At 44.9% G+C, this 288,358-nt stretch overlaps 5 protein-coding genes and 1 long non-coding RNA gene across 10 annotated transcripts; all 6 read right to left on the bottom strand.

Moving 5' to 3' along the window:
- Nucleotides 1-66,206: 66,206 nt before the first annotated feature.
- LOC112578193 lies at nucleotides 66,207-72,476 on the bottom strand. 2 transcript variants are annotated; one of them, XR_006543227.2, is made up of 3 exons: nucleotides 71,917-72,476; nucleotides 70,851-70,947; nucleotides 66,207-67,865 (listed from the first exon to the last, which is right to left on the bottom strand). It is a non-coding gene; the product is annotated as an uncharacterized LOC112578193 (long non-coding RNA). The 2 variants fall into 2 exon arrangements; XR_003102532.3 differs by lacking the exon at nucleotides 66,207-67,865 and adding an exon at nucleotides 69,231-69,583.
- A 9,782-nt stretch (nucleotides 72,477-82,258) lies between these two features.
- On the bottom strand, nucleotides 82,259-210,458 carry ADD2 (adducin 2). 2 transcript variants are annotated; one of them, XM_044925792.2, is made up of 17 exons: nucleotides 210,014-210,458; nucleotides 161,313-161,411; nucleotides 143,789-143,906; nucleotides 137,479-137,695; nucleotides 135,628-135,766; nucleotides 125,896-126,047; nucleotides 125,381-125,461; nucleotides 122,068-122,217; nucleotides 120,796-120,939; nucleotides 118,834-118,932; nucleotides 113,528-113,704; nucleotides 104,089-104,346; nucleotides 103,062-103,181; nucleotides 101,955-102,044; nucleotides 99,889-100,036; nucleotides 97,807-97,932; nucleotides 82,259-88,679 (listed from the first exon to the last, which is right to left on the bottom strand). In XM_044925792.2, exons 4-17 carry the CDS (start codon nucleotides 137,659-137,661, stop codon nucleotides 88,372-88,374), a joined length of 2,175 nt encoding a protein of 724 aa, XP_044781727.2. In that variant the 5' UTR covers nucleotides 137,662-137,695; nucleotides 143,789-143,906; nucleotides 161,313-161,411; nucleotides 210,014-210,458; the 3' UTR covers nucleotides 82,259-88,371. The 2 variants fall into 2 exon arrangements, with proteins under 2 accessions (XP_044781727.2, XP_025116627.3); XM_025260842.3 differs by lacking the exon at nucleotides 161,313-161,411.
- LOC112578013 (beta-citrylglutamate synthase B-like) lies at nucleotides 153,236-155,414 on the bottom strand. The gene is given in 2 exon segments (XM_044925793.2): nucleotides 153,236-154,773; nucleotides 154,776-155,414. Coding segments are annotated over 2 exon segments (1,185 nt in total). The 5' UTR covers nucleotides 155,310-155,414; the 3' UTR covers nucleotides 153,236-154,122.
- An 8,287-nt stretch (nucleotides 210,459-218,745) lies between the features above and the next one.
- FIGLA (folliculogenesis specific bHLH transcription factor) lies at nucleotides 218,746-234,962 on the bottom strand. Of its 3 annotated transcripts, none has more exons than XM_044925790.1 (5): nucleotides 234,664-234,962; nucleotides 229,223-229,375; nucleotides 227,480-227,630; nucleotides 219,066-219,089; nucleotides 218,746-218,822 (listed from the first exon to the last, which is right to left on the bottom strand). In XM_044925790.1, the coding sequence occupies exons 1-4, from the start codon at nucleotides 234,937-234,939 to the stop codon at nucleotides 219,079-219,081; spliced, it is 591 nt and encodes a 196-aa protein (XP_044781725.1). In that variant the 5' UTR covers nucleotides 234,940-234,962; the 3' UTR covers nucleotides 218,746-218,822; nucleotides 219,066-219,078. The 3 variants fall into 3 exon arrangements, with proteins under 3 accessions (XP_044781725.1, XP_044781726.1, XP_025118226.2); XM_044925791.1 differs by having other exon boundaries at nucleotides 219,066-219,094; nucleotides 234,664-234,961; XM_025262441.2 differs by lacking the exon at nucleotides 219,066-219,089 and having other exon boundaries at nucleotides 234,664-234,961.
- A 15,343-nt stretch (nucleotides 234,963-250,305) lies between these two features.
- CLEC4F (C-type lectin domain family 4 member F) lies at nucleotides 250,306-265,725 on the bottom strand. Its single transcript, XM_006066648.3, has 8 exons — nucleotides 265,522-265,725; nucleotides 261,879-261,978; nucleotides 260,944-261,060; nucleotides 260,545-260,640; nucleotides 257,652-258,770; nucleotides 252,730-252,881; nucleotides 251,312-251,430; nucleotides 250,306-250,716 (listed from the first exon to the last, which is right to left on the bottom strand). The coding sequence occupies exons 1-8, from the start codon at nucleotides 265,540-265,542 to the stop codon at nucleotides 250,572-250,574; spliced, it is 1,869 nt and encodes a 622-aa protein (XP_006066710.3). The 5' UTR covers nucleotides 265,543-265,725; the 3' UTR covers nucleotides 250,306-250,571.
- Nucleotides 265,726-268,230: 2,505 nt separating this feature from the next.
- Nucleotides 268,231-274,243, bottom strand: CD207 (CD207 molecule). Its single transcript, XM_006066649.3, has 6 exons — nucleotides 274,110-274,243; nucleotides 273,896-274,012; nucleotides 272,151-272,525; nucleotides 271,440-271,591; nucleotides 270,700-270,818; nucleotides 268,231-270,218 (listed from the first exon to the last, which is right to left on the bottom strand). Exons 1-6 carry the CDS (start codon nucleotides 274,183-274,185, stop codon nucleotides 270,068-270,070), a joined length of 990 nt encoding a protein of 329 aa, XP_006066711.1. The 5' UTR covers nucleotides 274,186-274,243; the 3' UTR covers nucleotides 268,231-270,067.
- Nucleotides 274,244-288,358: the final 14,115 nt, after the last annotated feature.

Here is a 288,358-nt window from a genome sequence, read left to right as displayed (position 1 = left end):
GTACAATCTAAAAGTTGAGAATTATGTTTTATTTGGGGTATTACTGAGGACTTAAGTCTGGGATATCATCTCTCAGCTCTGAAGGGCTGTTTCAAAAAGGTAAGGAAGGAGCTAGAATATATAGGACTTTTTGTAAAAAAAAAAAAAAAGAAGAAGAAGAAGAAGAAAAGAAAGAAGGGAACAGGTAGTTGAACATCAAAAGATTATTGCTAATTAAAGAAAGAACAGATGTCTTGAGTTAATGAACTTAGTACTGTTCTATGTTTGGGAAGATGAAAGTCTGGGCTCATTGAAATCATTCTTTTCACATGTGCCTTAACTATCTGGGTCCAGTATTCTGTTTTTCTCAATCTTGAATCCTCTCAGTGTGTATTATTGGAGGTGGCTTTTGCCTAGAAAATCCCATGGACGGAGGAGCCTAGTGGGCTGCAGTCCATGGGGTCGCGAAGAGTCGGACACGACTGAGCAACTTCACTTTCCCTTTTCACTTTCATGCATTGGAGAAGGAAATGGCAACCCACTCCAGTGTTCTTGCCTGGAGAATCCCAGGGACGGGAAGCCTGGTGGGCTGCCATCTATGGGGTCGCACAGGGTAGGACATGACTAAAGCGACACAGCAGCAGCAGCAGCAGTGACTGAAGACTTGTTGGTCCCAACATCATTTGTTTACTGATATGGTAGGCAATTCTTTTTTGTCCACACAAGACATATGTCAAGGAACTCTTCTTGAATGTTCCAGTCCAAGATGGTGACATAGGGGGCTCTTGAACTCACTTCCTCCCATGGACACACCAAATCTATATCTGCACGTGGATCATTTCCTTCTGAAAAAAAATCTAGAAACCAGCTGAATGATTTATACATGTTGAGCAAATAAGAAAATACATCAAAACAGGTAGAAAAGACTGAGTCCTCTTGCCATAAACCTTATCTTCATCACATCAGCATACGATTAGGAAGGAAACCCGGAGGAGCAAAAGGTTTTGACTCAGAATCTAGCACCACAACTTTTAAGACTTCCACCTGAAGGGTGGGCCCCCCCAAACACCTATTTTAAAAGCCACTGGGGCTTGTGTCCCCAAAACCCACTTGATGATAGCAAACAAGAAACAGTTCTTAATAGGCTCAAGAGAACTCACCGTGGCTCTCCCCTCTAGGGGTCATCACAGAGGTAGCAAACAGAAGTGTCCACCTCCTAGTCTTTCTCAAAAGAGGCATATTTGCAAAAGCTGATGCAGACATCCAGGATTCTGATTTAGCATACATTTGTGATTCTACCCAGAGACAAGGAGGCTGGTGGGTTTGGTTCCCACATTCTCCCTCTGGCCTGTTCCAGGTCATCGGAGTCCTACTGGAAGAAGATAGTGCAAATATCTGCTGCATTTGCTTTTGTAGCTGCTGCCCAGATGACACCCTTCTTGATTACGCTGTTCCAGTGGCCAATTTGGCTTCATTTGTGGGTCCCACAGGACTGTAGCAAACAAAGAAACAGTTTTTAACCAGCTATCACCCCAAGGCTCAGCACAGAAGGACCAGATAGTAAATCCCATCTCCCAACCTTTTCCTGGAAGAGACCTACATGCATACATTACAGGCTACTGCTTAAGACTCAGACTTCTAGTTTAGCACACATCTATAGGCTGACTGCAAGCCTCCCCTGAGACCAGGGAAGCCAGCAAAAATCACCTCTGAATTCTCCCTCAATCACATTTCAAACCACTAGTATCTCCCTGGAAAGAGTTTGTGCATACAACTGATGTCCCTATTTTGTGGCTGCAACCCAGGGAAAGCAACCCTTGATTGTTTGGCTCTGGTGCCATATTCGACCATGTTAGACTGGATGGACTTAACAGGTAGTTACAGAACATTCCATCCCAAAGCAGCTGAACACACATTCTTCTCAAGTGCACATAGAACACTCTCCAGGATAGATCATATGTTAGGCCACAAAATAAGTCTTAATAAAGTTAAGAAGATTAGAATCATATCTAGCATCTTTTCCAACCATAATGGTATGAAACCAGAAATCAGTTATAAGAAGGAAACTGGAAAATTCACCAATGTGAGTAGATTAAACAATGTGGTCCTGAAAAACCAATGGATCAAAAAATAAATAAAAAACACAATAAAAATGTATCTTGAGGCAAATAAAAATGGAAATACAACATACCAAAACTTATGGTATGCAGCAAAAGCAGTTCTAAGAGGAAAGTTCATAGTAATATATGCCCACATTAAGAAAAAAGAAAGATATTCAATAAACAACCTAACTTTATAGCAACTAAAAAAGAGAAAAGAAAACCCAAAGTTAGTAAAAGGAAGGAGATAGCAGAGATCAGAATAGAAGTTAATGAATAGAGATGATATAGGCAATAGAAAAGAACAATGAAACTGAGCTGGTTTTAAAAAACAACAACAAAATACATGAAGCTTTAGCTAGACCTAGAAAGAGAGAGAGAAGAATATTATTCAGCAATAAGAAAGAAGGGAATTCTGTCATTTGCAACAACATAAATGAATCTGGAGGGCTCATCACTTATGCTAAGTGAAATAAGTCAGACAAAGCCAAATACTGCATGATATCACTTAAATATGGAATAAAAAATAATGTCAATCTCGTAGAAACAGAGAGTACAAAGTGGTCGTCAGGGACTGGGGAGTGAAATAGGAAGCAACTATTAGAAAACTAAACTTTCAGTAATAAGATAAATAAGGTCTGAGGATCTCATGTAAAACATGGTGACTATAGTTGATAATACTGTATTGTATATTAATTAAAATTTGCTAAGAAGAGTAGAACTTAAATGTCCTCACCAAAGAAGAAGATGGAGAAGAGAAATAAGTGAGATAATGGGTATGTTAATTAATTCAATCAGGAGGGAATCATTTCACTCATACACACATGCACACACACAAAGAACAGAAAAAGACAAGGGTTTCCAAGTGCATTTCTCAAAGCTGGTATAACCCTGACACCAAACCTGACAGACTGTGCAAAAGCAAACAAGCAAACATAGTACCTCAAATTTGTCCTATCTCTGAATACGGATTTTTTAAAAATCATGAATAAAATACTAACAAATTGAAACCTGCTATAAGTTGACCAAGTAGACCTTTTGAAGTAATATAAGAAGGATATAATTATGAAGCTTGATTTGTCATGTTCTTAGGTCAGAGAGAAGAAAGCAGTGATAGTAATAGATATTAAAAATAATTTGATAAAAGTCATTTATCTATTCTTGATTAATCCTTTAGTTAATTGGGAATAAGAAATTCTTTTTTAATATGATGCAATGTTTTGGGAAATAGATGGGGAAACAGTGGAAATAGTGTCAGACTTTATTTAGAGGGGCTCCAAAATCACTGCAGATGGTGATTGCAGCCATGAAATTAAAAGACGCCTACTCCTTGGAAGAAAAGTTATGACCAACCTAGACAGCATATTGAAAAGCAGAGACATTACTTTGCCAGCAAAGGTCCTTCTAGTCAAGGCTATGGTTTTTCCTGTGGTCATGTATGGATGTGAGAGTTGGACTGTGAAGAAAGCTGAGCACCAAAGAATTGATGCTTTTGAACTGTGGTGTTGGAGAAGACTCCTGAGAGTTCCTTGGACTGCAAGGAGATTCAACCAGTCCATTCTAAGGAGATCAGCCCTGGGTATTCTTTGGAAGGAATGATGCTAAAGCTGAAACTCCAGTACTTTGGCCACCTCATGCGAAGAATTGACTCATTGGAAAAGACTCTGATGCTGGGAGGGATTGGGGGGACGAAAAGGGGACAACAGAGGATGAGATGGCTGGATGGCATCACCGACTCGATGGACGTGAGTTTGGGTGAACTCCGGGAGTTGGTGATGGACAGGGAGGCCTGGCGTGCTGCGATTCATGGGGTCGCAGAGTCGGACACGACTGAGCGACTGAACTGAATGTTTAAGTAAAACCAACCAACTGCCAATATTATTTTTAATGATGAACACTACAGGTATTCCATTAAAACCAGTAAAAGGATAATGCTCACTCTATTACTTACTTTTACCATTTTTCTGGAAGCTGTAATGAATGAATTCAATTTTTCAAAAAGTAAGAAATATGACTTAGAAAGGGAGAGAGCAGATGAGCATTTTTAATATAAAAGCAAGTTTTCTACCTGGAAAAGTATTAGATTGATGGGGTGAGAATCCCTCCCTGTGTGCAGGCAATAAGAGGGTATATTGCCTATTTAGAATTTTAAAGGAATAATACATTGACTTAAAGACTGTCTCTTTTTATTACCACTTTACACTGGAAACTCTAAACAGTATCAGTGATAAAATAATCTTCTGTGAAGAAAATACTTTGCTAAGTTCTAAACAGTTGTGGCAGTTATTTTTGAGTGTGTATATATATATATAAATACATATATAATTATGTGTGTGTATTATGTCATCTATAATAAGTATATATACACACATACATATAAATATGCTTCAAACTAGCAGATTTTCATTACTTAATCTTTAATAAACTTTGTATCCTATGTGGAAATTAATTCAGAGATCTTCCAGTTAAACAGTCAGTCCTACCCACATGGATTTAGTTACAGATTGTTTGGAGAGGAAGTTTATAACCGTTTAGAATCATTTGATCTTGCTTTAGGAGAATATGAGTCTTCCATTCTGTGGTACTACTTAATTGAAAGAGTAGATTCACAACAAACAGTAATGGCAGTTGCTCTAAGAATATAGAAACAAGACTTGACTTCTTCCATTTGGCCATGTAACCATTGCCAGAAGAACTCAAAAGGGAAGATTTGACTGCCTGTATCATTTTCACCAAGACTGGAACGTGATTCTAAAGCAATGGCTCAAATCATGGCAATGTTTGCTATCATTCACCTCTTTCTACAAAATTTTTACAGAAAAAGAAAAACTTTAGAAGTTTTTCTAAAATGTAAACAGAAATGTATGATGAATTTCCTGGTGATGATATTTTAGTTACAGTATTGCAGCTTCTGGAATTGTAATTTCTACCAAATCTACCCTTGTCATTTAGACTTTTGCTAGCTATTTGTGTATCTGGTGCTCTATGTGACAGAAACTTTTGAAATTAAAATTAGTAACTTTAATCAACTATAAATCTAGCCAAATTGCCCAATGAACATGAATATGCAAACATTAATTTTGATGAGGGCAGTGACAAACTTGTAGAAGTAAAAGCTCAAAACCATAAACTGTAATTATTATATATTATTTCATCATTCATTCCTATGCCAGACTGATTTGTAGGTATATGTTTTCTTTCCAAAGAACACATTAACGTAATTAAGATGTATTAATCTATTACTTTTCTGGTACAATAATATTTTATTTTAGGGCCTCCCAGGTGGCATAGTGGTAAAGAATCTGCCTGCCAATGCAGGAGACACAGGTTAGATCTCTGGATCAGGAAGATCCCCTGCAGAAGGACATGCAACCCACTCCAGTATTCTTTTTTTTTTTTAATTTATTTATTTTAATTGGACGCTAATTACTTTATAATATTGTAGTGGGTTTTGCCATATATTGACATGAATCAGCTATGGGTGTACATGTGTCCCCCATCCTGAACTCCCCTCCTAAACCCTCCCTCCCCATCCCATCCCTCAGGGTCATCCCAGTGCACTGGCCCTGAACTCCCTGTCTCATGCATCGAACCTGGACTGGCAATCTGTTTCACGTATGGTAATATACATGTTTCAATGCTATTCTCTCAAATCATTGGAAAATCCCATGGACAAAGGAGGCTGGTGGGCTACAGTCCATGGGGTTGCAAAGAGTCAGACATGACTAAGCAAAAGTAATTTTTTTACTGACATGATCATTTATAAAAGTTTCAAAAAGGAAAATTTTTATTGTGCCCTCTGTCATTATTTGTTTCATTTCATGATTATTATTCAAAATAATTTCATAGTATACAAGGGAGGGAATAAAAATCTCAGCCTGCTCCAGGTATCAAATATTCTAGATACACCATTGCCAATATTTTGAGGGTATTACACTAATAACTCTTCTCTCTCTGAAAGAGGATCAAGCCCATTACATTGATTCTTTCACAGTCTTGATTATCTACTGCTGCTGCTGCTGCTGCTAAATTGCTTCAGTCGTGTCCAACTCTGTGCGACCCCATAGACAGCAGCCCACCAGGCTCCCCCGTCCCTGGGATTCTCCAGGCAAGAACACTGGAGTGGGTTGCCATTTCCTTCTCCAATGCGTGAAAGTGAAAAGTGAAAGTGAAGTCACTCAGTCGTATCTGACTCTTAGCGACCCCATGGATGCAGCCTACCAGGCTCCTCCATCCATGGGATTTTCCAGGCAAGAGTACTCGAGTCAGAGCTCTAATACTTTAAAGCTGGCATAGGTTTCACAGAATTCAGATCCTTGATTGTCCTTTTCGTATGTAAAAAATAGCTCTTGCTTCCGGGAAATCTTATAACCAACTTTATTGGGAGCAGTCTTCATGGGTCAAACACAGCAGATGTGTAAGCCTTAATCCTCTGTGCATCCAGCGTCTGCAAGGTGACATAATGTCCGGGTCATTTTCCCAAGTGATAAATGTCTCATATATCAGCCTCTATCATCATAATTTGACTAATGAGTAACACAAGACAAATTTTCAACATAGCATAGATGCATTTCTGAATGGATAAATACATGTTTGGAAAAAGAAATGGCAACCCACTCCAGTATTCTTGCCTGGAGAATTCCATGAACAGAGGAGCCTGGCAGGCTACGTCCATGGGGTCGCAGAATCGGACACAACTGAGCAACTAACACACACACAAATACATGTTAAAGGTAGCCTACATCCTTGAACATCCCCCATATGTTTTCTTTTTAAAAACTTTTTTTTATTTTATATTGGAATATAGTTGAGTAAAAATGTGTTGGTTTCAGGTTATAGCAAAATGGTTCAGTTATACATATACATGTATCTATTCTTTTTCAAATTCTTTTCCTATTTAGGTTATTACAGAATATGGAGTAGAGTTCCCTGGGCTGTACAGGAGATCCTTGCTGGTTTTCTATTTTAAATATAGCAATGGGTACATGTCCATGCCAAACTCCCAATCTATCCCACCCCTTCTGTTACAAGACAGACTCACAGATTTAGAAAATGGATTTACGGTTACCAGAGGGAAAGGGGGGTTTCTTAAATGTACATGTTGCACAAATATAGAATGACCAGTCATCCAAATCTGCCTGCATCTGAGGGCACCGGGGATGCAGGATTTCAGTGCTGACACCGAGAGAGTCCAGGTATATCTGGATGGATTGTCACACTAGGTATAGGGTTAGTTCACCTGTCCCATATATATATATTTATAAAATTTAGAAATGCTTTTGGTTGCTAGCTAATAGGAAACCCTCCCCAAACCATTTAATCAAAGCAGGTGATTAAATGAATTCCACATTCTCACATAACAGGCAGATAGAGGTGGACAGACCAGTTACTGTAGCTACCCCACAATGTCATTAATGCCCTAGGTCCCTCCTGCCTTTCTGGTTCACTGTGCTTCACATTTTTTTCTATTGATTTCATGATTGCTAGAATGTCTGCCATACCTCTAGACATCCTTTTCATTCCACTGCAGAAAGTGGGGGAGGAGAGAAGGATGTACGGATGTGGCAGACTTCTTCCCCTGTCTCGTTGGCTAGACTGTCCCGTGGACACCCCTGGCCATGCAAGCAGCTAGGGAACCTGGAATTCATGTTATAGACTCTAGAGCAGGAGGTGCCAAGGGAGAAGGTCTGGAAATGGGTTCTGAGCAAGCCAACATACAGGTAAGGTTTGGGGCACTATCAAAGCCCCAAACATTTGTCTATAGGCTCTGATTCAACAGCCTCCAGAAACATGAAGGATTATCATGATCTGGAAAATGTATAGAGTAGGTTTCTTAGGACAAGCCATGTCTAAGTATGACTCAGAAGAAATGTATTTACACATTTTCTTGTTCCCAGGCTGATGTACGTTATCAGAAATAAAAAGTCCAGTCACGGAAGAAACAGCAGAAGAGCAGGTCATAGTTCTTTCAATTTGTCAGTGATCCACAGTGATGGGAAAATATACGCAGCAGTTCTGAGTTTACTCCTGAATGGAGAGACAGTAATCACATCCACTAGCACTCAGAACACTTTTTTCTGGGTGACACCTTGACTTTTGTGAGGTTAAAGCATAGGAACCTTTCAGCCATTTGTTGACTCCCAGAGCAAAATGTTCCTGTCCTCTCTGATTGTTAGAAAACATGCACTCAGAGGGAGCCAGAGCACTCAATTTGATGTAGTACTGTTGGGAAAATATCAAAGTCCATTCATTCATTTGTTCGTCAACTTTGAGCACTAATGGACCAGATGCTGTTCTAGTTGCTCAGCACACAGCAATGAGCAAGGCAGCAGACAAAATTTCTTGCCCTCATGTAGCTTACATTTCTAGTGATGAAATAGGTGATAAATGAAATACATATATATGTTGGTAATAAGTACTATGGAGAAAAATAAAACAGAGAAGGGGAGAGGGGAAGAGGGGTAAGTAGTTATCGTTAAAAGGGTGATTTTCACTAAACGATGATATTTGAGTGAGAAATGAGGGCATAGGTCATACAAATATGTGGGCAAGAGGAGCCCCTGCTAAAAGTATGTAAATGCAAAGATCCTGAAGCAAGAGCATGCCTTCCTCTATGGGGACAGCAGGTGAGCAAAGAGCAGTGGCAGTAGTAGAGATGGGGGGTTGGGGGAGATTGTGCAAGACCCTAAGGATCATTGTTAAGTACTTTGCCTTTTATCTGAGATAATTCAAGGCACCGAAGGTTTCAAGCAGAGGAGTGACGTGGTCTGATTTATATTTCAAAAGGACCATTGGTTGCCGGGATGAGAGCAGGGATGTAGGAGTACGTTATACAAGAGCACACACAGGGAGAGCAGGCAGAAGACTCTTGCAAGAATGCAGGCATGGGACTTTCCTGGTGGCACAGTGGATAGGAATCTGCCTGCCAATGCAGGGGACAAAGGTTCGATCCCTGGTCCAGAAGATTCCACATGCCATGGAGGAACTAAGCCCACAAACCACAACTATTGAGCCCGTGCAGCTAGAGTCTGTGCTCCACAACACGAAAGCCACTGCAAGAGAAGCCCGCACACCGCAACCAAGAGTAGCTGTCTCTCTGCAACTAGAGAAAGCCCATATGCAGCATCAAAGATCTAGCGCAACCAAATACATTTTTTAAAAAAAGAAGGCACGTGGAAGAAAGCAGGCGCTCAGACCAGGGTGATACCTGTGGAGCTGGTGTGAAATGGGGGGATTTGGGGGTAAATTCATCCTGCTGGATTAGCTACAGATGAGGGAGAGAAAGATTTTTGGCCTGAGCAAAAGGGAGACTAGAAATGCCATTTTCTGACATAGAGAGGACGATAGTTGTGTACAGGCATTGTTTCATTTGCTCAGGAACTAAAACAAGTTTTCTGTGGGGAAGGTCAATTTTGAACAAGCTAAGTTTAAAAGTAGATGTCTAAGCAAAGTTGTCAAGTAGACTGCTAAATATACCGGTCTAGGCTGGAGGTAGGAATTCTTAGAACTTCAGGAAGAGGGTCTGCTTCATTAGCTGGGATTTTGTCCTACTTGTCCTAAAAACAAGCAGGAAAACACAAATTATCATCTCTGTAATTAAAGCTTTCAGGATTAAGTACTTTAATTCCAATCACACAGCTGTAAATAACAGATTGCCTCCATCTGGGGCTCCACCCGCACTTCAGATCACAATTGTGTTAACCTTAACATTCACAGGCCTTCTCAGGTGGCACTATTGGTAAAGAATCCGCCTGGCAATGCAGGAGACATAACAGATGAGGGTTCGACCCCTGGGTCAGGGAGATCCCCTGGAGAAGGGCATGGCAACCCACTCTAGTATTCTCGCCTGGAGAATCCCAGGGACAAAGGAGCCTGGCAGGCAACAGTCCATGCGGTCACAACTGAAGTGACTTAGCACACATGCAAACAGGTCATGACTGAAGTGACTTAGCACGCATGCAACATTCACAGGAATTGTTCTACAGCACAGTGAAATGTGATCCAGAGTCACATGTCCAGTTTTTAACTAACGTGGTATCAAGTGAGTTAAGTCAAAGCGATGCAGCTGAAGCTAAAAAATATCCTCAGGATCAATGAAAAGTCACCTATAAATGTTATAGGCCTCTGTTATAGGACCTGGGTTCATCAAATAAGCAAACTGAAAAAAATTGAATATTATCCATCTATTTTAAAACTATTTCTGTGCCTTTTTCAGACTTTTTCCTTTTAAAGGAGAAAAACCCGTGAAGGTCAAAGTCCAGGTCAGAAGCTTTCCAGCAGTCTTCCGTGGTTCTGATGCATATGCATGCAGGCGTCTGCAGTCTCAGCCCAACCGTCTCTGCCTACTAAAGCCTGGTTTGGGTACCAAGGGCAATACTAGAGTTTCCTGAACACAATTGTGTAGCTTGTAATTAAGACAAGGACAATTTTGGCAGTCATGGAGGCTGTGCTGCCGCCTGAAACCTACGAATAATCATTTTTCACATTCCTAGCAGCACTCTGCAAACTACTTTTTCACTATCTTTTTTCACCTTTGCCAACTTTTAATATGCATTTCTTTGTGTACTGGTGTAGTTGATAATTTCCTCAGTATATTCATTAGCTCTTCTTTTTACCTCTTTATACTTTGGCCACCTCATGTGAAGAGTTGACTCATTGGAAAGGACTCTGATGCTGGGAGGGATTGGGGGCAAGAGGAGAAGGGGACGAGAGAGGATGAGATGGTTGGATGGCATCACTGACTCGATGGACGTGAGTCTCAGTGAACTCTGGGAGTTGGTGATGGACAGGGAGGCCTGGTGTGCTGCGATTCATGGGGTCGCAAAGAGTCGGACACGACTGAGTGACTGATCTGATCTGATCTGATCTTGTCGCTTTCAACCAAGGTACCCTGAAGCCATAGTTTAGGTAGTGCCATAAAAGAATTAATGGATACATGTAGCTTTCTCTATAAAGCTCTCTGGGATGTATTGATAGCTTGCTGATGGCATGCAAGGAAGAAATTGAACAGTAGAGAAATCCAGCTTGGGTCACCACCGCAGAAAGGGTGGAGTTTTAAATCTCTGAGAAGAGTTCTTCATTAAACTGTCAATCTGAGTACCTGGTGCTAAGAGAGAAAAAGAGTTGACTAACAATCTAAATTTATGAAGCTGTTTTTCAGCTCGAGAGCTGATGCTTAGAGATGTCCCAATAGGACATTAAGGCATCCAGGCAAACTCCCCAAGCCAGTGAGTCCCATGATGAAGTCTATCCCAGTATCCCCTCATTCTGTTGCTCCCATGCATGCATGCATGCTAAGGTCACTTCAGTTGTGTCTGACTCTTTGCAACCCCATGGACTGTAACCTGCCGGGCTCCTCTGTCCAGGGGATTTCCCAGGCTGCCATTTCCTTCTTCAGGGGATCTTCTTGACTCAGGGATTGAACCCAGATGGATTCTCTACCACTGAGCCACCAGGGAAACCCCAAGTGTGTGTGTGTGTGTATGTGTGTGTGTGTGAGTGTGTGTATACACACACACATATATATATATATGCTTACAGAATTATGCTTGTAAATATATATAAATATATACAAATTATATGTAAATACATAATAAATACATAGTAAATACATATAAAAATACATAAATGTGTGTATGCTCAGTTGCTTAGTCGTGTCTGACTCTGTGGCCTCATGGACTGTAGCCCACCAGGTTTGTGTGTCCATGGGATTTTCCAGGCAAGAACACTGGAGTGGGTTGCCATCTAGGGGATCTTCCCCACCCAGGGACTGAATCTGTGTCTTGTGTTTCTCCTGCATTGGCAGGTGGATTCTTTACCACTGAGCCACCTGGGAAGCCCAACATACATAAACATATAGATATAGAATGGGCTTCCCAGGTGGTGCTAGTGGTAAAGAACTCACGTGCCAATGCAGATGACATAAGAGATGTGAGTTTCTGCTGGGCATACACACCAAGGAAACCAGAATTGAAAGAGATGCGTGTACCTCAATGTTCATCGCAGCACTGTTTATAATAGCCAGGACATGGAAGCAACCTAGATGTCCATCAGCAGACGAATGGATAAGAAAGCTGTGGTACATATACACAATGGAGTATCACTCAGCCATTAAAAAGAATACATTTGAATCAGTTCTAATGAGGTGGATGAAACTGGAGCCTATTATACAGAGTGAAGTAAGCCAGAAAGAAAAACACCAATGCAGTATACTAATGCATACATATGAAATTTAGAAAGATGGTAATGATAACCCTGTATGCGAGACAGCAAAAGAGACACAGATGTATAGAACAGTCTTTTGGACTCTGTGGGAGAGGGCGAGGGTGGGATGATTTGGGAGAATGGCATTGAAACATGTATATTATCATATGTGAAACGAATCGCCAGTCCAGGTTCGATGCATGATACAGGATGCTTGGGACTGGTGCACTGGGATGACCCAGAGGGATAGTATGGGGAGGGAGGTGAGCAGGGGGTTCAGGATGGGGAACACGTGTACACCCGTGGTGGATTCATGTTGATGTATGGCAAAACCAATATAATATTGTAAAGTAATTAGCCTCCAATTAAAATAAACAAATTTTTACCAAAAAAAAAAAAAGCAAGAGAGAGAGAGATGTGAGTTTGATTCCTGGGTCGAGAAGATCCCCTTGGAGGAGGGCATAGCAACCCACTCCAGTATTCTTGCCTGGAGAATCCCCATGGACAGAGCAGCCTGGGGAGCTACAATCCATAGGGTCACACAGAGTTGGACATGACTGAAGCAACTTAGCATGCACACATACATAAATATAGAATATGTTGATTTATGCTAAATATTTATTTATAAACATAAATTCCCCTTTAACCAGCTTATAGAATAATAAAAATATGTTTCCTGGTAAACTTTAAGCCATTGTTTAAAAATCTGAGGATAGTTTTATCTCCAAACATCACCTGAGCATTGTAGTCAAATGAGAAGCATCAGTTCAGTTCAGTTCAATTGCTCGGTTGTGTCCAGCTTTTTGCAACCCCATAAAACTCATAATTTCCACTTGCTGTGATCAAGGCTGACCCAGCAATGCTGGGTGTAGAGCTCTTGCTAAAGAGGAGAATCTGAAAACTTCACATCAGGAGACAGAGCTAGAGCTTCTTAAAAGCTTCCTAGGTTTGTGTACATCTCTAGGTATCTTTTGTCATAAGCCTGATGTTGGAAACCCTAGGATGTCATAGGGGGACTGGTCTTTCAAAGTGGGCTGTGTAGTCATGGAGAGGATGTGGCAAGTCTATAAATTATAGTAAGGTGCCCCAAGCAGAAGGCCACCTTTCCTCTCTTCCTTCTTCCTCTTCACCACTCATATCTTCCGAACATTGAATTCTGAGGTTAACTGGTTTCCCATCAGTTGACTCCCTCTCAGTAGCAGAACCTCACTCCGTGTGTCTTCTGCAAACCACAGAACACCTACTTGTATTCCTCAAAACTTTTTTTGTGTTTCACTCTTTTTACCTTCACTTACTCCTCCTCTGATGCTCTTCCTTTCTTTATGTAGATCTGAGTTTCTGACCTACAATATCTTCCTTCTCTCTAAAGAACTTCTTTTCACATTTATTACAAGGCAGGTCTTTAGGAAAGAGGGATGGCTCTGAAGGGTGTACATGGGAGGGACTTGTGCAGAAGAGGGTGGGATACTGTTTACACTTGGTTTGGAAGTCAGCTTCATGTTTGCTATCCCACATTTCCTGAGAGTTTAGGATCCTTCATTTCCTATTTTTCAAGTCTTTTAGAAGTCTCTTTATTTTATTTTTGTAAAAAAAAAAAAAAATTCCTCGAACAGCTGAGTGGTTAGAGGTGGTTAGAGGCTGGTGAAACTTTAGATTCAGATGGAAACACTAGAGGAATTTCAAACCTTTTCTTGAGCTTTATTTTCATTTTCTGGAAGATTTTCTCAACACTTACCTCCACTACACCCCCAGAAATAGTCATTTCAAACTAGGGGAGGGAATGAAGCACTTTCTGAGAAATAGATTGGGTAATGGTAGTTTTTGGTAAATCTTTCAACAAGTAAGGAGGGTAAGAGACCTTACATGTCTTGATTTAGTTTAAATGTAATGGCTGCAGGCTTATTTATGGAAGAAGGATTTTAAAACATAACCAAAAGACATGTGTGTAGGTGGGCTAAAGAGGGTGGCTGATTACAGGATTAGCTTGATGATATTAATATGAAAGTTGGCAGTGGAGTGGGGGAAATGATGGAATTAATTTAAAACGTATGGCCAGTGTAGTGTACTACAGATGTATTTTCACAGTTTGAGACTTCTGGTCCTGGTTAGAGTCAACATGAAAATAATTCCGCAGGATGTAGTCATTCCTTCTGATGCTCCATGTTCGTTGTGCATTCAGCAAACAAGATGCATGTGTCATCCCCTGAAAATTGTGGGGGGAAAGTGAACACTGGCCATGCCACACATCTCCATTTCAGGACCCACACAAGTGGTTGCATCTTATACAACTCTCTTGCTTCCACTGCATCCCCCCCATGCCCTGGACATTGATTTGGGAAGGCTTTCACTGGCCTCCAATCACTGCAGAAAGGGCTTTTGCCTAAGATACCCAGCATCCGTTACAATTCAGTGCAATCTGGGGCTGACATTATTCTTGATCATTCTCACTTATCACAGTGAGGTGAGCAAGAGGAGGGGCCTCCTTAAAAAAAAATTAAAAAACAATCTATCTACAATGTTCAAAGGTGGATCATAGATTCCCTCCTCTCCTAGGCATGGATGATCCCTGGTAGACTGAACTTGGTGTGTGCACGCAAAGTCGCTTCAGTCAGGTCCAACTCCTTGATACCCTATGGACTATAGCCCACCAGACTCCTCTGTCCCTGGGATTCTCCAGGCAAAAATACTGGAGTGCGTTTCCATGCCATTCTTCAGGGGATCTTCCCCATCCAGGGATCAAACTTGCATCTCTTATGTCTCCTGCGTTGGCAGATGGGCTCTTTACCACTAGAACCACCTGGGAAGACCCCAATAGACTGAACTGCTGCTGCTGCTGCTGCTGCTAAGTTGCTTCAGTCGTGTCCGACTCTGTGCGACCCCACGGCAGCCCACCAGGCTCCCCTGTCCCTGGGATTCTCCAGGCAAGAACACTGGAGTAGGTTGCCATTTCTTTCTCCAATGCATGAAAGTGAAAAGTGAAAGTGAAGTCACTCAGTCGAGTCCGACTCCTAGCGACCCCATGGACTGCAGTCCACCAGGCTCCTCCGTCCATGGGATTTTCCAGGCAAGAGTACTGGAGTGGGGTGCCATTAGTCACATCAAATGCTCATTCAAGAGCACATTGGCTAGCTTATTCAAAAGATGCTTGCAAAATATATGAAATCTAGAAAAATGGTACTGATGAACCTATCTGCAGGGCAGGAATAGAAACACAGAGGTAGAGAATGGACTTCTGCCCACAGCCAGGGAAGGAGAGGGTGGGGAGAATTGAAAGCATTGACATGTACACGTGTATAAAATAGCTAACTAGGAAGCTGCTGTATAACACAGGGAACTCAGCTCTGTGCTCTGTGATGACCTAGAGGGGTGGGATGGGGGGGCAGTGGGAGGGAGTCTCAAGGAGGAGGGGATATATGTGTACTTACAGCTGATTCACGTTGTGCAGCAGAAACTAACACAACACTGTAAAGCAATTATCTCCCAATTAAAAGTTTAAAAAAACATTTGACAAGAGAATCGGCAGCACAGAGACTCAAGATTGGGGCACAAAAAGAGGAAAGAAGAGAGAACAATGTCTAGACACAAAAACTATTTTAGTCTCTCTCTCTCTCTCTATATATATATATAAATGAATATATAAGTGGTACAATTTATGATAAAATATATGATAAAAAATAAATAAAAGACACTTGCAAAGTGTGTTGGTGGAGACTGGCCAAGCACACAAGTACCCAGCCCAATGAGGGTGTGTTAATCTCTTTGACCTTCAGCCCTCTGCAGCCTCTAAACCTGGGTTAGCCTGGATTCTTTAAAACTGGGCCCAAAGGAACAGAGAATAGTGTTTTAAACATTAAAAAAAAAAAAAGTATGGGGGCAATGGTAGCCTCAGAAATGATCAAGAGACTCACCTTAGCTGTAGGCCCTTGTGTAAAACAGGTCCTGGCTTGATACCAGGAAAGGGATTTTAACCATTACAGAGGCCCTCAAAGTAAAAAGAATGCTCTATCTGCAGGCACTCTCTGCTCCTGGCTTCAAGCAAGGGCTGAACCAGGGACTCTGCTGTGTGCCTGGTGATTATTTCCAGCTCAGGGGTTCAGGGATTCCACTATTGCGGTGGGGAGATCCCTTTTACCAGCTGAGGCTGTGATTGTTCATCCAGAAGCCAGATGGTCTTTGCGGCATTTCTAATTCACCCGGAAGGGGATGTTTGTGTGTTGCCCTGAGATTTGCTGATGAAAGCGGCCAGAGGAGCACAAAGTCTCCCCGAGGACCTAAATAACAGGAACTCGGCAACCCACAGACTGCAATTGTGCCTCCACAATAATAGTAATTACTGCAAGATTGATAATTTCATTTTCAATTTCCTATTGCCACTTTTGTCTTGGGCAGCTCAGAAGCCCAACAGAAAGAACTTGAGCCACTTTTGGGGTGTGACCATATAGTAGTATTTTCATGTTTGTCTCTTTTAGCACTTATTGGTTTTTCTAAATTATAAAAATACTATGTTGCCTGTAAGAAATTGAGAAAAGGCAGAAAGTAAATTAAATGAGAATCCAACAACCCAGTGATCACCACTAGTGACACATATCATTTTATCTATCATTTTACAAAAATAAAAATGTGGTATGTGTTTAATAAACTGATTTCTAATTTAACAGTATTTTTTTCAGTCTTTCCAAGTCACTAAATAAAATAAATTTAATTAATCAACTTAAAACCATTATTTTTAATAGTTGCATAGGATTGTATTATACAAATACAATATATTAAATATTAATATATTTAAATACAAATATATATTAATATATTTAATCCATTCTCTATTGTAGATTTAGATTATTTCTAATTACTTTTGTTATTGACAAGGAATTTTTTTAGGTCAAAGCCTTTTTTTTGAGGCCAAAGTGCTTATTTTTAATAAATGCTCTGGACATGGACACTACCTGCAGAATTTCTGGTTCAAAAATAAGTGAACATAATTCAGGTTTTTTATATTTATTTTCAAATTATCCTTCAAAGAATTTGTGTCTGGTTATACTTGAACCCAGATTTCCCAGATAGCTCAGTGGTAAAGAATCCGCCTGCAAGGCAGGAGCCACAGATTCGATCCCTGGGTGGGGAAGATCCTCTGGAGGAGGGCATGCAACCCACTTCATTATTCTTGCCTAGAAAATCCCATGGACAGAGAAGCCTGGGGGGCTGCAGTCCATAGGGTTGCAAAAAGTCAGATGCGACTCGAGCACGCACACATACTCAAACCAGCAGAGTATAAGAACTCATTTCCCCATATATTCTTTAATTCTAAGTATTATTATCATTAGTAAATATTTGTCAAATAGGTATTTATACAATGGTATCTCATCCTTTAAAATTTGCATTTTCCTGGTCATTACTGACTGTGGCCATCAACAATAGCATTTGTTTGTATTTCTTCTTTTGTGAATTGCCTGCTTATTTCCTCTGTTCATTTTTCTGTAGGACCATTCATCTTTATCTTATTGAGCTACAAAAGCATAATCTGTGCCATAAATATCAAGCCTTCACTTTCCTTACAAGTTGGAAATATTCCACCCCCCATTGTTGTTTGCCTGTTAATCTTATTAAAGATCTGTTTTGATAAACAGATTTAAAAAATATTGTCAGTTCCTTTATGACTTCTGTCTTTGGTATCATTCTTAGAAAGCACTTCTCCATCAAAAAATATATATATATATATGTATATATATAACTCTTTTCCTTGAGGGTTTTTATAATTTCTCTTTTTACACTCACATCTTTAATCTATCTGGTAGTGATGTTAATTTATTGTGTGAAGTAGAAACTTTATTTTTTCCCCAAATTGTTAGTCATTTGGCCAATTATTGAAGATTTGTATCTTCTATTTAACTGGTTTGAAGTGTTACCTATATCATATGTTAAAATTTTATGTATATTTTTATCTGCTCCTGGACTTTGCAACTTTTTTTTAATCAATCTATCAGTCTTAGCTGTTGTTGACCCAGACTGGTGTTATTTTTTATCTCAACTGGTGTTATTTTTTGTAATATATATTGCTTTGTTGTACATTGTATTAAGTGAAAGTGAAAGTTGCTCAGTCATGTCCAACTCTTTGCTGCCCCATGGACTATACAGTCCATGGAATTCTCCAGGCAAGAATACTGGAGAGGGTAACCTTTCCCTTCTCGAGGGGATCTTCCCAACCCAGAAATCAAACCCAGGTCTCCCGCATTGCAGGCAGATTCTTTATCAGCTGAGCCACAAGGGAAGCCCATGAATACTGGAGTGGGTAGCCTATCCCTTCTCCAGAGGACCTTTTCAACCCAGGAATTGAACCAGCGACTCTTGCATTGCAGGCAGATTCTTTACCAACTGAACTATCAGGAAGTCCTGGATTGTGTAGTTGGGGAAATTGCTGTGTATTTCATTTGAAGTTTATACTTGGATATTTTACAATTTCTGTAACTACAGTCATTGGGAACCTTCTTCCATGAGATGTTTTGAAGTAGTTATTGCTGATCTATGGTAAAACCCTTGATTTTTAATAAATGGTTTAGGACATCACAGCTAACTCCTCTCTTAAAGTTCCAATATTCTTTCACGTTGTTGTTGGTAGTTCAGTCTCTAAGTCATGTCCAACTCTTTGCAACCCCATGAACTACAGCATGCCAGGCTTCCCTGTCCTTCACTATCTCCTGGAGTTTGCTCAAACTCATAGAAAGCAGAAAAATAATTTATTCCAAAAGATGACAGATCAATCCTGAAGACAGAGTTTGGTGTGATTCCACCACATCGGGACAGATTTCCCCTCTGGATGTATTCTTTTTCTGATTGTCCCACTGGAGTCTGGAATAAACCCTTATCTGAACACTGTGTGGTATATTTAAAAATACATATGGTTTGAAAATTCACTCATATTTTATTTAGAAAATTTCCCCTTGTGTTGATAAAAGAAGTCTGTAATGTTTATTGTCATTTTTGCCTACAGGGATATTTTAGTTTTTTTTTATAAATTGAGTTTTATTGATAAATCATAACTCTGTTTACTGTTTTGTATTTTCTGTGGCAATTTTTTTTAAAACCTCAAAAAATTTTTTTCTGAAAGGCCTGAAATAACTCTCCAGTACATTGTTTGAATCTGTCCGTTCAGAATGTTACATCTCAAGTCACTGGCAAATGTCCCTCATCAATGAAACATCTCTATCCATCCTTATATTTCACATCTAATATCTTCAGGGCTCACTCCCAAATGTGCTCCCTAGGAGTCCGATGCTGCAATTCTTCTGGGAGCAAAAAGAAAATTCCTATTTGCAGGCTGGTCTGAGACAGGGATGAGGGTTGATATTACGAGGTACCTGCCTCAAGTGAAGTCTTTGAAGGGTTTTCAGGTAAGCGGAGACTGCTCTCCCTGCTAATGGAGAGACAACCCTTCTCCTGCTATAGACAATTCAGTGGAAACTAGGGATTCAAGATTTTTAGTGTCATACATACAAATGTCCCCATCCCAGGTCTCATAGATTTACCGTTTTTGTACCAGGGTCCTGACTCTAACATAGGGCATCTATTGTGGTTATAAGTTGTCTCTTTCTCTATTTTGCTACCTTTATAACTAGATCCTGGACCTCATTTTTGACATGGTCTGCGCTATAGCTGGTTTCCCTGGTAGCTCAGCTGGTAAAGAATCTACCTGCAATGCAGGAGACCCCGGTTTGATTCCTGGATCAGGAAGATCCTCTGGAGAAAGGATAGGCTACCCACTCCAGTATTCTTGGGCTTCCCTGTTGACTCAGTTGAAAAAGAATCTGCCTGCAATATGGGCTGGAAATGAGGTGTCTCAATAACTGCTTCTTTAGAAGAACCTGCCTTACACTGCATGCTTTGTGTATTGAGAGTTGTCTTTCCTGATTTCATCATTTTCTTTTTTAAGACTTTCAGTGTAATTAACAAAAGTTAGACAAATAATTAACAACAACAAAAAGAACCAACCTCCCCCAACAAAAACAACAACAAAAAACCCACCTTTCCTGGAACTAACAAGTGATTATATCAAGGTTATGGAACCCAAAGTATACAAAAGTCAATCACTTTCCTATATACCAGAAATAAATATGTGCAGTTTGAAACAAAGAGCACAATACCACTTAACATTAGGACCCTCAAATGGAATATCTAGGTATAAATCTAAGAAAATAAGTACATAGTCTATATGAGGAAAACTATAAAGCTTAAATGAATAAAATTGAAGAATTAAATAAACAGATATTGCATGTTCATGGATAGGAAGACTCAATATTATCAAGATGTCAGTTCTTCCCAGCTTTGTCTAGAGATTCAATGCAGTCCCAATCAAAATCCCAGCAAGTCATTTTATACAAACTGATTCTAAAATGTATGTGGAGAGTCAAAAGACCCAGAATAGCCAGTACAATATTCAGTTCAGTTCAGTTCAGTCGCTCAGTCGTGTCCAACTCTTTGCGACCCCATAAACTGCAGCACACCAGGCCTTCCAGTCCATCACCAATTCCCAGAGTTCACTCAAACTCACGTCCATCAAGTCGTTGACATCATCCAGCCATCTCATCCTCTGTCATCTCCTTCTCCTCCTGCCCCCAATCCCTTGCAGCATCAGAGTCTTTTCCAATGAGTCAACTCTTCTCATGAGGTGGCCAAAGTATTGGAGTTTCAGCTTTAGCATCATTCCTTCCAAAGAACATCCAGGACTGATCTCCTTTAGAATGGACTGGTTGGATCTCCTTGCAGTCCAATGGACTTTCAAGAGTCTTCTCCAACACCACAGTTCAAAAGCATCCATTCTTCAGCGCTCAGCTTTCTTCACAATCCAACTCTCACATCCATACATGACCACTGGAAAAACCATACCCTTGACTAGACGGACCTTTGTTGGCAAAGTAATGTCTCTGCTTTTGAATATGCCGTCTAGGTTGGTCATAACTTTCCTTCCAAGGAGTAAGTGTCTTTTAATTTCATGGCTGCAGTCACCATCTGCAATGATTTTGGAGCCCAAAAAAATAAAGTCTGACACTGTTTCCACTGTTTCCCCATCTTTTTGCCATGAAGTGATGGGACCAGATGCCATGATCTTCATTTTCTGAATGTTGAGCTTTAAGCCAACTTTTTCACTCACCTCTTTCATTTTCATCAAGAGGCTTTTTAGTTCCTCTTCACTTTCTGCCATAAGGGTGGTGTCATCTGCATATCTGAGGTTACTGATATTTCTCCTGGTAATCTTGATTCTAGTTTGTGCTTCTTTCAGCCCAGCGTTTCTCATAATGTACTCTGCATATAAGTTAAATAAGCAGGGTGACAATATACAGCCTTGACATACTCCTTTTCCTATTTGGAACCAATCTGTTGTTCCATGTCCAGTTCTAACTGTTGCTTCCTGACCTGCATATAGGTTTCTCAAGAGGTAGGTCAGGTGGTCTTGTATTCCTATTTCTTTCAGAATTTTCCACAGTTTATTGTGATCCACACAGTATTAAAGAAGAACAAAGCTGAAGACAAACACCATCTGACATTAAGAATTACTATAAAGCCATAGTAAACAAGACAGGTGTTATTGGCCAAAAAAAAAAAAAAGGCAAATATATCAATCAAACAGAATAGAGAATCCAGAAATAAGCCCACTGATCTTTGACAAAGGAGCAAAGGCAATACAAAGACAGTCTTTCAACAATAGTGCTGGGAACAACTGGACACTCATGTAAGAAAAAACAATCCTGCACCCAGAACTTACATCTTTCACAAATGTTAACTCAAAATGGACCACAGACCTAAATGCAACATAGGAGAAAACCTGGATGACCTTGGGTTTGGTGATGAATTTTTGGCTATAACACTAAAGCTATAATCCGTGAAATAAATTCTTAATAAGCTGGATTTCATTAAAATTAAGTTTCTGCTCAGCAAAATACAATGTCAAGAAACTGAGAAGATGAGCCACAGACTGAGAAAATATTTGCAAAGTTCCACCTGATAAGGGACTGCTATCTGAAGTATAAGAATTCTTAACACTCAACAATGAGGAAACAAATGACCCAATTAAAAAATGAGCTAAAGATCTTAACAAACACCTCACCAAAGAAGATATATACAGATGGCAAATAAGCATATGAAAGATGCTCCACATCATATGTTACCAGAGAAATGCAAATTAAAACAACAATGAGATATCACCGCACACGTTTAGAATGGCTACAGGGTGGAACACTGACACTACTGAATGCTGGCAAGGATGTGGAGCAATAGGAACTCTTCATTCACTGCTGGTAGGAATGAAGAAATAAACAGCCACTTTGGAAGATGGTTTGGCAGTTTCTTACAAAAAAAATATTCTTACCATATGATCCAGCAATTTCACTCTTTGGTGTTTACCTAAAGAAGTTGAAAATTTATGTCCACAAAATAACCTATGTATGTCAGCTACATTCATAATTGCCAAAACTTGGAAGCAACCAAGATGGCTTTCAGTCAGCGAATGGATAAATTTTGATACATCTAGATGGTTAAATATTATTCAACTCTAAAAATAAATGAGCTACCAAGCCTTGAAAAGACGTGGAAGAAAGTTAAATGGATATTACTAAGTGAAAGAAGCCAACTGGATCCATTTGGAATCTCTATGATTCCAAATATATGACATTCTGGGAAAGGCAAAACTATGGAGACAGTAAAAAGATCAGTGGTTGTCAGGGCTGGGGGTTGAGGGGAAGGAAGAATAGGCAGAGCTCAGAAATATTTTCAGTACAAAAAATTCTCTGTATGATGAATTCATTAGAATGAATTCACTGAATGTACAATACCAAGATGAACCCAAGGTGAACTATGGGCTTTGAATGATTATGATGAGCCAATACAGGTTAAGCAATTATAACCAATGTTCCACTCTGGTGAGTGATGTTAATAACTGGGGAGGCTATGCATGTGCTGGGGCAGGGAGTATATGGGGAATGCAGGTACCTTCCTCTTCATTTTGTTGTGAACATAAAACTGCTCTATAAAAAATAAAATCTTTAAATAAATACCCATCAAATCAGGTGGGACAAATATTAAATTGATACAAATCCAAATATAATATTAATTCCATTGAATATAAATGAATTAAATACTCCAATGTAAAAACAGAGATTTTCAGACTGAAAATAAAATCAGAAGTCACCTGGGGGTAAAAAAGCAAAGCCTGAGACTAAGGCTTAGGTATAATTGTTAGGGAATGTATTAATAGCACTAGGGCTTGGAATGGAAATGAGGAAAGAACAGGGAAAAGAAATAGGCAAAGAGGAAGCATCAAAACAAGGATGTGAAGAGTAGATATATATGTATGTATAACTGATTTTGCTGTACAGCTGAAACTAACACATTGTAATTCAACTATACTCCAATAAAAATTAATTAAAAAAAAACAAGAATGTGTTATCAAGTTGACTAGCTGCTACAGGGTGTTCCATCACAATGGATGATCTAAGATGCTTTATGATAGGCAGCTAAGATCCTTGGGAAATAAACAGGGGAGCATTTATCCATTAACTCCCCCCACCTTTGGCTGAGGGTTGTTCCAAATGGCATTAAGTGCTTCTTACCCATGTTGAGCAGGCAGGGTCCCACTGGTACCCTACACTGAGGAAAGAGCTGGGGCCAAGAGAATCTCAGGTAATTCCCAAGAGGTGTCCAATAGACCATCCAAACATTGGGACTGGAAGTTTTCTTCTACAACTTTAAAATTTTCTTTAAGGATTAGTCATCAGATTTATACCTCCCATTTAGTTCATTTTGATAACTTACATGTTTCTTTGAGAATCATCCCATTTCATCAAGTTCTTCAAATAGGCACCATTGTTTTTGTTTGTTTGTTTGTTTGTTTGTTTTTGATTGTTTTTGGCCACAGGACATGTGGGATCTTATCCTCAACCAGGGATCGAACTGGTGCCCCCTGCAATAGAAGTACAGAGTCTTAACCACTGCACTGGCAGAGAAGTCCCCTAGGCTAGAATAGTTTTTTCTCTCCTTTTTTAAGTATACTTTTAGGAGGGTGTGTAATATGTTGTTTATGGTTTTATATTACAGAAACAAGCTTGGATTGAATTATTAATGATACCTTTCTGTTTTTCAGTGAATTAATTTCTGCTTTCATTATAGTAGTACCTTTTAACAGGTTTCAGTTCAGTTCAGTTCAGTCGCTCAGTCATGTCCGACTCTTTGCGACCCCATGAATTGCAGCACGCCAGGCCCCCCTGTCCATCACCAACTCCTGGAGTTCACTCAGACTCATGTCCATCGAGTCAGTGATGCCATCCAGCCATCTCATCCTCTGTCCTCCTCTTCTCCTCCTGCCCCCAATCCCTCCCAGCATCAGAGTCTTTTCCAATGAGTCAACTCTTCGCATGAGGTGGCCAAAGTACTGGAGTTTCAGCTTCAGCATCATTCCTTCCAAAGAAATCCCAGGGCTGATCTCCTTCAGAATGGACTGGTTGGATCTCCTTTACATTTATTTTACATTAAAAAATTTTCCTTCTTAGTCTAAAATTGTCACTTACAAAAACAGAATATAATGAGGGCTGGATGGGGGAAGAGGGAAATGGGGAGATGTTGGTCAAAGGGTAAAAGTGTTAGTTATGTAAGATGATTAAGTTCTGGAGATCTAACATACAGCATGGTGACTACAGTTAATAATACTGTATTGTATACTTGATATTTTCTAAAAAGGTAGATCATAAATGTTCTCAACACACATACACATGAAAGAAAAAGAAAATCGGAACTATGTGAGGTGATAGATATGTTAACTAGCTTTATTGTGGCAGACCACCTAACCTGCCTCTTGAGAAATTTGTATGCAGGTCAGGAAGCAACAGTTAGAACTGGACATGGAACAACAGACTGGCTCCAAATAGGATAAGGAGTACATCAAGGCTGTATATTGTCACCCTGCTTATTTAACTTATATGCAGAGTACATCATGAAAAACGCTGGACTGGAAGAAACACAAGCTGGAATCAAGATTGCCGGGAGAAATATCAGTAACCTCAGATATGCAGATGACACCACCCTTATGGCAGAAAGTGAAGAGGAACTCAAAAGCCTCTTGATGAAAGTGAAAGCGGAGAGTGAAAAAGTTGGCTTAAAGCTCAACATTCAGAAAACGAAGATCATGGCATCTGGTCCCATCACTTCATGGGAAATAGATGGGGAAACAGTGGAAACAGTGTCAGACTTTATTTTTTTGGGCTCCAAAATCACTGCAGATGGTGACTGCAGCCATGAAATTAAAAGACGCTTACTCCTTGGAAGGAAAGTTATGAGCAACCTAGATAACATATTCAAAAGCAGAGACATTATTTTGCCAACAAAGGTTCCAGCTAGTCAAGGCTATGGTTTTTCCTGTGGTCATGTATGGATGTGAGAGTTGGACTGTGAAGAAGGCTAAGCGCTGAAGAATTGATGCTTTTGAACTGTGGTGTTGGAGAAGACTCTTCAGAGTCCCTTGAACTGCAAGAAGATCCAACCAGTCCATTCTGAAGGAGATCAGCCCTGGGATTTCTTTGGAAGGAATGATGGTAAAGCTGAAACTCCAGTACTTTGGCCACTTCATGCGAAGAGTTGACTCAGTGGAAAAGACTCTGATGCTGGGAGGGACTGGGGGCAAGAGGAGAAGGGGACGACAGAGGATGAGATGGCTGGATGGCATCACTGACTCGATGGACATGAGTCTGAGTGAACTCCGGGAGTTGGTGATGGACAGGGGGGCCTGGCGTGCTGCGATTCATGGGGTTGCAAAGAGTCGGACACGACTGAGTGACTGATCTGATCTGATCTGATTGTGGCAATTGTTTCACAGTGTATATCAAAATATCAAGTTGTACACCTTAAATATGAATAATTGCTATTTGTTAATTATACTTCAATAAAGCTGGGGGGAAAAAAGAATACACAGACAATGAAGGCTGTTGGATAGAGACCAGCAAATAGAGATGAACACCTTAAAATACAAGGTTAAGAAAAAAACCAAACAGCAAAAACTTTTCTTCTTGAAATAAATGCTTAACTCACGTAGTTTCATTATTCCTTTTAAAAATAATATGACAGCAACAGCATTTTAGAATCTGGTTTCTTTTCTGAGTATAGCTTTGTCACATGCCAGAAGTTTTGAAACCTGGTATTATTATTACTGTTATTTTCAAAACTATTTAATTATATGTTTTATTTCCTTTGTTACCCAAGAGTTATTTACAAGAATATTGCTTAACTTCCTGGTGTTTGATATTTTCCTTACTAATTCTTTGTTTTGCTGGATTATGGTCAAAGAGAGTTTAAATCTAAGAATTTATGGAAATTTCTTTTATGACCTAATGTATGACCTCATATCCAGTGGCTATTTTCAAGGTATATGAACCAGGTGTTTGTGGACTATAAATGCCAAAAAGCTTACTGATTATATTATTTGATTCCTTTATGTGTCCACTTGATTCATCAAAGTGAATAAAGAAATGATAGTCCCAACAATTTCTTCTTGATTTCTACTTTTTAATAGTTAGACACTATTTTATGTAGAACATAAACATTCATGAGTTTTATATCATTTTGTGATTTACATCTTGTATTGGTATAATAGTCTACATAACTTTTTTCTTTAACTCTTCTTTGTTATTAATATTGCCATCTATATTTTAGTTTTGGCTTTGTCTTCATCAATGTTGAGAATTAATGTTGTTGTGAATAAAGTAATTCACAACATTAATGTACTATGTCTTTGTCATCTTTTAAAAGAAGAACTTTATGGGTCACTTAATTTTAGACTTGCCTTTTGTCAACAACATGTATTACTCAGATTTCTGTGGAGAAAATAGAAACCACCTTATGTGTTTCAAGTGGAAAAGGACTTCATACAGGGAATTCTGTGCTTTGGAGGCCTTCGGGGTGTCTGGAGGAGTGGAGACTGGGGGCCTCCACTGGACTACTGATTCCAAGTCACTGCAGGGAGATCAGGAAGCTACTGCTGCTGCTGTCAGGACAACTGTCTCTCGCCCCTCCGGGTTAGTGACCAGATGCTGGAACACGGCTTCCACCAGCTTAAAGCTGTTTCCCATTACCTGACAGCAGGAACATGGCCTCCACCTCACCTCACCTACCAACGCAGCACAACTATTTCAAGGGCATCTTATTGGCCCAACTGACTTATGACCAGTGCCCTCATTTTGATGGTCTTCAAAAAAGGTAATTTTTAGATTTACAACCTCTCCAAATGGAAAGAGAATGGAATGGAAGTTAGGAAAGCCAGTCTAAAAATCTGCCATACAGTAACAGAGTGCTGGATTTATCCTTTGGAATTATGAGAGACCTTCTGTCTCAGATGAGGGGGTGTAGTAGCTCAGTCACATTTATTCTAACAGATACTACCGATCTAACTTCTTTACTCTTAGGCTGACTTGCATTTCTACTCTTCTTCTTTTCATACTTTTGAACATATGGATCAACTTTTATTTGCTTTTTTTACTAAAAGTAATTTATATTCCACTTCATTCTACTATGGATTATCTTCAGATTAAAAATATTAATACATAAAGGAATATGTTTCATTCATCTACATATATTTAGGTTAAATACGTGTTTATATATTCATACACACACACATATATATGGGGCTTTCCTGGTATTTCAGCTGGTAAAGAATCCGTCTGCAATGCAGGAGACCCCAGTTCAATTTCTGGGTCGGGAAGATCCCTTGGAGAAGGGATAGGCTACCCACTCCAGGATTCTTGGGCTTCCCGGGTGGCTCAGATGATAAAGAATCCACCTGCAATGTGGGAGACCTGGGTTCAATCCCTGGGTTGAGGGCATGGCAACTCATTCCAGTATTCTTGCCTGGAGAATCCCCACAGACAGAGGAGCCTGGCAGGCTGCAGCCCATGGGATTGCAAAGAGTCAGACATGACTGAGTGACTAAGCACAGTATAGATATAGATATAGATTGCAAGATTAATCATAAATTAGTATCTATTGATAAGCGTTCTAGTCAGGGACTTTGTTGGCAGATAAGAGAAACCTTCTAAGTTTTAAGATTTTAGTGGAAGGCTATTTGGTAGATTATAGAATTGGTGGGAGGCCTGGACAGTAAGGTTGGACAAATGGGCAGGAGGCTAAGAACCTAGAGCCAGGCCATACCCAATCTGTTTAGCATCCTGCTGCTGTCCCCACAGCCCCAGGGCACAGGCCTCCTGACTCCTCCTCTAGGTTAAATCCTGGGCAGGGCTTCCTGTGAGCCGATTTTAGGCCACCCACCTGGGCTATGGAAGAAGAGTACTTGGCTTTTTTAACATCAGTGGAGAAAGGCTGGCCTTTGAACCTAGGAAGGTGTGCGCCCCTTTGGGTGTGCACTAGCACTCCCCAAAATGACTGCACACGCCCATGATTGTGAAATATGAGAGATGTAGTCGGCTCCCTTCTTTCTTCTCTTTTGTCTCTTCCATCTGATCAAGAAGCCCTTATTGACCGTCTTCTATGATCAGAAGCTATTGTAGGCACGGCATATGGAAATCAAGAAACCAATTTCTGTCTTCAAGGAATGTATCATCTAGCATGGGAGAGTTAGATGCTTAAAGGTATGTTTTAATGTCATGAGAGACGAGTAGGAACATGTATGTTCACAGAATAGGAATGCAGTGGAGGAAAAGGATGCTTAATCCAGTCAGCGTGGGAGAGGACTAACTGATTTCAAAAGAGGAGCATTTCCAGGTTTCCCATGGGGCAGAAAGACATGGAATCCAGAAACATAGGATCCCACAGTGCACCAAAAATAGACACACTTTGCTGTGGCCAGGTGTGAAATGCAGGGTGGGTCTAGGGTATCCAAGGCAGGAGAGGTGGATGGAGCACCTTGCGCCAGGGGAGGGGGACCCAAGGGAACATGGATCCTTGCCACCTCCTCCACACTGGGGCCTGGTAACTCTCTGTCTCTGAGATATGATAAGTCTTTGAACTGTATGTTCAAAGTATGACATAGCATGACAGTTCAAAACTATGACAGAGCTTCTAACCCAGCTGGAGCCTGGAGAAACTGCTGGAAGGGCGTACACAAAACACTGCACTTCTGCAAAATTGTGAGGGTTTCCCCACATTTCAGCAGACCCCAGACAGGGTGGCTAGGTTTAGGCATCTTTCAGGTGAGGGGACTCCAGTAATATTTTCTGAGAGGGGGACCACCTGATTCAGGGAATTTGCATGGGGGAAGACTTATAGGCCCCAGAGAGGACAGCAGTTGGATGTCTGACCCACAGAGGCTACCAGAAGCCCATCAGTTGCTACTTTTCTAGTAGCAATATCCACAGAGGGGCCACAAGAGAGCCCTCTCCTCTTGAGTGGTCAGGCCACTCAAGATGGCTGTTCTCTTGCTCTCTTACATCCCCTACTCTATCAGTGCCTGCTTCACCTACACCCTACTCACAGGAATGACCTTTCTGCACACTTGCCCCAGGCCAAGCTAGTGATAGTTCTTATCAAAGAGAAGGGCATGCCCCTCTTTCAGTTTCCCTGATAACCCATGAGCCAACCTGACATCATATAACTGACATCCTCATATATCTGGCAATCTTCCCGTCCCTCTGGGAGCAAAGACTGCCCCCATGTCCTGCGTCCTGCACACACAGGATGTCACTCTAGGACCTGACTTCAAATACACAAGCTCCCCCATCCATTAAACCATCGGTGACTCTGTTGCTGACTCTGGGCTCTTTCTTCTGTCTTAAAGCTGGGCGAGCACAGGACTTGTAGGCCTGTGGAGGGCAGTTCAACACCTACCCCCACCCAAGCCTACCCTCATCTCCAAGCTGCTGTAGCCACAACTGTAGTCTGTCCTGGAGTTTTTGGTACTGGAGTGAGACTGTTTCAGTCGTGAAAAGTGATAAAAAAGAGTTCTGGAGTCTTGACAAGCTGTCGACAGGGGAGCTGCTAGCCAGTGGGGAAGTATGACCGAGTACACAGTTGGAGAGCAGTTGCTGAAAAAAAATAAAAACACTCCATGCCTGTACCCCGGTGAGCTGAGCCTTCTCAATAAACGTGTTTGGTCTGCGGTTGCCGGTGGCTAATGAAGTGCTGAGAGAGCTGGTTACTCAGCATGGACCCTGTATGCATGCTCAGTCGCTCAGTCATGCTCAGTCCGCTCAGTAGTGTCTGACCCAGTGTGACCCCACGGACTGCAGCCCACCCGGCTCTTCTGTCCATGGGACTATCCGGATAAGAAACTGGAGTGGGTTGCCATTTCCTTTTCCACAAATCTTCCCAACACAGGGATCGAACGTTCATTTCCTGCAAATAGATTCTTTACCGTTGAACCACCTGGGACAGGCAGTGTTTCCTAAAAGTCTCCCAAGAATCTCTTTTCCCTCGCAGCGGCTGCTGAAAACTCCCCATCCTCTTTCTCCACCCCCTAAATCTTTTTCCTTCCTGTGTTTTCTCATGCAAACCAATCTACCTCTGCCATCGGCTCGTCCCCACCCACCAAACCTGTCTTGTGGGGACCTGACCTCCGCCGGCTGAGTCACACCTGCATCAGCGCTGGGCTGACGCCAGGCCCTCATCCCGCTTCCGGCCCCGCGGTGAGCTCCAGTCAGGTTCCCTGAGGGGAGCCGCTTTCTCTTCCGCCTTCTGAATTAGATTCCCCAACAACAAGTAATCAGGCTTCCTGGGGAAAACTGGAGTTTGCTGGGGAACGTGACCATTAATTGTCGCTCGGTTATCTGAGCCCACTGTTCCTGCCTTTGCAAACAGCGCTGGGCCGTGCCCTGGAATGAACTGCTGCAGGGGCCCCGAGGTCCTGACCGCAGACCCTGCTCCCGCCCCTCTTCCCTTTGACACACAGCGGTGAACTCTGAATTCCAGCACGTCTCCGCTCTGCTGTAGAGCCTTTCTAGGGCGGCAGGCATTCGGCCAGAGCCCGTCTCTGTGGCTTTGTGCCCACAGGTAATTATTACGGCATGGCCCCACAAACCCTCTTAACCTCTCTGACTTCCAGTCTCAGGGGTCTGCCACCCCTGCGGCGTTTGGAGGCTTGTCTAACCACCGCATGGTGGTGTGAGGTACGGTAGGGGGTCTGCTGGATGGCTGGTCCCTCCGTGACCTTCTGCTCTCCAGTGGCCAGACCCGGGTTCTGAACATGTCCAGTCATGCCCGCCACTGACCTCTTCATCCATGAAAGAGTCTAATATCTGTGCGTTTATATACAATACTGAACAAATGCTAATTCCTAGCCAGTACTTGCTGAGAGACTTTGACTCTCAACCTTGCTGCCATAAAGTCACAGAAGTGTGGTTCTCCATTTCACAGACCTGGGTCCTAAAAGTCCATGCCCCCATGCCCTAATTCTGATGGTAGAATAGCCCCCATTTCCTTCTTTTTGAAGGAGACTTTCTAAGGATGGTGCTGCTCCTATCAGACCAACCTCTGCTCCCTGGTACCATGAGCATAACAACTGGATGATCATCGTGAAAGCTCATTCTCGGCACAGTTCTAGAGAAGTAATTTACCTAAAAATCCAAAACCCACACAAACCATCTAATATGACTGAAATGTTCCAGGCTTCCTTGCAGATCATTGCCATGGTATCACATCCAAGTAAATATAGATCCCACCTTTAAAAAAATTGACAAGGAATGCAGGTCTTTGCTGAAGTATTCTTCTAGACCCAGAGGATAGGGTTACACAGGACAAAAATATCTCCTAAAATCCCTAAACAATTCTTCTTATGCCCAAACAATGATCTCATCATTTCTTATGGGAAGTGCTCTAAAGCTAGATGTCTCCTGGTTTTCCTCCTTTCCCTGCCTCTCTATCCCTTTGGTTCTCTCTGCTTTTCTCTGTCTCTCCCTCTGATCTGTATGATTACATCTCCTTAGCATTTCATCACATCCAGCTGCTCTGGTCAACAAAGCCAAATCATCTTCCCTGAGACTCCTCACAAGGAGATACACTTTTTTCTGCAGTTATTTTTCAATTCAATTTTTTATTTTGAGATAAATGTAGATACACCTGCAGTTGTAAGAAATAATGCAGAAAGATCCCCTGTACCTTTACCCAGTTTCTCCAGTGGTTCCTCTTTCTAAACCGTGCAGCACAATTTCACAATCGTGATATTGTCATTGATAGAGTCAGGATCCAGAACATTCCCATCACCACAAGGAGCCCTCTTGTTCCCCTCTCATAACCACACCTACTTCCTTCCCAGTCCTCTCATTAGCTCCTGGCAGCCACTAATCTGTTCATTTTTGTCATTGTGACATTTCAAGGCTGTTGTGTAAATGGAATCATATAGTTTGTAACTCTGGGGGATTGGTTTTGCTCACTTAGCAAAATTCTTCGGAGATTCATCCATGTTGCTGCATGTGTCTGTATTAATAATTCCCTTTTATTGTTGAATACTTATTTTTGCCCACTTGAGCTGTTATAACAAAATACCATAGACTGTAAAAAACAGAAATTTATTTCTCTGGAAATGGGAAGTCCAAGGTCAAGTTGCCAGCATGGTCATGCTCTCACAAGGGCCCATCTTCTGGTTCCTAGCCAGTACCTTCTTGCTGTGTCCTCACATGATGAAAGGGGCTAGGGGTCCCTCTGGAGCCTCCTTTACAAGGCACTAGTCTCACTCATAAAGGTTCTATCCTCATGACACACACACCTCCCAAAGGCTCCACCTTTAGAAGTACCATCGTCTTAGGGGTTGAGATTTCAACACATGAATTGTGGAACAGGGCACTCAGAGAAGGACCCAGATTCTACCTTTAGTAGTACCATCATCTTTAGGGGTTAAGATTTCAACACATGAAATTGTGGAGCATGGCACAGACATTTAGATCACAGTACTAGTGTTCCATGGAAAGGATTTATCACAGTTTATTTAACCATTCACCCCTTGAAAGACATGTGGGTTAATTCCAGTTTTTGCCTATTAGAATAAAACTGCTATAAATATTTGGGGCCAAGATTTTGTGTGAACTTAAATCATCATTTCTCTGGGATAAATACCCAGGACTGCAATTCCTGGAGCATACAGTATTTGCAGGTTAATTTTTAAAGAAATTGCCAAACATTTTTCCAGAGTGGCTGGACCATTTTCTATTCCCATCAGCAATATATCCATTTTCTCTACATCCTCACCACATTTTATGGTGTCATTATTTTTTGCTTTAATTTAAATTTGAATTTAATTTAATTTGAATTTCCTGAGGGCTAATGACATTGAACAACTTTTCATGTGCTTATTTATCATCTGTAAATCTGCTTCAGTGGAACATTTCTCCATGTCTTTTGTTCATTTCTAATTGGATTGCTTAATTTTTTTACTCAAGTTTTAAGAGTTCTTTATCTAGTCTAGATACAAGTCTTTTGTCATATAAGTGGTTTTAAAATATTTCCTCCTTCCCTGTAGCTTATTTTTCATCCATTTAACTTTGCTCTACGAAAACAAATTCAATGTCAGATTCATCAATTTTTCCTTTTATCAATTGTGCTTTTGGGGCCAAGTCTAAGAACTCTTTCCTTCAGTTCTAGATCTCAAAGATTTTCTTCAGTGTTTTCCTTTCCTAAGTTTTACAGTTTTGCATTTTATGTGTAAGTCCATAATCCAGTTTTGCGTTAATTTTTGTATAACATGTGAAACTTAGGTATGGATTTTTTTCTTTTTTTTTTTTTTTTGCTTTGCTTTTTATATCCAATGTTCCAGCATTTGTTAAAATGGCTATCTTTCTTCTATTAAATTGCTTTTGCATCTTTGTCAAAAATGAACTGGGCAAATTTGTAAGGATCTGTTTCTGTGTTCTCTGATCCATTGATCTATGTGTCTATCCCTTCATCAATTCTATCTTGAACTTTGAGTACCTCTTAAACAAAAGTGGAGGAAACATTCTTGCCCTGTTCCCAATCTTAGGAGAAAGCATTAGGCCTTTCCCCATTAAGTAATGCCGGAGAAGGCGATGGCACCCCACTCCAGTACTCTTGCCTGGAAAATCCCATGGACGGTGGAGCTGGGTAGGCTGCAGTCCATGAGGTCGCTAAGAGTGGGACACGACTGAGCAACTTCCCTTTCACTTTTCACTTTCACACATTGGAAAAGGAAATGGCAACCCACTCCAGTATTCTTGCCTGGAGAATCCCAGCGACGGGGGAGCCTGGTGGGCTTCCATCTATGGGGTCGCACAGAGTCGGACACGACTGAAGCAACTTAGCAGCAGCAGCAGTAGCAGCATTAAGTAATGTTTGCTGGAGGTTTTTGTAGATGCTCTTTGTCACATTCCTGTTCTTCTCCATTCCTCCTCTACTCCTATTTTTCTGAGAATTTTTATCAAGAATGGGTAATGAATTTTGTCAAAAGTGTTTCCTTCACCAACTGATATAATCCTGTGATTTTTCTTCTTTAGCTTTAGTAATTTGATGGATTATATCAACTGATTTAAGATCTCAATGAGTCTTACTTGCAACCCTGGAATACATTCCACTTAGTCATAATTCTTTACAGGGATTGCTGAATTTAATTGTGTTAAGAACTTTTGCACCTACATTTTTGAGGGATACTGGTCTGTATTTTTCTTGATTTATACTGTCTTTGGTTTTGGTATCAGAGTAATATTAGCTTCATAAGATGAATTGGGAAATGTTTCCTTCTTTTTTGTTTTCTGGAAGACATTATGTAAAATGGTATTAAATCTTAAATGGTAAAATTCTCTAGTGAAATCATCTGAACTTGGAGACCTTTTTGGGGGGAGTTTAAAAAGTAAAGATTCAATTTTCTTAATGGTTATAGGACTCTTCAAATCTATCTTTTTATTGCTAAGTTGTGATAGTTCATGTTTTTCAAGGGATGGTCCATTTTACCTAACTTGTCAGATTTGTGCATGTAGAGTTATTTGTAGTATATCCTTCTTTTTATGTCTGCAGAGTCTGTACTGATATTTCTGTTTCACACCTGATATTGGTAGTTTGTGTCTTCTCTCTTTTGTCAGTCTTGCTAGAAGTTTGTCAATATTATTGATCTTTTCAAAGAACCAGCTCTTTGTTTCATTAATTTTATTGTTTTTCTGTTTTCAAGCTTCTTTCTTTCTTTCTCTTTGCTTGCCCCGGGGGTGGGGAGTGTTGGCTCTGAAGCAAAGTCCAGACACCTGGTCTTCTGAGTCTGGAGACATGGAGGTAAGGATGAGGGAAAAGTGAACACAGATGGGAAACAAGAAAGGAAATACACAGTTGGCAGGCACCACCCAGATTATCTTGATAGTGTGGGTGCTAGGTCTTCTGCTGGTGTATTAGCTAGGAGGTTGGTTGAATAGGGAGCTTGGAGAGAGTGCTGAGGACTTGGAAAAAGAGGTGCTTGACCATGATGAGGTAAGGGGTCATGAGTTGGACGTCAGGACTCAGCTCATGTTGGATACATGGAACTGGTAATGGCAGCCTACTATTAAGAACCAACGTGGTTTTCCAGCTGAACTAACAGGTCAGTCTCAGCCATATGGTAATTTGTGACATGTGGGCCAAGGCAGATATAAACTCTTGGCAAAAGAAAGAAAGAAGACATTTTAGTGATGATCTTTCAACACAGAGAAAAATGTTAATGTGGAGTTTGGTCTCTAAGATATTCATTTGCAAATACCACTGGCAGCAGGCTTGTATAGCTTGTGTTGTGTAATTATTGTGAAAGAAAGAAAAGAATTCCATGAATTGCCTATATTTCAGTGTTTGGGCACAGAATCAACTGAGGTCAGGTAATAATAAGCAGTCTTGCTCCTAGCCTTATTCATCTAATCATCTCTTATTCTGCTGAGACAATGCTCCTCTTTATGCCACGTGGAGGCCTGGATGCTGTGATTGTAGGAACTCCCGCCAACTCAGCACTTGGCTTGGTGAACTGAGGGTTCTCAGGTCACATCATCAGAGACGGCTAGTGCCATGGACACATCCACTGTCTTGCTCCCCATGCGATGGCCATTGAAAATCCCAGGGTGGGGACTCACTGCAGAACCCCTATTCAGTTCACGCATAGCCTCAAGGAGGGCAAGACTGACGTCAGCCTGGGAGGTGAAGGGCCCAGACTCAGAAAAGGCACACTGTGTTCCAGGACATGACAGTTTCTATGGAGACAAGATGTATGGCTTCCCTCTGCTGTAGCACGGCTGAGCTGCAGGAGCAGTGAAGATAAGTCTTCTGAGGAGTTCATGCATTGTTCAGGAGGTTGCCGAGGAAGGCTGTGATGGCAGAGGGAGAGGGGAAACAAATTATATATTTTCAAGCTGACGGCTCCATTGTGCAGCCAAATTCCCTTTAGACAGAACCTTGAGCCTGCGCACCCGAATAAATCCAAGAGTAAGGGAAATCTGGGGTGATCCGTTTGTCCCCATCCAGTGCAAAATCCTCTATTAGTCCCAAATTACCTCGGATCACCTCTTCCTTCCACTGTAGGAAGGAACAAGAACAGACATTTATTTAACACCTGCTGCAGACACGGGCTTCCCTGGTGGCTCAGTGGTAAAGAATCGGACTACAATACAGGAGATGCAGGAGACGTGGGTTCAATCCCTGGATCCGGAGGATCTTCTGGAGGAGGGCATGGTAACCCACTCCAATATTCTTGCCTGGAGAATCCCATGGACAGAGGAGCCATGGGGTCACTAAGAGTTGGACACAACTGAAGCAGTGGAGCACACACGCACGCATGTGGACACATTCTTGAATAGACCTTCCCTAATCTTCCCAACAACTGTGAAGCAGATCTGAGCAACCCCTTTCACAGAAGGGAATGTGCAGTCAAGCAGCTTGAGGAGCTTCCTATGACCACTGCAGTCTCAGTGGTGGGGCTGGGATTATTAGAACCTAAGCTGTGTGACCTCGAGACCTATACATACTCTTCCCACTATATCCAAAGAAATCCATCAAGTGATGTGCTTGGTGTTTCTTTCTGCTCAGAGTGCCTATTTAGACATCATAAAAACTTGCAGCTCTAGACTGAATGACCTCAGAGGGCAAGTGGGTATTTGCCCAGTGGCCTTGGGGGTGGGAAGAACAGTTTTCACTTTTATAGCTTTTGAACCAGGCACAGCTCGTTGTCTTTGAACTTACAGTGCTCACTGCCAATAACACCCATTTTTACACTTGTTCCTGCCCTGACTCTAGTGAGACCTGGCAGACTGGACCTCAGTCAGCTACATTATTTATATAAACAGAGAGTTGATGTATTGGTCTTTTTTCTGAGTCCAAAGTCAGGACACATGATCTGACCAAGACCTTTTTCTAATTTATAAATATATATGAAGAAAAGGAATAACAAGTAAACCCACTTATTTGCACGCTTAATGGTTTTGATGGAAAGATTCACAATTATGAGACATCCTGGTTGAATCTACAGTGATAGCATCATGCTGAGAATGAGGGAGCAGCCAAGATATCTGTGTTGAGTAGAACTGATTTGAATTGAGCTGCACAACTGCCTGGCACTGGGAATGCCCTTGCCGGCTCTTCCAATCGACTTCCTGCTCCTGCTGCAGGTGAAAGATGGAGGTCAGAAAACGATTTCTATGAAGAACAATAAGTGAATGACCCGTTGGAATTTTTTAAACAGAAACATTGCCCTTTCTTTCATAAAGTGAACTTCTTGGAAGCTACTAAACCTCTTTCTCCAAACCCCAGGGTTGGTGCTAGTCCCGTGGGTGCCTGGTCTCCAGCTCTCTCTCTTTGGGCACTAATCTGTCTATAACCCTGAGCAAAGAATTCATGCCGCTGACCAGGCCCACAACCTGTGTGCCTCTTTGGGCCTCTGCTACTCGGGCCCCTCACAGCTGGGATGCTCCTGCACCAGCCTTCTCCCTGCCCTGGTCTGCTCAGTTCCTTCTGCCAATGAAACCTTTCACATCTGCCCCACCCACACCATGCTGTGATTTCTTCTCTGATTCTTTCCTCCACCGATGCTGCCCTTCCCAACCTTTTCTGATAATGGGATGGGAATTATCCCTTGGAATATTGATCCATTATAAACGAGTGTCCCCATCCCCATGTCTTCAGGCTGTTCACATCTTCACATGACCTTCTTTCCATGTCCTGACTCAAAAAACTTGCTCACTCTTTCTCTTTCTGGGAAAGCTGGGGTCTAGCACCACCAGGGGTAGCCGGGGAGGTTAGAAGATCTACCTCCAAAGTGGCACCTGGGATGTGCTGTATCCATGGCCAAGTGAGGCATCTTGGTGGGTGGACCTGAGGAAGCTTCCCAGAGGACTGTGTCCCCCATGTGGTGGAGCAGGATGGGCAAGAGGGTCAGCCAACCCAAAGAGGCCCTATCCTTGGGACAGGGGGAGAAAGGTAACGTGAACCTGACAACTGGCAGCCTCACCTCAGTAACAGGTACTGCTGGGGAGCAGGAGGATGTCAAGACTTCATGGCTAAACTGGTCCTCAACAGAAGCTAATGAGGCTAGAAGATGGCCAGGGACCATTCCAGCACCTGTCTTTCAAGGTCACGATCATGTCACCTGCAATAGAGATAGTTTTAGTTCCTCCTTGCCAATCTGAATGTCTTTTATTTTTTTCCTCATCTAATGGCCCTTCCTAGAGTTTCTAGGACAATGTTGAATAGAAATGGAGAGAGCTGACATCCTTGTCTTATTCCTAATTTTGCAGGAGAACTTTCAGTCTTTCCCCATTTAAGTATGTTGTAAGCTGTGGAATTTTCACAGGTGCCCTTTATCAGTCTGAGGAAGTTTCTTTCTGTTCCTAGTGTACTGAACATTTTCATAAAGGGTATTCTGTTCAGTTCAGTCACTCAGTCACGTCCAACTCTTTGCGACCCCATGAACTGCAGCACACCAGGCCTCCCTGTCCATCACCAACTCCCGGAGTTCACTCAGATTCACGTCCATTGAGTCAGTGATGCCATCCAGCCATCTCATCCTCTGTCATCCCCTTCTCCTCCTGCCCCCAATCCCTCCCAGCATCAGAATCTTTTCCAATGAGTCAACTCTTCGCATGAGGTGGCCAAAGTACTGGTGTTTCAGCTTTAGCATCATTCCTTCCAAAGAACACCCAGGACTGATCTCCTTTAGAATGGACTGGTTGGATCTCCTTGCAGTCCAAAGGACTCTGAAGAGTCTTCTCCAACACCACAGTTCAAAAGCATCAATTCTTCAATGTTCAGCTTTCTTCACAGTCCAACTCTCACATCCATACATGACCACTGGAAAAACCATAGCCTTGACTAGACGGACCTTTGTTGGCCAAGTAATGTCTCTGCTTTTGAATATGCTGTCTAGGTTGGTCATAACTTTCCTTCCAAGGAGTAAGTGTCTTTTAATTTCATGGCTGCAGTCACCATCTGCAGTGATTTGGAGCCCAAAAAAATAAAGTCTGACATTGTTTCCCCATCTATTTCCCATGAAGTGATGGGACCAGATGCCATGATCTTAGTTTTCTGAATGTTGAGCTTTAAGCCAACTTTTTCACTCTCCTCTTTCACTTTCATCAAGAGGCTTTTAAGTTCCTCTTCACTTTCTGCCATAAGGGTGGTGTCATCTACATATCTGAGGTTATTGATATAAAGGGTATTAGATTTTGTCAAATGCTTTGTCTGCATCTATTGAGATGATCATATGGATTTTTCCTGCTTTAGTCTGTTAACCTGGTATATTACATTGATTCATTTCCCTATATTGAATGAAATATCATTCCTGGAATAAATCCTTTTTATATGCTGCTGGATTTTCTTTGTTAGTATCTGGTTGAAGATATTTGCTTCTATATTCATAAGAGATATTGGTCTCTAGTTTTCTTTCCTTAGGATATCTTTGTCTGGTTTTGGTATCAAGGTAATACTGACCTCATAGAATGAGTTAGGAGGTATTCTCTCCTCTTCTACTTTTTGGGAAGAGATTGTGATAAATTGGTGTTAATTCATCTTTGAAAATCTGGTAGAACTCACTGGTGAAGCCATCTGGTCCTGGGATTTCCTTTGCAGGAATTTTTTGATTGCTGATTCAATCTTTTTCTTGTTAGAGGTCTATGGGGATTTTCTATTTATTGTTGAGTAATTTTTGGTAGTTTGTATCTTTGTAGGAATTTATCCAGTTCATCTAGGCTTTCTACTTTGTTGGCATACAATTGTTTATAATAGTCTCCTATAATTATTTTTGTTCCTACAAGGTGAGTAATAATATCCCCTCTTTCTTTCCTGATTTTAGCAATTTGAATCATCTCTCTTTTAACTTGGTTAGTCTAGCTAAAGGTCTGTCAATTTTGTTGATCTTTTCAAAGAATCAACTTTTGATTTCATTTATTTCCTGTATTGTTTTTCAATTCTCTACTTTGTTTATTTCTGTCCTAATTTTTATCTCCTTCCCTTTGCTTACTCTGGGTCTGGTTTGGTCTTTTTTCTGATATCTTAAGTTACAATATTAGGATTTGTATTTGAGATCCTTCTTTTGTAGTGCAGGCATTTTCAGCTATAAGTAGCTTTCCAAGCACAGCTTAGCTTTCAAAACATCCCATAATGTATATTGTATTTAATGTATATTGTATTTTCATTTTCATTCATTTCAAGGTGTTTTCTAATTTCTTTTATGATTTTATCTTTGACCCACTGAGTTATTACTTAATTTCCACACAGTGTCAATGTCCCAAATTTCCTTCTGCTAGTAATTTCCAATTTAGTTCCACTCTGGACGGAGGACATACCTTGTTTGATTCCAATCCTTTTATGTTATTGGGCTTTGTTTTATGGCCTGACATATGGTCCACCCTAGAAAGCGTTCCATGTGCTCTGAGAAGAATGTGTGTTCTGCTGTTGTTGAGCGGTGTGTTCTACAGATGTCTGTTAGGCCCAGTTGGTTAGTAGCATTATTCAAGTCTTCTGTTTTCTTGATGATCTCCTGCCTTGTTGTTCTATCCATTTGTGGAGTGTTTTACAATACCACCAAGCAATTCTCTAGTTCTCAGTGGACGCTGACTGGGTGTCCCACAAATTTAACTCAGTTCTGACACTATCAACCTGGAGATAGTGTCAGATTCCACAGGTTAAGGGCTCAGTCTTCACAAGACTGCTTCCACCAATCACAAGTCCAGGTTGTTACTTCTGCCTTTGATTGACCAGTTATAAGTCAGAGGTTCCCACAAACCTCTCCTTGAGTTTGTTTAATTTGCTAGACTGGCTCACAGAATTTAGAGAAACATTTACTTACACTGACCAGTTTATTATAAAGGATATAGAGGAACCGCCAGATGAAGAAGTACCTAGGGCAGAGTTTGGAAGTACTCCATGTACATTAGCTTCATTCTCCATGGAACTGAGGTTGCCACTCTCCCATCTTGTGGATTTACTTACCAATCCAGAAGTTCATCAAATCTTGTTGACCCAGAGTTTTTATAGAACTTTAATCTCTAGCACCACCCCCTTCCCTGGGATCAATGAGTCGGGCTGAAAGTCCCAACCCTAATCACTTGGTCTTCCTGGCAACCAACTCCATCCTGAGGCTGCAGGATGTAGGAACTGCACCTAAGTTACCTTAATTAGCATAAACTTGGGTGTTCTCAAATGAGGCTCCTTGTAAATAACAAAAGACACTCCTATAAGGAAATTCCAAAGGTTTTACCGGCTTTGTACCAAGAACTGAGGAAAAGGAGCAAATCTATTTCTTACTGTACCACACCATTATTGAAAATGGGGTACTGAAGTCTCTAAGTACTTCAGAATTGTCTATTTCTCCCTTCAAATCTGCCAATTTTTACTTCATGTGTTTTGGGACTCTGCTGTTAGGATCACATATAAATGTTTTATGGATTGTCCCTTTTATTACTATAAAATGTTCTTCTTTGTCTTCAACAACAATTTTTGTCTTAAAGTCTATTTTTTCTGATATAGCCACTTGTGCTCTCTTTTGGTTGCTATTTGAATGATATACCTTTTTCCACCTTTGTACTTTCAACCTATTTGTCTCTTTGAATCTAGGCAGCATATAGTTGCATTCCCATCTTTTAGCTGAAGAATTTAATCCATTAGCATTTAATGTAACTACTGATAAGGTACAATTTATGGTTCTCATTTTATTATTTCTTTTCTACATATGTCATTTTTGTCCTTCTATTCCTCTATTACTGCCTTCTTTTGTGTTAAACAATTAACATCTTAATTTATAACAGTCTACTGCAGATGGTGATTGCAGCCATGAAATTAAAAGACACTTACTCCTTGGAAGGAAAGTTATGACCGGCCTAGATAGCACATTAAAAAGCAGAGATATTGCTTTGCCAACAAAGGTCCATCTAGTCAAGGCTATGGTTTTTCCAGTGGTCATGTATGGATATAAGAGTTGGACTGTGAAAGAAAGCTGAGCGCCAAAGAATTGATGCTTTTGAACTGTGGTGTTGGAGAAGACTCTTGAGAGTCCCTTGGACTGCAAGGAGATCCAACCAGTCCATCCTAAAGGAGACCAGTCCTGGGTGTTCATTGGAAGGACTGATGCTGAGGTTGAAACTCCAATATTTGGCCACCTCATGTGAAGAGCTGACTCATTGGAAAAGACCCTGATGCTGGGAGGGATTGGGGGCAGGAGAAGAAGGGGACAAAAGGGGATGAAATGGCTGGATGGCATCACCGACTCAATGCACATGAGTGTGGGTGAACTCTGGGAGTTGGTGATGGACAGGGAGGCCTGGCGTGCTGCAATTCATGGGGTCACAAAGAGTCGGACACGACTGAGCGACTGAACCGTACTGAACTGAGTTCAGATAAATACCAATTTAATTTCAAATTAATAGTATCTAAAATCTTTACTCTTATATAGATCAAATCCCACATCTCTTTTGTATTGTTATTGTTGCAAATTATATCTTTATACATATTGTGTCTATCAATATAGATTTATAAATATTGTTTTATGCAGATGTCTTTTAAATAAGGGAAAAAAGAGTTACAAAGGAAAAAATACATTTACTGTCTTTTATATTTATTTATGTAGTTACTTTTACTAATGATCTTTATTTCTTCTTGTTGATTTAAGTTACTACCTAGAGTCCTTTAGTGCCTGAAGAACTTCCTTTTGTATTTCCTTTAGGGCAAGAATGTTAGTGACAAATTCATCATTCTTGTTTATCTTGAAATGTCTTAATTTCTCCTTCTTTGTTTTTAAAAATTCTAAATTAAAAGTTAAATATTAGAAACATTAAATTTTTTAAATATTAAAAATTTAAATATAAAAAATTTTATTGTAGTAAGGACACTACATGAATTCTAATCTCAACAATTTTCTTTTTGTCTTTGGCTTTGACAGTTCAATTTTATGCCTACATATAGATCTCTATTAATTTCCTATACTTGTATTCACTGAGCTTCTCAAATGTGTAGATCAATGTTTTTCATTAAATTTAGGAAGTTTTCACCCATTATCTCTTCAAATATTCTGCCATAGTCAGTCATCAGCCCATCTGTCTACTTGCATAAGAACAGTATTGACAGGGAACCCACTAATATGCTCATTGCAATTATCTTTAGCCTGAAGAGACATGACCAGTTTTTCTTTATTCTTTTCTTTGAAACTGTGTCTTAATATTTATTTCATTCTTTTCAGATATTATATCCGGCTCAGACAATACATTAATACAATCACTGTTTCATCATAAATGCTTACAAAAAGCTTTTGATATTGTTTCATAATTGGGGTTGAGCATCTTTTCATATATTTGACAGCACTTTGTGTTTCCTTTACTGTGAAATGTCTGGACAAATATATTTTAAAAATAAACAAAATCTGAGTGCCATTACTGAAAGTGGAGTAAGGACCTTGGGAAATTCACCCCTTCACAAAGGAACAATCAAAAGTGCAAAAAGTATTAGAATAAATACTTTTGAAACTCTGGAAATTAACTAAGGGCTTTTGGGAGCTCTGGGTAAATTTATGCAAGAAAAACTGACTGAATCTCAGTAAGAACAGTAAGCTTTGTAGCATCTAAACTTACCCTGATTGTCTGTCTTTTTGTGATGTTAGCAGTCATTTATAATTAACACCCAGACCCATTTATTCAATGGGGACTATGAAATGGTGATATTCTAATTCCATCATGCCTCTTAGCTTATTAGCTGGACTATTAAGAATACTATAAAGAGAAACTTCTTTTTATCAACTATTGATTACCTTGTAAAGGAAAATCAAAGAAGAATGCTTGATTTTTTCCCTTTCATTTCCTGGATTTTAGAGTGATGAGTTAATTTTCTAGTATCTTCCAAAAAGGAACAATGAAGTTTTGCTTTGTTTGGGTTAAGTATCATCAAATGAACTCATGATTTACAGCTTTACTCAGCTTTTCTCCTTGTCTTCAATGGGAGGTTTGGTCTGAATTACACAAATTTGCTCTTTCTCAAATTGGAAGTCCTGTTTGCTTTTTTAACTGAAAACATACCTGGGTTTAATAACTCTTGTTTTCCAGAAGCTCTCACCCTTTGACAATAAAGTGGGCTTAGAGATGATGTGGAATTGGAAGAAAGACCTAGAGTGATGAAACAATGGAGAGTTCTTAGGGCTTCCCTGGTGGCTTAGACAGTAAAGAATCTGCCTGCCATGCAGGAAACCTGGATTTAATCCATAGGTCAGGAAGATCCCCTGGAGAAGGGAATGGCTACCCACTCCAGTATTCTTGCCTGGAGAATCACATGGACAGAGGAGCCTGGTGGGCTTCAGTCCATGGGGTCGCAAAAAGTCAGACACAACTAAGAGACGAACTTTTAAGTTCCAGCCCTGACAATTTTACTCCCCCCACTTAATCCCACCTGAGAATCAGCACAGCTGCAGGCATGGCTGCAGACGTGAACACCACACTGTGTTCCCAGCAGTGTCTCGACACACCACACACCAGTGGACAGAGAGGTGGGGAGCACCTGACCCTGCAGGTGGGAAGACAGGCCCAGATTAGAGAACCTGAGTGGGGCTCCCAACCTCACCAGTCCTTGGGGATGCCTGGTACCTGCCTAGTGGTAAGGAGATTATAATTCCAGCGCCTGACACATCATAACTTTTCCATTATTTTTTCAACTATTATTAATACTTGTAATGATTCACATTGTTCTAACTCTCAGTGGTTCTTTAGGCTTTACCTCAAGGCAGTCTGCTTGATCCCATGTTATTTTATCCACTTTTGCCATGTTTACATATGCCTAACCTTTTCCAGCTTGGTGAGAGAAAGGGCATGGGCTTTGAAACCCAAATCATTGTTCCTAATTATACAAGTGACCTTGGGCAGGTTTAGAAGATTATTTTATACTTCCATAAAAATCAAACACCTTGTACATTTGTTTTCCAGGTTAAATTAAATGAGATGAGTTGATCAAAGGTTTTATAATCTGTGCATGAGATATATTCAGTTCAGTTCAGTCACTCAGTCATGTCCGACTCTTTGCGACCCCATGGACTGCAGTACACCAGGCTTCCCTGTCCATCACAAACTCCTGGAGCTTACTCAAACTCATGTCCATTGAGTCAGTGATGCCATCCAACCATCTCATCCTCTGTTGTCTCCTTCTCCTCCTGCCTTCAATCATTCCCAGCTTCAGGGTCTTTTCAAATGAATCAGTTCTTTGCATCAGGTGGCCAAAGTATTGGAGTTTCAGCTTCAGCATCAGTCCTTCCAATGAATATTCAGGACTGATTTCCTTTAGGATAGACTGGTTGGATCTCTTTGCAGTCCAAGGGATTCTCAAGAGTCTTCTCCAACACCACAATTCAAAAGCATCAATTCTTTGGCGCTCAGCTTTCTTTATGGTCCAACTCTCACATCCATACATGACTACTGGAAAAACCAAAGTATCGACTAGATGGACTTTTGTAGGCAAAGTAATGTCTCTGCTTTTTAATATGCTGTCTAGGTTGGTCATAACTTTTCTTCCAAGGAGCAAATGTCTTTTAATTTCATAGCTGCAGTCACCATCTGCAGTGATTTTGGAGCCCAAAAAAATAAAGTCTGTCACCGTTTCCATTGCTTCCCCATCTATTTGCCATGAAATGATGTGACCAGATGCCATCATCTTAGTTTTCTTAATGTTGAGTTTTAAGCCAACTTTTTCACTCTCCTGCTTCACTTTCATCAAGAGGCTTTTTAGTTCTTCTTCACTTTCTGCTCTAAGTGTGGTGTCATCTGCATATCTGAAATATATTAGGTAGTCTCTAAATGCTAGTTTATTTTCTTGAACCAGATTCTTTGTTTTCAACTCCAAAATCATAAATTCTTTTCAAACAAGCAAGACTTATTGCAATGATGAATTCCATTGCCAAGTGTAACTAGAACTGTGCACACAGAAAGGGAAGAGAGTCTACTGGTCAGGGCAAGGGTAGAGTAGCATGGAGGGCTAGCAGATGGAATGACAGCTTAACTTTCAGGCAAGATGGACAGGAACCTCCTGATCAAAGCCTTGAAACGACTGAGATTCCTGGAATCCTAGCAAACCTTAGACAATAGCACACAGAGGAAACAGATTCGAGTTACACCAGGTTGAACTTTGGAAGTCACACTAAGCCTCAAAACATAAGATGTTGTACATAGAACTGTTGAACACAGTTAAAAAGAAGACCAAGAGAAGACAACAAAACTTACCCTAAAGAAATAAAACAGAATGGTGGATTATTAGGGCTCCATGGTAAGTGCCCACTTATTTTAATGCTACTCTGTAATATCTAATCCTGGTTCAAAGTCTCCAGCATTCCCAGTGGTTTCTATTGGGCAATCATAGAAGAAGGGAAGGTCCTCCTGGAAGTGGGCGCCGTGTGGTGCCGAGGAATGAAAGACAGGAAAGAGTGGAGGGTGTAGTCATCGTTATTTTCAAGACTGCAGCACAGGATGATGGCATACAACCACAAGCTGGGGAAAGAGGATATAATCTATCATAGAGAACAAAGGAATTTCAAAGTATTTTCTAATTAGGAAACATTAGAAGAAAAAAGGGAGATTGAAAAATATTGAAAAGCTCTTTCTTCTAGACCTTCTAGGCAATTTTGGTTTGTTTTTATTGCTATGAGCAGCTAAAATGGATCTGCGAACTCTATGTCGTAATCTGCTGAAAGGAACAACTGCCATTAATTTTAATTTCCTTTCATGGTGAATTTCAATTAGTTACTTGTCTGAGTGATAATCTACTATCTAGACAGCTTCCAGATATGAACAGCATTATCCTTCATGTTCCTTAGGTAACAGAAATTAGTAAATTTAAAACGTGCCTTTGTAGAATCAAGGCTAATTAAGATCTAAATCTAAATGCCCCACCACCACCGCCACCAAATTTTTGCTTTCTCTATTAGGATTTCCTGTCTCTGACAAACATAGCAAAAACAACAGAAATAGAACCATTTTCTCTTGGATCCTGTCATTTACATAGCAAGTAGTGTGTGAATTGCAAAATGCCTACTCTTCTCCCAAGAGACTCATTTGCAAAGCTCTGAGAGTAGGAGGGAAAAACCAGTAATGTTATGCTAGAGTAATTTCCTTTAATAGATTTGGAGAAATAAAACTTTAACTATAAATACTGTTAAATATCAAAATACAGGTTTAAATGCTTTAAAATGTAGATACAGAAGAACACTTACTTAACATGGTAAAAATAATAGAAATGTAAAACCAACAGCTACCATATCAACGGGAAAACTTATGAGACACCTCTGCTAAAATCAGGACAAAACAAGGTGTTTTTCTGTTAAAGTTTTTCAGAGGCTTTAGCTACTTTCCAAAGCAGATCAAACTTACCAAGAATTAATTTGCATAGTGATCGAATACCGAATTTTGGAAGTTTTACTTGTTGCCTTGGCTTCTTCCAAGCTGCTGGCTGTTGGATTGCCATGGTATTGCCCCTCCCTGCAGGTATCAGAGCCATTACGATTCCCCAACACCTTTTTTCTATGAAAGACAAGCTTATAATGATGCATGCTGCATGAAACTGTCCAAATAGCTTGTGAGGATTTCGCCATAAGTTTTAGTTTTTCCTCTGGCTTTGCATCTCCGTCTCCCCGTGTCCTCTGAGGTCTGGTGGGGTGAAGGAGACACTCAGGATGGACATCCATAACCACCTCTAAAGGCTGGAAGATGCTCCCAGATCACTGCCCAGAGCCCTCTATGGCCACGCCCCTAAGGGACAGCCCCGGAAGTCCAACAAGAAGAACTCGGCTCCGGCTCCTCTCCCCAGCATGCGCACAGAGGGCAGCTACCATCCTCATTGACTGCAAACCATCGAACAGGTAGAGGGATCGGTTTGTTGATTCTTCGTCTCTTAATCTGGAGCTGCCTCCTTCTCCCTCATGAAACTGAGGGAGGGAAAGTCCGCCCATTCCTGCCAGAACAGGAAAAAACCAGAGGAGGGGTGGGGGTGAGGTGGGAGGCGCCGAGATCTGGCTTGCCCCTAGTGCCTGGCGCCACCCGAAGCTATGAAGCCCACGCCTTGGTGACAGCTCAGGACTGACTGTGAGAGAGGCAGGGAGAGGATGTGGGGGGGAGGGGGGTGGGGGGTGGCGCTCCAGAAGTTCCAGCCCCTTGCCACGCGTGCCCGCCAAAGAAGAGAGAATGAGGAGGGACCACAGCATCCAGAAGCGGGTGCTGACTCTGCTCTGATCCCGCCGCATGGGAGGAAAGTGAAATCCTGCAGGCCCGAACCAAAATGAGAAGAATCTTTAAGTGTGTGGTTCTGGTGGAAATTGATAGAATTTGGCCTGAAGATCCAGGGGAAGCCTGGATTTTTTATTAAAAAAAAAAAAAAAAAGCAAAACCAACAAAATGCTATTTTTTTTTTTTTTAGCTAATTTAGTAAAAAGTTTAAAACCGTAACCGTGAAAGGGGCAGCCACAGGTATCATGAGCCCAAGCCCTCTGGAAAGCCTTGCACCCACACCTTGAGTCAAAAACTTTGTTTCTGTAATAAACCCACTCCAACTCTGAAATTTACTGTAAGAAAACAACTGAAATATGGACATAGCTTTTTAGCCCATTCTCTTGTATATATTAGCCACAGATCGGAATAATAATTTTCTCTTCTCCATTCAATATCCATGCTCCATGTCAGGTTCATGTTTATGGCATTGTTTTAGAGCATCTAGCTCCAGGTTAACTGATTATAATTGTTATCTGTAACCCCACCCACTTCTGTGCTCAGCTGTCTACCTACTCCCTTCAAATTCCTTCAGAAAGGAGAAGGTGCTAATTTGGCCAAATTCCAGGAAACTGAGCGTGCACCCGTCTCTGCCTTTTAAAGGTACAGGCAGCCATGCTCTGTCTCTCACTTAATGCACTAGAATCTTAGGCTGCACTCTGCCCTGCCCCTCATCGAGGACAGGCCTGAGCAAGCTGTTCATGACTTCCTATGCCATGGAACTCACCAGAAGGGGACAAGACCTCAAGACTGAGCCTCAGGCTGAGGGAGCATCTAAACTGCCTGCTCCAACTGGGCTGTGGTTAGAAAGGTCTGCACAGGAGGTCATCAGACTCTGGTCCAGCTGTCAAATGACACGAGTGTCCTTTTGCTCTTCTTGGCGTTTGGATGCACTCTCAGGAGGCTCACAGCGGGAGAAGGGATTGGTGAGATGGGATTCAGGCTTTCTTTGGATCTTCTGGCCAAATATTAATACCATCAATTTCCACCAGAGCTGCACACTTACTCTTCTCATTTTGGTTCAGCAGCCAGAATTTTGTTCTCTGTGAGTCTCTTTCTGTTTCATTCATTTGTATCGTATTTTAGATCCCATATATAAGTAGTATTGTGTGGTACTTGTCTTTCTCTTTCTGACTTACTTTGCTCAGTACGATAACCTCCAGGTCCATCCATGTTGCTGCAAACGACATTATTTCATTCTTTTTTTTTTAATAGCTGAGTGATTTGTATTGTGCATTGTGTTGTACAGGAGGTTTGACTATAAATCAGTACACACTGTCCATACAGCTGGTGGACCCTGGGGATGCCTCTAGATCTGTCCTTATCTCTGCAGCCTTATGCCTGCATAAGGCTGGCAACCTAGGGTCTCCACTTTCTGCTTTAACCAAATTCTAGGAGTCTCTCTCCTCTTTATCTTCCCTCCCTCCTCCTTTTGGCTCAACACACATTAGCAGAATGAATAGGACACATTCCAATGCTCTGTGTAACACTCATAGAACTCTTTACTCCAGAAGTAATTATAAGGGCCAATTAAGTGGCACAATATCACCAAAATTTGCTCCTAATTTGTGCAGAAGGAAGCTGTCTGGCCATTAAGCTGAAGTTGCATGATCTTCATAAGTGAGTCCCCTCAGTCATTTCAGTCAGCTTTAGTCCTGTCCATGGAGACACGCAGAGTGTGTGCCAACCACCTCACAACTCTGGCAAGATTTGGGCATCCAGATGTTGCAGAGCCCATGAGAATCTTTAAGCTACCTCCATATTCTGCTGGTGATTCAGGAAACCTATAGGAGATATTGCCAAAGGCTCTGGAAACCCTTAACATATTTGCAGATATCAGCTGCTTCAGCTAAAGGCTCTAATCTTGTATTAACCAAAGTCTGGTGACTCAGCTTGTGACAGGTTCATTAATATGGGGTTCTGCTCTGCCTTAGGAGAGTAAGTAAAGCAATGAGATGGGTGAAAGGAAGCTAACAGCTACAGGTGACATCTCATATCCCAGTTTGGCAGCCCTTGCTGAGTATCCCAGAGAAGGCAATGGCACCCCACTCCAGTACTCTGGCCTGGAAAATCCCATGGACGGAGGAGCCTGGTAGGCTGCAGTCCATGGGGTCACTAAGAGTCGGACACGACTGAGCAACTTCACTTTCACTTTTCACTTTCATGCATTGGAGAAGGAAATGGCAACCCACTCCAGTGTTCTTGCCTGGAGAATCCCAGGGACCAGGGAGCCTGGTGGGCTGCCATCTATGGGGTCGCACAGAGTCGGACACGACTGAAGCGACTTAGCAACAGCAGCAGCAGCAGCTGAGTATCCAGTGGGGGTCAGGATTGCCCGGAGAGTCCCACTTAGTTCATTAATTAAAGTTGGAGGGATCCTCATGGAGTTCTTTCTTGGGGGGAGGAGCTAGGTGTGAGCTGTACATGGCTTGCTACATCCTGAGTTCAACCTACTCATCTGGAGTATGCATGGATGCTAAGCCGCTTCAGTCATGTCCAACTCTGTGGGACTCTTTGGACTGTAGCCCATCAGGCTCCTCTGTCCACGGGATTCTCCAGGCAAGAATACTGGAGTGGGTTGCCATGCCCTCCTCCAGGGAATCTTCCCAAGCCAGGGATCGAAACTGTGTCTCTTATGTCTCCCGCTTTGGCAGGTGCTTTACCACTAGCGCTGCCTGGGAAGCCCCGCTCATCTGGTATGAAACCCCTTTGGAAACATTCTGCTAACTCAGAGGAATGGACTCACTGACCTTGCTCTCAGAAGCCGGGACCATCCAGCCAGGTCAGCCTGACGTCACACCTGGAAGCAGACAGTAAAGCCCAGGGAGTTTTGCAGGTGCTCCAGGTTTGCAACTACAGTCTGTGTCTCAGGGTAGACAGACCTGAAGTGCTGAACCCGATACTCTGCAGGGCTCACTCCCAACAGCCAGACTGGCCTCTGGGCCTGGGAGGCGGTTCACCTCCTTGTCTGTGAAACTGGCCCAGTGTGCGTGTAAGCCATGGCCCCCAGGCCGGGCAGAACGTAAATAGTTTGTCTTGGGCACAGGGTCCTGGAATGCCTGGCGGCGAGGGGGGGTGGTAGGGTGGGGTGGGGTGGGGTAAGGTCGGGGGGATGGGTGCTCCTTGCTAAGGCCACCTTGTGCTATTCCATTTTTGAAAATAGAAGACTAAGGAAAGGAGCCCTTTACTCCTTACAGAGTGTGAATATTTCCCACGCTTGAGTCTACCAAGTTCCATGGGCCAGAACCTGGGTCCGCCCATGATGGAAACACAAAGCCTCCCTCTTCGGAGAGGACATTAAATGATGGTGGGGATTATACTTACAGCGTCATAGTTACTCTAAATGATCAGGCTAAGTCTGTGCATCAGTGAACATCTTGAAGATCACATTTTCTCAAACAAGTATTAGGAGACAGGGAGCTGACAGTTTAAAAGGTATCAACGGGACAAGCAGGCACAAGACACAGAACCATCCTGGTACGTTTTGATGCTATAGCTGCTGGTGAAGGAAGAGGTATCCACGTCTGCTGAAAGGTGATGACTTGATGGAGAGGTCTGGGGAAATGGATACAGAGTCTTGGAAGTGTTTGCAGAATTCTAAATCCAGTCCCAGCTTGATGCTAACCTTCAATAAGTCATAGAGTGGCTTAGGGCATCTGTTTTCCACATCTTGGAGAAGGGCTTAATGATACCTCCTACTTGGGTGTGCACTGAAGTATTTAATTAATGTTTGCAAATCACCTTGAGATGCAGTTGTAGGGCCCACAGCCAAAAACAAAGCTGGCTTGTTTATTTTGGCAGTAAAAAAGTTAAGCACTCTTTACTAATTAACACCCTATTAGTATAACAGTGAAGTCCAGGAAGAGTTACTCAAGATCATGTTTATTTTTATCTCTCTGCTTAGGTTGGTTTCCAAGCTAAGGAAATCTGAACTTACCTGATGATGTGAAGCAATGATTTACTGAAACCTCCCCTTCAAGCCAAACTCAACCAACAAAGAAATATGCGAAGATGTGTGCATGCCAGGAAATGCCAGTTAAACAGGTGCCTGTTGGGGAAATATTATAACCAGAAACCCCAGGCAAATGTTTCCCGCACTGAAACTCACCTGGACTCCAGAACACACTTCCTGTGAAGAGTGTGGGCACAATGAGAGTGCCCTCTGCTGGCAATAAGGAGTATTTTCCATGATTTGTCTGCCAACATGAAGGTGTGCTATGTACGTTGCTTTAGTCATGTCTGACTCTTTGCGACCCTATGGACTGTAGTCTGCCAGGCTCCTCTGTCCACGGGATTCTCTAGGCCAACATGTAAGAGCCTACAGAAATAGAATTTGAGAGAATTAGTAAAGTTTAAAGGAAGCTTGGGCTTCCCAGGTGGCACTAGTGGTAAAGAACCCTCCTGCCAATGCAGGAGACGCAAGAGATGTGGGTTTCGTCCCTGGGTCAGGAAGATCCCCTGGAGAAGGAAACCCACTCCAGTATTCTTGCCTGAGAAATCCCATGGACAGAGGAGCCTGGTGGCTATAGTCCATGGGGTTGCAAAGTAGTTGGCAATGACTGAAGTGACTTAGCGTGCACGCAAAGGAAGCTTATTAGCCTCACTTCCATTTTTATAAATGGCAATAAAGCCCAGCATAACCATTATAAGAAAGTAAAATTGCTACACAAATACAGGCCTCTGTTATATAGCATACCTGGAAAAGTTTAGAAGGAAGCAGAGGTTGCTATTTGAGGCAGAGAGGGTAAGTTGATGATAAAGGAATGGGGGTGGGGGAAATATTGGAGTGATTCCCTTGAGTAGATGAAAGAGTGTGGGATCTGATGGATAATTAGGGGCATGGGTCTCTGCTGGGGTCATGAATTTTCACACTATTTTCACACTAAAGGGAGGGCGGACTGCAAACAGGTAGGTGAGTAAGTATTACAGTGGAAGTTGGTGGAGGATTTCTTGTGATTTTATCATTGAAATGGGAAGCAAATTCATCAATGGAGAGTGAGTTTGTTGGAGGAGAGGGGGAAACATTTGAAGCAGTCATCCAGGAAAGTGAGAGAATGATTCCACCAGTGAGACGAAGCCAGCCTGCTCAGCAGTGGTGAAGAGGGTGCTGCCAGGAGTTTAAGGGGCACTCAGTAGAGAGGCCACTTGCAGTCACGGTGCAGAAGATCACAAATGTCACCCACCCTAATCTGCTGCACGATCACAATTTTTTTTTAAACCATTAGAAATCTGAGGTCACAAGGAAGCAAACCACAGGGACTGCAGGGGGGAATAAAAGGCCTTTTGAGGAGAGATGGCTCTCACTATTGGTGTTACCTGAGGGTAGGCCATGGAGGAGGTGGCCAGCAGGTACCAGTGGGGAAGAGGTGAGCTTAAGTTTTAACCAGCGGCTGAGTGTGGGTGACAGTGTCTGTTCAAAACAGCTGGGTGCTGCAGACGTAGGGAGAGTTTGCTGTCACTCACGAACTTTCCCCGTGGGCCTCCAGTGGGTGCTCCTGAGAGATGGAAGACAGGCAGGAGCCGGCACAGAGTGCCTCTGCGTGCTGCAGGCACACGGAGCGCCACCAATGGCTGTACGGGGACAGGTCCCCACACTGCTCTTCTAACAAGAGGGTAAGAGTCAGCGAGTAGTGCAGAAGAAATATTTAGATAGGGAAGAAGAGGTAGTGGTAAAGCATTGCATAAAGAAATGAAATACATCAAACCATAGATCCAAAACACCCAGAGAACCAAGAAGGATAAATACCAAACAAAACCAGTGTCATCTAGACACCTCTTAATTTAGTTGACTATGAGGTGAAAACCGGTGTTACAGAGAGAAGCTTAAAGGCAATCTGTGGAGCTGGGGCTGGGTGAAGGGGAGGCCCAGAGGGAGAAGAAAGGCACATAATATTCAAAGAACAAAGAGAAAATTATAATAGAGTCTCATCAGGAACTACACAAACAGAAAACAATGGAGCAGCATCTTTAAAATACTGAAAGAGCTACTGATCCAGAGTTCTACACCTAGTGAAAATGTCCTTCAAAGGTGAAGGCAAATAAACACTTTCCCAGAAAGACAACAGCTGAGAGAAGTCAATGACAACAGACCTGCAGAAATGTTAAAGGAAATTCTTCAGGCACAAAGAAGAGGATACCAAACACTATCAGATCCACACAAAGAAATAAAGAGCTCCAGAGATGCTCCATAGGAGGCTAAGTTAACACTTCTTAATTGCTCTAAAAATTACTCCCTAAAGCAAGGGTCAGCCAACATTTTGTTACAGAGCTGGATAGTAAAGGGCTTAGTGTCACAGGCCATGTGGTCTCTGTTGCAGTTACTCAGCTCTACAGCTGTGGTGTGAATGTAGCTGTAAACAATGGGTGTGGCTGTGTTCCAATAAAACTTTATTTACAGAAACATGTGACTGATCTGAGAGTCATAGTTTGTTACCCTCTGGTCTAAAGCAAATATAAAAAAAAAAATGTGGGGTTTACAAAATATGTAAGAGTTAAATATAAGACAAAAATAGCACAAGGAATCAGAGGAAGAAATTGGCAGTATATTGCTGTCAGGTCTTACACCATTCAGAAGGGACTGACTATAATTAAAGACATACATTGTAAACTCTAGGGAAACCATTAAACATTTTTACAGGGAATGTAACCGATGAACCATTAGTGGAGATAAAATTGTCATTAAAAATAATCCCGAAGCAGACAGAAAAAGATTGAAACAAGAACAAAGAACAGATGGAACAAGAAAGCTACTGACAAGATGGTAGAGGGAAACGCAGCCATACTAATAATCAGATTAGATGTAAAATGGAGAAGGCAATGGCACCCCACTCCAGTACTCTTGCCTGGAAAAATCCCATGGATGGAGGAGCCTGGTAGGCTGCAGTCCATGGGGTCGCAAAGAGTCCAACATGACTGAGGGACTTCACTTTCACTTTTCACTTACACGCATTGGAGAAGGAAATGGCAACCCACTCCAGTGTTCTTGCCTGGAGAATCCCAGGGACGGGGGAGCCTGGTTGGCTGCCGTCTATGGAGTCGCACAGAGTCGGACACGGCTGAAGTGACTTAGCAGCAGTAGCAGCAGCAGCAGTCTTAACACTCCTATTAAAAGGCAGACATCAGATTTTATATTAAAAAAAAAAAGACAACCATATACTGTCAACAAGAAACCCCTTTTTAACATAAACGTGTAGATGGGATAAAAGAAAAAGGATGGACTTCTCTGGTGATCCAGTGTTTAAGAATCTGCTTTGCAATGCAAGGGACACCAACTGGTTCAATCCCTGGTCTGGGAAAATTCCATATTCCATGCAGCAACTAAGCCCATGTGCCACAACTACTGAGCCAGCACTCTAGAGCTCAGGAAGGGCAACTGCTGAAGCCCACGCACCTAGAGCCCACGCTCCACAACAAGAGAAGCCGCCACAGTGAGAAGCCCACACACCGTGATGAAGAGCAGCCCCGCTTGGTACAGCAGAGAAAGCCCACGTGCATCGATGAAGGCTCATCACAGCCAAAGACTAAAACAATAAAGTCTTTTTTAAAAAAGAAAAAGGGGGAAAAATATATTAGTACTATGCAAATACTAATCAAAGGAAGCTGAGGTGATGATATTAAAAGACATCAGAACAAAGGTTATTAGTAAGGATAACAGAGACACTGCAGAATGATAAAGGGTCAACTCACCACAAAGATGTGTCCATCGTCCTTAACATGTATGCACCTGAGGACAGGATTTCAAAGGAAATGATATGAAAACTGCTAGAACTGGAAGGAGAAATGAACAAACTCAGGGTTACAGGCGGATACTGCAACACTCTGCTCTCAGAAATCAACAGGAAAAGGAAGCAAAAAATCACGACCAGTCTAAAAACCTGACCAACACAACCAACTTGACCCACTTGTCCCTGCTAGGCCACTCCACTCACAACAGCACAATGCACACTTTTGTTTTGAATGACAGGGATCATTTATCAGGATACATCATACGCATCATATTCTGGGCTACAAACCCCAACAAAGATGGGGATCATTTATCAGGATACATCATACACATCATATCCTGGGCCAGAAACTCCAACAAAAATAAAAGAATAAAACTTATAAAGAGCAACCAGTCAACATGGTTCTATGTTCATAACCAGCCTAGGTCATTTATGTGGGTTTAGGTAAAGTAATCAGAGAATTGGATTTAACTATGTTTGGGATTTTTCCAAGAATAGTCCCCCATTATCCGTGGGAATTATGTTTCAAGACCCCCAGTGAATGCCTGAAACCATGGGTAGTACTGAACCGTATATATTACTACATTTTCTCTCATATATATAAATACCTATGATAGTTTAACTTATAAGGCACAGCAAGAGATTAACAACAATAATAATATAACAGTTATAATAGTATACTGTAATAAAAGTTACGTGAGTGTGATCCCTCTCTGAAAATATCTCACTGTACCGCACTCACCCTTCTCGTGATGATATGAGGTGATAACATGCCTATGGGATGAGATGAAGTGAGGGGAATGATGTAGGCACTGTGACAGGGCGTTAGGCAGCAAATGAGCTGATGTGATGTATTAAAGGGAGGATCAACTGCTTCAGGTGAGCTGGATCGCCGAGATATGAGGATGAGGAGTGCACAGTGTCAATGGCTGGGGATAGTGGGTGGGGCAGAGAGGTACAGGGCAAGAGTCCATCATGCTCCTCAGAACCGCACATGATTTAAAACATGAATTATTTATTCTGGGGCTTTCTACTTGATATCTTTAGACTGCAACTGACTGTAATAACCAAAATCATGGAAAGTGAAACTGCAGATAAAGGGGATGTGTGAAGAGACAGACGGTGAGGGAGTTTTAAGAAAGGGATTACAGCATTGGATCATGGCGTTTATATCAGGTAAGACACAAGAACACAGGGAGTAGTGAAAACGTAACAGGATCAATGGACTGGAAGATCTGGTAAGCTTGGAATTTGAGTGTTGCGAAAAGTCAACTGGATATTTAGATGGTGGTCAAAGAGCGGCTGCTTGAAACTGACATTCTGGGTAATGATGAGGTTGGGCGAGTAACTGAGGCACATTGGAGGACATGCTCCCTGAGATATTGAAAATGCCATCTGTGTGGCTATTAAAACATTAGGAAAGGAGTAGTGCTATACAGAGTTATGGTGAGCCAGGAGCTAAAACCTTCAAGGGATAAAGGGAAATGATAGCAGGTATGACTGCCACAAGGGGGTTGAGTTCAGTTCAGGCACTCAGTCGTGTCCAACTCTTTGCGACCCCATGAACCGCAGCACGCCAGGCCTCCCTGTCCATCATCAACCCCCGGAGCAGTGGGTGATATAATCTAATGACATGTTATTAAGGGGAGGGAAGGTCAGTCTAGTAGCAGAAATGAGGAGCAAGGAGACCACCTGCTGCCCTGCCAGGCTCACTGGTGAGGAGGTGAGAGAAAACTGCCTTCCCCTGAGAAAGGGGCAGAGAAGGCAGAGTCCTTAGGAGAGCACGAACATTCATAAAGTGAATTAGGAGGCATTTGAATTCTTTCCTTACTGCAGACCTGGGGAGATTTTAAAGTTCAGATTAGCAGTCTGAACATGCAATTTGTTTCTTTTCTACCTGAAACCCCAGTGAAATGATGGTGAAGGAGTAAACTCATACGTTAATAATAGAAGAAAATAGAAAAGGGATCGTTGACAGGTGCAAGATTTCACAGATTTATTGTAGATAAAAAGAGGCAGACCATCAGACACTTGCTGAATAAACAGGTTGAAGCAAATATCCCAGAATATGTGGGAGGAAACAACAGCAAAGGACAAAGCCAATAGCCCCAAGAGACCCCGGAGGGTTAGGAACAGGCCGCAGTTGGCATGACGGAGGGCAGGGGTGAGAAGGAAAGCCTCAAAATGAAGAGGTTAATTCAAGGCGGGCCCCTCTCACTTCCCTTTTCAGCTTGATTGCTAAGAGAGAGGTTGTAGGAAGCCCAGCATTTTACTTCAGGCACCAAACTATAGGCTCTTCTCTAAAGATATTGGACTTACTTCCTGGAGCCAAACCAGCTAGTCCCAGCACCAGCTAGTCCAGTGCCCCACTTATCATTTCGGGGGCCCCAGCTTGGGTCTGACCATCTACATGCTAATCTGAAAGAGCGGCATGCCAGCAGCTGAGCCTGGTCAACACTGCGGAGCTGCCAGCCAGCCTACCCATTCCTGGGAGAGACCTAGGGAGAAAAACAGCTGCACGCCTACATCAGCAAGGAGAGCCATGGCAGCTCTGGAGAAAAATCAACATCGTTACCCATTATTAAACAGGAATTGACGATAATCAGATAGAAGACAAACACCTGAGCATTCAATGATAAAGATATACAAACAGAACAAATCACTCCAAAAGCAACAGGAAATTCAGTGAAGAGAAGAAAACCAAAAAACAAAGAACCCTCTAATTAATATCCCCAGAGATTGTGACATGTTGTATGGCTATGGATAAAAACAAGAGCAGGATGCTATTAAAAAAGGACAATCAGAAAATTAATTAGAAAAAAATTAATAGAATAATTGGAAGATAAAGTCAAAGGAATTTCCCAGAACATAATAAGGCTGGCAACCTGAGAAAAAAAATAATTTAAAGTATCAATCTTTTTAGGTCAATTACCTGACTGATACAAGTTACAGAGAAAAAAAAAGAAAAAACAGACAGTGGATCAAACAAATAATATAAAAAAAACTTGTTCAGGGCTCCAAAGAAACATAGTTTTCAGATTTTAAAAGTTCACATAGTATTGACAGCCACACATCTTTAACACATTTCCAAAACTGAGGAATAAAGGTATATCTTAAAGCAGAGAGAGGGAAAAAGGAAGAGAAGTGGGTGGGGAGGTGGAGGGAGAAAATGCACAAAATGGAGACAAAGAGATGTTCTTTAAAAATCAAAAGTCGGATTGACATCAGACTTCTTATCAACACCTGGATTCTAGAGGATGGTGGATCTAATTCCTTCAAAGTTCCAAGGGAACTTACAATTCTACATTATTTGAAGTAGAATTCTATATACTGCTGAAATATCCATCAGGCCGACGTATGTTGTGGCAGCATATGAAGTGTGGCTGTAAACCCTGTAGATCTCTGATTACGGGGAGCACAGTTGATGTGGGCCCCGCTTTTGTGTCTCAAATCCATGGACACACTTGTCAGCCAATGAGTGAATGTAACAGAGATGCTGAGGCCGTTTCTGGGAGACAGGAGGCTCCTCAATGTCTCTGCCAAATCTTTCCTCTGATTAGACAGCAGTCTAGGACACTTCTGCCCTACCTCCCCTCCCTCTCTCCATCACTCAGGTCCAGCCTGCGTTGTGATCTCAGAACTCACCCAAATGCTTCTCTAATTTCCTCATGCAAGCACATTTATTCCCATCTTGGACTCTACTTCTCAGTGGACCCAGAAAGTTTGGATCCCAAAGGAGTATACATCTCCTATGTACACTTCTTGAGGAAAAGACAGCAACAACAAGGGTAAAAAGGAAAAGAAAAAATTAGAATGAGCAGGACATTGGACATAATTGGCAGACCTAACCACAGCTAGGTCAATATGAAATTGTGCAATAGGCCTGAGAAAACAATTAGAGGGGAAGCCTGGTTTGAAGATGATTGTCCAAAGTCACCTTCCCTACCCCACCCCTGCCCCCGACTCCCTGCAATGTATCCACAAATAATAAGGAAAATGAGAAGTAAAAATACAAATGACATTTTAAGAGAAACTTAGAGGCAGCTAAAGCACCAGTCCATACATAGGGAAAAGGACAGTTATAAACAGTTTGTTGGGTGGAGGAGGGAGTATACAGAGAAATGATGCTTCAGGAAGAAGGTGCCATGGCCACAACTCTCAGCAAAAGCAGCAATATCACCCTTCTTAAAAATGAGAGGCACCATTGACAGGCAAAACCCAAGTCTATTTTTTCTAAACATGTTTAAGGAGTACTCTAGCTGTCAAGAGTAATTTCCTTGAATCTAGTTTTATTCCAAAATGTGAAGAAGATGGAATAAGAAATCACATTGGTAAACCACAATTACAGAAAGTGGTCTACCTCTTTGGCAATGAGGGGGGGAAAAAGAGGCTTTACATTAAAACAAACAAAAAATATCGCACAGTCACCCTTCTTTATTAACTGGGAAGAAATAAAAGCTAAACAAGTATACATACACAGATTCCAGTTATTCTAGGACATGACCCCTGGCCCCACTAACGCATGATGTCATTCAGTAGCTTGTCCAGGAAAAACTTACCTCCTCCAATGATGAGTAATTTAAAATTAAGCAGCATAGACTCTTTACAAAAATGCTAGAAGAAAAGAAGAAGGAAACAGGAAAAGCCAATGACAGATGAAGAGTCTAAAAATAACATCACAGAACAGATGAAAATTTTGACATAAACATTTCACCAATGAATTTCAAACAAATGCAATAAGGCAATAATCTCCAGAAAGTGAGAGAACAAAAACGAGATGCAAGAGAGTGGGGAAAGATGATGAAACAATAAAAGGAGATGAGACATGAACTGACAGAACTCAAGAAAGAAGTGAAAGAAACAGATGAAACCACTATTGAAATGAAAGAAATAAGGAAACAAATAAGAGAGACATGAAAGATGAAAATGAGAAAATCAAGTAACATTAAATAAAATATTAAAAAGTTAAAAAGAGGAGAAATTAGAGAAGAAATTGGAGATATGAGATGCAGATAAACGAGATCCAACATGCATGTAATTGGTATCCTTGAAGAAAACCAAAATAATGAACAATAAATATTTAGTTAACTGTTTGTGCATGTGGGAAGGGAGTGATGGCATATACTCTGGTCTCTCATTTTTGACAGACACCTTAAAAAATTCTGAGCATATCCCAGAGCCCTCCCAGGCTTTTAAGCCATATGGACTTGAATTTGAATCTTGGCTCTTTCAGTTATGACAAGGGACTTCAGAAAGTCACTGAAGACCTGTGCCCCAGTGTTCTCATCTGTATAAAGTCCCCATTAATAACTTGCACATAAGAATGCTATGAGAATGAAATGAGAATTACGAACAGTGCCTGACACATAATAGGCAGAGTGAACCAAGACGTCACTTAACCAGAAAAGAGCTATTGAAGGGAATCCCAACCAGATCCCTCTTTGTCTTTTGGTAACCAGGGTTTGGAGTAAGAGAGAAAAATATTAATATCCCTTAGGTAAGACAGTGTTCAGATGTGGAGCCGAATTTCTGGGCTTGAGCCCCAGCTCTACCACTTTCTGATTGGGAGGTAACTTCTCTTTGCCACAGTTTCTCCATTTGATAATGATAGTACTTATTTCTTAGGGTCGGTACAAGGATTAAATGAGTTAACATATGTAAAGTAATTAGATGATTGCTAGGATCACACCATCGACAGAGGAGCCCGGCAGGCTACAGTCCATAGGGTAACCGGGAGTCAGACACGACTGAAGCAACTTAGCCTGCACACAAGCACGCACGTTGTCATCACTGGGCTTGGGAAATTACCTCTAAGTGCTTCTGGGTTGAGCCATGCGACTGAATATAGAATATGTCTACGTTTTCTCCCCAGTAAGGAAATTTGTAAACAAAACATAAACATGAACGTACAACGACAGGGGAAAAAGAGGAGGCAACAGCCGCAAAATTTTTGAAGCTGGTGAGTGGCAACTGAATTAGTAGAGCTGATAAAGCCGAATCTTAAGTAATCTGTAGAGAACACTAAAAACCAACTTGATCTATTCCACAGAATCCTCAAAGTTCTCAGAAACCAGCAGCATTGGACCGCTCCAGACTAGGGGGAAAGAGGGGACCTGCATAATAACAAGGGTTGAAATCTGTTGAGAGTAATTTGATTCCTTCTTTATTCCACACTCGAGTGGCTGTCCTTTTCCCACCATGGCACAAGGTGGGAGGCTTTTCTCCCAAAGAAAAGAGGGAAAGCAAGCCTCGAGTATTGCACAGAGAACGGGATGTGAAGTGGGCACTTACAGCTGCATGCTGGGAACGCCAGGCCACTCATCTCCAAAAGCACCAGCATTCAGAACCCTCCCTTTCAGTGGGGAGAGGAGACTTTTCTTGGGGAATCTGACCAACCTAAGAGAAAAAGGTCTGAGTTGGAAGCTCCAAATACACTGCCCTTCAGATTACCAAGGGGGAAGCTTAAGTTTTTGTTTGTTTGTTTTTAATTGGAGGCTAATTACTTTACAATATTGTATTGGTTTTTCCATACATCAACATGAATCCGCCACGGGTGTACACATGTTCCCAATCCTGAACCCCCCTCCCACCTCCCTCCCCATACCATCCCTCTGGGTCATCCCAGTGAACCAGCCCCAAGCATCCTGTATCCTGCATCGAACCTGGACTGGCAATTCATTTCTTATATGATATTATACATGTTTCAATGCCATTCTCCCAAATCATCCCTCCCTCCCTCTCCCACAGAGTCCAAAAGACTGTTCTATACATCTGTGTCTCTTTTGCTGTCTCACATACACAGTTATTGTTACCATCTTTCTAAATTCCATATATATGCATTATTATACTGTATTTGTGTTTTTTCCTGGCTTACTTCACTCTGTATAATAGGCTCCAGTTTCATCCACCTCATTAGAACTGATTCAAATGTATTCTTTTTAATGGCTGAGGAATACTCCATTGTGTATATGTACCACAGCTTTCTTATTCATTCATCTGCTGATGGACATCTAGGTTGGGGAAGCTTAAGCTTATCAAGACCTTCATGTACTCAGAACTTTGAGGCAGCTTTTCGGACCCAAATGCAAATCAAGAGCAGACAGCCAACACTTGTCTGACACTGAGGAATTCTCTAAAGAGGCCCAAACAAATAAATAGTGAAAAACAATCTAAAGAAAACAGGGTAATTGCAAATTAGGAGAAAACTATTTTTTTAAGCTATCAATGAAGTAAGACCAGTGTGTCACTTTTTTTTTAATTAACTTTTAATTTTGAGATAATCGTAGACTCCTATGCAATTGTAAAAAATAATACAGAAATAACTCAGGAAGATGAGCAGTGTGTCATTTTAAAATTCAAAAAGAATAATAACAAAAAAGCTTTTGAAAATTAGTATGTTGGCAGAAATTAGGAACTCAATAGAAGAACTGAAGCTAAATGGGCATAAATCTCCTGGAAAATGGAGCAAAAAGACAAAGAAATGGAAATTAGGAGAGACAACATAAGAACATTAGAGGGTAAATACAGGAGACCCAAAATCTGACCAAATGGAATTTCAAAGGAGGACAGGGAAGGCTGAGAGGAACAGATCATCAACAATATTAAGAAGATGTCCCAGAACTAAAGGACAGAAGAACTTTCCAGGTTCAGAGTGCCCTGTGAAACCGAGGAAAACAACAGCATCACTGTGCATTTCAGAACTCTGAGGTCCAAGAGAAGATCCTACCAGCTTCCAGAGGGAAAAACTAGATCACATTATAGGGACGAGAACCTGAATGGCTTGGGGTTTCTCAACAGCAACACTCAAATGAGAAGGAAGTGGAGTGATGACCCCCAAATTACTTTAAAAAATAAGTTAAAATTTTTCTAATCTAGAAAAATTAATATTTCTAACCTAGAATTCTATAATCAGTCAACAATCAATGACGTATGAGGACAGACACAATAAAGGCATTTGTGGCCATGTAAGTTCTACAAACTCTACCTACCATATACCGTTTCTTAGGAAGCCATTGGAAGCTACTGGAAATACAGCAAGAAAGATAAGGCCGTGGGATTAAAAAATGAATTTCAAGTTAGAAAAGAAATGAAAAATCACCAGGAATATGATGAAAGAAGGTTCCAGAAGGATGTCTGGGGAATGGATATATAGGGTAATTGTCCAGACTGGAGAAGTGTTACTCGAGGGACAGACACGATGAGGATGGCCCTCACTGTACCCTCCACTGCGGGACCATGGTGTTGACCTGGTGAGACACCTGGAACATCTACTCCATCCAAATAAGGTATTAAACTAAAAAGAGGAAGACATCAAAGAGACAGAAGATGCAACGCCAAATGAGAGCCAAAAATAGTTCCAAGGATGACAGCAAAGAAAAGCCAGTCCCAGAAAGATAGTTATCCAGTGGAGCTAAAGAGCAAATGTCCAGATAGGAGAAAGCAGGTCTTCATGACGGATGGCTTCAACAGAAAAAAAGGGAAAAGAAAGAAAGAAAGAATTAGATTGGCTGATGTTGATGGCCTTAGAAAAATATTCTGAGAAGCTTTTGGAAATTGTGGGGTGAGTTAGCAATTAACTACAAAAAAAAAAAAAACCCTAAGTAAACAAAAGGCCAAGGCAATTATTAACTACAGATAAAACAAAAACTAAGAAAGGAAACATAATGGTAGTGCGCTACAGTGCTCAGCTGTGAATAATATCTGTCTAAGCATGTTATGTAAACAGTCACTACTGATCTAAGAACTGTCATCTAACTGCACGGGGAGGAGAGGAAACAGGAAACAGAGGGATGAGCAGGGTGGTGAAAGAAAATTAGATCCTCATCTACCGTAATAGGAAGTCAGTAGATAGCGCCTACAAATTGATACAGTAAAAGATAACAGCATATACCTGTTATTGAGAAACATGGAAAAGAGCAGTTGGCAGTTGTGGCCTCCGGGGAGGGGAAGATGGGGAAAACATGGAACAGAGAGTCATATTTTCTTATAAATAGTTTAGCTCAAGTTGATGTCTGAAACTATGTGCACTGTTAAAACAAAAATTAGTTTTAAAAATGGATTAATTTCTCCTAGCACCTTTGCCTGCCAGTCTCGTGGCTGGCTGCCTCTGTATGCTGTGGTTCCTTTTTTTGACTTCTTTGACCCAAAGCTAAGGCTTAGAAAATAGCTACAATCCCACCTCCCCTACCCTCCAAAACCACCTCTTATTTTTCTGTAGGTGTATGTTTCTTAAAGTGAGCTGTTATCTCAAAGAACAAACTGTCTGGGAGAATAAAAAAGTGGTCACAAGCAAGAAACGTATAACTATAATTTTAAATATTTGCAGACAATACTGAAATGCAAGTTAACACCTTCCTAAACATCAGCCATGTTAACTTATCATGTAGCTGATTTCCTTTTTTTTAAAAGCTATTCCTTGGTTTTATTTTAACTTAACCATGTGAATATGTCACAAAAAATACACATACCGAAGCCAAACAAACTATACAGTCAAACTAAATATCCAGTAGATAAAACATGTAGTCAGAAGGTCAAAGATGAATAGCCATTCAGGGGCTGATGAACTTGTTTGCATAGTTTTTAAAAATCTACTTGGAAGTAATGAAGTTTATTTCCTTTTTGACCTCTCAGGAAATCTTGAATTTCCCTATCCCTTTGCATTTCCTGCTCAGAAGTCTAAATGTGGCCTCCCAGCTCCTGGGGACCTGCTCTGGGGACTTCAAGGGGTCCAGGCTCCTGGTTTTAGCCCATGTCCAGTCCTTTCTAACAGTCTCATCCTTCCTTTGAGAGACAAGGACATACCTCCCTGAGAGCAATGACCTGCTTGCTACCCCATGCTTGGCACAGAATATACTCAAAGATAATTAGCTGAACAAATGAACCGTCTTCCTAACCTCAGAACAACCCCTAAACACTATTGAGCTGGAGGGATCCTAGTTTATCTAGTCCAACTACCTGATTTTGCAGAATCTCTGAGAGGAGCCAACATTTGTTAGGTCACTTGGTGAGTCGGATACTGAAGCAGGTGTGTGTATTAGTTTCTCAGGGCTACTGTAACTAAGTTCCAAGAACCAGGTAACATTAAACAACATGCATTTATTCTCTCATATTTCTAGAGGCTAGAAGTACAATAATGAAAGTGTGGTCGTGACCACATTCCCCCCAAAGGCTTTAGGGAGAATCCTTCCTTACCCCTTCCAGCTTCTGCTGGTAGCCCCAGCAGTTTCTCAGCTTGACTCCAATCTCTGCCTCTGCCTTCACATGGCTATCTTCTCTCTGTGTCTGGGGGTCTTCATGTCCTCATATGGCATTCTCCCCTTTTTATCTTCACATCTTCTTTTTAAAAGGACACCAATCCTATTTGATTAAAGGACCACCCAACTCCAATATGGAGTATAGCTTCATCTGCAATGAACCTATTTCCAAATATTCCAAGGTAGCTAGGGTTACAATTTGAACACCCCTCTGCAGGGTATGTTCAATATATAACAGCACAGAAAACAGATATACTATCCCTGGCCTAGCAGACTTATTGCTAGGTCATAAGGCTGCCCCTCTATCAGGGCTGGACAGCCTGACTCCACCCAGCCCCCTGCCCCATAAAGTCAGCTCATTCAGCTCGCTGATAGGAATATTTTAATATCACCCCTTACAGGTGAGTTTGCATTGTAAAAGAGGCTCTTAAAAATCAAAGATTCTTTTGACAGATAAATTAATGACATCAGTAAAAACAGAGACAGAACTTCAAATTCAGTGAAAGACCATAGAGGAGATATTTGAGAATGTGTCCTTCCTGGAATCCCCATCACACTTCCTGAATTTCCACCCTCCACTCAAAGTTTAGAGGTCAAGGTGGGCCTTCAGGGGATAGAAACACTCATCCGCATCCAACAGGATGGACATTCCTTCTGCTTCCCACGCCTCTGCATCCCCTGTGTCCAGGGTATGAGCTTCGGCTGAGAGGTTAGAGAAGGCAGGTGACCACAACACTCCCAGAAGGCTGGACTTTGTCCAGCCCGGGGGGCCTGCCTGCACCCAATGCCCACCCCCTCCAGTCACCACAATGACCCGACGGGGCCCACAGTGACACAGAAACAGGAGCGCAGGTTCACGGGTTTCCTTCTTGCCGTGGAAGAGCAAGAACGCCGGTTTTACCCTTTCAGGATGACACAATCTTTGGGGCTGGGACATGTTGTCTTCTCTTTTTTTCATTGAGACCACAGGCTCTGAGGACAAGAACAGGCTGTCAGGTCACGCTGGCCCTGTGGTGTTTATTTTAAAAGCCATGAGAATTAATCTGATTCATGTCTTTCATGATTCAGCCTTCCCCGTAATGGTGAAGGAGGAGGTTTGTCCTGAGGCCTCCACTTCCCCCTCCTCCCTCCCCTTCTCCCCTTAGTTGCCAGGAGTTACACGGCCTTTGTGTTGAGTGACATCACCCCCCACCTCCCCACCACCATCCCCCGGGAGGCTTCACACTGTTTGAGAGCAAAGCAGTGAGAGTCCATGGGAGGACAAAGCCTTTTATGTGAGGAAAGCCATTTGGGGGTGCGGGGGAGGACTTCCAGCCAGCCACTAACTCTGAACCACTAACTCTGCCCAGAGCTGATGTGGACAGTGGGCTTTCACGTTAGGAGCCATAACTGCCAACTGCAGGAGATCTGGAAGGGGAGGCCCAGGGGCTGGTAAGCGTGATGGTGAGTCCAGGGCCTCAGGGGACTAGCCATAACGACCATACCCAGGGAAAACATCAGGTTCTTCCTCCAAAACAAACTTCAAAGACAGCAAGCGATAAGACAGAAACACTGGGTAATGACATGTCTGTGCTTCTTTTCATCTAGGCATCTGGAATCTCTTGAAAGCATTAATTACGCCTTCCTCCCTTTGCACGGAGGAGGACCCATGTGGTTGTCACCATGGCAGGACATCTCAGCTCCCTGGGAAAGAGCACTGGACCAGAGCCAGGCAATGGGGTGCCAGCTTCAGCTCTTGCCTATACAGTGGTTCTTGGGCAAATGCCTTAACCGGAGTCTTGGTTTTCTTATGTTAAAAATGGGAGAATAATAATGAAATTGTAGACCCTGTGAAGTACTTGCTGGTGTCACATGAGGGCTACATCTGCTTTATCTCAGGAAGCTAGCATGATACCTCAGGGGGCAGGTACAAAAGGGGGTCCATTTTGTAGATGAGAAAACTAAGTCCTGGAGCAAATGATTGACTGCTGATAAGTAGAGATGCTACTTACAAAGCTATGGTTTTTCCAGTTGTCACATATGGATGTGAGAGTTGGACTATAAAGAAAGCTGAGCGCCGAAGAATTGATGCTTTTGAACTGTGATGTTGGCGAAGGCTCTTGAGAGTCCCTTGGACTGCAAGGAGCTTCAGCCAGTCCATCCTAAAGGAAATCAGTCCTGAATATTCATTGGAAGGACTGATGCTGAAGCTGAAGCTCCAATACTTCGGCCACTTGATGCGAACTGACTCATTGGAAAAGATCCTGATACTGGAAAAGATTGAAGGCAGGAGGAGAAGGGGATGACAGAGGATGAGATGGTTGGATGGCATCACCGAATCAATGGACATGAGTTTGAGTAAACACCGGGAGTTGGTGATGGACAGGGAGGCCTGGCGTGCTGCAGTCCATGGGGTCACGAAGAGTCCGACGTGACTGAGAGACTGAACTGACTGACTGAAGTAGAGATGCTGGTATGTGAATGCAAGTCTTCTGGAAAACCAAGGCTGATAGGCTGATAAGAAAATTTAGCGAGGCACGGTATGTGGATTCTTGGGAAAGTTCCTTGTTACACAGGAGTAAGAGAGAGCTTCTGAGCAGGTTCCAGCCGAGCCACCGTCTTCCTTCCACCCCAGGCTGTGGGCTCTTCTCCCTCTGGTCCAACTTCCCCGGTGCTGGTGCTTGTGCAAGATTTAGTCAGATCTCCAGTGGCTTGATTGTGTGGGAGAAACAGCATAGAATGTCCTAGATTAAAATGTTATTTTGTTCCTTTCAAAACCCCCACATGCTTCTGAATCCTTCAGTCTAGGAAAGCCAAACCAGTCTACCCTTAATCAGTTCTGAGAAAGCACTCCTCAAAGATAAGTGAAAAATAATATTCTGTGTGTTGCTTTCTACCAGTGCCCAGGGCATGAGAAACATTTGAAGGAGGGAAAGAGAAAACTGAGGGTGGGCTGAGCCGTGTCTTTTCTCCTTTTGCTGCTGAAAAGATGATCGATCTTGTAATTAATGGTGGTGCACTTCAGGATTCCACAGCCTCAGTGGCTGTAAATAACCAGCCAGGAGAAAACTCTCCTGGGCCCGTCACACCCACTGCGGTGAGAAAGGCAGCCCCTTCAAGCGCCCGTTGTTTGAGTCTCCCCACCTCAGCCGGGTTCCCGGACACCATGCTGGATGCAGGTGTTACCGGAGGCGGAGGATGGGCAGACCCCTGCTGCATGGCGAGGAAAGACAAGGTGAAGGGTAGGAGGCAGGCATAGGAACGCAGCGTAGTTGGGACCCAGGATGGTGTCCCGGAGTCCAGCTGGTGGGGCTGGCTGTGCTCTGGGGGCCGTGAGGCCTGGGCAGCGCAGGAAGTATCTGAAGCAAGCACGTGAACCTCGCTTCACAAGGAAGTGGATTCGTGTGGGGGAGGGCGCCCCCTGGAGGCCTCGGGGAGGTGCAGCGAGCCCAGGAAGGCCGTTTCTTGCCGAAATCTGAGTGACAGGTCACAACCAAGTCACTGGGGGAAGGTGAGGCGCACGTTATTTTTAACTTTCCTGCAAGAGAAACTGCTGCCCGTTGAATATTCTATGTAGTTAGAATTTAAGATATGAAGCAAGATTTCCTCAAAAATAATTGTCTGTGTGATCGTTTTAAGAATTGAATGCAAACTTAAATAGATAAAATCAAACATTTATCATGAGATTTTACAATCTTTTTCTTAAAAAAAATTTTTTTTGCTGACTTTTTTCTTCATTTAAGGGTTCACTTGGTGATACAGCTACAACAGTGAACACACACGCCCTATGACATGTCCAGCTGTGTTCTAGGAGCTTTCAACAGATCAACTTGCTCAGTGTTTACAACAGCCAATGAGGCAGCACCATTACGCTCCTGTTTACAGGTGACTGCATGAAGTAATCACACAGCTGGTAAATGGTAGAGCTGGGACTCGAATCCAAGCATTCTGGACCAGAACCCCCTCTGGGGCCCTTACCTGCATCTCGTCACTTGACACACCCAACACAGGCCAGCATTTAGGAGCAACATGAATCTGGGCAAGTTGCGTCACCTCTGTGCCTCCATTTCTTCATCTGTAGAATGAGGGAGGGGCAGTAAATTGTGTGATCTCAGTGATCACTTCCTTGCTGTGATATTCTACTGCTCTGAGTTAGTTTAGTAAATATCTGAGCACCTGCATGGCCCACGCATGGGCCAGGCACTTTGCTAGGCCCTGAGCTACAGAGAAAAGGCAGATCAGCCATTTCTCCAAAAAGCTTGTGTTCCTCCATGGGGAAACAGCCACGAAGTCTGGTCTCCCTCACTGGCAGTTGGGGGCTGCGAGAGGAAAGTCTGATGGGAGATGATTGGGAGGCAGAGTCCCTCTTGAACAATGGTGACCATAGAGCCCTTAAGAGCTGGAGACCTCTGGCCAGGCTGCTGAGTGAAGCCCTTCTCATGAGGCCAGTAGCCCCCTATTTAAGCCCTTAGGACCTGATCCAGCCATCTCAGCAGGTGTCACCAACCAGCCAGTCCAGCCCGGTCACTGTGCCTCTTGGCTCCTTTACCCTAGGGCCTCTCTTCCTTTCTACACCCAGCAAGCTCATCCTCTCCCCCATCTCCTCTGTGAGTGTCCCCTCACCTCCCCCGAGGTCCCTGCTTCCTGGGCAGCCCTCTCTGGAGTTGATGCTTTGCCCACTCCCCGCTGATGTTCCTCAAGGCCAGGAGCCTGGGTTGACCTCCTTGGGCCCAATTTCCTCCTTCAGACAATTGCCCTTCCTGCCTTGAGAATGCCTGGAAAACCGAAGTCCTCTCTTAGCGGTTCCTGCTATCCTGTCCCCCCGATGGCGTCAGCTCTGGGCCTCCGTGTCCCCATCAGTCAGGGGCACCCCCCCACTATGCACTGCCTTGCCTCCTGCTCTCAGGACATCAGTGTTAGCTGTTCCTCCAGATCGGTCATGTTAGGGTCCCCTCGTCCACCAGCCTGAGTCAGTCCCTCCCCCCAGGCTCATGCCCAGGCTTGTCATCACCCCGGGTCCAGCCTCAGTCCTTCACGTGCCCACCTCTAGCCATCCAGCTGCTTGTCCACGGGCCTCCACTGGCCCTCCTTCAGTGTCACCAGGGCCATCAGTCGCTGACCCCTCTGCTTTCTTCCCTGTCCACATTCCTCTCACCTTCACTTCCCCGTGTTCCAACTCTGTCCACAGTCCCTCATGTCAACACTCTTTTCATAACAAACCAAACTCCCTTGACCTTCCGTCTTTTCAGTTCCCTACCAGGCAAAGTTTCATCACAGTTCACCCAGCTCTGCTTGTTCTGGGCCCGCAGGCAGCAGCTGAAAGTTGGCAGCAACAGCGCTCTCAGCACAGATTTCAAAGCCTACAAATTAATGTCCATCATGCTGCCACTGCCAGGCAATCCTCCAGGGTTTCTCCAATGAGCACATTTCCCCACTCATCACTCAGTGGTATCAGCATTCTTTGTTCTCTCCTCATCTCTCATGTTCATTTTCTCTCTTCCCTGACTCCCAGCAGATGGCCTTGCCTCCTGATTCAGAGGGAACAGCAAGTTACCAGATAGGAACTCACTCACCTTCTGCAGCAACCCCGCTCACCCACCTCACCTTTCATTCATCCCTCCCTGACCTGGGCTCTAGCTGCAGTTGCTCTTAACTTAATGAATTAACTTTAATTATATATATATATATAAAGGATATATATAAAAGTTTATATATACTTATATATATAAATATATATATATAGGATATATATAAAGTTTATATATATATATATATAAAGGATAGCATACTATAGGCTACCTCTGGGGCTTAATTTTTTCATTTAATAAACAGTGTATGATTTATCTATATTGTTGCATATGTCCGTAGTTCATTTGTTTTAACTGTCCTTAAGTGTTCCCTGCGTGAAAATACCAAAAGAGAATGATAAACTGGGATTCGGGTTGCTGGTACCTCCAATGGCGGAAGCCAAGGGCAATGGAGGGAAGGAGTACATAGTAAGTTATTGTCAGTAGTCCTGTTCTTATCTTAGGTGTTTCTTATAATATTCATTCTAGGCAAGAATACTGGAGTGGGTTGCCTGCCCTCCTCCAGGGGATCTTCCCAACCCAGGTATCAAACCCAGGTCTCCCACATTGCAGGCAGATCCTTCACTACATGAGCCACCAGGGACACTCAATAAATAAATATCTCTGACATGCATCTAAGATGAGACTGTGTCATGAACTAAGATATATGATTAATAATATTGCATAGGGACTTCCTTAGCCGTTCAGTGGTTAAGACTCTGCACTCTCAGTGCAGAGGGCATGGGTTTGGCTCCTGGCTGGAACACTAAGATCCTGCTCATGCCACATAGCCAAGAAAAAAAATTGCATAATTATTGTTACATGATCCTGTTATAAAATATATTCATTATAATCCTTATATATGTTATGTGTTATATGTGATACACATTATATATTATACATTATGTAGGTATGTGTATTATATATTATGTATATGTGTGCATGCATGCTAAGTCATTTCAGTTATGTCCAACTCTTTGAGATCCCATGGACTGTAGCTTGCCAGGCTCCTCTGTCCATGGGATTCTCCAGGCAAGAATACTGGAGTGGGTAGCCATTCCCTTCTCCAGGGGATCGAACCTGCTTCTCTTATGCCGCCTGCATTGGTAGGAGGGTTCTCTACCACTAGCACCACCTGGGAAGCCCATTATGTCTATACATATATATTAATAATATGTATTATATACTATATACTAATAAGTAAAAAGAACATTAGTATATATACTATTATTATCTATTATTTAATAAATGGCTTACTATTTATTTTATATATAATACATAATCTTTGATAAAATATATTATTTATATCCCTTGGGGGAAGGCGTGGCAACCCACTCCAGTATTCTTGCCTGGAGAATCCCATGGACAGAAAGCCACAGTCTATAGCGTTGCAAAGAGCCAGGTACCACTGAAGTGACTTAGCACATATATAATGATAATTAACAAAATTAAGTAAAAACACCAACACTCTTTAACCCTCACAATGCTCCAGCTGCCACTGTTCTTTTCTCTTCACTTTCACAGTCAAAGTTCTTCCCAGCGTTGTCCATCCTCCCCATCTTCATTTCCTTATCTTGAACATTCATCCTCCTCCCATCCCATCCTGGCTTCTGCCCCATTAAATCCCTCCAGAGGTCACCAGTCACCTCCAGGTCGTTCAGTTCACTGGGCAGTCTCAGGTCTCAACTCGCTCAGCTCTGCCACTGCTGAGACGCCCTCTTTCTTGGCCTCCTCCCCTGGTCTCCACGGGCCACACCATTTTGTTCCCCAGACTTCTCAGGCCGTTTTTTTCCTCGGCCTCCTTTACCAGACCGTCTCCTCTGCCATGGCCTGGGGTTTCCTTGAAATCCCATCTAAGGTTCTCTTCTTGTTTTCTTCATCCATTTCTTTGGCCTCATCTGTTCCCTAAGCTGGGTCATTGGTTACTGGTGGCAGCTCCAGCCCGATTTCTCCTTGGAGCTCTAGATTCATCCCCCTGGCTGCTCTGCTTGGATGTCAGCACCTCCAAGCTAAACTGCTGACATTCTCTAGGTCGATCCTCCTCCAGGGCTCCCCATCTCTGGATGGGTTAATGACCCTGCTGGGTCCGTCCCAGTTGCCCCCTCAGATCTGGTAAGTGGCCCTGGAATGGGCTTGTTTCTCAGCCAGGACCATCGGAGACTTCCCCCAAGGTTTTTCTAAATGGAACTAATGGAGAAAATTCCTGACCTCTTGGGTTGTGAAGGGATTCCCCGGTGGCTCAGACAGTAAAGCGTCTGCCCGCAGTGTGGGAGACCTGGGTTCGATCCCTGGATCGGGAAGATCCCCTGGAGAAGGAAATGGCAACCCACTCCAGTACTCTTGCCTAGAAAATTCTACGGATGGAGGAGCCTGGTGGGCTACAGTCCATGGGTCACAATGAGTTGGACACGACTGAGCAAGAAGTCTGTTAAGTCTTGGGCTGTGAAAGACACAGGGGTATGAGATAAAGGGTCCTGGAGAAAACCTGTCTTCAACAAAGAAAATGGTGAGTCCAGTGGAGACAGAGCCTTGGGGAACAAGCAGAAAGCCCAAAGTTGAGTGGCCTGGAGCTATGAGTTGATTCCAGTCCCCCAGGCTCCCAGCTGCCTTTCTGCACTGCCATCCTTGGTTTGTTGAGTGCCTACATATCCACCTAGTGAATCCCCCTTTTGGCTCAAGCTAGTTTGGGTTATGTTCTGGTCACTGGCTGCTAAGGAGAGTACTGAGCACTGTGGCTCTCTCCCGCCCAGCGCAGCCACTGCCCATCAGGCTCCCGCCCAGCCCTTGACTACCCTCCTCTCCACCCTGGTGCACTGTCATGTCTCACCAAGACCCCTGTACCGGCCACCTTTGGTAACCACAGTCACTCTCTCCCACTCCAGTCTGTTTACCACATAACAGCCCAACTGGGATAAGGAGGAGCACGGTGCGGCTTCGCCACCTTCTTAAGTCACAGTGGGGCCGATTTTTGTTATTTAGGGGAAACTCCCTTGCCAGCAGTCCTTACAACTGCATACATGGGTGGCAGGGTGCACCTCTTGCCCTGGGAAGAGAATACAGCACACACACAGTGATCGGCAGGTGTGGCCCACAATGTGCAGAACTCGGGGGAGAGCCAGGGGCTGTTGGCATCAAGACCCAGTGCCCTGTGTCAAAGAAGCTGACACAGACCAGTTCTCCCGGCCTCTCGAAGCGAGGAAAGCACCCTTGGGTGGTGGATTAAAGTGTCTTTGACCTAGGTCTGCTGGCCAAAAATGACTAGCAGGGTGTGTGGATACTAGCAGGAGGGTGTGGCTGGTATCCCAGGGACTGGTGGGGGCTGAGGCTGGATGCTCCACAGGACCCATCTCCCCAGCCTGGGGTGGTGCCTTGGGGAACAAGCAGAAAGGCTCTGTGTGGGATGGTGGGAATTGGGCCAGTGAGGGAGTATCACTGCAGGTGAGGTCAGCTGACAGAGCTCAAGGGACCCATTTTCACAGCCATGTCAAGCTTCAGCAAAAGTCACAGCGGCAGAAGTGGGTTCGTCTCCCCAGTGGTCTTCCTCTGGTGTGAGGGCCAGACTTCAGACCCAACCCCACCTGGATGCTAGAAACTCTAGAGAGAGGCGGCTGGGGATGGCCTCAAGGGGGCAATGCTGGCCTGTCTGCCCAAACGAGTATATGTAGACAGAATCACCAATGGGAAGAAAGTGAGAGACGTGGTCACATCTGTACCCTGAGTTTAGTTATGAATCTTGGGTGACATTTATAGACAATCCAGCGAATTGCAGCCCAGAACTAGAGGCCAGGGAGCAAACGTTGCTGTCAGTGGTGCTAACAAGCCGCCTCGTACAGAGGCTGGGATTAGAGGCCTCTGGTCTCCTCCCAGAAGGAGCCTGGGTGCTGGGAAGATGGTGAAAGGATAAGATAAAGGTGCGTCCCTAAGTGTAACCAGGAAGGAGCCATCTGAAAATGCCACCTGTGGAAAATAAGCTATAATCCTGGGCCGGATCACCCCTGGATGATCTGATAAAGGCTGTGTCCTGACCACATGAAGGGGAGCGCCAGATGGGCAGTGAACCAACCCCCAGGCCAGTGTGGTTACCTGCCTGTATTTATCATGCCTCAGTAGCCACGAATGAAAGAGACAGAAATGAAATGCTCACTATTAAGATTTCAACACTGAGAGGCTTCAGTGTCTTACTGTACTTCAGTATCACCCACAGAAACCCAGGTGGTGTTTAGACCCCAGGGAAAGCAAACGTCCCTTGGTCCCTATGCTGCTGCTGCTAAGTCACTTCAGTCGTGTCCAGCTCTGTGTGACCCCAGAGACAGCAGCCCACCAGGCTCCCCCGTCCCTGGGATTCTCCAGGCAAGAACACTGAGTTGGGTTGCCATTTCCTTCTCCAATGCATGAAAGTGAAAAGTGAAAGTGAAGTTGCTCAGTCATGTTCGACTCTTCGTGACCCCATGGACTGTAGCCTCCTCCATCCATGGGATTTTCCAGGCAAGAGTACTGGAGTGGGGTGCCATTGCCTTCTCTGCCCTTGGTCCCTATAAAACCTGGCGAATCCAACAGCCTCCTTAGAGCAGACCTGGGCAAGTGTCTGCCTTCCCTGTTATAGCAGAACACTTGCCATCAAGCCCGTGGTGAGCTTTTGTTTTGTTAATTAATGGAACCTGTTCAGCCTTCTCAGGAACTTCTCAGAGGGTAGCACTGCTTACTCTTCCCTCCTTAGGATTTCTGCCCTTAAACCCCAACAAGCGGGCCACTGCCCTGTGTCCCGCATTGACACTTTATCTGGCCACGCCCCCCATGGGGGTGGAGTCAGCATGACCAAGGGGACACGCCCTTTAGTGCTACCCCATGCTCTGGAAATCCAGGACTCCGAATTTCCTGCCCCAACAGCCGCTGACCCACTTTTGGTGTCCGCACAGTTTCTTCCCAGAGCTCATCTTCCCGAGGACTTAGAGCGCGGCCAGAAGGCAGGTGTTTGCCCAGAGGGTGTGTACAGAGCCTGGGCGTGAGGTCTAGGTGTCCCTACGTGTGCACACAATGCCACTCGTGGCATGAGCAGGACCCCACATTGAGAAGAAAAGGCTCAGACTAGTGGTTAGAGACGGAATCAGTCCCCCCTCTCCGCCCCCCGCCAGTGTCATGTTTGTGTGTGTCCCACTGGGGACTCCAGTGAGTCTAAGAATTCTAAATTTGAACTTGGCCTTCCATCCTATTATGAATGTATATTTATAAAAGTAGGAATTTAGAATCCATTTAACTTAAAATGTTTAGCTATATAGGATGTGAGCTTCCAATATACTCTGGCCTTGTACCCCCAAAGGTCCAGAGCAGTTATGGTGGTCAGGGAGGCCCCTTGTTGGCTCTGCAGAGATTGTAGGAGGCAAAGACCACTTCTAGAGGGGAGGGGCTTCTGCTTCATTCTCTGAATTTAGGATCTTCTGAATGGATAAAACAATGGAAACTGAGAACATCAAGTTTATTTAGCATGATCCCAGGGGTATGTGAGTATGATGTGTGTGTGTGTGTGTGTGTGTGTGTTTGTGGTTGCTTTATGTGTGAAGGGTCATGTGGGGTTGAGTGTATTTCTGTGTGGGTTTGTAAGTGTGTCTCCATGCATTCGTTTTAAGAATAGTAGAAACTGCCCTTTAGAAGTCTGAGGTACTGAAAATTTTATGGTGTCCCTCACTGTATGATTCAAAATCACAAATCACCCCAAATTAGTCCCCCCAAATTTTTTCACTTTACAGATGAAGAAACTGTAGCTTAGAGATGATGAGTGACTTGCCCAAGGGCACAGAGCTCATGAGGCCAGGGCCAGGATTCAGTCCAAGCAGTGTGGATCCAGAGCTCTGGGATCCTGCTCACTACTGTGTGTGGCCTCCTGGGCAGGAGAACAGGTTCTGATGAGTTAGACCAACGTGCAGGCTGCCCAAAGGTGTGGACTCTGGAACCCAGGCAGTGAGTACTAGATATTAGGTAAGTGTTAAGGCTATGGTTTTTCCTGTGGTCATGTATGGATGTGAGAGTTGGACTGTGAAGAAAGCTGAGTGCCGAAGAATTGATGCTTTTGAACTGTGGTGTTGGAGAAGACTCTTGAGAGTCCCTTGGACTGCAAGGAGATCCAACCAGTCCATTCTGAAGGAGATCAGCCCTGGGATTTCTTTGGAAGGAATAATGCTAAAGCTGAAACTCCAGTACTTTGGCCACCTCATGCGAAAAGTTGACTCATTGGAAAGGACTCTGATGCTGGGAGGGATTGGGGGCAGGAGGAGAAGGGGACGACAGAGGATGAGACGGCTGGATGGCATCACCGACTCGATGGACGTGAGTCTGAGTGAACTCCGGGAGCTGGTGATGGACAGGGAGGCCTGGCCGTGCTGCGGTTCATGAGGTCGCAAAGAGTCGGACACGACTGAGCAACTGAACTGAACTGAAGTGTTAAGGGCTGCTCAGAAATCATTATCTTAGGTCTTTGGTGAGTAAGGAGGCTCACTGCTCATCACTGATCCCATTGCTGTTGACTAAAGGGTACTAAAGCCCATGACAGCACTGCTGGAGGCTGCCCAGCAAAACATGGAACAGTGCTGCTTGGAGCCGTTTCTTCATGGAAGCCGAGAAAGGAAATGTCGCCAACTAGTGGACATCTTTGGTAGTGGAAGTAGGCGACCCAGCAGACTGGTATGGGGCAGGAGGAAAGGCAAGGAAGCCTTTTCCTTGATCATTTAAATGATCATTTTCAAGTGTCTTAAAAATTCCTGTTTCACATATTTTATTCATTTATTTTGGGTTTTTTTTTTTAGGAAAGATAATTGTCTCTGTTACTCCATCTTAGCTGGATTCCTAATGATTCACTTTCTATTGTTATTTTTCTATTCAATAATTTGGAAGCTTATATGGCCTTTTAATGAAAACTATTTCTAAACTTTTATAAATCATCTCTAAGTTCATAACCTTATATGTAATTGAACTAGTTATTTCCATAACGGTCTTATGGAAAAATGAAATAACCTATTAGATCCCTTTCATCACTAATGATTAATTTAGCATATTGGACTTCTCTGCTGTTCTAAGTGTGTGTTTGTGTGTGTGTGTGTATTCCAATAACTACTTTTTAAACAATTGCTTCCAGTTATTAGACTTAGGTATAAACTTATTTAATTGCTCACGACCATTTTTTAATCCCATGTCCTTCCATTCTTGAATTATTTACTTGTACTGATTTCCCAGTCAGTACTGGACACATGGTTGGTTAATTTTTTCTAATGCTGGACTGGGGATCCTTGCCTGTCTGAACACTATGCCCTCCTCATTCATCGATGATATTCAACCTTTGTTGACTGCCCATGCCTCGTTTTAGAATATGCCATTGTTTTTTATCATCAAAATTTATTTTTCTTGATTTAAAGTGCTTCCTTTTCATGACTGGCTGGTATTTTCTAATAAGTGGATATTAATAAAGATTTTTCTTAACCTCTTCCTGCTTTTTGTAGTAATTCAGCTTCATTGAGGAGTATGTCTTCTCATTTCTCAGACTGGTTCCTGCATTTGAACTGCTAAATCACTACCACACTGTTATTCACCCTGTTTATTCCTGAAAGAGTGAGATCTTTATCTGATTAAAGACAGTCCCATCAGAGGCGCACTCTCTGTCCAAAGGTCCAGAGGAAGAGAAAAGGAAAGATTTTTGCATATAAAGGTTACATTTTGTCAGATTAGTGGTCTAGTTATCTGTGTGGCACAGTGGACCATGCAATAACTCGACTGAAAACTTCCTTTTTCATATTTATTAGGGTGGCCGGCACTAGCTGGGGTCCCAGCACTCTGACCCTTGTCAGGATCCTGGTGCAAGGCATCTCTTCTTCCCCTTGTTACTGAGACCTTGCAAACAGGGTTCCAGCCGTGTGAACCCTGGACCTGGCTCTCTGCCTTGAGGCCAGATCCCCGGCCACATCTCCTCCTCCTGTGTCCTGGGCATCCCATCAGTTATCTGGCTTCCACTGCGGGTTTCTTCCCTCTCCTCAGCAGGCCTGCTCACCTTTCACACATGGTTGGTTAACCTTAAATCTTCCTTCTTGCACTTTATTTCTTGTTGTTCAGTCGCTAAGTCGTGTCTCTTTCCAGTCACATGGACTGCAGCATGACAGGCTCCTCTGTCTTCCACTATCTCCCAGAGTCCACTGAAATTCATGTCGATTGAGTTGGTGATGCCATCCAACCATCTCATCCTCTGCCGCCCCCTTCTCCTTTTGCCCTCAATATTTCCCAGCATCAGGGTCTTTCCCAGTGAGTTGGCTTTTAGCATCAAGTGGCCAGTCTTGGAACTTCTGCATCAGTCCTTCCAGTGAATATTCAGAGTTAATTTCCTTTAGGATTGACTGATTCGATCTCCTTGCAGTCCAAGGGACTCTCAAGAGTCTTCTGCAGTACCACAATTTAAAGCATCAATTCTTTGACCCTCAGCCTTCTTTATGGTCCAACTGTCTCATCCATACATGACTACTGGAAAAACTATAGCTTTGATTGTATGGGTCTTTGTTGGCAAAGTGATGTCCCTGCTTTTTGATATGCTGTCTAGGTTTGTTACAGCTTTCCTTCCAAGGAGCAAGTGTGTTTTCATTTCATGGTTGAAGTCACCATCCGCAGTGATTTTGGAGCCCAGGGAAATAAAATCTGTTACTGCTTTCACTTTTTCCCTATTTGCCATGAAGTGATGGGCCCGGATGCCAGATCTTAATTTTTTGAATGTTGAGTTTTAAGTCAGCATTTTTACTCTCCTTTTTCACCCTCTTCATTAGTTCCTCTTCACTTTCTACCATTAGAGTGGCAGCATCTGCATAGCTGAGGTTGAGGTTGTTGATATTTGAAGAAAATCCTCAGTGTTTCTAGCTGGTGGAGGGCACTCTGCCCCCATGTTCGGATGCCTTTAGTCACCACAGTGGAAATTTAGGAGGAGGAGGCGCTCATAGCTTTGGGCCAGGGAAGAGCCATAGCTCCTGGGGGAAGCCCGTGGGGACTTTGGGGGCACCTGGATACAAAGAGGCTGCATTGTGGAAACAGTTGGCCTGGGAGTGGTGATTGAGTCTGTCTCTGTGGAGGTCTCTTTGTTCAGGACACTGGGTGGTGGGCAGGGGGGAAGAACTTGGTTACCTAGAAGAACTTGGTTTGCATTTGAGCTTTACATATTTACCCATGACCCAAGACAATTCCCTTATTTCTGAGGCTGTTTTCTTATCTGTGTAATGGGTAATATTAATAGGATTGTGCTCTTAGTTTATGGGGATTAAATGAGGTGCTATAAGTTGCTTAAACAGAGCCTGACTGATGTGTGTGGACCTTGAACAAACACCAGGCCCCTTATTTGAGTAAAGATGAGCTGGGAGGGGCAAAGCAGTTCTTCCCTCCTCTTCTTTCTCCCCTAGTATCTCTGTTCCCCTTTCACCCTTCAAGGTAACAGCTTCCCCCAACCCCCACTGTCCTCTGATTCCGGAACCTCTTTCTGTTCCAGCCCGTGGATTTGTCCCCTGCTTCCCTCTGGGGCCCACCCACAGGTTTGTTTCTGCAACTCCCTCCCATCCAATCCATCTGAATGGACTGTCCTCCACGGAGCCGTTCACAAATCCACACGGCCTTTCCCTTCTCAGAAGACTGTAGCATTTTATCACCTTCCTCCCCAGTCAGAACTCAATGATTCATACATCCAGCTTTCCACGCAAGAGGTCTCTGGGATAAAAGTCCCCATGTAGGGAGCACCGCTCTGGCTTCTGAGCCCCACGGAGCCGGAAAAACTGGGTAGCCGACAAGAGAGGGGTCACACACTGGGAAGCCAAGCATGGTAGATTTACTAGGGTAATATCTGCAGGTGAGAAAACAGCACATACATACAGAAATCCATGGGCAGAGATATCGCCCGGCACCACAAACACCAAAGCGGCGGGGGCTCAGCAAGTGGCTTTGGAAAGTTCTCTTGAAAATCCAAGGGCAGCTTTGGTGCTCAGAGATTCAAACAGAAAACTGTACAAAACCAACCCATAAATATATATATATATATTATATTATATATATGTGTGTGTATATATATAAAATTGCAAAATAAAAGCCCAAGAAACTAGTCAATCTGCACACCAGTGCTCAAAAAGTGTTAGCGTAAAGGCAAAACCCTTCGTGGGGAGGATGCACAATCCGGGGGCTGGCATGTCAGTAGCAGAAAGAGTATTTACATGGAACCCCTATTTGAAACCTCACAATACTAGGAAAAGCTAAACACAGACCAGGCATGTACAAGGGGAGGACGATTGTCAGACAGACGTATCACCGAAACCACCCACAGCTTTAGGGAACACTGCGCTCCACCAGGGCCCCCGCGCCCTGCCAGGCCAGCCAGGCTCAGGACTAGTTCTGCACCCCTGCCCCCCGCACCGGGAGAGGGCCGGGACTCAGCGGTGTAGCGTAGTTTACAGAAGTGTAAAGGTGGAGCAGCCTGTGGAGATCAATCACCCACAAAGCAGGACTGATAGGCATGGGGTAGAGTTGAAATGTAGGGGTTGGGGTCCCCCACATCTATTCCCATTTTAGGAAGGCTTTGATGTACTTAATGCAGCCCCTGTCCTTGGTCCACTTATCTTCCTCCTTCTGGTTCACTATCAAAGAGAAGGTCTGGCCTTTGCATGTCTCAGAATTATACAAGATTCCGGGGGAAAGAGATTAGGGCTTTTCTAGCTATTCTCCTACCAACCCCCTGAAGGCCTCAAAACATTTTCTTCACACTGCTAAGGTTGAGGGGGTTTACCCATCGCTGCTGCTTGGGAACAGTGGGTGAGAAATGTCGGGGGCTGACAATCTGGGGGCAGCCACGGGTGCTTCCCCATGCCCGCTGCGCCCAAGTCCCTCCTCGTGTCTTCAGGCCCCAATGTCTCATGGTGATGACTCAACTTTGGGGGCAATCTTGAAGGCAAAGGTCACCAAATATCAATTTGGCAAAACTTCATACCACCTAAGTACAAACCAACACGAACCACAACTTCTACACTTCTAAGAAAACCCTAACCGAAGATTCTTCCCCATCATTCCTGAAAGGAGATGATTCTTCCTCATCATAGACATCATTTCCTGTCTATGTGAAAACAATGCAAGGTGCTTTCTCAGGTCGAGAGGGACACCCCGCCTGAAACCCTCATGCCGAGTCCTGGGTAAGGTGGCTTCTCACTGCGGGAGGCTGAAGGGGGATCGGTGTGCGTGGGTGACAGGTCTCTACCTGTGCACTCAGTTCTGGTAAAAAGGCGGTCACCTCCGTGCTTAGACAGGACATCTGGAGCTCGTCACTCTACTGTGTGCTGTGCACATTTGTTCATATTGTGGTGCCAGTGAGCACCAACAAGCACATTTCATTAGTCAGTTCAGGCCCCTGACACTCTAAAGCGCCCCTCTCAGAACAGATGTGGAGCTGTGGTGACATAAGTCCCTTCGGGTTTTGAACTGTGAGGATCCGTATCCCTTCTGAGGAGGTGGAGAGCACAGATTTGTCCCCTCCTTCATTCCTTCAGACTCTGAATGTTATCATCTTAGGCTTGGGCTCATGTGGTAGAGAAGACCTAAAAGGACCTGCTCCCTCTGCGTTCAGAGAGACAGCTGCAAAGTACAGCCACCTCGAGGGTTGCCACTGACCCACACGAGTATCCTGGGGAAAGGCAGTAACTTTCTTCATTTGTTCAATAGACAAAAACTGCATACTCCTGCCTGGAGCTACAGCATAAAATTTATACTCATGCAAAAGATGGCACAGAGGCCGAGGGTAGGCTATGTGTCTATCTGACCCTCTGCCTACCTCCGTGGAAAAATCCACCCTTCCTTTCCATCTTCTAGGCTTTCAGAAGTGAACTGTGCTGTTGGGTGAATGGTTCTCTCCAACCCACAGCAACCGGAGAAGTGGCCTCATGGCACTTCTCCCTGTGTTGACGGTAGAAGCCCTCTGTGATGACAGCCCTGAGCAACATGCATGACTGCCTTGGCCCATTCAGGAGTGACTGACACACCCACTGGGCAGGGGGCAGAGGCTGGGCTCCATGGACATTCAGTGGTATAAGGGTGATGCTCCCCAGTGGGATTCTTACTGGACCAGGCTTCTAATCCAGCTCCCTCCCACCAAGTCCTTTAAAAGGAATTCATCTGTCTACAGAAGAACCCCGTCTTCTTTACAGGAGTGTTGAGGGAGGTTACTTTTATCTGTATAACCTGGCCAAAGTCGGACAGTGACTTGGGTCAGGTCTCAAGGCTCTTATGGAGCACAGATCTGGGCTGGTCTCTCCGCAGCGCTTTTTGCAAAGTTTCGGGAAAGTTTGCGCATGCTCTCACACATCACTGCTGGGTGCCAGCCCGTGCACAGAGAGCCACTGGCGCCAAGCTTGTGACTCTAGAAGCATCTCTCTCTCTGCCTCCTCACTCCACACCTGCCTGTCTTCCCAAGGAAACAGGCTCAGAAACCGCTCCACTCCCCAGTTCAGCATCCAGACCGCAGCTCGTTTGTCTACACTTTCTCATCCTTTTCCATAGTATATCTACACTTTCCTGGAAACTATCCTATGGCCTAACATTTCTGAGCTTCCCATATGTACATTTTCTCCAGACAGATAACTGGTCACAGTATTCAGCCAAACTTTTATTCAGAGCCAAAGAACACGTCCCTTCTTCTCACCCTAAGAGCCTGTGGTCTTGTTTGGACCCCACGCCTGCTTCTGTAGCACTCAGAGCACGGCCTCTGAGCAAGGGGAGAAGAAAAGGACTGGGGGACTCGATGGCTCTCCTAGCAACTCTAGCCTGAGACAAAACAGAACCCCAAACTGCAGTGAGCATTAGCTCTTTGACGATCCCTTCTCCTCACTGTAAAGCTCTCATCAGATGCCTTCTCCAGAGAATTTCATGGGAATGAATTCTGCACTCAAGCTCACTATTTGCTATAAAGGTAGAGGCAGTGTAAGGCAGCTCACCACACCTGTTTCGGTGCTGATGTTTCAGAAAGGCCTCCTCATGGAGCCCTCCTATTCCTCCAGCACTGTCCCCTCCCCTCCACTCCGTTCTCCACTCAGCCACCAAAGGAATTTTTCTAAAACGCAGCCTGCTCTTGATCTCCCCTGACCACAGCCCTCAGCGGCTCCAGATGCCGTACATGAGGAAGTCTAGCTCCCCCACACCTTCTACCAGTTTCCTTACAATCCACCCTGCCCAACCACGAAGTGAAGCCCACCACCCACCTCACACTGTCCGCCCCAGCAACGCTGAATGACTCCATGGACGCACCTGGTGCTCCAAACTTCCAGGCCTTTGCACACACACACTTCAATGATCACCAATGTCCTGCTCATCCTCTTGTCCTCCTGGAAAATTTCTCTTTGTTCTGAAAACCTAACTCAAGCATCACTCCTTGCAGGAAGGTTTCTCTGGCCTGAAAGATAGTAAATTGATGCCTCCTTATGCCATCTCTACATCCTTGCCTATTCCGTAACATGCCTCCTAGACTTGGAGACCTCCTCTGGGCAGGGACAGTCCTCAGGCCTGGCCCGTGACCCAAGCTCATGCATCGTTTTTGAACACATGAAGAAAGAACAGATGGATGGATATGAGGTGGCCCCATGGCATAAACTCCTGCAAGGCACGTTCATCTAAATGAGGCCTTCCTGTTGTAAAGAGAATAGAATTTGTTGAAAGCGAAAAGTCAGTCGAAATGATTTCTGAGCTACAGTCACTCAAACACAGAAAGCTGCACCAGTGGCTGTGTCCATCCTACCGGGCTCTTAACACCACCTGCCACTGGCTGTTCTAGTCACCATTGTTTTCTTTTCATGTCAGCAGAGTGCCTACCGCTGAGTGGATCCTTAACAAATATCAGGATGAATGGATGGATGTGAAATAGTTTTCTTTAAAAGGCATCAAAGGATTGGCTTTGAAAGGCATTTCCCACATCACAGACTTTTCTGACCTGGGTTGTCCATCACAAGACTTGACTCAGAAGCAAAACAGAGAGAGGAGTCTGGGCAGCAGTTAGGAATCTGTTCTAGGGACACCCAGTATGGGGCTTTCTTTAGTAATGTGTCAGTTTCATTTCTTTGCCCCATCCTTACCAACTATGGATGGTACTCCTGGCCCCAACCAGAAGGCTCTGGCCTCTCCTTTGTCAGAAGTCCACACTGGCCCAGCCACAGCCCACAGTCACCAGGAACTTACTGTGCACTGATGGGGGAAAAGGTGGGTGGTCTCCCTCCTTCACTTATGCAGTGGACAACCAGTTGCAGAAACAAAACAGTCCTGGACTAAAAGTTTTCTGATCATCACAGCTGCTAAGTGCAAAGGTTCTGACTCTGACAGACCTGGATTCAAGCCAGGCTCTGGCTCTTTCTAGCCAAGTCACTGGAACAACTTAATTATCTTTTGGGGGGCTCAGTTTTCATACCCATAAAATGGGAATAATCTGACCCACATCACAGTACTGTCTCAAGAGTTAAAGGATATAGTATATGTGAAGCCTGCATAGTGTGTGTGTATGTGTGTGAGTGTGTGTGTATAAGAAGTGCTCAAAAGCAGAAAACTATGGTTAAGAACTTTCAAAAATACTTTGACAATATTCAGGACAGAAAGGGAAAATATTCTTTGAAGACACTGTGCTTAAAAGAGAATGGATTGTCTATTTTTTAGGAGCCAACAATGCTCATAGATCAATGTCCCACAGAAAGGTATGAAAGGATAGCGATGGCATTTAAAAAACAGCTGTGGCTCTTACAGGCCCTAGGATGGATGGACAGACAGTAACAAGGCGAGGGGCACCCAAGCCTTTCTCTGAAAGCTGATCCAAGAGGATTAATTCTCAAGAGCTCACCTCATTCTCCTCTGCTGGACCCATAACCCAGAGGAGCCAAGGTCAAGGGGCCAAGGGTAAGATGCCAGTTCCAGGCTATGAGCCCGGGTTTCTAGGTTTGAAGGAAAGTCAGGGGACCCCTAATGTTGGACCGGAGGCAAACCAGACAAGTAGTGTTGCCCAAATGTCAGGAATGCTGGAAAGGCGTCACATATCCACACTGTCCTGATCCTCCTTGTACAACCCAAAGCTAACAGAGGATCAAAATTTCCCCAAATTTCAGCCCTGAGCATGAGACGAGTTTTTTTCTAAGCTAAATTTGGTTTTAGTTTTCAAGCGCCTGAGATGCACAATTCAAATGTGTTAAGTCCCTGGCTTCTTATATTGATCAAACCGTCCCCCGCTTTGTGGCTGACCTGGCTGCCCTCATGCCTGCCCACTTTTACAACTGTTCCAGCCATCATTCCAGAGGTTCCATGAAGAAAGCTCAAGGTTAGTGGTTGGGGAAGCACAAGCTAAGCCATCAGCCCTTGGGAACAGGGATTAACTTCTGGTTGAGGGGACAGGTCCATTTGTCTGGGTACTGTGAGCAGCAGGGCCATTACCCTACAGGAAAGAGAAGAGAGATTTCTAAATATAGTGATAGCTCCATCAGCAAGAGACTGGGTTCCCGCAAGGACAAGGACCTTGCTCAAGGAAGCCTCAGCCTGTCTGAATGGGGCCTGGTTGGTGAGAGCTGGCGGCCGGCTTGGGCCCCTTGCCCTGGGCTCAGATCAGGGGCAGCATCCTTGCGAGCGTGGCCCACACCTAGGCAGTGTTGTGTCTGGAAGGAGCTCAGGACCGCGAGCCAGGAGACGTGAAATCTAGTGTGAGCTCTGCCTTGAACTAGCTGAGTGACCTTGGGAAAGTCACCTGATTTCTGTGGGGCAGAGGGACAATGAGGGGCTGGGGGGGACAATCTCTAAGTTTCCCATCAGAGTGTGATCCAGGGCCTACTCGACCCCTCCTCGGCCCCACGCTTCCAGGGTCAGAGATGGGAGAAGGCGGGGCAGGGGTAGGGGAGACACAAATGGGAGCCCCAGGGGACTGCGAATCAGGACTCCACTTTCTCCTTCTTTTTGCTCTTCTTCAGGAAGGATGGGGTACGGAATTTCTTCTTCTTCTTTGAGGGAGACTTGGAAGGCGAGCCCTCTGGGGACATGGGGCCGCTGGTGACAGACTCGGTTTTGTCCTTGGAGGTATCCACATCCGTGTCAGCACTGGTGGTCATCTGGCTGAGGCCTTTGCTGAGGGTGTCCTCCACCGTCTGCTCATCCTCTCTCCCGTTGACCACCACTCCTTCTGGCTGCGTCACGTCCGGCTCTGTGGTGACTTTGCTCGTTTCTGTCAGTTTAGCCTCTTCTAGAAAAAGATCCAAACACATGATCCATTAGATTTCATTCAGTCAAGAGCTTCTGTCTGGGGCTAACAGAACCATTTCCAGGCAATTCTATATGGGAAATCTAGAGCCAAGAGTGTCAGGCTGATGTTGTCAGGGGAGGGCTCTCTCCCAGACAGTAGAGAACAGGCCCTTGGCGGGCTAGGGACTCTGGGCTCTTGTCTACAAATGTAAATGGGTCATGATGTCCAAACATGGCAGCAACCCAGCAAGGGACCAGGTGGGAGCTTTCCTTGGTATGGACAGAATGAGGAAAGAGACCCGGGCAACAGAGAGGCTGGACAGCTCAGGGGAGGTGTCCAAGAACTGTCACTGGTTCAGTTTCACCAGTAAAAATAGGAAAATGACATGTTTTCATACCCACTTCATTTCCCACACCAGTGAGGAACTTTAAAAATGGACAGTATCTTCCCAGTAGGCAGAGCAGGGCAGGCAGAGCGAGGATGGGATTCTCTGAGTGGCCCAGACCCTACAGACTGCCACTCGTTCAAGGCCAGAAACAGAACCCTCCAACAGCCCCTCCTCCTCCTTCCCACTCTCACCCCACCCTGCTTCCCACTCAAGTTCTGAAATGCATGGGCAGGGAGGAAGGAAGGAAGACTCTATAACTACAGACTTGGAAAAGTAGAAGGGAATGTGAAGATCATCTGGCTCCTCCCCATTTTACCGATGGGAAAATTGAGTAAAGTAGTAAAAGGGGACAGACTTCAGCCTCCTGCTGTCCCAGCTTAGTGCTCTTTATACTGTGTGAAACTGAGACGTGTGAGTGTACCTGTGTGTGAGAGTGCATGTGTGTGAGTGCACACCTGTGTATGTGTGCACATGTGTGATGGTGACTGGATGTTAATGTGCATGTGTGTGCATGTGTGTGAGTGTACACTTCTGTAAGTGTGTGAGTGTGTGTGAGAGTGCACATGTGTGTATGTGCATTATGCATGTGTGCACATGTGTCTGTATGTGAGTGCATGCGTGCTTGTGTATGCATGAGTGTGCACGTGTGAAATGTGCACATGTGTGCATGTACGAGTACACACATGTGTGAGTATGCACATATGCGTGAACATATGTATCTGTGTCAGTGTGCACATGCATGTGTGTAAGTGCACACCTGTATGTGTGTGTGTGTGCATGGGTGCACATTTGTGATTGTGATTGGGTGTTAGTATGCATGTGTCTGCACGTCTGTGAGTGTGCAAGTGTGTGTGTGTGAGAGTGCATGTGTGTATGCATTATGCATGTGTGTGCATATGTCTATACCTGAGTGCACACGAGTGCTTGTGTGTGCATGAGTGTGCATGTATACATGTGAAAGTGCATGTGTGTGCATGTGAGTATGCACATATGAGTGAGCATGTGTATCTAAGTGTGTGAGTGTGCACATGGTATGCATGTGTTAGTGCATGTGTGTGAGTGTGCATGTGTGGTTGCACACAAGTGTGAGTGTGCATGTGTTGAACACACATGTGTACATGTTCATGTGTGTGAATGTGCATGTGAGTGTGCATGTGTTGAACACACGTGTTCATGTGTATGAGTGTATGTGTGTGAATGCACATGTGAGTGTGCATGTGTGTAAGTGGGAGGAATAGCTAGGGAAGGTGGGGCTGGTCATTTACAGAGTGGGACAAAACAGAAATCTTGGGAAAGGGCTAGGGCTCTTTCCAGGGTAAAGACTGAAGAAATACCTGGTTACATGGAAGAGGGGGGTAAATTTGGGAACAGTTAGAATGGGCTAATTTAACTCTCTGGGCAAACCAAAGTCTTCTCCAACGACTCCTGAGAACTGTCTTCTGTTAGTACTGAGGGCCTTGGCCCTGGCTCCCATCTTCCTACTGTGTGGCCCGCATCCTGCCATCACCCACCTACCAAGCCCTCTAAAGCCCTTGACTCCTATGGCCCTTATGGTCTGCTCTCCCCCCATGCATTCCCATGGTCATCACTGGCCATTCTCTTGAAGACAAGAAAGCAGTCCAGACACAACCTTCCCCCTGACTGCTCTCCTCTCCTCACCTGCTTTTGGCCTCATCAACCCTCTGTCCCTGGACCTCTCTCTGCCTTCACAGCCTGTTTCCCTCTGCCTGGACTGCCCTTCTCTGTCTTCTCCATGTCCCCAACCTTCACCCACACAATGAATCAGCTTGAGTCTTACCCTCCCCTTAAACTCTTTCCTGATCCCATCCCTGCTTCCAGGTAGAATGTGTCACTCCTTTGGGCCCCTAGTGTACAAATTTCCATCACAGAAATATACAACAATCACTTCTTTTTAATGTCTATCCCTTCCCTCAAAACTGAAATAAATTAGACAAGACTGTGTTTAATTTTCTATGTAACTAGCTCATAGGAGGTATTCAAAAAGTGATTGTGGAATCCATGAATGGCTGAATGCATCAGCAAACAAATGAACATGTGAATGGTTTTATTCCAACCAAGCCAACACCACACATTGTCATCTTTCTTACTTGTCACAGCCTGAGCCAACCATGTAAACAAAGAGCAGGCTGTGTGCTGGCCTTTACCTCCTGAACCTCCTCCTCTGTCCCCACTCTCAATCCCCTGGACTTCTGTTCCTTTCATGGCCCCTCACTGAGGTGACCCATGAGGTCATGTTTCTCAAGTCTCACCCTCTCAGATGACTTTGTTACTTGCTTTCTAGCTCCATGAACACGACTGTGGATTAGAGGGCTCTCCATTTCTGTCCATGTGCTACTTCCTGCCCTGGTGGCAACAGGCAGCCTCACTCCAACAGCACCGTTCATCCATGCCCACCCCAGCAGCCTCATCCACAGCTGCAGCCTCTGCCGTGTCTTGCTTTAGGAGCACACGCCCAGGTACTTCTTCCCCATCCAGAAAATGAGACCATGCTGAGTATACTGGCAGCATTTCTCATGCTGGCAGTATACAGAGCTTTCTCATGATGAATTTCTCGGGGAGCAGCAGAAACACAAAGTGGGGCCGGGAGGCAAAAGGCCTTGGAGAAGTCAGGTTCCAAATTAAGGTCATCACTCCCTCAACTGGAGGAAACCAAAACACTGAAGGGTGTGGCTGGCCAAGAGAAGGGGAGGCAGAACAGGGCTCTAGAAATACTTATTGGGCCCCAGTAATAAAAGCATCAAGGACCAGCTCTGAGAGTCCAGATCCCTCCTCTGCTAAAAGCCCAAAACAGGTAAGATCAGAACTTGAGGGGTCTTCAGCTATTTGAAGACCAGGCTGGGAAGAGCCCCAGCAACTAGAAGCAGATGGAAACTCACCTTCTCACATCCCCTAAGGAGAATCACTGGCTTTCTCTCCTAGATGGGGCACTTGGAGCTCTGGGAGTAGGAGACAGATGTGGGAGTGGGTGGAATGAAGTAGAGGCTGGAAAAGGGGGTTGTCTATCCAAGGATGGTGGTCAGGAAGCAGGAGGAAGAGAAAAGGGAGTAGGGAGAGTGCCCTTTCTCTTTCAGAGAAAGACTGGGCTTGGCAGGCAGGGACAATATCTACACCCTCATGGGCTGGAAAGAGCTGAAAGGCTTGCAGGGGCTGGAGGAGGAAGAAAGGTGCTTTGGGAGGGGGGTGCCAAGCTTGTTTGGGTACTTACCTCTCGGAGTGGATTTCTCACTTTCCCTCAGCATCCAAACACTTGTCTCTCAGTCCTCCAGTGTCCCCTCCCAGAAATACCCACTCCCTGGAAAGCTCACTCTACTCTTGTCTGCCAGTCCAAGCATATATCTCCCCATGGTCTGGTCCAAGCCTCCCTTGACATTTGACAATGATCTTGCCCTTTTCTAAACCTACTACCAATATATTAATTTTACACTTGAGTGTGGCCCCCCTCCCACACTGAGTAGGGGATAGCCCTGTGACTTGGAGGAAGCAACAGAATGCAGAGGAAGTGCCACTAGAGGAAATGCCATTAAAGGAAGTGCCACTAACCAGCCTCAGGATGAAGAATTAAGAAGGCCTAGCAGCTTCTGCTAGCTTCTGTTTGGGGAGCCCTGAGGCACCATGTATAAAGTCCAACAACCTTGATGGGAACATAGATGGAGAGGCCACACGAAGAGTACCTACAATCACATGGAGAGAGACAGAGACAGACAAAGAGGCCCAGCCATTCCACTGTCCCAGCTGAGCCCAGCCTTCCAGCCACTCCGGCCAAGGCACCTGACACGTGAGTGCATTATCTTGGAAATTCTAGTTCAGTCAGGCACCCGGATGACTGCAGCTCCAGCTGACATCAGTGGAGCAGAAGAACCATCCCGCTGAGCCTAGTCAACCCACAGAAGAACTAATTTCCATAAACCGGTTCTCATTAAGTGCTATGATTTAATAATTATCTACTGCTACATAACAAACCACCCCAAAACTTAGTGATTTAAAACAGCAAGCAGTATAGTATCTCTCACCACCCTGGGAACACAGTACATAGTGAGAGCTCATTTATGAAAACACATGACCGGATCCCTTTATATTTAGGAGCTCCTTTTATCCTGATAACGATGCTGTGAATTAGGAAAGCCAAGGATTCATGTTAGTTCCCCATTCTTTAGTGTTTTTAAGCAACTTATTTGAAGTGGCTAAATTAGTCAGTGACAGGGCTGATCTTCTAATGTCAAATGGAGGGCTATTTCTTTGCGAGGATAGCCAGTGCTCCTGGAGGGATGGAGTTTGCAGGGCAGGGACAGTCAGGAGCTGGTCAAAGATAAAGTGATGACAGAGATGGCAGAGGTGAGGGAGGAGAACTTGAAAGCCTCTTTCAGAGACGCTGGGTGGTAGGAATCAAGGAGACAGAGGAAAAGTGATGGTGAGGTGATTTAGCACAAGAGGATTTGAGAGTATGGTGACAGATGGAGAAAAAGCCATTCCTGACCCAGTAGCTGAGCTACACGTGAAAGTGTAGATGCTGCTTGGAGTGTTAGCCCTGTCACCCTGAGGAGCTGGGCAAGCCATCGGGCAGCATGGCCAAGCCACCCAGCCCCACCTCACAACAGTCATCCTAGACAGCTCCAACTGGGTCTCATTACATAAGGTCGGCTCCAAAGAGGTCCACATTCCCCAACTCTATTTCAGAAAGTCTCTTCTAACAACTCAACTGGGGTGTGCCTCTCCATGGAGCACAGATTTGGGTCAAAGAAAAGCAGGAATTCAGCCAGTGGGAAAGCAGTGATCTCACCCCTTACATCCTCCTCCTCCTGCCCTCTGTCCCACTGGGCAGCAGAAATTGCTCTAAGGGGCTCCCAAGAGCTTAAATGGAAGCCTCCTCTCAGTGGCATTGCCTTCCTACAGTTGGCTGCAGGGATGCTGCAGACAGCAGTCAGGCTGGGTGCACTATGCATCCAGATCTGGCAGTTGTGCCCCAAGGTCATTCAGGCTCTGGCCTCCAGCCCTAGAAGACATCATGGGCTCCTTAGATGGGCCCATGCATTAGGAATGGGCTGCAGGTGTGCCCCTGAGGCCACAGGAACTGCCAGAGGGGAGTACCCAGCAGCTGGTCCCACAGTTCATTCACTGTGGGGGCTTGTTGCTTGTGGGTGGTGTGCCCTGTGTGAATACAAGAGTGTTTGTGCATGAGTACATCTATCTTAGAGGGAGCCTAGTCCATGCACAGCACATGTGGAATTGGTCATGGCATTTACAGTCAGGAAACCTCCCAAAGGCAAGGTTGTGAACTGCAAATTAAAAATTGAGGAGAAATCTATTTCCTTTGCAATACTCCTCCCTCCCCACATTGCAAGTGTTGGAGTAAGTTAGTAAACAGCATCCCTATACTTCTGACAGAGACAGGTATTCAGAATCAGAGGAAACTCCTTTGATGAAGGCACAAATGAGAAGAGGAAGGAAAACACTGTGCAGACGGGCTGACAACACCATGATGAGACAGATGGACACAGTCATGGGACATCATGGGACATCACTCAGGCTCTGGCCTCAAGCAGATGGGTTTCCTCTGGCAGTGCTAGGCCTGTGGTCAAGACAGCAACTCACTTACAGAAGGAGCTCAGGATTGCGGTACGCAAACAGCATCCACATGTCTGGCCATTCTACCCAGGAAGGGGAAGGTTCCATCAGGCCACCCAGCTGGTACCATGTGCATGGGGTCCAGGCCTCCCTGGTGAGGGCCCTGGGGGACCCAGGGGAGGAGCATTCATTCCCCACAGTGATTCCAGAAGCTCATTAAAGACACTTTCATGATCTGGGAGGTGTGGACGGTATTATTCAGTTCAGTTCAGTCACTCAGTCGTATCTGACTCTTTGAGACCCCATGAACCACAGCACGCCAGACCTCCCTATCCATCACCAACTCCTGGAGTTCACCCAAACCCAAGTCCATTGAATCGGTGATGTCATCCAACCATCTCATACTCTGTCGTCCCCTTCTCCTCCTGCCCTCAGTCTTTCCCAGCATCAGGGTCTTTTCAAATGAATCAGCTCTTCGCATCAGTTGGCCAAAGTATAGGAGTTTCAGCTTCAGCATCAGTCCTTCCAATGAAAATTCAGGACTGATTTCCTTTAGGATGGACTGGTTGGATCTCCTTGCAGTCCAAGGGACTCTCAAGAGTCTCCTCCAACACCACAGTTCAAAAGCATCAATTCTTCAGCGCTCAGCTTTCTTTATAGTCCAACTCTCACATCCACACATGACCACTGGAAAAACCACAGCCTTGACTAGACGTACCTTTATTGGCAAAGTAATGTCTCTGCTTTTCAATATGCTGTCTAGGTTGGTCATAACTTTCCTTCCAAGGAGTAAGCTTCTTTTAATTTCATGGCTGCAATCACTATCTGCAGTGATTTTGGAGCCCAGAAAAGTAAAGTCAGCCACTGTTTCCACCGTTTCCCCATCTATTTGCCATGAAGTGATGGGACCAGATGCCATGATCTTCGTTTTCTGAATGTTGAGCTTTAAGCCAACTTTTTCTCTCTCCTCTTCATCAAGAGGCTCTTTAGTTCTTCTTTACTTTCTGCCATAAGGGTGGTGTCATCTGCATATCTGAGGTTATTGACATATCTCTTGGCATTCTTGATTCCAGCCTGTGCTTCCCCCGGCCCAGCATTTCTCATGATGTATTCTACATATAAGTTAAATAAGCAGGGTGACAATATACAGCCTTGATGTACTCCTTTTCCTATTTGGAACCAGTCTGTTGTTCCATGTCCAGTTCTAACTGTTGCTTCCTGACCTGCATATAGGTTTCTCAAGAGGCAGGTCAGGTGGTCTGGTATGCCCATCTCTTTCAGAATTGTCCACAGTTTATTGTGATCCACACAGTCAAAGGCTTTGGCATAGTCAATAAAGCAGAAATAGATGTTTTTCTGGAACTCTCTTGCTTTTTCCATGATCCAGTGAATGTTGGAAATTTGATTTCTGGTTCCTCTGCCTTTTCTAAAACCAGCTTGAACATCTGGAAGTTCACGGTTCACGTATTGCTGAAGCCTGGCTTGGAGAATTTTGAGCATTACTTGACTAGCATGTGAGATGAGTGCAATTGTGTGGTAGTTTGAGCATTCTTTGGCACAGCCTTTCTTTGGGATTGGAATGAAAACTGACCTTTTCCAGTCCTGTGGCCACTGCTGAGTTTTCCAAATTTGCTGGCATATTGAGTGCAGCACTTTCACAGCATCATCTTTACAGATTTGAAATAGCTCAACTGGAATCCCATCACCTCCACTAGCTTTGTTCATAGTGATGCTTCCTAAGGCCCATTTGACTTCACATTCCAGGATGTCTGGCTCTAGGTGAGTGATCACACCATGGTGATTATCCGGGTTGTGAAGATCTTTTTTGTACAGTTCTTCTGTGTATTCTTGCCACCTCTTCTTAATATCTTCTGCTTCTGTTAGGTCCATACCATTTCTGTCCTTTATTGAGCCAATCTTTGCATGAAATATTCCCTTGGTATCTCTAATTTTCTTGAAGAGATCTCTAGTCTTTCCCATTCTATTGTTTTCTTCTATTGCTTTGCATTGATCTCTGAGGAAGGCTTTCTTATCTCTCCTTGCTATTCTTTGGAACTCTGCATTCAAATGGGTATATCTTTCCTTTTCTCCTTTGGGTTTTTAGGGTTAGGCTTAGGGTTCAGTTCAGTTCAGTTCAGTTCAGTCGCTCAGTTGTGTCCGACTCTTTGCGACCCCATGAATTGCAGCACGCCAGGCCTCCCTGTCCATCACCATCTCCCAGAGTTCACTCAAACTCACGTCCATTGAGTCGGTGATGCCATCCAGCCATCTCATCCTCTGTCGTCCCCTCTTCCTCCTGCCCTCAATCCCTCCCAGCATCAGAGTCTTCTCCAATGAGTCAACTCTTTGCATGAGGTGGCCAAAGTACTGGAGTTTCAGCTTTAGCATCATTCCTTCCAAAGAACACCCAGGGCTGATCTCCTGTTTTCAACCTGGGTTATGTATTAGACTCACCTGGAAACAGATGTTATCACTTTAGGCTGCACTCCTCCGCCCCCACTCCTAGACCACTGAGCTCGGAATCACTGGGGTAGGACCCTGGCAGGTGTCAGGAACTGTAAAGCTCCCCAGGTGATTCCAATACACAGTCACAGCTGACAGTGACATCATCAGCCTTACCTGGGAGCTTGCTGGATGTGCAGGGTCTCAGGTCCCACCCGACTTACTGCATCTTATTTTTTTTTTTTCTTCCCTTTTATTTATTTATTTATTTTAAATTTTATTTTATTTTTAAACTTTACATAATTGTATTAGTTTTAATTTTAACATTTTAATCTTCACTTTAACCAGATGCCTAGGTGATCCCTGTGCACAGTAGAATCTAAGCACTGGGCTGCTGCATCTAGAAAGGCCCACCAGCCAGTCTGGCCTGAGTTGAAGATGAGGAGGCTATGGGCCAATCATTAACATACTCAGCATTGCTTAGACCGGGCTATACCCACAAGGTGTATTGTCACAGCCTGTGAATGGAACAAGCTTAAAACTGGCAACCTCTATTTCAGGATCCCTAGAAAAAGCAGAGGGGAAGGAGTTTCTGGTAGGAGGGCAGCATGTGTCAAAAGGCGGAGGCGCTGCAGTGCACAATTCCGTGCAGACCCCTTTCTCCGTCTGTGGAGGTGCCTACTCCCTGCCAGCAAGCGCTTCAGCTCCACTCACCGTCCACAGATTTGGAGGGAGAGCCCACAGGGCTCTTCGGCTCGGACTTGGCTGGGCTCTGAGCTGGAGAAGCAGGTGCAGACTTCACAGGGGAGCCAGGTTCCTCTGGGGCAGGCTCCTTCTCTCCTGAAAACACAGAAAAGCAACTCAGGACAGAGGTCAGGCAGAGGAGAGATGGGCAGACAGAGTGCTTTAAGGCAGTGCTTTCTTCTACTTGGTCCTTATTTCTCCTAACTGGAATTAGCTGCTTCCCCATCCCCACCCCCCACCCCCACACACACTTTTTAAAATGTCTGCTACACTCTGGGCAAGGCAAATGGGAGGAGTCAGAGTCCAGTTCTGTTTCCTCCATCAAATCACATCCTCGGATGGATTATATTACCCCTGATGTAGATGCAAGACTGCAGGGGAATTCCTGCCCACCATTTGTATGCAGCTCATATGCTATTTATATAATTTACATGTTCAGTCCAAACAATCTCTAGAGACAAAAAGCACTATATTTTTCTATCTACTTCTTCGACCGGCACGTGAGAACTCCAAGCAAGCTGGCAAGGGTTCTTCTAGTGCCTTTGTGCCCAGGAAGATGGCTGACTTTGGGTGGGGAAGGGGGACGTGGAAGAAGGTCCTTCCCTGAGGGAATAAAAGCCTTTGATACCATGCAGGGGCCTGTGGGACTCCTGGGCACAAGGCCTCTCTGTCCCCCATTTCTTTGACTATAGGAAGCTACCTTCATTCAACCTCCATGATCTTCCCTGAGTTCCAATGGGGAGATTCAAGCTGTTGTTAATTATCAAAGGGACAGGAGGTGAGACAAGGGAGAAACAAACAGCAAGAGCAGCCTCGGGGCAAGGCCCATCAGAGGATACACACAACCATATCTTTGAGCTATTTTGCAGATACTGAAATGCCCTCCAAGTGGAAGAAGGTAATGATTAATAATGATATGCTGCCCACAAGCATGCAGACCCCAGATCAGTTGGAACTGAAGGCTAACGATGCGGACTCCAACTTACCACACCACCAACCCATCAAAAGAATGTCCATGAGCTGATCACGCCCTCTTTGGACAATTAATACAAAATTTCTCACTATCTTCCCCAAGTTGGAACACATGGTTGTGACGGCATTAGCCCACTGCTGCCCCCTTGGCCTGGCCAAACAGTAAAGCTATTCCTATCTACTTCACCCAAAACTCCGTCTCTGAGATTTGATTCTGCACCGGTGCAGAGAGAAGCTGAGCTTTCAGCATCATCTTGTCTGGTGGACAAAATCAAGAGCTAAGTCCTGTGTCTCAGACCCCAAGTGCATCTAGAGCAAAGAGAAGGGACAGCTCATGAGGGGAACAGAGAGGGCTTGCTAGATGGAGAGAAGTTTGCCATGGAGCCTGAAGTGTAGACAATACTGAATAAGGTAGCCAAGAAGGGAAACTCTGCCAGGAAGGGACAAAGGCATGAACAAGCTCTCAAAAGTCAGCGTGGAGAGATGGGCTTGACTGAGATTCTGACATAAAAGCCTTGGCTGCTTACAGTTCTGATTTCCAGGTTTATACCAAACCAGATAGATCCATCAACAACAGTGATCACTATAATAATGATCATATTATTATAACTAACATTTCTCTGGTGCTTACTGACCTAGGCCATATTTATATGGTGCTACTCTAAGTAAGCACCACATGGATTAACTCCTTCTTCCCAGGTGAGAGCATCAGTGGGGTCATGGCAGCACCATGTAACCACTGCCAGGTACGAGCCATGAGGGGCATTATTGGGGATAACAGTATTATGCTCATAAGAATATTGTTTGGTGATGAGGCAGGAAGGTCAAATTGAAGACATGAGAGAGAAGAGACACAGAGAAGCAAATGAAGATTGATAACAAAGCAAAGAAGCCTGGACGGAGCCCTGGGGACTCTGGTGGGCAGAAAGGAGTGGGTCCCGCTGCTTGGGGGGGCACGGCAGGGGGTGATGGCCCTGAGCAACTGATGGCCTCAGTTGCTCTGCTGCCTCCCCGGTGCCCCAAGCTCTCCCCTCCCTCCCGCAGGTCCTAAAGCACGGGCCCCCCACCAGGGTCATTTACCCTCCAGTTCCAGCTTCTTCCTCTCCACCTCCTTCTTGTACTCCTCCAGCTCCTGGTCCGTGAGTTGGCTGAAGGGGTTGGGCGCCGTCTCCTCGGATTCGTCTTTGGCATCCGCCTGGCCCTGGGACATCAGCTGGCTGTCTGTGGACTGAAAGTTAACCACAGAGCGTGTTGCCCTCTGAACGCCGTGCTCAGGGCCCAGGCTCCAGCTTCCTTTCAGACTCATGTGGCTGCCCATGGTCTTGCTAGGGACAGCGTGGCAAGCAGCTCCTTAGCAATAGCTCAGGGCCTTGGATGAATGCAGGGGTACCTCCCTCTGCCCCGGAAATAAAATCAAAGGATGCTCCCAAGGAGAAGGAAGATGCACCTTTATTGCAATCTCTCCTGTGGACACTTGCAAGCTGTCACTATGCAAATACAGTCAGTGGCCCACAGTCAGCCAGCCAAAACCCAGCAAGCAAAGCGTTGGCTCAACCAGCTTCAAGCCAGCCACTCCCCACCCACCACCCCTCCTCCCCCAGCAGCAGGACAAGCCACACAGCACACAGCAGTAAGTCATATGCAAAACACACAATGACTCCAGCATTCTCAGTCCAAACTGTTAGTTCTGTTGTGCACACAGTCATAAATTCAAGGAAGTTAAGGTCTTGAATCTTGGATCTTCAACCTGCCTGCTCTGCAGGTCCCCGCAGGGACATTGGCAAAATCACTGTGTTTCACCATCTCTGGGGAGCCCCTGGCTCTGGAGAGCTTACCACTGGGCTTGTGTGAGCTCCCGGAATCCTTTGACCCCTCTCGCCCAGGACAGGGACTAATATTCAGACCCCACAGCCCTTTATCCCTTTATCCTAACTCAGCATCCTCCTCTTGGCCTTTGGGGATACAGTGCTCTGGAGCTGGGGAGCCAAAGAAAGTGAAGCCCAAGGAAGGTGAGCCAGAGCAGCTGGCCCACATCACGCACTCCGGGCCATCTGTTTCTGGCCCATCAGGTATTCTGATGATGGGCCCTGGGCTCCTACCAAAAGAAGAGCAGCACTGGGCCTATCAATTATGGGGTTCACAAACGAGTCCAACAAGATCCCAAGAAGAGGGACTCCAAGGAGAGCACTCGGTATAAATGGCAGAGTTTTTAATAATTTTGCTCATTGTATTGAACTCTCACCTCCCCCCAATATCATGGGGGTGGGTATGTCTATCCTTGACCCTGTAGCACATTTGATGTCCCTCCTCTTGGCTGAGCTGGGGTTGGGTGGAGGGGATGGCATGACCTTCACACTCCCCTTCCCAATGGGTACCCATCTTGTGAGTTGCAGCCCCATGTGCAATCATGACATTAGTTTGCTCTGCAGAGAGAAATGGTCCCTGAATCCTCCACACACCCGGCCCGGCCCTTACTGCTAAGGAAGATGCCACTGTGACTTTGCAATGAGCAGCAATGATTTCCAACACAAGCCAAAACTCTGACTTTTACCCCTTTCGCTAAGCACTACACAAACACTGTTCTATCTCAAGCATGGAAACAACTTTGTATTTTCTAACTCCATGTGGGTTTTGTAGGCAACTCACTGGCCCTCCCCCTCCTGCAGAGCACCCGTCCTTATATACACGTCTGCCCTCTGAGAGCACGTGGGCATCCTCTCAGAGGTATGGCCTGATGATGCCATATTCAAGCACAGAGGACAGAACCATTTGGAGCAAGCAGCTGTAGAGCCGCTGGGAGCGGCCAGCCACGCTCCTGCGAGCCCACCCTGCGGAGCACCGGCAGAGGGCAGACGGGAGTTCCAAAGGGGAACCAGGGAAGCCGTATCACTCCGTATCACTGCGGCGGGTGGGCGGATTGGGCTGCTCCCCGACCCCTCTCCCGGCCTTCCTGGCGCCCACAGCGGGCGATAAAACACTGTCCTCAGTCCTCACAGCATCCATTTTGCAGCAAGAGCACCAGCGCCCAAGAGCACAGGGAAAGGTGGGCATATGTGAGCTCAGGGGTCCTGCCGCCCAGCCCCAGGCACTGCAGACCCAGAAGGCAAACTCGTTTCCCCTGCAGGCGGGGGCAGCATCTGCTGTACCGGGCTTCGGCTCTTCTCTGCGATGACGCTCGCCAGCAGCTGGGACTGGGGCCCTGCCGACTTCACATCCTGTCGGTTTTGTTCTCGAATCTGTGTGGAAAGGGAGGGGAGAGTGAGCTAGCAGTCCAGAAGCAGGGCGTACTTAATAGGCCGCCCAGTGTGGTGTGAACGTAACACAGTAACACATCACGTCCACTCTGAGACAATCTCCATGGCTGTTCAGGGAATGAGCAGTTGATGTAAAACACCAGATTCTCATGAACTCTAAGAAGGTCATTCATTGTAAGAGATGAAGAGGCATGGTAGATCCTTGAGGGGGGTTCTCAATTTTCAATATTCCTATAAAGTCCCTGAGGAATTGGTTTAAACTACAAATTTCTGGGGGAAGAGGACACCTCATACATGTTAAATCTCAAACCTGTTGGAGGAGGGTTGGGGGTAAGCCAGAAATCTGCATTTCAGAGGCACACACATTGAAACACTGCTCTGAGAGCATGCCTAACCTACTGGAGGTGGTTCTGTTACAATTTAGGTATTTAAAGTAACATGAAGAAAATAAGTGAGGGAACTGTAAAGCCAAGGTAGAGAAATAAATATAAAGGATTTTGCAATTTTGAAAATGAGCCAAAGGGAAACAGCATAAAATTTGTAAAAATTCAATTTGGGGGCCTCTTAGACACATCTACTGTCTGAAGCTAGCAGCCCTCTCTTAGATGTTTACACGTGATGAAAAAACCACAGCACTTAGCACTGTGCCTGGAACATGGCCAATAAATGATACCTTCTTTCCCATGTGGGCTTCTCTGGTGGCTCAGATGGTAAAGAATCTGCCTGCAATGCAGGAGACCTGGGTTCAATCCCTGGGTCAGGAAGATCCCTTGGAGAAGGGAATGGCAATCCACTCCAGGATTCTTACCTGGAGAATTCCATGAACCTGGTGGGCTAGAGTCCATGGGGTCACAAAGAATTGGACATGACCTGAGCGACTAACGCTTTCTTTTCTTCTTTCCCATAAGACGCACCTGGGGTAAGTTGTGCACATCCTGTGGACGCCCCCTCCTTACACCCTTGCGGGAAAAGAGTGGGAGGCAGTTAGCTACACCTTACCTTGTTGCGCATGTCCAGCACTTCTTGGGGGTCAGTATAGAGAGGCACAAATTGGTTTGGGTTTTCGATCCGTATAGGCATGCCACTGCTGGATTTCTCCACCTCGTCAGCCTTCATCCACTGAACACACACACAAGGCCCGGTGGGTAAAACAAAGGCACACAGCTCACCGTCCACCCCAGTGTTCCACCCCAGGAGAGCTGAGCTGACCAGCCTGCATGGAAGGTCAGCAAGCCTAGACAAACACATTTCCTACTCTTGGGGCACTTGGATGTCTGTCTCCCAGAGCAGAGATGGGCAGCAGATGACCCAGCAACTAAACTAAGGCCCCTGATCAACGGCCATAAATAACACTTAAGAGGAGGGACGGAGCCTCGGTGACCAGTTTAGACAGACAGCCGGCCACTCGCGTTTTAAGAGGACTTGTGGATAGTTTCATTTTTTTAATGAAGAGCTATTCTATTTGGCTGCCAGCTACTTACAAAGTAAGTAGTGAAAATCAAATTAAGGGTCAGAGGTGTTTGTGTGAGGGAGAGAGAGGGAAAGAGCATAAAATTTGTAAAAATTCAACCTCTGGGCAGGTCTCTTCAACACATCTAATGCCTAAAGCAAGTCCACAGAAAAGGGTATAATGGGAGAGGACAATGTAATAGAAGCAAGTACCCACCTCCCTCCTGGTTTTGCATCAGATGGTCAGTTCAAATGTTGGATACCCATCCCCCAAACTTCCAGGAAGCCCCTTCTGGATGTGGGAGCAAAAAGCTTTCATGCAGCTGAGAGTGACCTGTTGAGCCACGCTCTGGACTCAGAAACTCAGCACAGAGGTACAAGAAACAGGCGATCTGCTTTGTGGGCATGAGCAGCTGCTCCCAGACTCCCAGTAGGAAGCCCTAAGGGGAGACAGGACTAGCTCAGGCCTGGGGGAGGTTTGCTCTGTTCCTCTTTTAAAGTGGTTTAGCCTGCATAGGGGCCGGACACTCTCCTCTGACCCCGGTCTCCCCAGCGGAGCCCCCTCTGCCCTCCTTACTGTGGTCTTGGGCCGAGGGCTACCCATGCTCCTCTGGACCTCGTCAGCCACGTTGACCCGCAGGTAGGTGTTGGGCGTGTTGAGCCAGCGGGTCTTCTCCTTCTGCTGCTTCTGGGCATGCTGCCGCAGGGCAGGCACTGGGGCGCCGTCCTCCTCAAACACGAAGGCAGTGACCGTGGCTGGTATCTCCACCTCACTTTTGTGTTTGGTTTTCTCTTGAACGAAGGGATAGCGGTAGGTGTAGCCTGTTCTGTAACCCTGAAAAGAACAAAAACAGAACCACTTAAGGTAGGGAAAATGGTCAATAACATGCCAGCTGGCCGGCCCACACACTTCACCCCCTTCCATCTAAAGGACTCAGTTTAACCCAAAGTCTCCATAATAAAATCCAACCCAGGCCTTGCCACACCTCTGGAAGAAAGTGAAATTGTTAGTTGCTCAGTCGTGTCTGACTCTTTGTGACCCCCATGGACTGCAGCCCACCAGGTTCCTCAGTCCACAGGATTCTGCAGGCAAGAATACTGGAGTGGGTTGCTATTTCTTTCTGCAGGGGATCTTCCCCACCCAGGGACTGAACCCAGGTCTCCCGCATTGCAGGCAGATTCTCTACTTGTTCCCTGTCATGGTCCCCCAACCCTTCCTTTCCTCCACTCCAACAAGCCCTTTGAGCAGGGGTGAGAAAGTCGCCAAAATCTTGTGGACCAGACAGAGCTCCAGCTTTGGGTCTGGTCCAGTAGTTGTCAACACACTGGAATCACAAAGGAGCTTTGAAAATATGGATATCCGGGCTCACCTCAGCATTGCCCATTTCACTGGACACTGGTACAATCTGGGCTACAGGACTTCAAAAAGCTTCCTAGCTGATTCGAACAGTAGCCCTCCCTTCCTCAACTCTGAAGTTTCTTGACTATTTCTCTCTTGGGACCCCTGAATTTGACTCGAGAATATCCCTATCTCCTAAGAAGGACCATATCCCTCAAAGGTGGGCTGGAGTTACTTAGAATGTTACTTAGAGTGTTACTTAGAATGAACATTCAGGAATCTCAGCAGCTGCTGGAATAATTCTCAGCTCTACCAGTCATCTTTCTTTAAGTTAAAGTGGCATTAACAATTATGTGGATTACAAAAAAATACATAGCCATGTAGAAAAATTAAGCAATATCAAAAAAACATAAGGAAAATATGGGTTTTATGCAAAATCTCATCCTGAGAGACAACCACTAAAAATCCTTTCAGTCATCTCTTTAAGCATACATATACATATGCACATATGTAAATATACAGGCTATATAATTAATATAATATATATATAATATATAAAACACTATATAAATGGGGCTGTACCATATAAGTGAAGTGAAATCGCTCAGTCGTATCCAACTCTTTGCAACCCCATGGACTGTAGCCTACCAGGTTCCACCATCCATGGGATTTTCCGGGCAAGAATACTGGAGTGGGTTGCCATTTCCTTCTCCAGGAGATCTTCCTGACCCAGGGATTGAACCTGGGTCTCCCACATGGTAGGCATTGTAGGCAGACACTTTACTGTCTGAGCCACCAGGGAAGATCCATATAAGCAGCCTTCTAAAAAACCGATATAATTGACATGTAACATTACCTTAGTTTCAGGTCTACAACACAGTGATTCAATATTTGTATGTATTCTATGCATAACTGAACCACTTTGCTATACACCTGAAACCAACACAGCATTGTAAATCAACTGTGTCACGTTTTAGTCGTTAAATCGTGTCCAGGTCTTTTGTGACCCCATGGACCCCTGCCAGGCTCCTCTGTCCGTGGGATTTCCTAGGCAAGAATACTGGAGTGGCTACTATACTTCAGTTAAAAAGAAATTGTATGTATTGCAAAATGATCACCATGAATCTAGTTGACATCTGGCACCTTACATAGTTATAATAGTTTTTCTTGTGATGAGAACTTTTAAGATCTACTTACTCTTTTAGCAACTTTCAAATATATAACACAGTATTAATAACTACAGCCACCATGCTGTACATTACACCCCCAGGATTACTTATTTTATATATGGAAGCTTTTACCTTTGATCCTTTACCCATTTCTCTCTGCCCCACACCTGGCAGCTACCAATCTGTTCTCTGCATCTACAAGTTTGAACTTTCTGGTTTTGGTTTTGTTTTTTTTTTTTTCAATTCCATATATAAATGAGATCATACAGTACTTGTCTTTCTCTGTGTGACTTATTTCACTTAGCATAATCCCCTCAAGTTCCATCCACATTGTTTCAAATGGTTGGAGTTCTTTCTTTTCATAGCTAAATAATGTTCTAATATATATATATATATGCACCACTTTTTCTTTATCCATTCTTCCATCAGTGGATACTTAGGTTGCTTCCATATCTTGGCAATTGTAAGTATTACTACATAATCAGCTTTAAAAGTTGCTTCTCTAGTTCATCAATTCGTCTTGGAGATTTCTTCATGTTACTGAACATAAATACACAGCAACCTTTAAACAACTGCATAATATGCCAGTGAATGTATATATCACAATTTTTATAACCAACACTGGAAGACACTTTTGTTAATTTCAAAACATTATAAACAACCCTGAAATGAGCAATTTTACACTTTTTTCTTTAGGCAGTTAACATAAATGCCTAGTAATGAAAATGACTGAGTCAAAGGGTGCACAGTTTTTACATATTTATTTTAAAGGTTTTTATATATTTATCATGTCCATCTTCCCAGGACACTGAGCCAGTTTGCACTTCTGCCAATTGTGCTGGAGTTCCCAGTTCTCATCTCCTTTCCCCACACTGAATATTGTTGAGGTTTTTAAAAAAGTCATTGGCAGTCAGACAGGTTAAAAGTAAAACCTTCTACTTTTGTTTTGTTCTTTTTTAGATTACTAGTAAGATTGGATATTTAATTACATTTAATGGCCTCAAATATTCTTCCCTTGTAAACTATGTCCTCAGTTCATTTTCCTATTGTGATGTTTATCTTTTCGTATTGATTTATTTCTTTTACAGTAAAGATATCGATCTTTTGACTGTCACAGATGTTGCAAATATTTTCCCCATACTGTCTTAAGTTTTGTTTATGGCAGGTGAGGTGGTTTTTTAAAAATGTAAAATTTGAATTTTAATGTAATCATAACTGTCAATATTTGTCATCATGATTTCAGGCTTTCCTGCCATGTTTGACAAGGTCTTTCCCAACATAAAAGCATCAAAAATATTAATCTATGTTTTTAAATCTCTATATGAATTTCCTTTTCATGTTTAAATTTTTGGCAAAGGAGGGATCTATCTTGTTGAAAGGAAAAAGCAGCAAGCCACCCTAGGTTCATTTCCCACAGGGCTAGGAGTCTATCTTTCCCCACAGATTTATAAGATGGCTGTTTCTCCTGTTAAATTTTCATGTATTTGGGATCTATTTCTGGACTCTTTAAGCTGTAGCTCTGATTGGCCTGTCCCTTCTGGACTAATGCCCCTCCCTTCAATGACTAAAGCCTTATCACACTTTACCATGTGGTGGTAATCACTATAGGATTTTCCAAGTCATTCTGAATTTCAACTGAAAGAATATTTTGCTAAGTCCTTATATCTTGCTCCACTTTTGAGGAAATTACATTGAGTTTATTGATTAACTTGGAAGCCTCTTTACCCTACTGAAGCTTTTAACCAAGAATAAATTACAGCTCTTCACTGATTTAAGGTTTTCTCTGATGTCTATTGGTAAAATTTTACAGCTGTCTTTAAAGGGCGTCTGCTTAAAACTTTATGATGTTGCTACATTTACAAATAGGATTATTTCCTCTCATATTTTCACATACATTATTATATGTTAAAATACAAAAAAGCTACTAATTTTTACACATATTTTTATAATTGACCACTTTAAATGCACTCATTTTTTTTTAATTGGAGGATAATTGCTTTACAATGCTGTGTTTGTTTTTACCATACAACAACATGAATCTATAAGTATATATATATGTCCCCTACCTCTTGAACCTCCCTCCTAGCCCCCACCCCATCCCACCCCACTAGGCTGTCCCAGAGCATGGGGTTGAGCTCCCTGTGTTATGTGGGAAGATAGCAACTTCCCATTAGCTATCTATTTCACATGCGGTAAATATATGCTTCAGGGCCACTCTCTCAATTCGTCCCACTCTCCTTCCCCTACTGTGTTCATAAGTCTATTCTCTGTGTCTCTATTTCTGCTCTGCAAATAGGTACATCAGTGCCATTTTTCTAGATTCCATATATATGCATTAATATACGATATTTTCTGACTTACTGACTGACTTTCTTTCTGACTTACTTTCCTTTATATAACAGGCTCTAGGTTCATTCTGCATTGGAGAAGGAAATGGCAACCCACTCCAGTGTTCTTGCCTGGAGAATCACAGGGACGGGGGAGCCTGGTGGGCTGCCGTCTATGGGGTCGCACAGAGTCGGACACAACTGAAGTGACTTAGCATAGCATAGCATAGCATAGGTTCATTCACCTCACTAGAACTGACTCAAATTTGTTCCTTTTTATAGCTGAGAAATATTCCCTTGTATGTATGTACAGGGCTTTACAGGTGGAGCTAGTGGTAAAGAACCCGCTTGCCAATACAGGAGACAGAGGTGTGGGTTGGATCCCTGGGTCGGGAAGATCCCCTGGAGGAGGACGTGGCAACCCACTCCAGTATTCTTGCTTATATCTTGCTTATATTCTTGTTTCTATCTGTTGATGGACATCTAGGCTGCTTTCATGTCCTAGTTGTTGTAAACAGTGCTGCAATGAACATTGGGGTACATGTGTCTTTTTCAATTATGATTTTCTCAGGGTATATGCCCAGTAGTGGGATTGCTGGGTCATATGGTAGTTTTATTCCTAGTTTTTTTTTTTTTTTAAATCTCTGTACTGTTCTCCATATGGCTGTATCAATTTACATTCCCATCAACTGTGCAAGAATGTCTCCTTTTCTCCACATCCTCTCCAGCATTTATTATTTGTAGATATTTTGATGATGGCCATTCTGACTGGTGTGAGGTGATTCCTCATGGTAGTTTTTATTTGCATTTCCCTAATAATGAGCAATTTTGAGCAATTTTTCATGTTTTACTGGCCATTCATATGTCTTCTTTAGAGAAATGTCTGTTTAGGTCTTCTGCCCATTTTTTATTTATTTATTTTTTTGTTTGTTTGTTTTTCTGATATTGAGCTGCATGAGCTGCTTGTATATTTTGGAGGTTAATCCTTTGTCATTTGCTTCATTTGCAATTATTTTCTCCCATTCTAAAGGTTGTCTTTTCATCTTGTTTATGGTTTCTTTTGCTGTGCAAAAGCTTTTAATTTTAATTAGGTCTCATTTGTTTGTTTTCATTTTTATTTCCATTACTTTAGGAGGTGGATCATAGAGGATCTTGCTGCAATTTATGTCCAAAAATGTTCTGCCTATGTTTTTTACTCTAAGAGTTTTATAGCTTCTGGTCTTACATTTAGGTCTTTAATCCATTTTGAGTTTATTTGTATTTATGGTGTTAGGACAAGTTCTAATTTCATTCTTTCACATGGAGCTGTCAGTTTTCCTAGCACTAGTTATTGAAGAGACTATCTTTTCTCCATTGCATATTTTTGCCTCCTTTGTCAAAAATAAAGTGCCCACAGGTGTATGGATTTCTGGGCTTTCTATCTTGCTCCATTAGTCTATATTTCTGTTTTGTGCCAGTACCATACTGTCTTGATGACTATAGCCTTGTAGTATAGTCTGAAGTCAAGAAGGTTGATTCCACCAGCTCCATTTTTCTTTCTCAAGATTGCTTTAGCTATTTGGGGTCTTTTGTGTTTCCATACAAATTGTGAAATTTTCTGTTCCAGTTCTCTGAAAAATGCCATGTAATTTTGATAGGTATGGCATTGAATCTGTAGATGGCTTTGGATAGTTTAGTCATTTTCACAATATTGAGTCTTCTAATCCAAGAACATAATATATCTCCCCATCTGTTTGTATTATCTTTGATTTCTTTCATGAGTGTCTTATAGTTTTTGGTATACAGGTATTTTGTCTCCTTAGGTAGGTTTATTCTTAGGTGTTTTATTCTCTCTCTCTCTCTCTTTTTTTTTTTTCCAATGGTGAATGTGATTGATTCCTTAATTTCTCTTTCTGATTTGTCATTGTTCATGTGTAGGAATGCAAGGTACTTCTGTGTATTGATTTTTTTACCCTGTGACTTTACTAAATTCATTGATTAGCTCTAGTAACTTTCTGATAGTATCTTATAGGGTTTTCTATGTATAGTATCATGCCATCTGCAAACAGTGAGAGTTTTACTTCTTCTTTTCCAATCTGGATTCCTTTTATTTCTCTTTCTTCTCTGATTGCCATGGCTAGGACGTCCAAAACTATGCTGAATAAAAGTGATGAGAGTGGGCATCCTTGTCTTGTTCCTGATGTTAGAGAAATGCTTTCAGTTTTCCACCATTGAAAATAATATTTGCTGTGGGTCTGTCATATATGGCCCTTATTAAGTTGAAGCAGGTTCCTTCCATGCCCATGTTCTGAAGAGTTTTTGTCATAAGCAGATGCTGAATTTTGTTGAAAGCTTTTTCTGTATCCACTGAGATTATCAAATGATTTTTATCTTTAAATTTATTAATGTGGTGTATCACATTGATGGATTGGTGTACACTGAAGAATCCTTGCATCCCTGGGACAAAGTTGATTTGATCATGGTATTGCTTCAGTTCAGTCGCTCATTCGTGTCTGACTCCTTGCGACCCCATGCCAGGCCTCCCTGTCCATCACCATCTCCCGGAGTTCACTCAGACTCATGTCCATCGAGTCAGTGATGCCATCCAGCCATCTCATCCTCTGTCATCCCCTTCTCCTTCTGCCCCCAGTCCCTCCCAGCGTCAGAGTCTTTTCCAATGAGTCAACTCTTCGCATGAGGTGGCCAAAGCACTGGAGTTTCAGCTTTAGCATCATTCGCTCCAAAGAAATCCCAGGGCTGATCTCCTTTAGAATGGACTGGTTGGATCTCCTTGCAGTCCAAGGGACTCTCAAGAGTCTTCTCCAACACCACAGTTCAAAAGCATCAATTCTTCGGTGCTCAGCCTTCTTCACAGTCCAACTCTCACATCCATACATGACCAATGTAAAAACCATAGTCTTGACTAGACGGACCTTTGTTGGCAAAGTAATGTCTCTGCTTTTGAATATGCTATCTAGGTTGGTCATAACTTTCCTTCCAAAGAGTAAGCGTCTTTTAATTTCATGGCTGCAGTCACCATCTGCAGTGATAGGATTCTTTTAATGTGTTGTTGGATTCTGTTTGCTAGAATTTTGTTGAGGATTTTTGCATCTATGTAATTTTCTTTTTGTGTGTGAAGTCTGGTTTTGGTATCAGGGTGATGGTGGTTTCATAGAATGAGTTTGGAAGTGTTCCTTCCTCTTCCATTTCTTGAAAAAGTTTGAGAAGGCTAGACATTAGCTCTTCTCTAAATATTTGATAGAATTAACCTGTGAAGCCATCTGGCCCTCAGCTTTTGTTTTTTGGGAGATTTTTTAACACCATTTCTACTACAGTGCTTGTAATTTATCTGTTCATAATTTCTATTTCTTCCTGTTTAGTCTTGGAAGGTTTAACTTTTCTAAGAATTTGTCCATTTCTTCCAGGTTGTCCATTTTATTGGCATATATTGCTCATAGTAGGTGTCTTATTATCCTTTGTATTTCTGCATTGTCTGTTGTAACCTCTCCTTTTTCATTTCTAATTGTGTTGATTTGAGTCTTCTCCCTTTTTTTTCTCGATATGCACTCATTATTTCTAATTTTTCTCAGTTGATTCTTTTGAACCTTAGAGGTAGGTAGGTGTACTAACTATAAAGAAGAGTGATTTTGTTTTCTTTACAACATGTACACCTCTTATTTTTAGATCTCACTGCTTTGAATTGATTTCCAGTATTATTCTTGAACAACATTAAATAATAGTGCTGAGAACAGAATCATTGTTTAGTTTCAAAATTTAATGGAAATTCTTCTAGTGTTTCACCATGATACTGGTGTTTGTTTTGACAAAATAAAAAAAGGTAATTTTAATCATATTAAATAAATGACTTCCTATCCTACTTAACACCTATTATTTTTATAAATCGAGATTACATTTTTATCAAAGACCTTTTGATCTCAAAGTGATCCATAGGTTTTTATCCTTTGACTCATCGATATCATGAAATATATTTAGATTTATAATATTAAACCATCCTTCAATACAAGGAACGAACCCTCACTTGGTTATCATGTAATATTATTCTAATATTATGCCAGATACTATTTGCTAGTTTTCATGCAGCATTTTTCATCAGCTCAAAGTGAGATTGTCTGAATGTGTTATAATTGTTATGACTTGGTTTCCTTCTCTCACTCTTCTCTGCCACAGTTTAAACAGCATAGGAATAGTCTGTTTCTTAAAGGTTTGAGGGAATTTCTGCATGAAACCATTTGGTCCTGGTGCTTTATTCAGCCACAGAGTACTCAACACACAAATGTTAATAGGAGTTGTATTTTCATTGTGGACTGTACCTTTTAGTACTATAAAGTTACCCTCGTGGTCAGCCCTGTAATAAACTGGTGATGATTTGGAGGAACTGGAAGCAAAAAGGAAAGGATTAATTATTGCAAGGACCCAAACATAATAACGAAAGGGTCCAAATTAGTAGCAGTGAGGAGGACGGGAAATAATACAGGAATGCTACAGAAATAGGGCTCATCTTCACTCTTCTGAGCAATCTGGGAAGTCATAGCCTCTTCTTGCACTTAGTTCCTCACTGTATATGCTTTCCTCTTATTCTTGAATTGTTTCCTGTTTATGTCATATGTCATCAATTAAACTGTTAGTTCCAGAAGGAAGGATGTCTTATACTGCTTTTGGATTCTTTAAAGCCCAATCTAGTCATATATCAGTTAATTTTTTACCTGATTGCTTGCTTGATTCATCACAATAGGAATAGTGTTGTAATGCTGTTTATCGGGAATAGGGAAATCAAAGCTATTATGTTTTCTGCATTAAAATCATGAGATTAGAAGGATACAGAGCTAACTGCAAAAGAGGAGTAAACCAAGCCACAATATGAGAGAGGCTCTGTGGTCCTGCTTTTTGCTGAATTACCACCTCACACGCCAACCAGTAGCTTCCTACCCCTTCTCCAAAAGGCACCCAGCAGGTGCAGCATCCACAGCCCTTGGAAAGGGAGTGGCAGAGGCCATTGTTTGAGAAGACTCAAGTACTATTAGCGTGACCACAAACTCTTAGTCAAGTTGCCACTCAAGGGGCTTTAACAACTGAATTGTGATGCTGGCAGTTCTCACATCTACTGAGTGCTTCATACTGACTGGTTTTGGGGGGGCTAAGCCACAAAGGACTGGTCTCGAAGGACAATGGCAGGAGACTCACCAGATTGTCCAGCATCCTCATGAGGGCCTCGAACTCGTGCTCCCCCAGCCGGCTCTTCCGCATGGGCCCGAAGGTGCCCCCTGCCCACTGCACAGAGCCCACCTCATGAGGCCGCTGCTTCTCCTGTTCCAGCAGGATGAGGTTCTCCACACCCCCTGCGCTGGACAGAGCAGACACCTGTGGCAATGAGCAGAAAGCCGTCAGCTCACACACGTGCGTGTGTGTGTACACCCACAACCCTTGTGCTCCTGTGCGTAACAGAGAATGGGGATCAGGGAAGGTTAGAAACAGAAATCTCCGGAAAACTGAGTTGTATTTGGCTTTTTCCTCCCAGAGGAAAGCCGCTCCAAACCTGTGGGGCATGTGCCCATTCCCAAGGAAAAAGGTATTAGTATTTCTGTCCTAATGTCAGTTTTTAGGGAGACATAGCAAGTGTTAGGAGAAAGCAATGGCACCCCACTCCAGTACTCTTGCCTGGAAAATCCCATGGACAGAGGAGCCTGGTGGGCTGCAGTTCATGGGGTCGCTAAGTCGGACACGACTGAGCGACTTCACTTTCACTTTTCACTTTCATGCGTTGGAGAAGGAAATGGCAACCCACTCCAGTGTTCTTGCCTGGAGAATCACAGGGACGGGGGAGCCTGGTGGGCTGCCGTCTATGGGGTAGCACAGAGTCAGACCTGACTGAAGCGACTTAGCAGCAGCAGCAGCAGCAGGAAATGTTAAATCTTGAGAATAACACAGCACAGAGGACTGAAAAGTTACCTGGCACAGAGGCCAACTTCAAGCTGTGATTATTTCCAGGAAACAAGGAAATTTGAGAAAAAGAGACTTCAATTCTTGTCTATAATATTTTACTTCTCCAAGAAGAAAAGGCTGTTGATATTTGTTAAGTCTGGTGGGTGGAGAGTGAGTATTGTATTATTCTCTGTATTTTTCTGTTTCTGAAATATCTCCCCTTAAAAAACAAGTCACTTGAAAGAAATAAGCTGGCTTCTAGGCCAACAAAATATGAGTATGGCCTGTTGGGATGAATTAACAGGTCTAAAGGAAGAACATCCTCCATAATGGGCTTAGTCAGTCAAGGAACCCCAGAAAAAGGAGACAGATGAACAGATGACAGGCACAGCCAGGCTCTGTATAGGGCTCAGAAAACTTTCACCAACAGACTTAGAGTGTTTGCTCCACTGTCAAGGCTCCATGGGGAGGCAACCATACAGGTAACCAGAAGCAATGGACTTTGGGTTTTAGCGCAAGAGGTATGTATATAAAACAGGCAGTTTTAGAGTGATCCTAAAAACATTCATGAATCCAACTAATCTTATTTCTAATTCCATGCTCATCTGAAAGTACATTTTATTTACACCCCATATCTGCCAGCCAGATACAATTGGCTATGATGTGGCTTCTTGGGTAAGTCCAGACACAGAGAGAGAATGGTGGATTCCAAGTATTGTAAGTATTGAAGCTGAAGTTTTGTACTGCCCATCAAGACCCTTCCCCAGTAGCTCAGCTGGTAAAGAATCCGCCTGCAATGCAGGAGACTCCAGTTTGATTCCTGGGTCAGGAAGATCCCCTGGAGAAGGGACAGGATACCCACGCCAGTATTCTTGGGCTTCCCTGGTGGCTCAGATGGTAAAGAATCCACCTGCAATGTGGGAGACCTGGGTTTGAGTCCTGGGTTGGGAAGAGCCCTGGAGGAGGGCATGGAAACTCTCTCCAGTATTCTTGTTTGGAGAATCCCCATGGATAGAGGAGCCTGGGAGGCTACAATCCATAGCATCACAAAGAGTCAAACACGACTGAGCAACTAAGCACAGCATCAAGACCCTAGTGTTCTGATTAATATTTGTTACTCGCTGTAAACCCGCTTGTTATGGGGGAACAGCTCTGATTATTTAAACTTTCAGTGTTCCAGTTTTTATGTCAGTTATTGTTTTATTGAAGATGAAAGAAATCGATGTAGCCTGATGAGAAACCCAGGCGGATGAAGCCTGAGGATCCTGGACATACTCCAGAGAGTATTAGAGTCCCCAGTGTAACATACAGCCCCATGAGACTTCCTGGAGGTCAGCCAGGCAACCTTCACAGTGACCCCCCAACACTCTGTGAAGAGGAAGAAGTAGGAACAAGCATCCTCTTCATCCAAGGCATGTGTCCCATAGAAGCCTCCATTTTTAGCTTAAAAAGATGACTCCAAACCCTGCAAATATAGACACCTAGAGGCCATTTATTCCACACTCTCACAAAAAATAAGAGTCCTTATCTAATATTCCTAGAAGGTGTCAGCTCCATGCTTGAAGAGGCAGCCTAAAGTATTATTGTCCAAATGTTAGAAGGGTTACAATGAGATGGTAGAGATTACATTGAGCTGAAATCTACCGTTTTATCATGTTCATTCATTGGTCCCAGCTCTGCCCTCTGCTGCCCTGTTCTCTAATTCTGAAGTCCCTCACACCCGGCACTGAGGCTGAGCATGTGGGAATACACTCTTGAAGATAGCAAATCCTAGCTGGTTGATCAATTACCACATTCATCCTGGACTCCTACCTGGTCAAGGCAGGCTTTAGCCCTGGGACCCTGAAACCTTGACTCGAAGTGCTAGCTCCCTGGGGAGAGGCCCCAGCCTGTCAACTGACCTTTCCCACCAGCCTTTACTGCCCTGAGAGGCAGTGTGATGTAGTATTTAAGACATAGAACTTGGGTACCAGGCTGCCTGAGTTTGGATCCTGGCTTTGCCACCTACTTGCTGTGTAACTTTGAGCAGCTATTTACCCTTCCTGTAAAATGAAAATAGTATATTGACCTCATGAGATTTATTTAAGGTATTCCTAAAGCTCTTAGAACAGCACCTGGTACATAAAGAGTGGCATAGAAACACTTATGAAAAACAAATTCTGAGGCTTTACCATGGAACGCTGAGAGGCAGTGCCCCGGGGACTGGTCATTTGTGGAGGAGGAGAGAACTGCCCACTTCCTTGCAAGAGCTGCCTCCTCCCCTCTCCCTCTTCCCCTCTGCGTTTCCATGGCGATGGGTAGCACATGGAGAGTTGCCTGAGCTGCTTCTCATCTGCCTGTAAGCAGAGCAGGTAGCCACCTCTCTGAGCAGAGGATGACCCAGTTTCCTGGAACCCCAAATGGATGGAAAGCAAAGAGAATGCTGTCCCCAGGAGAGAGGAACAGGCTCTTAGCCTTGAACCACTGAAATGACCACAGACACATTTGCTTATTTGCCAAGGTCACTGAGAGAGAAAATTAGTCCCATGATGCAAGCAGAACTCCAGTGCAGGTCATCCATCTGGAAACGTCCCTTTCAGGGGCTGCAGTCCCAACAGCTCTGCAGGCTGCTGGCACCTGTTCTCTTCTGAGCCTTACTCCACCCACACCCTTCATCGATCTCTCCTGTTTTTCTTCTACTCCTTCCAGTTCATTTCTCCCTCTAGAAGCCTTCCTGCTCCACTCACTGAAAAAAGACACTGGAGCCTTTCTTGGGGTTATCTGCCCCCATTGCCTGATGCACTTTATAAAAGTCGCATCAAACCAGTCCCAACTGAAAAGAACGTGACAGCAGGCAGGGCCAAGAGGAGCAGCAGGGGCTGTCCAGGAGAGTGGCGGGCAGCTCGGCCCTTCATCTAGCCGAAGGCCCAGCTAGATGGACTTCCTCCCTTTGGTTAAATAGCACAGGGGCCCTTTCTGGGGATCTAGAGCCTATGGCGGAGAAGGCACTGGCAACCCACTCCAGTACTCTTGCCTGGAAACTGCCATGGACGGAGGAGCCTGGTAGGCTGCAGTCCATGGGGTCGCTAGGAGTCAGACACGACTGAGCGACTTCACTTTCACTTTTCACTTTCATGCATTGGAGAAGGAAATGGCAACCCACTCCAGTGTTCTTGCCTGGAGAATCCCAGGGATGGGGGAGCCCGGTGGGCTGCCGTCTATGGGGTTGCACAGGGTCGGACACGACTGATGTGACTTAGCAGCAGCAGAGCCTACGGAGGCATAGTCTATCCATTCATTTTTAGGGCTGGGCTATCTTTGCAAGGAGATAAGGCTTTATCATTTTGTCATAGAAGCCTCCTTCTATGAGATCTTTGCAAGGAGATGAGGCTTTATCATTTTCTCATAGAAGCCTCCTTCTGCAGAAAAATGGGAAACTCTTCAGAGTTCAGATGTGGAGAACAGAAAGTGGGCTTATCAGAAGCTCTGCCAGGTTCTAACATCATCCAGGGGTCAGAGTTCAGGGCCAGGATCATTGGATGGGGGGAGGGGTCACCTCTTCATCACTGTCCTCTCAACTTATCCTTTAAAAACCACTGAGAAAGGTCCCACTTGTACAGCTTTCACTAGTGATGCTTTTGGGATTACTCCCATTCTTCCTGCATAGTGACCAAGAGAAGGGTGAGCAGTCTTCCTTGGGACACTGCTCTGCCAGGAGAGGGCAGACAGGACCCCACAAGGGATGCAAAGCCCTGACTCATCCTGGAGCAGCTGGCCTCCCCTGTCAACTGAGTCCTGACAATACCATCAGCAACACCTCTCCTTGTCTGAAAGGCCATCCTCACAAGGTCTCTATAGACCCAGTTCTACAGCTGAGGAAACAGGAAATGGAGGCTTGCAGGGGGAAAGTCCCTGACCCAAGGACACAGATCCCAGGGCTGGGAAGGATGGAGCCCAGTCAGTTGTGCAAGACCCTCCTACTCACCCCTGACAGCTTGCTGCACTGGAAGGAGCATGTGCTTGGCTTATCCACCTTGTTATTTGATAAAACTGCAGGATGTGTGTTTTCCTATTGCTTCTCCACCCACCCTCTATCTCATCCTTTACCAGTTAGGAGGACCACACCACAGGCTCCCTGGACTTCACCCTGGGGCTTCCCTGGTGCCAGGCCTGCCATGCCAACACTCCACCTGGGCCTTCTCTCCATTTCTCTTTCTGGACTTGACCACATTCAGGGTCGTTGCAAGCTAAGCAAAGAAAAGCAGACCTACCTGGGTGGTGTTTGTGAGGGGACACCCCAGGTAACACAGGAGCATGGAACAGTCCTCCTGCTGTCCTACTGGTGAGCCCAGGCATCTTCCTGCCCTCAACACTGACCCCCAAGAGCTGGGTGCTGGTTGTTGGACAAGAGTGATAAAAAATTTTAAAGCTGCAAAACTAAGTGTGAAACTTTAGAAGGATAAGGCAGAGAAGCAGAGTGAGGCTCCACTAAAGGTCTCCTTAAATCACAGCGCAGGGGGCCACCACCATTACCCCTTGACCCCTACCGGAGCCCCTCCTGGGCCCGCTGTCCAGATGAACATGCTTACCTGTATCTCACACGCAGCCTGTAGGTGGAAGATCTTATAAAATGCCTCCTCCACGGTATCACCCAGAGCAACCACTCCATGGTTTCTTAGCACCAGGATCTGTACGGGAGCAAACAGCCAATTGACACTTTCAGCCTTCTAAACTTCAGTCAAGAGGGAGAGATTTTTCATTTTATTCAGATCATTTTCCATATCCCATCCTGGAGCACCTGCCCCCTAGTTCCTCACTCACTCTCCCTATGCAAAACCCAATGCAACCCCCATGAGTTTTAATATCCACCCACAAGAATGCTTAAGGCATATACCCGAAGAAATGGAAGATGCTTTTTAAAACTGAGACTGAATAGCTTGGTGGATTTCTTTGGGCAAGGCTTGGGTTTTTAGGCCCTGAGAGCTTAGAAGTCTGAAAAATGAATGGTATGTCAAAGTGAATAAATGTATTTGCTGTTAAATACAAAGGTCCGACTTGTCCCCTGTAACTGGGTTGACTTGTGAGTCAAATCCAAGGGAGTGATCCGCGAGAGATGATCCTGCATACACAGGTGAGTTGGGTCACCTCTCTGGCCCCCAGGCTTCCTCCACATGAACTCTGTGGGGCCTGGCAGCTCTAAGATCCTACAGTTCTGTGAAAGAGGCCATAGCAACCTTTTATTCTATCTCACTAGAGGAAATAGAAACCTAAAGAAATTGAAAGTCTCCCAGCTAATTAGGGGCAGAGTTGGAACCCAGGCTGCCCCTGATGGTGCAGTGTTTTTGACTCAGCCAGGGGCAGGCAGATCTAAAAGGGGGGAAAACAGAAATAAATTTACACCAAGGTCCAGGTGCACCCTCCCTTCTTGGTTGGTTTCATCCTTAAGGATGTTCTGAGTAAAACCCAGGTGACACCCACCTGGGGGCTGGGATGCAGACCCAAGCATCAGATCTGTCCTCCAGTACCTGGGCTGAGGCCCAGTGGCCTAGTCCTCACATCCATTCTTGCTGAAAACTGCTAGAGTTTTTTTCCTCTTAAGAGCCACAGAGATGGGAAGAGACTATGACTCTCACTCACAAAAGATTTTACAGATAGCAAACACCCCTTGTCTTTTTGTAGCATTTCAGGGTTATGAACATCACCCCTCTCCTGGCTCTGCTCATGAGGTTTCAGAGGATGGCAGGAGAGGGTAGCAGGGATTTCTGCTCCATGTTAGAGATGGGAAGACAGGGACTCTCAAATGGGAGATGACTCCAGCGGCAGCAAGGAAGGGGGAAAGCACCCATCAAGCCAGGCTTGGCTCTGAAACTTCCCCTTCTAAGCTCACCAGCCCTGATTATGTGCTGTTATAAAATAGGTCTTTGGACTTAAATCAAGCAATAATAATGAGATTCTGTTCTGTCAAGTTATCAAAAAAATAATAATAATAAATAAGGGATAACACCCAAGTTTGAGGAGACTATAGAAAAATGGCATTCTCATACATACTGGCCTCGTCCGGAGGAGAGGGAAGTTTGTTACTATGCAGAGTAATAAGTTAAACTATGCATCCTTTAGAAAGCAAACACAAAGATGTAGCAGAAGAAATTTTCATCATGGAATTGTTTATGTTAAAAGAAAATTCGAGGAGAAAAATCTTTTCAATGTCCAACCATAGAGGACTGTTCAGGTAAATGATGGCACAGCCATTCATATGGTGACATGTAATTTAAAATAGTGATTAGAAAGTATTTTAATAACTTACAGAGGAGTTGACTGCATATTGCTAAGGGGAAAGAAGAGTTTTACAATCCTAGTTTTGTAAATCTACGTGAATAGATATGGGAGTGTGCATCAAAATCGAAGGGTAGGGTGAAAGATTATTTCCTTTCTTTTGTTGCTCTTGTTTATCTGCAACTTATAAACATTTTCCAATGAATATTTATCCCTTTTGTGATGTGGGTTTTTGACAACCCCTCCCAGAGCATCTTCCTAGAACAGCTGAGCCGAACCTTGCAGGTGGGTCCAAGGCACTTCTGCAGGTTGATCCGATCAGCTTCCTGCTCCATCTCGCCATTGAAGTCATAATATGCCATGTCCCCCACCAGCAGGGCATCATGGGACACAGGCAGGAGGCCGCACTTCATGGCTGACACCTTCAGTGAGATGACAAATGGTTAGCGCACCCCACCCTCCCCGCCCCCTGCCCCTCTGTCACAGTCGCCCTCTCCTCAGATGGCCCAGTCAAGCTCTGTCTGGGCACAGGCAGCAGTGAAGCAGGGTCCAGGGTCCAGGGGGTGGGTTGGTAGAGATCTTCAGCCTTGGCTGCAGAAACAGCCACGACTCTTCGCTGACAGGGAGGCCCATTGAGAAGCTCCCATTTTTCTAGCAATGGGGCAATGCAAGTGCCAGGCGAGATGATTAAAATCCAGGCTGTAACCACCATGTGCCAACCCTTGGCCTTTATTAAAAGCAAGGAATGTGTAGCGATTGGGAGAGCCTCTCACCTTCCTTCCGTCATCTTGCCTCTCACGTCAGCCCCAGCTCTGCGGAAATGCATACTTGGCACAAATACATCACATAGCCTTAGTCTAACTTTTGGAAGGTCTGAGTGCTTGTAAACCAGTGTGATTTTGCAGAGAAAAATCACAAGTCAGTGGCAGGTCTGCTCTGCCCCTGTAGGTGTGTGGCCAGGGGATTGGTAAGTTGGGGACTGGGTGTCTGCTGTCTTTCCAGGTGCACTGCAGCACCTCAGGTAGACATAGAGAAATGTCCAGAGACCCTCAGGGGACAGCCTGCTCCTTGATGGTCTTCCCTCTGTTCTCTCTCAGTTCTCTTTGCTCCTGCCTTAGCTCCCAGCCCCCACCCCCATATTGTGAAACACAGTGCAGGTTCCCACCATCTGATCTCATAGCAAGATCTGTCCATGCCAGAGCCTGGGCTAGGAGGCAGGTGCCAGCCTGACCCAGACCAGTTGGGGCCGGTTTGTGTATGCAGCAGCTGGGGGACACAAGGGGGCCGACAGTACACATCTTCACCTTATCTCCCCTCACTGAGACTTCACAGTCAGAAAAATGAGAGGAGGAGATTCCCACATCGGGTGTCCCTCCTCACCTTGGCCTGAGTTCCAGGGAATCTTTACAGAACTGCATTAAATGGTGAGTTTGCTCCTAGCTTGGGGTGGGGGGGGCTTATGTCTCCCCTTGGGGAGACTCTCAGAGAGACAGGTGCCGTGGGTCTGCTGCCATGGGGGCTGAAATGCTGGCTGCAGAGCTGCCACTCACCGCCGCCGTGGCCGGAGTATGCAGGTGGATGATGCAACGCACGTCGGGTCTGGCAGCGTAGATGGCCGAGTGCAGGCAGAAGCCCGTGGTGTCCACAGGGAAGCAGCTACTGCCCTTCTCCACCACCTCTCCCAGGATGTTCACCTTGATCTGGGCCGGGGTGGGGGTGAGGAGGAAGAGAGACTTCTGACCACCGGAAGGCAGAGGCCCCTCACTCCCCTCCCTGCAGGTGGGCCAGGCATATGCCCACCCACCAGCGTCCACTCTCCACCACACCACGGGCAATGGATGTGCTTGGTGGCGGAGTGGGGGAAGAGTTCCTGCCCGCAGGGTGAGCACACAGGCTACTGGGAAACAAAGGCAATTTTAATTCAGCACAAAAAATGCGAGAGTTTCACAAACTTTACTGTGCATGAGGATCACCTGGAGATCTTATCAAAATGCAGATTTGAATTTGGTAGCCAGAACTCAGCCCGGGAGTCTGCATTTCCAAAAAGAAGCCAGTTATACCCCTGCTGCTGGTCCATGGACCACAGTTTGAGTATCAAGGTATAAGGAGAGAGTCATTCACAGAATTCTCTAGAAGCAGATAGGATGAGTCTTCAATCCCAGTGGAAATAGGAGAGCAGAGAAGCTTTCCCAGAGGAAGCAACATCTAAACTGAGCCTTTTTTTTTTTTCCAGCTTATTATTTTGAAAAAATTTAATCACACGCAAAGGTAAAGAGGATAGTATAATGAACATCCATTTACCAGTCACCCAAAAGCTAGGTCTTAAAAGACAAATGAGAGAGCAGTCCCTGGTCTTATAATCTGCTTTTGACTCCGAGGGGTTGTGGGTATTACAGTGAAAACACACGCATGCCCATGCATGTATGTACACACACACACACACACACACACACATAAAGCTTCTGGTGGCTGTTGCTGGCCTGGCACACAGCTAAGCCATAGCACTTCCTGTTTAACATAAACAATCTCACAGAACATCATCATCAGAGAAGACCACTTTTGACTGTGACAAAGAAGACAAAAGCCACTCCTTAATCATGTCTAAGCAAAGGCAAAAACAAGTTTGTACAAATGCAAAAATGACCAACACAAAGGATCATAAGAGACTACTAAAAGCAACTATTAATATATGCCAATAAAATGGACAACCTGGGAGAAATGGACAAATTCATTGAGATGAACAACCTTCTAAGACTGTACCAGGAAGAAACAGGAAATATGAACAGGTCAATCACAAGTACTGAAACTACAATTAAAAACTTCCAACAAACAAAAATCCAAGAACAGGTGGCTTCAGGTGTGAGTTGTATCAAACATTTAGAGAAGAGTTAATACCTATCTTTCTGAAACTCTTCCAAAATAACTGCAGAGGAACAAATACTCCCAAATTCATTCTATGAGGCCACCATCATCATGATACCAAACCAGAAAAATATCTCACAAAAAAAGAAAATCACAGATTAATATCACTGATGAATATGAATATAGATGGAAGAATCCTCAACAAAATACTAGCAAACTGAATCCAACAACACATTAAAAGGATTATACAGACAGATGATGAGATGGTTGCAGGTATCACCAGTGAAATGGACATGAATTTGGGCAAACTCTGGGGGATAGTGAGGGACAGGCAAGTCTGGTGTGCTGTAGTCCAGGGGGTTGCAAAGAGTTGGATATGACTTGGTGACTGAACAACAACACACCATGATCAAGTGGGATTTATCCCAGGAATACAAGGATGGTTCAATATATGCAAATTAATCAGTACGATACAACACATTAACAAAGTGAAGAATAAAAACCATATGATCATCTCAGTAGATGACCAACACTTGCTCCCAGTTGACAGGAGACATTCATCCTAACTGCACCAATAGCAGCTCTGGCCTCATTCTGTGCTCCCCACCCCAGAACTGCCCCTGGGCAGACACTGCGCCTTACAACACCTCCTTGTGTGTTAGTGACTCAGTCGCGTCTGACTCTTTGTGACCCCATAAACTAGCCCACCAGGCTTCTCTGTCCATGGGATTCTCCAGGCAAGAATACTGGAATGGATTGACAGTCCCTTCTCCACAGGATCTTCCCAACCCAGGGATCGAACCATAGGTTCCTGCATTGCAGGCAGACTCTTTACCGCTTGAGCTATAGGGAAGACCCCATCACCTCCTTCTTAGGTTCCAAATCACTCAACACAACCCTAATCCTGAAACAGGCCCTTCCAGACACCCTTAGGCTGAAAACACCTCCTGCTCCATGAGCAGTCTCCCAGAAGCTGGTAGGTAGTTAATTTAGCCTAACTTATTGACTAGAAGTGTTTGCTGGACATTAGCAGGCTAGATTTTTCCTTTCTAAAAATCATGTCAGCTTTGGCTCTTAAAACATTCAGGGGCAGGGACAGGCCCCTGAATGCAGCACACAGGGCAGTTCCACAACACACCTACCACACCCAGCCCAGAGGCCCAGGCGGACAAGTGGTACCAAAGCAAGGAACATGCTCCTGACAACACCAGTTCCAGCAGAAGCATGTGATGGTCAACAACCCTGTCTTACAAAATTCTACTTTAAGTGAATTTTACAGGATGAACATGACTTTCAAGTGGCCTGACCCATGAAAGTGGCAGCCACCCTGCCATCTCAGGAACTTAAACCTGCAAGGGTCTGATGCAGACCCTGGTTTCCATTCAGCCCAGCTCCCCAACCTCCTCGGCTGGGGGGCCCACTCAGACTTCCCTCTCTGGGATGAGCTCTCTCTGCTCTCATGTGTTCCTTATCTCCACCTTGGATATGTGACCTGTGGTCATGCAAGAATCTCTACAGCGTAACAGGACAGTTACTGTCCCATGCAGTGCCTTTGTCCAGTGATAAAACAGTCCCCCCTCTTGAGGACAGCTGCAGGGCCATAGGGTGTGTGGGTACTGCCATTGCGCAAATTTGAAAACTCAGCCCTGAAAGGGGACCCAGAAACTCTCTCTCCTAGCACTAGAAGAGCCTTGCATTGCTTTGGGACAAAGCACTGGCTGTTGTTCTAATGTACACCTGAGCCAGGAAGGCTTCCTGACTCCCAGCCTTGGCTCATCTTTCCTTCCCTCTCCCTCCTAGTGAGTTTGCTGCCTTCACCTCCCATTTGGTCTCTTGGTCACATCATGCTCTGTGCAGAGTTTGTTTTGGTGTCCACATGACTTCTCTCTCCCACCAGATTGCAAACTGCATGAAGGACAAGATGGCAGTGGCTAGCATGGAGCAAAGATGGTGCTGTCATTTCAACAAGAAATCAGTAGTGAGATGTCACACTGTACTTACCAGGCTGGATGCTGTGACTTCGCTGCAAGAGACTCCCTTAGGGCTGATCAGGAAGTGGTCCTGCTCCTTGCTGACTCTCAGCTGGAGGAAAGACATGTGTTCCCCGTGGTGAGGAGGGAGAGGGGCCATTTCCAATGATACTGTGCTTGAATCACCTTTACCCCTGAACCCACTGCATACAAATCTTCCCCCACCCCAAGAACGCTTACTTCCTCATGACCCATGAGAGATAAAGAAGACTCGGCCTTTATTTGGAGCCAGGGAAATGGAGCTATAAGAGGAATCTCCCAATGGTCAAGGGTGGCCCTAGAAATAGGCTCCAGGAATTCCTGGCTTCTCATCCAGAGAAGTACCCGCTGGGCAGGTTGTCTATTTCAGGTAGCCACAGTGGCCAGAAACCTTGGAGGAGCTCATGGCCAGCAGCGTCACAGCCACACCAAGGCTCAGGAAGTCTCCCTCTGGGTTTGCTGGGGGCCACAGGCAGAGCCCCAGCCAGCCCCGGACGCTGTCCTCACCGTCACGTAGGTGTCGCTCAGCTGGGCCCAGCCATACAGGTCCAGGAGGCGGTAGACACTGCTGATCTTGCACCGCATGAGCCGCTCCCCCTTGGCCAGGTTCAGGGAGTCGGCTGTGTGGAGGTCATTGATGGGCGTCATCATGGAGAAGTCTGAAGGGACACAGGGCAGCTTTCGGGTCAGGAGCTCATGTCTGCACTCTCCTGCCTTGCCCCCACCCTCTCCAAATTCTCCTGGGCGCTAGCTACATCCATACACGAGACTCCTGTGGGCAGGGAATTCAACATCCTTTGACCCTGACTCCAGAAGAGAAAACCCTCCACAGAATGGATAGTTGTGCCCAATTAAGTTCTCTGCTCCTTTAGGGAAGAAAGGCATTGCTTTGGGTCAAAACCCATGGCCAGATTCAAGGCCACAAATGAAAGGATCTCAGCTCAAGCTGACTATAAACCCTAGAGATGGACATTGAATAAAAGCAAAAATAAATTTCTGAGTGGAAATATGGGTACATTTTATTAGTTAGTTTTAATGAATAAGTTACTAAGCATTATCCTATTGTTTTAACTAACTTTTTCTCTGATTTGGAAAAGGGCAAACAGAAAGTCAAGTCAACCAGGAGGTAAATTCCTCAACTTTTTCTGACAAGTCATAAACCTCCAGAAGTCAGTGTGGCTGTGGTGGGCTGAAGGGCCGGAGGCTGAGGGTAGACCACTTCTGACCCCCTCTGGACATGCAGTTGCTTGGTTATTTATGGCTCTTTCCGGGAATTTGGTAATACAGAAATGAACCTAGAGAGTTTGATAGTCTTCTACTCAGGGCACCCAAAAGGTCTAGTCAGTCCCATGAACCATGCTGACCACTGCCTGCGTGCCTCAGGAAGCCAGAAGAGGGCACCTGAGCCCCAGCCCTCCAATTAATCAGTGTCTAGGAAACAATAAAAGAATCAATAGGAAAGGGTTCTGGCTTAAAATGATGTCTGGCTGGGAGCCTCCTGATGCTGCCTTCCTCAGCTTCCCACTAAAAACTTTAATGGATGAAAATGCTCTTTGGAAGTTTCCACCATCACTGCAAACCTCACTGCCACACCACATGATGTATGTCCTGTATCAGGTTTGCCGTTAGCTGAAATGATAAGGTCTGTGAATATGAAGGTGGACTGGGAGCATAAAGCAAGCAGAGCAAGCCTCAAACACACCCCATGTCAGGAAGATGCCCCCAAAAGGCTTGTGCCCACCAGCGGTGGTATGCCTCTAGGGCATGGGTCCAGTACAGGAAGTTGACAGGGATACATGTGGTCCAAAGACCTGGCTGAACTGGCAAGAAAAACAGCAACAAAATCTCAAAATTAAGGATTTCTATTTCAAGCTGACTAGTCAAGGATCCTTGCCTCCTTTCTAGTTCCCCAGGCAAGTATTTGCCCCTGGCAGCAAGAAGGGAGGCACGTCAAAAGCATAAGGCCCCCAAGCAAAGCTGGAGATGGGGAGAGGTTGTTGTTGGGAGAGGTCTTTGAACCCTTCTTTGTGAAATGACTGTGGAGCCCCCAGAGACAATCAGGAGGCCAGAAGGGTTCTGAAAACACTGGCTATCATGTCCTCTGTGTCCTGTATCCCCTAAGAGTCCCCCTCCCCAATGCTGTGGCGCTTCCCTTGAGGACTACCCACCCACAGGCCCAGAAGAGACCAGAGGGCTCCACAGGAGTCCCCGGTCCTCTGTCCTCAGGGTCTTCTTGGAAAGGATGCTTATTCGGATCAGCCTCACCAAGTGACGATCTAACTGGGCCATTATTTCAAAGTATCTAAGAAAACACAGAGATGAAAATCCACCAAACCCCCAGAAAGCTACCTACACACTCTACAGGAGGAAAAAAAAAAAAAAAAACTCAAGGAAACAAACAAAATCCTAAGGTGAATGGAGCTGGACAAAGAACAACCTCTCTGGGCTCGGACTCATGACACCTGGAATTTTCCTTCTCCACATTCCCTGACTCAGTTACCCTGGCATGCACCAACCAGATTTTCAGGCATCCAACTGTTTTCCTGGCAGATGCTGATCAGTAAAGCAATGGAAAGCCCTATTTCTCTTTCACGAGGAAGAGTCTAAGATCAGAGACATGAAAATGATGAGCAAGAATTTGATAGACATGGGACAAAGACCAGAAGCCCTGGCATCTAAGCATATAAGTAGATCACTTACCTAGAGCCAGACATCTTGGAATGTGAACTCAAGTGGGCCTTAGAAAGCATCATTATGAACAAAGCTAGTGGAGGTGATGGAATTCCAGTGGAGCTATTTCAAATCCTAAAAGATGATGCTGTTAAAGTGCTGCACTCAATATGCCAGCAAATTTGGAAAACTCAGCAGTGGCCACAGGACTGGAAAAGGTCAGTTTTCATTCCAATCCCAAAGAAAGGCAATGCCAAAGAATGTTCAAACTACCACACAATTGCACTCATCTCACACGCTAGTAAAGTAATGCTCAAAATTCTCCAAGCCAGGCTTTAGCAATATGTGAACCGTGAACTTCCTGATGTTCAACCTGGTTTTAGAAAAGGCAGAGGAACCAGAGATCAAATTGCCAACATCCGCTGGATCATGGAAAATGCAAGAGAGTTCCAGAAAAACATCTATTTCTGCTTTATTGACTATGTCAAAGCCTTTGACTGTGTGGATCACAATAAACTGTGGAAAATTCTGAAAGAGATGAGAATACCAGACCACCTGACCTGCCTCTTGAGAAACCTGTATGCAGGTCAGGAAGCAACAGTTAGAACTGGACATGGAACAACAGACTGGTTCCAAATAGGAAAAGGAGTACGTCAAGGCTGTATATCGTCACCCTGCTTATTTAACTTATATGCAGAGTACATCATGAGAAATGCTGGGCTGGAAGAAGCACAAGCTGGAATCAAGATTGCCGGGAGAAACATCAATAACCTCAGATATGCAGATGACACCACCCTTATGGCAGAAAGTGAAGAGGAACTAAAAAGCCTCTTGATGAAAGTGAAAGAGGAGAGTGAAAAAGTTTGCTTAAAGCTCAACATTCAGAAAACGAAGATCATGGCATCTGGTCTCATCACTTCATGGGAAATAGATGGGGAAACAGTGGAAACAGTGTCAGACTTTATTTTTCTGGGCTCCAAAATCACTGCAGATGGTGATTGCAGCCATGAAATTAAAAGAAGCTTACTCCTTGGAAGGAAGGTTATGACCAACCTAGATAGCATATTAAAAAGCAGAGACATTACTTTGCCAACAAAGGTCCGTCTAGTCAAAGCTATGGTGTTCCCAGTAGTCATGTATGGATGTGAGAGTTGGACTGTGAAGAAAGCTGAGCGCCAAAGAATTGATCTTTTGAACTGTGGTGTTGGAGAAGACTCTTGAGAGTCCCTTGGACTGCAAGGAGATCCAACCAGTCCATTCTAAAGGAGATCAGTCCTGGATATTCTTTGGAAGGACTGATGCTAAAGCTGAAACTCCAATACTTTGGCCACCTCATGCGAAGAGTTGACTTATTGGAAAAGACTCTGATGCTGGGAGGGAGTTGGGGAAGGAGAAGAAGGGGACGACAGAGGATGAGATGGCTGGATGGCATCACCGACTCGATGGACATGAGTTTGAATGAACTCCGGGAGTTGGTGATGGACAGGGAGGCCTGGCGTGCTGCAATTCATGGGGTCACAAAGAGTCGGACACGACTGAGTGACTGAACTGAATTGAGCTGAACTGACATAATAGAAGAAAAAATTTTGAGTTCAAAAAAAGATATGTGTGTGTGTGTGTATATAAACTATAAGGACTTACTGCATTCCATTAAAAGAAAATAACCCACAATTAAATGCTTTCTGACAACATTTCTGAAATGTGAGGGTAAAGGGGAAATTCCACAAGCATTTGAAGAAAAAAAAAAGGTTACCAACAAGGATCCAATAATAGACTGTTTTAGATTTCTCTGTTATAGCAACAGATGCCAAAAGACAATACTATAGGAGATTTACAAAAACAAACACTAAAATAAAGTGACACAAAGCAGGTAAAAATAAATAGACCATCAAAAGTAGCCCAGCCAACTATAAACAAAAAATAAACTGAGGTCATAATATGATCAAAGTAGAAGCCAAGGAAAATAATGCTCTTTTGGACAAAAACAGCCATTTTGTAGGTCATTTTATATGGAGTAAAAGCATAATCCATAATGGAGCTATAGCTATAAAAACATTTATGCTTTGAAAAGCATTTTATCAAGGTATACAAAGCAAAAGCTGTCATAAATACAGAGAAATGAACAGAAATCAAATACAATGGGAGACAACACAACGTTAATATTTTATCAAATAAAAAATGGTAAATGAAGATATAAATGAAATACTATGCCCCAGGGATAGAGTCTATATCCATGTATCATTTAAATATGATATTATTAGGCCACAAAAAAAATCTCATAAATCCCCAACACAGACAATAAGTAGGCTACATTTTCTAAACATAATGCAATAAAACTAGACATTATCAATAAACCTTTAAAGAATACAAATTCTACCACTAACAAATGAGAAAGCACACTCCCAGAGGGTGCTTATTTTATTTTAGAATAAAAATAAAGCCAAAACAGCAACTGCAAGCTACCTAGAAATTAACAATCAAGAAAATTCTACATGTCAAAATTTATGAGACAGGATCAAATTTATACTCAGAGAAAAAACTTCTTAGCCTTACATGTCTTTATTATTGTATTAAATATGAAAATAAATCAAATCCATTTTATTCTATTGTAGAAAAATATAAAGACTAAAATAAACAAAGAAAAGTTATGGAAAAGAATTGATGAGTATAAAAACAAAATCAATGAATCAGAATACAAGAAAATTAGGAGAACCAATATGTAAATCCAAGAACTGGCTTATGTGAGAAGATCTATGAATAAACTAGTCTCTGGATTTGCCAGTAAGGAGGAAGCAGGAATACATAGCACCAGGAATGAGAATGGGATGTTATATCCACAGCAGAAAGTTTAAATGATAAAAATAATATTGTAAATCACACTAGCAATTTTTAAAGCCATGTGAAATGAATTATTTTATATAAATATGACCAAAATTTACTCAAGAAGCAGCAAAACAAAATTTTAAAGAACTTTAGATGAAACAGAAAAAAAGATGTTATCCAAATATTTCAGATCTGGATAGCTTCATAAGTGAATAATAAGTCTTCAAAGAGCAGAGACTTCCTACCTAATTTTTTTTGCTCCATTAGGGCAAAGAAGTGGAGAAGGAAATGGCAACCCACTCCAGTATTCTTGCCTGGAGAATCCCATGGACAGGGGAGCCTGGCGGGCTACAGTCCATGGGATCACAAAGAGTCGGACATGCCTGAGTGATTGAGCAGCAGCAGGGCAAAGAAGAGGCTGGGGATCACCCTGATTCATCTTAGGAAATTATAGCCTTAATACCAGTACTAAACAAAGGCTGCCCCAAAAGTTAATTGCTTTTCATCATGTGTAACTATGGATGTAAAAATTAATAAAATTCCAGCAAATCAAATCCAGAAGAGTATTTTTTAAAGACTGCATCAAAATCACAAATTATTTATTTCAGGAATGAAAAGAGTTCAATATTCAGAAATCTGTTAATATAATTCACCTACATCAAGGAAAGAAACATCAATACATACCAAAAATGCATTTTATAAAATTCAATATCCATTTCTGAGAAAAACCCATATTGAACTAGAATACAAAGATAGTTCCTCAACATGATAAAGAATAATTATCTCAGACTCTTGCAGTAAAAGAATTACCATTAAAGTCAGAAACAAGACAAAGATGATTACTCTCTGATCTATTATTAAACATTGTTCTGAGAGTTCTAATGGATGCAGTGAGAAAACTGGAAAAATAAACCAAAGGGTAAAATGTTGAAGAATACAAAATGACTATGTGATTTCTTTCTATATACAAAACCCAAAAGAATTCATTGAGAAGATATAGAATTTAAGAGCTCAATAAGGGGTTAGTATATATATATATATATATATATATATATAACTCCAATGATATATAATATATATATCATTCCAATGATATATATATAAATGTATATAATGTATATAAACATAATATACATAAATACATACACATTTATATATATAACTCCAGTGATTTCCCTAGGTGACAGCTATAACCAGGAAAAGATCTAAATGGAGAATCACTCAAAATGACAAATTACATAAAATTTCCAGAATAAATTTAACAAGAAATTAGTAAGTGTCAATGTATGTCAAAAACCACCACAATATTATAATTATCCTCCTATTAAAATAAATAAATAAATTTTTTAAAAAAGAAATTAGCAAGCACTACATAAAATCGGGAAAGGACTATGTCAAGGCTGTATATTCTCACCCTGCTTATTTACCTTATATGCAGAGTACATCATGAGAAATTCTGGACTGGATGAAGCACAAGCTGGAATCAAGATTGCCAGGAGAAATGTCAATAACCTCAGATATGCAGATGACACCACCCTTATGGCAGAAAGTAAAGAAGAACTAAAGAACCTCTTGATGAAAGTGAAAGAGGAGAGTGAAAAAGTTTGCTTAAAGCTCAACATTCAGAAAACTAAGATCATGGCATCCAGTCTCATCACTTCATGGCAAATAGATGGGGAAACAATGGAAACAGTGAGAGACTATTTTGGGGGGACTCCAAAATCACTGCAGATGGTGACTGCAGCCATGAAATTAAAAGACGCTTGCTCCTTGGAAGAAAACCTATGACTAACCTAGACAGCATGTTAAAAAACAGAGACATTACTTTGCCAACAAAGGTCCATCTAGTCAAAGCTATGGTTTTTCCAGTGGTCATGTATGGATGCGAGAGTTGGACTATAAAGAAAGCTGAGCACCGAAGAATTGATGCTTTTGAACTGTGGTGTTGGAGAAGACTCTTGAGAGTCCCTTGGACTGCAAGGAGATCCAACCAGCCCATCCTAAAGGCAATCAGTCCTGAGTATTCACTGGAAGGAATGATGCTGAAGCTGAAGCTCCACTCCTTTGGCCACCTGATACAAAGAACTGACTCATTTGAAAAGATCCTGATGCTAGGAAAGATTAAAAGCAGGAGGAGAAGGGGACAACAGAGCATGAAATGGTTGGATGGCATCACCGGCTCGATGGACATGAGTTCAAGCAAGCTCCGAGAGTTGGTGATGGACAGGGAAGCCTGGTGTGCTTCAGTTCATGGGGTCGCAAAGAGTTGGACACAACTGAACGACTGGACTGAACTGAACATAAAAATAGCTACTATCTTTTCTGATGGACATTAAAGAATTAAATAATCAAAGACATATCATTTCCGAAAAGATTTAAAATTCATTAATGCAGGTATTTTGTAAGCACCTGTTACATGCCAGCTACTTTTCTAAGTTCAGGATACTACTCTAACAGTGAACAAAACAACAAATATCCTTTCCCCAATGGAGCTTACATTCTAATATAAATTTGAACATTTATAAAGTCTCTACCAAATTAATCTATTCATTTAATGCAACCCCATTCAAAATCCCAGAAGGCATTTTTTGAGGTGAATAAAGAGACTTGACAAAATACTTCTAAAGTTATTTTAAAGAATCAACTTGTATGATGGCTGAGAAAAATTGCAAATGAATAATTAAAAGTATTTTATTGAATGATAAAACATAGGAAGGTGTTTCTAAGCATACAATCAAAAGCAGACAACACAAAAGAAAATAGTAACAGATTCAACTCCATGGAAATTATTCTACAACACAAAAATATCATGAGAAAATTAAAAAGCAAAGGAGACGTGGAAAAAATCTGCAGTGTATTTGATAGGGAGTAGAGAAACAGCTTTACTTTATTAAGATTTTTAAATCTGTAAAAAAAGAATATGCGTGCTCAGTTGTGTCTGACTCTTTGCCACCCCACGAACTATAGTCCATTAGGCTCCTCTGTCCACAGGATAATCCAGGCAAGAATACTGGAGTGGGTTGCCATTTCCTCCTCCAGGGGATCTTCCCAACCCAGGGATCAAACCCTCATCCGCTATGTCTCCTGTATTGCAGGCAGATTCTTTACTGCTGTGTCACCAGAAAAGCCCAAGAAAAGAATGTGCAAGTAAAAAACTGGCAAAGGGTATGACAGGCAATTTACTACTGATCTGTAGCCTATTACCACATTTCACTCTGATGATATGATAGGTGATAAATGGTACTTTGTGTTTTAGTGTGCTTTTATTTGATTACTAATAAGATTGAATATTTTCATATGCATATTGGGCATATTGGGTTTTCTTTTTGTCATGCCCAATATGTATACGAAAATATTCAATCTCATTAGTAATCAGATAAAAGCACACTAAAACACGAAGTACCATTTATCACCTATCATATCATCAGGATGAAACATGGTAACAGACTACAGATCAGGGTGGAGGAAATGGGCACTCTTGCATTTCTGGTAGCAATGTAAATTCATTCCATCTTTCTCCAGGGTAATTTGGCATTATGCATGACAATCTTTAAAAGATGCATATAATTCAATCTAACAATTCTACTTCTAGCAATTTATCTTAAGAAAATAGTCATGGATTTAATCACAGATTTATTGACAAGGATGTTTCTTGAATTGTCACTCCTAATAGCAAAATGTTGGGAATGACCTAAAAGTCCAAAAATGGGAAACTGATTAAAATAAACTATGGCATATTCAACCATGCATAGAATAGCATACATCTACCAAAAAGTATGTTATATAACCATATTTCTTATATGAAAAATTAGTTAAGATACAATAAGGATATAAATTTGTGTGTATAATGTGATTGCATTTTTTGCATAGTCTCCATGTATTAAGAAAAAAAGGCTGGAAGGACACACACTAAAACATTGATAATAAGAATTTCTCGGTTGTAAGACACAGTTCAGTGATTTTTAATTCCCTTTCTTGATTATTTTCCTAATTTTCAACCATAATCCTGTATTTATTTTATTGAAGGAAGTATTTTCCAATGTTTGTTTCTTAAAGATTGTGGGCAGAGCTTCAGAGCCAAGGAAGATGGGTTTGTACCTAGCCTTGGCTGCTCTTGGCCCTTGTCTATGGAGTCAGGTTGACCTGTCCAGTGGGGCATGGAGACACCAGCTCCAAAGGCCTCCTTTCGTCCCCTCCCAACTCCATCTCCAAAGGAGTGACTCCAGGGGACTGAGGAAAGAGCCACCTGAGAGCTGGATGCTAGGAGGACACGAGGATTTTCTTAGGTTCTGTACCCAAAGCTAGAGCGACAGGGAGCCGAATTCTCACTCTCCACTGTCTACTCCCAGGCCTCAGGCAGAGGCCACGTAAGATTCTTGGGTTGCAAAGCTCTTCCCTTTATGCTAATCCCCTTATGAGGGGTGAGGGTGGTGGGGTCATACCTAGGCTGCCCTGCCTCTCTGCAGTGACACTGGGTTATACTACCCCCTCCCCCAGCAGAACCACCCCCTGCCCTCCTAGTTCTGGCATCAGGGATCATTCTCCGTGGGCCTTTACATCACAGCAGCATTAGAAGCAGAGCCAGGTACTTCTTTCCCTGCTGCCCAGATCCCCCAGGTCTGCTAAGGCAGCTGTACCACTCACTTCGTAGCCTGGCAACCAAGCTGCTTATTACTGTGCCTTCCCCCCACCACCCCACCACTTCCTCCACCTCTGCTCCTGGCAGCTCCCCAGTTCCCCACGTACTCATGGAAGATGTTGGGAAGACTGCGTGGGAGGTGCTGGCCATGAAGTCCGCGATCTGCCGCAGGGCCCAGATGTTGGAGGAGTTGTTCCCCTTCTTCATCTGCTCCTGGATGAGGCCTTCCAGCTCCTCCCTGAAAGACTGAAGCAGGCCCCCGAGGCGTCCTCCCAGTGTGTCTCAAGTGGGAGGGATACTGATGGCCCCTCTTCCAAGTGCCCACCCGTGGCCCCTGGGTCAGCTAGATCAGAGCCACATACCTGGGACCTCAGGAGCCTCCCAAAACTGCTGTGTGGGGAGCAACAAGGAGATGCTGGGAATGCATCCTATTCCCTTTGCCCTGGGGGAAACTCCAGGCAATATATACTCCAGAATCCAGGTCCTTCTGATGTCTTAGTGATAGCCTAGACCCCTCCCCACTCCCATCAGACATAGCAGGACTTCACTTTAGTAATTAAAAGACACTTTAAAAAGCAGAATTGAATGAAAAAGTATGCCATCTTCCCTGTCATTAATCAGGCTGATGGCTCTTCTGGGCTTCAGTTTCCTTATGAGGGGTGGGGATGGTGGGGCCTATACAGAAGGAGTTGATGACCTCAGAGGTCACTTCTGATATCCTGCTACTCTGAGCCTGGCTTTTCAGACCATCAGGCCATGGATAGGGCATGCCAGCCCATCAGGTGACACTCAGGAGGAAATAGGGAGCCACTTAGGTGTTGAGGAATCTACAAAAAAGGACAGAAGCAGCATGACTGCCTCTTGGCCCCGTCTCCTGCCTGAGAATAGTCCCATCCTTCAGGTTCCCAAGCTTGGGTTAGTGCTAACTTTGCCTCCGCTCCTACCACACAACAGCCACCCCTTCTGGTCTCACACAGGGATTCTGTCATCCCAATGCATTCTCCTCCAGACCCCCCAGCTCACTGTCACCTGCCACCAAGACCTGGGGCGCATCCTCCTTAGCATTCACTGCATGCTCTCAGCCAGGTCACACACAGCCCACTGTACACCCTGGCTCTCCAATACCTAGGTAGGGACTGGGGCAGAGCCCATCTTGGCCAGTACCTGGAGATGCCACTCCACCCTGGGCTTACCAACACTTAGGATCACGTACTGTTTCCTGAGGCCCGCCCAGCTCTACTCCCTGAGAGACCTATTGCCTCTGTTCCCACTGCTTTTCCTCCCTAGGAGGGCCTGCATCATGGTCCTGCTTCACTGGTCCAGTAGACCCACCCTCCATCCTTCTCAACACACCACCTGAGAAAGAGCACTGTATCCATGCCAGGCTGACCTCAAGACTCTGGCCAGGGCTGGGTGACCCGGACTTGCCCCTCTGCTCTCTATTCCCCGCCTCCTGGGGCTTTCAGGCGCACTTCACTCCTGCCTTGGTATGTCAAAGCCTTATTTGCCAGGACAGAATTTTTGGCGGTGTGCAGAAAAAGGAGCCCCAGACCTCCCACGTGGCACCTCTCGCTGGCCCCTGGTTTACCCAAATTGTTAAGAGTTTTCGGTGAAGAGGGAGAGGAAGACTGGAAAGTGAGGCTCAGAAGGGGCACGAGGAACTGAAGTAGGGCTCCTGCTTCTCAGATCCACCTTCCCCACCAGGGAGTCAAACACAAGCCATAAGCTGCACATAAGCCAGGTTTTGCCATCCGCCAGCGACTAGGAAGATATTCAAACACCCACACAGCCAGAGCATCTTGCTCAGAGCTGAAAACTGCTCCGTCTCTGAGCAAGCGGAAGAGGAGCAATTTCTCTTTCGGGTTCACCGGGTGCATCAGCGTCCTCCGCACCCCTTCCCCGCCCTCCTCTGGCCTCCTTCCTCCTCCCCCGCCCGCGGGGGTCAGACCCCCACTCACCGGGCTCTGCAGGATCATGGTGACGCGCTTCTTCTGCTCCATCAGGTTGAAGTCCTGCCGCAGGTCGGCCGCGCGGCTGCGAAGGCGCAGGTACTCGGGGTCGTCCTCAGAGAAGCGGTCGAAGTACTGCTGCCCCTGCGCGGGCGGCGGGGAGGCGGCCTCGGGGACGGTCTCTTCACTCATCGTCCTGGTGGGTTTGTAGTACACTCCTGGACCCCTGCCGAGAAGAAAGGAGGGTGCTCCCAGTCGGGGTGCACGCTTCCTAGGCCGGAGGGCTTGGATTGGGGGTGGGGAGTGGGAATGAGGCTATTCCCAGGAGAGTGTGAGCCGGGAGGCGGGTTGGCAGGCAGGGCGCCGCGGCTGCCGGCCTGTAGGGGGCGCTGATGCATCGTCCGACTAAGTGAAGGTCCGTCTGTCACTGGCTCCGGCTCCCCAGCCCTTCCCTGCCTGACCCACGGGGCTTGGTTCAGGTAGACTGGTCCCTCAGTGCGACCTCGACCTGCAAAGCTTTGGGGGCATTTTGTGATGCTTATCCACACAGTGTAAAGCTATTCACTGCAAGTTCGTACTTGATCTAAAATGTAAACCCTCTAAGAAGCCACCTAAAAAACATGCGGTGGGAAATCCACGAAACTGAAAAGAGAACGGGTAGCTTCTAACAGGCTGAGCGGTGCTTTTTTCCCCACCACAACTTTGACTTTGTTCCCGCCTCGGGAAAAGAATTATTGTGAATCTGTTTCTGCAAAACGTGTCTCACTGGAGAATCATTTCTTATCATGAATTGAAAAGAGGTGTGCAGTTTTTATTAGTGGAAAATGAGTTTCTCTAAATCCCAGTAAATGAATATTGAGAAATAGTGAAACAGTGAACACTGATTGAATGGCACCATATGCCCGGCTGCCCAGAGGCCTGCGTATCTAGACCTGGAGCGAGAACTAGGGCCGTCCTTGGAAGGTTGGGCTGCGAACGAGTCACTTATTTTTTCCGCTCAAGCAGGCTTTTAAAAATGCCTGAATGGTGAGTGAATGAACGTCCTTATGGCCATATTGGAGTCCTGCTGAAGAAGCAGGCTGCTGCTCAGCCTTGGCTTCCCAGCGGTGGGACTGTGGCCACCAGTCTCCCTTTGCCTCAGTGCTGCTAGGCCCTCAAGTCTGGGTTATCATGCTCCTTCAACATCCAGAGGGTGTGGGGCCTTACAGAGCCTCAGCCTTCTCCCAGGTGGCTGAGCCCCTTCTCAGCAAAAGAAGGCAAGTGACTTGACTGAACAATAACTAGTTTTTGAAGGCAAATAGGAAGACACCAACAAAAGAGCTTTACCTGAGCTCAAGGTACTTGGCTTTCATCCTTAATCTGCCCCTCCCTCCCTTTGCCTCTGGGGATTCCCTTCCAGAAGGAGGTGGAGCTGCCATTGTTCTCTCAAAGCAGCTCCTGGCCTCCCCAGACCTGATCTGCTCTGCCCTCTAGGCTCATCCTGTTAGCCCAAGCCTTAGCCTTCATTCCAGTCAGCTGCTTATTATGCAACAGGCCTTGTTGACAACCAGATAGCATATTCTTGTTGTCTATGAGAAGTCTGCGACTTCTTCCATCTTCTGTCAGCACTTTACCCTCAACCTTACAGTTCTTCCAAGTAGGATAGGCAGGGGCACACTAGGCAAGACAGGTAAGCGGGAGCCCATCCCATCAGCCCAGGACACTCAGGTGATTGACTGATATTATTGTTATTTGCATTCTTGTTCTTTGGGGAAGGCAAATAGCAAGTCCAAGGGAAGACACACGGACAAGGTCCTTCAGGGTCAGCTGAAGCTCCGAACCCTTGGGGTTCTCAAGCTTGGGTGCACAATGGAATCACCTGGAGAACTTTGAAAAATACTGATATCAGAGATTTTAATATTATTAATCTTGGGTATGACCTGGATATCAGGATTTTTTTTAAGTTCTCTGGGTGATTCTAATGGGCAACCATGGTTGAAATACCACAGATAAATGTTTGTGGTTGTGGCGTATAACAGAAGGCATTCATTCCAGAGCTTCCCTGGTGGCTCAGCTTGCAAAGAATCCGCCTGCAATGTGGGAGACCTGAGTTCGATCCCTGGGTTAGGAAGATTCCCTGGAGAAGGGAACAACCACCCACTCCAGTACTCTGGCCTGGAGAATTCCATGGACTGTATAGTCCTTGGATTGCAGAGTCAGACACAACTGAGAGACTTTAAAAAAAAAATTCATTCCAGGAGCTTACCATTTCTAGCAAGCATGCCAAGATGGCACAAAGCCTCTAATGCTAGTGTTATGCACCACTTCCCATCGCTGTCCAGGCCCCTTCCTGCCACTCTACCATCTACCACCACACTCCACCTGGGCAGCAAGAGTGGTCCAAATGCCCCCATAACCCCCTTTTGCAAGTCTACAAAGCCATGACCTCTGGTCTTAATTCTGTCACTAATTAGGCAGCTCCTTGTGAAAGCCCTCAACAGATCTCCCCCAGTTAGCACCATCCTTACCAGCCATGTCAATGAGATGGAGGCAGGAGGAACGAGTGGCCTGGGAGTGGCAGCCCAAAACAAACATTCTCTAAAGAGACATTTTGAAACATATTTGGCAGGTTGTGAGAATGTTTGAGGTTGTACTCAGTGACATTTAAAGCCAGATTCTTCATCTCAGTAGAGTGATGAAGTCTGTCGGGGATGTTTCGGGCTGATTTAGCTCCAGACTAGAAGCCTGCAGTGCTGCCCAAGTTATGACATTCCCTTGTTCATGGACTCAGGTAAGTAATTTCCCTCTTTGGATCTCATTTTGTCCATCCTTAAATGGGGGAACGAACAGAAAGGACCTTGGGGCCCCATCCAGCTCTAACACTTTATGGAGAGAAACAGACTCATGTAGAAAAAGGCAGAAGGATGGAGGATCTAGGTTTCCTGGAGCAAGACCTTCTACCCACATCTCCCCAGTGCCTCTTCCTCAAGCCAAATGCCAAAAGAGAAACATCTGCAAAGAACACACATGACCTACTGATGACTGCCTTGTGGTTTCAAGTCAATCCCATGCACATGGGTTCAGTTAAGAATACTTCACCCGCTTCGTGCTCCCAGCAAGCCTTTTCTCTGGAACTTGGGGAGTAAGAAGAGAGCACAAGGTCAAGCATCATGGGAATGCATCAGAGCCATGCAGACTTGGGGTCACCACCCAGATTCTCCTGGGCAAACTCTGCAGCAGACCAAAGTTCTTCCAGAGGCATTGCCCCACATACACACGCCTCTCCATTTTCATTCTCTTTGGCACCTTCACAGCCCCAAATCTTTGATGTTATTTTTATTTTTTTTAATATTTATTTATTATTTTGGTTACTGTGGATCTTAGTTGCAGCAAGTGAACTCTTAGTTGAGGCACATGAGATCTAGTTCCCTGTCCAGGGATTGAACCTGGGCTTCCTGCATTGGAAGCACAGAGTCTTAGCCACTGGACCACCAGGGAAGTCCCATGATGTTATTTTTAAAATAGCAGCAGACAATCCCTCAATGGGTACACTGTATGTGGGCATGGAGATCCTTGTGTTCCTTGTAACATCAGGTCACCCCAGCTCCAGATGTGTCTGAACTATCAGCTTCTCTGGGACTGGTACCACCTGGTACTGAACCTTCCTGGCCTAAATCCTTTTCATCCAGGCAGGAAAAGGCTGGTCCTCTCCCTTCCTTTTGGAGTATCTGGATTTTCCAGGAATTGATCTGTGAAGTCTCTGAAGTAGCTCTCTCCCACAAAGCATGAGGAATCAAAACATTCAGGGCCCGATGGACAGGAGCCCCTAGGCCGGCCTTCACTTGTTAGAGCCCAGTCCCATAGGGCTGCTCCAGTGGGCAGGGGAGGAAATGAAACCCTGACTCCCTTACCATGACAGCAGGAGCCAGAGGCATCCTTCTGTGCTCCTTCCTTCCCTTCCCAAAATGTTGGGAGGTAATCAAAGCTGTGGGCAGCAGAACTTAGTGGTTAAAAGCAGGACTCTGGAACCAGACCATGAGTTCAAATCTCAGCTATGCCCTTTTTTAGCTGTGTGATCTTGGGCAAGTTACCTAACCTCTCTGTGCCTCAGTTCCCCATCTGTTAAACAGAGATTGCAACTATTTAACTCCTCCTTAGGTTGTCGTGCAGACTGGGTGAGTTAATGTATATGAAGTAGTTCAAACAGTGCCTGGTGCAGAGCAAGTGCTATTAGCGCTTATTATGTGTCATTTAGGGGCTAGAATCATCATAGCATGAGGAACGTGAGTAATGAGAGGCTTATGATTCAATTGTAAACAGGTGCATGCGAAATAATTGTAATTATATGTTTTAGTCCCCAAACTAATTCAATCTCAAGTTACATTAACAAAAAGAAAAACCAGAAAAAGACTGATGAGAACGCTTTTCACTCTGACCAGATAGTGGGAACGTGTCAACCTGGAGAGCACAATAAAAGGATGTAAGCAGGGTGCTGAAGATCACAGAAGGCTGGTGCTTACAGGGCCAGGAGTGGCATCGTAAAGAGTATGTGGGGCCTCTGGCTCCAGTTCCTGGCACGTGGGATTTCTAAAATGTCCAAAAGGCATTAGGAGTGTTTTGTTGGTCATAATGAGCCCCTCTCACCAAGCCTGAGCTTTTATGCAAATGAGGTGACATGCTGGGCACTTAGACATTTCAAGGGAGGGACTGGCCACTGAGAAAGACCGTGCATATAGTTAAGGGATTGGAACTCAGCCCCATCCCAACCACAGAAAGAGGAGAGGAGAGGCGCTGGAGATTGCTTTCAATCAAGTGGCAAATGACTAAATCAATTTTTGCCTACCAATAATGCAAACCCCCATTAAAGAACCCTGGACAGCGAGGTCTGGGGGAGCTTCCTGGCTGGTGAGCACATTTCTGGGCTGGGTGCTGACAGATCCCCCAGGGAGCAGACATGGAAGCTCTTCACCATGCCCTCATCCCCCAGACTCTGTGCTCTTTCTCTTAGCTCTTCCTGAGTTAGATCTTCTATAATAAAACTGCAGTTGCGGTTGCAAGAACTTTCAGCGACTTCAGTGAACTATTCTAGGGAATCACAGAAACCGAGAGGGAGGTTGTGAGAACCCTCAAATTTATAGTCACGTCGGTCAGAGGTGCAAGTGGTCAGAGGACCACACCTGCAGCTCGCCTCTGAAGTGGGCAGAGTCTTGTCCATGACCTTGCTTTTTTTTAATTGCCCTTTTAACTCAGGGTAGTGTCAGAATTGAGTTGAATTGTAGGACATCCTGTTGGTGTCAGAGAATTGGTGATGAAACAAGCAACTTTGATTTGTGAATTATTTCCATTTCCAGGACAACTCTGCGAGACAGACATTGTTCCTGCTTTACAGATAAAAAGATTGAATCAGAGAGGTTAACTAACTTGCTAAAGATCACACAGTGGAGTCGGGATTTCAACCAGGCCTGTCTCTGGCCCCAGATTCTGCATTCCTCCTCTCCAAATATCTGCTGGACTGCCATGTGGAAAAGGGATTAAGGTGATTCCTGAGAACCTCGGGGGCCCAGAACCAGGAAACCAAGTGGTTATTGTAGGCAGGCAGGTTCTAGCTAAGGGTGTGAGGGTGAAATTTCCACCAGCAGGAGCTTCTCAGTAAGGAGAAGACGGGACAGGCTTCCTCGTTAGGTGGTGAGGTCTCTCCTTGGAGCCAGGGTAACCACAGGATATTGTAGAGGGGCTTCTGCCCTGTTGAGGTGGGACCAGTGACCTCCGAGGTCCTTCTGATGCCATGATGGCTCTTTTTTTGTTGTTGAAGTATCGTTGATAATTGCTGTGCCAATCTGCACTGTACAGCAAAGTGACTCAGTTTTAGACATATTTGCATGATTTTCTCAATATTCATTTCCATTATGGTTTATCCCAGCAGACTGGATAGAGTTCCCTATGCTATACAGTAGGACCTTGTCATTTACCGAGTCTATACATAATAGCTTGCATCTACCAACCCCAAATTCCTAGTCCACCCTTCTCCCCCAACCCTCACTTCCTTGGCAACCACAAGCCTGATCTCTGTGTCTGTGGCTCTGTTTCTGTTTTGTAGATAGGTTCATATGTGCCATATTTTAGATTCCATGTATAAGTGATATCATATGGTATTTGCCTTTTTCTGACTTCCTTCACTTAGTATGATAATCTCTAGTTGCACATGGTCGCTCTCGAGTCAGTGGGATCAGGGGAGTTCATGGCAATGACCCGAGTGTCTGGAAGCTCATCCTGGTGAGATGGACCCAACCAAAAACTGTGTCTCACCCCTTCCCCCTCCCCATCACCACCGACAGATTACCAGGAGGCCAGAGCAGCCTTGGCCCGGGCTGCCTCTTCTCAGCGCTCAGTCTGTACACTCCGCTCTACTGCCTGGCTCGATGACCACATCTATAGGATCTCAAACATCCGGGTAGAAACTGGAAAACACAAACACAACAGATTTCAGGGTGTTTTCTGTTCCACCACAACTCTTTGCCCTGTTTTTGCAGCACCATTAGGAGCTGGTTTATTTTAAGAACTGTTGGGGAATTCTTGAAAATGAACTGAAGGTGAATTTTTATTTTAAAAGCAAATTCTGTCTCCACAAAGGTAAAGAAAGCTTCATTATCTTTACAATTGGGATCAAAATTCCTTTCAAAGAGAGTGGTTGGAAAAATCCCTTTGCTGAATGTTGGCCAAGGGACCCCAGGCTTTCCCAGTGGCTTAGCTGGTAAAGAATCTGCCTGCCAATGTAGAAGACTCCAGAGATGCAGATTCAAATACCTGGGTTGGGAGGATCCCCTGGAGAAGGAAATGGCAACCCCCCTTCAGTATTCTTGCCTGGGAAATCCCATGGATAGAGGAGCCTGGGAGGCTACAGCCCATGGGGCCGCAAAGAGTCAGACATGACTAAGCACACAAGTCCCTACTACCACCAAGGGGCCGCAGGGGAGAGTGGCTGCTCTGCGTGGTGGAGGGAGTTGAAGGTGGAACTCTAAGCAAGCCCAGAAGTGCACACACAGCTGGGCTGGAAGGGATTGACCCCTTCCTGACAACCCACTCCCCCAAATACTTCACTAATAGCTCCTAAACCCACACGTGCTGGTGTGACTGATTTTTGGATGCAGCCCAAAGAGGCAGAAGAGGTCTGAAGAATATCACACCCTAGCAGGGTTTTGAAGTTGCACAGACCATGAATTGGTGGATTTATGCCAATGTCACCTAGAGTTCAAGGGCAAGAAAGGCCCCAGCTAATATCTAAGTAATAGGTCATGAAGTAACTACTGAAGGAGGAATGTAAAGTAGTTAATGTCTTATAAACAATGACAAGTTACTGATCCAAACATCCTGAAGATCAAGGTCATCAAAGGGTTAATCATCAATATACTTTTTTTTTAAGTGATACTTATGTTTTTTTTTAACTTGGGTGTCTGTTGTTTGGACCCAGAGGTGGTTACCTCACCCAGAGTTGGCGTCATCCCCACCCCCAGATCCACTTCCACCCATGGGTCTGAGGACCTGTGTTGGCCTGCCGGTCCTGTCTCATCAGCCAGGAAAGGAGCATTTGGAAAGACTACTCTCACCAAAGAGGGGGCAAGGAGAATTCATCTTGGGAGGTCTGATGTGCCCGAGGGAGTCCGGGATGCTGAGTGACCCCTGAGGTACCACTGACCGCTCAGTCCGTCTGAGCACCCCAGTGCTCAGCATTCCAGTGCTGAGAAGGCCCCTGATGGGTCCAGTCCTGATGCTTACCCCCCTAGTTAGGGTCTTGACAGTTGTTTCCAAAAGCTCTTCTCTATGCTCTGCATGTCCAGCTGCCAGCTGCAGGTCTCCTAACCATGGGTCTTATTTTTAGCTAGAAAGCAGGGTCACTGCCAGAACTTAATGCCACTTCCATGCATGGCCTAACACTGTGGGAGCCCTGCCTACTGGGGTTTGCTGATATACCTCTGAATGTGCTCCTTCCTGTGGGCAGCCACTGACCTGCCTTACAGACCAATCCTGCGGCCAGCTTGTCTTACGTGACGTGCCAGCTTCCTCCCCTTCACCAGCAGTCCCCGGCACAGAGATGAGGTTGCCCATCCCTGCTAAGGCGTGGATTTTCAGAGTCTGATCTATTACTTGTGTCCACAGAGAGAATTAATGTCGCCCAAAGGGACCTGCTCCATTCATGTAAGAAGAGAGACATCTGTCCCACAGATAAGTACACACTGAACACTGACTAATACCCATCCTGTCTCCATCAGTGTTGATATTCCACTATTAGAGCTCCATTCCTGAGGGTATAGAATTAACCCTTGATTACAATGAAAATAGCCCTAAGAGGTATTGTAGGCAAATGCGTTATTTTAAACATTCTCCTGTGTTACGAAACCTGTCAGATCTCTGCTTGCAGAGTCAGGCTGGGCGGGGCCAGGACAGGTACCCGATCAGCAAGTCTCAATGAGGGAAAAGGAAGAGGAAGAGGTCTGATGCCAGGGCCACTCAGGAGAGTCCAACTCCTGAGGCAGAGCTGGGCCTCAGGGGACCCTGGTCTCGCAGACAGAACGCTCTGAGCTGTGCCTGCTGTCACAGCTCAGAGAGAGGGTCACAATCCACTCCAGTCAGCCTCTGGCTTCCCCAGCATGTGCTTCAAAGGCCAAGCTCACCCAGGCCCCGTGGGAAGAGCTAAGCAAGGAATGCCCCATGTAGTGAGAAGGACTGACACCTCCTGGGAGGCCGCCCCCGCCCCACCCCCCACCCCCACCCCAGGGTCACCTGCTCCCTACTCTCAGGGTGTAGCCAAGCCAGCTGGGAGGCAGAACAAGTTAGGACACTGGATTTCAGCCCTAGCTGGCTGCTCACTAGGCTGTCCACCCCACCCCCAGACGTCCCACAGCCACCTTGAAAAATGACCTGTCTAAATGGACCATCACTCTAGCCAGCCCAGCACCAGAGCCTCCCTCCTCCAGCCAGCATCCCCTGCCTGCCCCCCACCCAGCTGGCCACCCACCAAGGGCCCCAGAAGGCAGCCTCGACTCCTCCCTCTTCATGCCCTGTGTCCCTACTGTCACCAGATTCTCTGGTTTTATGTCCTAAATATTTTCCCACCCAGAGCACCACACCTTGAATCAAGCCAGTGTCATCCCCATTGCATTCAGCAATTCAGTTCAGTTCAGTCACGCAGTCATGTCCGATTCTTTGTGACCCCATGGACTGCAGCACGCCAGGCTTCCCTGTCCATCACCAACTCTTGGAGCTTACTCCAACTCATGTCCATCGAGCCGGTGATGCCATCCAACCGTCTCATGCTCTGTTGTCCCCTTCTCCTCCCACCTTTAATCTTTCCTAGCATCAGCATCTTTACAAATGAGTCAGTTCTTCGCATCAGGTGGCCAAAAGAGTGGAGCTTCAGCTTCAGCATCAGTCCTTCCAGTGAATATTCAGGACTGATTTCCTTTAGGATGGACTGGTTGGATCTCCTTGCTGTTCAAGGGACTCTCAAGAGTCTTCTCCAACACCACAGTTCAAAAGCATCAATTCTTCAGCACGCAGCTTTCTTTATAGTCCAGCTCTCACATCCATACATGACTACTGGAAAAACCATACCTTTGACTAGATGGACCTTTGTTGGCAAAGTAATGTCTCTGCTTTTGAATATGCTGTCTAGGTTGGTCATAGGTTTTCTTCCAAGGAGCAAGCACCTTTTAATTTCATGGCTGCAATCACCATCTGCAGTGATTTTGGAGCCCCCAAAAATAAAGTCTCTCACTGTTTCCCTCATTTCCCCATCTATTTGCTGTGAAGTGATGGGACCTGATGCCATGATCTTAATTTTCTGAATGTTGAGTTTTAAGCCAACTTTTTCACTCTCCTCTTTCACTTTCATCAAGAGGCTCTTTACTTCTTCACTTTCTGCCATAAGGGTGGTGTCATCTGCATAGCTGAGGCTATTGATATTTCTCCTGGCAATGTTGATTCCAGCTTGTGCTTCATCCAGACTGGCATCTCTCATGATGTACTCTGCATATAAGTTAAATAAGCAGGTGATAATATGCAGCCTTTTCATACTCCTTTCCCGATTTGGAACCAGTCTGTTGTTCCATGTCCACTTCTAACTGTTGCTTCTTGACCTGCATACAGATTTCTCAGGAGGCAGGTCAGGTGGTCTGGTATTCCCATCTCTTGCAGAATTTTCCACAGTTTGTTGTCATCCACACAGTCAAAGGCTTTGGCATAGTCAATAATGCAGAAGTAGATGTTTTTCTGCAACGCTCTTGCCTTTTCAATGATCCAACACATGTTGGCGATTTGATCTCTGGTTCCTCTGCCTTTTCTAAATCCAGCTTGAACATCTGGAAGTTCTCAGTTCACATACTGTTGAAGCCTGGCTTGGATGATTTTGAGCATTACTTTACTAGCATGTGAGATGAGTGCAATTGTGCGGTAGTTTGAGCATTCTTTGGCATTGCCTTTCTTAGGGATTGGAATGAAAACTGACCTTTTCCAGTCCTTTGGTCACTGATGCATTTTCCAAATTTGCTGGCATATTGAGTGCAGCACTTTCACAGCATCATCTTTTAGGATTTGAAAGAGCTTAATTGGAATCCCATTACCTCCACTAGCTTTGTTCGTAGTGATGCTTCCTAAGGCCCTTTTGACTTCACTTTCCAGGATGTCTGGCTCTAGGTGAGTGATCACACCATCGTGATTATCTGGGTCATAAAGATCTTTTTTGTATAGTTCTTCTGTGTATTCTTGCCACCTCTTCTTAATATCTTCTGCTTCTGTTAGGTCCATACTATATCTGTCCTTTATTGTGCCCATCTTTGCATGAAATGTTCCCGTGGTATCTCTAATTTTCTTGAAGAGATCTCTAGTCTTTCCCATTCTATTGTTTTCCTCTATTTCTTTGCATTGATCACTGAGGAAGGCTTTCTTATCTCTCCTTGCTATTCTTTGGAACTCTGCATCAAATGGGTATATCTTTCCCTTTCTCCTTTGCCTTTTGCTTCTCTTGTTTTCACAGCTATTTGTAAGGCTTCTTCAGACAACCATTTTGCCTTTTTGCATTTCTTTTTCTTGGGATGGTCTTGATCACTGCCTTCTGTACAATATCACAAACCTCTGACCATAGTTCTTCAGGCACTTTGTCTATCAGATCTAATCCCTTGAATCTATTTCTCACTTCCACTGTATAATCGTAAGGGATTTGATTTAGGTCATACCTGAATGGTCTAGTGGTTTTCCCTACTTTTTTCAATTTATGTCTGAATTTGGCAATAATGAGTTCATGATCTGAATCAGTCGGCTCCTGGTTTTGTTTTTGCTGACTGGATAAAGCTTCTGCATCTTTGGCTGCAAAGGATTGCATTCATGATCTCGGCCTAGTCTTTCCTTTCTCATACACCCCATCCAATCAGTAGCAAGAGTCGCTGTTCTAAAAATGCAAATCTGACCCACTGCCCCGCATCCCCCTCCCCACCCCCAGCCCATCCATGGCTCCCCGCCATCGATGCAGTGTTCTTGCAACTTTTTTCCCCTAATTTCTGTTCCTCTAGCCAAAATTTAGTCAAATTTAGATTGTATTACAAAAGTGACAGCTCTCCTTTTTATATTTATAAAACAAAAAAATTTAATTCTGAATTTGCTTTTTCAAACCAAATGCATTCTCCAGGTTGGAAACTGAAACCCACCCATTCCCCACCAGGAGACCAAGGATCATGCCTTTCTGTCTCTGGCCACTCCCTTCTTTGAGGACTGCACCCCACAGAACGAGGTCCCTCTTAGCTCGTTCACAAAGCCCCCTGGGCCTCCCAGTGCCTGCCCCCTCCCTCCCAGACTATCACTCATGCTCCGGCGACTGTTCCCAGGACCCGGAAGGCACTCAGCCAGTCCCCACCTTTGTCCTTGCTGGTCTCTGCCTGGAGCACTCTTTCTTCTTTGCCATTTCCTTTCAGCTCAGATTGTCTGCTCTTCCCGGAAGCCTTCCCTCCACACCCCTGTCCCTTACACTCCCATCACCATTATGCTCCTCATTCATTCCACTTACAATCCGACAGCAACAGTCTATTACCACGAGCTCCTAGCAGGCAGGGCCTGTGTCTTTGACATGTCTCTACTCTTTGTGTTGCTGTAGGGCTGGTGTCAGGTGGATGCTTAATAGATATTAGTTGAACTGAAACTCCACTAGCAGTGAATTAGGCATTAACACTGCCCAAGCCCTGGGGTCCCAGAGGTAAGTAAGGGCCCAGGGGAGCTCGGAACACTGTGGGGAGACCTACCCCTGAGCAGCCCGTTTCAGAGTATGGTGCTGAGTGATAATGGGGCATGTGTGGCAGGCACTCTAGCAACTAAACTGTCTCCTCTAAAATAACATATTCTCTTGTTATGTAATCCAAATGGCTAGACCTCTCTGACAGCCATTCTTCTTGCCTATTTTGAGACAGAATTCCAGCAGTTGGTTGCAGCTCTAACAAAGCCAACTCCACAATATAACACGGATTGTGGGGAGACAGAGGAGAAGAGAATAGACACCCTCAGCTCAGGAGCCCCCCCTTGGCCCCCCCACCTCTTCCCTTCAGTAGCTCCACCCCTGCCCCACCCCCACCCCAGGACCCCCTCAGTTCCCCTCTCAGGGGAGCCCTGGAGCTCCCTCTGGGCATCTTCAGTTTGCACCCTCACACTCTGGAGCCTACTCAGCAAAGACTCTGCTGGGATTCGCCCTCCTCGGAGAGCAGCCAGGGATCACAGTCCTGAAAGGTGCTCCCTGTCACAGGTCATTTTTGTCTCTGTCCCACTGAAGATCAGGTAAATGTAACCACTGGAGTATGAAATCACATTTCTGTGGGTCATTCCTTGTAGCTATAAAAGGAACAGAAGGTCTAGAAGAGAATGCTCAAGTTCTCTGACTTTCTGTTCATATCTGTTTAAGCCCTGTGCACACGCAGGGAGGTGGGTGCCTGTCTCCTTCCACTTCAAGTGGGAGGCGTCCAGACAGGAGCAGACAGTCGGTATCACCCGCACCCCGAGCCCACAGCGGAAAGACACGACCAGTGGTCCTTTCCCACCTGCTTCAAAGTCTGCCACAGGCATGGCCACCCCCTGGGTGGGGGTGCCTCTAAAGCCCCAGGCTCCCAGCCGCATGAGTCAGCTCCAGACAAGGACAGCAGGGCATTTACTTCAAGCCTGAGACGTGAAGTCAGAGCCCAAACTCACCGATCCCTGAATGAAGCTTCCAGAAGTGAGGGAGGGAGCTGGTCAAGGCTTTGCTGCTGTTACTTTGCAGAGTAAATGGAGACAGTTGAGTGAGAGATGGGACCACACCCTGCCTGGTCAGTTCAGATAAAGAGAAAGCTCATGCCCCTGGGTGAAGGGATTATGGCTGAGGCTTATCATCAGCTTCTTCACCTACTTCTGAATTTTCCACAGTTCTAGGTAAGGGATTAACCATTTAGGATGAAAAGAGTATCAAAGAAGAAAAGAGGAAGTGTCTCCCTCTGTCCATCTCCAGAAACCCCCTTGGCCTCAGGAATCCTTTAACCCCCTGACTGCTGCACCCTCAGAAGGAAGACATTATTTGATTCAAAAAATTGGAGCTGTTAAACCCAGATAGGTATTGGGGCTGTGCCCAGCCCTTCTCATCAGTGCCATGGGGAAGGGCCCCTCATCCTGCTTTTCAGGTGAGGAAACTGAGGCTCAGGAAATGGAGTGACTTGATCAGAGTCACAGAGCTACTGGGGATCATGGCGTTCCTGAGACATGCACAGAGACAGCATTTCAACACTGTGTGTGGGGGGTGAGGGCAGTGTTCCAACACAAGCTAGTGAACTGTGGGGTTCCAGGGAGGCCCCAACCTCAAGGCTCCAGCATGAACTTTAACCCACCTGCCAGATACCTCTGCCACCATCACAAAACCATGTGGGCTTCATGCCTTCAGTGAAGGGGAAGAAAGGGGGTTCAGGAAACCCCAGTGATGCAGACAGTCCTGAACTAGCAGGATGCTGAGCTCAGCCTGTGGTGAGGAGGTGCCAAACTTGCGTATTATGTGGATAAAAGCCTGTCTAATTGAACTGACACGTCCTCTGATTCACTGTTTCACACCTCAGGTTGTCCTGGAATCCAGTCACAGGGAACTTTTAAGTGGTCATGTTTTCTACCTTTTGCCTTCAGGCCAGACAGTACCTAAAAACCAACAGAGCTATATTTTGAAAGGTTTCACCTTGGTCAAGTTTGAACATAAAACGGTTGGTTCTGCTTTGGGACCTAATCTGAGAGTATTTATCCTTCATGTGGCAAGACTACCCTTAGCCCCAACTCCACCTCCAGCCAAGAAGTCCAGGGAACAGATATTGGATGCTGTGTCCTTCTGTATCTAATAAACTATTTCCTTGGTCACAGAGGTAGAAATAAATACTCCTTTAGCATATTAAGGTCAAGATTGTTATGTTGGGCTTTAAAAATTGGTTTTGTTGGTTTTATTTTATTTTTTTCACTTAGTGAGCACAAGAGGAAATGATAAGAACACCTTGCATCTAGGACTAAAGGCGGATCTGACACCATCCCTCCCCTTTCCAGACTGAGGAAGCTATAGAAATTCACAGATACAATGGGACGTGGGACTTGCTGGTTTGGGGAGGGAGAGGAGAGTCAATAGGCCCAGAAAGAGAGGATGGCGGGAACTGGAAGGAACATGCCAAATTGTGACAGGGTCCAAAGGCTCAAGTGGGGAACCTACTGGAACATGCATCAAAGACAGCCCAAAGCCTGAGCAGTCAGGCTCACAGTGTCATAGTGTGTCAGAAACAAGACAGAAAAAAATAGCAGGCATGTTGGTTTGACTTTCCGTTCCTCTCTATGATCCTCTCTATGATCCTGTATGGTATGGATTTTATCACAATTAAGGAAAGAGCTGTTTAAACCTCTGTACGTATTTGTAAGTGTGTCTGCATATCCATGTGTCAGGAACAATGCCATGTATTCACCAAACTCACTTCCTTTTCTTCCTGGGACCCACCTTTCCTACCTGCCTTCCCTCTGAATAGGGCCAATGAGATGTCAGCCAATGAGATTAAGCAGAAGTGACTTGCGTCACCTGTTGCCCAGACAGTTAAGAGCAGAACTGCCCTCTCCACACTCTGTCCTTCCTTGCCACCCTGCTGGAGGCGGAGGATCCGGTGGAAGCTCTGGGACCTTTGAGGGCGATGCAGCCACCAGACGGAAGGTGGTGGGGTGTCACTGAAGGCAGCCCACTGAGCACTGGATCAGGGAGGCTGAGGTGGTGGTTATGGTAGCAGGTAGCCCACCCTGAAAAACATGTTTTCTTTAGCACAAGGTTGACTGTCTTCTATTAGCTCTATGGTTGTTTCTTCCATTTCACTTGAGTGTCTCCTTTGAGATCAGCAGTTACCCATACGTTGAATTTTTGCTCTCTAATTTTTTTCTTATATTTTTTTCTCTCACTAATTTCCTTACTGCTATTTTCCTGCCATTCTGAATGTTTGTCATTATTATCATCATCTCCAATTTTACTAATTTTAATTCAGCAAAATAGTGTGAATTCTAATTCCTACATTGAACATTTTATCTTTTGCACACTTTTCTTACCAATCTCCATTTCACCTCTGACCGTCTCATCTTAGTCTATCTTCTCCTATGACGGCCCCCTCCTGTTTCTTGGAAGCCATGCCTTTTTGAACTATTTTAAGGCTACTAGGGTTGGGAAGATCCCCTGGAGAAGGGAATGGCTACCCACTCCAGTATTCTTTTTTTTTTTTATTCACGTTTCAGTCAGTGTCTTGTTAACAAAAAAGGTAGCATTTTCTTCACTTTGGCCATTGTTAAAGATGCAGGCATAGATCAGGGAATGTTAAGACTAGCATGTATTAAAAAAAAATGCAACATTAACAGAGCATATGTCTTTCAAAAAAGGCTAAAACACTAACAAATACAAGTCAATGCACATATTTTTAACTAGTTCAATTTTATCTACAATGGAGTAAATGTTATTTTGTATGCCAGACATTGCAATACTGTTCATTTCACTTTTATCATGCAAACATGCCAATTTTGTCATTAAAGGAAATTTTTATTGGGTCACACTCACGTTGCCCTCCCACCCATATCAAGGGTTGAAAAGAGTCGCTAAAAGAGTCCCTCAGGATTTCGTAAATATGAAGATAAAGCTGCTAGTTAATCGTGTATAGGCTGAATTTTCAGATTTTTAAAAAAGAAAAAATTATAATTTAAGTGGATGTTTACCTCATCCATTAAAATGCGATATGAAATTACACTCCTGTGAAATTTGTACCAACTGTACAAAAACAAAAGGGACCATGAAAAAAATTATGATCTTCATGGCCTGAGAGCCTACACATTTCTGAGTAACTTAAAAGAGTAACTACAAGAGCCTGACATTTTTTTGTGTCTCACCTCTTCTGCCTCTCTATCTGTAGCATTTGTAAATAAAAGTAACATCTTAAGAGCAGAGATCATGTCTATCTCCCACTTCTTCCCTCCTAACTACTCCTACTCAATTTTCTCATCTTCCTGAGCATTTTTCATGAACAGCATTGCAAGTTGGTTTAAAAAAGAAAAGAAAAAAGAAAGAAAAAAAGGAAAGAAGAAAAAGAAAGTTTTACAAGGGTTTTGTTGGTTAATTATTTACCGGTGGAATCACTCCACCAGGAGTTTGATTTCATTGGCTAGCAGTTGGTTCATGTTGAACAGGCCCCCTGGGAGCTTGGTGAGCAGCTCTCGCTCGGTGGTTTCAGGGTCACTGTCTACAGAGCTGGAACTTGCGCTCATGTTGTCGACAGCAGTGTTGGCTGGGGGACCCAGCTCCAGCTCACTAGTCTCACTGGCCGTGGACACCACGGAGAGCAGGGACATACGCCGGGTGAGCCGGCTAGAGGGCAGAAGGGAGGTGGCATAGTCTGCAATGATACCAGCTACATCTAGATTACAAGCCTTATCAAAGGCGATGAAACCTACATTTGCATTGGCCTCGCAGACACAGAAGGAGCCGTCATCTTTCATCAACAGGTCAATGCCACACACATCCATTCCTAGGATATTAGACACCTGGATAGCTAGCTGCTTCCCTTGTTCACTCAATGAGCACATCATCCCGACACCACCTAGTGAGCAGTTGCTTTGCATCCTCCCATCTGTAGAACAGCATAACATGGTGCCAACCACACGGCCTCCCACGACAATGACACGTACATCCCTTCCATGAGATTCTTTAACATACTTCTGGAACAGGTATGGAGCTTCATGGCGAATAAGGTGACTTAGATCAAAAAAAAAAAAAGGTGACTTAGATCAGCCAAATGGTGCTTATCTCGAGCCAAGAAAATCACTTTGCCTCTATGACCACGTGTATTCTTCACTACCATTGGGAACTCCAGTACTTCTCCTTCATCAATCATTTTAGCAAAATTTTCATGACCACCATAAGAAAAAGTATCTAGCAGAGGAACACCATGACCTGCCAATTCTTGAAACGTCCAGAACTTATTAACACAGTTCAGGATGGCTTGAGGTCGGTTCATCAGCCTGCATCCCATCTTCTCTAGATGGCGCAAAACAGTGATGTCACTGTCACTCTGCACCCAAGGGGTTGGTACTCTCACTACCACCACCTGTGGGTAGGCAGTGATTAGTTCTCCACTGATACGCAGACCCAGGTTTCCTTGTTCAACTGTTAGCGCCAACTCATCCATCACCACAGCCCTATAGTCCAGTTCCTCCTCACAACATTTGGCCTTGAACGCTCATAAGATCTCTTTTTGGGGATAGTCTTCCCTGATTCGACGATCTGTCAAGAACCACAACTTGGCAGCCACAGAGCTACACATCTTGATCTGCTGTTCTTCCTTTCCTGGGATTACTTGGTCCTGAATATAGACTCCTCCCCTGGCCGCTCCTCTCTCCCTCACACTCCCTTCACACTCCCTCACTTGCCTGGCGTGCCCCACTCCAGTATTCTTGCGTGGAGAATTCCATGGACAGAGGAGTCTGGCAGGCTACCATCCGTGGGATCGCAGAGTTGGACATGACTGAGCAACTAACACATACATACATACAGGGCTACTAAATAGTTTTCTGTCACTTTTCTTCTGGTTCCTACAGCAGATTATTATGAGATAAGTACTTCTTTTGAGTTTTCCAGATCATTTATCTTCTCTGCAGTGTCTTTTCTCAAAACACATTTAATTGTTTTTCTTTTCCTTTATTCTTAAATAAGGTGAAATCAAGTCTCCTAAGATCCAACCTACAGTGGAACCAGCTTTTAGCAAAAGGTTATCAGGAAGCCAGATTTCTGGAAATCAAATATGGTACACACATAATTAACAGTGACTTATATTACCTTCAGGCAACTTCTGCACTAAGCTGGCCATAAAAGCTACCTCAATAATCAGTCCACTTAAGATCAGAGATATACAAGGACGACTATCAAGAAAACCAGCTCAATCTCACATCCAGGTTATAAAATGGGTGCTCTTTTTACAGAAAATTTAATGAAGTTCAATCAAGCTCATTTCTAGGCAGATGATCCTAGTCTCTTAACATCAGACTCAAAGAAACAAACAAGTGAACCTACACTGCTTAAAACATGACCCTCCACTTAATAACTTCCTGAGAGTTTGTAAAACTCTTGATAAGATTTAGGAAGGAGGAAATGAAAGGTAAACTTCAGGACAACAATTTGAGGGCTATCAGATTCAGGCAACTCAAGTCAGCCTACTTCCAGGACATCTCCTGCTTAAAGAAATGACATGAGAGGCTAGTCACACAGCAAGCCCAAGGAAGACTTTTGATACAGGGCTCAAAAGTGAAGGCAGAGAGACAGAAGTGCAGGTATCGATTTTATGCTGAGAGGTAAAAATAAACATTGGTAACACTGCATTTCTCCAGATCTAGGATATCATTGTTAATTGACACATGATTATTTTAAATATTACCAAGAAAACCACTGCTAGTTATAATTTTGCCATCATTAATCGAAGCACATATCCCAATATGAGATGTTGAAATGTGGGGAGAAAATGTGTGCATTAGAACTGATGAAGTATGAGAACCCATCTTAGAAGTCAGTGCCACCAACTTTGAGATTGCCCTTCACATGGGGGTGACAGGTTGTCCACCAAATCGGGAAGCCAAGGGATGGGGCAAGAGAAACAGGCCATGGGGCTTTGGGAGAGCCCCTTGACACTTTGAATCAAGGCTTATCAGGAGACGAGGTTGTCAGCTTCTGGCAGGTACACTACTGTACCAGGATCTATGGAGCGAGGCAGATTGACATGCCCGGCTCCCAATCAGCGCACACCCATGATCTGCTGAGGAAGCATCTTCCTCCTCTGTGGAACAGGACCATATTATCATAAGGCAGGGCCAGACTGCAATGAGAAGGCCAAACATAAAAGACATCAAGATGAAACAGAATGGAAATAGATCCACCTGAATTTCTGACTCACTGAGCCAGTGAAAACCGCCATGGCTGGAAGTGCTCTCCAGAGGAACTAGCACATAGCGCGTGCTCGACCGGCCCCGTATCCTCACTCTAAGAACCCCCCAGATCGGCCTTGGGGTCTGCCTGGCCTCCTTCCCAATGTTGGCAGTAGAGAGGTTTAAGGTAAGCAGAGAGAAAATGAAGAACTATTAAGGGGAGTAGGGATAGGGTGAGATGGGAACTTAACTCAAACGGAGCTCGTGCTGGGCTGTGCTAAGTCGCTTCAGTTGTGTCTGACTCTCTGGGACCCCATGGACTATAGCTCTCCAGGCTTCTCTGTCCATGGGATTCTCCAGGCAGGAATACTAGAGTGGGCTGCCATTTCCTCCTCCAGGATATCTTTCTCACCCAGGGATCGAATCTACATCTCCTGCCTTGGCAGTGGGTTCTTTACCGCTAGCACCACCTAAAGCCATCTTAATACATGAAGAGCCCAGGAAACTGGCTCCACCACGCAGCATTGGTGGCTGAAGATCCAGGCTCTGGAGAGCATTAAGGGACCAAAATCGAATTCAAGCTCTGCATCTCTCCAGCTGTTACTAGTTTCTCTCAACCTCAGTTTTTTTATCTGTAAGATGGAGAGAGGAAGAGCACCTCAGAGGAGGAGCATATGAGACAATATATGTAAGCATAGGCTTTGCACAGGGCCTGGTAGATAATAAGTGCTCACTCAATAAATGTTACATGCTTGCTAGTCAATGAGTCCTCTTGTGGTCCATGACAGTGTAACAACTGCATCTTTAAATCACAGTCTGGATTCCATCTTCCAGCAAGTGTACATCTGGGCTGACTGCCCCATCAGATGTTCTCAGTTCAGTTCAGTTCAGTCGCTCAGTCGTGTCCGACTCTTTGCGACCCCATGAATCGCAGCACGCCAGGCCTCTCTGTCCGTCACCAACTCCCGGAGTTCACTCAGACTCATGTCCATCGAGTCAGTGATGCCATCCAGCCATCTCATCCTCTGTCATCCCCTTCTCCTCCTGCCCCCAATTCCTCCCAGCATCAGAGTCTTTTCCAATGAGTCATCTCTTCACATGAGGTGGCCAAAGTACTGGAGTTTCAGCTTTAGCATCAGTCCTTCCAAAGAAATCCCAGGGCTGATCTCCTTCAGAATGGATTGGTTGGATCTCCTTGCAGTCCAAGGGACTCTCAAGAGTCTTCTCCAACACCACAATTCAAAAGCATCAATTCTTCGGCGCTCAGCCTTCTTCACAGTCCAACTCTCACATCCATACATGACCACTGGAAAAACCATAGCCTTGACTAGACGGACCTTTGTTGGCAAAGTAATGTCTCCACTTTTGAATGCCAAAGAATCTGTGAAACTGAGCTTAATAAAATTAGGAGGTTATGTCTGATGCTGAATTTCTATACTAAGGAAACAAGTGGATTTGGGGCTGGTGCATTTGTAAATGGTGGGCTCCTCTTTTCCCTCTGAGCTGCTCATCTGGAGCTTCCACTATTGGTTTGTGGAAGTGTATCCAGCTGTTTGCGACCCCATGGACTGCAGCACACCAGGCTTCCCTGTCCTTCACTATCTCCCGGAGTTTGCTCAATACATGTCCATTGAGTTGGTGATGCCATCCAACCATCTCGTCCTCTGTGGCCCCCTTCTCCTCCTTCAGTCTTTCCCAGCATCAGGGTCTTTTCCAATGTGTCAGCTCTTCACATCAGGTGGCCAAACTATTGAAGCTTCAGCATTAGTCCTTCCAATGAATGTTCAGGGCTTGTTTCCTTTAGGATTGACTGGTTTGATATATTTAAGTGACTGCTTTGCTCAGACACTGTACTCAGCACTGCCCTACCATGAACCTGCCATTCCAGAGCCCATACTATGCTGAGGGGTGAGGGACAGAGCAGCCATGAGACCCTGGGCATTGTATGCCTCATCTCTAAGTGGTGGCCATAGCAGTACTTATCTCACGAGAAATATCTCACCTGCATTCTGGGGGGCCTTTTCACAAGGTATTCAGAGCATGGCTCAGCTGCCAGCATCCTAGTGAAACCACACACCTGTCCAGGCACATATGCCTCTGTGCACCCTGCCCCCCACAAACATACTCCGTGCACATGGGCCTTCCAGAGCTCAAGTCAGGCTGTGTGCTGCCTGGGATGCTCCCCTGAGCACACCAGGAGGCGGCCTAGTGACATCTCCCTTGTGGTTCTCCCCCCTGGGCTCTTGGAGTTTGCTTCTGGGTCTTCTGGACTTGGAGCTCCATCTCAGAGTTGCAGGGCTCAATTCTGTCCCCTCTTGAGATCTGAGCATCCATCCTTGGCAGGTCCATGGAGGGAGTCCCCGCCAGTCTCTGCCCCAAGCAATGTCCCTGGCCATGGCTATGCAGTGCTCCTTTGACACAGATGGGACGCACTGTTTCAGTCACTCACTGAACAGTAAAACGTGCTCCCCATCCTCCAGGCACCATCAACTGGGGGGCCCCAACCTCCAGGCACTGTGGGGTGGGAGCAGGAAAGCTCACACTGTATCTTGGCCTTCTTTGTACTCTGCCTCCCTGAAATGTGGGACCTGGTACCATCTCTCTCCGCCACCTCTTGAACCTTCCATAATTTCAGAAGCACTTAATAATGCTTCTGAATGGTGAAGTATATTGTGACGAGCACAGATTCTGGGACAGACTGCTGGGTTTGTAGCCCAAGTTCAACTCTACTAGCTGTGAGAGCTTAGGTGAGTTCCTGAACTACTCTGTGCCTCAGTTTCTCATCTATAAAATAGGGGTGGTAATTATAGTTGCAGCCCTGAGGGGTTGCTGCAGTCAAATGGATTCATCCATGTAAAATATGTAGGGCAAGGTCTGTCATAGGAAAGGCATCAATAATGCTGGTACTGTTTGGCAGTGTTCAGCAGTATAGGTAAATCAGAACACCAGGCTGGACCAGCTGCAGAGGGTGAGCTATTGCAAGGGGCTGGAAGCTTGCTGCCTGGGACTGTTCTAAGGGGGTCTGTCATGGGTTGAAGAGTGGCCCCCTCCCCTCAAAAAATATGTTCATGCCCCAACACTCAGAACCTGCAAATAAGATCTTATTTGGAAGATGGATCTTTACTGATGTACTTAAACTGAGAATCTTAAGATGAAATCATCCTGAGTTATCCTGGTGGGCCCTGAGCCCCATCACAACTGTCTTCACAAGCCATGTGGAGACAGGAAGCAGAGATCAGAGTGAGGCAGCCACGAGGCAAGGAAGGCCAGAACCACCAGAAGCTGAAAGAGGACTGAGAAGATTCTCCTTTAGAGCTCTGGGGGGAGTGCAGCCCTGCTGACCCTTTGAGCTCACATTTCCAACCTCCCTGAGCAGTTTCTGGCTTCCCCCACCCTAACATGCATACACATTGCCTGAGGGTCTTGCTAACCTGCAGATTCTGATTCAGTCAGAAGGTCTGGAGTGAAGCCTCCAGATTGTGTATTTCTCAGAAGCTCTCAGGTGAGGCAGATGCTACCCCACTTTGAGTAGCAAGGGTACAAGAGCGAATTGTCATCAACAGCACCATGTTGGCAAGGAGTCCCACAGAACAAAAGTTTGGAATTTATAGATGCAATCAGTCACCATGCAGGACCATTGTGGGAGTGGAGGAGCCTAGCTTTCAGCTGCAGGATAAAGAATGGATGCAAGTCATTGAACTCTGGTGGGATGTCTCCCTGGGCTCAGTTGATGCTTCTAAATTGAACAACAGCTCACCGGGCCAATGCTAATGGCTTCTGACTGTTCCAGTCCGCCACTCTCTAACAGCCTCAACCAAGAAGTGGTCTCATTCTTTTGGATGAAAAAGAAGAAGAAAGGTTTCCTTAGCCCTGTCATACAAAGAGCCCAAAACAATTCCTGGGAGAATGGAAACTATGACAACAGAATCCCAGTTTTCTAATTTCAATGAGCTCGATGGAGACTTCTGCTTCATTACTTTTGCCCTAATGTTTTTATAGAGTGAAAAACACTTGGTCCAAAAAAGATGAGAATGTACCTGGAAGCTAGTCTGAGCTCTTATGTGACTGGGTAACTAGAAGTTCAGTTTGATAGAGACAGAGAGGAGAGGCTGTTGCATGGGTGCCCAGGATAAGGGTGGGAGTGGAGGAGCTTTACCCCATTAAAAAAGCCTAGGTTTACAAATGAAAACAAAAAACTCTGGCCCACTAAGTCCAGTGTAGGAATGGGCAGACGACACAGATGTCCTCTGGCCAGAAATCTCAACATATTCATCTCCCCACTTAGCTCTCTTTTCAGCACTCACTCCTTCCATCCAGCCCGCATCCATGGTTGCATGTCTAAAATGCTTCACAAGAACCATCCATGTCTCCCTGTCCACAGCCAGACAGTCCCCAGGCTTTATGTCACATACCAACAGTGATGGATCAGTGACGCTGCTTGTAGAGCTTGAATCCCCTTCTGCCTTCAGTCAGAAAGAACATGAGGACTGGTTTCCGATGTCGGCCGTAGGCTGCGAACAGGAGTGAGACTCTATGCCATTTCTTTCTGGACAGCAGCAGAAGGTCATCTTGGCTTTCAAGCTCCTCAGTCTGGTACCAAGGAATCACCTCCCTGCTCCTCCTGTATGAAAGGCCCAGCCCAGCCTGACAGACAGGCCTGCCCTCCTGCCCCAGCCCTGCACACGTGCCGCTGCCTCTGCAGCCTGACTCAGGCCGGCCTCTCCTCTTCCCCTAGCCAAGGCCTTTCTATTCTCGGCCTCTTCTCAGCTCCAGGACCTCTCATTTGTCTTTTCCAGCTATTGCTCATCTCTGAATACGAGTCAGGACAAAAATGACTAATGCGTGAGTGTCCCCAGCTCTTCCCTCCCCACGGGCCTCCCCTCCCTGAGCGTCAGAGCCTGCCTCCTTGGTTCTCTGGGCTTTGTAAAGCAGGAGAGGTGGGGAGAGAATGAGAGGTAAGCCCTTGAACATCGTCAGTGGACTTGAAGGTCTCGTGTTGGGCGAGGAGAGTGTGTGAGGCCTGAGGGCAGCAAGCAGAAAAGCACAGATCAGTGGGAAAAGTTGCCATGCTCCACATGCTCCCGGCCTCACTATCAGGAAACGAGAGATCTGGAGTTTTACAAAGGGTTTCAGGTTACTTAGTCCCCTCTTGAGCCACCTCGACCTCAGTTTAGACCTCCTGGGATGTGATTGTATGGGTGTCCTCTTCCCGCCTGCCCCTGTCTGCCAGGGCCTGGGGTGGATCCCAGAGAGCAGAGCTGGGGGCCCCAAAAGCACACACCGACCCCTCACTTCATAAGCAAAGGGCTGGGGGCCTGTTGGCACCTTAGACTCCGCTGCGGCGGACACCTCTGAGAGGACAGAGCTGACATCACTTCCCTTCTATGGGAAGAGAACACCTCAAGTGAGGGGATGTCCAGTCAGTCCAGTCTGACAGATCCTGATTGAAGTCACTCCATGAAAAAGGTGCCTTGTATGAGAACTAGTTAAACACTCCAGAAAAGCCTGCCATGCCCTGTGTGAGTTATTTTATGACTGGAAGCACACTTTTGCATAGACAGCGACCATCACTGGTCATGGGTGAGGCCCTTTGACCCCTTTCCCTTTGGGTTCAGCTCTCTACTCACAGGTATGAACCCTTTTCTGTCTCCTCTTTCTCATCCTTACCCTCTTGGACCTACCCTTCCTCCTCACATCCAAAACACCTTCCCTGAGGTCTTGCCTTGTCTTCTTTCCATAAGGGCAAATCCAGTGCAGAACAGGGCAGGTTCACCCTGGGGACATTTGTTTCTGATGATGGGATGGGGAGTCTCAATAAAGACCAGTGTGACTTTCACATAGAAAGTTATATTCATAATACAAGTCATTTGTGTTTAATGTTTTATTTATTGTGTCCCAACATATCTTGAAGGGTAGAGTTATAGAAAAAATAAAGTTGGCTACTTCCAAGTGAGTTCCCTTTGCAGTATCTAGAACATATCACTCTAATAAAAATTTTTATAATTGAATTAAAAAAAAAAAAAGACTAGTGTGACCTTATTGGCCTGAATTTCCCATCAGCACACCCTAGAGGACACGTGGAACTTTTCACTCTCATTGAATGTCAGTTACAGGGATACTCCTAGCCTGACCATTCCACAGCCTTCTCAGCTGACCCTGGCAGCTTCCTGCTGGGTTGGGGACAATTGGAGACACTGACCCAAGATCAGTGGGGGTGTAGGGGGAGGGTGAAGGGGGATGGAGGGAGTAGGAATACCAAAGCATTTCTTCCCTGGCTCTCTGCATCAAGTGGTGTTCCCTCCATGGCCCCAGCTCTTGCTTCCAGAGTGGCCCTGGCCCCTGGGCTGGGGTGACATCACCTGCTCACCTTCTCCCTCCAGCCTCCAGGAAGAAGAGTTGTCCTGCTGGGGCTAACCTTGGCGCTACCTCCCCTTCACTCCCTCCCCTTTGCCCTTTCTGTTTTACCTCCTCCATTACTTGTATAAATGACCTGCATTGAATTCCCTTTGTTGAGATGCTTGAAGAATTTCCTATTTTCCTTGTTAGACTCCAACTGATATACAGCCCAACCCTAGTCTCCCACTTCATTATACCAATGAGAAAACTGAGGCCAAGAGGGTGAGATGTGTCCAAAGAAAGACACAGTAATGCTTAGTTGTCAGTGACTGGACTGGGTTCCAGGCTCTATCCTCCTCATCTCTGCAGAATATGGCAGGGGGTGCTTGCTTTTCACTTTCAAGACCAAAGAATCAGAGGTCACTGGGATCAAGTGTGAAATATGAAACTTCTAAGGAACAACCACAGTTGTAATTCATTCACATTCTAAACACCTTCTGGAAATTAGGAACAATTTAAACCTTCACTCTGGGAGACGCTGCTGCTACTGCTAAGTCGCTTCAGTCGTGTCCGACTCTGTGCGACCCATAGACGGCAGCCCACCAGGCTTCCTGTCCCTGGGATTCTCTAGGCAATAACACTGGAGTGGGTTGCCATTTCCTTCTCCAATGCATGAAAGTGAAAAGTGAAAATGAAGTCACTCACTCTGGGAGATGGAGGCACATCAATTAGAATAGCCCAGGAGGATGTCCCAGGTGGTGCTGTGGTAAAGCGTCTGCCTGCCAACGCAGGAGACACAAGAAACCTGAGTCCAATCCCTGGATCGGGAAGATCTCCTGGAATAGGAAATGGCAACACACTCCAGTATTATTGCCTGGAAAATTCCCTGGGCAGAGGAGCCAGGCGGGCTATAGTTCATGGGGCCACAGAGAGTCAGACACAACCGAGCGCACGCACAGGAGGTGATCACAGCCAGGCCACCACCTGCTTCCTGTGCCTCAGCTTCCACGTCTCAGGAATCAAGAGTAACACAGAATGACCGTTTCCATTTAAACATCTCTCTTAAATCATGCAGCAAAATTCACCTCCTCAGATTTTTGGACCACGTGGTTTCTCAACTCTGTAAAGTAGGTTTAACTTAATAGTTTTTTTAAATATGCCCATATATTTTAAATACACAGAGCTTCTGCTAATTAACACTTCATAATTTCTCCAGAGTCCCACAGGCAATTGTCACCATTCTTAACCAGTGAAAGACAGTGTCAAGAAAATGAACCCTATTTCCTTTCCAAATTGCAGCTCTGGAATACTCCATGTGCAGCATCTCATCTCTTCTACCTTGTGTGAATGGAGTGGGAAAAAATGAGTGTGATCCCCTGGGGTTGGATGATGGGGACATGTGAGCCGGGCATCACCTAAGGTACTTTGAACACTGATGTACTTCAAAAGGGTCAATGGGCCAGTGTTAATTACTCATGCTAAATCAATTCAGTAATGTTCGACTCTTTGCGACCCTATGGACTGGAGCCTGCCACGCTCCTCTGTCCATGGAATTCTCAGGCAAGAATATTGGAGTGGGTTGCCATGCCCTCTTCCAAGGGATCTTCCCAACCTAGGGATCAAATCCATGTCTCTTAACGTCTCCTGCATTGGTAGGCAGGTTCTGTACCACTAGCGACACCTAGGAAGCCCTGTTAGTTACACAGATGCACCTAAATTAAACAGTGACCATGGGGACTTCCCTGGTCATCCACTGGTTAGAACTCCATGCTTCCACTGCAGGGGGCACAGATTTGATCCCTGGTCAGGGAACTAAGATCCCACATGCCTCATGGTACGGCCAAAAAGAAATACAAAAACAAAAGCAGTGACCTAAGAAGAAGAAATAAACATGGACACAGACACATTTAGGTAGACGCACATACAGTGCTTATATGAAAAAGCCAGTCATAGAGCAAAATGAGTCCTGTCTGTGTGGGGCCAACTAAGCCACAGGTTTAGAGTGGGGGAGAGGGGCACTCTGCCCCCAAATCTCACTAGGCTGCCTCAATATCCTCACCCCACTCCTCCGAGCCTGAAGCCCATTATTTAGAGGTTTATTTGCCTAATATATGGAATGGGGAGGGAGGAGGGAGGAGGGTTCAGGATGGGGAACATATGTATACCTGTGGCGGATTCATTTTGATATTTGGCAAAACTAATACAGTTATGTAAAGTTTAAAAATAAAATAAAATTTAAAAAAATATATATATATATTTGCCTAATATGTCTCCTCCCTTTAAAAGTCAGCTTTCCTGGGAAAGCCAGTCAGTTATCTGTTAATTCTGTCTTCATCACTGTGACCTAAGGAGATGGCTTTCTGCCTGGAGTTTGCAGACATCCGAGGCTCAAGGAACCCAAGGAGAACACAGCGAACTACAGGCTGCCTTAACTTATTGCAACAGGGATCATGGGCACCTGTGAGTGGAGAAAAGGGCGACCTACAGTTTTTCTGGGGCACCTAAAAGGGAGGAAGGAGGGCACTTCTGCCTACCCAGGGCTCTTCCCAGGACAGGCTCTCACCCACCATGCCTATCACAGCCTCAGGAAGCTGTGGCTTTGAGGGGAAAGGAAAAGACATGAGCAAAAGTTTGAAACTGAAGCAGGGGATAAAAATAACAGAAAAGACTGCGTGTGATAGAAGAAAAGCTCATGTGGAAATGTCTTTCTTGAAAAATCTAAAAATAAAGAACTAGAACAGGCTTCCACCCATCACGAGGCTGGAAGTTCTCAGACGGAAGGATGCCCTCTGATTTTGCTCCTCGTTGAAGGGGTTCCATTGTATAACAGTGAGCACTCTGGACTCTGATTTTTCTCCTCACTGTATCCCAGCACCAAGGACAGTGTCTGAGAGATGGGAGGTGCCCTTTAGGAACCAGTTATGTGGTTACATGGCGGTGGGACAGACAGTTCCTCCAGGCCTTCCAGTCCCGGATCTGAAGGCCCCCCCAACCATCCGTGGCTGTGCCATCTCTTGCTAGAGTTACGGATGGGCCTCTGGGAAAGAGGAAGCTCCTCCACAGACCCCTACAGAGATGTATGCTGAGCTTTCTGATGTCCCCCTAGGTTGCTGCATTCATTAGGCAGCATCTGCTAAATGGCCAGCCCACCTGTCACACCCAGCAGCCCAGGCTTCTTCCTGCTGACACCTACAACAGGAGGTAGATGCTGCGTCAACCAACCTTCCATTTCCCTGAACCAGACGTGTGGTTCAACAGGCAGCAGGCTCTGCACCCATACAGACTGAAGGGAAATTCTTGGGGATAGTTTCCACACTTCATCTTTAAGGCACCAGAGGCATCATAACACAGTTGATATTCTGCTGGACCCAGTGCCCCAAAGTGGTGTTACAGCTATATTTTCAACCTTCCCTTCCCTTCACTGGGTTCAGAGGATTAAGTGGCACAGGTCACAGGGGAGGACGTGGCCACGATTCTGGAGGAAGGTAGGACAAAGTTAACGTTTTGTAAACAAGCCATGAAGCAGTACAAAAATATATAGTACGAAGCCTATGGGTCTTTACAATTTGCAAAACTCTATTGTCAGTCAATCAAAAACGGCACTGGATTCTAGCCAGGGACATTCCTACCTAAGGCTCGTCTATAAAAATCCAGGATCCACAAAGAAGAATCTTGTTCAATGCGAGGCTCACAGTAAGTTCTCAATTAATTTTTGTGCAATTTAGAAACTTCTGAATGCAATGTATATCTGGCTCCATCGCAATCACATATGTATATATGAAACCAAAAGCTTGCCTGATCACTGGGCATACACCTGACGTGTACAACATGCTGAGGACCCAGGGTGCTAGTGGACATGCCAGGGGCTGGGGAAGGAGCAATGGACAGACTCAAGAGATCAGAGCTCTGGTCCTGGAACTAACTCACTCTGTGAGTGAGCAAGCCAAGTGAGTGACAGCAAGCCAGGGAAACTCTCTGGGCTTCTATTTCCCCAGCAGTAAAATAGAGCTCAGAGTTCCTACCAGTTCCGAGGGGCTCTTTTGAGTCTGTGATTTGAACACAAGCATGTGATTTGCTTGGTCCGTATGGGGGAAGGGCTGAGGCAGGAAACAGCCCCTGGTCTCCCCAGCCATCCTTAGATGGCCCACAGGGATGTGGGAGGGGGGCCGGAGAGGGGGATCCTGTGCCATCTAGAGTCAGAGCGGACATGGTCCCAGGGGCCAGGGAGCCTCCAAACAAAGAACTCAGCCTAGGAAGAGCCCACAGATTGCGTGGGGGAGGCAGTGTCTTTCCTCTCAGAAAGACAAGGAAACAAAGGAATTTGAGAAGGGCTTTAGAAAGACACAGTTCATCCCCTGGCTCCTGGGGGAGGGGGACAGGCAGGAGCTAAATCTGAGACACAGAACTGCGAAACTCACGAGGAAAGAGTCCCTATAGAAAGGCACCAGTTTCCGGCCTCCATCTGTCATGCATTCAGCTGAACCCACCTTCCCCTGTTAATTAATTCCATCTTGTCACAGTCACTCTTGGCCCATAAGTCCCCACTCACAATTTCCCATCTATACCACCAAGCATTCACGAACTCCATTCTCTGACATAGACACACACAAAAAATAAGACATATTTGAACAAATTAGCAGCTTTTATAAACTCAGGGTCTGAGGGCCATCTTTATTAGATCTGCCATCAGCTATTTTGCAAAATCTTTTCTCTGAGTTTTCTTTAGCAGCAGATGTCGCTTCTTGCAGGAGATGTGAAATCACTGCTGGCAGGCTTCTCCCCTGCAATCCATAGACTGCTTTTTAAAGAGGCTTTAATAATGCATAGGCAGGGAGGGGCGATGCATGAATTAAACACCAAGCCTCCCTCAAGACAGGACATGCTGCTTGAAATCAGGCCTGGTGGGGAAAACAAATGGACCCGCTTTTAGCCTGAGTCCTCTGGTTTGCATCAAGAATGGGGGTTTAGATCCCAAAGCCTTTATGAGGATGCCATTTGACAAGTGTAGGTCTGAGCCAACATCAGCTTGTCAGGAGCTGATTTTCATTCCCTCCCAGCAGCCTGGTCACACAAAGCATCGCTAGCTGGAGAAACAAGAAATGCTTTTCATTTAGCCTTCAAGAGTGCTAGGGGTGAGTCCATGTTCAACTGACATCCTAAAATGTTATCAAAAAGGTGTTGCAAGTCTGGTAAAATAAGGATCAGAGGCAATGCAGTGGAAAGGAAAGGAAGATTCTGTATCTGGAGTCCCAATGTGCAGATTACATAACTGGTATTACTGTGCCACCTAGGAAGGTTTTAATATTGTTAATAATACAGGAAGTGTTGGCGAGCTCTCAGCAATGGGCTGCTACACTTATAAAGAAAGGATCGCCTTTCTTGTCCCCAAGTCCCTGTGCTTTTCACACACACACAGAGCCCACCCTCAGGAACAGATGAGCAGACTTCATCCCTGTTGTCAAGGAAACCAGTCTGTTCTGAGCTCTAGATTTAGAAAGTCTGGGTCTGGTCTCAGCAGTGCCTTCTGCCTACTTCTTCTGGTGGGCCTGCCATCTCTTCCCCACTCAGGACACCCTTTCACAAAATCACTAGCATTGGACGGTAGAGTTGGGGCTCCATCAACTGCCCAAACCAGTCAACTGGTGATGTACAGGCCACATGAACAAATCCATGGGAAAAAATGAGTTTATCCACATGGAAAGGGAGAGGACAATTGACAAGGGCCTGGGACAAGTGCCAAGTGATTGACCATGCTACCGGAATAGCTTCACGAAGCAGAATCAATCATCAAAAGCCAGCCCAGTACTTCTCCCTGAGACATCTACCCCCACGTTTCTACAAACAGAAGGGTCACCCCACTGGTGTCCACCAATGGTTCAAACTTAGTGCTCTACCTGAAGCAGGGTGGGGGCCTAGGGAAGCCATCTGGGGTAAGGGGACTGGGTAAAACACTCGTGGGTGGATGGGGGCATTTGGAGAGTCAGGGGCAGGACAAGGGTCTGGGAGGAGGGTGGAGAATCTCAATATTGCTGCCACCATGGGAGGGGCTGCTGAGATGCAAAGGAAACAGGGAAGGACAGGTGGGAACTGACGGCGGGCAAGATAGGGAAGAGACCTACCAGCAACTTTAGGGATGTTCTCTGTGAGCACCAAGCATGGGGGATAAATTAAAGGGCCCTGAGGTCACATCTGTCAGGGACAATCTTGTCCCTGAAACAACCCATTGGCTTGATCTTCTGAACTCTCTGAGCGAATGCTGTGTCAGTACCCCCTTTCAGAAGTGAGCACCTCAGAAGACCTAAATAGGCATTTCTCCATAGAAGATATACAGATGGCCACTAGGCATATGAAAAGATGCTCATCATAGCTTATTATTAGAGAAATGCAAGTCAAAACTACAATGAGGTATTACCTCACACCAGTCAGAATGGCCATCATTAAAAAGTCTACAAATAACAAATGCTGGAGAGTATAGAGAAAAGATTTTCCTCCTATACTGTCATGGGAATGTAAACTGGTGCAGCAACCATGGAAAACAGTATGGAGATTCCTCAAAAAACTAATAATAGAGCTACCATGTTATCCAGCAATCCCACTCCTAGGCATGCATGTTAAGCTGCTTCAGTCATGTCTGACTCTTGGCAACCCTATGGACTGGAGCCCGCAAGGTTATGTCCATGGGATTCTCCAGGCAAGAATACCAGACTGGATTGCCATACCCTCCTCCAAGGATCTTCCTGTCCCAGGGATCAAACCTGCAGCTCCTGCATTGCAAGCAGATTCTTTACTGCTGAGCCACTGGGAAAGCCCAGACTCTTAGGTATATTCCCAGACAAAACTATAATGCAAAAAGATACATGCAGCCCAATGTTCATGCAGCACTATTTACAATAACCAGGACATGGAAGCAAGTTAAATGTCCATTGACAGATGAATGGATAAATATATATATATATATATATATATATATATATATATATATACACACACACATACACACAGAGTGGAATATTACTCAACCATAAAAGAATGAAATAATGTCACTTGCAGCTACATGGATGGACCTAGAGATTATCATACTAAGTGAAGTAAGTTAGAGACAGAAAGGCAGCTACCATATATATCACTTATATGTGTAATCTAAAATGTGCCACAAATGAACCTTCTCTGAAACAGACTCACAGACACAGGGAATAGACTTGGTGGGGGAGGTTGGATTGGGAGTTTGGGATTAGCAGATGCAAACTATTATGCACAGGATGGACTACAACAAGATCCTATTATATAGCAAAGGGAACTACATTCAACATCCCATAAAGCATAAGGAAAAAGAATACGAAAAAGAATATACATATACATATATATATTTCTGAATCAATTTTCCAGAAACTAACATAACATTATCAATCAACTATACTTCAATTTTTTAAAAAAGGAAGTGAACAGCATCTACCTTGAACTATACCTTCTGCATACCTGGTTTATCTGTCCTTTCATACCAAAATCCCTGAGGTGAGGGATCCATTTCTGACACATCTCTCCATCCTCCACACCCCTAAAAGGACAGTTTGCACAAACCAGGACTGATGAGGGTCTGCTGAGTTTTCGTGAATGAATGAATTCTTCCTCCAGATCCTGTGAAATTACCTACACAAAGTGTTCACAGTTCTGAGGTGATTATAGTACATAATTTTTTGATTTCTATCTTGAGAGTTCAGAGTATTAGTTGGGTTTTATTTTCTAGCAGTGCTTTATCTGGCTGTCCCAATGATTGTGATTGTTTTATAGTTATGAATAATGATGATGATGGTACAGATTCTTGTCAGCATGGGGTAGCTACAGTAAGACCCCTGCCCTGCCTTCATCCCCCACTCTTCATCACAGAAGCCAGAAGAACAGGACAGTGGCAGAACTAACAAAGCCAGCCCTTGCACGGTGGCTTACAAAAGCAGCTAATTTATTCAAACATGTCTGCCTGGGCAGTCACACCTTCCCCCTCAGGAAGGTACAAGATGGCAAGGGAAGGAGCCATGTACACAGAACTACAGAGTCTTCTTCAGCTGCCAGGGGAGCAGAAAGATTGAGGACGGTCAGATGGTGACGATTTTTGTCCCCTCACCCAAGAAAGACTACATCAGGAGGAAGGAGCATCAGAGAGGCACGAAGGCGTCAAGGAGAGTGTCCCAGGGCAGTAGTTGGAGCGAAGGAGGGCCAGCTGGGCAGATGCCTGGAGCTTGTCATCAGCCAGCACTGCGATATCACTGTTGTCCTGTATGCAGAGATACAGTGCCAGTTTTAACCAGATCTTCATAGAAACATTACCAGTTAACTCAGGCTTCTGCACATGACTCCTCACATTATGGTGAAATGCAAACCGATTCTGCTCCCCTGGAACAGACAGAAGACTTATGACAGCCCCTCAGCTGTGCTGACCCACAATTTTTAAGTAGTTTTCTAAAATGCCCCTCCAGGTCTCATGGTAGAAGCATGACAGTCCCCTGAAGTCTGTCACCACATTCAGTTGACATTTCTAAATTAAAGAAGATGTGGTAGAGTGCTCTGTACAGAGATAAGTTATTTAGCTTATTATATAACTTCAAGAAATTTTCATATGCCTTCAGAGAAGCTGTCCAGTTCAGAAAATCTTAGTGTTTTTTATATTTTGGACATGAAGAGAATTAAATTCTCTTCACTCCTCCTTTTTAAAACAATTAAATGAATACTTAAATGATGTCAGCTTGGAAGGAGGCAGAATCATTTCTCCACCCAGGATGCTCATAAAGGTACAACTCAGGAGAGAGACCATCCCAGTTGTAAACAGGCTACTCTAGACTTGGTACTTTTGTGAAACGTTGAATTCATCCAAGTTCCCCTGTTATGACTCCATCTCCCTAATAGTTCTTCTGATTGTGATTCAGCTTCTCAAATCCATGAGGCTAAAAGAGAGCATGCTCTGGTAAATATACCACAGATTGCCTCTGATTTTCACTACCACTTTCTAGCATGAATATTATCATCCCCATTTTACAGAAAAGCAAACTGAGGTCCAGAGAGTTTAAGTGACTTGCCCAGGAACACACAGCTAATTAGTGGCAGAACTGAACACTGGACCTGCATTCATATGATACCAGAGTCCAGGGTACTACAAGGCCTCTGATTGTTTCTGCTAACTGCTAAGTCACTTCAGTCGTGTCTGACTCTGTGTGACCCCATAGACGGAAGCCCACCAGGCTCCCCCGTCCCTGGGATTCTCCAGGCAAGAACACTGGAGTGGGTTGCCATTTGCTTCTCCAACGAAAGTGAAAAGTGAAAGTGAAGTCGCTCAGTCGTGTCCAATTCTTCAGGACCCCATGGACTGCAGCCTACCAGGCTCCTCCATCCATGGGATTTTCCAGGCAAGAGTACTGGAGTGGGGTGCCATTGCCTTCTCCGTTGATTGTTTGTACAGCTTGTTAACTTATTTATTTTTTAAATTAATTTTATTCATGACACTTATTCATAAATGAAAACAGAGATCCAGTGAGGGAAGACTAGGATTTTTTTAAATGATTACAAATAATTTAAGAAATTCCAATTTAGGACAGTATCTGGTTAGTGATACCAGTGATACTCACCCTCCCCCAACTTTTCACTAAAAACCAATGTCACAGGTATACATGTGTTCCCCAAACACATGTATACCTGTGGCGGATTCATTTTTATATTTGGCAAAACTAATACAGTTATGTAAAGTTTAAAAATAAAATAAAATTTAAATTAAAAAAAAAAAAAAAAAACCAATGTCACATACAAAATCAGGCCATAACTTACAAGAACTCCAAAAATGATGACTGACAATTAGACTAAAGCCAAAACAATGGATAAACATTTACTTGCCATAAGACTTATGAGACTGAAGGAGAGGTACAAATTGGGACTGATATAGGCACTTGTCTTTGTCACTATTAGCTGGAACGTGAGGCCTTATTCCTCCCCAACTAAATGCCTTCCCCTCAAGGACTATACCCTCCAGAAAATTTAGCAAACTTCCCACTATGATGTGGAAGTTGCTCCTTGAGTGGCCAGAGCCATTTCACACACATATCACCCTATGAGCCTCTCTCATGCTGTATCTGTACTAAGTTTGCAGTGCCAGTCACTCAGTGTGGTCAGGATAGACAGGCAATTCCCATGCTATGTTACAGCCAAAGATTTGAAGACACAAGTATAAAGTGTTTATGGCAGGATAGGTGTGAGAAAGTCAAACAAAATCTACCTCTAGGCTAGTCAGAAATAGATATGCATTTGATGAAGCCACATGACTAAAAGTATTAATAATTAGCTGAATAAATATGTACCAGGGAAAAATAAATGTATCAAAAACAATAAAATTCAAGGTAAAAAGAACTCTAGATGATTGCTTTATATTTGAAAAGAGTAATTCCCACAGAGAAAATATCATATTGAACTATTATGCATCACATAACATAGTATTGGACTGTAGATATAAAGCAAAAACTATTGGGAATTGGTGAGAAAATAACGGGATCCCAGTAATAATGGATGGCATTTCTCACGTTTCTCAATCGTGACAAGTTAAAGAGGCTAAAAAAATGGGTGAGGAAGTAAAGAACCCGAATAGGTTGGTTAATCAAACGTAAAAGAATCCCTCACTATCCACATTCTCACAATACAAACTCAGGAACCCAATAGATTTAGGTGGCAAAATGTATATTGCGTATTAACATTAAAAAAAACAATTTCACTGCAGGCAGATAGAGCAGGGTAAAATGCCAGTTAAAACAAACATTTCCGCCAAACTCTTCGTGATTCTAAGAGAAGCATCATTTATTCAGCAAGATAGTGAAGAGGGTGGGTTGTTTTGTTTTATTTTTTGGCTTTTGAGCCCAGGAAATTTTTTGATGGGATCCTTAAAATGTGAAAAGTGAGCTCCTGTCTTCCTTGCTGTGAAATAATAAAAAATACATATAGTAGTCAGCACCCCCAGTTCCTGACACAGATCTCCTAAAACCCTATAATTTCCTAAGCGATAGTGGTGGGAGAAACATCTTACACAGGGTTCCTAAATCCCTTGGAATTTCCTAGGTTATGGGAGCATCTTTTGTCCTAATAAGATGACTGCTGGTGGGCTCCTGTTTGGGGGCTGAATGCCAGAAAGACCAAGCTGCGATTAGAATCTTGGAACTTTCAACCCCACTCTTTATCCTCTGAGGTGGGGAGAGGAGCTGGAGGTTGAGTGAATGATCAGTCAATCATGCCTATGTAAGGAAACCTCCACAAACATCCCTAAAGTACAGGGTTGGGAGAGCATGAACGTATCCATGTGCCGGGAGGGTGGTGTATCCCAACTCCACAGACAGAAACTCTGCTATTGAGACCTTTCCAGACCTCGCTAAGTACCTCATCATCTGGGTGTTCATTTTACCCTTTATTATATTGAAGGACTAAGTAAGTGATTCCTCACATTCCGTGAGCTAGTCTAACAAATCGTTGAGCCCAAGAAGGGGGCTGTGGGAACCACTGATTTAAAGCCCATCAATCATAAGATGCAAAGACCAGGACTTGCGATTGGTATCTGAAGTGGGGCCAACCCTGTGGAACTGAGCCCTTAACGTGCAGAATCTGATGCTTACTTCAGATAAACCAAGCCAGAATTGAATTGAATTACAAGGCACCCAGCAAGTGTTAGAGCATTGGTCAGCTAGGGAAAGAAAAAGTCAGGCATTTAGTGTCCGAATGTTGTTAGTAAAGGAAACAAGTGTTTTTCATTTATTGATCAATCCTTACCAGCAATGTGGTGGAAAAAGATGGTGAAACAAAGGGATAAACTACCCGGCAGAGGAAGTAAGTAGTGCGTTAAAAGCGAACGCAGAAAGATGGGAGATGCAGGGACAGAAAGGGGCACTGGGACAGAGCACAGCAAAGAACAGAGGCCTAGAGAAGGAAGTGGACAGTGACATATTCCCTGTGGTGGAGAATGACAAATAAATTTTGACAATCATTGATGTCTGACGTTGAACGTAAAACTTGTTTCCAGCCCTGTACTATAAATGCCTTTTGTCTACCTCATCCTGTGATTAAAAGTCTGAGGTGCAGAAAAGCCTTGTGTTTAGTGGTGCTTTGGGGCAATAAAGGGAGACAGGACAGTGTTTAGTGAGGGCAAATTATTAACAAAGAGGGCAGCTCCTCTGGGAGGCGGGCTCTCCAGTGTGATGTTCCCCAGTATCCGTTTCCTCTCTACCTGTCGGTATGGGAGAGGATGATAATTTCCACTCTCTCTCAGTTTGGCTTTGCCACGTCTTTCTGTGGTTAATAAAATATGGACAGGAGTTCATCTAGAAATAAATATTTTAGAACCCTTTCTCCTGCTGCAGCCACTAGCCGTTTCCAGATGGTGACAACCCCATCAGCTCAAGTCTCTGAGAGAGCAAGACATGGGAAAGGTCCCCCCACCAAAATTCAATGGACATGTACCAGGAGCAAGAGAGAGATGTCAGTCAATCCAGCCAGTGGAGGATGGGGCAGGGGGAGGGGATGGGTGGAGGGGTAATATGAGGAAGGGAAGAATACGTGCTGCTACTAAACAATGGTCCATTTTAGAAAATGGCTGCTTATTTGCAGTGGATGTTAGTATTTAATCTGGCAGCTTCTAGGGAGAGTCATAGTTCCAACAAGCCCCAGGGATAACTAGTCGTCTACAAGAAGCACAATTCTCATCATAGAAAGCAATCCAGTTCTAGCTTCCCCAGGAGGGAAGGAGCAGATCCGTTTTCTGACTGGTTCATACATCACCTGGCTCAGGACAGTTGCTTCACGCTAGGACTGGCGTACAAAGTGCCACTATTTACTGGAGAGGTGGGAATGAGCCACGACCCACCAGGGGACCAACCTGCCCCCAAGATATGATACAAAAGGGATGTGCCACATCTTTGTGGGAGAGTGGCAGGGGTAGCTGGTAGCTCAGCCGGTAAAGAATCTGCCTGCAAGGCAGGAGACCTGGATTCAATCCCTGGGTCGGCAAGATCCCCTGGAGAAGGGAATGGCAGCCCACTCCAGTATTCTTGTCTGGAGAATTCCACAGACAGGGGAGCCTGGTGGGCTACAGTCCATGGGGTCGCAAAGAGCTGGACACGACTGAACGACTAACACTTTCAGCTTTCAACAACACTTTTGTGGGTCATGACAGTCAAGGCCCTACCTCTCTTTCCAGGGCTGGGTGAAGCCCCTCCTCCAAGCTGAACCCTTACTTAATGGGACTGAGTTCTGATGTATACTACAGGCTTTGAGTGACAAATATGAGTCACTTCATCATGTTCATCGACTGTCACAGATGCACCATGCTGATTGGGCATGTTGATAAGGGGATGCTATGCGTGTGCGGGCATGCTCCGCTGCTCAGTCGTGTCCAGCTCTTTGCAGCCCCACAGACTATAGTCCTCCAGGCTCCTCTGTCCATGGGATTTCCCAGGCAAAAATACTGGAATGAGTTGCCATTTCCTTCTCCAGGGGATCTTCCTGAACCAGGGATTGAACCCTAGTCTCTTGAATTGACAGGTGGGTTCTTTACAACTGAGCCACCAGGGAAGCCCATGGATCTTATCATACATGTGTTAAAATGAGAAATCTGCTATAAAATTACTAGTACTGCATCAGATAGCAGTTCACCTGAGAATCCAGAACTGTGTACTTAAGGAACTAGTTCAGTAGGTCAAAATTGTCACCTCAAAGACTTCCCTGGTGGTCCAGTGGTTAAGAATCCACTTGTCAATGCAGGGGATACAGGTTCGATCCCTAGTCTAGGAGGATCCCACACGCTCAGATACAACTAAGCTTGTGCTCCACAGCTACTGAGCCCATGTGCTACAACTCCTGAAGCCTGTTTGCCTAGATGCTGTGTCCCACAGCAAGAGAAGCCACCACGACAAGAAGGCCTAGCTCCGCAACGAGAGAAAGTCCACACACAGCAATGAAGCTCCAATACAGCCAAAAATAAAAATTAATTGATTTTTTAAAAAACAACTGCGAGCCATAAAAGGGAAAAAAAAAAAAGAATCCACACTTCCACTGCAGTGGAGCACAGGTTCAATCCCTGGTCAGGGAACTAAGATCCCACGTGCCATATTGTACAGACCAAAAAAAAAAAAATTATCACCTCAAACTCATACGTTATAAACAGTTAGTTTCCAAAGTCTACCAGTCAGGTCAAAATTGGTTAGTCAAAATTATCCTTGAAGGTCTTGATGACCATGAAGAATAGTGCAAGGTTTTGTATGTATTGCCTGACACAGTAACATGTACGTGCAATTGTATAATATGTATATTGTAAGTACGATTCATAAACAGGTATGGGAAAAGTAGAATCTGGTTGTATTTTTACCCTGTCTCTCTGGGAGTCAGATTACCATGAGATACATGTGAGCATGAGGCATCTCTGCTTACAGAAAATGTTCAGTTTCATTGATGGCGGTATTTTGGTTCTCTTTATCCTGCCACTTACATTACAATCATCGAGGTAATCACCAGCTCAATGGACGTGAGTTTCAGCAAGCTCCGGGAGTTGGTGATGGACAGGGAAACCTGGCGTGCTGCAGTCCATGGGGTCACAAAGAGTCGCATACAACTGAGCGACTGGACTGAGGTAATTTATAAGAGAGGATGACCACTTCAAAACTGAACATTGATCCAAGAAGAGGAGGAAGGGTTTTTTCTTCTCAGTAAGTGTGTAAAATTGCAAATAGGCCTGTAAAATTCAGAAAGATTTGCAAGGTTTATTTTTTTAAGAACTTGGTTTAAAATACACAGAAGTAAGGCCTCTTGGAAGCCATGACTGTAGCTTATTTAAAGTCATCTCTGTGTACAGAAAAGACAAGCTCAAGTTATTAGAAAGGTTGCAGTGCCTTTCAAATAAAGGTTTTAATGTGCCAAGAAAATGAAGACGTTGTCTTTAAATACTCCCTTCCCAGAATTACTCATAATACCTTGGGGAGTGAACTCCAGAATATTGGTTTTTCATAATGAAGTTTAAGGCAAAGTGCTGGTTTAAATATTTCAAATGAAGCAAGAAAGTATTCTAAGTTTATTTTTTTTTTATAAGAAACTTAGCTAGATTCCCCTGAAACATAACAGGACTTCTCAAGCTTACAGATCTTGTTGGTATTTTTAATAAATTTAATGAGTTTCATTTGGCAATTTAGAGTCACAATATAACATGCTTACAAGTCATTTATCATTGAAACGGAAAGCATGTGGACTAAACCTTCCAAACAAAATGCATTTGACTACTTTAAAAGTCTGAGTAAGTATCTGCAGAAGTAAAGGCTAAAGAAAAATTTAATAGCATTGTCAAACATTTCATAATATTAAAAGCACACTGACAAAAATTTTCTACCAAACACTGAAGATTTAAATTGGCTGAGTTGCTCATTCAATTATCCCCACACAAATTGAAAACTCTTGCAGAAAAGGGACAAACACTATTGTTAGATGCTGGGTAATTCAACTGAGGAAATAACATTCAGCAAACACTATGTAAAAGGTAGATGGGAGAATAGATCCAGGCAACATCCTGGCAAGCATGGAAGATGGAAGTTGGCGTAGGAAAGAGGCACTGACTAGTAGCCACAGAAACAGTTGAATCTGTACCTGTGCCAGTGGCCATGCAGGAGAGACACTGGGCTGGGAATCCCCATCATTAGGTAATTTGGCCTCCTAGTAAAGCAGGTCAGAGACAGCTCAGCTTCTGAAGACATCTGTGCTGACAGTGTAGGGAAGAATAAGAATCAATAATGAAACAGGGAGGAGAAAGTATTCCAGGCTAGGGTATTAGCACGTGCAAAGGCCCTGTGGTGGACCAGAGCATGGCTATTGCTGTTGATCAGTCACTAAGTCATGTTTGACTCTTTACAACCCCATGGACTGCAGCACACCAGGCTTCCCTGTCCTTCACTATCTCCTAGAGCTTGCTCAAATTCATGTCCATTGAGTCAGTGATGCCATCTAACCATCTCATCCACTGTCACCCCCTCTCCTCCTGCCCTCAATCTTTCCCAGCATCAGAGTCTTTTCCAATGAGTCATCTCTTTGCATCAGATGGCCAAAGTATTGGCGCTTCAGCATCAGTCCTTCCAATGAATATTCAGGGTTGATTTCCTTTAGGATTGACTGATTTGATCTCCTTGCTATCCAAGGGGTTCTCAAGAGTCTTCTCCAGCACCACAGTTTGAAAGCATCAGCTCTTCAGTGCTCAGCCTTCTTTATGGTCCAACTCTCACATCCACACATGACTACTGGAAAAACCATAGCTTTGACTGTAGGGACCTTTGTCAGCAAAGTGGTATCTCTGCTTTTTAATACACTGTCTAGGTTTGTCATAGCTATTCTTCCAAGGAGCATTTTTTAATTTTGTGGCTGAAGTAACAGTTCACATTGATTTTGGAGCCCAAGAAAATGAAATCTGACACTCTTTCCACATTTTCCCCATCTATTTGTCATGAAGTGATAGGATTAGATGCAATGATATTTGTTTTTTCCATGTCGAGTTTTAAGCCAGCTTTTTCACTCTTTTCTTTCACCTTCATCAAGAGGCTCTTTAGTTCCTCTTCACTTTCTACCATTAGAGTGGTATCATATGCATATCTGAAGTTGTTGATATTTCTCCCGGCAATCTTGATTCCAGCTTGTGCTTCATCCAGGCCAGCATTTTGCATGATGCACTTTGTGTATAAGTTAAATAAGCAGGGTGACAATATACAGCCTTGAAGTACTACGAGGAATCAAAGGAACATTAATGTGGTCAGAGTAGAGTGGAGGAACCTGGAGAGGCCAGAGGGGATGACATGGGGGGAGCCACATGCTGCTCAGTCCTATTCTTCATTCAGTCATTTACATTCACTCATTCATCAGTAAAGGGGCTCTTTAGTTTCTCTTCGCTTTCTGCCATAAGGGTGGTGTCATCTGCATATCTGAGGTTATTGATATTTCTCCCAGCAATCTTGATTCCTGCTTGTGTTTCACCCAGCCTGGCATTTTACATGATGTATTCTGCATATAAGTTAAATAAGCAGGATAACAATATATAGCCTTGATGTACTTCTTTCTCAATTTGGAACCAGTCCATTGTTCCATGTCCAGTTCTAACTGTTGCTTCTTGACCTGCATACAGGTTTCTCAGGAGGCAGGTAAGGTGGTCTAGTATTCCCATCTCTTGAAGAATTTTCCAGTTTGTTGTGATCCACACAGTCAAAGGCTTTAGCATAGTCAACAAAGCAGAGGTAGATGTTTTTCTGGAATTCTCTTTTTTTATGATCCAGTGGATGATGGCAATTTGATCTCAGGTTTGTGGCCTTTCCTAAATCTAGCTTGACCATCTGGAAGTTCTTGGTGAAAAAGCTAGCTTAAAACTCAACATTCAAAAAACTAAAATCATGGCAGCTGGTCCCATCACTTCATGGCAAATAAACGGGGAAACAATGGAAACAGTGACAGACTTTATTTTCTTGGGCTCTAAAATCACTGCAGATGGTGACTACAGCCATGAAATTAAAAGACACTTGCTCCTTGGAAGAAAAGCTATGACCAACCTAGATAGCATGTTAAAAAACAGAGACATTACTTTGCCAACAAAGGTCCATATAGTCAAAGCTATGGTTTTTCCAGTAGCTATGTACGGATGTGAGAGTTGGACCACAAAGAAGGCTGAGCATCAAAGAATAGATGCTTTTGAAATGTGGTGTTGGAGAAGACTCTTGAGAGTTCCTTGGACTGCAAGATCAAACCAGGCAATTCTAAAGGAAATCGACCCTGAATATTCATTGGAAGGACTGATGCTGAAGCTGAAGTGCCAATACTTTGGCCACCTAATGCAAAGAACTGACTCATTTGAAAAAACCCCAATGCTGGGAAAGATTGAAGGTGGGAGGAGAAGGGGATAACAGAGGATAAGATGGTTGGATGGCGTCACCGACTCAATGGACAGGAGTTTGAGCAAGCTCCAGGAGATGGTGAAGGACAGGGAAGCCTGGAGTGCTGCAGCCCATGGGGCTACAAAGAGCTGGACATGACTGAGCAACTAAATAACAACAACGTTCATCAGTCAATATTTACTGAGAGCCTTCTAGGTGTCAGACAGTGTTCTAGGCACTAGAAGAGGAGATGTACTAAAGGACAAGTAAAAATCCTCCTTTCAAGGAGTTTACATCCTAGATAGATAATAAGTAACTACCCACTTAAGATTCAGAGAGGGGTAGAGGAAGGATGGATTGGGAGTTTGGGATTATTGTATATAGAATAGGCAGACTATTGTATATAGAATAGGTAAATAACAAGTCCTATTGTATAGCACAGAGAACGATTATATTCAATAGGCTGTAATAAACCATAATGGAAAAGAATGTGAAAAATGTATATATATAAATGTATAACTGAAGCACAGCAATTGTATAACTGTATAACCATACAGCAGCAATTATCACAACATTGTAAATAATTATACCTCAGTAAAATAAATTTTCAAAAAATCAAGAGGGGTAAGAGCTAAAAGAGGGCAATCACTGAACTGTACACCTAAAAAGGATTAAGACGGGATGTTATCTATATTCTATCACAATAAAATTTTTGAAAAAAATAGTAAGTAGGCTCTAAACAAACAAACAAAAAAGAGATTGATGTTTTTTTGGAAACTAACATGGTAATAATTGTTTCAAGTAAGAAACATCACTGAAGCTAAATGTAGAGGGCAAAAAGATGATGACAACAGGATGTTTACACAGTCTCAGAGCACTTCCCCACAAGGTAATTAATAATTACAGGGAGTGGATAGTAACGCTACAGTAGAGAAGACTGGCAGAAAACACTGCGGTGTGAACCAGCTGGGAGGATGCGTGGATAACACAGCACCTAGACCTGCCAAGAACGCACAGCCCGAACCTAACCATGAGAACACAGCTGACAGATCCAAACGGAAAAATGTGCAGCCAAAGAACTGGCCTGGATCCTCAGAAAGAGTCAAGGTTACAAAAGATAAATGAAGACTGTGGAGCTATTCCAAGCTGAAGAAGCCCAAAGAGCCATGATCCTGCAGGGAATACTGGACCAGGAGAAAAACTGTTTTATTTTGCATAAGAGAATATTAGTGGAACAATGACAGAATTTTAATAGAATTTGTAGATTCAATAATAGGATTATACCAATGTTAATTTTCCGGTTTTAATAATTGCATTTGGCTATATAAGAGAATGTCTTTGTTTTTAAGAAACACACACGGAAGTGTTTAGAGATAGATGAATTATGTTTGCACTTGACTCTCAAATAGTTTAAAAAATTATGTGTGTGTATAGATATAAATATATATCTGTATATTATATACGTAAATACATATATATTGAGAGATAGATGCCCTCTGAAGAGGCAATACTTGGACTGAGGTATAAATGACAAGAAGGAACTGGCCAAGAAAACCCTGTTGAAAGGGCAGTCTGGGCAGAGGGCACAGCTAGTGCAAGGCTGTGATGCTGGAAGGCGCTTGCTGAGCGTAAGGGGCAGAAAGAAGTCTGGTGTGGCTGCCGCTAAGTGGGCAAGGCAGCAAGTGCTATGAGATGGGAGCAGACAGGAGTTTCACCTTTTTTCCTAAGAATAACAGGAAGCACTAATGTGCTTTAAACAAGAGGATGTGAAAGTGAAAGTGAAGTCGCTCAGTCGTGTCCAACCCTCAGCGACCCCATGGACTGCAGCCCTCCAGGCTCCTCCGTCCATGGGATTTTCCAGGCAAGAGTACTGGAGTGGGGTGCCAGGATAGCAAGGCCCAATTTGCATATTGAGAGCCCACACTGGATTTAATGTGAAACACAGAGTAGGGGGTGGGGCACAAGTGGGTGAGGGGACACCAGTTGGAAACTGGGGCAGATGTGCACGTGGGGGTGACAGGGACAATGGGGATTGGACTCAGAGCATGGGGGCAATGGAGAAAGTGAACTGAAAGTCGCTCAGTCGTGTCTGACTCTTTGTGACCCCATGGACTATACAGTCCATGGAATTCTCCAGGCCAGAATACTGGAGTGGGTAGCCTTTCCTTTCTCCAAGGGATCTTCCCAACCCAGGGATCGAACCCAGGTCTCCTGCATTGCAGGTGGATTCTTTACCAGGTGAGCCACCAGGGAAGCCCAGGGGAAAAATGTAAAAAAGGGACGTGATGGAGAAAAGTGGCCTTTGGCATTGTTTAGGAGACTAACAAATTAAACAGGACATGGTGGTGATCTGGATGTATGCTCTGGTTCTCGTCTTTCAAACTTTGGATCTGAAAGGAACTGAACCAAGATTTCAAGCAAATTACAAAGCGCCCCTATGCCATCCTTGCTATAGGTTTGCTTTTGCTTTCTTTATTATTCCCACACCCCTTTTCCAGACAGGGCCACCAAGCACAGACCAGAGACAGGACAGATTTTTGCTGCTATGGAAGGAGCCCTCAGGAGTATGAAAATTTTACTTAGATGCAAGGGTATTGGTCTCTCCAGAGGCCCCATCTCCGGGGTTAGCATGGCGTTTCTAACATTCCAGCCCAAAAGCAGGGAAATGCCATGTGCTGGAGATGAGATCCCCCTCCACAGCCAGACCACCGCCTCCAAACACTTCTGTCCAGGGAGAGCAGCTGTCTGCGCCCACTAGGAGATCGCCAGCCCCTCCCTCTCGAGAAAAAGAGCAGATGCTTTTCGATAATATTCAATTACTCCAAGGAACATCATCATTTTTATGATTAATCAGTTGCATACACTCAGGGACATATGTCTGGTGGGTATCCAAGGACAAAAAAAACCCCTGCAGACAAAAGATAAAATAAGTCCAACCCTGTAGCTGATAGTTGGAGAGAGAGATTAACCAGGTACATTACACAAATATCTCTCCATGTAGACTATGGACAAAGCAAGAACTATTTTAACCTAAGTTCTCTATCAAAAAAAATCTATTTTTAAAACTTACAGGCTTTGGAAATGGTGGGGGAGAGTTGTAAATAATAAATATCCCCTTGACAGAACTCAAATAATAATGAGCTGGGGAGCTACACCTGTGATTGTCACTCATAAAATAGCATCCAATAAATAAAAAAATAGCTTTTGTGCTTAAAAGGACTCTTTCAAGAAGAAATCCAATCAAGCAGGAGTATTCTACTTGTGTTTTGAGGCCTTGTGAAGTTTCCTCTGATGTCTCAAACAGAATGAACAGGCCTCTCCTCCAAGACGTTCCAGCATCATCAGTGGGGAGTGGAATTATTTATCATGGTAAGTCTCTCTGATGATGCTCTTCAGTACCTAGCATACTGTTCAGCCTCCTTCCCATTCCAGAGCCTTAAAGATGATGCAAAATGAAAAGACTTAGTAGTAACCGAGCTGGGAGCTGCTGACACCTACAGACAGTTCATGGGGCCAGACACTAAATCCACGCAATCATTCCTTTAATCCTCATAACATCCTGAATGATGTAGGGGCTGCCAAAATGAGGAAACTGAGCAAGAAAAGTGAAGATGTGTCCAGGTTCATGCGGCTAGTAAGTAGGGACAAGTAGGATTCTAATTCAGCCATTCTTACTCTGTCACCTCCCAGACTGAGATGGGAAGTCACTGGCCTGAGAGTCAAAATACCTGGGGCCAGGTCTTTGGTAGTGTACTAGCTGTGTAGCCCTAGGATACCCACTTAGCCCTGCTGGCCTCTGGAATGTCCCTGCAATCCAAGTTCCAGGTCTCATCTGCACCTACGAGCAGCACAACTGCCCCCGACCCCAGCAGGGCTTCCCACAGTGAGCACAGCCTGAGGCTTCTGGTTTAGCACTGGAGCCAAATGTTTTTGATGAGACAAATGTTTTTGGATCAATTTACTTGGGCATCACTGAGTGACGACTTTACTCATAGCTTTTAAAGACTAAATGAGACACTGGGCTAAGTGCTAAGAGGCAGCCAAGATACAGCCAGCGGTCTCTGCACCCCAGGAATGAAGAATTCAGCAGTAGATGCAAACAAGGAAGCCAAGCCTCAAGATTACAATGTGGAAATCTCTGGCATGTGCTCTTCTATCATGCCCCTCTTCTCCTATCATAACTCAGTGTTCTCCCAAGATGCCTCATGATCTCTCATCATGCCTCGAGTTTTCCCAGCATGCCTTGCATTCTCCTATCTTACCTTGTGTTCTCCCATCAGGGCATGTGCTTTCCCATCAGGCCATGTCACTCAAGCAAAAGAAACTCATCCTATCTTCTGCTACATTACCCCTCTCTTTATACCTTCTACACACATTTCATGTTCCAAGGGCAGAATCTCTTTATGGATTGGTGGCTTTGAGCCACTTACAGTTTCAGATTGACCCTTCTAAAACATTACTCAAACATTAATCAAATTATTTCCTTTGTACTAAAGGGGATTACAATTTGAAATTCAATTTTTATTTGTACAGTAAATCAACTGAAAAACTGGGACAAGGGCATTTGCTCCTTTCAGCCACCGCCTTTGTATCACGCTGGCTATGAAGCCCCTGTGACCTGTGCTTTCTTAGAAATTCATAATGGCATAAAATTTTTATGAGTTAAAAAAAAATTGTGACATGCTTTTGCTGATAGGAAAAACAGATGTTTGACATCCCGGATTGGTTACTTTCCCTCAGAATGGAGAGAGCTTGTAATCATGGCAGAAAATGGGGAATTGCATAATCTCTGACTCTTTTCCCCCCAGGCCACTAGGCCCTCACTTGTGAAGAACATTCCTCCTCCTCACCCATCTGCAGAGGTAAGATTAGAAATGTCACAAATTCAAGCAGAGATCAAAAGGAAACCTCTTTTGGAATCTGTTGTTTGTCTCTGTGTCTTTATCTTTGACATTACTGCTTGCTGTACTCATCAGGCTATGTTAGGTTATGCTGCAGTAACTCGCCTCCTTCCCTGCCTGTGGGCTCTGCCTGACCACACCAAGCAGAGGAGGAGGCTCCGTCTCCTACAGGAGACTCCTCATTGCAGATCCAACCTGGAAAAGAAGGCATGCTCCCCTGATGATTAGAATGTGTGGCCACAATGGGGACTCTGCCACTGATGAGATTTCTTGAGCCACAAGGCAGCATCTATTGTCTCTGAGAAGACAGAAGCCTCTGTCTGTTCACTGATTTAAATGTTGGCCAGAAGAACTGGCGATGCTTCTACAGTGTGTTCAGAGTATATTACTTTAAACATGACAGCTATATATTTAAGGGAATTGGGCTTGTTAGAAATGGAAGTTCCAAAATCTATTAGAGCACATAGAAGAAAATGAAATTAGCTTAGGAGTACAAACATACATCAAGCCATTTAATAATTTAAAAGTATAGCATGGCGCCATAAAATTACAGGTGCTCTTAAACTGCTTGAGTTGTCCTAAGTGAAAATGTTTGGCAGGATTAAACATGGAGGCTCATGCTGCTGCTGCTAAGTCACTTCAGTTGTGTCCGACTCTGTGCGACCCCATAGACAGCAGCCCACCAGGCTCCCCTGTCCCTGGGATTCTCCAGGCAAGAACACTGGAGTGGGTTGCCATTGCCTTCTCCGGGAGGCTCATTCTAAAAACTTGAAATTCCACAGAAAGCATTTTCTTGTGAAAGACAGTAGGGACAAATTTTTAACAAGGGTGATCTCCTGGTCACTAATACCGTGGGGAACTGTGTGTGTGGCAGTCATTGCCAGCTGCCCATGCAATGCTCACCCCTTCTTTCTTCCTAACAGAACTTCAGTGTTATCCAAGATACAAAGTGCACGTGTGCTAAGTCACTTCAGTCCTGTCTGATTCTTTATGACCCTATGGACTGTAGCCCACCAGGCTCTTCTATCCATGGGATCTTCCAGGCAGGAATACTGGAGTGGTTTGCCATGCTCTCCTCCAAGGGAACTTCCTGACCCAAGGATCAAACCTGCATCTCCTGAGGCTTCTGTATTGCAGGTGGATTCTTTACTGCTGAGCCACCGGGAAGACCCCAAGATACAATGTGCCCTCCAAACCTGCATTTCTCAGCTTTCCCTGAAGCTAGAAGCAATTATTTGATACAATCCTAGTCAATAATGTATAAGCAAAAATCTGCTGGGAATTTCTGGGCAAGTGTAATTTCCTGATAGAAATGCTATCCCTTCCCCTCCACCACTTCCTCCTCCTTCTCTCTGTCTAGAAGGCAGTTGAGATATTAGAAATGGAGTAGCTGGTTTGTAAACTTTCAAGAAAAAGAATACCACCATGACAGAGCAGAGAGACAGAGGAGGCTGGTACATTGGTGCCATCACGGCCACTGAGCCACCCTGGGCTGCCGAACTCTGACCTTCCTCAGTGAGGGATATAAACCCCTATTGGACTAAGCTACTGCAGTTGGTGTCCTGTACCATGAAGATGAGGCAATATTCCATCAACATAGTGTATTAAAACAAAGAACTCCCTGTCCAATCAAATTTGGGATTGGAAGGGTAAACCCATGTCCTTGTTACAGAAATTTTCCCAACAATGTGTATCCTAGATGTGTGATGCTTTGAGAGGAGGATAAAATATAGGGTCCTCCAAACTCTCTTGACCATGGAAACTTTTGTTCCATGTAACATTCCCTGAGAATAGTGCTCTACCAGGTATATTTTGGGAAAGAGTGATCAAGGACCTCCACTTCTTGCCCCTCCCTCCCTCCCTCCTGGGCTAAGGAACAACATGTCTTTGTGGGGCATCCAAGTATAAATTCTTAGCAAAAGTTAAGATATAAGATCATTTAACTTTGCATGCCATCTAGTCAAGGCTATGGTTTTTCCAGTGGTCATGTATGGATGTGAGAGCTGGACTGTGAAGAAAGCTGAGCACCGAAGAATTGATGCTTTTGGACTGTGGTGTTGGAGAAGATTCTTGAGAGTCCCTTGAACAGCAAGGAGATCCAACCAGTCCATTCTGAAGGAGATCAGCCCTGGGATTTCTTTGGAAGGAATGATGCTAAAACTGAAACTCCAGTACTTTGGCCACCTCATGTGAAGAGTTGATTCATTGGGAAAGACCCTGATGCTGGGAGGGACTGGGGGCAGGAGGAGAAGGGGATGACAGAGGATGAGATGGCTGGATGGTATGCCTGACTGGATGGAAGTGAGTCTGAGTGAACTCCGGGAGTTGGTGATGGACAGGGAGGCCTGGTGTGCTGCGATTCATGGGGTCGCAAAGAGTCAGACATGACTGAGCGACTGAACTGAACTGAACTTTGCATGCTGGGTTGAATAGAGTATCTCCCCAAAATTCTATTACTGTGACCTTATTTAGAAATAGGGCCTTTGCAGAAAGTTAACACAAAGTCATAATGGATTAGACTCAATCCACTAAATTCAGTGGTGCGATTGTTGAGAAGGAAAAGGAGACTTGGACATGTACAGGCACAAAGGACACACAGACACAGAGGAGAAGGCTATGTGATGATGGCGGCAGAGCTGGGACAGATGCAGCTGCAAGTCAAGGAGCACCCAGGACTGTGGGCCTCCAGCAGGAGGCGGGAAGAGGCGAGCAAGGCTCCTTCCACTTGAGGCTTCAGAGGGAACAGCGGGTACCTTGAGCTCAGACATCACCCCCCAGAACTATGAGAGAATAAATCTCTGTTGTTTCAAGGCATCCAGTTCCTAGTACTTTGTTAAAGCAGGAAACTAATCAACTTTGCAATATTATAACAAAGTTTAAATTGTCATAATTTTCCCCTGTATCCACCCCCAGGGCTGAAAATTAAGGATCAAGATGGCGGCCTGGCCATCTCGAGAGCCGGCCTCAGCCCCACCCATTTCCTCTACTATATTTTAAAGATTCTTGAAATGGATTTATATTCTTCTTGTCTCTTTTCCTTGAATCAACTAGCCTCTGAAAACTCTGCCACTAAAAAAAAAAAAGAGGGAGAAGTTGACATTTAGAAAAAAATGCCCTAAAGAGCAGCTTGTCAGGAACCTGGATTTGCAGTAATTATAGGTATGCCCTTGGGTGAGTGCCTTGGCTTCTCTCAACTCCATCTGCCTGAACCAGTGACTTGGGGGGGTTGCGGGGAGTGGGGATCGGGGGATGGGCGCATGAGACCAGGAGAGTGGATTGGTAGACCTCTATGGCCCTTCCACCTTGATAGGCTGGAATTTCAGCCTCAGTATTTCATGTATGTGACATCTGACACACTTTACTTGGAAACATAAAAGACAGCTGAGTTCATTTATATATAAGAATCTTAATTCCTAGGGTATTTCTTTTAACTGAACTAGAGAAAGGAATGCAATCGTATGGTGGGGTAATGTTTGTCTTGGCATACGGATTCTTTAGAGAAAGGCGTTAATAGGAATGGCTAGGTAATGAATGTGCGTCCTCCTCTTTCACCCTTAAAAGAAACTCATACTTGAAAAAAGAATTACTCAAAACATTACAAAATGTGTTGTTATTTTGAAAACAAGTTTATTAAAGATTTCCTTTAAGATAAACAACAGAGCAAAATTGTAATTTAACCTGCTCTTTTCCACCCTAAATAACCCAAGATCCTCAGACTGTCTTCACCTGAACTGCCTTCCATCTACCTGACTATGTGCCCTGTTGCTTCCTGAACCCCAGCCGCTTTTCATCATACTTTGAAAGTGTGATAACCAACACCGAGAATGATACTGTCTAAATTGAACAAGGCACAGGAAACCTAGGAAAAGTATACACCTTGGAGCGTGAAGGTCATTCTCTCAATGTATCCCACAGGTTACAGAAAATTCAGTGATGCCATGAGAAATGAAATAACACAAGGACACAGAAGACACAGTGTCTGCATAAGGTGCACCATGATACTGTAATCATCAGACAAAAATATTTCAAAATGTTTTAAATGCAAATAGGCCTTGTCAGAAATGGTCTGAGGAAGCCAAAGAGACTATAAATTCTGTAACCTGCACACCCTTTGGACATTTGCCTGTGCACGTTTGCAATAAGATTTGTGCATTACCAAGGACACAGACACCTAAAACAAGACCCTCTCTCCTAAGTACCTAAGTATATCAACAGCACTGTTGGCTATCATGTTGACAACAAAGGAGAAAAATGAACTAAAATAATGAATTAGGGTTTTTAAAGTAATAAATGGCAGGTCTATGTAGGGTTACCTAGTTTTACGTTTTTCTCATCCAAAAACATGCAATTAATAATCCCATCAACCGTATAGGATGGTCATAACTAGAATGGTGGTGGTGGTTTAGTTGCTAAGTAGTATCTGACTCTTGCGATCCCATGGACTGTAGCCAGCCAGGCTCCTTTATCCATGGGATTCTCCAGGCAAGAATGCTGGAGTGGGTTGCCATTTCCTTCTCCAGGGGATCTTCCTGACCCAGGAATCGAACCCAGGTCTCCTGCATTGTAGGCTATAAATGTATGGCATTGTCTTAGTTCACTTGGGCTGCTTAGACTGGGTGGCTTAGAAACAGCAGAATTTTTTTCCTCACAGTTCTGGAAACTGGGAAGTTCAAGATCACAGCACCAGCAGATTCGGTGTCTAGTGAAGGCACATTTCCTGGTTCATAGTCAGCTGTCTTCTCTCTGTGTCCTCATACGAAAGAAGAGGCAAAGGAACTCTCTGAAGTCTCTCTGAGGTCTCTTTTATAACAGCACTAATCTCCATGCACAAGGGCTCTGCCCATTTGACTTAATCACCTCCTAAAGGTGCCCCCCGCTCCAACATCACCACATAAGGGATTGGGTTTCAACATGAGGCTTCCTGGGTGTCATCAGTGGTAAAGAATCCGCCTGCCAATCCCATGGATAGAGGAGCTTGGTGGGCCACAGATCATGGGGTTGCAGAGTCAGACCCAACTGAGAGCACCTGTACACACATGTGCATATGAACACTGGGGTGACAGAAACATTCCTTCCATAGCAGTTAACAAAGTCCAACATGTAGAATATACTCAGTAAATGCCAGCTACCACTAACATCATGGAGCCAAGTGTAAAGATTTGGGATACGTTTTAGAGGACTGAGCCAATGGCATTTTCTGATGGATTGGATAAGCAAGTGAAGGAAAGATAGAAACCAAGGACAATTCCAAGATTTTGGGCATGAGCAACTGGGAGGATGATATAATGCAGAGAAAAGTGGGTTTGAGGAAAGAACTCAAGAACTCTAACAGGGTCATGTGAGGTTTGGTCTGAGATGCCTCTAGGACATCCACGTGGAAATGTCAAAGAGCCAGTGGGATTACAAGTCTGAAGCCTCACCACTCAATACCGCTCAAAAGACCAGCAGGGCCAGCATCACTCGGGAGCTTGTTGAAAATGCAGAATCTTAGGGCTTCCCTGGTAGCTCAGCTGGTAAAGAATCTGCCTGCAATACAGGAGACCCTGGTTCAATTCCTGAGTTGGGAAGATCCCCTGGAGAAGGGATAGGCTAGCCACTCCAGTATTCTTGGGCTTCCTTGGTGGCTAAGATGGTAAAGAATCTACCTGCAATGTAGGAGACCTGGGTTTGATCCCTGGGTTGGGGGTATCCCCTGGAAAAGGGAACAGCTACCCATTCCAGTATTCTTGCCTGGAGAATTCCATGGACAGGAGAGCCTGGTGGGTTACAGTCCATGGGGTCACAAAGAGCTGGACATGACTAAGTGACTTTCACTTTCACTTTTTTCACTAGGCCCCAGACTAATACAATCAGAATCTGCATTTTAACAAACTCCCCAGGTGATCAGTATGCACACTAAAGTTTGAGAAGCACTAAGCTACATCAAGGCTGTATATTGTCACCCTGCTTATTTAACTTATATGCAGAGTACATCATGAGAAACGCTGGACTGGAAGAAGCACAAGCTGGAATCAAGATTGCCGGGAGAAATATCAATAACCTCAGATATGCAGATGACATCACCCTTATGGCAGAAAGTGAAGAGGAACTAAAAAGCCTCTTGATGAAAGTGAAAGAGGAGAGTGAAAAAGTTGGCTTAAAGCTCAACATTCAGAAAACGAAGATCATGGCATCCAGTCCCATCACTTCATGGGAAATAGATGGGGAAACAGTGGAAACAGTGTCAGACTTTATTTTTGGGGGCTCCAAAATCACTGCAGATGGTGACTGCAGCCGTGAAATTAAAAGGCACTTACTCCTTGGAAGGAAAGTTATGACCAACCATACCTTTGACTAGACGGACCTTTGTTGGCAAAGTAATGCCTTTGCATATTGAAAAGCAAAGACATTACTTTGCCAACAAAGGTCCATCTAGTCAAGGCTATGGTTTTTCCAGTGGTCATGTATGGATGTGAGAGACTGTGAAGAAAGCTGAGTGCCAAAGAATTGATGCTTTTGAACTGTGGTGTTGGAGAAGACTCTTGAGAGTCCCTTGAACTGCAAGGAGATCCAACCAGTCCATTCTGAAGGAGATCAGCCCTGGGTGTTCTTTGGAAGGAATGATGCTAAAGCTGAAACTCCAGTACTTTGGCCACCTCATGCAAAGAGTTGACTCATTGGAAAAGACCCTGATGCTGGGAGGGATTGGGGGCAGGAGGAGAAGGGGATGACAGAGGATGAGATGGCTGGATGGCATCACTGACTCGATGGCCGTGAGTCTGAGTGAACTCTGGGAGTTGGTGATGGACAGGGAGGCCAGGCGTTCTGCAATTCATGGGGTCGCAAAGAGTCGGACACGACTGAGTGACTGAACTGAACTGAAGCTAGAGCTCTGGAGATAGAGAGGCTTCAGAGTCATCAGCATTTAAATGGAGTCTGAAGCTAAGACCTGGATGAACTCTCCTACAGAGAGTTTATAAGAAGACTAGGTGGCCCAGGGTAGAGCTATGGGGGTCTTCACATGTAGAGGTCTAATAGAGGGGTGAGGGGAACCACACAGAGGAAGAAAAGGAACAGTCAGTGAGACTAAAGGAAAACCAGGGGAGAAAGGGTTCCTGAAGGCCAGAAAATAGAATGTTTCAAGAAGTGGTCAACTGTGTTGAATGCTGCTGATGAGCCAGGTAAGATATGAACAGGGTAGAGGTGGTTAGGGGCTTCCCTGGTGGCTCAGACAGTAAAGTCTCCTGCCTGCAATGCAGGAGACTCAGGTTTGATCCCTAGGTTGGGAAGATCCCCTGGAGAAGGGAATGGCTACCCACTCCAGTATTCTTGCCTGGAGAGGTATTTAGATATTGCAACATGGAGGTCATCAATGACCTTGACAAGAGCCATCTCAGTGGTATAGAGAGGGCAGGAACCTGAGTGCAGACAGTGCAGAAGAGGAAGCCAGCAGGGAGCAAAAGCAACTCTTGCAATTTGCTGAGAACATAGAGAAAAAGGGTAGTAGCTGAGATGCGTAGGTAGGAGACACTGGAACATGCTTGAATGCCAAGGGGAATGTTGTAATTGAGAGAGGGAGAGAGACAGAGAGAAAAGGTGTTGATTCAGAAAAGGGAAAGACCAATTGCTAGGGAGGTATTTTGAGGTGAGAGGGAAGGGGCTCAGAACATGGAAGCCTCTGATAGAAGCAGGGCCACTCAGCTTGTTTCTCCATGAAGTCAGAGGCACCCAGTTAGGTGGATGGGGTAGGGAGAGAAGGCGATTTAAAGGAGGAGTGAATTAGTCATTTTGGAGAGTGAGAAAGTAAGTGACTTGGCATCTAAAAAAACTTCACGCTTTCCCATAACATGTTTCATTCCTCCAGAAAACTTCCTGCCCTACTGCATGAGCCATCAATTACGAGAAGGTGCATCTTCTCCATCCATTCTCATTATTCCCATGAGCATTTTATTACATTAAAGGTCACCGTCAGCAGAGCAAGGCTAGACAGGAATCATTGCAGAGCTGCAGCAAGATGATACAAAAGGACAGATGCCTTCTGTTCCCTCCGTGAGATTTATGGCTGGGGATGACACAGGAATCAATGACATGAACACACAAGATCTCGCAAGAGAGAAAGTTTTTCCTCCTCATCTCACAATTCACAAGAAGAGCTAGGAGATCCCTCACGAGACGAGGACATTGGTAAACAACACCAGCTACTATTAATTGCCTTTAATTGAGTTTTGAACAAGCCCCAAGTCAATAATGCCTCCATGGTTACCGCCCTTCCTGCTTGGAAACGAATCTCATTGAACACTGCATGATTCTTTGCAGCACCCCATAATTCAGCTTCATATACCCCCCTTTCTGTGATCCCCAAATCCCAAATCTAAAACCTGCCTCTCCCCTGACCACACAGCTCTCACAGTACACACCTCACACACGCCGTGTCTGCGCACAGTGTAGACAGCCTCCTCGTGCCTGACAGCCACCTCCATCTATTTCCACGGCTTCAAACACCCCACTACCGTGGGAGAAAATACCCTCCTGCTAGACTTCCCATCGCTCCTCCCTTTGGCTACCCTCCACCACTCTCCCGGTCACTCTCCTGGTTTACCGACCACTTCAGTTCCTTCCTCCTGAGTGTCTTCCCCTCCAATGTTATCCTTACTCATTACTGACGATTTCTGCTCCAGTCTCCACAGCCATGCAGTGATCCAACCAACACCCCACCTCACATTTTCTCAACCTCTCATGTCAATTATTTCTCCTTTCACCCCAGCCTCGGTCACCCATTCCCCTGGGCACATACTTTAGATCTTGCTGTCACCAGCAAGAACTCCACCTCCAACATCTGGAGTTCACACCTTACTCCCTGACCACTCCCTTCCTGTCCAACTACTCAGATACCTCTCCACCAGGAATTCAGTGTCTCCAAGACCTCCCACTCACTTTCTCTCTATCTACTCCCAAACTCTGCCCTTCACATTCCTCTTTATCTTGCTTAAATGAGCTACTCCAGCTGGGTGACCACACCTTTGCAAAATGCCTCTGTCCCTCTGTCCTCCACTATTCTCACGTCACAGAGCCTCCCCTTTGGTCAAACCCTACACGACCTTGCTTCCAGTGTACATCTGGGCAGTTGACTCTTGCACACAACCGCGCCGACGGGACTCATTTCAAAATTCCCTCCACACCTTTGAAATGACTTCTTAACTTTGCCAGGCAACCTGCCCTTCCCCTGTATAGACTCTTCAAGGGGATCATTTCCCACCTTTTCATCTCTCCTCAATTCTCCCCCACGTCCACCTCACCCCCACTCTCGGCCAATGGTGTCATCTCAAACAGCATAATGAAATGCTTGCAATCAGCCAGCATTTCCTCATTCTCCAACCCAGTCCCACTAACCCCGTGAGTCAGCTCAATACCTCCTCCCCAGAGAGGCCTTCCCTGGCCACTCTGGCTAAAGCAGCCTCCTCTGGTCACTCTCTCTCTGGTTACCTGAATTTATCTTGTGCATAACAATATCAGTGCCTGGCACCGTTCATTTGACTTGTTAGCAGGTTTAATATCTTTCTCACCTTCCTGGAGGGTGATCTTCTAGTTTGCCCCAGCATCCCCAACACCTGGAACGGTAGCTGTGCAGTGAGGGTGTTCAGTAAACCCTTCTCAGCTGACTGATATTCATAGTTAAACCCCACATACCTACCTACAACTGTGATAAATTACTCATTGTTGCTAGTTTACCTCAATCATAGTTAAAAAAAAAAAAAAAAGTGTATCACTGTAAGATGCCCATAACATAAAATTTACTATCTCAACTGACAGTTCTTAAGAGTACATTTCAGTGATATTAAATACATTTATAATGTTGTGCAGCCATCACCACCATATGCGCCATAAATCTTTTCATCTTGTAAAACTGGAACCCTGCAGCCATTGAACAACAACCATCCGTTTCCCCTACCCCAGCCCCTGGTCAACACTGTTCTACTCTCTGTCTCTGATTTTGACTGCTCTCAGCGCTTCATATAAATGGAATCATAGAGTATTTGTCTTTCTGCGATTGACATGTCCTCAAGGTTCATCCATGTTGTAGTATATGTCAGAATTTCTTTCTATGACGGAACATTATTCCACTGTATGTATATACCACATTTTCCTTGTCCCTTCATCCATAGACAGACACGTGGGTTGCTTCCATGTTTTAGTTAATGTGACTAATGTTGCTATAAACATGAGTGTGTCAGTATCTTTTCAAGTCCTTATGTCAATAAAATTTAAATATCCATTTCCTTGAATACCTTTTATTTAACTCTCCCCCCTTCCCCCAGTTAACAGTAGGGCTGCCATCTGGGCTAAAAGTCTCTATTTTAAAGAGGTATTTATTTAGTGACTAAAAGTATAAAGACAAGAACTTGAAGTAAGCAAATTTTTTAAATGGAATCAATATGATGGCTTATTATAACTGTCTTCCTCCCTTCCTCTCTCCCTCTCTAAGGAGCAGCCCCTCATAGTACAGACCACATCATCCTCCAGAGAAGAGTTCCAGAAGCAGCCTGTGGTGGAAGGATCAGGTACCCCAGCTGACATCACTCCCTGGCATCACCTTTCTCTTGGCAACTCTCCCCCCATGCCCCATTCACTTCCCCTGTTAAGCTTCTGCTTCCCCTTTGAGACTAAGGGAACACCCTTTCCCTGCTTACCTTTGAATGGCAGAGCACTGCTGACATTTAAAAGACAAGAAGAAACAAAACAAAGCTACTGTGGCATCTAAGCAAATGAAAAGACGTTTAGTAGCACTAATCATCAGGGAAATGCAAATTAAACACACAATGAGATACTACCCCACACCTATCATGATAGATAACATTTTTTAAAAAAAACTAACGATACCAGGTGCAGAGCAACTAGAACTTCTTCTACATTGCTGGTGGGGATACAAAATGGTACTGTCATTTTGTAAACCACTTGACAATTTTTTTTATAAAGTTAAGCATACACTTTCAGCTCAGTTCAGTCGCTCAGTCGTGACCAACTCTTTGCGACCCCATGAATCGCAGAACGCCAGGCCTCCCTGTCCATCACCAACTCCCGGAGTTCACTCAAACTCATGTCCATCGAGTCGGTGATGCCATCCAGCCATCTCAACCTCTGTCGTCCCCTTCTCCTCCTGCGCCCAATCCCTCCCAGCATCAGGGTCTTTTCCAATGAATCAACTCTTCACATGAGGTGGCCAAAGTATTGGAGTTTCAGCTTTAGCATCAGTCCTTCCAATGAACACCCAGGACTGATCTCCTTTAGAATGGACTGGTATACTGCAATCCCACTCCTAGGTATTTAACCAAGAGAGTTGAAATTTTATGTTTATACGAAGACCAATAGGCCAATATATATATACCAGTGGCTTTATTCACAAACATAAAAAACTGGAAATATCCAAATGTCCTTTAATGGGTGAATGGTTAAACAAATTGTGGTACAGCCATCCAAACAAATATTACTCAACAGTCAAAAGAATGGACCACGAACATTTGTAATAACATGGATGAACCTCAAAAATATTATACAAAGTGAAAGAAGTCAGACACAAAAAGCTACACTGTATGATCTCATTTATATGACATTCTGTAAAAGGCAAAACCAAAAACAGATGCATGGCTGTCAGGGGTTATAGGTGAGAGGAGAAGATTCACTTCAAAGGGCATGAGGGAATGTTTTTATATTTTGACTGGTGGTAGCTACATGACTGTATGCATTTATCAAAATTCATAGAAGTATACGTCTAAGGAAGTGAATTTTACTATATGTATATTATATTATATATAACATATATAATACCTTAGAAAGCTTGCCTTTTTTTAAAAAAGCACGAGTAAGTAAAGTAAAATGTGACCATCTGTATATTACTGGGAGACACAATAGGAAATAATAACAGCAACACAAACAGCAACAGAGCAAGCCATTTTTAAAGAACTGGTTTCCAATCCTACAGTACAGCCTTCCAGCCCTGAAAGAACCTGAATATGATGCAGTGCTTTGCCTGGCATTTCTAGATTCCTTTCAAGGTGCCACCTAGGAGCCAGGCAAGCATCCATTTTAGCCCCTCTTTGAAAAGGGCACAAAAGACCTCCTGATCCATAGCCACCTGGGCCCTCTGATCGGCAGAATCAAAATAACTGACATCCTGGAAGGCAGAGCCCACCCTGCCGCCTCGCGCCCGTGCCTGCCCTACACCACCTCCCAAGTACAGCAGTAGACAGGTGACTAAACTCTGTGCCGGTGTACCATGGGGATTACAGAGCAGGAAGGGAGACCTTCTCAAAATCGGCGTAATTCTGAAAGATTATTTTAACAGATATGGAGAACCTCAAATAGGAGAGACACCAAGCCAGGTACAGATCGGACTGTGGACTTGCTCTGCAAATCAAAGCCCCGCTTTCCTGGCCCAGCTCCTCATTTCCCAGTGGACCTGACCTTTCTTGTGGCTGCAGTCACCCATCCGTAAAATCTCGATGAGCCCAATTCACAGTAATAAAAACAAGGCCCCCTTGCATAACTAAAGCTATAGATCTGCTTTATAACATTGCTGGCTTAATTAAGGATTGCCTTCTGCATGTCCCAGTTGCAGAACTTATGGATTTTTGTCCCACTATTATAAGTCAACTAATAGATTTGTCATTTAACAGTGTTCTCTAGCCATTTTCATTTTGTATTTGAAGTTGACTAATGTTTAACATTGTGATTAAGATGAAAGTTTCCAATTTTAATAAAAGAGCAAACAGTACAAAACAGTAGATATTCTTTAATTATGGAAAATGTTGAAAATATACGAAGTTAGAGAGCACACCATAATGAACCCTAAGTACCTATCACCTAGCTTCAGAGTAGATTGCGGTTTGCCCGGGAGAGACCTCGATATGCCTCTTGTTCCCTTGTAATTATTGATAGCACCTCCTTTAGCTCTAAAAAGTGCCAGTTTAGGTGATCAGTTACACTCAACCTCAACAGCAGTCAACTCGTGCACTATTTTAGTTCACCTCCAACCCCACCATCCACCACGAAAAAAAGATTCTGTTGAGACAAACCCTAGACATTGTATTACTTCCCCCACAAACATGATAGGCTTTGAAAATGAGATTTTAATTCTTTGACAGTCTTAACTTAATATAGCTTCACTCCAGAATTAAATATAACAAATAGTGGCTTCAAAGCTGGTGACAGTTTTACAGCCTGTAACTTTAACAGAGTTAAGATAGATGTTAAGATAGTTAAGTAAGATTCCCAAAACTGTTTTCAGTCTTGATGTTCATTGCTAAGGCTGAAAAATGAAGCAACAATTTCCAAATTAAATGAACACAGAGAGACAACTGGAATTTCTTATGCCTTATAACTCCAGATTTACTTTCCGAACAAAGAACTGTTGGCAAGTCCTTCCTTCTCAACCAGGTAAAAAAAAAAGGCCAGCAGCCCTTCCCCTGTGAGACTACAACCCATTATTTTCACTGAAAGAAAGTTCACTTACTTTCTCCATGACTTCTTTACTTTCTGGGTCTATATCAAATGTACTGTCAACTCTGACAAATGGTCTTCCGTAGCACTTGGGCAACAACTGTGATACAGATTCCTAGAAGAGCTTTTCATCTTCTCTTCATTTGTATCCCAATCTCTTTTAGACTATTAGCCAAGCTCTTCTTTCTAATTTGCCATTTCCACTCTTCTGGAGTGGCTAAAGAGAAACAAACTGTGTATAAACTAAATGCTAATCATCTTTGAATAGAAGAATGCGTCAATGTTTCTGGACTGTTCTAGATAGCAGAAAATATTGGAAGTGAGTTGATAAGTACAGTACAGATTTGAAAACATTTTTATAACAAGGAAAAGCAAATCTCACCAGGGTTTGAATTTAAATCACGGCCATGCCAATAGTTTACTATGCATGACTTGATTGAAAATTAATGTCCTTGGCTTCTAATTCAAGATGGCAAGCCTAATCCCACCATATTTCTCTCTCTTCTTGGACTCCTTAAATTGGTCATAACGGAATAAAAATACATAAAACCTACAATGACCAAGTAAAAGCATATGATTAACAGAGAAGAGATTTCAACAGGTTTCTGGAGGACAAGAAGCAGATGGAGAACTGGCGACTAATGGGCGAAAGCAGAAGCAGCCTAGATTTCAGGCACAGGATACTGGAGCCAAGGAGGCAGATGACCTGTCTGGCAGAGCCCTACAAGTGTTCTGGATTCTGAGATGGCAGGTATTATGGAGGGGGGGAATTAAAAAAGAGACTAAACATAAGGGCACAAATGCAGTCTCTACATGGAGAAGCAGACTTTGCCCATCCCCTCTCCCACCCCCAACACACAGTGGTTCACAGCCAGGCACCCCACTATAGTTACCTCTGTATGTCAAAACAGTATACACATACTTCTGCTTCTGAATTTATCAACTTGACCTCTGGGTGAGTCTTCTTAGGAAACTGTCTGCACTGCAGGAGGGGAACTAGAGCAGCTCTGATGGTACCAGGGTTCTCAGGGTAACAGAACCCATTTGAACTTCCCCCTGGAAGCATTTTCCACTTAGTGGTCCAAGGGTTGAGATATTGGAGCCAGTGAGAAAGAGATGAAATCCTAGCATGTTATTTATCACGCAGTGAGCAATATCAACCCAGTTAGATAATGAACACTTGAACAGTTTTCATCTTTTAGAATTACCTTATAGACAAATCATAGAGACCAGCTATGATGATGGAACAGTCAGTTCAGTGGCTCAGTCTTTGCGACCCCATGGACTGCAGCACACCAGGCCTCCCCATCCACCACCATTTTCCAGAGTTTGCTCAAATTCATGTCCATAGAGTCGGTGATGCTATCCAATCATCTCATCCTCTGTCATCCCCTTCTCCTCCCACCTTCAATCTTTCCCAGCATCAGGGTCTTTTCCAATGAGTCAGCTCTTCGCATCAGGTGGCCAAAGTATTGGCACTTCAGCTTCAGCATCAGTCCTATCAATGAATATTCAGGACCGATTTCCTTTAGGATTGACTGGTTTGGTCTCCTGGCAGTCCAAGGGACTCTCAAGAGTCTTCTCCAACACCACAGTTCAAAAGCACCACTTCTTCAGCGCTCAGCTTTCTTTATGGTCAAACTCTCACATCCATACATGACTACTAGAAAAATCATAGCTTTGACTAGACAGACCTTTGTTGGCAAAGTAATGTCTCTGCTTTTTAATATGCTATCTAGGTTGGTCAGGGCTTCCCTGATAGCTCAGTTGGTAAAGAATCCACCTGCAATGCAGGAGACCCCTGTTTGATTCCTGGATCAGGAAGATCCGTTGGAGAAGGGATAGGCTAACCACTCCAGTATTTTGGGGCTTCCCTTGTGGCTTAGTTGGTAAAGAATCCACATGCATGTGGGAGACCTGGGTTCAATTCCTGGGTTGGGAAGATCCCCTGGAGAAGGGAAAGGCTACCCACTCCAATATTCTGGCCTGGAGAATTCCATGGACTGTATAGTCCATGGGGTCACAAAAGAGTTGGACACGACTGAGTGACTTGCACTTTCACTAGGTTGTTCATAGTTTTTCTTCCAAGGAGCAAGCATCTTTAATTTCATGGCTGCAGTCACCATTTGCAGTGATTTTGGAACCCAAGAAAATAAAGTCTGTCACTGTTTCCATTGTTTCCCCATCTATTTGCCATGAAGTGATGGGACTGGAATGAATAATTTCTTGATTTTGATAATGCAAGTAAATGCATGACTAGAGGGAAGGAAGAAGTGGGCAAAGAGGGAGAGTAGTGATACCCTTATCTTACAGAGTAGAGAGTCAAGTGACCCAACCACCAGTCCATGGAATGAGAAACCTGGTTTTAATAAATGCATTGTCTGGTGTGACAGGTATGATGAGAAGAAAGCTAGAGAGGAGATGTAGGTGTGGCCTAAACTACATCCTTGACTTTCACGGCAGAAATTCACTACATGATGATCAAAGCCAATAAATTCAGAAACAGCAGTATATGCATATTATTTTGAGATACAGAAGTAACCATAACAAAACAGAAAGCACAGCTAAAATTGGTTTGCCTGTGGATAAAGGATTTGGGGAAGGGCAGGGATTGTTGCTCTCTGTTAGAAGCCCTTCATTTCTATATTATTTCTTAACTGTACATATGCATTGCCTTAGAAACAATAAAAATTGGGAGACAGGTGACAAAGGGAAAATAATGGTATGTTTTATGAAATACAAGAAAGGAAGTTTCACACAATATAATATGCAGTCAGAACAAGCACGGAATGGGTTAAGCTGGATGCTGCATAACTATGGTAACAGATGTAGCTAATTTAGGGCATAAATGAGGGTGTCGGAAAGATCTAAGAGAAGCCTAGTGCGGAGAGGGAAGGAGAATCAATTCTAAATAAAGGAATACTGAGATAACCAGCATAGATGTTCCACCACCTGGCACAAGTAAGGAGGGAAAGAACTGAAGCTGCCCCTATTTTTCTGATGTCTTTCACCATAGATGTTTAAAAGTAAAAGCCAACAGATTTTTATATGTGTGCTATGCAGAGTAAAGAAAGCAAACATAATGGTATTATACTTGATAAAATAATATAGAAGAAAATCATGTCTGTTAAATAAAATTCTGTCTTCATAAAGTCCCCATGCATTTCAAAGTTTAATAACGTCATCTGTTCTTTGAGAAAAACAATTTATAAATGACATTTAAATGCACAAGGATTGGCTTTCCCTTCAATAAAATGATTCACAATTGAGCATATCCAGTTAACTACACCTTTCAAGATTCCAAAGAAAAATAAAAATAGGAACAAATTTGCATCACTTTTGGTTACCAGGAAGACTGCCATCCACGCAACAGAATCTGTGAGGAACTGACATCTTTGTAACATTGATTCTTCCCAACCAGGAACATGGCATTTGATTTCTGGAATAAATATTAGTAGTTCATATTCTGTTTGAAAACTGTCCATTTCATCAAGATTTTCACATATGTTAGGATACAATAATGCATAGTGTTTTTATGATTTCAAATCTCTTTTTCCTTCCATATATCCTTTCTAGTATTGTTAATTATTTTCTTTTAATTAGGCTTGCTAGAAGTTGTCTATTTGGTTGGCTTTTTAAAAGAGCCAACTTGCCAGATAAAAAGTAGGAGGAGGGCATGTAAGGTGGAAGGAAGAGCCTGTGGGGGGTGGGTGGAGAAGGGGAATGTCCAGAAAGGTGGTCCAGCCTGCATCTCCAAAGAAGGAGAAGCAAAGCAGTCCAGGTAGGTAAGGCGTTTGGGGTTCATCCTAAAGGACTGACAAGATTGGATTTTTGCTTTGGAAAGATGGAGGGAGGGAGGTCAGGCTGTATGTGGGGAAGAGAAGTGGGAAGCTCTGGAGAAAGCCAGATTTCTAGCTGACAGTATGGCTGACTGAAACAGAAGCCCAGGCAAATTAGACCAGCAGGATGGAGCACAGCCATATCAACGCAGGGACCAAAGTCTAGCTGGGCTTCATGGAAGTTACAGAATTGGAATCGCTGTGGCCACCTCAAGACAGCCAAGTGGCTCCTTCTATAAACTGGTGAGGGGTGTAGGGGATGACCTGTGATCTCTCCTCACCCTGACACCCTCCCCTCTTTGGCCTAATATGGCTACCAGCCCTGAGGTTCCAGGTCCTCACAGGTCCATGCCTGGTCCAATCAGCTCTCTGTGTGGGAGGATGCAGCGGAGGGGGTCAAATGGTCCTTAGTGCTTCTATTCACTGAAACCCAAGGAATTTGTACTTGGCTTGGTAAGTTTTTTCCAGACACTTCCAGGCTGGGCCCAGGGAAAACTATTCCAAATATGATATAGTGCTCAGTCACTCAGTCATGTCCAACTCTCTGTAGCCCCATGGACTGTAACTTTCCAGGTTCCTCTGTCCATGGGATTCCCTAGGCAAGAATACTGGAGTGGGTTGCTATTTCCTTCCCCAAGGGATCAGCACTGAAATTTTTTTTCCGGCAACCACATCCTAAATTCTCTGGCCTCCAGGTCCTGCCTGGGTTGTTTGAGAGTTGAGGCCCTGGGGCAGTCAACTAAGTTAGGGATATTTACTGCTGGACCAAGTGGCATTTATCTATGTCTTTATGGATCTTAATTTTTAGCTGCAAGTGTGCGGTTGATGCAAACCAACCTGGTTTGAAGCTTTCCTGGGGGCTCCCTTGGCACACTGAAGGTAGAAAGTGCTAACAGCATTCCTAGAGCCTTCTGATTTATACCCCACTCTCGCCCTAGCAACACCATAACCCCTCCAGGCCTGGAGCATTGAGCCTGGGGACTATTCTAGGAGGTAACTGGGAGAACAGGACTGCCTCTTCCCAGGAGGATGCCTTATTGAATCATGGGATGGATACTGCTGGTTGGCACCATCTGCACCGTCTCTTCTGGAGAGTCCTTAAAGAATCTGGGCCTCTGGTCTGTTCTCTCCCTGTTCTCTAAAACTAAAATAGATCTGTCTTCCTTTGCCTGGCACTATCCCAGCGTTTGCACTGAAAGTGTTCCCTCCCAGGAGTCCTAGGCCATCAGGATTCTAAGTAACACACCATCAGATATAATTCTGTGTGTGTGTCTGTATAAATGCATATGTCTTTGATATGCATATCAACAGGAAAGCTATCAAAAATATGATTCTAGAAGGAGACTAACATATTTCTTATAATCTTTGACAGATCATAGGTATGAAGAAAATTTTAAAATAGATTTGAATATAACCAGTAAACTTGTTTTAATCCAAACAAACATTGTACTCCACAGAGAATAGACTTTCTTTTCACCTCACTCAATAATATTGACAAACCTTTCATTTGTAGTTTATTCTAGAAAATAGACCAAGATGAATTTTTGCTGGAAGCTTACCATTCCATAGATGCTCTTTGAGTTCAGAGGATTTCGATGCTGTTGTTAAAGACAGAGGCAAGCTTTGGTATTACTGCCTTAAAATTCTTTCAAGCTAAAACTATGTCAGTCAAGGTATATGGAGTCAAATTTGGGGCCACAATCTCTCTTATAGAAACTCAAAATTCTATTCGAAGAATCTTGGGTCTGTCCTTGAACCCAATTCAAAATGCTTGAATTTTATAGAAATCCTTTTTGAAAAAAAATCTTATGAACCAAAGGTTGACCTAAATCACTTTATTAAAATATAACTTAAATATGTACATTCAAAAAGACCAGTTCTAAATACTTGAACTTTATAACTTTTATATAAGTAGAATACAAAAATGAATGTGGAAATAAATACAACTATCCAACTTTAAAATGTCAAATTAATAAAATTTATTTACTGCAACAGATAATATTGTTTTGATGAAACTAAAATACCATTTGGGTTTAACAATAGAAAGGTGCAGCTTCAGGTCTAGTTACTACATGTTCGCGCTCAATTGCTTCAGTCGTGTCTGGCTCTTTGTGACCCTATGGACTGTAGCCCACCAGGCTCCTCTGTCCATGGAATTCTCTAGGGAAGACTACTAGAGTAGGTTGCTGTGCCCTCCTCCAGGGGATCTTCCCAACCCAGGGATCAAACCCACGTCTCTTATGTCTCCAGCATTGGCAGGCGGGTTCTTTACCATTAATCTTAACACTGGACACCAGGGAAGTCCTACTACAGGTTGCTGCCGCTGCTAAGTCACTTCAGTCGTGTCTGACTCTGTGCAACCCCATAGATGGCAACCCACCAGGCTCCCCCATCCCTGGGATTCTCCAGGCAAGAACACTGGAGTGGGTTGCCATTTCCTTCTCCAGTGCATGCAAGTGAAAAGTGAAAGTGAAGTCGTTCAGTCCTGTCATTACCACTACCTAAATATTTACTTCAATGTACTAATGCAGACAATACATAAACGATGCAAAACAATATTAATAACCTCAAAAATGTGTTTCCTACTTGAAGATAATCAGGTATCATAATTTAAAATTCTGGTATCAAAAAAGAATGGATAGAACTTCAGGGGCCCAGTGGTTAGGAAACCACCTGCCAACGTAGAGGACACGGGTTGCCTGTACATGTCATGGGGCAACTGAGCCCACAACCACTGAACCCACACTCTAGAGCCCCTGAGCTGCAGTAAGAGAAGCCACCGCCGTGAGAAGCCCGCGCACCACAGCACACCCTGCTCACCGCAACGACAGAAAGCCCAGGTGCAGCAATGAAGACCCAGTGCAGCCCTTTATAGCAAATAATAAATATTTTTTAAAGGATGGATTTATATGTTTATGTATAACTGAATCACTTTGCTGTAAACCTGAAACTAACATGACATTGTAAATCAACTATATTCTAATATAAAATAAAATTTAAAAAATTCTGACACCAAACCATACTTACATAAATGAAGTGCCACTTCATTAATAAAAATAGTATGAATGCTAACATTCATTGAACATAGTTTTTCACATGTAATACCTCCAGTCCTCACAATCTTACTGTGAAATCTATGCTGCATATTTATCCACAAAGTATCATAGGCACAGAGAGGTTGAGTAACTTGTCCAAAGTCTCACAGCTAAGAAGTGGAAAAATGGATTTGAAGTCAGGCTGTCTGGCTCCTCTTAACCATTACACCAAATTGCTGGTCTCATTGCTTTGGACATAAGGTACTTATTGAGAAATAACTAAATCTGCATTAAATCAAGATCTAATCCAATTATTCTAAAACCAGCAACAGCAACTTTTTCCTTGCATTTTTACTGCAACACCTGCTGCTAAGAAATTGCTGCAACTCGGTCCATGCCAAGGTGGAACTGGCAGGAGAGCTTCATTCCTGGCCAGAATAGCAGTGGTCGCCAGGAGCTGTTCTTTTGAATCTAGCAAACCTGTGCCCTGTGTGGACTCACACACACAAGCACACACACCCATCTTAAACTCCCCTCCCCCTCATCTGTGCTGTGGCCCAGCCACCAGGCCTGCCCCTGGCCCACCTGGGAAGACACAGAGGCAAACAAAGGCCCCAGCACTGTTTAGGGGGTTGCCATGAAGATCATCTAGAACACAGTTTTAATATTCATTATGTGAGATCATCACTGAAATAAAGCCACTACATTTTAGAGAATACACAAGTCCCTCAAAATACAATATTCTCAGAACCCCAGGGGTTCAAGAGATCTGTGGGGGTGATATCAGGATCCCTCACACTAAGGGACACTAAAAATAGCAAAGTGAAACCCATCTGACAAGGACATTATTTCAAACACTGCTTCATACCTGAAAAATGTTCCTTTTTGCTCTTAGAATCAAGAATGGTTATGCATCTCTGCAGAAGTTTTTATGCTGTGTTTTTATGTCTGGACGTGTGACATTTTGTATTTCATGCTTTTCCTGCACAGCTCTTCTCACATCTTGTAACCAGATATTTGTTTGAGAGATGTCTTCATGAAACTCCATCTCTTGCATTTGGCTGTAAGTGTTGTCAGGGCAGAGACCACATCTGTCTGCTTCATTCCTTTCTTCCCAGCACCTCACAGAGCCTGTGCATAGTAGGTCCTGAGTGAATATTTGTTGAGTGAATGACTCCATGAATAAACAAAGCCCATGAACCATGGGCTTGTCAACTTCCCTTTTTGTATGAGTTGCTAGAAAGTTCAGAGTTGGATTTGTTTGCTCCTCACATGTTTGCCTGGTGGCTCAGACGGTGAAGAATCTGCCTGCAATGCGAGAGACCCAGGTTCAATCTCTGGGTCAGGAAGATCCCCTGGAGAAGGGAATAGCTACCTACTCCAGTATTCTTGCCTGGAGAATTCCACGGACAGAGGAGGCTGGCAGGCTACAGTCCATGGGATCACAATGAGTCAGAAACAACTGAGCAACTGACACTTTTCTCTTTTCACTCTCAAATGTTTGTATTTTCACATTAGCCTCACTCTTAACACAATTTTATGTCTCTACCTTTAGTTTCCTTTTTCTTTCCCATCTACTTACTAAGTCTGTCTTGCTGTATTTTATGAATCTCTGTAAACTGTCTTAAATTCCGTGTAGAACAAGGTAGGTGATAAATATATTTATTGGAGTCTTTTTCATAAGTATTCAAAATCTTAACCCTAAACCCTCTGCCAACAAACACATTAGATCATCTGCAAACTCTTAAGAAAAGCTGAGTTTTACTAATTCCAGCACCATGTTGATATTTAAAGTAAATTCAACTCAAGCTTAGAAAACACATACAATATGTCATTTCGGGCAGTTTTGTATATTTTGTATGTGACAAGCACATTTCTAATCAGGTGAGATAACTGGGTGGACAAGAAAGAGCATCGGGCTCGCTACAGAAATGGTATGGATTGTGGATCAAAGGGTGATTTATCTCTAGTGGTTCTCCAAAATGTATTGACATCATACTAATAATGAAAAGCTTTCTTTTGCTGTACTCTTTTAGGATGGGGAGATGGGGAGTGAAAGTAAATTGGGGTGTCTGGGCAAGATGTTGGTCCACAGGCAGAATAAAGGTAGAACATTATAAAGAAGAAATATTAAATGGCTTAACCCCTTTTTAAAATCTCCAACATATATTCTTCCTATGTCAGTGGGAGGGGTGACTTGCAAGTCTGGAAACTTCACAGCTATTTTCCGTGGTCCTACTCATTTATAATTTAAAGGGCTTTCACTTCAAGTGTTACCAACTATTTCCCCTTAAAATGAAACATCATTTTCAAATGCCATTTATGAAGATGTCCCTCATTGCACAAGTTCAACGTCTCCTGTATCTCCACTAGATCCACACCCTAGATATGAAAGGAGGGTGTCCACCTTTCCCATCATTTGTTCCTGCCAGGACGCCGGAAATCCCTCATTCCAGGTTAATCAGAAAGCACAAAACGTCCCTTTAGGAAACTGATTTGATTTCTAGTATTTATAAGGCTCATTTGAGTCCGTTGAATCTTAGCCAACAAACTGCAAGAGGAGGGAAGAGTGGGCGTGAAGAAACAGATGGGTAATAATCATGTGTCAAAGATAAATGACAATTTTCAGAAGAATTTGATAGGGTGTGGGCTTGGGGCTTTTTCCCCCTCCTTCTTTTCCTTTCTCTCTCAGTCCTCTCGGTCTCTCTCTCCCCATCCTACCCCCTTTTTGTTCTTTTTTTTTTTTTTTTTTTTGTCTGGGGGTGGAGATTAGAGAAGAAAAGAAAGGGGGAGAAAAGGCAAGACAATAGGCTAGACCCGAGCGCCTGATCAGCATCCTAAAGCAATCTGCCCCTCCCTTCCTCCCAACACCAGGTAGGCTGGCTGTGGTCGCGACTTCAAAACAAGCAGACGCTGGCCCCCGCCTCCGGGTGGAGCGTGGCCTCCTACTGGGTGCAGGAAGGGAGAGGATGCGGGGGAGGAGATGGGAAGGAAGCCAAACTGTGATAGATGGTCTGGCTGGCCCGATCTCCTCGGGAACAGTGGTCTCTTTTCCCTCCAAAGTGGTGCGGTCGCGTAAAAATTCAAACCCACTGGGATCGGCTCACGTTCCAGCGCTCCTGCTCCCAACGCCTGCAGCTGCCGACGCCGCACCTGCCGACCCCTCAGCTACCGCGGCGCCAAGGCGAGGGCGAGGCCGGGGGGAGCGCGCCCAGCCCGGCCGAAGGCGCTGGGCGGTTCCGCGGAGGGCGGTGGCCCAGAGCAGCGAGAAGGGAGGGGCGGCCCCATAAAGCGAGGCTTGCAGCCCGCCAACCCGGCGGGACTGAGAAGAAAGCCCCACCTGGCAGACGCTGCGCTCGGGGCGCGTGGGTCCGCTGGTCCCCAAGCAGAGGCCAGCGGTGGGCACCCCGCTTCCCAAAGAACGTCCGATGTTACATCAGCAACAGAAACCTTTAGGCATAGCACAGCCGCGGGGAAGAGCTGCCTCGCAGACGCACTCACTGACAGACGCTCACCGATCTAGACCAACCTGCTCCCGCCGGTGGAAGGATGCTGTAAGGGTCGCAAATTCGATTAAAATAAGCAAAACCAAGCCCAGCCCGCAGCGTCCACTCCCAAGACGGGCTTACCTCCTGCAAGGCATCTTCTCCATCTCTGGTCCTCGGCTGCGGGTGGTTGGGGGCTTGTTTTGTTGGCTGGCTTTCTTTGGGAGAGCTGCTTGATAAATGCACCCAGCTAATCTGCAGAGCAGTGTTTTCTACCCATCCTGCAGCCGCGCACTGGCCAGAGCTGCCTGGAATTCCACCAGCAGCGCAGCTTCTCCGCGTCAGTGGTAATCACAGACAACAGAGGCTGCCACTCCTTGACAAAAGGCTTTCGTTCGCGCTCGTCCCTTACAGCTCTGCTGTCAGAATCAAATCCATTTCCCGCACGAGGCTGAGAGGAAATGAGAGCTCTCCCGGCCGAGTGCGCTGACAAAAGGAAGCTCGGCGGTGCCCACAGCGCCCCCTCTAGCGGGCCGCTGCCCGGCCGCCCGAGGGCCGCGGTGCTGCAGTGCCCCCGCCCGCTCGCCCGCGCTGCCGCAGTCCCGCCGCCCAGGCCCCCTGCCCACGGCCACTCCTGCACCACGAGCTGCCCGGAACAGCCGAGCCAACGTGAAGATGCTGTTCCTAGGAAGGAAATCTGAAACATGAGCTCCGATGGAGGTTGCATTCCCTTGGGATTAAAAAGAAAACAGTCTTGTAATATTTTTTTTGTCTAAGAAGGACGTTTTGCTTTAGAAGATTAATTATATTCGTGATTTTAATAGCAAACGATTGATTGTTTGAATTCAAAGCCATAATTATCCTATTGTAATGCTGACTCCATTTCCCACAAGGGCAAAGTGTTTGTTCTTGCCGGACCCTCTCGGATTACAGGCGCACCTCTCTCCAATTCTCACTACTTCTTCCTCTCACTCCCCTCCCTAGTCTCCCACCCTAAGGGGAACAGGTGTTTGGTGATTGGGCAACGGGATGGAGAACAAGAATACTTGGTTACAGTCTCAGACCTGCCATTGACTGACTAGCTGTGTGACCTTGGTGAAGGCACTCAATCTTTCTGGGCCCTTCTGGGTCTTACTCTGTAAAATGATAGTGTATAGCTAAGACACCTCCCACTGCTCCTTTCTGACAGTGTTTCTCAATGCGGAGCCTTCAGAGAGTCGAGATGTCAAGACCTAGCTTGGGACTTAGACCCCCATAATCTCCATCAATTCCCCAAAGCTCCCATAAATCACCATTCACACTAGGTATTTGTAAAAATGTGATGACAGGGCAAGTACAGCTTCCAGAAAAGCCTCTGCTCACTGCCAACCAGATCAAGGCCCCTTGGTTCCCTCAAGATTCTGGGGTACCACAGCCCCATGAAAATTGCCATACCCTAACTCAGTGTTGCTGCAAAGTCAGCATCTCTGGATTTGGGCCCAGGAACCCAGAGGTGTGAGCTCACCTCCTGTAAGGCATCTTCTCCATCTCTGGTCCTCCACTGCTGATTGTTGGGGGGTTGCTTTGTTGGTTGGGTTTTCTTTGGGGGATCTGCTTGATAAATGCACCTAGCTAATCTGCAGAGCAATGTTTTCTCCCCATCCTGTGTGTGTATGTGTGTGTGCACGCGCATGTGCGTGCACATGTATGTATAGGCTGCACCATGCAGCATGGATCTTTGTTCCCCAATCAGAGATGGAACTCGTGCCCCCTACACTGGGAAAGTAAAAGTGAAAGCCGCTCAGTCATGTCTGACTCTTTGCGACGCCATGGGCTATACAGTCCATGGAATTCTCCAGGCCAGAATATTGGAGTGGATAGCCTTTCCCTTCTTCAAGAGATCTTCCTAACCCAGGGATCGAACCCAGGTCTCCTGCATTGCAGGCAGATTCTTTACCAGCTGAGCTGCCAGGGAAGCCCATGGGAGCATGGAGTCTATTCCTAGTGATTCTTTGAACACTAACATATAAGAAATGTCACTGTATGTGAGCTGCTACTGACGTAGATAGAAAAGGAGAAAATGCCCACATAACAACCCAAGGACATCTGGCAGGCATTGCATTTCAGATAACAGAGAAAATTTTGTCTTTCTGCTCAGCTCATCCAGCCCCTCCAGCCCCTGGTCTCTACTTCTTCCCCACTCAGAGCTTCTCATCTATTCCCACTTCATCTTCAGAATCACTGAGTCACAAGCTCTCTTCCTATTCCATTCTCCCATCAAAACCTGCTAGAATTACAAGCAGCTCAGCCACCAGGACCTGAGGTCTTTCTGGCCAGATCCAGGAAACAATATGTTTATTGAGACTCTTCAGGCAACTGTGCAGTATTGGTGCCGAGCAATAATATCTGGGAAGTGGAAAATGCCTTCTCTGGAGCCCTGGAATCACAGGTAAGGTAGGCCCTTTTCTGAAATAGAGCCCAAAAGGGGAATAGAGAATTTTTGTTTAGTCCAGAAGTAGCAGGTTTCATAAATTCCCTTGATCATCGCATCACTCAAAAATTTCTCTTCCTGGTGTGTTAGTAAGCTTTCTCAAACTAATAATAGCGAACTCTTTTTGGCTCTTGTCATTGTTCTGAGAGCTTTACATGCATTTTTGACTCCTTTAATCCCCACACGAATCCTGCAAGGGTGGAAATGGTGCTATCCTCTATAGTAGATGAAGAAATTGAAGCCCAGAGAGGTTAGGTAACTCTCTCAAGGTTGCACAGCTAGTGGAATGGCCAAGGCAGGATGCGAACTCAGCAACATGGCTCTACAGCTGAGCCCTAACTTGTATCTTGCACATGTACTCTCAGAGAGGGCAAAAAATTGACTTTAAAAAGCAGAACTAGTATAAGATACTGATAAAATCCACAAGGCTGATTCCCTCTCCTTCCACCCACCAAAAAAATAAAATGATTCTGTTTTGATTCTGCTCTTCTAGCCATCATAGAATCTAAAAAAAAAAAAAAAAACCCTCCAGTTTCTCCCAGATGGCATCTGAATATGATGAGTGCTAGTTCAAATGTCAGACTTCAAACAAGACTTCATTGTATTAATTTCCATATTAATAGCCTATATGGAAATTTTAGTTGAAGTTCCGGAAGTTCTCACTCAATTCCAAATTCACTTTGAAATCCAACAAAGGGAACCAGAACTACTTGGCTCCATCAAGTATCATCAGAATTCCAAGTTCTCACTTGCAGAAAGCTCAAGATGCCTGGCTCTTAACAAGGAAGAGAAAAGTATAGGAGACTCCATGACAGACCCAGAAAATTATATTTGGATAGCCTCCAGTAGCCTGATAAAATTAGACTCTCTAACTGATATGCAATAAAATTATTTCTAATCTTCAAGTCTCTTGATGAAAATGTTTCTAGGCAGCAGTAACTTGTAAAGAGAGTGGATGGCAGTGTAACAGACGCCTGCCGTGTCTAACAGACCTACATGGCAAGGAACCAAGGGTTATATCTGGCAAAAAAAAAAAAAAAAAGCTAGAAACTGAGGCCATAAGCCCAAACATCCTGGAGGAAATGAATTCTGTTGATAATCCCATCACCTTGAAAACAGGCCCTTCCCCAGCCAAGCCTTCAGCTGAGACCCCAGCCCAGATTGACACCTTTATTTCTGCCTGAGATAAACCTTGAAGCAGAGGGCCCAGCTAAGTCATGCACAAGCACAACTTCTGACCCACAGAAACTGTTATAATAAATGTGTTATTTTAAGTTGCAAAGTTTAGGGTACTTTGTTGCCCAGCAATAGATAACTAATCCAGGACTTTAGCACTCTCTTTAGCACTTTAGGCATTCTATCAATGGCCTTCTCCAGAGTATGCGGTGGGTGCTGGAGGAATTGACACCCCAGAGAATCGGCTCTCAGCAAGTGGCCATCAGGAGTTAGTGGATGGAGAGGCCAACTCCCTGCTCCGTAAGTGTGGGGAGGACCCCTCTGAGGCACGCTGTGCACCGTCTCCCAGCATGACTGAGCCCTTACTCAGTCATGCCCACAGCATCACCGCTCAGCATGCAGCTTTTATAGTCTGGCTTTTCTTCTCTATATTATTTTCCCACTCCTCAACTGGTGTTTCCTGGAGTTGCCTCCCAAATAAACTATAAATTATGGCCTACTTTTAGAGAAATTGAATTTATGATAGAAGAGAGCAGGGAAGATGGTGCTTTCAAAGCAAGATCAATGGTAAGTTCTAAGTCTAGATTTCTTGAAGACAACACTCTCCCAACAAGAGTAAGTTCAGCCAACCCTATGGCTGAAGCCTGCTGTGTAAAAAGAATGAGCCTGGGGGTGCAGGGCATGGGATGCCAATCTTGGTCCCATGGACTGTGTGACTTCAGGTAAGACTCTGACCTCAGGGCCAAGCTATAAACTGACAGTAACAGTATTGCCCTCTTGTATGGGCTGACTTGTGCCCCCAAATTCCTGTGTTAAAATGCCAAGCCTTAGTACCTCAGAATGTGACTGTTTTGGGTGTTAGGGTCTTCAAAGAGACAATGAGATAAATTAATGAAATAATTCAGATATAAAACTAGGTTGTATGAAAGTGAAAGTCGCTCAGTTGTGTCTGAATCTTTGCAACCCCATGGACTATACAATCCATGAAATTCTCCAGGCTAGAATATTGGAGTGGGTAGCCTTTCCCATCTCCAGGGGATCTTCCCAATCCAGGGATCAAACCCAGGTCTCCTGCACTACAGACAGAGTCTTTACCAGCTGAGCCACAGGAGTGGGTCTTAATCCAATAGGATGCTGCCTTTTTAAGAAGAGGAGATGTGCATACAGACTAACACAGGGAGAAGACAGTTGTGTACAGCCAAGGAGACAGGCATCAAGAAAACAACTCTGCTGACACCTCCATCTCTTGATCTCAGATGAATTTCTGTGGTTCAAGCCCCCCAGTCTGCAGTACTTTGTCCAGCAGCCCCAGAAACAAGTCCTCAACCACCCAGGGTTGTCATGGAGACCAAATGGGACAAGTTAAAGTACTTATTGGCTTCCCTTATAGCTCACTTGGTAAAGACTTTGCCTGCAGCGCAGGAGACCCGGGTTCGATTCCTGGGTTGGAAACCTCTGCCTCTATGCACCAGTGTCAAATCAAATCTTGGAGACAAGAGTTTTGCTTGAAGCAGAAAATAACAGCTTTATTGTTTTGCCAGCCAAAGGGTGACACAGTCAGCTCCTACTCCTCCAAAATAATGTGTCCCAAACCAGGAGGATTTAGTGAGGAGTTTTACAGCAATAGTTCACAGGTAGGGTTGCTGACGAGATTGTGTGCAGGGCCTGCTCTTCTCTAATTTCAGGTAATCTTGATGAATTTCTCTAGTTCCTTCAATCTGGCCTCAGGTGGTCTTCTCTGGTATGAAGAATGCTGTGTTGTTCAGTTGCTAAGTCATGCCCAACTCTTTGTGGCTCCGTGGACTGCAGCACGCCAGGCTTTCCTGTCCATCACTATCTCCTGGAGTTTGCTCAAACTCATGTCCACTGAGTAGGTGATGCCACCCAACCATCTGATCCTCTGTCATTCCCTTCTCCTCATGCCTTCAGGCTCTCCCAGCATCAGGGTCTTCTCCAGTGAGTTGGCTCTTCACATCAGGTGGCCAAATTATTGGAGCTTCAGCATCAGTCCTTCCACAGAATATTCAGGGTTGATTTTCTTTAGGATTGACTGGTTTGACCTCCTTGCTAGCCAAGGGACCCTCAAGAGTCTTCTTCAGCACTGTAATTCGAAAGCATCAATTCTTCGGTACTCAGCCTTCTTTGTGGTCCAACTCTCACATCTGTACATGCGTGCAATGCATGTGTGCTAAGTCTTTTCAGTTGTGTCTGACTCTTTGTGACTCTATGGGCTGTAGCCTGCCAGGCTCCTTTATCCATGGGATTCTCCAGGGAAGAATACTGGAGTGGGTTGTCATGCCCTTCTCCGGGGGATCTTCCCAACCCACGGATTGAACCCACGTCTCTTGTGTCTCCTGCATCGGCAGGTGGGTTTTTTACCATTACTCTCACCTGGGAGGCCCATCCATACATGACTATTGGAAAAATCATAGATTTGACTAGACAGACCTTTGCTGGCAAAATGATGTCTCTGCTTTTTAACACACAGTTTAGATTTATCATATCTTTTCTTCCAAGGAGCAAGCATCTTTTAATTTTGTGGCTGCAGTAACCATCCACAATGATTTTGGAGCACAAGAAAATAAAATGTGTCACTGTTTCCACTTTTTCCCCATCTATTTGCCATGAAGTGATGCCACGATCTTCGTTTTTTGAATGTTGAGTTTTAGGCCAGCTTTTTCACTCTCCTCTTTCACCCTCATCACTGGGCTCTTGAGTTTCTCTTTGCTGTCTGCCACTAGAGCGGTATCTGCATATCTGAGGTTGTTGATATTTCTCTTGGCAATCTTAATTCCAGCTTGTGATTCTTCCAGTCCAGCACTTTGTATGATGTACTCTGCACATAAGTTAAATAAGCAAGATGACAATAGACAACCTTGACGTACACCTTTCCCAGTTTGGAATCAGTCCATTTTTCCATGTCTGGTTCTAGCTGTTGCTTCTTGACCTGCATACAGGTTTCTCAGGAGGCAGATAAGGTGGCCTGGTATTCCCATCTCTTGAAGAATTTTCCACAGTGTGTTGTGATCCACACAAAGACTTTTGAGTAGTCAATGAAGCAGATGTTTTTCTGGAATTCCCTTGCTTTTTTGATGATCCAGATGTTGGCAGTTTGATCTCTGGATTCTCTGCCTTTTCTAAATCCAGCTTAAATACCTGGAAGGTTTTGGTTCATACACTATGGAAGCCTAGCCTGAAGGATTTTGAGTATGGCCTTGCTAGCATGTGAAATGAGCACAAATGTGCAATAGTTTGAAAATTCTTTGGCATTGCCTTTCTTTGGGATTGGAATGAAGAATGCTAACATCTTCCATTTGTTGGGTTTTAGTTCTATAAAGAGCTTAAAGGATATTTTTTTGTTTATCCCCTGAGGTGGAACCAGGACCCTGCCCCAAGGCTGCAGTATAGTTTCTTGACTGTTCCTCCTTTGTCCCTGCATCCCCTCCCTTCCCTGGTTACCAACTGTTTGAATATGCCCTAGGAAGTCAGGGAAGGTCCAGGAGGCTGGAGTCTATTCCCCACAAGAAACAGGGGACACAGAAAGGCTACCATGCCCAGGTCGTCCACAGGGTCCAGCTCAGTTTCATTATTACAGATTAAAACAAGGCCACCAGCAACCATAACCCCATCCACACGAGGGGAAAACCACACAGAGGGAAGTGGAACCATATATGATTGGTGTGGTGAGGCCCCAGACTCCAGAGGAAAGGCAATTCTTACTATAAAGTTCAAGCAACTTGGCTAAATTTTATTCTAGTGTTTGTCAAAGGTAGAACTTGCAAATATAATGACCTTGGATACTTAGCAGAGGAGACATTTAGGCAAAGCATTGAAGGTGCAACCTGGGTCCTCCTTACTGCTTATAGTAAATGCAAGAGGTGAGAGATGAATTAAAGGAAGAATTGTTAAACAAAAAGGAATCAGACTTTAGAAACTTAGAAAATCCTCAGCCTCTCTATATTGTAAAAAGTGAGAAAGCTTGCTCTGAAAAGAGCCCTAAGGGTGTAGGTGAACGATTAAGAGCTCATGGATGCAACTCATAGACTTAACCATCTCAGCAGAGGCCAAGAAAAGAGACGGGATTATGTAGCAGAAACTAATTGAGGCACCCCATTGTGTTAGCCCTTGAAAGTGAACTATACACTGTATAGTGAACTATACAGTCCATGGAATTCTCCAGGCCAGAATACTGGAATGGGTAGCCTTTCCCTTCTCCAGGGGATCTTCCCAACCCAGGGATCGAACCCAGGTCTCCCTCATTGCCAGCAGATTCTTTTCTAAAATTTTCAAGACTGCTGAGCCACCAGGGAAGCCCTTATCCAACCCTTATTCTCTCCACCCATTCAACCTACAGATGTTTGTTCTCCCTTTCTTTCTTGCTTAATTGCACTCTGAAAATGATTGCCATCTAGCTACACCTGATGTTTACTCCTCTAAGACAACACTCCCTAACACTCCTTTCCTCTGGGAGTGTTCTTCACTCCAGAAAGCACGTCATGGAACAATGACCAAAATCCATACATGGAAGCCCTGCTCTTCACTGTGACTGCACTCAGAGACAAGGCTTTTAGGAGATCACTAAGGCTAAATGAGGTTGTAAGGGTGGGGCTTTCATTGCAAAGAAACTATCCTCCAATTAAAAATAAATTTTGTAAAAAAGGCTGGGGCCTTAATCTGATAGGATTGGTATTCTTATAAGAGGAAAAGAGACCAGAGCCCGAGTGCTCGCTCCACCTTGTGAGGACACAGAGAGAAAGCAACTGTCAGCAAGCCAGGGAAAGCAAACTAAACCCTTTAGGCTTTGATCTTGGTCTTCCCAGCTTCCAGAAGTGTGAGAAATAAATTTCCGGTAAGCCACCCAGTCTGTGGACTGTGTTATGGCAGCCTACGTGGACTATCCACTTTTTGTGCCTCATTTTCTCCATCTGTAAAGCAAGGGTCAGTGTGCCTCTCCTGCAGAATCATTATGAGAACAAGTTATCATAAGACAAGTGTGGAGAAGAGGCCCATTTATTAAGTGCTAGGTCTCTGTGAGCAGTTGCTATGAAGTCTGCCTCTGTGCTCCAGGTGCTTGTGTGTCTAAACCTGCACAGAGGGGCCATATGGCCTTAGCTGGGTGAGTGGAATTGAGAAAGGAGAGTCAAGTAGCTTTGTGACAGTCAAGGACATTTAAAGGGTAATTGTCACTCTTTGAATTATGACAATTTTTTAAGAAAAAAAGAGACTCTAAAACTTTTACGACTGCATTTATTTGTCTGTAGAAGGTAGCCCTGGGCCAGCCTTTTCACTTTTCATACTTGAGGGAACCTGAAACAGAAGAGAGCTCATTGTAAATGGCCAAAAGATAGAAACAGTTCAAAACAAACAAGAAGTTACGAATTAACTAGTAATTAATCAAATATGTTTAAATTTAAAGATACCATTTTTTGCTCATTAAAACTATCATTTTAATCAATCTCATTGTTGGCAAGGATATTACAGACTCGGCACTTTTGTAAGCTGGTGGTTTTATAAATTGGCACTACACAGTAAGTCATAGATTATACCTACCTGTGACTCAGTTCTATGGGGAATCTATCCTAAAAACAAAATAAAATACAAAAAGAACTAAATACATCAGGTTGAGAACAAAAAACTAAAAACAAATGTCCAAAACAATTAGAAAATTATCCCATGGATAATTTAATGGACCATTAAAACTTGTTATAAGGACTATATGGTAACCTCTAACATGTTAATGATAGAATAAAAAAATATACAATGTTATACACCTTATGATAATTAATTCATAGGAAAAATTTTGCAAGCATAGTATCAATAGTATATTTCTATCTGTGGCTTTTTTTAAGATAGTAAGATAACCTTGGTCTTCTTGATTTTCTGAAGTCTCAACTTACATCCATGAGTTAAAAAAATAAAGACACCCAAATTGTGGTCAGACACTTCAGAAACTGAAACCCAAGTGTACATTAGTATGAAATACTGTGATCAAAGGCTTTAATTTAGCTTTAAAAAAGCATTTATTTACTTCTTAGCCCATTTATTTACAATTAAAGGGTGATCTTTGTTAGAATGAAAGGCCATTAAAAGGTTTAAGAGTATTTCCCACATCTTCCAACCCAAACCCTGTGTCCACTCACTGGATGTAGGGTGACTTAACTTCATTTCTTAGCTTCATGACATGTAAAATGGACATAGTTGTTTGTACCTCACAGGGTGGTTATGAAAATTAAACAGATTATTAGGTATAAACTGCCAGGAATAGTACCTGGCACAAAATAAGTATCAATTTTTTCTGATCTTGAGCAAGTCTTTCCAAGATACATGTCATCAACATTCTTTTTTTGAGTTCAAATTTAGCTTTAGAAGTTTTATTTTAAAAACTTTTAACTTTTTACACAACCAGAATGTTCTAAACCTAGAAGACAAATTCATGGATTACTGTGTTCACCTAGAGGGTTAAAGGATAATTTCATTTTATCAGCCTACAGTTCAGTGTATTATAGATTATTGTCTTAGTTTCTTTAAGTTAGCTGGAAAATTCCAGGAATGTAATATTTAAGTATTGGAATACAAAAACTTGAAGTTTATTGCTGTTTATGGTCACAGTTCACTTAAAAATGCTGGGCTCATCTAAGTTAAGGAGTTGGAAGGTCCAAGAAGAGGGTGGTCTGAGGAATAAAACCCAGCCTGCTCTTCAGCAACTTTAATAAGGCAGGTGTACTCCTGCTTTTGGTTGTGTAGCTCTATAATATGACATATTATCTGATGTACTTTTCCTTCCCCCACTGAGTCAAGGCTGGGGGGTGGGGTGACAGGGAGGGGAGAAGCAGATAGGCACCAGACCAGAAGTCCTCACTCACTGAGCTTCTTCAGTTCCAAGCTTCACAATAATCTGAAAAGCAAGGCTCTTGTTGGGAAGGGGCCAACTTTGCTCAAAGGGACAGCTCTGGTGGGCAGAGCTCAGATGGCTGTTCACCCAGTAGTCACAGAGCAGAGAGGAGGCAAGATATGATGTGGGAAGACTTCCTACAACTGAAAATGGAGATGAAATTGAAACAGGAGGAAGCACCTATTCAAGGGTGATGGGTCAGCATGTGGAAGCTGCCTGATCCCCGGGAAGGGCCCCTGTACTGTGCCATCCTGGGCTTTGACCCAGGGATGGGGGACGGTTCCAGAGGCAAAGTAGAGTCTGAAGAAAGCAAGAATCTGTACCCATGTCTCAGGATACAGCCTCTCAGAGGAGTGGGTGAGCACTGGCTGAGGGGCATCTTCAGGACCTGAGGGCAGCCACACTAGCCCATCTGGGAGTAGGAAGCCAGGAGGACGAAGAGGCCTGGGTTCTGGACGGCGCCGCTTAGAGAAAAGAAGCCACGCGGGGGGTGGGGGGTGCATAGACACCCACAGCCAATGTCAGCCCAACCACACCCAAGACCAGGGCCAGAGGATTAGATGGGTCAGAGGCAGAGAGACACACAGGAGTGCTCCCACTGCAACCTCCATGCTGTACACGCTCCTCACTGTACCCGAGGAGGACAGGGAGGAGGGAGAAGGCTTAAGAGGCACAGGCGTCCCCAAAGGGAACATTCTCAACACTGAACTGATTCAGTATTTACTCAAACAGGATAGACCTCCATAGAGCAAGATAAAGAGTTTTCCAACCACTTGAGTGATAAGGGTCTTAATGGGTTCTCAAGAACAAGTGGAGAACAGTGTAGGAAGTAAAATGGCCTTTCTGCCCATCTAAACTGTGCTCTAATCGCTTAGACTACTTCGGTGAGTGAAAGTCCAGCCAGGACCCCAAGATCAGAATCCAGTCTTGTTCAGAAGACAGCCTCACTGTCTCATGTCTGAGGGAGAACCATACAGATGATTCTTCCAGTAAACAAAGCTCTTTAGAGTAAGCAGGGCTCTGGCCACTAAGCCCCATGTCTCCTCCCTTGGGGACCTGGCCCGAACAGCATGATGCTTGGGGGACTCTGCCCCACGGTTCCTCTCACCTCCAAGCACCCCAGTGAGGCCGGCATCCAGGCCTGTCTTCTACACAAGAGCTGCCGCATTGACAACTCCTGGAGGGAAAACTCATCCAGAAAGGAAAAGAATGAGCCAAAGAGGACTGAAGAGTTCTGAAAAATAATTGTATTGTATTTCTAATCCCTTTTCCCCCCTGCTAGCAGATCTGCCAGGAACACCATCTCTATGGAGTCCGTTTTATCCCTGATGTGCTCTGCAGAACCCAGGGTTAGAACAGGGGCAAGGTGGCAGCTGGGAGGATCCACTGACCTCCCTCAGGGGCTGGCTCACATGGCCTGAGCATTTGGTGGTTTTCTGCTGATCCAGAGCTGACCCAGGGAGGTCCCACAGCAGGTCAGAGATGCTCTGCCTCTCAGGACCCTCTCAGCAAAGGGTCTTTGAGAGACCCTTCCATCCAATTCTTGTCATTGTCTCCCACATTCATGTGGGACCAATGAGATGGACCTTTCATAGAACTCATATAAATGAGATTTCCCTGGCAGTCCAGTGGCTAAGATTCCACACTCCCAGTGCAGTGGGCCAGGTTCGATCCCTGGTCAGGGAACTAGATCCCATAGGCCGCAACTAAGAAGTTCACATGCCATAGTTAACAAAAGATCCCACGTGCCGCAACTAAGACCCAGCACAGCCCAAAAAATATTAGAAAAAACTCATATAAATAATCCCTCAAGAAATTCATAAGAATAGATAAGAAATTACCTTAATTAATTTAACCACCATGCCCATGATATGTCAGAGAAACAGAAATTACTGGCTTTCTCAGAAGATGCTAAGCTCACTGACAGACTCAGGGCACGTAGCAGCTAGAGATCTCCTCAAACACACCAGGCTTCATGTCCACATGCTCACCTGCACACACAGGAACAAAACCTGCTTCCCCGACTGATTCAATCTTTTATCCCCACGGAAGAATCCGAGTTCCAACAAAAGACATCTCCTTCTCTTATTTTCATGAAGAGATGAGACTATGTCTTCCCTGTAATATTTTCTTCTTACCTGATCAGATTGGGCCTTAAAAGTCTTCCTGGGAAACCAGAATTGAAAGAGACACATGTACCCCAATGTTCACTGTAGCACTGTGTACAATAATAGCTAGGGCATGGAATCAACCTAGATGTCCATCAGTAGATGAATGGATTAGGAAGTTGTGATACATATACACAATGGAATATTATTCAGCTATAAAAAAGAATGTATTTGAGTCAGTTCTAATGAGGTGGATGAAACTGGAGCCTATTATACAGAGTGAAGTAAGCCAGAAAGAAAAACACCAAAAATACAGCATATTAATGCATATATATATATATAGAGAGAGAGAGAGAGAATTTAGAAAGATGGTAATGACAATCCTACATGCAGGGCAGCAAAGGAGACACAGACGTAAAGAACAGACTTTTGGACTCTGTGGGAGAAGGCAAGGGTGGGATGATTTGAGAGAACAGCATTGAAACATGTATATTACCATATGTAAAACGGATGACCAGTGCAAGTTCAATGCATGAAGCAGGGCACTTAAAGCTAGTGCTCTGGGGCAACCCAGAGGGATGGGGTGGGGAGGGAGGTGGGAGGGGGGTTCAGGACGGGGGGGACACATGTGCACCCATGGCTGATTCGTGTCAGTGCATGGCAAAAACCACAATGTAAAGTAGTTATCCTCCAATTAAAAATTTTTTTAATTATTTAAAAAGAATCTTCCTTGGAAATAAGATACTATGTAGCACAGGGAACTCAACTTAATCCACTGTGGTGATCTGAATGGGAAGGAAGTCCAAAAGGCATATATGGATATGTATGGCTGAGTCTATACAGTAAAATCTAACACAAAATTGTAAAGCAACTATACTCCAATAAAAAGTAATTTAAAAATAAGAATCTTCCCAGGTTCTGGTTGGATCTCTTCCTCAGTAGCTGCAGCCTGGGGACCACTCCAACAGAGGTGGCATGACTCCAAAGTTAGATGGATGCCATCCTACATGCCACATCTTACCTTACCAAAGTTCCAGAGAGGATGACTAGCATTCATATCATTCGAGCGTGTGTGCGTGCTAAGTCACTTCAGTCGTGTCTGACTCTTTGCAACCCTATGGACCATAGCACACCAGGCCCCTCTGTACAAGGGATTCTCCAGGCAAGAATACTGGAGTGGGTTGCCATGCCTTCCTCCAGGGTCTCCTCCCATCCCAGGGATCAAACCCATGTCTCTTCTATTTCCTGAATTGGCAGGCAGGTTCTTTACTACTACCAACCCCTAAACCTCCAAAGTTGAGAAAACAATAGCACCCCAGAGCCAAAGGCAAGCACTTGTGCAGCTTTCCTTATGAGCTCAGTGGCCCTGATCTGCAAAAATTAAACACCTACATGGAGATGCAGTAAGAGTGGGTGGGGACTGACAAACCAAAGAGCACCCACCCCCTCAAAAGGGACGTTCAACTTTTTAAGATATTCTGTGACTAAACTCATCTACATATGCCCACTAGGCCACCAGTGAACACTGGGGAAGATAAACGTGCTTCCCAAGGAAAAGCCTAGACCCTCCTCCCCACTACCCCACTGCTGTGCTGCTGTATGGGATCTTTGCTATCACACGTCACCACTACCTGGGGAAAACATGAGATAGAAAATAGAACAACAGACACTTCGATGCCTTCCCAGGGTGCTAATAAATTCATCCCGACTAGCCAGACCATCTGATTTCAGAGCTTAAATTGCTATTAGAAGAAATGTCCCCAGGGCTTAATTTCACACACAGATTACCACAACCTGCAGGGTGGGGGGCGGGGGGGGCATTGAGGAGATCTGCCACCCACCAGGCTTCTTTCTCTCAGAAACTCTCTCCAAGGACTGCTCCTATGACAGACCAAAATTGAGAAGTGCAGGATGGCGGCACGTCTAACAGACGCTTATGTTCACACTTGTATCCCTTTCCAGAGCCCCCGAGACCCCAGTACAATTGGCATCTCACTTCCGCACTGAGGGTGGACTTTGTCCAGGGACACAGTCTCTACAGGATTACAGGAAACTCGGAGCAACATTCAGAGCTTTGCCTGGTGTGAAATGCCTAAGCCACAGCCATCAGTGACAAATAGAAGAAATAACAGTGGTGGGTTAGTGAACATCATGCCACCCAGCCTAATCCCCAAACAGTAAAATCCTGTACCTTGAAAGCGCAGTTTAAACAAGCCTCCCCTGGACCTTGACATTAATCCCTCTCCCTCCCAAGGCCAGACGCTGTGGCTTCACATGGCCATGTCCCCTCCATCCACACACATAAGCACTTGCTGATTCAGTCCCGAGTGAACCTGCTCTGGCCCGAGCAGTTCACCTCCTCCCTCCCTGCCATCAGCAGATTCTTGTGTGCTTCACCAGGGCTCTGGCCTCAACAGTGTTGTTCATCTGGCACAGTTTCTTCCAACCCCAGCCCCAAGTCTCCCCAGGTGCCGATCTCTGCCTGCACCAGATTCTGCTCCTGAGATCCTCTCCAAGAGTGGAAAAATGGGTGCCGCTTCTGCAGACTGAAGTTGGAGGAGACCTGCCTCCCAGTTCCTGAGCCCCACATGGACATTTCAGTCCAGTGAGCCACACTGCTGTCCCCATGTCTCCAGTTAGGATATCTGACTGGATCCTGAAACCCTATGTATTAGCAGTTGCCCTTTCAGGTAAAGCAGAATACTCCCTGATGAGGATTATTTGGGAAATCAAGGCCAACCTGAGCTTTGTTTCCTTGGCCCCTTTATCTCTATCCCTCCTGGAGAGGGTTCTGTGGAGGGGCAGCCTGTCAGGGGTGTTGTTATGGGCTGAACCATGGCCCCCCAAATGCATGTGGAAGTCCCAGTCCCCAGTACCTGGGACTGTATTTGGACTTAGGACCTTTAAAGAGGTGATTAAGTTAAAAAGAGGCCATTAGGGTGGTCCCTAATCCAATCTGACTGGTGTCCTTATAAGAGGAGGAAATTCAGACACATAGATACCAGGGGCAAGCCCACACTGAGGCAAGGCCATCTCAAGCCAGGGAGAAAGGCCAGAAGAAAACATGCTCGCCAACACTTCACTGTAAGACTTCCAGCCTCCAGAACTGTAAGAAACAAATGTGTGCTCTTTAAGTCACTTGGTCTGTGTGCTTTGCAGCTCTAGCAAACCAACTTCAGGTGCTAAAACCCAAGGAGAAGAGCCACAGAGGGAGGAGATGACATCGAGATGGGACGAGGTGGGAGGCGAGCTACCCACTGGATGTCCTTGATAAAAGGTTGATTCCAAGGCTGGGGCTGGAAAAGTATAAGATGCTTGAGCTTGGACCATCTTTTGCCAGAAAGGAAGTGATCAAAGGATGATGGTGATGGGATTTCCCTGGTGGTCCAGAGTTAAGACTCCACCTTGTAATGCAGGGCACATAGGCCTGCTCTGTACCAGGCCCAAGGGGACTAGCAGGAAGGACCAGCCAGTCAGGTATCTCACCATGAGAATGACCTGGTGATGCCTACCTGACAAGGACCAGTGAACATTAAATGCAAGCAAGATTCTTGTCTTAACATCTAACACATGAAAACCACATTTGTGCAAGCGTTACTGTTATTCACTTAGGCAGTCGGGTTCAAGCTTCAGTTCACTCTTTCCTTTGTTCTTAGTCATTCCCTATCAGCTCATGTAGTAGCAAGAGGAACTCTGTCTCCTAAAAGTTGATGGGAGAGGGGAAGTTTTAAATCTCAAGTGGCCCAAACTGGAATATCTAGACTGAGCATGTGCACAAGTAGAATCCTTAGAAATCAGTAATCAGATCAGAAATGAGGCCAGCCAATCAGCAGAAAGTCTGTCAGACCTCAAACCAGAGTGAAGCGCTGGTGACAGCCACAGAGCGGCGATGCCTGGGCCCACTGTTGGCTGCTCACCGGTCAATACTGAGGGCTCACAGCGAGGCAAGCCGACTTCATAAAGGCTGAGCGAACGCTGACATGCCAGGTACCATGCTAGACGCTCCACTGACATGTCATTTGAACCTCACAGGTACCTTACATAGGTACAATTATCATTCCCAATCTACAGTTGGGGAAATTGAGGGTTGGAAAACTTCAGCACCTCACTCAAGGTCACACCAACATGTGGTAAAACCAGGGTTTGAACTTCAGCATTCTGTCTCCAAAGCCACCACTCAACTGCTCTCCTAAACCAACTCCCACGACCAACCATCATTTGTTACTCCATAGCCCCCACTGTTCCTTATACCACACTAAGCAACTTGCTTAGTTCCAGATTTCTGCAAGCCTTTCTTGTTTCAGTAGCAATAATAGAACAGGGGACCTTATCTATGTAACACAGAGACACAAGAGCAAAACCTCCACGTCCTAGACTTGGAGAAAAGCAGGCTGCTCCTTCCAACAGTTTTTTAGTTTGGCAAAGTAATAAGCAATAATATTTCAATAAACTCCTTTGTTATTATAGAAAACTTGTTGCTCTGAGTTTGCAACAAGGTCAACTTAAAAACAAATGTGCCTCTGAGTGCAAGTGTGTACATGGGATCACCATGCGGCTTTATGAAGGGCGGATACTTACTTTTCTGGAGACCTCAGAATCCAGAAAACCTTTTGACATATTAATCAGGGTCATAAAAAATTAAGCTTAGGGCTGTACAGGGTGATTCTGGAGGAGCTGCTTTCCCTTGAACTGCTTTCCAATGAACTCGGAACATAATAATAGATCTTTCAAACTAGCAAACTCACCTGCCCACCGAGGTGTTTTCACACAGTGATCTTGCTTCAATCATGTTTTAACATGGAAAATACCTCATGCCCAAGGGATGTCTTATGAGTTTTTGGATATCAACATAACTATTCAAGAACAAACACTTTTCCAGACTCCTCGCTGGGGAGAGAATTCCCATCGTAGACACCATCCCATCGTAGACGCCGCCCTCTGGCGACAAGTATGTGCCAACTCACCACTGCCACCATCTGCCCAGGACCCTTCCTTCTCATTCTTCAAGCCCATGGCACAGCTGGCACGTTGTATAATTCTCGATAGCTCTCTAGCTGAGGATGTATGTGGCTCAGAAGTATTGCTGCTATAGCTCTGATGATCGGGGTCTCGTTTCTAGAAACCATATGTAGTTGTCAAACAGTATAATGGGACAGATTTTGACTATTTAAGCCAATATATTTCAAAGTTTTAACCTATGAAATTGTATTTAAGCGATGAGAGCAATGCTTAAGTTATTATGGAAAGAAAAATCATTGCTCAGCAGACTGGTTTCTGTTCTGCTATAACCTTAAAATGTTGTGATTGGAAACTACATTAAAAAGATTATAGCATGGAACAGATTCTGTATTTTATGTAGCACCAAACAAAGCACTTATATTAGGCGATTCACATGTAAGGAAAAACTAATGTAGCCGTCTGCATCTGTGCAAATACTGCAACCACTCTACAACCCAGCCATCCAGTTTGTCCATCAGGACAATCCATCCCCCCTACCAGTGCAGAATGTATCCTCCCAGTCGTCACATAAGTAGGACTAGCGGACAAGAGGAAGAATCTAAAATGTACCCTTAAGCATTTGTCTATTTCTGTTCCTGAGTATATTTCCCTTCTCTCTGCTATCTGGCCTCTTCAGTCCCTAAACAGGATCGCATTGCTAATTAGAAAAGACCTTCATTGATCTAACAATTGTCATTGTTCTTCCATCCTTTCAAGCCGCTTTCCAGTCTCAGACTTTCAGATTGAATAGACTTGAAGCTTGCCACTTCCCTCTGTTAGATTTCAGATATTTACCAATAACATACCATCAACCCACCAAAGGCTGGCCTCCAGCCCACTCCTGTCCTTCACGCTCTGTGCCTGGTTGTCTTCCTGGCCCCACCTATAGCTTCTCGCACAATTTCCCACACTTGGATCCCCAAGATTTCCCCTCCCTGATTGTAGGGTCCCATCTTGCTTCTCCATCTGCCCCTCTCTGATAGCCCCTCCTTCTCCTGTTCTTTAGGGCTCACTTCTAAGGCCTTTTCTCTCTCCATATCTTACTTCCTCTGATGATGAATACATTTTCAAGCCTTCCGAATTTGCCTCTCCATGGAATGAGCTCATGAATCCAGCTCACACCTTCCACTGATGAAGACCCTTGAGCTATGTGTCCCAATAATCGTGGTGACATTACAGGGCTTCACAGTTTACAAAGCAGGTTCACCTATGTAGTCCCACTGAATGGTCACAAAATCCCATGAGATTAGCATCAAAGGAGATCAATGAGCTCTCCAGCAGGGTTGACCCCCAGGGAGGGCTTCTCCCAAGGGACACCCCTCTTCCCTTCTGTGCTTCCTGTCTGATGTGTGTTCTGCTGAAGAACAGCACTGCCACAGAGTGGCTTTGGGGACCCTCCTCTCATGTCCCTGCTATCAAAGTCCCATCAAAGGCTAAGCAATTCAGCGCTAGAGGCTCTGGACAGTGACAGGAAGGATACAGATGGTCAGAACTTGACTCCAAAGCTCACACAGACCTAGATTCAGACTCCAGTCCTGACACTGCTTAGCTGTGGGACCTTTGCCTGTATTTGGTTTCTTCCTCGGTAAAAGCAGCATCTGTACGAGGTCAGAGGACTGTATAACTAGCACAGGCGCAGAAGTTGGCCTGCACCTAGAAAGAGCTCAGTAACGGCGAGTGTCATTGTTCTAACTTCTTAAAACCTTTACCTCGGAGTCTTTGGCTTCTTCCAAAATATCACTGAGAACTTGTATGTATTCAGTTGCACCTCTGAGGATATCAACTTTGCTAGGCTTCCTGTTTTGGGGAAGAAATGGCACCAGTGCCTTCAGTTTGGCCAAACCATGGTTGAGATTTTTTATCTGGAAAGGAAGAAGGCACAGTGACACACAGGAAGCTCATCTGTAAGGCATCTCCCCAGACTACAGAAGGTGGTGGTGGGGTTCGTGAGGCCGAGCAGGCTCGTGCCCAAGCACTGCCGCTCCACTGGCAGTACACTCCCTGGCAAGGGGAGTGGGAGTGGCACGAGCCTGGCACGAGGCATGGGTGGACTGGAAAGGGTGTGGAGGTCCATGCTGGCCTCTTCCTCTGAGAGCATCCCCGCTGCAAAACAGAGGCAGAGCCACTACCAGTGGCTAAAAGCTCTGGGTCAGCACTCAAGGATTAAAATCCAACTCTGCCACTTGGCTTTACAGAAGTGTGTAGGACACTTCATATTATCGAGCCTTGGTTCATTTGCAAAGTGGAAAATCCTCACCTTGTAGTGGTGTAGCTGCTGATTAAGGAACATAATTACACATCAAATATTTCCCCTGGCACATAGAAAGTCCTCAATAAGTTGCATTGACCATAATGAGTAAAATGTACAAACACTTGTCTATTCAAGTACTGTGCCAACCATTCTTCAACCTCATTCCAAACTGAGTTGATGATATAGTCAAGTATTAGAGTCCAGAGAGTCTGCATATTGGTGAGACTTGAAAGGTAGAATGAAGTACCTTTTTTTCTTAATCTTCAGGGTCTAAGTCCTTGGCTCTGGAGGCCTGGAATGCTCATTATCACACCGCCCACCCACCCCCGCTGGGGGTGGGGTGGGGTGGGGGGTGGAAACAGGCCCTCGAAGAACTGGCTCTACACAGGAAACCATTCACTTATATTGAGAGCTCCCTCCTACTCCACATCAAATTGGACAATGAACACAGGCCATTCACAGAATATGATAACCAATGAATTTACGAAATATCAAACTTTAATCAAAGAACTGCAGACTAAAATAGAAATTACGGGTGGGAGGAAGGCTCAAGAGGGAGGGGATATATGTATACTTATAGCTGATTCATATTGATTTACAGCAGAAACCAACACAAACATTGTAAAACAATTATCTTCCATTTAAAAATACAAAAAATAAAGCAGAAATTGGATACCATTTTTTGTGTACCAAGCTGGCAACATTTTTGCTTTGATTATCATACCCAGCATTGGGATGGAAAAAGGAAACCATCCAATAGCCTGTAAAAGGAGATACACATTAATTAATAAACTTTTCTAGAAAGCAACTGGGCAACCTGTATCAAAAGTCATGAGACTGCTTATGTCCCAGTAATTCCATGTCTAATGTTTTGTTGGAAAGCAATGATCAGACATAGACATAGATCTTTGTACCACTAAAAAGCTGCAAAAAAGCATATATACCCAACACTAGGAGGCTGGATAAGCAGTCTATTTATATGTTGGACTATAAAGTCAAAAACTGTTCTGCTTAGGAATATGAGGAAATGTTTTTGATAATGTTAAGTGAAAAAAAGGCATAAAAATATATACTCAGTTCAGTCACTCAGTTGTGTCTGACTTTGCGACCCCATGAATCACAGCACGCCAGGACTCCCTGTCCATCACCAACTCCCGGAGTTCACTCAAACTCATGTCCATCGAGTCGGTGATGCCATCCAGCCATCTCATTCTCTGTCGTTCCCTTCTTCTCCTGCCCCCAAACCCTCCCAACTCTTCACATGAGGTGGCCAAAGTATTGGAGTTTCAGCTTCAGCATCAGTCCTTCCAATGAATATTCAGGACTGATCTCCTTTAGGATGGACTGGTTGGATCTCCTTGCAGTCCAAGGGACTCTCAAGAGTCTTCTCCAACACCACACTTCAAAAGCATCAATTCTTCGGCACTCAGCTTTCTTCACAGTCCAACTCTCACATTCATACATGACCACTGGAAAAACCATAGCCTTGACTAGATGGACCTTTGTTGGCAAAGTAATATCTCTGCTTTTCAATATGCTATCTAGGTTGGTCATAACTTTCCTTCCAAGAAGTAAGTGTCTTTTAACTTCATGGCTGCAATCACCATCTGCAGTGATTTTGGAGCCCCCCAAAAATAAAGTCTGACACTGTTTCCACTGTTTCTCCATCTATCTGCCATGAAGTGATGGGACCAGATGCCGTGATCTTAGTTTTCTGAATGTGGAGCTTTAAGCCAACTTTTTCACTCTCCTCTTTCACTTTCATCAAGAGGCTTTTTAGTTCCTCTTCACTTTCTGCCATAAGGGTGGTGTTATCTGCATATCTGAGGTTATTGATATTTCTCCCGGCAATCTTGATACTAAGTGATCACAATTTTATAAAATTATATATATATATGCTTCCCAGGTGGAAATAGTGGTAAAGAACCTGCCTCCCAATGCAGGAGATGTAAGAGACCCAGGTCTGATACATGGGTCAGGAAGATCCCCTGGAAAAGGGCATGCAACCCACTCCAGTATTCTTACCTGAAGAATTCCATAGACGGAGGAGCCTGACGGGCTACAGTAAATGGGGTCACAAAGAGCTGGACCCAACTGAAGCGACTTAGCACACACATACATATGCACAAATATAAGTAGGAAAAAGACCAGGAAGATATACCAGGAAGGACAGTTATTGTGAGTGCTTCCGTTCCCTGGTTAGCCATTTCTCTATCTTCCAGGTGTTCTAATCTCATCATTGTAAAGAAGAATGAGGTTATTAGTTTTAAACTAGTGGATAACACCAGGACTGATTCTCTGCAGAAAGCAATTCCTTCTTGGTGGGGAAAGTCCAACTTAAAATGCCAAATACAGGAACAGAACCTTATTCGAGAACCACACCAACACATCAGATCACAGATCAGATCAGATCGGTCGCTCAGTCGTGTCCGACTCTTTGCGACCCCATGAATCGCAGCACGCCAGGCCTCCCTGTCCATCACCAACTCCCGGAGTTCACTCAGACTCTTGTCCATCGAATCTGCGATGCCATCCAGCCATCTCATCCTCTGTCTTCCCCTTCTTCTTCTGCCCCCAATCCCTCCCAGCATCAGGGTCTTTTCCAATGAGTCAACTCTTCACATGAGGTGGCCAAAGTATTGGAGTTTCAGCTTTAGCATCATTCCTTCCAAAGAAATCCCAGGGCTGATCTCCTTCAGAATGGACTGGTTGGATCTCCTTGCAGTCCAAGGGACTCTCGAGAGTCTTCTCCAACACCACACTTCAAAAGCATCAATTCTTCGGCGCTCAGCCTTCTTCACAGTCCAACTCTCACATCCATACATGACCACAGGAAAAACCATAGCCTTGACTAGACAAACCTTTGTTGGCAAAGTAATGTCTCTGCTTTTCAATATGCTATCTAGGTTGGTCATAACTTTCCTTCCAAGGAGTAAGCGTCTTTTAATTTCATGGCTGCAGTCACCATCTGTAGTGATTTTGGAGCCCAGAAAACTAAAGTCTGACACTGTTTCCACTGTTTCCCCATCTATTTCCCATGAAGTGGTGGGACCGGATGCCATGATCTTCGTTTTCTGAATGTTGAGCTTTAAGCCAACTTTTCCACTCTCCACTTTCACTTTCATCAAGAGGCTTTTTAGCTCCTCTTCACTTTCTGCCATAAGGGTGGTGTCATCTGCATATCTGAGGTTATTGATATTTCTCCCGGCAATCTTGATTCCAGCTTGTGTTTCTTCCAGCCCAGCGTTTCTCATGATGTACTCTGCATGTAAGTTAAATAAGCAGGGTGACAATATACAGCCTTGATGTACTCCTTTTCCTATTTGGAACCAGTCTGTTGTTCCATGTCCAGTTCTAACTGTTGCTTCCTGACCTGCATACAGATTTCTCAAGAGGCAGGTCAGGTGGTCTGGTATTCCCATCTCTTGAAGAATTTTCCACAGTTTATTGTGATCCACACAGTCAAAGGCTTTGGCATAGTCAATAAAGCAGAAATAGATGTTTTTCTGGAACTCTCTTGCTTTTTCCATGATCCAGCAGATGTTGGCAATTTGATCTCTGGTTCCTCTGCCTTTTCTAAAACCAGCTTGAACATCAGGAAGTTCATGGTTCACATATTGCTGAAGCCTGGCTTGGAGAATTTTGAGCATTACCAAAGGAACATTTCATGCAAAGATGAGCTCGATAAAGGACAGAAATGGTACGGACCTAACAGAGGCAGAAGATATTAAGAAGAGATGGCAAGAATACACAAAAGAACTGTACAAAAAAGATCTTCATGACCCAGATAATCACGATGGTGTGATCACTGACCTAGAGCCAGACATCCTGGAATGTGAAGTCAAGTGGGCCTTAGAAAGTATCACTATGAACAAAGCTAGTGGAGGTGATGGAATTCCAGTTGAGCTATTCCAAATCCTGAAAGATGATGCTGTGAAAGTGCTGCACTCAATATGCCAGCAAATTTGGAAATCAGATCACAGGGTTATCATAAAGGGCTCCCAACTTTCCCTGAAGTCTCATACACTCACTGGGTTCTTTCTCCTCACACCTGAGCCCAAACAGAGCTCCGAGTTGATCGACTGGAGCTACGTTACTAAAGGGTCCAGGAGTGTGCATGAACACCCCCAGCAGGGCATCGAAGAGCGTCCTCCTCGGGTCCCAGGTCAGAATGTGTGCCCTCCCTCTTCCACCGCTCACCCTTCCCTCTCTCGGATCCTCTCTGCAGCCGGGCAACCCAAAGACAGCAAAGGACTGAAAGGAGACCGAATTTGACAAGTTTGGGGGTCAGAGTTTAGTTAGAAATACTGAAATGCCGGTAGGTGGCGCTCCGACTCCGCCCGCCGGACCATCCGGGTGGGTGATTTGCCGCGTACCCGCCAGACGGAAACAGCCACTTTCAGTCTCCTGCCTGGGAGTTGAGTGGGAGTCTGGATGCACACCGAGACGTTGTTTAAATTCTTCGTTGAAAGTAAGGAAAAGAGTAACTTCCATTAGGTCGCCTGTCCCACGCCCCATTTAGGCTTCGGCGCAGGGTAAAGGAGGCCCCAAGCACCCACTCAGCGCAGGAGGTAGGGAGATGGAAGCGCCCTGCCGCCTCCTAGGGCTTAAAGCACCTGCCAGCGGGAGGCGTTTCTGAAGAGGTCGGGGTTCCCCTCGGCCTCCCCAGACCGGCTTCCTGCTTGGCTCCAGGTGGGTCACAGGTGAGGCGCCAGGCCCGCGCGTGTGGAGGGGAGCCGGGTGGCCCTTGGGAGGTCCCAGCCGCTCGGGGCCCCCAAGGGGGAGGTGGACTTCCCGGGCCCCCTAGGTGTCTGAAGTGGGTGGCGGGTCTCACGGGGAGCCTGGAGGAAGGCGGCCGCGTTCCGGCGCGCGGACTCAGCGGGGCCGGCCTGAACTCACCCGCTCGCGCTCTTTGGCGTTGGCCACGCGCCGCCGCTCCAGCACCAACTGCACGTCCTGGGTGGACGACGGCAGCCGCTTGAGCCGGCAGATGGTGGCCTGCTGGGGCAGCGGCCCGAACTGCTCCCGCAGCACGTCGTCCAGCAGCTCGGCAGGCGGGACCCTCAGGAGCTCGGGCGCGGCGTCCATGGCTGAGCGCGGGGGCGGCGGGCAGCTGGGCCTTCCCCGGGGGCGCCTGGGCCCCTCGGGGGCGGGGCCCCGGGCTCCAGCCGACATCCCCCTGCGCACCTGCCTGCTCCAGGGAAGCGGCTCCGAGACCCTCAATTTAACTAACTCCACACGTGATTCCCCTGACGCCTGGATTGCAGCGCTGGCTCCCAAATCTGCTGCATATCGGAGTCACCTGGGAAGTTTTTAAAAACCCCTGCTGGGGTACCAGTCCCTCACCTTCTAATTTAACCAATCTGAGTCGGGGCCTGAGCTACTGGATACATGTATGCGTGCATGCTGAGTCGCTTCAGTCGTCTCTGACTCTATGCGACACTATGGACTGTAGCCCGCCAGGCTTCTCTGTCCCTAGGATTCTCCAGGCAAGAATGGAGTGGGTTGTCATGCCCTCTTCCAGGGAATCTTTCCAACCCAGGGATCGAACTCTTTAAGTCTCCTGCACTGGCAGACGGGTTCTTTATACCACCAACACCATCTGGAAAGCCATATATGTATACATGTGTAGGCAAATAAACATGAACACATATACGTTTACCAGGAAAAAATTTTGATGGATGCACAACTTTTTTAAAAATTCATTTTGAAATATATGAGTTGCAAGAGCAGTAACACAAAGGTTCTGTATCCCCTTCACCTAGATCTCCACTTGTTAACTATTTTCACATTTGCTCCATTGCTCCCCTTCTATGAATTGTCCCATTTTCTTTTTTTAATATAAATTTATTTATTTTAATTGGAGGTTAATTACAATATCGTATTGGTTTTGCCATACATCAACATGAATCTGCCACAGGTGTACACGTGTTCCTCATCCCAAACCCCGCTCTTTCCTCCCTCCCCGTACCATCCCTCTGGGTCGTCTCAGTGCACCAACCCCAAGCATCCAGTATCATGCCTCGATGATGATGATTCGTTTCTTATATGATATTATACATGTTTCAATGCCATTCTCCCAAATCATCCCACCCTCACCCTCTCCCACAGAGTCCAAAAGACTGTTCTATACATCTGTATCTCTTTTGCTGTCTCACATACAGGGTTGTCGTTACCATCTTTCTAAATTCCATATATATGCGTTAGTATACTGTATTGGTGTTTTTCTTTCTGGCTTACTTCACTCTGTATCATAGGCTCCAGTTTCATCCACCTCATTAGAACTGATTCAAATGTATTCTTTTTAATGGCTTCATTATTCTTTTTCTAAAGCGTTTTCTTTGTCTTGTCCTGTCGTCATGGCTTTGACAGTTTCAGAGAGTAGAAGACTTTCAGTCTGTAGGATGTCCCTCAACTGGGGTCTGTCCAATGTTTCCTCATGTCCAGGCCCAGGTCCTGACCTTATGGCAGGGATTCCACAGAGAAGACGCTGGACTTTCCTCAGTGCTTCATATCAGGAGGCATGCGGTGTTGACCTGTCCCGACACTGGTGACGTTAACTTTGGTCACCCAGTCAAGGTGGTGTCTGCCAGGCTTCTTCACATTAATTGACATTTTTTCCCTTTTAGTTGATAAATATTTTGTGAGGAGATACCCTTAGCATTCAGTACTGACTCCTGCCTGAATTAACCACCACTCTGATAATTGCCAAATGATTACCATCCTGTGGAGAACAGCTCTCCCTTCTCCCCAGTTTCTGATTCATTTTGTGTTATGTCAGCAGGAGCTCATGAATTTCTATTTTATTTAGTAAGATGTAATTCATTCATATTATTATTTATTTGAATGTTCATATTGTCCCAGATTTGGCCTGTGGGAGCCCCTTCAAGCTGGCTCCTCTGTCCTTTTAGCATGACTCCACCATGCTTTCAGCACTTGCTTCAGTTCAGTTCAGTTCAGTCGCTCAGTTGTGTCCAACTCTTTGCAACCCCATGAATCGCAGCACGCCAGGCCTCCCTGTCCATCACTAACTCCTGGAGTTCACCCAGACTCACGTCCATTGAGTCAGTGATGCCATCCAGCCATCTCATCCTCTGTCATCCCCTTCTCCTCCTGCCCCCAATCCCTCCCAGCATCAGGGTCTTTTCCAATGAGTCAACTCTTCTCATGAGGTGGCCGAAGTACTGGAGTTTCAGCTTTAGCATCATTCCTTCCAAAGAAATCCCAGGGCTGATCTCCTTCAGAGTGGACTGGTTGGATCTCCTTGCAGTCCAAGGGACTCTCAAGAGTCTTCTCCAACACCACAGTTCAAAAGCATCAATTCTTCGGCGCTCAGCCTTCTTCACAGTCCAAATCTCACATCCATACATGACCACGGGAAAAACCATAGCCTTGACTAGACAAACCTTTGTTGGCAAAGTAATGTCTCTGCTTCAGCACTTGCTTACTTGTGCCAAAAAGACAACACATTCCAGACTCATCTCAAATTTTCCATGCCTTGCCCGGAAATTGGTCAATTCTCCTTTTAGTGGAAAATGGGGTTTAGAAATCAAGTTTGGCTGTTCATTCCTTTGGGGATGTCATTGCTTCTAGGCTGTTTTTGGAGCATGCACACAAGCAAACACAAGCATACACAAACATACAGCTGTGTCTATCTCTGTATGCAGATGGGTAGATAGCTTTTGAAAGTATGAGTTCACAATAATACCTCTAATTCCAATCCAACAGGTTTCTCTCTAGTTTCCCCTTTTCATATTTGTAATTCCCTTCTCCACCAGTGGGAAACTTGACTCTGGTTACTTATTTGCTCAATTCCCACATATAACTAATTTCCTAGTCACATCAACCACCTCCTCAGCCCCGTCTCCATGGCAACTGCCGGCAAGGGCAGGGCAAGGAGGGAAAGAAGTGGACACACGAAACGCTTAACCGCAATTCCCCTGAGCAGTGGGCCTGGGAACCGAGAGTTCAATCTGTGCATCCCATCTTCTATAATGCTTGTGTTTCCATACTAGCATGAAATTACCTTTGTAATTTTTAAAATATATTTTTTGAAGAAGGAAAAGAATTTTGTGTGTTCTAGGTTCATTTGGTATTGTCTGCTGGGAGACAGGGAAAAGGCACCAAGAGCCAGGTGTGTGGGAATGAAGCTTAAAATGGAGTTGGTTTACCTACGTATCTTTTCTTAGCATCAAAAAGGATATTATTGATATTTTTCTATTTTATTGCCAAACCCTTAGGCAGGCAAGCTGGTATGACCAGGAACCCAGGGTAAGAAACCCAGACTTCATTCCTTCAGACCTGCTTCCCTCCACCAACACCAACTATAATTTTATGCCCCTTGGCTGTTTGAGTCTTCAGCTGAGCCATCTGTTCTGAAGGAGAGCAATCACAAACTAGTTTGAGCTGAGAGGCTGACACCTTTCCATCACCCAATAATGTAACAGCCAAATGAACAAGAAAGTTTATTTCTCTTGCCTCTATGAAAGGTGGAGGTAAGCAGGGCATCTCTGCTCCTCATGGTCACTCAAGGACTTAGGTTCCTTCCAAATCATTGCTCCTGCATTCTAGCCTTTTAGTGTCATTTCCCAAAATGAAGCTGTCCCGTTTGAGGCTTCTGCCGTCACTGGTGCCCAGTAGGGGTCAACCTCACAGTAGCAAAGTCCTCAGGCCATGCACCCAGTCAAGGTTCAGAAAACTCTTCTAATGGCAGAATCTCTTCGGGGTATTCCAAGTAGATGCCAAGGGGCTTAATTCAGGGACTTAGGTGCTTACACAATCCTGGAGAAGCAGGAGGAACTCTGAGTTCAAGGACAGACTACCAAAGCCACAGCCAGGCAGTGGGAAGCCCCCGCCCCTGCAGCTGCCATTCAACCCTCCAAAGGCAGGGGAGGGGCCCGGGACACTGTTGCCAAGAAACCCCTAGTCCCCTTACCCTGGCTTGTCCATGGACACAGATGGAAGGACAGGCACTCTGTCTCAATTCCCTGCTGCCAGTCTCACACACCTGTTTCTAGCTAAATCATAGTAACTGGGGACCAGAACTATGAGTACAAGAGGTTCTGGGAAATGGAACTTGGGGTCTCCCTGACTCTGCAATGCAGAAAGGCACCTGGGGAAGGGAGCAAGGAAGGTCCACATTACCTTCCACCCCAGACACAGAGAAATTGCCCCAACAGGGTCACCTCATCAATCTTTGCCTGTCTATTACCCTGCTGCTGCTGCTGCTGCTAAGTCATTTCAGTTGTGTCCGACTCTGTGCGACCCCATAGACGGCAGCCCATCAGGCTCCACCGTCCCTGGGATTCTCCAGGCAAGAACACTGGAGTGGATTGCCATTTCCTTCTCCAATGCATGAAAGTGAAAAGTGAAAGTGAAGTCGCTCAGTCGTGTCTGACTCTTAGCGACCCCACAGACTGCAGCCTACCAGGCTCCTCCATCCATGGGATTTTCCAGGCAAGAGTACTGGAATGGGGTGCCATTGCCTTCTCCGGTCTATTACCCTAGGACCCAGCTGATGGTAACACCCATCCTGGGTGCTCAAAGCCCCCAGCACACCAATTAGATCACAGCTCCAACACAGTTCCTGTTAATCTCCTTAGCTCAGCCAAGACATGAGATAGCAGTGAGCAACAGCTTTAGTAAGGGAAAGCAAAGGATGATATTTTAAAAGGGATCAAAGACTATATAGAGTCATGTTGCTCAGCAGGTTAAGAATCCACCTGCAATGCAAGAGACCCCGGTTTGATTCCTGAGTCACTCAGATCCCCTGGAGAAGGGATAGACTACCCACTCCAGCATTCTTGGGCTTCCCTGGTGGCTCAGAGGATAAAGAATCCATCTGCAAAGTGGGAGACCTGGGTTCAATCCCTGGGTTGGGAAGATCCTCCAGAGGAGGGCATGGCAACCCACTCAAGATTCTATACCTGGAGAAGCCCCAATGACAGAGGAGCCTGGCAGGCTACAGTCCATGGGATCACAAAGAGTGGGACATGACTGAGTGACTTTCACTTTTCCTAGAATTGCTATCCAAATAAATTTGGCAATTTCATATAATTATTCACTTTCACATAAATGTGTATTGATATTATTACATATTATTCATTACTTAGTATGTATTATTTTATCTCACATATTTCTGGGAATTAAACTTTACTCCCATGTTCGGAATTCAATTGAAGATAGGGAAAACCACTAGACCATTAAGGTATGATCTAAATCAAATCCCTTACAATTATACAGTGGAAGTGATAAATAGATTCAAGGGATTAGATCTGATAGACAAAGTTCTATGTCTATTAGAACTTTATTAGAGTTCTATTGTCACGGAGGTTCATGACGTTATACAGGAGGAAGTGATCAAGACCATCCCCAAGAAAAAGAAATGCAAAAAGGCAAAATGGTTGTCTGAAGAGGCCTTATAAATAGCTGTGAAAGGAAGAGAAGTGAAAGGCAAAGGAGAAAAGGAAAGATATACCCATTTGAATGCAGAGTTCCAAAAACAGCAAGGAGAGATAAGAAAGCCTTCCTCAGTGATCAATGTAAAGAAATAGAGGAAAACAATAGAATAGGAAAGACTAGAGATCTCTTCAAGAAAATTAGAGATAACAAGGGAACATTTCATGCAAAAATGGGCACAATAAAGGACAGAAATGATATGGACCTAACAGAAGCAGAAGATATTAAGAAGAGGTGGCAGAAATACACAGAAGAACTATACAAAAAAGATCTTCATGACCCAGATAATCATGATGGTGAGATCACTCACCTAGAGCCAGACATCCTGGAATGTGAAGTCAAGTGGGCCTTAGGAAGCATTGCTATGAACAAACATAGTGGAGGTGATAGAATTCCAGTTGAGCTATTTCAAATCCTAAAAGATGATGCTGTGAAAGTGCTGCACTCAATATGCCAGCAAATTTGGAAAACTCAGCAGTGGCCACAGGACTGGAAAAGGTTAGTTTTCATTCCAGTCCCAAAGAAAGGCAATGCCAAAGAATGCTCAAACTACTGCACAATTGCAATCATCTCACACGCTAGTAAAGTAATGCTCAAAATTCTCCGAGCCAGGCTTCAACAGTACGTGAACCATGAACTTCCAGATGTTCAAACTGGATTTAAAAAAGGAAGAGGAACCAGAGATCAAATTGTCAACATCCGCTGGATCATAGAAAAAGCAAGAGAGTTCCAGAAAAACATATACTTCTGCTTTGTGAACTATGCCAATGCCTTCAACTGTGTGGATCAAACAAACTGTGGAAAATTCTGAAAGAGATGGGAATACCAGACCACCTGACCTGCCTCCTGAGAAATCTGTATGCAGGTCAGGAAGCAACAGTTAGAACTGGACATGGAACAACAGAGTTGTTCCAAATCGGGAAAGGAGTACGTCAAGGCTGTATATTGTCACCCTGCTTCTTTAACTTATATGCAGAGTACATCATGAGAAACGCTGGGCTGGAAGAAGCACAAGCTGGAATCAAGATTGCCGGGAGAAATATCAATGACCTCGGATATGCAGATGACACCACCCTCATGGCAGAAAGTGAAGAGGAACTAAAGAGCCTCTTGATTTAAGTGAAAGAAGAGAGTGAAAAAGTTGGCTTAAAGCTCAATATTCAGGAAACAAAGATCATGGCATCTGGTCCCATTACTTCATGGCAAATAGATGGAGAAGCAATGGAAACAGTGACAGACTTTATTTTGGGGGGCTCCAAAATCACTGCAGATGGTGACTACAGCCATGAAATTAAAAGACGCTTGCTCCTTGGAAGAAAGGTTATGACCAACCTAGATAGCATATTAAAAAGCAGAGACATTACTTTGCCAACAAAGGTCTGTCTAGTCAAAGCTATGGTTTTTCCAGTGGTCATGTATGGATGTGAGAGTTGGACTGTGAAGAAGGCTGAATGCTGAAGAATTGATGCTTTTGAACTGTGGTGTTGGAGAAGACTCTTGAGAGTCCCTTGGACTGCAAGGAGATCCAACCAGCCCATCCTAAAGGAAATCAGTCCTGAATATTCATTGGAAGGACTGATGCTGAAGCTGAAACTCCAATACTTTGGCCATCTGATGCAAAGAACTGACTTATTTGAAAAGACCCTGATGCTGGGAAAGATTGAAGGCGGGAGGAGAAGGGGAAAACAGCGGATGAGATGGTTGGATGGCATCACCGACTCAGTGGACATGAGTTTGAGTAAACTCCAGGAGTTGGTGATGGACAGGGAGGCCTGGCATGCTTCAGTCCATGGGGTTGCAGAGTTGGACACAGCTGAGTGGCTGAACTGAACTGAACTTATAAATGGGAAAATTAATGCCAGAGAAGCTGAGTAACTAGCCAAGGTCATACTAGCTGGTCAGTGGCAGGTATGAGCCTACAACTCAGGTTTGCTGTCCACGTGGCAGTCCTTTTTCCTCATGGTCTTGGCCACCTCCATCCCAATTTCTCTGGTCTAGCCCAGTGCCTCCGATTAACCTGGTCCACCAGCACCCAGATCTTGCTCCTCTCTCGAAGTCCTCCTCCCTGTGCCCCACAGCTTACCTTCACTCCCTGGGCATGAGCTGAGGTTAATATCTTGGCCACATCCTCAGCAGAGGTAACAGTGGGTCAGAAGTGCTTCTCCACCAACAGCAAAGAAGAGGAACAGGCCCAACAGGCTCTATCCCCAGGAAGCTGTTTCACGGTCATTTCCCCACTGGGACTCTCAGTTCGTGCCTTTCTCATTTGTGCTTCCCTGCTTTGGCCACAGCCAGGAGCCTGGAGCTCTGACTTGGTGCAGAAAGATGTCTGGCAGTGTCGCTAATGGGGTAAATGGAAGCTGAGGGCCTGTGGGGCCACATGGAAGAGCTGAGACGTAAGCAGGGCCTGAGGGTTTGTTATGGTCAGAGGAGAAGAGCTTCTGCAGCACAGGGGTTCCTAGGATTTTTGAGCAAGTCATCCAAACTCTAGGCCTCACCTCACCATCTATAAAGCAGAGATTTTAATAGAAGCTTCCTCAGAGTTGTAGTGAGGAGTCCATCAGGCCATGGGCATAAAAATTACAGCTAAGGCTTATACAGTGGGATCCAGGTCCCATGCACTATTCTAAGTTCCTCATATGCAGTAACTTTCTAAATTCACACAACAGCCTCAAGAGGGAGGGACTCTATTCACCAGAGAAGAAATTGAGACACAAAATCAGGTAACCAGCTTTTCCAGCTGGAAAGGGGCAAAGCTGCATGCATGCTAAGTCGCTTCAGTTGTGTCCAGCTCTTTGCGACCCAATGGACTGTAGCTTGCCAGGCTCCTCTGTCCATGGGCTTCACCAGGCAAGAATACTAGAGTGGGTTGCCATGTCCTCTTCCAGGGAATCTTCCTGAACCAGGGATTGAACCTGCATCTTTTATGTCTCCTGCATTGTTAGGCGGGTTCTTTACCACTAGCGCCACCTGGGAAGCCCCAGAGCCTGGATCTGTAACCACAAACCTCTCCTGCCTCAGGTGACCCCCACCCCCACTGGAAGTGATTACAAGAACAGCAGTGTGATGATTCATGAACCCAAGTGAATGAACTTCTGGAAACTCGGCTGTTATACAGACAAATCCTCAGTGACAGAGGGAGAGCAATGTTCTGAGTAGTGCAGAAACTGAGAGCAGACCTGGCTGAAGGGTCCTGAGGTCCAGAGACCCTGCAGCGGAGAAGCCGTGAGAAGCTGTGTGGGGCCACCTCGACAAGGGCGTAGATTGCTGGTCTGACATCTGTACAGCTGGGAGTGGGAAGTGCTTGTCAGCTCTAAGAAGGGTAAGATTGCAACACAAGTTGGGCTCTGGGAAGCGCAAGAGGAAGTGGGGTGCAGGCTGCTTTGAGGGAGCGTAAGGGGAGCTGCGGAGAAGGCAATGGCACCCCACTCCAGTACTCTTGCCTGGAAAATCCCATGGATGGAGGAGCCTGGAAGGCTGTAGTCCATGGGGTCGCTAAGAGTCAGACACGACTGAAGCGACTTAGCAGAAGCAGCAGTAAGGGGAGCTGAGAGGCACAATTGTGCTGGGAATATTCTGCTGTGTGGGGCTTATCCTGCAGGAGGAAGTCTAATTAGGCCCAGGTGGCAGCCCCTTGTTCTGTCCTAAATCACCACCACCACCACCCTGAAAAGCAGCCCAGAGTTCCTCACTCTTCTGTGACTCTTGTGAGGCCTGGGGCTTTCATTGACAGCGCCTGGGGTTGTTTGACTGGGAGCGGCAGAGGTTGCTTTTAATAGTAGCAGATCCAGGTGGAGCCATTTATACCTGATCCCTATAAGTGAAAGCAGTAGAAAGGGCAAGGGTCTCCCCAGGAGGCATGGTGTAGGCATACAGGGGTGTTGGAGCAAGGCCCAGGCCCGAATCTGGGCATGTGGGGTAAGTGTTATAAGAATTTTGGAGCATGGAGGGCTGAGACGTCAGCTGGTAGTGGACACTTGGAGTTTCCAACTGTAATGAGTAGGGATACATTCTCCTCTAAACTAGTGACCTCCATTATCCTCAAAAGGTGGTAACATCTTCCTTCAGGATGCATTCTCTCTCCTGACTGAGAAATTATTCTAGAAAACCAGGCCTCAAGGTTCATTTCATCACAACCAAGAAGTCTAGGCCTTCTCCCATGCCAGAGTCTGGATCTCCCCTAAATGACAATATGTAGACCCCAGCCTCCTCAGGTTGGGCCCTCATGCAGAAAAGGACTGGAAACCGTGGCTCTGGGAACAAGGCTGTGGGCACACCCCAGGTGGTGGCGATTGTCGGTCACAGCCCGCTGTTGCCATCTATGCAATCCGAGTGGCAGCTGCAGAGGGTTCCCACAGTGGAGGCAGAGTGGGACGGGCACCCCGGGGTGACAAGCTGACCACTTCCGCCAGGTCATCTGCAGATTCACTCTGCCTCCCCAGATGGCTCCGTTCAGTCTAGAGAGAACTTAATTCCTCTGCCTTTCTCTTTCTTGGGGAAATTCCAGCCTTCAGAACCTCCTCTAGAGGAGAGAAAGGGCTAGCCTGGACATGAGAATTGACCCTGGAGAGGGAGCTGGAGAGAGTTCTTCACGTTTGCCTGTTCCTCTTCTGTTAGCTCTAGACAACAGACCATGGGTGGGCTGGATGCTCAGCTGCTTGCTGCTCCAGAAGGTCCCCAAATCCAGGTTTCAGGCATCGCAGGACTCCTTCCTCTGGCTCTGAGAAGGGAACAGATGTCCTAACCACCACTCCTCCCTTCCCTACTAGAATGATGGCTTTAAGAGGAACAGAATTTTTATCCGTTTGGTTCCCTGCTAAATCCCCAAAACCTAAAAATGTGCTTGGTAGAAGCACTATGAATAACATAAGCACAATAAATAATCCTTGATTGAATGAATATTAATAAAAAGTAAAATTCTTCAAGTATATTTAATGGTTATGAATCTTTAGACATTAAAGTAACATTGAAATACATAAATCAAAAGTTATTAGAAATCTAAGAAAAACTAGTAATCATAGAGAAATGTTAAATGTAAGAGATTTAAATCCTCTTAGAAAAAGTGATAGGTTGAGTAGACAAAACATAAAAGAGGACATAGAATATCTGAATAATAAAAATTGCAAGCCTAAGCAAATAAATGTGCCTATGGAACATTTATAACATGTGAGCATACACTAGGTCACAAAGAAAATCTCAGTAAATTCCAAGAAAAGAGGACATATTTAATACTGGCTTCTACTTTGCTTTGTGTAAGCTAGGAAAACCCTAAAACAAATAATAGAAAAACATGCAAAGAAAACAATAAGCCCATCTCTCTCTCTCTCTCTCTCTATGTATATATATATATATATATATATATATATACACACATACACATATATATATATATATTGCCATTACTACAAAATTCCTAGGAATCAACTAACAGGAAATCAAATCTAGCGATATAATAAAATAATACCATAACCAAATCGGTTTCTATTCAAAATCTGCAAAAATAACTGACAATTAGGAAATTATTAATGTAATTTATTATGTTAACAGTAAAAGGATAAGATTTTTATTAATATTTTGGTGTATTCTGAAAACCCATTTGACAAAAGCCTGTATCCATTCTTAATTTAGATTATCTCTGGTTATTTGGAATTAAAGGAAATTTCCTTCACTTTATGAAAGCTAATTACCAGAAATCAATGACAAGCAACTTACTGTAAAACTGGAAATAGTCACATTAACATCAGGAACAAGGCAAGCATGCCAGCTATCACTGCTACTGTATAGCATTATTCTGGAGGTCTTACCAATACAATAACAAAAGAAAAAGAAATATGGTATAAATTCCAGAAAAGTACAATTACAATTATCATTACTTGCAAGTAACATTGTTTATCCATAAAACCCAATGCAACTTACTAGGGGAAAAAATAAGAACCAGAGTTCTTATCTATGTATTCAATAACACATTTTATGTATGATAAACATGCAAAACTAATAGCTTTCCTTAATACCATAGTATCTTATTAGAGAATATGAGTTTCCAGTTGAAAGTGGTAGATTCAATGCGCACATTCATGTCTATTTGCTCTGAAAATCTGCTATAATGACAGTAAAGAAACAAAAATAAGAAAAACCCATAGTGACAAAGAGAATGAGAGAAAAATCAACAGCAGGCAAGAAATTTCAACAAACTTGGAAGCTGGTAATAGGTGGATGAGTGGTAATTGACGTGTGTGTGTGTGTGTGTGTATTAATCACTCAGTCGTGTCTCTCTTCATGACCCCATGGACTGTAGCCCACCAGGCTCCTGTGTCCATGCGATTCCCCTGACAAGAAAACTGGAGAGGGTAGCCATTCCCTTCTCCAGGGGATCTTTGATCCTTGTTGCTTGTGGGAAGGGCTTGGTGATTGGTGGATTTCATCAATTTAAAAAAAGTGAATTTAGTATTTGAGAAAGTTGGGTTTTATTTTATTGGGGAATCCCAGGGATGGGGGAGCTTGGTGGGCTTCCGTCTATGGGGTCACACAGAGTCGGACACGACTGAAGCAACTTAGTAGTAGTAGTAGTAGAGACAAAGTAGATGCCAACCTCATATTGCAGGGCTCCCATATTGCAGGCAGCTTCTTTACCATCTGAGCTACTGAGAAAATGGAACTGTAACTGGCAGAAGTGGGGAAAGTGAATAAATATCAGGACAACCCTGGTAACTTCACAATCTGAAGGTACTGAGTACCTCTAAATGCAGGGGTGCAGGGCAGACTGAAAAATGGGAAATCCAGTTAAACTTCTCTCTTTTTCATTTAATGTTTATTTATATTGAAGGTTCAGTTCAGTTCATTTCAGCCACTCAGTCGTGTCTGACCCTTTGCGACCCCATGAATTGCAGCACGCCAGGCCTCCCTGTCCATCACCAACTTCCGGAGTTTACCCAAACTCATGTCCATCAAGTCAGTGATGCCATCCAGCCATCTCATCCTCTGTCATCCCCTTCTCCTCCTGCCCCCAATCCCTCCCAGCATCAGGGTCTTTTCCAATGAGTCAACTCTTCGCATGAGGTGGCCCAAGTATTGGAGTTTCAGCTTTAGCATCAGTCCTTCCAATGAACACCCAGGACTGATCTCCTTGCAGTCCAAGGGACTCTCAAGAGTCTTTTCCAACACCACAGTTCAAAAGCATCAATTCTTCGGCACTCAGCTTTCTTCACAGTCCAACTCTCACATCCATACATGACCACTGGAAAAACCATAGCCTTGACTAGTCAGACCTTTGTTGGCAAAGTAATGTCTCTGCTTTTTATTATGCTATCTAGGTTGGTCATAACTTTCCTTCCATATTGAAAGTTAGTTGATTTATAATGTCTGTTGGTTTAAGGTATACAGCAAAGTGATTCAGTTATGTGTGTGTGTGTGTGTGTGTGTGTGTGTGTGTGTATTCTTTTTCAGACTCTTTTCTTATATAGATTATTACAGAACATTGAGTAGAGTTCCCTGTGTTATACAGTAAATCCTTGTTGCTTATCTATTTTATATATGCATGTGTGCTCAGTCAGTCAATCATGTCCAACTCTTTGTGACCTCGTGGGCTGTAGCCCACCAGGCTCCTCCGTCCATGGAATTTTCCAGGCAAGAATACTGGAGTGGGTTGCCATTTCCTATTCCAAGGGATCTTCCTGACCCAAGGATCAAACACATGTTTCTTGAGTCTCCTGCTTGGCAGGCAGATTCTTTACCACTGTACCACCTGTTGTTGTTCAGTCACTCAGTCATGTCTGACTCTTTGCGACCCTATGGGCTGCAGCATGCCAGGCTTCCCTGTCCTTCACCATCTCCCAGAGCTTGCTCAAACTCATGTTCATTGAGTCAGTGATGCCATCCAACCATCTCATCCTCTGTCATCCCCTTCTCCTCCTGCCTTCAATCTTTCCCAACGTCAGGGTCTTTTCTAATGACTCACTCTTTCACATCAAGTGGCCAAAGTATTGCACCACCTGGGAAGCCCCAATATATATATATATAGTAGATAAATATATATACTACTCTATATTATATATAGTAGAAACATTCGTTAATCCCAAATTCCTAATCTATCTCTTCCCCATACCTTTCCCCTTTGGTAACCGTAAGTTTGTTTTCTATGTCTGTGAGTCTGTTTCTGCATTGTAAATAACTTAATTTGTATAATTTTTTTTAGATTCCACATATAACTGATATCATGTGACATTTGGCTTTGACTTACTTCACTAAGTATAATATTCTCTAAGTCCATCCATGTTGCTGCAGATGGCAATATTTCATCCTTTTTTTATGGCTGAGTAAAGCCCATTTTATATATATATATATACACACACACACCACATCTTCTTAAGTCAATCATCTGTTGATGAGTAATTACAAGTTTCTTGATTGCATTCCCGTGAGCTCTCTTTTTCCTTAATGAGAGCTGCATTGCTTTAATTATTGTAGTTGTATAATACATTTTGTTATCCAGTAGGGCAAGTGTCCCCTTTAATTTTTTTCAAAAATTTTTAGATCTGTTTGTGGGAGGTTCTTGGTGATTGATGGATTTCATCAATTTAAAAAAAGTGAAATTTAGTATTTGAGAAAGTTAGGGTTTTTTTTTTAATTTTACTGACATAATAGTTGATTTGCAATGTTGCATTAAATTTCTGTTGTAAAAAGTTGACTTTTCAAACAAGTGAAAAAGAGGGGCTATGATTTAATGATATTCAAGATAAAGTAGATGCCAACCTCATGATGTTCTCAAAAATAAATTCCAGGTGGCTCAGTAATATAAATGTAAAAATAAAATTATGAAAGTACCAAAAGAAATGTAGCAAAATGTTATTTCAATCCTTCGATAGAGGAGGAGGGTCCAAGATTAATTAAAAAAAAAAAAAAAAATCGGGAGCCACAAAAGAAAAAGGCCAAAGGAAAAGCCAAAAGGAAAAAAGTGAACACAAATAGGTTAAAGTCCAGTTCAACCAAAGAGATCATAAAAGATAGAACAGATTTCCAGTTCTGGGCATGACGTAGTCACTGGACTAGCCATTCTGCTGCAAGCAACCAAAAAACTGGACAAAACGCATGAACACTATTGTTATCAGACATTGGATAACAGGCAGAGCGAAACTGGCATCTGATTGACTAAGCCCACGACCCTCCTGGGTTTCTTCCTGGAGGATATTTCCAGACCCCTGGGCAGAGGCGGAGGGTCCACACAGGGTGTGGCAGTCACACTAGGCTGAGGAAAGAAAGATGTAAGTTTGGGGAGACTGAACCGACATTCTAGCATTTGGGAGCAGAGTATAAAGTAATGCAGAGAAAGAACTCTATGAAGTGTCCTGGCAGGCTCCAGGAAAGCCCTGGTTTGGGTCTGGGACTGGAGCTGAAGTGACCCCCCTGGGAATAGAAGGTGTGTGTCTGGGGCTCTTTGAGGCCTGTGTGCAGGAAGGAGAGAAAGTCAGTGGGGTTCAGGTCGCCCAGGAGCTTACCCACAAAGAAGAGAGCCACAAGACAGGAGACCATGAACATACCCAAAAAGGCCAGGGTATAAAGTAATGCAGAGTAATGCAGAGAAAGAACTCTAGAAATGTGTCTCGGGTTCCCTGGCCGTGTCGAGGACAGGACCCCAGTATTTGAGGCAAAATATTTGCTCTAGAAATTCTCATTCTAAGTTGAGCTGGCAGAAAGTTGAGTCCCTGGAAGGGTGAGTGGGGGCAAAAAAAGTCAGAGAAACGTCCCTGAGAATTAACAGTCTGAAGACAAGTAAAGTCAGCCACCTGGGAGAAATGAGTTTGGGGAGTGACTTTAAAGGGCTTGGAAAATTCCAGCTCCAGCCCCGTCTCCAGCAAAGGAAGTGCCAGGAACGCCTGGGCGGCTGTGACTTCTGGGAGCATATGCTTCTGCCCAGTCATCATAGTTCGTGGTAAACCTCTGCTGTTTGCAACACACCAACTGAAAGGGCCTAGCTATAAAGCCCTTAAACAAAGACGTCCTTATCTCAGAACAGAAGGGACCCTGAGGGAAGGAGAACCAAAGCAGGGAGAAGTGAGCCTGGTGGCTGTCGCAGAGACAAGTCCAAACTTTGGTTCATCGGAGTATTTATTGAGGAGCCGCCATCTGACAGGCCTGCGCTGGTTGCCGAGGGGACATACAGAAACAAGTCTCTTTTTCTTCCTTGAGAAGCTGCTGGTCATGCTGGGTCACGTGATGTGAACATGTTCGAAAGATTTCTTTCAAGAGGACAGGTCAGGAAAAGCAAAGGCTGAATGGAAGGCCCCAGCGAACCAGTGGATTGAGTGGCTCCCAAGGCGTCGTGGAGAAGGGTCTCAGTCCCGCCTGCCCCTGGGCTACAGCTGGACCACAATCTTCTTGCAGATCCAGCGGCAGAGAGCGGAGCAGGATATGTCATTCCACTTCTGCTGCATCTGGACACAGTCCTCCGACTGCCCAATACCATGTTGCCAGTTGTCCGGCTGATTCTCAGCCCAAAACCTGGCAACAAGAGGGCTTCATTCTGCTTGATGAAGGAAGAGTCCCTTCCCCCTGCTGTGACATGACGAGCTGAAGTGACATGGGTCCCTAAACCCCTGGTGGCCCCAGGTGCCCTGAGGGTGGCTTTGCTGAGGTTGTCCTCCATTCTCAGTAATGGGAAGTGTGTCTAAAGTTACAAGTCCCCCCCACCAGAATTCATATTTAGTGCCTTCAGATGGGGGCAAGGCCCCTTGGGCCGAGGCCTATGTGGTAGGGTATAGGATAGGCAAAAAAAAAAAAATCCAAACAGCAAGACCCAGTTGCAGGGTGCCTGCCAGCCTCAAGACCTGTCTTATTCTGATGCCCCTGTGAAGGGGTCCAGACAAGGATCACAGCTATGCTGGTGTACACACACATCATACACACACCACACACATCACCCGCACAGTCAAATATACATACACCGTATACACACATCACACACGCACATCATACACATAGATCACACACAGTGCTAACACTTCTTGGACGGGGATACACACGCAGGACAGAGTCTCTAGGCAGATCTGTCCCAGACAGCGCCTGAGATGGCACCAGACAGAGAGGCAGGACTCACGCACGGCTCCTGGCACGATCGAATGCTGTGCCATCTGTCCAGCGCCAGTGGCCCTCCGTACCGCGGTCAGTGAGGCCAATCCAGTGGTAAACAGAACTCGTGAACTGCATCAGAAATGTCTGTGGAGAAAACGCAGTGTGTGGCAGTGAGCTCGTGTGAGGAGCTTGCCCACCAGGCCACGTGGAAGAGGAATCCATGCCGCGCTCTCCCCAGTCCCAGTGGCATGAAGCCCACTCTTCAGGAGCTGCACTCCCACCCCCCACCACGGGTTTCCTGGTTTTCCAGAGCTAGGGCAGCAGACAGGTCACCTTGGGGAAGTTCAGCTTCTTCCATGGTTACCTGATGAGGAGTGTGGCTTTCCTGGGACAAAGACAGACCTGGCCATGGTTTTCTAAGATGCGTTTTACAAAATAGCATGTCATTTGACAGACAGACAAGAACAGTCTCAGGAAAACCCCAAGGGATGAGTATGACTGTAAGTTAAATTTGGCCAAACGTACAGTGGGTACTTGTCAATAACTTCAGTAAATTCGGATAAGAACATTTGGCGTACGGGCCACTCTGGTGCTCTGTTGCCTTTGTTGCTCTTGTTCAGTCGCTAAATTGTGTCTTACTCTTTGCAACCCCATGGACTGCAGCACACCAGGCCTCCTTGTCCTTCACTATCTCCCAGAGTTTGCTCAGATTCATGTCTGTTGAGTCGGTGATGCCATCCAACCATCTCATCCTCTGAGGTCCCCTTCGCCTTTGCCTTCTGTCTTTCCCAGCATCAGGGTCTTTTCCAATGAGTTGGCTCTTTGCATCAGGTGGCCAAAGTATTGGAGCTTCAGCTTCTGCAACAGTCCTTCCAATGAATGTTCAGGGTTGATTTCCTTTAGGATTGACTGGTTTGATCTCCTTGCAGTCTGAAGGACTCTCAAGAGTCTTCTCCAGCACCACAATTTGAAAGCATCAATTCTTCAGTGCTCAGCTGTCTTTATGGCCTCAAACTCATACGTTTGTCTGGCCTTCCCAAGAAGCCTGGATTGTCTGCTCATGGGCCTTCCATAGCCATGAGATGAACTGACATTAAAATCAAGATTGACAACTAGAGAAGAAGCCTGAGAGGAAGACGAGGGGATGGGGAAGCAAGGAGGCACCCAGCACATTGAGCGCAGCTACCTGGTGCCCCTCCCTCTGCCCTTCCTTTCTGCTGACCCCTCTGGGGTCTCCCTCATTCACTGAGGACATTGGGTTTGCTGTCAGTGCTTATACCTCCGGTGCAAGATGTTCATCAGAATTCAATAAATATTTGCTCCTTGACTGACAGAGGAGACGTGAAGGACTGCCATGCCCACTCCAAGAGGGGAAGGCCAAAGCACAAAGCCCCTGACCCCACATCAGTCCCAGAAGCAGCACCCCAAGCTCACAGCTCTGACCTTCTCCTCCTCTGAGGTCACCGAGGCCAGGTGGGCTCCATGGGACACACAGAACTGCTCGGCCTCCTGCCACGTCTTCTTGGCAGAAGAAAAGTAATACCAGCTCCCACTGTAGAACTTCCAGCCTTGCAGGAACAGCTGGAAAAGTTGATCTGGAGCAAAGGTGGGGAAGGAGAGAGAACAGGGAGCTGGCTGTAGATCCTGCTCCCTCCAGGGACTAACCTCTGAGGGTCACAAGCCCCTGCAACACTTGATGCCCTCGGCTATAGGGCCACAGTCTGGGAGGCTGCACCCCCAGCCCACGACCCAACAGAGCAGAGGAGCAGCTCAGGACATCTGGCTCCATCACCCAGGGGTATTCAGACAGCTCTGCTACCTGGCCATATCCTTTCAAGGCTCTTGTCTCCTAGCTGTACTACTCACTTTCCCAACTCGTTGCTACCACCTGCTTGTCCCCTGCATCTTGGTCCCCTTCATTTCCCTGGGAGCGTTCACAGCCATCCTGTATCTTCACTCATTCCGTTGACTTCATCTCCATCTACTTCAGCTGACCACACCAAGAACCACACTTGGGACCTTGTCATCCCCTGCCTGACCTCACAATTTCAGGCCCTAATGGCTCATCCTATCAGCACAAGCCCCGATTCCCTCAGCTATTTCATCCCCCTCTGTCCTGACACTCTGTTAACAGCCTCCTAATCACAGCTCCTTGAAATGGTGCCAAAACAGACTCATTCATTCATGTATTCTTTTATTCAATATACCTTAACTTCTATGAATCAGGAGCCTTTATACAAAGATCTATTAGACATGATTCATGCCCTCAAGGGAATTACTGTCCAGCAAATGAGACAGACATAAAAAATGGTATTGAAGATGCATTGACTGGAAACCATGGCATGTTAGAGGCACTAAAGAGGGTGTGATCTCCTTCAGCTGAGCTGGAAACAGGGCTCAGGAAGGACCCTAGGTGAGGATTCATTTGAGCTGAGTCTTCAAAGACGGAGGAAGAGTTTGCCAGATGGGCAAGGAGAGAATTCCAGGTGGGGGAGAGAGTCGTTGCAAAAGCACAAAGGTGTGAAACAGCACGGTGCAGCCTAATCTGTTCAAGGACTTTATGGCCAATGCACAGGCTTCCCAGGTGGCACTAGTGATAAAGCACTTGTCTGCCAATGCAGGAGATGTAGGAGATGCAAGTTCGATCCCTGGGTAGGGAAGATCCCCTAAAGGAGGGCATGGCAATCCACTCCAGTATTCTTGCCTGAAGAATCCCATGGACAGAGGAGCCTGAAGGGTTATAGCCCGTAGGGTCACAAAGACTTGAACACAAGCGAAGCAGCTGAGCATGCGCGCAGACACAGTCAAAGCACAAAGGATGGGAGATGAACGTGGACAGGGTCACCAGTGCTAAATCATACATCCTGTGTGAAGGAGTTTGGATTTTTTCCTGGCAACAGTGGGAAGCCCTGGAGGGTTTGAAGAAAGATCGTACTATGCTCAGATTTGCCTCAAGATGGTGTGGTTGCTGAACAAGAAGAAGGCAATCTTAATGGGAGAGACACCAGTTACAACGCAATTACAAATGTTTGAATGATAGATGGTGAGTGTGTAAACCAGGGTTTTTCAAAGTGTGGTCCTAGGTGCACCAGCATTAGCACCCTGGGCTTGGTAGAAATGCCAGTTCTCAGACTCACCCCAGCCTAGCTGAATTCAGAATTGTTTTTTGACAATCTGCATTTAACAAACTCTCCAGGTGATTCTGATACACTCCAAAGTCTGAGAAACAGCAGTCCAAACCAAGAATTGGCAGACTACAGCCTGCCAGCAGCTTCTTTTCACAAATGAAGTTTGTTTTTTTTTTTACTTTTAAATTTATTTATTTTTTAATTGAAGGATAGTTACTTTACAGAATTTGTATACCTATGGAACACAGCCATGCCCTTCAGTTGACAGATGGTCTTCAGATGCTTAATCATTACAACAGTAGAGATGTTGCAACAGAGACTGTTTAGCCAGAAGCTCAAAACATCAACTGTTTGGCCCTTTAAGAAAAGAAATTAAACTAATGGTTCTTAGCCCTGACTGACCATTAGAACCACCTAATTTTTTTTTAAAGAATTTTTAAAGGAAATTTTAAAAGAAATTTTAAAAGGAATTTTTAAAAGAAAATTCTGGTGCTAGGCTGCATCCCAGAACAAGCGCCTACCCTCCCAAAGAAAAGTTAGAGTTCTGGAGGTGGGTTCCAGGCTTCAGTTTTATAAAAACTCATTGGGTGATTTCAGTGTGCCCCAAGGTGGAGAAACATTCGTCCCTACCAAAGCAGGAGCAAGGCAGAGGGAGTGGGGAGGGCAGCAGGGGGGCGTGGGAGACGTGTCAAGAAGGGAAGACTTCCAGGCTTCCAACAGACAGACAGGGACAGAGCAAAACAGCAGAGCAGGCGCTCAGTGCTGTCTCCCAAGCCCCTCATTTGTCAGCCTCAAGGAATTTCACCAAAATATTAGCAGTGGTTATTTTTTCAAGAGACATTTTTACAGAAACACAAGTTATCATATTCTCATCTTTCTCTTTTTCAATATTTGCCATGTCTGCAATTAATATGTAGGTTTTGAGATATAAGTATGGATGGCACAGCTGGTTTTTTAATCCCTGCTTCTACCCTCCCATATCCCTCACCTCAGCCTCATCTTCTGTTCTCAGCCAAGGCCCTTGAAGGACTGGGGCACCTTCATCTCTCACTCACTTGCTACTGACTGTGGTCTGGTCTCCAGGCCACATACAACTCTCCACTGAAACTTTATTCCAATGACCTGCTAACTGCCCAGAGTTAGTGTGTGCTTACTGGCTTCTTTACCTGGGGCTCTTAGACATTTGCCAGAACCAGGCACACTGTTCATGAGATGGTCTCCTTCCTTGACTTCCCAAACTGCACACTTCCTAATTCCCCTTCTGCCTCTGAGACTGCCCTCTCCAGTCTCCTTCAAAAACACTTCTTTCCCTTCTTGCCACCTAAAAGTTGACTTCCTGTTTCCACCCTCAGCTTCCTTCTCACGAAGCATCTCATCTCATGCAAACTCCTGCGTTCCCACTGCCACAACCAGAACCAGCGTACCCAGGGCTCCCACATCTCTGTCTGCAGCAGGACCACTCTCCTACACCCCCGACAGCCTACAGGTGATGGCCACGTGAATACCCCCATGGCATCTCAGATTCAACACACTCAAACCTCACAGCTTGTCTTCTCCTTTTATTCCCTGTCTCAGTCTATAGACCCATCCAGTCAGCCTCCTTGAAATTCTTTGACAAATACTCATTTCCAAAAGGATGAAACCCAAACTCAGAGCCATTCCGCATCTAGCTGGTGTCTCTGCAGAGCTGCCTCCCTTTCTCTCACAGTGTTTTTTCAACTGCCGTCATCAACCCACTGGTGGATTTTGTTGAAGTTATTGTGGGGAGAGGGAGTTTGGAGACTAGATAATAAAATATGAGTGCATTCATGTGGTAAAAGCTTTGCTTTTTGAAATGTGTATATGTGTGAGAGAGACGCATAATTATAACTAGAGATGGTTGGATGGCATCATTGACTCAATGGATATGAGTCTGAGCAAACTCTGGGAGATGGTGAAGGACAGGGAAGCCTAGCATGCTGCAGTCCATGGGATCATAAAGAGCTGGACATGACTGAGCAACTGAACAAGAAACAACATGATGTAAAATGAATTTTATGCTGGGATTACATGTTTGAAAGCCACTGCTCTGACCCTTACCTACTGTCTTTTCGGCTTGTGTCTCCTCAACTGCCCTCTTGGCCATGGTCCAGTCAGACAGAACTACCAGAAGTTTCTTAAACTTCATGGTTCACATCTCCATGCTTGTGACCTGCTGTTCCCTTATCCTATCTGCTTGGAAAACACCAACTCATCTTTCAGGCCTCAGTTCAAAGGCCAAATTCCCACTGAAGCATCTTTGATCTTTTATCCTCCAGAAAATTGCCTCCCTCCTTGGAAGATCCTTGTCGGCACCAGAGGACATCAGCCCTGAGAAGACCCCTTCTTGTCCTTTCTTTTGTTCCTCCCCACCCCCCAGTTTCTAGACCTACTCCCAACATTGCACCTCTCAGGCCTTTTGTGCAAGGCTGCTCCACCCGCCTATAAGCTTCAAGGGCTGCTGCTGCTGCTAAGTCACTTCAGTCGTGTCCGACTCTGTGTGACCCCATAGACGGCAGCCCACCAGGCTTCCCCGTCCCTGGGATTCTCCAGGCAAGAACACTGGAGTGGGTTGCCATTTCCTTCTCCAATGCATGAAAGTGAAAAGTGAAAGTGAAGTCACTCAGTCGTGTCCGACTCTAGTGACCCCATGGACTGCAGCCTACCAGGCTCCTCTGTCCATGGGATTTTCCAGGCAAAAGTACTGGAGTGGGGTGCCATTGCCTTCTCCAAGGGCAGGCATCACATTTTGTTGATCTCTATGATCCTGACACATCCTAGGGCCTCAGGAAATTTTTGACAGATGTATACAGGAATGCTGTACTTTGTTAAATGCTTTATGTGTGTTAAGTCATTTGATCCTCACTGGGGAGCAAGTATTATTTTCCCTACTTTGCAGGTGAGAAAAGGGAAGCTCAGAGAAAGTGAACAACTTAAGAAAAACCACAGCATCTGGGCTAGTCAAAAGTTGGAAATAAGGCTGTCTGGCCCTGCTAGCACACTCTGTCCCTATTATACACCATAGGGACAGACTGCATTTGTTTCCCAGATGTAGGTTTTGTCACTCTGGTCAGAGAGTAAGCAGGGATTACATCACCTTTGGTTGGATCTAGCACCTCTCGAGCACCCACACTCCTTCCCCGGGGATGCATGTTGAAATAAGCAAGAGGCCGAAGGGACAGGAGACTCTGCCCTCCCCAGCCCCCTCCCTGCACTTACTTTGGTTCCTCTGGAGCTGCTCCTGTGAAGCCAAGGCTGTGCGGAAGGACTCCAGGCTTCTCTGCTGCTCCTGGATTGTTGTCCTCAGTGTTTTGGTGTTCCCCAAATCCTTTCTTAATGTCTGGATCTCAGTTCTGGCCTCCTGCAGACTTCTCTCTAACATTTGGGTCTGGGACTGTAAGGCTGCAGCATCCTTCATTCCTTGTTTTAAGGTCTGTATCTCTTGGCTGGCATTTCTCAAAAGACCATTTAACACCTGAATCCTGGAACTTAAGGCAATGGCACTTTCCAGCTCTGTTTTTAATACTCTCATCTCGGCATCTGTCTGCTCCAGGCGACTGCTTGCTGTTTGGGTCTGGGCAGTGACATTTTCCAAATCTCTTTTTAACAAGTGAATCTCACCTCCAGCCCTTTCCAAATGACTTCTTAACACCTGGATCTGAGCACTGGTGTTGTCTAAACTGCCTCTTACAAAGGTCTGGGTCTGAGAGTTTAAAGCATTTGCATTTTGCAGACTTCCCTTTAACCTCTGCATCTCAGCAGTGGTGCTTTCCAAACTACTCCTTAAAACCTGATGGTGGGCCCTTAAATCACTGACACTATCCAGATCACCTCTTAAAACATGGATCTGGGCATTAACATTCTTTAAACTACTGTTTGCCAATCGGACCTCAGCGTTTGCCGTTTCTAACCCTGCCTTCAACACCTGGATCTCCGTGTTGGCATTTTCTAAGCCTCTGCTTAACACAAGGAGCTCGATGCTAGTGTTTTCTAAACTGCTTTTAAAGAAACCCTGGATCTGGGAATTTGAACCATTTGCCTCTTCTAGATCTCCCTGTAGCTTCTGAATCTTAGAAGTGGTCTCCTCCAAGGAACTCCTTAACAGCTGGGTCTGGAAACTCAAGGCACTGGTGTCCTTCAGGAGGCCTTTTAGCATCTGGATGTCAGCACTGGCACTTTCCAGATCACCACCGAGCATCTGCATCTGAGAACTGACATTGTCCACTCTGCATGTCAATAGCTGGATCTCCACGCTCCAGGTGCTGGCGTTCTCCATATGTCCTTTAAACAACTGGACAGCCTCTTGGAACTCCGCCACCCTGACCGAGTGGTAGGGATCTGGAGGGAGGAAATGGAGAAAGCAGCCAAAGAGGCCCATCATGTAGGGAAGCGTTCTTAAAATCTCCAAGGTAAATATCTGCAGCACAACCCTGAGCTCTCCTCAAGCAGCCTATAACCACCCAAGCCCTGGGGCTGGACCACCTGAGAATGTAAAGCCAAAAACGAAATAAAGGTCTATTTAGTGAACCAGGAAGCAGAAGGATTGAAATACTTGCCTACTGGATTATTCTGCCATCGTGATTGAACTTGAAAATAACTGATTAAATCACTGAGAGCTGTTTATGTTTAATTCAGCTGAAGTTTCACCATTAGATATTAATGGGTCATTACGGAAAGACAACAGGTATGAATCAAACCCATGTTTATTCCTATGCTATATTTGTACACCAAGCATGAAACCTCTTGATTCACAATTGTGACTTCCTAAAAACTATGTAGGCCACAAACATAGATATTTTCTGATCACAACTTCATGGGGGGAAGAAAACAGAAACAAAATAAAATAGGTACCCATGGAGGAAATTTTCTTCTCAATGCACAGAGCTATGTGGAAGTCCCCCGACGACACTGAACCCTGAACTGCAATGGCACCTCCAGGGCCACATTGTGCAAGGGTCCCTATCGAACCATTTGAGGACATGGGAGACCCTAGTGAAAGGCTTTGGTCATTGCGTCATTCAAGGAAACTCTGCAGCATCCCACCAAACCCCCTGCAGTTGCACCCTCTGTGCACCCATGAGCTAGAATGTGAGCTCAGACATTCACGGCGTGAGGCGCCCATTCTAGCCTCCTTTCAGAAACAGGGAGAAGGACCCGAATAAGCAGAGACCCTTTGTGGAGGATTCCTGCCCTACTTCTAAAGCTCTGCCTAGGTAGGTATGTGAGACCTGAGCCACTGTGCTGAGGTAAGACCAGGAGGGCCTTAAATCAATGGGACAGAAGAGAGAATGTACACAAATATGGACAATTGGTTTCCAACAAAGATACAAAGGAGAAAGGATAACTTTTTCGACTGATGGTGCTGGAACAACTGTACACCCATTTGCAAAAAGGAAAAATGAACTTCAGTCCATATCTTGCATCATTATTCAAAACATTAACTCAAAATGAATCATAGATCTAAATGTAAAACCCCAAAACTATAAAATTTCCAGAAGCAAATTTGAGGGCATGTCTTTGTAATCTTGGTATATGCAGATTTCTTAGATACCAGACCAAAAGGACAATCCATAAAAGAGATAAGATGGATAAATCAGACTTTACCAAAACTTAAATCTTGTTAAGAGAATGAAAAGAGAAGCCATAGACTAAAAAAAAATGTTGGTAAATCACATGACTGATAAAGGTCAAAAAAAGAGTACATACTCTAGATCCCTTTATATAAAACTCTAGAAAAAAGTCAAGCCATCTGTATCCCAGCAAGCAGATCAGTGGTTGCCTAGGAACAAAGGGAGGAGGAGAGAGGCAGGATGGCCAAGGGCAGGAGTGAACTTTGGGGGCAGAAGGTTGAGTATGTCCATTATCTTGATTGTGATGTTTCATGCATCTCTATATTTGACAAAACTTAGGTTGTATGCTTTAAATATGTATACTTTATTATGCATCAATTGTACCTCAAAAAATAAAGCCATTTAAAAGAAAGATACTGGCTTTCTGTGAGGAGAATAGAAACCATTTAGGGGCCTGAGGACATTGAGGAGGAAGAAATGTGTCCTGGGGTCTGAGCATCCAAGGTCCTGGCCCCCTCCCCTCCCCCGCTGCAGCTACTCACAGTCGCGTTCCTTGAGAAACTGCCCAGTATGGTTGTCTCCCAGGAACTCTTGGAAGTAAGCAGATGTCTCGAGTGCACATCTTGGGTGCTGTAGAGCTGAGATACCCCATTTCCACATCAGCACAATCCCCAGGCTGCCCCACCCTCAGTCAAGGTTCCAGAAGGAGGTGGAGGAGATGGCCCCATGACCCCCTCAGAGTTCCCCTCACCCACCTCATCTCTTGGGAACCTCCCTTTGGACAATGACCTTGGTTGGGTCCCAGGAAAGCCCTGGTTTGGGCCTGGGACTGGAAGTGGAGTGACTCCCCTGGGAGTAGAAGGGAGGTGTCTAGGGCTCTTTAGGGCCTGTGTGCAGGAAGGAGAGAAAGTCAGTGGGGCTCAGGTCACCCAGGAACTTACCCACAATGAAGAGAACTACAAGACAGGAGACCAAAAACACACCCAAAGAGGCCAGGGTGGCCTGCAAACGCCGGGGCATCTTGGGGGCTGCAGGAACCACTGCCACGGGGTCCAGTCCTGCAGGGAAGAAGCCAGGATCCAGGAGGAGACTGCCGTGTGGGCTGGACAGTTGCAGCCCCTCAGGCTTACGCTCCTGGCCTGTCCCATGGGACTGAGAATGCTTGTCCCACTCACCCTGGAGAAAGGCAATGGGAGCTTGGGAACGTGCACCAGGGCTCATGGAAGCTGTGGTAGCAACAGAAGGCTCAGAAAAGACCACCAGCCTGAGCCTGGAGGGCGTGCACAGGGCACAGACCTGGCACAATGGAAGACAACAAAGGTACTGTTTGAATGAAAGCAGAAAGGAGGGAGGGAGTTGGGGAGGGAGGCACACAGCAGGAACCCCGACCTCAGCGGCTCAGGGCCAGCTTTGCTGCCTGAATGATGACCGCAGCGACACTCACAGCCCTTGGGGCTGCTGCTGCCACAGGCTGACGTGGGTGTCCTAAGAAGGGCTGTGCCTGGGAGTCTGCTGGCTGAATATACAGAGAACGGAGAGACCACAGCCCGGAGTCCCTGAGGCCTCATGGGGCCAGCCCAAGAGTGCAGAGATGGGCTTTCAAACCAGGTCCCCCTGAATTCGTTGTTCACTCTCCTTCTCTTGCCAGGTTGCCACCCCCCAGGGAAAAGGGTCAGGGGAGATTTCACGCAAAGCCTCGGTGCAGGCCACAGGCACTCTGTCCTTGCCTGACCCACCTTCAGCCCCACCTGTTTATTCTGGAAGCCGAGCCAGTGCTGAGCCTGCCAGGCAAGGGCTGAGGAAGATGGTGGGGGGCCAGAGCCCAGCAGGCCGGACCCTCCATGCTGAGGACAGGCCGAGGCCTCAGTTTTCTCACCTTGGGAGGACAGGGAAACATTCTGGTTTTCTGTGCAGAAGTGGACCTGGTCAGCTCTCGTCTCTGCCTCCTTCATTCTCCAGAGCAGCTCCCTGTCACGCTGTGAACCAGCAGTGGGGAAGTGGAGCTGCGATACGGGTTTATATGCTCCCGAGTCAGTCCTTACAAACTCTGCCTTCCCCCGCTGCTGACTCTGCAGAAGTGCCCCATCTGGGCCCTTCCCCTCAAGGCTCCCAAATGCCAGTTGGTACCCCCATCCTCCTTCTTCCCTCAGCCCCAACCTCCCACCCCTGCGCTCCACGGTAGCCTCAAACACTAGCCTTGGCCCCAAAGTCACAGACACCTTTCACCAGCCACTTAAAAGGGAGTTAGGGATTCCTTCTCAACTTTGCATAGAAAAACATCCTCGTGACCCATGGCTGAGTCCTAATTCCAGCCTCAGACTCTCTTAAGTAACAGGAGGCTAGTAAGGAGGAGGCAGGCTCAGCGCAGCAGGTGTTTGCAGGTCACGGGAAGGGCTGAGGTGACTCTCTGCCCACTCAGGAACTCAGAGTGGCAGTGATGGGAAAAGAATTATAGCAGAATAAAACACTTATTTGGTCTCTGTCCCAGTCCCTAGAACAGAGCTCCTAAAAGCCTTGGAGTTTTCTGAGTGACAAGCGTGTCTTTTGTTATCCAAAACTAACCTTTTTAAACCACATTTGCATTCATGCTGATGAGGAGACTCAGACCACTAGATAGCTTCTGCTGCTGCTGCTGCTGCTGCTGCTAAGTCGCTTCAGTCATGTCCAACTCTGTGCGACCCCAGAGACAGCAGTCCACCAGGCTCCCCCGTCCCTGGGATTCTCCAGGCAAGAACACTGGAGTGGGTTGCCATTTCCTTCTCCAATGCATGAAAGTGAAAAGTGAAAGTGAAGTTGCTCAGTCATGTCCAACTCTTCACGACCCCATGGACTGCAGCCTACCAGGCTCCTCCATCCATGGGATTTGCCAGGCAAGAGTACTGGAGTGGGGTGCCATCGGCCTCTCCATATAGCTTCCTCACCTCTCTCATTGGGTTATAAGAGCGCATAAACGACAAGAGAGCTTCAAGAAGTTTCCTGGCTGGTAAACAAACCCAACCCACCTACCCAAAAGGGTATTGCACCCCTACTCCATGGAGACAGAGACCCCCCAGGCTCCGGGTCCTTCTGCACCTTGCCCTCTGTTCCTCTTCATCTGGCTCTTTGTTTTTATCCTCCATCATAACCTGTGATGGTAAGTATAGTGTTTTCATGAGTTCTGTGAGTCATTCTAGTGAATTATCAAGCTGGGAAGGGTCATGGGGTTCCCCAGATTTGCAGTCTGCTGGGCAGAAGTGTGGTCACTTGGAGACCCTGCTTGCACAAGGTATCTGAAGTTGGGGCTGTCTTGTGGGACTGAGCCTCTAACTCACTCCATGGTTGAGTGTCAGAATTGAATTGAACTGTAGACACTCAGCTGATGTCAGAGAACTGGTTGGTCTCAGAAAACACCTGGAGAAGGCAATGGCACTCCAGTACTTTTGCCTGGGAAATGCCATGAATGGAGGAGCCTGGTGGGCTGCAGTCCATGGGTTTGCAAAGAGTCAGACACAACTGAGCGACTTTACTTTCACTTTTCACTTTCAGACACCGGAGAAGGAAATGGCAACCCACTCCAGTGTTTGTGCCTGGAGAATCCCAGGGATGGAGGAGCCTGGTGTGCTGCTGTCTATGGGGTCGCACAGAGTCAGACACAACTGAAGCAACTTAGCAGCAGCAGCAGAAAACACCACACATCTGGTGTCAAAAGTTATGTCAGAAAATACCAAATAGGACCCAGCTTGATCCAAGATCTCACCCCTAGGTGATTGGATTTGTGCTCCCTGAGCTGATCAGGTTCAGGACTGACTCCGCCAAAACTGCTATATAAGCCAATGTGCCGCTTTACCATGAGACCTGTAACTCCCAGGAGAAACACTGTGTCAGGGGGTTCCTGTGCTTGTGGGCCAAGACCTAGGAGTGAGGTGTCCCAGGGGAGCTGTGCAGCCCCCAGGTCCCTACCCCCGTGGGGTGACCAATTAGGCAGAATCAATACCCACCCTGGCTGGTCAAGACAGCCCTCCTGAAGTCAGCTCTGAGGAGGACAGTAGATTCTCAGTGCTCGCTCCCCCATCACTTCAAAGGGTTACCGTCTTACTGAAATGGATCACACTTTCTTTAACACATAAAAATCTAATTATGTGTTTGTCTCCTATCTCACCAGTGGGCCATTTACGAGATGTCAGTTACCTTGTAAATGGATTGTTCCATCCAAATTGTGTTGCTTTTTCCCATTTTCACCTTCAGCTCTTACATCCTATTCCCACAGCATTTTCCCAAATGCTGGAGTCAGCCTCCCACAGGGCCCCAAGCATCATCCAAGAAGCCCACTGCCCAGCTTCCATGGTAGAGAAGCCAGGCTGAATGTGCCTCTTCCTGTGGCCAGGCCGGGAGAGCAACTTGGGTCCCGCCTGGGTCATGAATGGCCAGTGTCAACACAGCCCCCGCCAGCCAGGGGCACAGCTCGTCTGCAGGGTGAGGAGAGGAGGGCTTGCCTATGCCCAGCTCATGATGCCACAGTAATGTGTGTGTGTGTGTGTGTGTGTGTGTATGTGTGTGTATGATATGTGTGTTGTGTACAATATATGTGTATATTTGTGTGTTTATATGGATGTGTGTATGTGTCCATACCCCTGTGTATCTATGTGCATATGGACTTCCCAAGTGACTTCATGGTAAAGAATCCACCTGCCAATGCAGGAGCCACTGGAGACCCAGGTTCCACCCCTGGGTCAGGAAGATCCCCTGGAGGAGGCCATGGGAACCCACTCCAGTAGTCTTGCCAGGATAATCCCATGGACTGAGGAGCCTGGCAGGATACTCATGGGGTCACAAATAGACATGACTGAAGTGACTGAGCACATGTGTATATTGCAGGTGAATATGTGTATGTGATGTGTATGTATATGTGTATGTGTGTGTATATGTGTGCAGTGTGTGCATATGTATGTATATGCGTGTATGTTTTTGGGTGGTGTATGTGTGAGTGAAGAATGCAGATCCACCATCCACCAGCCTGCTACCGCCTGGCAATTGAAAGCTGAGGAGAGAGGAGAAGACACAGGAAAATGTAGTCAGTCAACAGCTCTGCCTGAAACCCCAGGAGTGTCCATGTGGGAGGGGGGCTGCTAGAGGAACCCTCAAGAGGCTTGTCAGACGTCCAGGGTGGCAGCAGAAAGAGAGGACCTGCCTTGGTTTCTGTTTCCCCACATACAGGAAGGGCCCACATCAGCTAACTCAGGACCTGTTTCCTGGGACTGAGAAGCTGACAGAGCTTCCAAAGCAGAACTTTAGAGAACCCTTGCTCAGCTGTAAGGATGGAGACTGGGGTGGGAAGGGTCATAGTCCTCCAGGCCTGGTCAGCATGACTCCTCCTCTGACTCCCTCCCCTGCGCCCAAGCCCTTCCCACTCCAGGCTCCCAGCTTTCATTTCTCCTACAAGAGCATCACTTGCCAGCAGGAAGAAGCACCAAGAAGTTACTACATCTTTGCTGAGTATTTCTCTCTTTCTGGCCAGAAAAAGTCAAATGGATATCTGATACCTTAACACCAGAGCCACTCATCGGCGGGGACCTCTCACACTGGTTTTCCCTGTCTCTGCCGAGTGGTCCAGGGCTGTCTTCCTAGAGATGCAGTTCCTTAGCTTCAGACGCCCCAGAAGCTTTCGATCCTCCATATCAACCCCTGACAGCACAGGGTGATCAGCTGGGATTGGCGGGCCCCTCCCAGAAGTGTCAGGAGGGCTGGCTGCAGCTAAGGTGGCGTCAGGAACCTCAGCAGCCAGGCTCTTGGGCCTTCACTCTGCTGCTCAACGGTCTATGTCTCGCCTACCCTCACCTCTGCACCATTCTCTTTTCTCTGCAAGATATATTCCTTGTGTGCTCTGCCTCTCTGCCTCACAGCTGCTGCGTATTTCGAGTTTCTGCAGGTGCCCCATGGTGACCCCACCAGCCTTCCTCTAACTCAGGGCCTTCCAGCTTGACTTCTCTCTGTTAACTGCTTCAATCCCCAGGTGTTTCCAGGTTCAAATTTTTTCCTAGAAAAGTGGTCAAATAGTCCCACACCTCCCTTCACATCAGAACTAACCAGAGATTCCTCACCAGCCTTGTTCTGCTGCTGCTGCTGCTAAGTCGCTTCAGTCATGTCCGACTCTGTGGGACCCCATAGACGGCAGCCCACCAGGCTCTCCCGTCCCTGGGATTCTCCAGGCAAGAACACTGGAGTGGGTTGCCCTTTCCTTCTCCAGTGCCTGAAAGTGAAAAGTGAAAGTGAAGTCGCTCAGTCATGTTTGACTCTTCACGACCCCATGGACTTCCCAGGCAAGAGTACTGGAGTGGGTTGCCATTGCCTTCTCCAGCCTTGTTCTGATCGCTTCTTATTTACCGCAATGGTGAGTGTCTCAGTAAATTCAGGCTGCTATAACAAAAACATCATGAACTAAGAGGCTCACATAAGAGAAATTTCTTTCTCCCAGTTCTGGAGGCTGGGAAATCCAAGGTCAGGATGCTGTGGACTCAGTTCCTGGGGAAGCTCTCTTTTCTGTTTTGCAGAGAGCCTTGTTGTAAACCCAGAAAGCAGAGAGAGGCAAGCTCTCAGTTTCTTCTTATAAGGGCACTAATCACATCGTGAGGACTTCACTCTGGTAACTTAATTACCTCCAAAAGGCTCCATCGCCTAACATTATCCCATTGGGATTAGGATTTTAACATAAGAATTGTGAGGGGGTGGGTTCAATCAGCCCATAGCAGTGAGGGAGGCATTTCTTGTTCCAGATAGTACAAGATGGCCAAACGCATGGCATCTTACACTGGACAGATAAGACCCACAGCATCTTATTAGTCACACATAGTCATAGTCTGGAGGAGGACACCAGATACCATGCCAGGCCACATGGGGGTTACCCCCGAAACCAGAGGGAACCAGCAAGGGCTATGGGAGACAGGCTTTGCAGCAACAAGAGGATACGGTGCCCCTGGTTTCTCAAGAGGATCTGACTGACTTGTTTGAATAGTTTCTGTACTGGCAGGTTAGAGGAATCCAGTAGGTTGAAAACTGGGTGGAGGTCAGCTGATCCAGTCAAGGGGAACAGGCCAGGTCAGGGAACACATCTGGTGAGCGTGGGGGAACCCATAGTTAGGTTTTGAGGGCCCTGTAAGACCCAAAAATTGTCCTGGCAATAAGTGAAATTTTAGGTCTTACAATGCAAGCCTTTGAATCCGCTGCCCTAGTGACAAGTGCCTACCTTGGGGAGGAAGCTGGAGTGTGGGGCAGGGTCACATGTTGCTCAGCACAGCAGCACAGGAACTTCTTGATCATCCAGTGCTTGGGAATCTGTCTGCCAACACAGGGGACACGGGTCGGATCCCTGGTCTGGGAAGATTCCACATGCTGCAGAGCGACTAAGCCTGTACTCGGCAAATACTGAAGCTTAGGGCTTCCCTGGTAGTTCAGCTGGTAAAGAATCTGCCTGCAGTGCAGGAGACCCCAGTTCAATTCCTGGGTTGGGAAGATCCCCTGGAGAAGGGATAGACTACCCACTCTAGTATTCTTGGGTTTCCCTGGTGGCTCAGATGGTAGAATCTGACTGCAATGCAGAAGACCTGGGTTCGATCCCTGGGTTGGGAAGATCCCCTGGAGGAGGGCATGGCAACCCACCCCAGTGTTCTTGCCTGGAGAATCCTCATGGACAGAGGAGCCTGGCAGGTTACACAGTCCATGGGGTCACACAGTCTATGACTGAACGACTAAGCACAGCTCAGCACAGTGTGCCTAGAACCCATGCTCTGCAAAAAAAGAAGCCACTGAATGAGAAGCCCACTCAACTAGAGGGTAGGCCCCGTTCAACTAGAGAAAGCCTGTGTGCAGCAACAAAGACCCAGCACTGCCAAAAGCAAAGAAATAAATTAAACATTTATTTAATGGTGTATTACCATTTGTAAAATAGATGACCAGCGCAGGTTCGATGCATGTAGCAAGGCACTCAAAACTAGCGCTCTGGGACAACCAAGAGGGATAGGGTGAGGAGAGATGTGGGAGGGGCAGTCAGGATGGGGGGACACATGTGCACCCATGGCTGATTCATGCCGATGCATGGCCAAAACCATCACAATATTGTAAAGTAATTATCCTCCAGTTAAAATAAATTAATTAAAAAATGGAATAAAACCACATCAAAAAGTGAATAAAATGTAATCATCCAGGAAATTTTTTTTAATTTTTTTTTTAATTAAAAAGAACACACAAAACACGGCAGCCCAGACATGGTGACTAACAGGTCAGGCGCAACAGTATGATGGAAAGCAGAGTCAGGTTTGGAAACACAATGGGGAAGTTCCCTAGAGGCAGCTCTGAGCCTACGACTTGTATTTCATGTCTCCATCAGCTCGTGCTCTGAGCAGGTAGTTGACACTGGGAAGAAATAATATTCTCCCGTAATTTGCTACTTCAAATTATGAAGAGTAAGAACAGCCAAGTATTTCTTGGAGAAGATGCAGATGCCTTCTGTGCCCACACAGCCTACTCTGCGTGCTCGCCGGTCTGCACTCCCCTGATGTGCCCCAACCCCCAGACTTCAGATGCCCCTGGAGCTTTGGGCAAATGCTCTCACATGAACCCCATCACGAACTGTTCATTCCTCATCATCACCATATTTTTAAAAAGGCCATTTGCCCCGTGTTCCTTCAAGCTTCCTCCTAATATCCCTCCAGTTCAACCTCTTCACAACCAGAACACCACTCTGCTGGTCACAGTCATTGAAGAAAAACATCCTCCCCCCAGGACCCTTAAGAGGGCACCTAACGAGGACCCTGAGGAGGGGAGGGCTGCTCTGCTGAGCCTGCCATGCGTTCACAGAGTACCCCTTTCTGCTTCCTCTCTGCTCCGCTCTGTCTGTGCAGCCTGGATTCCTGCTTCGGCCCCTGCATGGCAGATTTGGAACTGATGGCTGCGATCAGGGTCTCTGTGAAGAATGGGAGACCTGACGCATCTCCCCACCCAGTGCAAAGCCAGAGAACAGAAGCTGGTCCGCGAATGTCTAAGAAGAAAGACCACCCAGAAGGTGGTGACACGCCAGACCCTGCAGTCCTATTTGGCTGCATTTCAGTAAAAACCAAAGATAAGTACTGCTCATGTTTTATGGCATTTCCAGGGCTGGGACTTTCTGTTATTTGAACCCCTGTTTCCTGAGGACACCCCAGAACTTCATATCCAGTGGAGCAGATGTTCCCTCCACCCCATACATCCACCTGTACCCCCAGGAAGAAAATGAGAGTGGCCAGTTCCCAGGCAGCATTTTATTCTAATGAAGCTGGGGTGCCCTCTCTACTGAAGGCCGCTTCCCCTGACCCCTGGGAAGAGAGGAGATGCAGAAGAGGAGGCCCAGGGAACAAGGCAGAGGAGCTGGGCAAACAGACTGGGACCCGGGGAGGAGCACCCAGCAAGTGATGGGTAGAGAGAAGCACGTGGATACTGGTCTAGGTCTGCAGAGACACGTTTCCATCCAGCCTCTGACCTGAACCAGTCAAACCTATCCCAGGGAGGAAGGGGCTCAGGTCTCAGAGGATAAGGAAGAAGGGGACCATGGGTAGATGGCATGAATAGGGCCTACCAAAAGCAGAGCTCTTCCACTGAGAACACTTAGGAAGGCAACTGGGAATTCTGGGATGTCAACTGGAAACGCCCTGAGTCTCGGTCTCCGGAGAATCTCGGGGGTGGTCGTACACAAATTTCACACAGTAAAGCTAAGGCTTCTCCAAAGGGATGGACCCCTCCAGGGTCCTGCCCCAGATGCTGTATCCTGGTCCATCTCACTGGAGCAGTGCAAACTTATTCTCTCCACCCTCACCTCTGCATTTAAACCCAAGATATCCTTTCCACTTCATCTGCCTTTGAAGCTGAAGCGGAAAGGATATCCACTCTGGGACCAGAGAATTCCCAGCCAAGGTAGATGGACTCTGGGATGCCTTCAGGACAACTTTAAAGCATGAAAAATTAGGTTCAAAATCACCTTGGAGGACAAAGGAGAGAGGAGCATTTCCTTGAATTCAATGAGCTTTGGAGCTTAAAGTGCTGGCACAGGGGCCAGTCCGGTCATGGTTCTGATGGTTTATAGGACCGCTTACAGATAAAAAGAAATGTATTGTCACAGGAGGCATCATTCCATGACCGCAGTGAGGACGTCTTTAGGTTGACACAGTGTTCATTGTTCCCAATGTTGTTGGGTTCGCCTGGAATCCAGAACCTACCGAAGGGAAAAACAAAGCAAAATGCATTGCCAGTGAGTGAATGAGCGACTTCAACCCCAGTTTCGGTCTGGGGTGGTAGGGCTGCAAATTTTTCCATGCCTGAGAGGAAAGGGACCGGTTATCCGTCAACCTCTGAGTCTGCAATCTCCCCCCAACTTAGGGCCACCCCAGCCCGCCCACTCTCAAGGCCCTATAGGAACCCACAGTGCAAAGACCTAGATTTAGAATGAGGTCCCTGCCAAAGCTGAGTGGATGGCCATGCTGCCAAACCCCATAGGGCATGGAGTAGCCGTGGATTTGTCCCCAGTTCCCCAGCCAACCAGTGGCAGAGATCAGCTAGATCTCTGGTCAATGTTCCTGCTGATCAAGGACAGGAAGGATGGCAAACTCTGTGGTCAGTGGGACTCTCCCCCGACTCTTCGTGCCCTGGACCCAGCCCAAGAAAGCAGCCTGGGACAGCGGGTTCTCAGGACTTACTTCTCACTCTGGACCTTGTTGTACGGAGTGCCATCCACCCAGTGCCAGTCCCCCTCGCTCCCTGCTTTGGTCAGGCCGATCCAGTAGGGAAGTCCGCCTGCTGTCCTGTAGAGGAACTCCTACAGAAAGACAGTAGGCGGAGATGAGGCATCGGAGCATGTGTCTCTCTGGGCATCTTCACCCATCCTCAGCCACAGCCCCTGAACCCACAGACACAGGGTTGGGACTCCATCCTGACTCTGACTCTGACCCACTCTGCTGGCCCACTTAAGATGAAAGGAGCTTGTTTAATATTCTGTCTCACCAGGTAGAGGACTTCTTGGGTTAGATGGTGTCATTAACGCTATTCACAAATATTTCTATTTTTCTGGGCACATGGAAAGGTTGCACTATCCTGCCCTCTTTGAAGCTACAAATACTGCATCGTTTGTTTGGCCAATGAAATGTGTTGTTTCCAGGCTTTAAGAGCCAACATACAACGTACCACGTTCCCTTTTCTTACCTCAGCAATTGTGGAAACATATGTTGATATGAAATCTCCTCTGGCCTAAGCCCTTAAGTAGCCACAATGAGCAAAACTCCTTGCTGGCCCTTATTGGACATGTAGTGTGTAAGTGAGAGGTAATCATAAAGAATTACTGATATTTGGGAATATTTGTCATTGAAGCATCATATTGCCCATGTTGCCTGATACAGCTACCAATATACCCCCTTCCTAGTGCCCACAGGACAGCACTCACCTGTTCACGCTCTGAGGTCACTGAGGTCAGGTAGGAGTCCCTCGATATACAGATCTGCTGGGCACTGTACCAGGTCTTCGAGATTTTAGAAAAGTAATAGAAGTGCCCCCCGAAGTACTTCCAGCCTTGGGAAACCACCTGGAGAATGTCCTCTGGGAACAAGGATGAAATGTGAACGCTGGTGTTCCTGCTTTCTCTGGTGCTGGCTGGGTGGGAGTATTTGAGCAGGATCCCAGATATAGAGTGAATGGGGCTGGGCTCTGGGGTCCTTTGGTCCTTGGGTAGGAGCTTGGGGACACTCCCTCAGATCCTGAAAGTCTGAGATTGGTAGAGTCTCTGGGCTCAGAGAGGGGAGAGTGAGAGAGGATGAATCAAGAATCCATCTCTCCATTGACCATCACAAGTGTCTGAGCCCCTGAGCTCTAGGCAGGAACTGCTGGAAAATGGTGAGGTTTGGACCCAGACAGAGAAACTCCCTAATGTCTTCATATTCTATGGCTTGGTGTGGGAGCCCTGGCTGGTCCCAGGTCCCTTTTCTCCTGAACAGCCCCCAAGTCCTCCCCAACTCCAGTACTGAGCCCTCTCTTCTTAACTTTCCAGCCATGCCCATGCTTTCCTCCACACACACCAGCCCAATGGCATCATGCCTGAGGTTGATAAGGTCCCACGGGCCACTGGCCAACTTGAAACGCTCTTTTCTGAGTCACTTACTTTGCTGTTGAAGCAATTTGCTGAGACTCTCCAAACTGCTCTGGAGTTCCCGGACCTTTGCATTTAAAGCAGTGGCTTTATCCAAATCTTGTTTTAGCTCTGGGATTTGGGCATTTAACTCATCAACTGCTTTCCAACTACTTGTTAGCACCTGCAGCTGTGCACTGGCTTCCTTCAGGCCTGTTTCCAACCTCCGGATCTGAGAACTTATGCGATCCAAGCTGGTGTTCACCATTTGGACCTGATTGCCAACTGCCACCAGGCCACCTCTGTTCCTCTTGATCTCAGAACTCAGGGAGCTGATGTTGTCCACACGACCTTTCAGCAACTGGGCATTGGTCTTGACATCTGATATTGTGCCCATAAACCAGGGATCTGAATTTGAGGAAGTCAAGAGGTCAGCTGCAGGGACCCTCAGGGACTGGAGTGGGGTGTTGCCAGGGTGATGAAAGGAAGGGGAGGCAAGGTATGGGCTCAAGCTTCCCAAGGACCCAGCCCAAGGAGCAGTTACCTACCCTCTATTCGGTCATAATGTATTCATTCAACAAACATAGAATGGACACCTTCCATGTGCCAGGGACTCTGATAGATGCAGATCGTGCAAAGATTGGTAAATCATGGGATCTCTGTTTGAGGCTCTCATAGGTAAGCAGAAGAGGGGATTAGAATCCAGTCCTATATTTCCTTTGCATGTTCAGGGCACATTTGGTAAAGAGATGCCTTCAGTCACCCCCTTGTCATCCTTCTCACATCACGCTGGGCCCCATCACTTGACTCCCAGCCCTCTCTTTCCAGAGACCCCCACGGTGCCCATCAGCTAGGGAAGCACCGTCCCCACCATGACTGCCCATAGGTCCCTCATGGCCATCGGAGGGGCCAGCCATACAGACTTCTTGTCTGGAAGTGATTTCTTCTCCAGAGAAAACGAGAAGGGAGAATTATGAAACCACTTCTCCCCTTCCCTTGTCCTACCCGCTGTCACTGTCTGCTCAGGCTATAGGCTCAGGCCACAGAAGACACCAAAAGTATACCAGTGGACTCAAAGCAGGGGAGATTCTACTCAGAGCCTCTAAGTCCAAGTCCAAATGTGTCCTGGGGCCTTGAAAGGAGAAGACAGATGTTCCCTCTGTCTGCTATCCGGAGACCTAATGAGAGGAAGAAGCTTCTACCAGCAGCAGAGGCCAATTGGGCTTGGCAAAGCAGGAAGAAGAAGAAAGATAAGTCACACATCCAGTGAAGAAGTAGGGCATCTCCCTTGGCATGATCTTTGTGGGAGCAGGAGAGTGAAGAGAGCATGAAAGGGCCCTGTGGGGTGGGGGGAGCTGTTCCCTAACCCTAGCCTGGCCTAGTCAGTTGGGGATGAAGCTACAGTTGGGACCCCACCCCTCATGGGGTCAGCAATCATTATGCTCACTGTTGGGGGTTCTCCACAAGGCTCTGAATCAAAGGGACACAGAGCTCAGAGAGGAAGGAGAAAAGTGACCCAGGATGAAGATGGGATGAGCACTTCCTGGGAAGAAAGAGCACACCCTTGAGCACAGGCATGCTGACCCCAGTCAGGAACATCTCCCCGGAACTGGAAAGGAAGGAGAAGCAGCTGGTCTTACTGAGGACTCTTTGACTGCACATGGAAAGAGGGGGAAGCAAGACACATGGAAAAGCCAGAGGCAGGATAGACCACCAGAGAGGGGAAGGACCCCTGGCCTTGGGGAAAGACCGAGCCCAGATCAAAGCTGGGGACTTACAGAGAATGGCCTGCAGCAGGACAGAGGTGACCGTGACCAGCGTCAGGAAGACGACCACAGCGCGGACCGTGAGGAGTCTCCCCAGAACCTGGGACGGACACGTCTTGGGAGGAGGGTCTGCAGGAAGCAGAGGAGAGCGTTTGGTGAAGGAGCAGCCAACTGCAAGCTTGGCCACAGAGCCCCGAGCAGGCTCTGAGCAGAGGCTGAGGCTTGCCTGGGGGCCAAAGGGAGACGTTCTGCTTGTCCACCGTGAAGTGAGCGTCGAGGACCTCGCTGTCGGCAGTCTTCATCCTGCACACTCACCCTGGTGGCACAGGTGCTCCCAGACAGCTGTCTCCCCAAAGACCTTTTATCTAGACGAAAAGGGAAATGACCCCCGAAGTTCATTGCGTCATCCCAAAGTTCCCCATTCCTGGCTTAGGTGCCTTGCCTGTCCTAGGTTGCAGCTCAGTCCACCCCTCAGAAGTCTGGCTTTTCAAGAAGAGGCCATCATTTTCTCTGGGTATCTATTACATGGACATTTTAACCATCTTGTCCTCAGGCTAAGCTTTCTCTCTTATAAGACAGCCCTCATCCATCATCCATCCAGCCATCCTTTCACCTCACAAATACATGTTGAGTGCCTCCGGTGTACAAGGCACTATACCAGGACTGAGCCACGGAGCTGAATAACTCATGGCCCTTACACTCAAACAGTTCACCCATCTTCATCCTGTGTCATTTTCCTCCTTCCCCTCTGAGTTCTGTTTCCCTTTGATTCTGTCTAGTAGAAAAAAAAGTGAAAGTGTCAGTTGCTCAGTCATGTCCGACTCTTTGGGACCCCAGGGACTGTAGGCCACCAGGCTCCTCTATCCATGGATTTCTACAGGCAAGAACACTGGAGTGGATTGCCATTCCCTGCTCCAGGGATCTTCCTGATGCAGAGATCAAACCCGGGTCTCCTGCACTGCAGGCAGATTCTTTACTGTCTCTGCCACCAGGGAAGCCAGAAAAGAAAGACCTGAGCAAATAAATGACAATACGTCCCCTGTGGCTCAGTGATAAAGAATCTGCCTGCAATGCAAGAGACACCAGGGATGCGGGTTGATCACTGGGTCAGGGAGATCCCCAGGAGGAGGGCGTGGCAACTCACTCCAATATTCTTGCCTGGAGAATCCCATGGACAGAGGAGCCTGGCGGGCCGTGGTCCATAGGGTCACAAAGAGTCGGACACAAATGAACATGCAGGAACATACAGGGTGATAAACTTAATGATAGAAGAATGTGCACAAATCAAAGGGAGTACAGAGACTGGAGTCATGGTAAGAAGTTCCAAGTAGAGAGATTAGCATATTCGGAAGCATGGTGTGCCTGGTGAGCTGTAAGTGGTTTGGCACTGTTGGAGTGTAAAGTATATGACTAGAGTGGGGAGGGCATGGGCTAAGGGGGCACTTGGAGTCAGATCATAAAGACCCTTTTGGGTCATGTTAAGGAGCTTTAACTCTGGCTTCTGGGTGATGTGGAGCCAGTGAAGGACTTTAGGCAGTAGAGAGACAAGGACAGGAACATTGAAGAAAGATCACTCTGACCATGGTTGGAAGCAGAGACCAGGGTGTGGGGGATCTGGAAGCAGGGAGACCAGTAAGGAGACCACTGCAATAAAATGTTCAACTTTCTGTTGTTAAGGCATCTTAGGTGATACGTGCCAAGTCGCTTCAGTCATGTCCAACTCTGTGCGACCCTATGGACTATAGCCTGCCAGGCTCCTTTGTCCATGGGATTCTCCAGGCAAGAATACTGGAGTGGGTTGCTATGTCCTCCTCTGGGGGATCTTCTTGATCTAGGGATTGAACCAGCCTCTCTTAAGTCTCCTGCATTGGCAGGCAGGTTCTTTACCACTAGCTCCACCTGGGAAGCCAGTATCCCTTTATAAAATGGGACTTGAGATTCAAATGTACATGTAAGAGTTCAGTTCTCCTCTCTGCCTCCTGCATTTGTGAGGGCCTCAGACAAAGTGGGGAGGATCTGCAACATCAGACCAGGAGCTGTTCTTTCATTCATGGGAGATGCTCAGGGCAGAGAGCAGCTGATTCAGTGCCCCTCTCTGAGGGACTAGGTCTTCTTCTGGGAAGCCTCTCATACTTTGAAGAGGTCTGTCAAATCTGAGAAACCTGGTACAAAACATATTCTAAACAAATATTTCCTGGAAGATAGAAAAAAGAGGAGGGAAGTGAGGAAGGGAAAGAGAAAAGGAAGGAAGTTCAGATAACTGGATGGATGGATGGTTGGATGGATGGAGAGAAAATGGATGTATGAAAGGATGGGTGGATGGGTGGAAGATGGATGGACGCATGAAAGAGAAATGAATGGAAATGGTGATGGCTAATCATGACTCAACTCTGAAATTCCAGCCTGTGGACTGGAATCTGTCTCTTGGAAGCCACTGCATTTTTCTACAGCCTCCAACTGTAAAAGCATGAGTCAAGAGTGACTTTAAATCTTATCCAAATATGCTTAACAACTCCGGCCACAGGACTAGAAAGCTGACCTGGCCCTGCTGACTCTGAGCCAGTGGAGTTGGAGAACAGGTTGGTGTCAGGGACCAAGGTTGGAGGCTAAATGATCAGAACCAAGGAAATAACTCTACTTACAGGGCCTTCTGATGCCTTTGATATTTGAGAGGATCCCACCTCCCTGTCTGACCAGTTCATTGCACTTATAGGCCCCTTGCAGCTCCTTCTGCAGGCTGCTGCTGCTGCTAAGTCGCTTCAATCGTGTCCGACTCTGTGCGACCCCATAGATAGCAGCTCACCAGGCTCCCCCGTCCCTAGGATTCTCCAGGCAAGAACACTGGAGTGGGTTGCCATTTCCTTCTCCAACGCATGAAAGTGAAAAGTGAAAATGAAGTGGCTCAGTCGTGTCCGACTCTTAGCGACCCCATGGACTGCAGCCAACCAGGCTCCTCCGTCCATGGGATTTTCCAGGCAAGGGTACTGGAGTGGGGTGCCATTGTAGGCCTCAAACAGGAGCTGTTTCTCTGACCAGTTGAGGGAACCACAGAGGACTCCACACCATACTTTCCAAGTGCTGGGAAGGAAGCTGAGTCACAGGATAATGTCCCTTTCATTCTGTTTCATTTCCTCCCTCTCCAAATACCATCCAGGCCTGCCCTACGGTCTGCTCTAAGCTTTGACGTTAGCTAACTCCCTGCCAGTCTCTGAACAGTGAGAACCATGCCCATTCTCTTAAAGTTGCTCATCTAGTTAAGAGCCTCAGTTCTACCAGGGCTCAGCAGGAGTGAGAATGTTCTGTTTCTGGGCTCTCCTGCTTGTTCCCCAGTCTGATCCCAGAGTCACCTCAACCTTTCTTCTCCTGGTTCCTGGCCCCACATCCTCACCCCAGGGCCTGGAGATGGAGAAGAATCTAGGTTACTCAAGACCCTGGTAGAAAGCCCCCCTGGGGTCCTGGTCTCCTTCCGAGGCACTTGAGAGAGGGCAGCTGCCACAGAACACTGACCCTTTCCCTCTCTGTTGAAAACTTGATTTTCCTCCAACCTCTGCTGGTACGTAGCATGAGCAATCAATGTAATGCCCATGTGCCTTCCTAGTGGCCCCAGGAAAGGGTCTGGAGGCCTCGCCAAGATGGGACAGGACTCAGTGCAGAAGAAGGGACTGGGATTGAGGGCATCTACTCAAGTGATGGAAATGGAAGCTGCAGGTAGATGTTCTCCTGATCGCTGGACAAAAGGCTGATCCAGCATGAGGAAGCTGGGCAAGAAGCAACCACAATTCTGTGGGTCCTCTGGGGTTTCAGAGACAATTTCTGTAAAAGCTTTGGCCATGAGGAGTTTCATTTCCCATTTTGCAGGGAAGATGCGGATCACGAGCTACCTTCCTCTAATCATGCTTATCCGCAGGTATTTCCTGAAGTCTCCCTGGGTGCCCTAAGTCTCTCCTGGCCTGACAGCCCAGAGGAGAAAAGAGGAAGAGAACAGACCAAGCAGAAGGCAGGTGCCCCAGCCTCACTTTCCAGCCAGGAAGGAGGGCTGTTCTCCTGGACACTCAGGAGATCCCTGCTCTTCCAAACAGAGGAGGAGCTTTGGGTCAGGTCTAGAGCGACCAAAAATCTCTACAGTGATGAGAGACAGGAGGTCGGTGCTCACTTTTCTGTCTCCCCACTGCCATGCTCCCGGGGTTCTAAGGCTTTCCCTGGATAAAAATGGAGGAAGGAAACAGTTTGATCGCTTTCCCCTTCTCTGGTTGGGACTCTCCTTATGCATGGAGGTGCACTGTGGGCATTATCAATGGGAGTGGAAAAGAGACTCAGGCCGTTTGACAGTCTCAGCAGTGCTGACAGTCTTCTACAAGTCTTCTGGGATCTGGTGATCCGAGTCCTTCCATCCAAGGCTCAGAGGAAACTAGAGTGGACAACAAACCAGGGAGAGGGGATGGGGGAATAGGGGAGGGGTTCAGGGGAGGGGAGAATGAAATGAGAAGGCAGATGGTTATGACAGCTGAGCAGACTGCTCCACGGGCTTCACAGGGGACTCCTGCATGTCATGTGATGAGGGATTCGACCAGCAGATCCCAGATGCCAAAGGATGTCATGCCATCCTCTGGACATGTGCCCTGGGAACAGGGGATGGGATAGAGAAACCAAGAAGAAAGAAATGGAAGGGGGGTCCTTCATCCATCCTGTCCCCTAGAATGCCTGCTCTGCACCAGCTACAAGGAGAAAGCCAGCCATGGACCCTGCCCTCAGAAGCAGTGCTTCTATTGGGGAAATATAGCATCCATCATCCCAGGGAGAAGGGAAGAGTCTCTCAAGACTGAAAGTGGCTGCAGACACGGCACAGGGCCTCCCCAGCTCCCCCTGACGCTGGGAACGAGCTCCTCTCTTTTAGAACATTGGGTGATGGCACTGTTTCTCTGGCACAGTGACCATGGCTAGACCTCAGTAAGCAGGCAATTCCCTCTGGCGCCATCATAAACAGCACGGAATGGGCGAGCGGCCTGGCTGCTGGGAAGGATGGCTGTGTTCCAGGCAGAGAAGGCTGCTCTCAACTACCCAGGTCAAAGAGCCCTTGCCTGTGACTTTAGTGAGAAGGGCAAATTCATGGCAGGAAAGCTATAAAGGGCCCTTGGAGAAAAGTATGCAAATCTTATTTTTGTATCTTTTAATTCTTTTTTAATGGTACTCATTATAGAAAATCAACCAGGTGAACAAGAAGGAAAAAAAAAATTATCTACCATACAGGAAATAAAAATGGCTATACACACAGCTCATTCTTCGTATCTACAGGTATGTATATATTCATTTACATCTATATCCATGTTGTTGTTGCTGTTTTTAGTCACTAAGTTGTGTCCAACTCTTTTACAACCCCATGGACTGTAGCCCACCAAGCTCCTCTATCCATGGAATTCTCCAGGCAAGAATACTGAAGTGGGTTGCCCTTTCCTCCTCCAGGGGATCTTCCTGACCTAGGGATCGAACCCGAGTCTCTTATGTCTCTAGCACTGGCAGGTGGGTTCTTTACCACTAGCACCACCTAAGAAACCCTAATCTATATCCATAGTGATATCCAACTATAACTGTGTATATATTTATATAATGTTTATATAGCATAGTATATATAGACAGCTCCTATGTCTTTTCCCCAGCATTCTTCCCATCTCCATTTCTGATACAAAGAGTTAGTTCCCCCTCCTTTGGGAAGCTATGCCTCCTTCTCAACCCCCTACAATGCTTGGCTCAGAGCCAGCATCCATTGGCAGGTTGAGTTTTTATCTGAATTCATTACTCTGACATTGAGTCTTCTGTCTCCAACTTCCACTTCTAAGGCCTCTTGCACTGGGCCCACTCAGATAATCCAGGATGGTCTCCCTGTCTTAAAGCCAGCTTATTTTTTAATTATGTTTATTTGGGGGGTAAGGGCATGCAGCATGGCTTGCAGGATCTTAGTTCCCCAACCAGAGACTGAACCCACACCCTAGGCAGTGAAAAAGCCAAATCACCAGACCGCCATGGAATTCCCAACGCCAGCTCATTAGCAGCCTTAACTTCACTTTACCATGTGACTTAATATACTTCCCGTTTCTGGGATTGGAAGGTGGACATTTTTGTGGCCATTATTGTACTTACCAAGCTTCCTCCCTCTATTAAGTTATGGTGGCCTTAATAGAGCCATTCAGAAAGTTTGGTATTTATCCCTGAAGTTTGAGAGATAGAGTCTGGTACTTGACATGTGGATGAAAGGTCTAAGGCTTTCAGTGGGTGATAATAAATAAATAGTAGGTAAATAAACTGTGGTACTTCTAAACAATGAAATATTATTCAGCACTAAAAAGAAATGAGCTATCATGTTACTGGAAGGAAAACAGATACATAGATCAATGAAACAGAAATGAGAGCCCAGAAATAAACTACACATATATGGACAATTAATTTATACAGAGAATCAAAGAACATACAAAAGAAAGAATGTGTGCGTAGTCGCTCAGTTGTGTCCAACTCTTTGAGATCCCATGGACTGTAGGGGATTCTCCAGGCAAGAATACTGGAGTGGGTTACCATGCCCTCCTCCAGGGAATCTTCCTGACCCAGGGATCGGACCCAGGTCTCCCACATTACAGGCGGATTCTTTACCATCTAAGCCATCAGGGAAACCCAAGAATACTGAAGCGGGTAGTCTATCCCTTCTCCAGGGGATAATCTCTTCAATAAATGATGTTGAGAAAACTGGACAGCCTCATGCAAAAGAAAAAGAAAGAAACTAGACCACTATTTCACACTATAGGTAAAAATCAACTGAAAATGGATTAAAAGACTTAACTGTAAGCCATAAAATTCCTAGAAGGAAACATAAGCAGTACACACTTTGACTTCAGTCTTTTAGCAATATCTTTCCAGAAATGTTTCCTCAGACAAGGGAAACCAAAGCAAGAATAAACAAGTGGAACTACATCAAAGTAAAAAACTTCTGCACAGCAAAGGAAATCATCAACAAGATGAAAAGATGGGCAACCAAACGGGAGGAGATATTTGTACATGCTATATCTGATAAGGGGTTAATATCCAAAATATATAAAGGACTTATACAACCCAAGGAAAGTGAAGTCGCTCAGTCGTGTCCAACTCTTTGCAACCCCATGGACTGTAGCCCACCAGGCTCCTCCGTCCATGGGATTTTCCAGGCAAGAGTACTGGAGTGGGGTGCCATTTCCTACAACCCAAAAACAATAACAAAAATCAACTTGGTTAAAAAAAATGGGTAGAGGAGCTGAACAGACATTTTCCCAAACAAGACATACAAATGGACAACAGGCACATGAAAAGATGTTCAGCGTCACTATTTGTCAGGGAAATGCAAATCAAAACTACAGTGAGGTATCACTTCATACCTGTTAGAATGGCTTTTATTAAAAAAAGCAAAAAATAATAAGTGTTGGTGAGGATGTGGAGAAAAGGGAACATCCATATGCTATTGGCAGAAATGTAAATTAGAGCAGTTATTACAGAAAACCATGTAGCGATTCCTCCAAAAACCAAGAATAGAATATCATGCAGCCCAGCTTTTCCACTACTGTGTATTTATCCAAAGAATTCAAAATCACTAATTCAAAAGAAAAGACCACCTGGTGGTCTAGTGATTAAGAATCCACCTGCCATTGCAGGAGACACAGGTTTATCCCTGGTCCAGGAAGATCCCACATGGCCCAAGGCGACTGAGCCTGCGTGGCATAACTACTGAGCCTGGCCACCTAGAGCCTGCACTCTAGAAAAGCCACCACAAGAAGAAGCCTGCATACCACGACAAAGAGTAGCCCCCACTCTCTGCAACTGGACAGAGACCACATGCAGCGACTAAGACCCAGCACAGCCAAAAATGAATAAATAAAAATAAAATCATAAAAAAGATATGCACACCCCTATGTTCATTGTAGCATCATTTACAATAGCCAAGTTATGGAAGCAACCTAATTGCCATCAATGGATAAAGAAGCTTCATGTGGTATAAATACATACACAAGGGCATACTACTCAGCCATATGAAAGATGAAACCTTGCCATCTCCAACAACATAGATTACACTAAGTGAAATAAGAGAGACGGTGAAAGAGAAATGCAATATGATGTCATTAGTATGTGGGTGAAAAAAAATAAACAAAAACAAAAAATAAATGAATAGACCAAACCAAAGGAAAACAAGCACACAGATACAGAGAATAGAATAGTGATTACCAGAGAGGAAGGACCAGGAGGGAGGCTGGAATGGGTAAAGGGAGTCACCTGTATGGTGATGGATGCAAACTAAATTCTGAGTATTTTCCTTCCCATAAAAAAATCTATATTTTCTTAACGGATCCCTAGGATTCTAACTATAATGATTTATGTAACCAGTTCCTTGTTAGTAAACAATCAGGATGCTTTCCATTGCTCAGCACTATGAACAGCTTTACAGAGAATATTCTTCAGTAATGTCTCTGTCCTGTATCCATAATTTTCCCTTGGGATAAATTCTTGCAAGCATAGTTGCTAGACCAAAACATATATCTTTTAACAAATAAGATTTATGATAAGTTTTGACAAATAATGCTCTAAAAAGATTCATATATAATATTAATAGAACAATTCATTTCCCCTGGACCCTCATCAACAGTGGGAATGAGTAATTCCTTTTTTTGGACTGGTATAATAGTCAATTTTTATACTGCATTTTCTTGATCGCTAGTGAGACTACTGAAGACTTCATGTGTTTTCTCTGACATGTTATTGTCTTTTGTGGATGGAGTTTATTATTTTTATAATCTTCATGATTTGTAAGCATGCTTTAAATATTGAGGCTATTAAACCATTGTCATATGCTAAAAAAAAAAAAAAAAAAAAAAAAACTTAGCTATGATGGAGAGCCACCAGTTATGGCCGTGAACAGAGAACGGACAAGAGGTGAAAGTGGATGTAGCCTCAGCCTATGTGGAGAAAGAAGGAACATGCAGAAGGAAATTTACAGAACCGAAACTTTCCCCTCACCACACGGACAAGGCATTAGCACTAGTAAATGAATCACCAGTCAGCACTAGTTAACTGGTCAGCAAAGAGGAACTGAAGAACTGTTATGATAAGAACAGCATAACTGTGGCACAGATTTTGTAGTCCATTCATCCATCTTTCACACTGACCTTTCGCCTCCATGAATAATGCAGAAATAACTTGTACAATAATCATTTAGTACCTGACCTCATGGATCATGCTTGGCCATTGGAGTAAAGTTGCCAGTACCCAGAGTAAGTAAAATCCAGCAAGTGTCCAGTTTTGTCTTAATGGGACTTTTTTGTGCTGCATGAACTACTCAAACCTGTGCCCAAACCCACAAAACAGAACAAGACCTCCAAAAAACCAAAACTCCATGGTAATATCTCTAATACCACAAAGGGATGTTTGTCCTCTACAAACTAAAATCATTAAGCCAAGAAATTATAAAATCCCAATTTATGGCCACATTCTCATAAACTATAACAGAGTTCACTTTATACACCAAGTTGGTTCCCTCCAACTTGCTCTTTTGACCTTAACTACAGGCTTCTTTTCCCAAATATTTCCATTTCAAAGGGAACTTTTCAGAAAGTAAATAAGATAACTGTTCTCAGCAGCAATTTTATGCTTTTAGTTTCTTTTCCCATCTTACTGAGGTTACCAACTTCTTTTTCCCTCATTAAGCTCTCCAGCTGGCCCTTCAGCTGGATCAGTCTCACCCAAAGAACCTAAAACTTTCATTTGCTTCCAGCTGCTCCCTAGAGATGTCCCTGAAACTTCTGCTTTGACCTAGAATGCTTAGAACAGGTGTCTTTCATCATATTTCTAATGGGAACATCCCCAGAGAAGTGGCTAACCTTGCCTGTCACTCATCCACTCAGGCATCCATTTATCCATTCAGTGAAATGTATCGAGTGCCCCCCATATGCCAAGCTCTGTGATGGATGCTGAGAACTCAACCTTGAACAGAACAGCCATGGTTCCTGCCCCGTAGGGGAGTACAATTCTCTCTGGATAATTCTTGGTATCTTGCAACTAAGAAAAATAAATTATATCCCTGATTAAGCCTGAAGCAGTGACAAAAGAAAAAAGTAGCTTGAAATGGTGTAAAACATGGCATTTTTCCAAACTGCTTTTATTTAAAACATAGTACAAAGATGTAGGTCCATGGTTGCATTTCCTACAAATATATACCTTCTCACTATATATCTGACTCTCAACCACAGGAAAACTGCATGCTCACACTGCCCTCGCCCAGAGCTCCCTTCCCTAGGAGCCACAGAGGAAAAGGAGAGCTGTGCATCTGAGACCTAGGGTAGTGGTCTCCACTCTCAGAGCATGTTTGTAAAGACACCAGCACCCCACCCCAGAAATCCTGACCTAACTGGTTTGGGTTGGGACTCAGGCATCAGTATCTTTGTTAACTCAAAGTGAGTCCCACATGCAGCCAAGGCTTGCAAACCATCAAGCCAGTGTAAAATCATGAGTCCTGGGATGAAACTCTGGCTCTGCCACTCCCTAGTTGGGTGGGTGATCTGGGGACCCCCTCCATCACCTGTGCCAGTTCAAATCAAGTAAGATAATGCTGTGTGGAAACATCTTAGTGCCATGTAACAAGAGCTGCCCACTCTGAAACACTGTACGTTACCACTTATATTCAGGATCTAAAAAATATGCAAACTAGTGAATATGACAAAAAAGAAGCAGACTCACAGATACAGAGAACAAGCTAGTGTTACCAGTGGGGAGCAGGAAAAGCGGAGGGGCAACATAGGGGTAGGAGATTAAAAGGGACAAAACTCTAGGTATAAGATAATCTACAAGGATATGTTGCACAGCATGGGAGATATAGACAATAGTTTATAACTATAAATGGAGTATAACTTTTAAGTATTTTGAATAACTAAACTGTACACCAGCAACTCATTTAATATTGTACAGCAACTATACTTCAATAAAAAACATAATAAATAAGAAAATATACTTTAGAAAAAAAAGACTTGCCCAGTTTGGATGATTATTGAATGAAGATGACTGGCAGCGTTTGTCCAGAATTAAGGGTCTTGACTGAAGCAACTTAGCAGCAGCAGCAGCAAGGGTCTTGAACCAGAAATGGAAAAAGAAGAGAGCCACCTTGTGGCCAAAAGAACCAACCTCAAGCCTCAGTAGCTTAACTGCTCTAGGGCTGCAAAGGTCTAGAGAAGCATACACGGCCTGTCAGTCACACATGTAGAAAAGAAAACACATGCCCAGAGAATCAAAAACACACCCAGAACCTCTCACCAGAGCCAATCAGATACCACGACTGCATGACTGAGACTGTAATATGTGGTTTCAGAGATACGAGAGAGTCTTCAAGGAACGTCTTGGGAGTCTTCTCTCAGCCAGCCTCCCTGATGCTGCCCCATTTTCCACATCTTCACGTTGAATCTAAAAGCAAGGAAAAAAGAAAATAAATAAATAAAAGCATGGGGCTGTGAAAGTGAAAGTTGCTCAGTTGTGTCCAACTCTTTGCAACCGCATGGACTATACAGTCCACGGAACTCTCCAGGCCAGGATACTGGAGTGGGTAGCCATTCCCTTCTCCAGGGGATCTTCCCAACCCAGGGATTGAACCCAGGTCTCCTGCATTGCAGGTGGACTCTTTACCAGCTGAGCCACAAGCATCCCAATAAATTGCTGTGCTGTGAAAGTCGCTCAGTCGTGTCCACTCTGTGTGACCCCATGGACTATGGCCTGCCAGGCTCTTCTGTCCATGGAATTCTCCAGGCCAGAATACTGAGGTGGGTAGCCGTTCCCTTCTCCAGGGGATCTTCCCGACCCAGGAATAGAACTGGGGACTCCTGCACTGCCGGTGGATTCTTTACCAACTGAGCTACCAGGGAAGTCCTCCTTCCCAATAAATTCCTTTTCTGCTTAAATTATGTAAACATGGCCTTATATTTCCCATCAATAACCCTGAGTGTCATACCCATCAAAATAGCTCCTCTCTTCCTAAGATGGATCCAGTTTTCCCAAAGTGTTGCATAGAACACTAGTCCAGAAGTATGTTTTGCCCAAAAAGGGTTCCAAAATTAAGTCAGTTTGGTAAACATTCCATGCTCTGGGGCTTTATTAGAGGTTCATGGTAACTGAGCATATTAAAGATTCTCAGACACCCTGTGTTAAGAAAAGCTGTTTAATGTTGCTGATACCAGAATTGCCATCACCATTTTTCTTTTACATGTACTTGATGGATGACACTTCTCACTCTGAGAAACACTGCCCTGAAGCTATGAAAGGAAGATTCTGAAAGAGACTCCAGTTCCCTCAGATTTCCGAGTTCTAGTTTGCTCTGAGGTCTTGTCACCTGCTCAGTTTAATTACAGAAAGACTCATTGGCCCCTTCACAAGTGTCTATGCTAAGAGAGAATATCAGCACATTCTGTTGACTAATCTGTCCTTCACCATTAATTTCAGATGCTTCCTGTGTTTGACGTTAATAAAGTGTCTTATTCTGGGGTCTGGTGAGGGCCTCTCAGGTCTGTTTCATTCACCTAAGAATTCTTTCAATTTAGCAAACTAATCATTTCTTTACACAATATTTTAAAATATGGCAGGCCCCCTTTATTAACATTTTTATTACTTAAACTTTTCTTAGCCATTCTTAATTTGTTCTTTCAAATTACCTTCTGGCAGGTTACAGAAACAAAGTCCTATTGAGAGTTTAAGCAAAGCTGAATTTTAGTAAATTCAGTAATTTTAGTAATGCTGTAAAATAACTTAGGAAGATTTGGTATCCTTAAAAATAATCTTCATACTGAGATGTACATGAAGTTTCTCTATTCTCTTTATATCTGTCAGTGAACATTTTTCAGTTTTAATGGGAGTCCCAGCTTTCTTTTAAGAGAAGAATTATTATTTGCATGACATCATTTTTTTACCTATGAAATTTGAAAGAAGCATCTGGAAGAGTTATCTAAATTGAAAAGAGAGTTTAAAAATCATATGGACAAAAATAGTCTACATGAATAACTTTCCTGTATACCAAAAATAACCCATTGAAAATATGGATATGCAGTAGATTTGAGAGCATTCCAGATATATTTAGGAACAGAATTAACAGAGCTGGGTAATGGGTTTGGTAAACAGTGTGGCAGGATTAATGAAATTTTTCCGAATACTGTATGGCCTGCTTTTGCCCTACCAACATTCTCCAGGAGAATCATGTTGGATTGTAGAATCTCATTGCAATTTTAGAGTCCAAACTGTTGCCTCCAGATAACACTTTTCAAAGGTCTCGGCATTCCTACTTTCAGCACTGCTGGTGTGACCTTAGGCTACTTTCGTTCATTTGTTCTTTTCATTTTGGTTGGGTGACAGTGGGTTTGGTTAACTATTCGGTTCCTAGAAAACCATAAGTTTCTTTGTGACTATCTCTCACTCCTTTCTGGTTGTTAGATGAATTAGGAGGAAAAGATCATTTACTGGAACTAAGAAAGATCATCTGCTTGGAACTGAATACAGAAAACTTAAAGGCAGTTGAGTATTTACGATAGCATAGAGGAGAATGGGAGTTGGACTATAAAAAAAGCTGAGCGCTGCAGAGTTGATGCTTTCTCATTGTGCTGCTGGAGCAGACTCTTGAGGGTCCTTTGGACAGTAAGGAGATCAAACCAGTCAATCCTAAAGGAAACCAACCCTGAATACTCATTGGAAAGACTGATGCTGAAGTAAAGCTTCAATACTTTGGCCACCTGACACAAAGACCCAACTCATTGGAGAAAAACCCTGATGCTGGGAAAGATCGACAGCAAAAGGAAAAGGGTGCCAGAGGCTGAGATGAGTTAGATAGCATTACCAACTCGATGGACATGAGTTTGAGCAAACTCTGGGAGTTAGTGAAGGACAGGGAAGCCTGGTGTGCTGCAGTCCACGGGGTGGCAAAGATTTGGACACAACTTAGTGACTGAACAACAGAGGAGAATGAAAGAGGAAATTCGTCAAAGACAAGGAAATGGAACAGGAAGCTGTGAGACCACATACTCATAGCAGCCTATAATCCAAAGTGATTCTGTAAATTGCACATGCTCTCAGATCCTTTGACTAAGGAACTTACACATGGAGGTAGGCAAGGAAATGCCAAAGGCCATTCTCTGGACTAACCTAAATCCTTGCAAGTACGCACTCAGAAAAATATATATATGTATCAGTGTAAATATTGTTTTCAGGGCATCAAACTATTGAGTGACAACCAATTAGAATAGTGGACTTTTAAGGGTTAAAGGGTAGGGCTTCCCTGGTGGCTCAGTGGTAAAGAATCCACTTGCCATTGCAGGAAACACAGTTTGATCCCTGACCCTGGAGGATCCCACATGCCTCAGAGCAACTAAGCCAGTATACCACAACTGAGCCTGAATTCTAGAGCCCACGTGCAGCAACTGCTTAAGCCTGCGTACCCTAGAGCCC

Source organism: Bubalus bubalis, chromosome 12 (assembly GCF_019923935.1).
Source record: "Bubalus bubalis isolate 160015118507 breed Murrah chromosome 12, NDDB_SH_1, whole genome shotgun sequence".
Classification (NCBI taxonomy): domain Eukaryota; kingdom Metazoa; phylum Chordata; class Mammalia; order Artiodactyla; family Bovidae; genus Bubalus; species Bubalus bubalis.
This window is presented reverse-complemented; position numbering and strand designations above follow the sequence as displayed.

What these genes read in the sequence shown, in the direction of transcription:
- CD207 (XM_006066649.3), bottom strand. Translation starts at nt 274,185, where the DNA reads ATGAAGACTGCCGACAGCGAGGTCCTCGACGCTCACTTCACGGTGGAC. An exon ending in CCTGCTGCAGGCCATTCTCT is followed by an intron (nt 272,526 to 273,895) that starts GTAAGTCCCCAG and finishes CCTCAAATTCAG; the next exon opens with ATCCCTGGTTTATGGGCACA. An exon ending in AACAAGGTCCAGAGTGAGAA is followed by an intron (nt 270,219 to 270,699) that starts GTAAGTCCTGAG and finishes TCCCTTCGGTAG; the next exon opens with GTTCTGGATTCCAGGCGAAC.
- ADD2 (XM_044925792.2), bottom strand. Translation starts at nt 137,661, where the DNA reads ATGAGTGAAGAGACCGTCCCCGAGGCCGCCTCCCCGCCGCCCGCGCAG. An exon ending in CAGAGAAGAGCCGAAGCCCG is followed by an intron (nt 100,037 to 101,954) that starts GTACAGCAGATG and finishes GTTAACTTTCAG; the next exon opens with TCCACAGACAGCCAGCTGAT. An exon ending in GAAGAAGCTGGAACTGGAGG is followed by an intron (nt 97,933 to 99,888) that starts GTAAATGACCCT and finishes CTGTGTTTTCAG; the next exon opens with GAGAGAAGGAGCCTGCCCCA.
- CLEC4F (XM_006066648.3), bottom strand. Translation starts at nt 265,542, where the DNA reads ATGAGTGGCTCTGGTGTTAAG. An exon ending in TGTAGTTCTCTTCATTGTGG is followed by an intron (nt 260,641 to 260,943) that starts GTAAGTTCCTGG and finishes GGGGTATCTCAG; the next exon opens with CTCTACAGCACCCAAGATGT. An exon ending in GATCGTGCCAGGAGCCGTGC is followed by an intron (nt 250,717 to 251,311) that starts GTGAGTCCTGCC and finishes TCTTGTTGCCAG; the next exon opens with GTTTTGGGCTGAGAATCAGC.
- FIGLA (XM_025262441.2), bottom strand. Translation starts at nt 234,939, where the DNA reads ATGTCGGCTGGAGCCCGGGGCCCCGCCCCCGAGGGGCCCAGGCGCCCC. An exon ending in ACGCCAAAGAGCGCGAGCGG is followed by an intron (nt 229,376 to 234,663) that starts GTGAGTTCAGGC and finishes CTTCCTTTCCAG; the next exon opens with ATAAAAAATCTCAACCATGG. An exon ending in AAGAAGCCAAAGACTCCGAG is followed by an intron (nt 227,631 to 229,222) that starts GTAAAGGTTTTA and finishes TATGGTTTCTAG; the next exon opens with AAACGAGACCCCGATCATCA.